This window comes from Cervus elaphus, chromosome 18, assembly GCF_910594005.1.
Source record: "Cervus elaphus chromosome 18, mCerEla1.1, whole genome shotgun sequence".
Taxonomy (NCBI): Eukaryota; Metazoa; Chordata; class Mammalia; order Artiodactyla; family Cervidae; genus Cervus; species Cervus elaphus.
The window spans coordinates 111,515,010-111,792,874 of NC_057832.1; the positions used below are offsets into that span (position 1 = coordinate 111,515,010).

At 46.2% G+C, this 277,865-nt stretch overlaps 3 protein-coding genes, 2 long non-coding RNA genes, 1 other non-coding gene, 1 pseudogene and 11 gene segments (V, D, J or C); 14 read left to right on the forward strand and 4 right to left on the reverse strand.

Annotated features, from left to right (window-relative positions):
* The first annotated feature begins 6,454 nt into the window (after positions 1-6,454).
* Positions 6,455-8,303, forward strand: LOC122673921. The segment is given in 3 exon segments: positions 6,455-6,528; positions 6,625-7,062; positions 8,233-8,303. Coding segments are annotated over 3 exon segments (558 nt in total).
* A 2,871-nt stretch (positions 8,304-11,174) lies between these two features.
* Positions 11,175-11,818, forward strand: LOC122673922. The segment is given in 2 exon segments: positions 11,175-11,295; positions 11,415-11,818. Coding segments are annotated over 2 exon segments (453 nt in total).
* A 22,869-nt stretch (positions 11,819-34,687) lies between these two features.
* LOC122674684 lies at positions 34,688-176,447 on the forward strand. The segment is given in 7 exon segments: positions 34,688-34,749; positions 35,244-35,556; positions 170,949-170,992; positions 174,605-174,991; positions 175,665-175,682; positions 175,837-175,943; positions 176,220-176,447. Coding segments are annotated over 7 exon segments (921 nt in total).
* LOC122674709 lies at positions 40,937-65,142 on the reverse strand. The gene is made up of 6 exons (XR_006335022.1): positions 65,088-65,142; positions 59,995-60,088; positions 57,278-57,617; positions 57,103-57,196; positions 43,092-43,233; positions 40,937-42,787 (listed from the first exon to the last, which is right to left on the reverse strand). It is a non-coding gene; the product is annotated as an uncharacterized LOC122674709 (long non-coding RNA).
* LOC122674688 lies at positions 50,263-51,070 on the forward strand (annotated as a pseudogene).
* Positions 56,715-57,209, forward strand: LOC122674702. The segment is given in 2 exon segments: positions 56,715-56,770; positions 56,875-57,209. Coding segments are annotated over 2 exon segments (375 nt in total).
* LOC122674704 lies at positions 59,601-60,190 on the forward strand. The segment is given in 2 exon segments: positions 59,601-59,654; positions 59,767-60,190. Coding segments are annotated over 2 exon segments (375 nt in total).
* Positions 64,520-65,375, forward strand: LOC122674699. The segment is given in 2 exon segments: positions 64,520-64,755; positions 64,860-65,375. Coding segments are annotated over 2 exon segments (432 nt in total).
* On the forward strand, positions 67,926-68,703 carry LOC122674701. The segment is given in 2 exon segments: positions 67,926-68,118; positions 68,231-68,703. Coding segments are annotated over 2 exon segments (375 nt in total).
* On the forward strand, positions 76,493-91,480 carry LOC122674711. Its single transcript, XR_006335024.1, has 3 exons — positions 76,493-76,593; positions 88,838-88,844; positions 91,415-91,480. It is a non-coding gene; the product is annotated as an uncharacterized LOC122674711 (long non-coding RNA).
* LOC122674705 lies at positions 80,029-80,520 on the forward strand. The segment is given in 2 exon segments: positions 80,029-80,112; positions 80,225-80,520. Coding segments are annotated over 2 exon segments (345 nt in total).
* On the forward strand, positions 95,116-167,465 carry LOC122674685. The segment is given in 8 exon segments: positions 95,116-95,248; positions 95,379-95,669; positions 109,122-109,129; positions 160,661-160,709; positions 165,806-166,177; positions 166,595-166,612; positions 166,775-166,881; positions 167,208-167,465. Coding segments are annotated over 8 exon segments (915 nt in total).
* On the forward strand, positions 128,311-143,728 carry PRSS2 (serine protease 2). Of its 2 annotated transcripts, none has more exons than XM_043873210.1 (6): positions 128,311-128,403; positions 139,531-139,618; positions 141,008-141,167; positions 142,519-142,772; positions 143,152-143,288; positions 143,523-143,728. In XM_043873210.1, the coding sequence occupies exons 2-6, from the start codon at positions 139,561-139,563 to the stop codon at positions 143,673-143,675; spliced, it is 762 nt and encodes a 253-aa protein (XP_043729145.1). In that variant the 5' UTR covers positions 128,311-128,403; positions 139,531-139,560; the 3' UTR covers positions 143,676-143,728. The 2 variants fall into 2 exon arrangements, with proteins under 2 accessions (XP_043729145.1, XP_043729144.1); XM_043873209.1 differs by lacking the exon at positions 128,311-128,403 and adding an exon at positions 133,411-133,430.
* Positions 152,815-156,910, forward strand: LOC122674690. The segment is given in 5 exon segments: positions 152,815-153,162; positions 154,988-155,374; positions 156,047-156,064; positions 156,220-156,326; positions 156,653-156,910. Coding segments are annotated over 5 exon segments (573 nt in total).
* Positions 176,448-189,090: 12,643 nt separating the features above from the next.
* LOC122674513 lies at positions 189,091-191,675 on the reverse strand. The segment is given in 2 exon segments: positions 189,091-191,257; positions 191,584-191,675. Coding segments are annotated over 2 exon segments (417 nt in total).
* Positions 191,676-231,655: 39,980 nt separating this feature from the next.
* On the forward strand, positions 231,656-247,828 carry EPHB6 (EPH receptor B6). Of its 3 annotated transcripts, XM_043873113.1 has the most exons (18): positions 231,656-231,928; positions 240,680-240,876; positions 241,148-241,212; positions 241,475-241,771; positions 241,925-242,228; positions 242,911-243,066; positions 243,339-243,680; positions 243,789-243,913; positions 244,106-244,268; positions 244,485-244,599; positions 244,837-244,889; positions 245,160-245,279; positions 245,401-245,648; positions 245,905-246,078; positions 246,580-246,729; positions 246,946-247,139; positions 247,262-247,417; positions 247,527-247,828. In XM_043873113.1, exons 2-18 carry the CDS (start codon positions 240,777-240,779, stop codon positions 247,633-247,635), a joined length of 2,871 nt encoding a protein of 956 aa, XP_043729048.1. In that variant the 5' UTR covers positions 231,656-231,928; positions 240,680-240,776; the 3' UTR covers positions 247,636-247,828. The 3 variants fall into 3 exon arrangements, with proteins under 3 accessions (XP_043729048.1, XP_043729046.1, XP_043729047.1); XM_043873111.1 differs by having other exon boundaries at positions 241,475-242,228; XM_043873112.1 differs by having other exon boundaries at positions 241,475-242,228; positions 245,908-246,078.
* Positions 247,829-247,906: 78 nt separating this feature from the next.
* Positions 247,907-264,373, reverse strand: TRPV6 (transient receptor potential cation channel subfamily V member 6). Of its 2 annotated transcripts, none has more exons than XM_043873114.1 (15): positions 263,827-264,373; positions 255,101-255,198; positions 254,816-254,938; positions 254,101-254,238; positions 253,728-253,826; positions 253,411-253,586; positions 252,766-252,912; positions 252,441-252,653; positions 252,034-252,120; positions 251,858-251,934; positions 251,453-251,618; positions 250,872-250,938; positions 250,256-250,524; positions 248,836-248,942; positions 247,907-248,543 (listed from the first exon to the last, which is right to left on the reverse strand). In XM_043873114.1, exons 1-15 carry the CDS (start codon positions 263,952-263,954, stop codon positions 248,273-248,275), a joined length of 2,166 nt encoding a protein of 721 aa, XP_043729049.1. In that variant the 5' UTR covers positions 263,955-264,373; the 3' UTR covers positions 247,907-248,272. The 2 variants fall into 2 exon arrangements, with proteins under 2 accessions (XP_043729049.1, XP_043729050.1); XM_043873115.1 differs by lacking the exon at positions 263,827-264,373 and adding an exon at positions 261,867-261,889.
* A 5,409-nt stretch (positions 264,374-269,782) lies between these two features.
* On the reverse strand, positions 269,783-269,854 carry TRNAC-ACA. Its single transcript has one exon. It is a non-coding gene; the product is annotated as a tRNA-Cys (tRNA).
* Between the last annotated feature and the right edge of the window lie 8,011 nt (positions 269,855-277,865).

Here is a 277,865-nt window from a genome sequence, read left to right on the forward strand (position 1 = left end):
ATCGCAGCACTGTTTATAATTGCCAGGACATGGAAGCAACCTAGATGCCCATCAGCAGACGAATGGATAAGGAAGCTATGGTACATATACACAATGGAATATTACTCAGCCATTAAAAAGAATTCATTTGAATCAGTTCTAATGAGATGGATGAAACTGGAGCCAATTATACAGAGTGAAGTAAGCCAGAAAGATAAAGACCAATATAGTATACTAATGCATATATATGGAATTTTAAAAGATGGTAACGATAACCCAATATGCAAAACAGAAAAAGAGACACAGATGTACAGAACAGACTTTGGGACTCTGTGGGAAAAGGCGAGGGTGGGATGTTCTGAGAGAATAGCATTGAAATAAGTATACTATCAAGGGTGAAACAGATCACCAGTCCAGGTTGGACACATGAGACAAGTGCTCAGGGCTGGTACACTGGGAAGACCCAGAGGGATGGGATGGGGAGGGAGGTGGGAGGGGGGATTGGGATGGGGAACACATGTAAATCCATGGCTGATTCATGTCAATGTATGGCAAAAACCACTACAATATTGTAAAGTAATTAGCCTCCAACTAATAAAGATAAATGAAAAAAAATTCAAGATCAAGCTTGATATTGAGTCTTCAGACAGTGAAAAGAAGCTCATGAAAATAGCCTTTTTAGGTGGATTGTCACAGAAAAAATCTATATTTCCAAGGTTCTTCTTGAAATTAGAGTGAATTGTCAGTAACTAATGATCTCTCAGACAGAAATAATTTAGAGAGCATGTGATAATAAGCATGACTGGCCAGGCCCTCTCTCCTGAAGGAAAAATGAATGGGCAAGACCCTTAAGGAGAAATGGAATAGATCATGTGCACAGAGAAATCCCAAATTATTCAACATAATTATTGCAAAAGCTTAGAGAACACTTAAAAGAGCACTTGTGCCTGAAACACTGTCATAGGGAATTTAAAATTGCTAAGAGAATGGATGAGACATTACAGTAGTTTGAAGTTATTCTTCCTTCTTACCATCAGGATAGGAAGAGAGGAACAATATCTATAGTAGAAAGTTCTTCTATGCTTCTTCCTATGTGACGGGCATTCCACTAGATGCTGAACACGTTCCATTAGTACTCCATATTACAGACAAGGAAACTAAAGAAGAAAACTTGTATGTAATTTTCCAAAAGTCACCCAGCTAAAAAATGGTGGGAAAGGATCCAAACACAAGAAATTTGAGGCCAGATTCTTTTTAATCATTTGCAAACCACTAATAAACAAAATCGAAATTATAGGTTCACTAAACTAGAGAAAGAAAGATACATCTTTAGGAAAAGTGCTAAAATCTTAGAAGGCTCAGTGTGCTTATGTGGAAGGAAAAGGCAGCCTCCAGTCAGGAGAGACAGATTTTAAAGGGAAGGGGGAATGCATTTGGGCTCAACTGCTCTCAAAGTTGTTAGAAAAGACAGAACTGTTTTCTTAGTTGTTACCTAAGTTGACAAGATAACTGGGCCCACCAAAGCCCTTTGGGAAGATTCTCTGGAGGAGGACATGGCAACCTACTCCAGTATTCTTGCCTAGAGAATCCCCGTGGACAGAGGACCCTGGTAGGTTGTGGTCCATGCAACAAAGAGTGGCACACGGCTGAGCTACTAAGCGCACACAAAGCAAAGTCCTTGAGAAATAAATGCACAGTCTCAGAGGTCACAGGGAAGATAGGAATGACTCTGAAAATCAACCTGACTGAAGGGCTAAGTACAATCTGGACAGTATTGGAAGGGATTGAATTGAAAATGTTCACATTATTGTACGAACATTATCTATAGGTTATTTTAAAGGGCCATGCCTAATACACTTACAAAATTATGATTCCTATGAAAGGTTTAGGAAAAAACAGGATATATTAAAGCAAAAGTATGCAAAACAAGAGAATGCCTTGTAGATGGGGTTGCTCAACAGAGGAAATTGAAGATATGCAATATTTGTTTTAATAGTGTTTGTTTTAGAAGACTCAGAGCTTAATTTCACATTTCTCACTAGGGAAGACAGCAGAGATTAAAAAAATCTAGAAGAACATATTAAAGAAATTAATGATTTGGGCCAGGATACAAACATAACATTAAAGAAGGTATTCAATTCCAGTGACTGCTGCTAACACCACTGTGTCTGAGGAGAGACAGAATGAATTTTAAAGGTATTTATAATTTTGAGAACTTCAATTAAATCTTTCTTAAAGGATTAGGTAATCACAAAGGGAAATAAGATGATTAAATTGGGATCTTTCTTGTAGAAATAAAATGCTGTAATGGAAATACTATTCAAAGCCTGGAGCATTCCAGATTTGAAAAAAGAGTGTGAATTGATGAAAAAAAATTAATGACTTAGATTGCTGTTTTCTAGAATTTCATAACGGAAGTAGTACTTATTTAAGTTTGGGGCGACTTTGAGTATTGGCATTTAATCATTGGTAGCTCATCATGATGTCATTTTTTTTAAAGGTTTTTTCTTTTGGATGTGGACCATTTTTAAAGTCTTTATTGAATTTGTTACAACATTGCTTCTGTGTTATCTCTTGGTTGTTTGGCCTTGAAGCATGTGCGACCTTACCTCCCTGGATAGGGATCAAACCCATACCCCTGCATTGGAAGCTGAAGTCTTAACCACTGAGCCACCTCGGAAGTCCCTATGATGTCATGTAAGTGTGTCCTGGAACCTCTGTTTGGTCATAATGGGAAATACAGCAGGAGAGACTGGAGAGGGAAAGGGAAACGGAGAGCTGATTCCCAGTGTTTCCGCCAGCCTGGCCTGTGAGTTCTTTAGTTACTATACTGCTGTGCACCATTTCATGTCCTGTGAGGCCCAGCTTAATTGCCCCCTGTGGCTCCAGGAGTAGATCCCAAAGAGCAGTAATTAATACTGGGGGGAGCCCCTTAAGAAGGTGGGAATAGACTTATCCTACCAGATGGCTCATCTCTTGTTGATCGTGGACACAATGGTCGAGTTCAAGGTGTTGAGAGAACATAAATCTTGAGAATCTCAGGGAAATATCTATTGCCCACTTTCGTCTCTGGGAGTTCCTGGAGCAATACCCTAGCCCCTCTGCCATCCCCTCCCTCTTCTCTTTGGTAAGAGAACTGAGTTACTGATTAGAGATTTTTTAAAGGAGGAACTCAGCAGGTCAGACCAAATCTTCCTACTTCTATCTTCTGTTTGTCTTCTGTCTGCAAGGAAGATGCTTTCTATTCTCCTGGCTCAGAATTACGGTAAAATTAGTGAGCAGACTGTATTCAGTGGGGAAGACTGGCTGCTGGGGAAACAGTAGTCAGGGGTGTACATTCATCTCAGGGGATACGAGCTACCACTCGGCGACACATCTTAGCCCCGCCTTTACTGGAGCCAATGCTGATGTTTGAATTTTGGTTTGACTTCAGTCTCTCTCTTTCTCAAGTGTTTTATCCGAGAAACAGGATTATTTTTGAACTTCTAAAACACAAACACAAATAACTCCCCATTGTCTATATACCAATGTAACAAGCGGAGTTCACCTTGGGTCTTGCCAAAAGTTCATTTCTAGTGACCCTGCCCAGATGGCCACCAGGAGATGCTGTGGTTCCACATTCCTTGGTGGCTTGCTGGAAGAACTGGGAGAACTGCCTGACAGTGGGGGTTAGAGAGAAGCTCTAAATCTCATGGTCTCTGAATCACGAACCTGATTTGCAGACACTGAGCAGGTGTTGGAGACAGAAAGGTAGGGACCAACGACGTCTATTCTTGTGCAAATGGGTGAAGACCCACAGTGAGCACAGACTCAGAGGCAAGCCTTGGATGGACTGTACAGTCCATGGGGTTGCAAAGAGTCGGACACGACTGAGTGACTTTCCTTTTCATTTCCATTTCATTTTCCTTCCATTTCATTTTCTGGGATGGTTGCCATGTAAAGGAGCCAGTGATACATGAATCGTTAACACCATGCAGTCCAAATTTATATGTGTGTGTGTGAGACAAGTGCACAAGAAACAGAACCTGTGTGATTCCCATCCCCCTTTATCCTCAACCCAAGTCTCATTAACCCACAGAGATGTGTGTTTAGGTGGGTCATAGGTAGATTGCAAAGAGTATGGGCAATATTCTAGTAGATGCCTCATGATACTGCAAGTATTCTGTGGAACGAGAGGGCTGAGTAGGGGACATCTTGGTGACTTTAAGAGATGTCCCCTTAATGGTTAAAGAAATGGCCTTAATGGAAAGGAAGATCTTGTTTTTCTGTAAGCTAATGCAGATCATCGAGCCAGCTCTCTGCTAAATTACTGAAAAAATTTAGAAAATAAGTCCCCAAGGTCATTTCTCTCTGCTCCAGGGGGGCACCTCTTGAGCCTGTCAAGATGTGGTAGGAAAAGGAGATGGTAAATTTTTGTGTCCTGATAGAAGGAAAGCAAAACAGTTCCTGTGTCAGGACATAAGAGAAGCTATTGGAATGGGCTTCCCTCTAAACCCAGCCTGGTCCCATCCTACCACTGTTGGGGGCCTTTATGGCAGGGCCCCAAGGAGGACAGCTTGACAATGTTCTGAGTTAGAGGGGCCCCGAGCCTTCAGAAGTCCAAAAGTGTGTCTGTATAAGCAGAAAATGTACCAGGGCCTGGGGTGACCCTAAGACTGATTTTTCTCTCCACTAGAGATTGGAGCACTTAAGAGGTAACTGGCTCACTCATATTCTGAACTTGTTGTAGTCTCACAGCTTCTCTGTTTCACAACATTTTGTATTCTACAGAAGATAAGTCCTGGATAGGAGTCAGAAAACTCACATGCTGAATGCTGTGTCCTGACTTGCAATGTTTTCTATTTGTCTCTGCTGTTATTGCCCCTCCTAAAGAATCTGCCTGTCAATGCAGGAGACATGGGTTCGATCCCTGAATTGGGAAGATCCCCTGGAGAAGGAAATGGCAACCCACTCAATATTCTTGTTGGAAAATCCCATGGACAGAGGATCCTGGCAGGCTGCAGTCCAAGGGATTGCAAGAGTCAGATATGACTTTGCAACTAAGCAACAGCAACAAAAAACCCTGTGTCCAGCTCTGCGTTCTTCAACCTCAGGTTGCAAGATGCTCTCCTGAAGCAAGTAAACACTGGACCAGGGAGTGGGCACTGCTGATTCTATAAAACCAAGAAAGTTTCACTATCATAATATTTCCAAGTAGGCAGTCATATGTTTCTGTCTCTTGACAGACTCCCAAGTTTGGGGAGTTGAGGAATGTGTCTCTGTGCCAACAGCCAAGACATGGAGCTAATGTTTTCCATGCCCTCTGTAGAATCTTACTACACTCCATACCCCCAAGAACTGGGTCGTTTTCCAGAGTCTCATCCTCACCACCAGAAAGAGTTCATTTATGAGTATTGGTTGCCTTAGTACAAGGAGAGTCAAGTGTTAACCATCAAAGAACCTTTTAGAGCTTTGCTAGGGGTTGAAGAGGGTTAGAATGGACTGAGAGAGCTTTATTACGGTTCCTCAAAGAAGGTCGAAGCCCTCATTTTTCACTGCACAACCCACACGAGGACCTGCAGGATTAAGGCAATTCTGAGGTTCACCACAGAGGTAAGATGGCTTCCCTGGTGTTTCAGACAGTAAAGAAACTGCCTGCAATGCAGGAGACCCAGGTTCAATCCCTGGATTGGGAAGAACCCCTGGAGAAGGAAATGGCAACCCACTCTAGTAGTCTTGCCTGGAGAATCCCATAGACAGAGGAGCTTAGCAGGCTATAGTCCACGGGGTCGCAAAGAGCCAGACACAACTGAGTGACTGACACATTCTCTTTCTTTTTATGAGGTAAGATGGAGCCCCTTCATGGAAAAGGTGCAGACATACAGAGGCCCTGTGCTGCGGGCTGGGGATTATGCAGCATAAGGGCATTGGTCTCTAGCTTTTGCTGGGAATAAAATCTTCACAAGCCAGTCTCTTTCCAGGGCTTCCATTTATGCCCCTTAGAGATGAGCACAGTGGCCAAGTACAAAGGCTTTGGGAGGAATCTGTGGCAAAGCTCTAACTCGGCAAGGATTTATTTTGATTTTCTATATCCAGGTGATAGGGAATGCCAGCAAGAGGCATGTTGAAGGTCTTAATATGTAAAGAGTAATTTACTGATGTCTGGAATTTGTGGTGCTGGTGGTACATTTAAGCAGAAACATTTAATGGACCATTGACATATGACACATCGGAGAAGGCCAGAGGGGTGGGAACACCAGGGCTGGGAGAGGCGGCAGCTGGAGAAGGTGCCTGGGGGGTCTGTGAATGAGCCAGTACACCCTAGAAGAGCTGGGACCTGTTCAGTCGGTCTCTTGCAGAGAATGAACGCTCACCTTTGGAAGGAGGTCCCCTGAGCAGGGTCAGAGTGTTGTGTCCCTGCCAGGTCCCTCTCCGCCTTGCGGAGGACTCAGAAGCCCCACCTTTCTGTTCACACCCACAAGAGCCCCATCTGGGTGAAGCATCCTCCTGCTGGCATCGCCATGGCCACCATGCTCCTCTGCTGTGTGGCCCTGTGTCTTCTGGGAGTAGGTACGTCCCCAGAAATAATCTGCATTCTTGGATATTTCCCGTTATGATTCCAATCATGCTTCTTATTCTGTCCCCAAACTCTGTCCCTCTCCACAGGGCCCACAGATGCTGGAGTCACCCAGACCCCTAGGCATGAGGTGACAGAAAAGGGACAGGCAGTCACTCTGAGTTGTGAGCCGATTAAAAGCCACGCTGCCCTTTATTGGTACAGACAGACCTCAGTGCGGGGACTGGAGTTACTGATTTATTTCAACAACCAAGAGCCTGTGGATGAGTCGGGGATGCCCAAGGACCGATTCTCAGCTAAGATGCCTAACGCGTCACTCTCCACTCTGAAGATCCAGCCCACTGATCCTGGGGACTCGGCCACGTACCTCTGTGCCAGCAGCAAAGACACAGCGCCGCAGAATCGCTCCTTCCTGAGCAGAAAACCTCTGCTTCCCCTTCCGGCTCAGGCCCTAGCGTCATCAGCTGTCTTCCTAGGCTTCACCCCTAGCAGCCCAGCACCTCAGTGTTCTAATGACCCTAGGGAAGGCAAGAGCAGAATGAAACAACCCATCACATTAGGAAACACGTGAGGGGAAGGCAGTAGAGGGCTTGGTTTCTGGCATTTCTCACACATTTCCCACAGAGGCTGACAGTCCATTTGTTGTTGTCATTGTTTGATCACTCAGTCATGTCCGACTCTCTGCAACCCCATGGACTGTAGCACGCCCCGCTTCCCTGTTCTTCACCACATCCCGGAGCTTGCACAAACTCATGTCCATTGATTCAGTGATGCCATCCAACCATTTTGTCCTCTGTAATCCCCTTCTCCTCCTCCTCACAGTCCAAGGCTAAGGGTAAATCTCACCCACTGGGCTTTCAAGTGATTATATAACCATCAGATAAACTCAGTTTGAAAGGGCTTCTACAAAATACTTGACTGGTGATCCTCAAAAGGGCTTCCCAGGTGGTGCTACTGGTAAAGAACCTCCTTGCCAATGCAGAAGACATAAGAGTCGTGGGTTTAATCCCTAAGTTGGGAAGATCCCCTGGAGAAGGGCATGGCAATCCACTCTAGCATTCTTGCTTGGAGAATTCCATGGACAGAGGAGCCTGGTGGGCTACAGTCCAGAGAGTCACACAGAGTTGGACATGACTAAGCAACTGAGCATGCACACACGATTCTCAAAAGTGTCAAAATCATTCACAACAAGAAAAGACTAAGAAACTCTCATGGCTTGAAGGAATCTAAGAAGACAGGTCATCTAAATGTTCTGTGGTGTCCTGGATTAGATCTTGGAACAGAACAGTAGAAAAAAGAGGGAAATCTGAGTTTAGCCTGTAGCTGACTTGTGTGTATGTTAAATCCTTGGTTCTAAGCAAAGAATCATGCTTATGCATGATGTTTACAACAGGGGAAATTGGATGAAAGGTGGAGAGGAACCATAATATCTGTACAACTCATGGGAAATAGGTTCTCCAGTGTTGAATCTCCAGAGTCCCTGCTATACCAACAAGGGATGTTGCTGTTAATTGTCCTGTTCCCCAGGCTCAGAGCACTCGGACAGATCCAAACTCAGCTGCTGCTGAGTGCTCCAATGCTTTCTGAACATCGGGCAGGGCAATGTAGGCCAAGCAGAAGCCTGCAATGTGGAAATCCACCACCAGGGCTGGCCCCCTGCTTCTCTGAGGCGCCCCTTCTGTCCCCTCCGCACACAGCCGCCACGCACACTGGGGTCACTGACTCTGCCATCGCCAGCTGCTGCGAGCTGACAAACACTGACGCCTAACAGTGAAGAGAATGTGTTGCAGATTTATATACAAAGGGCTCAAGTTGATTCATTTAGTATTATGGGGAAATGACACCCATAAAAATTCCCCAACTGATCAGCAGAACATTTTGTATTGTGTGGCAGGCTGAATAATGACCTCCGGCCCACCCCACCGTCCCAAAGACACCCATATATTCATCCCTGGAACCTATGGATGTTGTGGCAAAAATGGACTTTATAGATGTGATTCAGTTAAGACTTTGAGAAGGGGCATTTATCTGGGATTATCCAACTGGGCCTTAATAAGACCATGGGTATCTTTATCAGAGGGAGGCAGAGGAGATTTGATACAAATAGAAGAGGAAGTAGCAAGGTAACCACAGAGGCAAAGGTCGAACCCATAGGAGGTCAATACCTAGTTAAATGCATAAACAGGCCAGTTTTTTTGATGTCAGGTTTTCCTGATCATCCCTCAAAGGCAGCCTTCTTTGGGGAAAAATAAGCGTGCTCTTTCTTCTATGCTTCTGTTTCCCTAGAGGGAGCCACTGAGACCGTGGACGCCTGCTCACAGGGTGATGTCAGCGCCAGCCCACATAGGGACCCAGAGACATGGATCTGCTTTCATTTCTGCTCCTACACGCAAGTTCCCTCATCCGGAAAAGCTCTCATCTTCCTCTGGATCCTGCCATGCTCTCCAGCCTTCTCCGCTTAGCATCGCTGTGTCTCCTGGGAGCAAGTGAGTCCTCAGAAACACGAACGTCTCCACGGGGCCTTTTTCCTGTCTATCCCGGCCACGTATGTTCTTGTCTTCTCCCGTAGGGTACATATCACCTGAAGTCACCCAGTCCCCCAGCCACAGGGTCATAGAGAAGAAGCAGGCTGTGAATCTGCGTTGTGACCCTATTTCTGGACATGATTCTCTCTTTTGGTACTACCATGCTGTGGGGAAAGAAATGAAGCTTCTGATTTACTTCATAAGAGAGTCTGTGCAGGACAACCCGGGGATGCCCAAAGGCCGATTCACAGCAGAAAGGACGGAAGGGAGGTCTTCTACGATGAGGGTCCACTCTGAGGAGCTGGGTGACTTGGGAGTTTATTTCTGTGCCAGCAGCCGAGACACAGCGCTTCAGAGTTCCATCCTTGCTGTGCAAAACCACATCCTATCCACTCCTCTCAAGTCAGGCAGCCCTGGACTAGTCAGTCTTTCTCTGTGCCGCCTCCCCAAGGAAGAGAGAAGGGGAAGAACTGGAATTAACCACTGAAACTCAAGAGTATTTTTAAAAAATTTAACTGGGGATATCTGCGACTTGGGAGACTCCTGGGGCTCCTCATAGAGAAGTCAATCTATGCAAATTTATTTGCTTTAATTTATCTTATTGAAATATAGATGATTTGCAATGTTGTGTTAATTTCTATTGTACAGCAGTAACTCGAGTTACACACACACATATACATTACATTCTTTTCATATTCTTTCCATTATGCTTCATCACAGGATATTTAATAAAGTTTCCTGTGCTGTATAGTGGGTCTTTTTGTCTATCCATTCTATACATACTAGTTTGCATCTGCTAGTCCCAAACTCCCAATTCATATGCAAATCGATTTGTGTGTGTGTGTGTGTGTGTGTGTGTGTGTGTGATCCTGATGTAAAACACAGTGGGTTTCTTGCCTACCTTGGTGCTCTGATCTAAAAAGAATTGTGATGCTGATTGTAGCCACATCTTTATATCCCTTATTACATCATACACAAGTGTCCCTGATAGAAATAAAAATCGTGACTCAAAATGCATTTACTCTTTTAGTTTGCTCCCTGATAAAGGAGATGGTAAGTTTAAGTTACATTTGTCTAGCACACATCCATTATCAAATATTTTAAAAAGTTCATTTTTGAGTGGAATAACCAGATCCATTATCATCAGGATAATTTTCCTTTATCTGTAGGGTCTGATTTTTCTAACGTAAAAAGCACGGGTTAGTGCTAAATGTTAATGTGTGTCAGCCCCTCCCGACCATGTGTGAGGTCGGGTCCAGTGGCTGCACTAGGGCGCCAGCATCTTGGTGAGGCTAGTTCACTGGTGTGGTGGCCTGATCCTTCCAGATGCAGTCAGAGCAGAATGAGGGCCTGGATACAGCTCTAAGCCCTGACGTGACTCACCTTCACCCTTCGCCCAGATTTGCTCAGACCAGTGTAGGAAGGCTGCTTCTAGGCACATTTCTACTGGCCATAAGGAGACATTCTGTTGTCACTGATGGCTAAAAGGTGTACATATTTCTTTGGTGCTCTCTGAAAAGTGGTCATAAATAGAGAGATTCCAGGACCTGGTTTCTGCATGGTGAGGAGAAGAGAGTTTGCAAGCATCAGTCATCCATCTGCGATGAGGAGGACAAAACACAGACATTATCTCAACAAGACTTCAGCAAAAGCTATTCACATGTTGGGGGCTTCCCAGGTTGCTAGCGGTAAAGAACCTACCTGTCACTGCAGGAGATGCAAGAGATGCAGGATCGATCCCTGGGTTGGGAAGATCCTCTGGAGAAGGAAGTGGCTACCCACACCAGTACTCTTGCCTGGAGAACCCCATGGACAGAAGAGCCTGGTGAGCTAGGGTCCATGAGTCACAAAGAGTCAGACATGACTGCATGGCTTAGCACAGCACACACATTCACGTGCTGAGGGACCTCTGAACTATCCTATAGGAAAAAAGAAATGAGTGAGATGGAGAGGCCAGGATGGAATGGGGCAGATGTGGGAACAGGGGCAGATAAGGGAACATCACCTTTACTCTATACCTGATCCGGCCAAGCCCAGATGCCCCTGTCAAGCAGGAAGCTGTGTGCATTATCAGTGAGGGTGTCCTTGTGCTGCTGACATTGACGTCACAGGCAGACTGCCTGTCTGTCTCTCAACCCAGAGACCAGAGTCTGGAACAGAGGTCTCCTTCCTGTCCCAGCCCTGCCATGGAGCTCAGGCTTCTTCTCTGCATGGCCCTGTGTCTCCTGGGAGCAGGTAAGTCCTGGTCAGAAAGGACGTCTCTAAAGCTTGTCCCCAGTTCTGTGCATTTCGTTTAAGGCAACAACATGACCCTCTTCTGCACTCCGTCTCTAAACCTTCCTCCTCTTCCGCAGGTCACGTGGGAGCCATGGTCATTCAGAACCCAAGATACCTGGTTACCGGGATGGGAAAACCAGTGAACCTGAGCTGTTCTCAGAATATGAAGCATGATGTCATGTACTGGTACCAACAGAAGCCAAGCCAAGCACCAAAACTGCTGTTGTACTACTATGATAAACAAATCACCAGGGAAAAAACCACCTCTGAGAACTTCCAGTCCAGCCGGCCTAACACCTCTTTCTGTTCTCTTGACATCCGCTCGGCAGGCCTGGGGGACTCAGCTGTGTATCATTGTGCCAGCAGCAGAGACACAGAGCTGAAGCCTTCCCTCCCCTCTGTTCATAAACCTCTGCTTCCCAGAGCCGAGTCCCCTCTAGACCTGCCTTCCCCCCGGCAACCACAAGAGGAAGTGGTTTAAGGCTGTCATTATCTCCTCTGTAGATAGAAGTTGAATCTAAACCTACAAAAGCCATTAACAGTTATGCCAGGAGTGGAAAAGTGGTTAATCTCACCCAATATTCAGTTGGTGGTAATTTCCCTGGATCACCCCTTCTGTTCTCTTCAGTAGAGTAATAGAACCTTTTTTCTTGGTTGTTTCTTTTAAAGTCCGAGTGGTTGAGTCAGAAACATGTTTAAGGACAGACCCAGGCAAGAGGTAACACCATTCCCCTGCATTCTCGCCATTAGAGGAAACTGCCCTCCTAAGCGTGTGAATGCAGTCTCACTGTTTTCTTATCAAGTAGGGAAAATTGATGGTGATGGTCTAGTTGCTAAGTCGTGTCTGACTCTTGCAACCCCATGGACTGTAGCCCATCAGACTCCTCTGTCCATGGGATTTCCCTGGCAAGAATACTGGAGTGCATTTCTTTCTCCTCTTCCCAACCTAGGGATCAAACCCAGGTCTCCTGCACTAAGCTGGGTCTCCTGCATTGCAGGCGGATTCTTTACCAACTGACCCACCAGGGAAGCCCGGGGAAAATTAGAACTGCTAAAAATTTGTGCCAGATTTGAAGACACGTGAATTGCCTGGGACATGCATTATGCACAGTGCCTCTATCTATTTTTCCTGGTATAAATCCATCTATGAACCATTTAAGTGGCACAAATAGGTCTCATGTCAAAATGGAGAAGCAGCACTGTGGAAGATGTATTAAAATTACTAGAGTTTGCCCTGTCTTTTTAATATTAATAAAAATACCAAACACCACAGTTTGTTTGAAACAAAAGGGATTTCTGCACTCTACTATGAACAGCTTTCTGAAAGCCAGTATGTGTCTTATGTCCTTTACTAGGTTGAAATATTTATGGTGACTGATTAAATAAGTGGATGCATGAGTGAATAAAGTTCATCAGTGCAGAAAGGAATTGGCATCTGCTAGCTGTGAGATGCCTGATTCCAAAGATGAGAATGTTTTAATGCTGTGTCCCTGTTTTAATGCTGAAGGACACAGATATTCTTACTATGCAGTAATGTATTACATCACTGCATATAGGCACCAATATCACAGGTGTCCAAGTCTTTAATCAAGAGACCAAGAAGTACTGCCCTAGATCCAGTTCTGGTGATGTTAGGTAAAAGTCAGAGAAGCTGAAAACTGGCATCTGAGTCACCCACCATCTAACTTCCATGTTCTACTTTCCTCTTCCTTAACCCAGCATGCATTTGCACCGCTTTTCTTATGAGTGATTAAACCCTTTGTCTATTTATTCATCTACCCAGATATCAAATTTTTCCTCTATAAAATGAGACGTTGGGCCCCAATTAATCTAAGGCCGCTCACATTTTATGGCTCCATGGTACAGTCTAGAAAACTGACTCATCTTGAGTGCAATGGCCAAAGAATTCCACCAGGGGGGCGGCAGATGAGAGCCCCCTTTCCTTCCCCAAATATTCCACCTCCTCTTGAATAAAAGGAGGGGAGAAGTGAAAACCACAGGCTCATCTCATTTCAGGCCCAGGTGAAAGGTGGAAAGATGATACGAGCCAACAAAAGAAAATAAAGGAACGAAAGATAAGAAAAAGTGGAGAGGGGAGTGGTACGAACTGTTTCAGAAGCTAAGAGCCTGTAATAAAGGTTATTCCTCTCTCAACACTGTCCTCCATACGGACACATTCTTAACTAGGTTGTGTGTATAGTTAAGAAAAGATGCTCCACTCAACTGATGTACAAGATTAGTTCTAGAAACAATATTTTTTGAGAGAAAATGCCTGTTGAAGAGAAGTGGGAAGGAAGCCAAGGAGGTTGGGGAGGCCATCTGACTGGGAGGCAGATCTGACCTTGTAAGGAGAGAGGGAAGGAAGAAAGGAGGAAGGGGAGAAAAAGGAAGGAAGCGAGGAAGGAAGAAGCATAGGGCTTTGGCTGCCCTTCTTTAAGTCACAGTAGAGCTCTGAAGCTCTGTGTCGTCGTGGCCTGCCGCTCACCATGGTGGCAGGGACAGTGGCTCACTTCTCTTAGAATGACACCCTTCTGCTCTCTGAGTGGGTTCCCCGGGGGGGGTGTGTCTTCTTGACTTGCCCCCCCACTCCCAGAATGGGACCTCCACCCTATGGGCAAGTCAGAAAGAAGGAGACTGGGGCCTTGTGTTCTTGGCCTGTTATTTCTGGAACAGAGTCCGCCCTTTGAATAGGTGCTGGTGGAAGGAGGGAGCACAGACCTCTGGGCTGGACTGCCAGGAACAGAGTTTCTACACCGCAGGTCTGGAGGGGAGGAGCACAGTTGGCAGCTGGCCCCTCCCCAGGAGAAACTCGGGGACCCCTGTGTCCTGGACCGCAGCCCCATGAGCTAGAGCTTCTATCACAGAGCAACAGGGCAAGAGTCACGGCTCAGTGCTGCTGACTCACATGGCTTCTCCCAAGATTTAGGAGATTTTCTTGAGTAACTGTTCCTCCATTTGCTGTATGCTCTTGGGACAGTTTTCAAAGGCTGCAAATGCTTGTTTCTAAATGTTCAGACATCATGCCATTTTCTTTGGAAATCAGGTATTCAGAGCTTCCTCACGCTGTCATCCTGGAAGTGCTTCTCACCCCAGAACAACTGTTCACATAAACAGGTAGCCAGGCCCTGGATTATAATTTGCCAACCCCAGCTTGAGCCTCATTTTGTCCCACAACAAAAGCATGGCCATTCTGGGAGTACTGGTGAATCTCTTCTGTGCTTTCTTTCTGATGTTTGTTAGTTCCATTCTACAGAGACACAGACTACCCCTGAATCAAAACAAAGGTTTCTGGAGTTTTTTGCGTAGCTTCTTCCTCTCTGGTAGTCTTCCTCCTAAATTGTAGTTGCTTTGGTTCCCTCTGTCTTCTAACCTCTGTCTCATCACAACATTTACCTTCTCTGTTTTTCCTTTCACACTTGTTATGTGTCTGACTCTTTGTGACCCCATGGACTGCAGCACGCCAGGCCTCCCTGTCCATCACCCACTCCTGGAGTCTACTCAAACTCATGCCCATCGAGTCAGTGATGCCATCCAACCATCTCATCCTCTGTCATCCCCTTCTCCTCCCACCTTCAATCTTTCCCAGCGTCAGGGTTGGCTCTTCACATCATCCCTCCTCACTGTGTACAGATTTGCCCCCATTCTTTTCTGGTTTCAGAAGAATCAGTCTTGTACTGTCTGTTTTCCAAAGACTGAGTACAGTTGTTTCCTATATTCTATTTTTTCACTTGTACAGAGTAGGATTCTAAAGTTAATGGATAGATTTAGGTTCTGGTGACTGCATTTAATAAAATAACAGACAGGAAATGAGAAATCTAATGGGAGATGATGTGAATGAAGCTGAGGGAAAAGATTTCCAGGACCTAGTGTCTATAGTCTACAGTCAATGCTGTCAGATGCTTCAAAGAGATCAAGCAGCCAGAGAAAAAAATTAAGTTTGGGAGCTTCCCTGGTTGCTCAGTGGTAAACAACCCACCTGCCAATACAAGAGACATGGGTTCGATCCCACATGATGTGGAGCAACGATGCCCATACACCACAACTATTGAGTCTGTGCTCTAGAGCCCAGGAAATGCAACTACTGAGCACATATGCTGCAATTGTTGAAGCCTGAGCACCCTTGAGCCCATGCTCTGAAGCAAGAGACACCACCGCAATGAGAAGCCCACACATCACATCGAGAGTAGCCCCCATTCTCTGCAACTAGAGAAAAGCCCGCCCAGCAATGAAGACCCAGCACAGCCGAAATTAAATAAATAAAATAATTTCAAAAAATAAGTTTTTGTCCTAGTAAATATGCCATACTAATCTGTAGAGGAATAATTTTATAAGCATAGATAGAGTGGAAATATACCATGAAAAAGCTGAAGATGGCATCTAAAGGAGTGACTCCTTTGTGGCAAAAGCAAACGTCTTTATATACATTTCACTGGGTTCCAGGAAGTGACCACATCACAGAGGAGCCGCTCACAGGGGATGAAAGAGCCTCAGAGAAACCCACTTGCCTCTGCCCTTTTCCTGATGCTGCCATGTGCCCCACATTCACCTGCTTCACTGTCCTTTGTCTCCTGGGTGCAGGTGAGTCCCTGTCTTGATCTGGTCGGTGCCCTGCTCTCAGCCTTTCATCCAGGTCATCAGACTCCCTCCAGGGCTGAGTCTCCTACTTCTGTGTGCTTTCTTCACAGGTTTCCTTGAGGCAGAAGTCACCCAGACTCCAGGGCACCTGGTTCAAGGGAAAGGACTGGATGTGGAAATGTATTGTGTTCCCGAAAAGGGACATATTTATGTTTTCTGGTATCAACAGATCCTGGCAAAAGAATTCAAGTTCTTGATTTCCTTCCAAAATGATAAAGTCTTGGATGATAAAGAGATGCCTAAGAAGAGATTTTTAGCTGAGTGCCCCTCAGACTCACCTTGCAGTCTGAAGATCCAGGCTACAGAGCCGCAGGACTCAGCTATGTATTTCTGTGCCAGCAGTGACTGCACAGTGAGAAATATTGGCTAAGCTTAATACACAAACTCAACCCAGGCTCAGCTCAGGAAGCAGGTGGTATAATAGGTTGAAAGGAAATAACAGACAAGAACTAGAGCAATCTTAAGCCATATGAAAATTTCTTTCAAGACTAAATGTATTATTGTATCTTATAAAATCTTAAAACAAGAACACAGGCATTCTTCTGGAATGAAGTCCCAAAACTGTGATATGGTAGATTTGATGACTCCTTTCTTTTTCCAAGTTGTAGGCTTCATTTATTCTCCCTTGTTATAAACTGTCTCCTCTATTTCTTAGATTTCATAGTAAGCTGTTGTTCAGTCACTCAATCATGTCTGACTCTTTGCGGAGCGGACTACACTCCATGGGCTGCAGCATGCCAGGCTTCCCTGTCCTCACCATCTCCCGGAGCCTGCTCAAACTCATGTCCACTGAGTCAGTGATGCCATCCAACCATCTTGTCCTCTGTCATCCCCTTCTCTTGCCTTCAGTCTTTCCCACATCAGCGTTTTTTCATAGTAAGTAGAAGATTATAGATTCAGATGTCAGCCCTCCAGCCACATTAAGGACCAACTTTATCTCATGTTAGATTCCAAATCTAGAAAATAGGGGAAAAGATGATCCTATTTTACTTGAAAACATGCTTTTGGAAAATACATTAGCCAAAGGGGTTGGGCTATTTTGAACAACATGGCAGCTGAGGCTCTGTCACTTTGACTTTATAGATCAAAAATTGCAGAGAGGAATTCTTTAATTAGGAAGCCAGGACACCCAAGAGATGGTCATCACACATGAGTGTGAAGAAGAATTAATGCATTTGCTGGACACAGAAAACCTAGGAAAACAGAAAGAAACTAGAGAAGGGAGCAGATCTTTAGTTTCTAGAATGATGTCAGCCCAAGTGAAGACTCTGGTTAATATCTTTTTTAAGGCATTAAATCCAGGTAACACAAAAAACACGTTAATTTTAAGTGTGACCATGTCAGACCCCACAGTCACTAATTATTTTCTATGGAGTTGATGGAGGAGACAGATTGATATGTTCTCAGCAAAAAAATACCTGATGTGCAGACAACTGAAATCAAGATAATTGAAAAACCCTCAGGTATCTGACCCAAGTTGTAATGAGGGACAATACAATCTACATCAGTGTAAGTGAAGGGAGCTGGGGAGGTCATTGCTGTGACATGGAGCAGTTAGGGAATTCAAAATCCCTCTGTTAAAATCTAACAATCCTTTCTTTTTACAATTCTGATCATTTAGCACCATGTAACAAAAGCTTATTTCCTCTTTCTAGTCAATCACTTCTGTTCTTATTTTGATATAAGATGAACCTATTTTCTTACTCCCAGAAGTTCAAATATAATTCTTTTTTTTTCTCCTCAGGCAAAATTTCATTCTGACCCCCTGAAACAGAAACTCAAAGAGAAATGCTCCTTGGTGTCCATTTTTGCTCCTTTTCAAATCTGATCTTACTCTTGATCACCAGCACTTTGTTTTTGTCACAGAAGAGTCACTCCTTTGAGTGCTATCTTCAGCTTTTTAAAGGGGTATTTCCATTCTTATGAAACTGTTAAATATTAGAAACTCCTAAATATTAGAAGTATATATTTTGCTGAAATAAAGACTTATTTTTGTTTCTCTACAGCCTAATCTCTTTGAAGCATTTGACAACACTGACTATATTTTACCCTAGGCCCCGGAAATTTCTTTTCCTTCAGCTTCATTCACATCATTTTCAATTAGGTTTCTTGTTTCCTATCTATCTTTTAATACAATTTTCAGAACCTAAATCTGTCCATTAAATATTCCCTTTCCCAGGCTTCCCTGTAGCTCAGACAGTAAAGAATCTGCCTGTAATGTAGGAGACCCAGGTTTGATCCCCAGGTAGGGAAGATCCCCTGGAGAAGAGAATGGCAACCCACTCTAGTATTCTTGCCTGGAGAATTCCATGGACAGAGGGACATGGTGGACTACAGTCCATGGGGTCACAAAGAGTTGGACAGGACTGAGTGACTACTATACTACTTCCCAGGAAATTCTTGTTCTACTTAAATTTTAACATGTAATTTAATGCATTAGGTGTCTTTTTCAGTTAGTTTAGCCTATTAAGAATCTTTGCTTGAAAAAAAAATGTATTGTGATCTGAGACAACTTGCCTCACCTGAGGGACAGAATAAACAGGTAAATTCTAAGACAGCATCAGAATTTCAAGGCAAAACTTCTGGGGTGGGTTATAGGAATGCATATAATTCTACCAAGACCCTGGTGTTTTTTGTTCATATTAAAATTTGAGAATATATGTCAAGAGAACTTTATAAGATGGATAGAATTGCAACCCTTGTGTAGAACTCTACCATTCTCTTCTTGATCTTTTTTTTTTTTAATTTTCACTCTCTTCTTTTCCCTTTTCACTTTCTTCTCTCTTCTTTGTTGTTAGAATGATTTCTATATTCGATACATAACAGGATGCCAGCAAGATAGTTTCCCATGAAAGGAGAGACATAATTATAGCTAAATAATTTATAATCCTAGATCAGTATTAAAAACAGCCACTGATTTCTGATGAAAATTTTGAAGCACGTGCTTCAGTGTCAAATGAAAAAAATATATTCCACAATTGCTGGCAGCATCACTTCCTGATTCTCCTCCAGGTCTTCGGGGGTCCTGCTTGCCCCAGTCTTGTTCCAGCTTGATGTCAGAGGACTCAGTTGGCAAGTAATGTGATTCCATGACCCAGCTTCTCTGGAGCGATGGGGCCAGGGTTTGGAGGCAGTCTTTGGACTCAGAGATTGAATTAAATCCAACAGAGAAGTCTCATACCTGCTAGTGTTGGAGGGTCTCCTGTGGAGGCCTGGGTTGGCAGAGGCTCACCACAGGGATGGGGTACTGCCAGCAGCAGTCCTGGAAGGTCCCCTTTGGCATAAGCCCTCCTGAAGGTCTCCATCAACCCAACCATAGAGTCTGCAGACCCTAGAGCTGGGTGACCCCGGGTCAAACAACCAACAGGGAGGGAGTGCAACCTTATGGTTTTCTTAAACTTCCACTTTCCTAAGAGCCCTCAAGTGGGTTTGGAGCCTGTTCACATTGTCCATGTAACAAAATTAACAAGAGGTCAAACATTTGGACTGAGGGTTCCCCATCTCCTGCAGAAGGTGCCCCTCAGGCTGTGGGTGTTGTCAATGGTGCCCATGGTCTGCAATCCTCTTTGCTGTTGCGCATCAGAAACCATTGCTGGGAGAGCGATTCCTACTATGATCCTAGCCATGGACACGAGGCTCCTCTGCTGGGAGACTTGCCTCCTGGGGGAGGGGAGTTCAGAGGTGCATGAGAACCTTTGTAGAAGATGTATGTGTCCTAGAGCTACAAGAGAAGCACTCTCTGTGCTTCCCACAAGACACGCAGACCCTGGGGTCAGCCCAGTACCACCCACTGATCACAGAGATGGGATGGGGTGAGTCTTAGATCTTTCAAGATCTGAAATAGCTCAACTGGAATCCCATCACCTCCACTAGCTTTGTTCGTAGTGATGCTTTCTAAGGCCCACTTGACTTCACATCCCAGGATGTCTGGCTCTAGGTGAGTGATCATACCATTGTGATTATCTGGGTCATGAAGATCTTTTTTGTACAGTTCTGTGTATTTTTGCCACCTGTTCTTAATATCTTCTGTTTCTGTTAGGTCCATACCATTTCTGTCCTTTATCAAGCCCATTTTGCATGAAATGTTCCCTTGGTATCTCTAACTTTCTTGAAGAGATCTCTAGTCTTTCCCATTCTGTTGTTTTCCTCTATTTCTTTGCATTGATCACTGAGGATGGCTTTCTAATCTCTCCTTGCTTTTCTTTGGAACTCTGCATTCAAATGGATCTTTCCTTTTCTCCTTTGCTTTTCGCTTCTCTTCTTTTCACAGCTATTTGTAAGGCCTCCTCAGACAGCCATTTTGCTTTTTTGCATTTCTTTTCCATGGAGATGGTCTTGATCCCTGTCTCCTGTACAATGTCATGAACCTCTGTCCATAGTTCATCAGGCACTCTATCAGATCTAGTCCCTTAAATCTATTTCTCACTTCACTGTATAATCATAAGGGATTTGAATGGTCTGAATGGTTTTCCATACATTCTTCAACTTAAGTCTGAATTTGGCAATAAGAGTTCATGATCTGAACCACGGTCACCTCCTGGTTTTGTTTTTGCTGACTGTATAGAACAAAGGTCCGCCTAGTCAAAGCTATGGTCTTTCCAGTAGTCATGTAGGGATGTGAGAGTTGGATGGTGAAGAAAGCTGAGCACGGAAGAATTGATGCTTTTGAACTGTGGTGTTGGAGAAAACTCTTGAGAGTCCCTTGGACTGCAAGAAGATCCAACCAGTCCATCCTAAAGGAGACCAGTCCTGGGTGTTCATTGGAAGGACTGATGTTGAAGCTGAAACTCCAATACTTTGGCCACCTCATGCGAAGAGTTGACTCATTGGAAAATACCCTAATGCTGGGAAGGATTGGGGGCAGGAGGAGAAGGGGATGACAGAGGGTGAGATGGCTAGATGGCATCACTGACTAGATGGACTTGGGTTTGGGTAGACTGCGGGAGTTGGTGATGGACTGTGTGCTGTGATTCATGGGGTTGCAAAGAGTGGGACACGACTGAGCAACTGAACTGAACTGAACTGATAGAGCTTCTCCATCTTTGGCTGCAAAGAACATAATCAGTCTGATTTCGGTGTTGACCATCTGGTGATGTCCATGTGTAGAGTTTTCTCTTGTGCTGTTGGAAGAGGGTGTTTGCTGTGACCAGTGCGTTGTCTTGGCAAAACTCTATTAGCCTTTGCCCTGTTTCATTCTGTACTCCAAGGCCAAATTTGCCTGTTACTCCAGGTGTTTCTTGACTTCCTACTTTTGCATTCCAGTCCCCTATAATGAAAATGACATCTTTTTTTGGGGTGTTAGTTCTAAAAGGTCTTGTAGGTCTTCATAGAACCATTCAACTTCAGCTTCTTCAGCATTACTGGTTGGGGCATAGGCTTGGATTACCGTGATATTGAATGGTTTGCCTTGGAAACGAACAGAGATCATTCTGTCGTTTTTGAGACTGCCTCCAAGTACTGCATTTTGGACTCTTTTGTTGACCATGATGGCTACTCCATTTCTTCTAACGGATTCCTGCCCACAGTAGTAGTATCTCAAATCCTGAAAGATGATGCTGTGAAAGTGTTGCACTCATTATGCCTGCAAATTTGGAAAACTCAGCAGTGGCCACAGGACTGGAAAAAGTCAGTTTTCATTCCAATCCCAAAGAAAGGCAATGCCAAAGAATGCTCAAACTACCACACAATTGCACTCATCTCACACGCTAGTAAAGTAATGCTCAAAATTCTCCAAGCCAGGCTTCAGCAATACATGAACTGTGAACTTCCAGATGTTCAAGCTGGTTTTAGAAAAGGCAGAGGAACCAGAGACCAAATTGCCAACATCTGCTGGATCATCAAAAAAGCAAAAGAGTTCCAGAAAAGCATCTACTTCTGCTTTATTGACTATGCCAAAGCCTTTGACTCTGTGGATCACAATAAACTGTGGTAAATTCTGAATGAGAGGGGCATACCAGAGCACCTGACCTGCTTCTTGAGAAACCTATATGCAGGTCAGGAAGCAATTGGACATGGAACAACAGACTGGTTCCAAATAGGAAAAGGAGTACGTCAAGGCTGTTTATTGTCACCCTGCTTATTTAACTTATATGCAGAGTACATCATGAGAAACGCTGGGCTGGAGGGAGCATAAGCTGGATTCAAGATTGCCAGGAGAAATATCAATAACCTCAGATATGCAGATGACACCACCCTTATGGCAGAAAGTAAAGAGGAACTAAAAAGCCTCTTGATGAAAATGAAAGTGGAGAGTGAAAAAGTTGGCTTAAAGCTCAACATTCAGAAAACTAAGATCATGGCATCCAGTCCCATCACTTCATGGCAAATAGATGGGGAAATAGTAGAAACAGTGGCAGACTTTATTTTGGGGGACTCCAAAATCACTGCAGATGGTGATTGAAGCCATGACATTAAAAGATGCTTACTCCTTGGAAGGAAAGTTATGATCAACCTAGATAGCATATTAAAGAGCAGAGACAGTACTTTGCCAACAAAGGTCTGTCTAGTCAAGGCTATGGTTTTTCCAGTGGTCATGTATGGATGTGAGAGTTGGACCATAAAGAAAGCTGAGCGCTGAAGAATTGGTGCTTTTGAACTGTGGTTTTGGAGATGACTCTTGAGACTCCCTTGGACTGCAAGGAGATCCAACCAGTCCATCCTAAAGGAGACCAGTCCTGGGTGTTCATTGGAAGGACTGATGTTGAAGCTGAAACTCCAATACTTTGGCCACCTCATGTGAAGAGTTGACTCATTGGAAAAGACCCTCATGTTGGGAGGGGTTGGGGGCAGGAGGAGAAGGGGATGACAGAGAATGAGATGGCTGGATGGCATCACCGACTCGATGGACATGAGTTTGAGTAAACTCCGGGAGTTAGTGATGGACAAGGAGGCCTGGCATGCTATGATTCACGGGGTCGCAGAATCGGACATGACTGAGCGACTGAACTGAACTGACTGAACTGAGCCTTAGATAGGATCCAATTTCTGATTACATCAGTTCAGTTCAGTTCAGTTCATTTGCTCAGTCATGTCCGATTCTTTTCGCCCTGTGGACTGCAGCATGCCCCAGCTTCCCTGTCCATCACCAGCTCTTGGAGTTTGCTCAAACTCATGTCCATTGAGTTGGTGATGTCATCCAACCATCTCATCCTCTGTCGTCCCCTTCGCCTCCTGCCTTCCATCTTTCTCTTCATCAGGTCTTTTCCAGTGAGTCAGCTCTTCACATCAGGTGGCCCAAGTTTTGGAGCTTCAGCTTCAGCATTAGTCCTTCCAGTGAATATTCAGAATTGATTTCTTTTAGGATTGACTGGTTGGATCTCCTTGCAGTCCAAGGGACTCTCAAGAGTCTTCTCCAACACCACAGTTGAAAAGCATCAATTCTTTGGTCCTCAGCCTTCTTATGGTCCAACTCTCACATCCATACATGACTACTGGAAAAAACATAGCTTTGACTAGGTGGACCTTTGTTGGCAAAGTACTGTCTCTGCTTTTTAATATGTGTCTAGGTTGCTCATAGCTTTTCTTCCAAGGAGCAAGCGTCTTTTAATTTCATGGCTGCAGTCACCATCTGCAGTGATTTTGGAGCCCAAGAAAATAAAGTCTGGCTCAGTTTCCATTGTTTCCCCATCTATTTGCCAGGAAGTGATGGGACGGGATGCCATGATCCTTGTTTTTTGAATGTTGAGTTGTCTGGTCATGTATTTGTTGAGAATGTCTGGTCATATATTTCTTTACAAAATGTGAGGCTGGAAATGGAGTTTCTGTTTCCTTCCATTCCCAAAGCGCTACAGCAGAATCAGGAGGCCCACAGGTGGATTCTCAGCCAAAAGACGTAAGGGCACCCATTCCCCTCTGAAGCTCCGGCCCGAGGATCCTGGGACTCAACTGTGCATCCCTGAGCCAGGCAGTCCTGGTGCAGTGTGGCTGAGTCAGTCTCCTCTGGTGCAGGCTCCCCGGCCTCTCTTCTCCCGCTGAGCTCTAGGAAGATGTTTGAAAAGACCCTTCCTTATCTTTCTGCCTCAGAGGAAAGAAGCAGCTTGAAGGCTGTGACTCCAGCTGCTACCGGCAGGGAGCCAGACTGTAAATTCTCTCTTAAATTATTCTGATGGATATGCTTTGGGACTTGGGCTTCTGAAATTCCTAAAAATAATGCAGAATTAGGCAGCCTGTGATTAGAATTAGGTTTAGTAATAAAGAACCCCATCCCAACAATTTCAAGTACAGAAGCCAGATAGCTGAAGTCAGTATCTCAGAAATGCTAAGAAACTCCTTCTGAGTTTACCTCAAACACAACTCCCCTGCAAAGTCTCTCTCCATCAACATACCCTCCTGAGATGATGACCTCCACATCTGTGGAACCATGGACAGTTGACAACTAAGGGTTTATAATAACCTTTTATCACAAATCTGTCTCCTCCACAGACTGACAGACCCTTAAAGGAGGTGATTATATAGGAGTAACTGTGAAGGAACAGCAAATACAGTCTTCTTGAGAGGAAGGAAGTCAGATAAACACTAATTAGTGATCCCCACTCAGAGACACTTCCAGGAAACTCAAATCTCAATGCTTGTACAGCTCAGGAAAGCATGAAATGATACTCTGTGATTTCAAACCCTCAACTCCTCCTTTCTCTCTCTCACAGGCTCCCGGTCCACAGACACTGAAACTGGAGTTTTAGGAAACCTGCTTCCTAATTCTAATTCTGGGACTTCCCTGGTGGCTCAGTGGGAGAGGATCCATCCCCCGTGCAGGGGTTGCAGGAGACTCGGGTTTGATCCCTAGATTGGGAAGATGCCCTGGAGAAGGAAATGGCAACTCACTCCACTATTCTTGGAGAATAGTGGAAAACCCCTGAAAATCCCATGGACAGAGGAGCTTGGTGGGCCACAGTCCATAGGGTTGCAAAAGAGTTGGACACAACTTAGCAACTAAAACAACAACAATCCCAATTCTGGCTTTTATTTTAAAAAGCTGTAAGATGTTGGCAGATGCCCTCGACTTTCTCAGACTTGGTATTCTCTTTAAAATTAGAGACTTGCATCATTTACTTGTTCTCCAAGATCTGACATGACTATTATTTTTTGACTCAGGATGTATCTGCATTTTTCCCCCCACACCTGTGACCACAGGGATTGCTGGGGAAGACATGTCACAACCATCTAGAAGTAACTGAGCATAATTGTGCATGTGGATATGACTGGTCCAAGAACATCTGCTTGGAAGGGGCACTGTGGAACACCCCTGCTTGCCTCAACGTGGATTCTGACTTGAAATGTGTTCCTATCAAAGAAAAGAGTGTGTATTTCCTGCAATAGCCCCCGCTGCTGCCAGCTGGCACTAAAGGAATGTGTCAGAAAGTCCACCACCACAGAAATTGGTCAGACCCTCTGGTGTACATGGCAGCCCTGATTCAGACCCGTCATCCTGGCCTCATTATAAAGAGCATCTTTTTCACATACTAAAGGGTTCCGTTTGGAACAACAAATACATGGCCATTGTAGATCAGAAGACAGCTTGCCGCTTCCCTCTGCAAAAAGCAGACCGATTATTATCTTGGTGAATTGTGTCAAAGAAAATTTGACTCAGACACGTTTTACAAGGATAAGTCAGACTATTCAGTGAAACCACAGCAATGGGGTTTTGCGGTAGGGGAGAGAAATTGGGCACAACTCAAATAAACAAAGAAAAATTTACTTTATAGTCAAGGAGTAGGGAGGAAGAGGGGTTCAGTAGACAGAATTACTAAGAGGAAACTTCAGGAATAAGCGGAGATACTGGCTAAACTGAGCTACCTGGGTTGTTGCTGAAGGCAGGTCAGGATGGTCAGACTTCACCTTGGGGGGTTGGGGGTATAGGAATTAGGTTAGATACCAAGGTAGCAGATACTGAGGGTGGGTATTCTGGCTAACTGACTTATGAGGGTTTTTGTTAAAATTGGGCTCTTGAGGACTGCCCAAGAACAGGGCCTGGTTCAAGAAGAGGAGGGATTCTTAATGTAGAGAATGGACAGAATTTTAACACAGTTGTTGTAAGAAATGAAGGAGAATGATAAGGTGAAGAGGTGAAGAGACAAAGATGACTCTCAGATTTTAATAGTTACAGGATGTTCAACAAATCCAGGAATCACAGATAAAAGAGAACATTGAGTGAACAAATTCAGTTTGGATCACTTTCGAAATTGTGGTACATTTGAGGTGTCCACATGGATATCCTTACAACCGTCCCCTGCCAAGAACCCCTCTCTTTTTCCTTTTTCTATGGCCAGTGACCTCACCCACTGCTGCCCCACATTTCAAGGCTAACACACACACATGCACACACATACACATACGTACACATCTGCTAAGACATCCATTTAAGGCACACCTCAGCTCTTTCTCTCCCCACCTTCCCCAGCAGAGGGCAGTATCAGATTTAAAAAGCAGTCCTCTATTTTAATTTTGTTTTATTACTATCCTCTCTTATCTAAATCTTGTGCATAACAGGAATACTATTCTGGTGAAGTAAAAGCATATCCATATTTCCATTTTTACTATTAAGAGGTATAGAGTAACAAACCAGAGTTCCTCTGAGGCCTTATACATCAAAATAATAAAACATCTAGGAAAAAATTTAACTAATAAAATGAAAGCTATTGACTGAAAAGGACAAAACATCACTTGAAAGAAATTAAGGAAGGTCTCAATAAATCGAAACCTATACCAGGATCATGGATTGGAAGAGTTAATATTGTTGAGAAGGAAAAACTGAATTCCAAAATTCCAGCTACATTTCTTGGCCTGAAAATTGACAGTTCAGTTCAGTTCAGTTGCTCAGTCATGTCTGACTCTTTGCGACCCTGCAGACTGCATCACGCCAGGCCTCCCTGTCCATCACCAACTCCCGGAGTTTACTCAAACTCATGCCCATTGAGTCGGTGATGCCATCCAATCATCTCATCCTCTGTCATCCCGTTCTCCTCCTGCCTTCCATCTTTCCCAGCATCAGGGTCTTTTCAAATGAGTCAGTTCTTCACATCATGTGGCCAAAGTAATGGAGCTTCAGCTTCAGCATGAGTCCTTCCAATGAATATTCAGGACTGGTTTCCTTTCGGATAGACTGTTTGGATCTCCTTGCAGTCCAAGGGACTCTCAAGAGTCTTCTCCAAGACTACAGTTCAAAAGCATCAATTCTTCAGTGCTCAGCTTTCTTTATAGTCCAATTCTCACATCCATACATGACTACTGGAAAAACCAAAGCTTGGACTAGATGGACCTTTGTTGGCAAAGTAATGTCTCTGCTTTTTAATAAGCTGTCTAGAAATTGACAGGCTGGTGCTAAAATTTATATGGAAATTTAAGGTACTAAAATTAGTCAAAACAGTTTGAGAAAAGAAAATTTTCAGATGACTCACATGTCCCCATTTCAAAACTTGCTGCACAACTACAGAAATCAAGTCAGTGTTGTGCTGGAAACAGGATAACCACATAAATCAATATAATTTTTATTAATAATAAAATTACTAAAGTCAATATATTAATTAATAAAATTAATGGCATTAATATAATTCTATTAATATAATAGAATTGAGAGTCATCTCAAATGAATCAATATATTTATTTGGAATTGACTTTAAATAAGAGTGCAGAGGCCATTAAACTAGGAAACAATATTCTTCCTAATGAACGGTGCTAGGAAAACTAGATATCCATGTACAAAAGAATACAATTACATCCCTTCCTCATACCATATACAAAAATTCACTCAAATGTATCAAAGAGCTAAGTCTAAGATCTGAGATTGTTCTTAGAAGAAAAGAAAGGTGTAAATCTTCATGATGATGGAATAGGCAATGATTTACCTATCACACCAAAAGCACAGAGGCAGCTAAGAAAAACTAGGTAGGCTGGAATTCTTTGAACTAAAAAAAAAAAGTTTGTGCTTCAAAGAGCACTTTCAAGAGAGGTAAAGATAACCTCCAAAATGAGAAAACATTTATTAATCATATATATGATAGATATATTTTTTAAAAAAGCTTATATATATGTATTTTAAAGACGCTTACAACTCAACAATAAAAAAGACAAATAATCCAACTTTAAAGTGAGCAAAAGATCTAAATACACATCTCCAAAGAAGATATGTTAAGTGGCCAATAAATGTAGCAAATAGTCAGCATAATTAATCATTAAAGAAATGAAATTAAAATCACAGTAAGATGCCATTTCACATCCACTCTGCTATAATGAAAAAGACAGACAGCAACTAATTTGGGGACAGCTGGAGAGGAATTTGGGAGGCTCATGCATTGCTGGTGGGAATGGAAAATGGCACAGCCACTGTGCAAAATGTATGGGCAGTTCTTCGAAAGTTAAAGTGCAGTTACCATATAGCCTAGCAATTTCAATCGAAAGCATGTGTCCACACAAAAATCTTTCACGTGTGTGTTCAGGCAGCATTATCTGTAATAGCCAAAAAAGTGAAAAGATAACTCATTTCCCCACTGCCTTAGCAGCCTGAAGATTCCTGGATCTGACAGCATCCTGAATGAGTCCCTTCAAGCTAGACGTGTGTGTTCAGTGATGGGCAATTTTGTCAATAGCATTAGTGAACAATTTGGAGAAATGACTGAACAGATTCTAAGTGGTGATGGCAGCTAAGTTCTGACTGAAGTGTATAATTGGGTAAGCCTATGAATACCTCCCACAATAAGAGAGACCCTTTGAAGAAGGCCTTAGGATCCTGCTATTATAAAAGGAGACCTTGAGCCATGGTTATTTGGACACTAAAAGTTACTATGATCTTATTTATTATTTGAGGCCTAAAGCATCCTAGATGTACAAGTTACGTCTCCTCCAGGGAGCCTGTAAGTTCTAAAAGGGAGGGATTGCATCTCATTCCTCTTTGCCTCTTCTTTCATATAATTATCTACTGTCACAGGGTAGGAAAGAAGGACAAAGAATGGAAGGAAGGAAGCTCCCTCACACACAGGTATTCCATTTGTGATTAAAGAGAATAATGCAAATAAATAGAAATGAGACAGAAGTTTGAGACGGAGAGTTTATGGTTTTTCTAGTGGCTGTTCTTTTTATTACTTACATCAAAAAATCAAGTAGGGTAATAACAGAGGAGAAAATGGATTATGAACCATAAACTTGAGGCTCCCTCAAGATACTTGAAGCTTTGCTTAGCTGAGGTGGAGGAAAGAAAGAAACTGAGTCAAATCATTTTCTGTCTCTATTGTTTTTTGGCAGAAATTCTGGTCTCTACTTCCCTGCCTCTCAACAAGCATACCTAAATATCACATGTGGTCACTGCCTCTACTCGGTAATGGAAAATGGAAAGATGATACATGCCAATGAAAGAAAATAAAGGAATTAAAAAGTGTGCAGAAGTGGCACAAACTGTTTCAGAAGCTAAGGACCAATAATGAAGTTACTCATCTCTCAACACTGTGTCCATACTGAAATATTCTAAGCCAGGTTGTGTGCATAATTCAGGGGAAAAAAAGACTAATCTTGTACCTCAGTACAAGATTAATTCTGGAGACAATAGGATGCACTGGAAATGGTGACCTCACAGGAAGACCCGCCTCAAAGAAGCCAGCTTTGAGCTCTAGCTCCCCGAGATGATGCAGTAAATACCCTTCCTGGTCCTGCCTGCAGGCTCCCCTTCATGCCCAACCCTTCCATGGGCACCAGCCGACTCAGCTGAGGGGTCATATGGCTCCTGGTAGCAGCGAGTTCTGAGCTAATGGATCAGCATCACTGGACTTGATCTGTGGGTCAATAGCTACGTCTCAAATACGCCCTGGACCTCCATGTTGCCCAGAGATGTTCTAAAAGGTGTTGGCATTCATACCAAAGCAAATAATTGCATTTTGGAGTAAAAAGCAAAATTCCTGCAAACTTTTATTTTATTTTTTCCCTGTGAACTTTTAAATGAATACAGGAGACTGCAAACATTTTTGAGCTCCCCTTGCGTTGCTTCATTGGAAGGCACTCACGTCCTCTTTCATTTAAGCTGTCTCATACGGTCCCTTTAGCTCTGAGGTCCCATGAATCTTGGCACCACCAGGAACCCAAGACGCCTTGTCAGGGGCGAAGAACAGGAGGTAACACTGAGATGCAGCCCAGTGAAAGGACAGTTAAGTTTACTATCAGCAGCTCCTGGAGGAAGATCTGAAATTCATGACTTACCCTGAGGGAGCAAAAAATCATAGATGAGTCAGGAACGCCAATGGAGTGCTTTTCTGCTGAATTACCCAAAGAGGGACCTGGTGTCTTGAAGACACAGCTGCTGGAGCTGGAAGACTCTTTTGTGTTTCTGTGCCAGTTCCTAATCCACATCAACGCAGTCACGTCCTTTCACTGCACAAACATCCTCCAGGTCTCATCCCGGAAACAGCCGTGGGCTGGGGAAGCCGACATGTCTGATTAGTGAAATTGGCTACAAAGCCTTCCAAAGGATGAAGATGGAAATAGGAGAGGACTGGAACATGCCAACTGAGGCTCAGGGATAAAGATTCTGTTACCCCAAAACAGGAACATAATTTAGAACAACATCATTTGTCATGGAAATATTCATTGCCTGATGCTTCTCTTTACTTCATACTCTATTTTGAGTTCTCTACCACATGCTTTAAATATAGGATTTTATTTAATCACCAAGACTAGCAAAGGCACTATTTTCTTCAATTTCAACATAGGAAAACACAGTTTCAGGAGTTCACTTTTTCTTTCTCAGGCTCAAAAAAATGGGAGGTGGGCTGTGGAGAAACAGAGAGAGAAAACACAGGTCTGTTTGGCCGAAAGGGTTGTGCTTTTTATACCAACCTATGCTGCCTCTTATTCTTTCCGGAACGTTCCCTGCCTAGTGCCTGTGCAGGTAGGTATGGATGCCAGGATTAGAAATTCTTCAAATGTCTACGGGACATCCCAGAGATGGTGGGAATAGAGTTGGATAAATTGGTCTGGAATTTAAGAGATGGGTCTGATCCTGAAATATTATTCATTAGAAACACATCACCTCAGATTTTCTTCTCAGTGAACTTTTTTTTTAATTCTCATCACACAAGAAAATGTTGGACACCTACAGAACACCATTTTGTTATCATTTTCTTTGATGAAACAATTGCAGAAAATCAAAAAGCAGATGAACCAACAAAGACCTACTATACAACACAGGGAACTCTGCTCAGGGCTATGTGGCAGCCTGGATGGGAGGGGAGTTTGGGGGAGAATGGATACAAGTATATGTATGGCTGAGTCCTTTTGAAAACATCAAAACATGGTTAATCAGCTATATTCCATTGCAAAATAAAAAGTTAAAAAAAATAAACTCTGCATTCTTGTGTGACCAGAGCATCTACTGTGCTCCCATAGAGATCAAGCATTCGTTACTGCAAGGAGGAAGGTGAAAACCTGTGGGCCAATCACAGTGAGGCTCTGGCCTGGAAATGTGGGGTGCTGCCCACTAAGGCCAGACAAAATGCAGAGTTTGGGGGAGGGAGGCACAAGGGAGGTGCAAGTGATTCAGATCTCTGTCCTCAGTTGCCTCATCGGCCAGATTAGGGAGCCCCTCTTGAATATCTACAGGATCCTGTCCAACTCTCCTTTCTGGCCTTCTGAAAGATTCCGCACATTCAACCAGGGGGAGCCCCATAGCTAAGTTTCTTTCCTCATCTGTCTGTGCTGGGAGATACGAGGAGACCCCCTTCCCACTATGGGCAACCAAGTGATCTGCTGCGTGGCCCTTTGTCTCTTTGGAGTAGGTGAGTCCCGGGTTCAGAGAGCAGATTCCTGTTCTAAAGAGGCTGAGCTCCAGATCTAAGCCTTTCCCTCACAGCAGCAGCATTGGCTGCCCTCTCGGGCCATGTTTCCTGACCTCTCCCTTTACTCCATAGGCACTGTGGCTGGTGGAGTCACTCAGAGCCCTAAATACCTGCTCAGAAAGGAAGGCGGAGCTGTGAGCCTGGAATGTGAACAGGATTTTGATTACGACTCAATGTACTGGTACCGACAGGACCCAGGTCTAGGACTGAGGCTGATCTTCTTCTCACAATTTGTAGGCGTTGTTCAGAGAGAAGACATAGCTAAAGGCTACAATGCCTCTCGCGAAAAGAAGCCTTTCTTTCCTCTTACCGTGACGTCGGCACAGAAGACCCAGACGGCTCTGTATCTCTGTGCTGCTAGTAGAGACACAGTGAATCAAAGCCACCTCCTCTCTGCACACAAATGAGTCCCGCTTCCCCACCAGGTGACAGGGCTTTTCTGTGTTCAGTACCCTGGGCAGTCAGCTTCTTCCTCCTGAACCAGGCACCCAAAGCAGCTGCTGCAGCAACACACGTTGTGGAATGGCACAATCATATTTCAGCAATCCACCAGGGTGATTCTTAAAAAAATCACACCTATCTACATTAGGGGACTTCCCAGGTGGCGCAGCAATAAAGAATCTGCCTGCCAATGCAGGAAATGCAAAAGATGTGGGTTCGATCCCTGGGTCAGGAAGGTCCCCTAAAGAAGGAAATAGCAACCCACGCCAGTATTCTTGCCTGGACAATCCCATGGACAGAAGCGCCTGGCGGGCTACAGTCCATGGGGTCACAAAGAGCCAGATATGACTTAGTGACTAAAACAACTACTGAAAGAATACAGATTTCCTCCTTCCAGTGAAAGAATTTATGACAAAAAAAGCAGATGCGCTTCACTTGATTTTAAAACATTCACTGTAAAACTATCGAGCTCTTTATTATTTCAGGGTGGTCCTAGTACTAAAAAGAACTCTTTAACTGTGAAATTTCATAATGGCCCCCATTCCCATGGCCAAGTTGTAAGAAAGTGACTGTATGAAAGTCAAAAAAGTTAAAGTATCACTCAATGTTTTCTTAGTGTTAAGAAGCCATTGCATCAATCACCTTGGAAGAACAATTTCTAGAAAAATACAATCAAATAACTATAATGTTTCTGGGACACCATACACATAGTTTCTGAATTTAAAAATATACTAGAAGAAATAATGAGTAAATTAGACACATCAGAAAACCAGTTTAATTGTATAAAAATTTAAATAAAAGTCCAGAATTCCAAGGAAATAGAAAGGGAGGTGTGAGAAAAACCTATTGTCATGGCAGCTCTATTCATGGTGACCTCAAACTGGAAAACACCCAAATGACTGTCAACAATATGGTCAACAAACAGCTACGCTTAGTAATAGAATAAAATCTAGCAGAAAAGCAAATGTTATTTGTGAAATCATGGATGGATCTCATAAATATATGGATCTCTTCTTGAAAAAGAAGCCAGAGCACAGATTGTACAAAGTTAAGATAGCAGCTACATTCTGAGGGCATTTTTAATTTACTTGTAGAAAAGTATGAAGGAGGCTTCTGGGTCCTATATCTTGATCTGGGTCGTAGTTATATAGATGTACTCATTTGTGAAATTTCACTATGCTGTACACTCAAGATTTGTGTAGTCTATTATATATGGATTTTATATCTCATTTTAAAAGCTTAGAAAAACAACGGTAACAACAACCGCCTCAAAATGTAGTGACTTTAACATATATTATCTCTCATGGTTCTGTGGGCTGAGTGGGCCTGGCTGGGCAGTTCCCATCTGGGGACATCATGCGGTCATGGTCAGATAGCCCCTGAGGCGAGAGACGCCTGAGGCTCCGGTCACCTGCACATCCAAGATGGCGTCTTTCCGCACATGGCTGATCCCTGCCCCGGGGTGCCTGGGACAGCTGTGGACCAGCCTAGCATGTCTCTCTTTCTATCCTCAGCCCCTCAATGTGGCTAGGTGGGTTTCCTTGCAGAATGGTGGCCTCGGGGTAGTGAAAATGATTATCTCGTGGCTGGCTTCCCCTAGATTGAGCATTCAAGAGACCCTGGAGGGATCTACAAGGCTACCTATGACCCAGCTTCAAAAATCATAGCATCACTTATACCACATTCAGACTATAATAAAGAGATGTGTGTTTATATAATACATAGATATGTTTAGTATTCAGTCCATTATATGAGGGGACTGGCATAAGATGCTCATGAAATAAATACCTCATTGAGAAGATGAGGAAGTGTTCTTTTTCAGTGTGAAGAAGCATTGAGCTTCTAGCCTAGTAGTCCTTACGTTCATCTATGGTTCTAGTGATTAACAAGCATGAGTTGTCTTGATTACTTTGAGGGTACATTACAGAAGTAAAGAACTAGCAATAATGTCATTTACCACACAAACATAGCCATTTCCTTACATAAGGCTAAGAAATTAATATCATTACAATGATCTAGGTCTCAGTTTCTGGCCTATAAAATTGAGAGTTGGGTTAGAATATCTCTGAGGTTCCTTCCAGCAATGTTTGAATGGTTCTTTTATGGAAAGGGGCTTCTCTGGTGGCTCAGACAGTAAAGAATCTGCCTGCAGTCCAGGAGACCCAGGTTCACTCCCTGGGTCAGGAAGATCCCCTGGAGAAGGGCATGACTATCCACTCTAGTATTCTTGCCTGGAGAATCCTATGGACAGAGGAGCCTGACGGGCTACAGTTTGTGGGGTCACAAAGAACTGGACATGACTGAGCAACTTTCATTTTCACTTGATAGAAAGAGGGGTGGATCCTGCATCAGTGGCAATGATGACCACCAGAGGGCAGATTAGAGCATCCTTAGAATTATGCAGACAGTCAGCCCTCCTTCTAGGGGTGGAGAAAGAAAGGGCAAGGTCATATCTTTCTTCAGAGAGGTGTGGTGTGAGGCCAGTTCCTGAAGATGCTGGTGCTTCTGCTGCTTCTGGGACCCAGTACGAGCCTTATTAGCTAAGTAGCTTGGTCAAGTGTGTGTGTGTGTGTGTGTGTGTGTGTGTGTTGGCATGAGTGAAGTGATAGCCAGGGATTGTGGACTTCTATAATTTTTGAAGCTTTTTTGGCTGCTTGGTTTGTGGGCTCTTAGTTCCCCCACCAGCCATTGAACCTGGTTGCTGGCAGTGAGAACACTGAATCCTAACCACTGGGCCACCAGGGAATTCCTTAAGTTTGTGGATTTTTCTATGCTGAACAAAATGGGAGGGGACATCCACTCTCTTTGGAGGTGTAGAGGGCAAAGTGAGGAGCCACCAGTCAGGAGAGATGGGGGATGATAAGCCTGAGAATTAGGACAGGGTGATTTCACAAAACAAGCAGGATTCCCTTGGAGCCGGGAGAAAGGTGAGCGAGTGAGCAGGGCTGTGGTTCTCTGCCTGTGGTCGTGTCTTCCTGTCCTGCTGGGCTCTCATCTCCTTGACCTCTGTCTCCGCAGGCTCTGGCCTTGGCGCCCTCGTCTCTCAGCAGCCCCGCAGAGCTGTCAGGAAGAGTGGCGACTCTGTGACCATCCAGTGCCGTGCAGTGGACTTCCAAGCCACAAGTGTGTTCTGGTACCGTCAGCTCCCGAAACAAGGCCTTGTGCTGATGGCAACTTCTAATGTGGGCACTGATGCCACATACGAACAAGGTTATAACAAAGACAAGCTTCCCATCAGTCAGCCAAACCTAACATTTTCATCTCTGAAGGTGACAAGTGTGGATCCTGCTGACAGCAGCCTCTACTTCTGTGGTGCTAGAGACACAGCGCTGGGTGGAGATCAGAGACCCAGACAAGAATCTTGGTAGCAGCCCCCTTCCCCATCCCACTGAACCATGGGGCCCCGTGGAGGGAGGTGTGGAGAGAGAAAAGCCACAGCCTCACTGACTGAGTCATCTGTGGCTGTGTGTGTAGAGAGAGAAAGAGAAAATGTCTGAGTACAGAGTGGGGAGAAGGTATGGTGTTTGAGAACTAGCCATATGGAAATGGGGCTAGGCCTATAAATGGCCAACCAACCTGGAAAGTTCCCTGGGCTGAAAATTATAAAATCTAGATTTTTTTTTCCTGATTCTCCCATATGCTAATCATATGTTCGCAGATAAACTGACACATAATCTTATAGGTAGATCCCAAAATGCTTCTATAAACACTGAGTACTTTTATAATGGGTTTCCCTCGTGGCTCAGACAATAAGGAATCCATCTGCATTGCAGGAGATGGGAGTTCAATTGATCCCTGGGTTGAGAAGTTCCCCTGGAGAAGGGAATAGCAACCCACTTCAGTATTCTTGCCTGGAGAATTCCATGGACAGAGGAACCTGTCAGCCTATAGTCCTTGGGATCACAAAGTGTCAGATATGACTGAGTGACTAACACTTTTATAATAAGCGCTAGAGTTTTTTTCCTCCAAGAAAATTCAGCACTCTTGTCACCATCCTAGACTCTCAAGACAAATGGAATCATTAGCCAGCCAAGTAGAGATGTTCACTCATGAAAGAATTCAGGGATGTGCTATATTCAGTATTGAGGTTGATAAAAGAATAGAATAGGACTGGACGGGGCAGCCCTCTACACCCAAGTACAGAGCATGCCCAGAACCTTCACAAAGGGACCAGAGGGAAGAGAAGACAGAGAAGATAAATAAGAAAGACTTCAGACAACCAGGCTTGTCTGCAAAACTAGAAAGTTCTGTTGGAAGTCACAAGATAGTAAGTGAAGCACTGAGTGTAAACCCCTAGAAAAATCCTTTTCTAGCAAAAAAAAAAAATATCACACATTGACCATAAATCTTATATAGCCCAGTAAAAATAAGCAAAATATATTAACATACACTCTGGAGAAGAAACATCTGTAATCAATAAACATTGATTTCCTTGTGATCAAGAAACATGGAGCAAGACGCAATTATATGTAAGTTGATATCCATTTGGTTAGCAAAATATAAAATGCTTAGAAAAATATAGAGTGTTAGAGAGAGTCTTGCAAATTGTGGTGCTGGAGGAAACTCTTGAGAGTCTCTTGGATTGCAAGGAGATCCAACCAGTCAATCCTAAAGGAATTCAGTCCTGAATATTCACTGGAAGGACTGATGCTGAAGCTGAAGCTCCAATACTTTGACCACCGGGGCTGAAGAGCTGACTCTTTGGAAAGACGCTGATGCTGGGAAAGATTGAGAGCAAGAGGAGAAGGGAGCAACAGAAGATGAAATGGTTGGATGGCATCACCGACTCAGTGGATCCAAGTTTAAGCAAACTCAGCGAGATAGCGACAGGGAAGCCTGGTGTGCTGCGGTACATGGGGTCACAAAAGAGTCTCAGACACGACTTAGTGACTAAACAACAACACGCATGTGAGATCAAAAAGGAGAGACAATAAAACAAACAACCGAATGGATATTGAAGCTTGGATGATGATGGTGGCAGTGCTAGAAAACAGAGAAATGAGAGTTTTAAAACATAATTAGGAAATAAAATCAAAGACGTGGGTAACTGATTCATCACAAGAGGCAATGGCTGGAGAGGAAGATTTTGACTACAAGTCAGATGAATCAGGAGGACCAAGTGGGAAGAAGATCATGATTTTCTTGACATTGGGGATGCCTCTGAGACAGAAATCTGACCAGAAATATGCAGAAAGCAGTGGTATGTAGGAGTCAGGGGCTCAAAAAAATGGACCTGGATGAAGGTAAAAATTTGGGACAATTTCCATAATTGGAAGGATGAAAGTGCCTTCTTGATCCCTTGATGACAGAATATACAAAGAAAAGATCACAGAACTGAGGACAGAGATCTGAGGAGCCCACTCACCTTGAATGTGGCCCTAAGAGATTAAATTTAATTAACTGATCAATAACACCAAGCAATACTGGATTAGTGACTATATAACTAAGTACTAGTAACAAATCTCTACAGTACTCCAGCAGGTCACCACACAGATGGCTGCATGTTTCCTAGTCCTGATGATTCTTGGGATGTCTGGCTGCCCCTCTGCAGTGTGGAGAAAGCAACTGCCCACTCGCCACACAGGAGGTGAAGACCACGGAGACCAGAGGCCTGTGAGAAGTGTGCCCCTTTGACCATCTAGTCAGTCAGTCAGTCAGAGTTATCAGGGCTTCACTTTGGCAAAGAATCCTCCTGCAACGCAGGAGTTCAGTTCAGTTCAGTCGCTCAGTCGTGTCCGACTCTTTGCGACCCCATGAACCGCAGCAGGCCAGGCCTCCCTGACCATCAATGCAGGAGATTCCGGTTCAATTCCTGGGTTGGGAAGATCTGCTGGAAAAGGGATAGGCTACCCATTCCAGTATTCTTGGGCTTCCCTTATGGCTTAGCTGGTAAAGAGTCCACCTGCAATACGGGAGACCTGGGTTCGGTCCCTTGGTTGGGAAGATCCCCTGGAGAAAGGAAACGCTACCCACTCTGGTATTCTGGCTTGAAGAATCCCATGGGCTGTATGGTGGTTGGGGTCGCAGTCGGGCATGACTGAGCGACATTCACTTGACCACTAGGGGGTGATGTGGATCTTTCTGTAAAACACTTCGGAGCATAGAGAGCAGCACCAACCTTCCAGAAGTTGTCTGATATCATTCTGGAAACTCAGGTGAGATCCTTTAGGTAGTGGCTGTGGAAGCGTGAGTAAGAATTAATCAAATCCATTGCACCTGCCTTCACTAATCAAGGTCGTTTTAAGACTTGCTTGGCCTCCAAGTGGCATGTATCCTGAATAAGATGTTTGCCTGAGTTATTTTCCAGGAAACTGCCGTAGTGCAGCAGAGCCCAGAGTCCGCTGTGTCTAGTTTCAGCCGAACTGGTTGAGACTGGTTAGAACCAGTGACCCTCCTCCTGGGGAAGCACAAGTGTCTGCTTGGGTACCTTTTGACCTCAGAGGACCCAAGACTACATTCTCAGATTTGCTGAGCACTTCTATGGTGAACAGGCAGGGGCTATAGCTCAGTTACCCCAGCAGAGAAGGACAATGCATGCACGTTTTTTTCAGTCACCCTTCCCCAGGCTTCCCCAGCACCCCAGGCTCCCCATGTGCACGTGTTCAGTAGCTAAGTCGTGTCTGACACTTTGTGACCCTATGGATGTAGCCCACGAGGTTCCTCTGTTCGTGGGATTCTCCAGGCAAGAATACTGGAGTGGGTTGCCATTTCTTTTTCCAGGGGACCATCCCAACCCAGGAATTGAACCCCCATCCCTTGCATTGGCAGGGCGGATTTCTTTACCACTGAGCCACCAGGGAAACCCATATCTCAGACCATCAGGTCATGCTTCATTCATGACCCTGTAAATACCTTGTGCCCCTTGCCTTTGCGGAGGCGGATTTGAGGTCTTGTTTTCCCTGGTGGCTCAGTGGTAAAGAACCCACAGGCCAATGCAGGAGACCTGGGTTCGATTCCTGGGTCGGGAAGATCCCCTGGAGAAGGAAACAACAACCCACTCTAGTATTCTTGCCGGGAGAATCCCATGGACGGAGGAGTCTGGAAGGTTACAGTCCATGGGTCGCAGAGTCAGCCCAACGGGGTAGGGGGGCGGGTGATACTCTTGCTTGGCTGGCTTGAGAAGAAGACCTTACTTTGCTGCAAGCATCAGAGTCTCAGCAGTTTGGCTCCTTGTACTTAGGGCAAAATGAACCTGGAAACAGTTGGGAGAATGATTTGCAGCTATCCTGGGATGACAATAGGTCTTGAAAATAGCAGGATCTAATTTTACACTTCCTAATCCCCAGAGCATGTATCACAGTATACAGTACCAGTAGTTGTTCTGGTCATATGTAATTGATAAGTAAGTCAATGAATGTCATCACTATTTCTATTTCACATTGTGCTGAATTTCCAGCCTGGTAAAAGAAGAAAAAAGCGTGAGAATGAAAAAAGAAGGGGGAAAGAGTGATTATAGACAGATGACAAGTTAAGAAGGCACAAAGGAATCTAAAGAAGCATTGCATTATTTATAATACCATTTAATAAGTTAACAAAAATGAACATAAAGTCAGTTTATTCCCATATACTAGCAATAGATTTTTAAAGAGAGATCATTTAGTAACAGAAAATAGAAAAGATAATACACCTAAATCTATACAAAGATAAACAACTCAGAAATTTATTAAATTTCAGAGGGAGGCTTTTAAAATCTGAAACAAGTGAAGTTATATGCCATGATCATGAATAAGTTAAACCAGTACTAAAAGTATTCCAATTTCAGCACTATCATCTATGTATTCCCCACAGCACTAAACAAAGTCACAAAAGGAATTTCATGGAATTTGACAAAAGTAGTCAAAAGTTTAAGTGGAAAAAAGAGGAAAGAATACTTAAGATAATATTAAAGAATTACAAAGTGATGTGAATTTGCAATCTAATCACCAAATTATTTTCTAATTTTTTATAACTAAGTGGACAAATGGAAAATCATAAATTTAAAATAGCACTATGCATATATAGGCACTTAGTATATAGTAAAGCCACCACTGCAGGTGTGTAGGGGAGTAACGCAATATACAAGTTCTTCTGGGACAAGTAGTTCTCCACAGGAAGAAAAATTAATCTAAACTCTGTTGCAACAAAAGCAAAAAAAAAATTCTAAAAAGATTAAATGCTTAAATGCAACATTTAAATTATTAACTATTTGGTAAATATTATAGAAGTATATTTTTATGAACTTGAGCTATGGAAACATTGCTTATAAAGAATTAAAGAATTCACACCCTCCCCAAAAAAGAATGATAGATTTTACTAAATAAGGAATATCAATAAAAAATTTACAAAGAGTAAAAACACAAGTCACAAATTGAAAAGATATTAGCATTCATGTAAATGACAAAGTTTAGTATCTGAGATATATAAAGAACTGTTACAAATTGTGAGGCCAGCAGAAGTAACACAGCTTAGATTAGGAGTAGACCTTCCTACTTGGTACCACTGTTTTCCAATTAGGACCAATTAGCTTTCACTTAACACTGACCAATGTTTGCCAATTAGGAAATTAGGAACGGGGCGGAAACCTCCAGGAAAGTCCCGCGCGGGGAAAATATTGACCAATGAAATTGCTTTGCAAACGTGTAACAAATCCGCTTCTCACCCTATAAATTTGTGTAACAGCTTGGGCTCGGGGCTCTGTGACTCGCACCACTGCGTTGGTTGCGGGCGGAGAGTCCTGGCTCGAGTCAGTAATAAACTTCCCTTCCTGCGAGTTGCATTGTCTTGGAAGCCTTCTCTCTTCCCGCTTGGGGATTCGGACATCGGGCATAACACAAATAAATGATAGTTAATCTACCAAAAATATGAGGAAAGAGCAATGTACAGAAAAACCAGTGGCCTATAAGTGTATTAATTCAGAATATCAATCTCCTTAGCCGTCATAAAAACGCAAACTAAAGCTATAGTGAGATACCACTTTAACCTAATAAACTGACAAAATTAAAAGAACAGTGCGTGCCAACTGAGTGCTGAGGAGGAACATTTGAATATAGTTGATAAACTGTTGTGGGACTATTTACTTGCTTAATTAATTTGGAAACCATTTTGTCTTGCTATGTAAAATAGACATGGTGACCCTAAGGCTCAATTTTTACAATCCCAGGTATAGAGAAACTTTCACCTAAGTATGTAAAGAATTGTATAAGAATACAGTCCTATTTATAGTAGCATTAAAATCTGGGTTAAAAAAACAAAACAACTAGGGTGCATGAGGTTAAATGGATAATAGATTCTGACAAACTAATAAATGGAATCCTATGTATTAGTGAAACTGATTTATCTAAAACTACATGAGACAACATGATTTAATAACATAGGCATATGTTGAATGGAAAAAGAGCATGGCCAAGAAAAAGAACTCCCACAAATAAATTTAAAAGACATACAACATTGATTAATACAAAATTTGCAGATTCTTACATAAATGAGAAAAACTGTAATGAAAAGCAAGTGAATAAAAATATAAACTTCAGGTGTGTAGTTACATGGACATGGTAGAAAAACAACAATAAAGTCTATAAAAATAACACAGGGGCTTAAAAATTATTAGTATTAATCTAACTCCTAAGCTGATTGATTCAAACAAGAGGATTCATTTTATTGTTTCCCTAAATGCATTGCATATTCATCATAAATATTATTTTGCACAAGTTCAACATTTAATTTTTTAATTTAAGAGGCAGATTTATGATTTTTTAAGTGCAGTGGACACTATTATTGGTAACAGCAAGCTATGTACTGTCTGAGAGGGAAGGGAGGAGGCAAATCTACAAGTTAAAAAAGGAAATAAATTGTTAATATGGAAATAACATTTATTTTTAAAGAAATAGTGAAAGAGTAGAATCAGGAAAAAGAAAATTAAAGCAGTCTGAAATGCACACTAGTTGTTCCACCAGCTTCCCCTGCCCTCCCAGTCTATGAAAAGCTAGCCTCTCATGTACATGGGGACTGTGATGACCATAGGAAGCCACCACGTCACACGGAGGTGATGAAGGGGGATGAGGCGCCTGAGAGGAAAAGCCACTGCCCTGCTTCCTCCCCCAGCCAGCCAGGTGCCTCGGCCTCCTGTGCTGTGTGGCTCTTTTATTCTGGGGAGCAGGAGAGGTGAATTTCTTGGCGTCTAGATTCAGGACTTTCTCCTGCGGCTGCAAAATCAGCCTCCTTCAAGGGCTTTTTGTGAACTTTCTGTCCCTTTCCTCACAGGCTCCATGGACACTGAGGTCACCCAGAGTCCCAGTCATCTGGTTAAAGGAAAAGACCAGAAAGCAAAGATAGGCTGCGTCCCCAAAAAAGGACATACTTATGTTTACTGGTATCACAAAAAGCTGGAAGAAGCATTTGAGTTTTTGGTTAACTTACAGAATCAAGACATTGTGAAAGATACAGAAGTGTTCAAACAGCGATTTTCAGCTGAGTGCCTCCCAAACTCACCCTGCAGCCTGGAAATCAAGTCCACCGAGGCAGCGGACTCAGCTCTGTATTTCTGTGCCAGCCAGCCAGTCCACAGTGCAGCACGTCAGCTCTTCCTAGAACACAAACTCACCATGAACCCAGCTCAGGAAATCAGTGGTGTCGTAGGAGGGTAGGAACTAACGGAAACCCACCTTGAAAGCATTAGCCAGAAGGAAAAATCTGTAAATGGCCACACTGGAAGAGCAGAAAGAGAGGTAGAAAACAGCTGGTGGGAACACAAACCCAAGGATGGGGCAGGAAGCTGTAAGGGGTCTCAGATTCCCCAGGTTGCAGGGTATCTGGCGAAGGAGACACAGGATGTGACCCTGATGGATTAATAACAATCTTTATTAAAACATGTAGTTCTGTGTTTTTCACCTGATAAAGCTGTGCCTTCAGGAATAAGGATAATCAGCAGGTCATCTGTCTTCCCTGGGCACCCTGATCACCCAGCTCTGCACATTCATTAATCCAGACCCAGAGACTCCTCAAGGTTCATCACTGCTTCTCTCAGCTGTCCCTGCCAGAGAAACCGAGCAAGAAAGTCAGCAACTCCCTTCGTCCAGATTCCTATAATCATGGAACTTTTAAAAGCATCGTTGAGGCATAACATACCCGCAACAAAATGCACCCATTTTAGGCACATATTGATGTATTTTGACAAGATTTTACACCCATGTAACCAGCATGACAATCAAGACAGAACATTTCCCCCTTCCCAAAACATCCCCCATGGTATTTTACTGAGGTCCTTTTAACTTCTCTCACTATTGCTTTGTATATTTTTCTTGATCGATCATGTCCCACACATATTTTGTTGAAGTTTTCTTAATTTTTCATAAAATCATTGTAAGAGATATATTATGAATGCACTTTTTAATACCCATAAGGAATTTATTTATTAAAATATTTTCTGTGAAGACTTTACATTTTCCCACTTTGATTTAGTCTTTACATTTCTCAGTTGATGTCTAAACCTCAGTATAGAGGTTTATAGAAAAGACCTTCTCCAGAAGTTAGTGTTTACCGGCAGCCAAAACTGAGATCAGAAAAGTAGCCTCATTTTCTGTGTGCCCGATTGTTAGTATTGCTCTGCTTTAAAGTAAAAGAGACTAAATCAAGCATACTGTTAAAGTTAAGAAGAAATATATTTTGCTTATGAAAATAAGCCAGTGAGTTAAGAGTAATTAAGGGGAATATTTGACAAAACACATGATTTGCAAAGAAAATTTTGGTGCTGCCTCTCTGCTGGTCAAGTCTGTGAATACATTTCTTATTCTTCCCACCGGCCATTTCTATAATTAATATTGTTCAAAGGTCTGTACTACAGATTTACTGCAGTCTCTATCAAAATGCCTACGAACAGAACTAAAACAAATAGTTCTAAAATTGGTATGAAACCACATAAGACCTCAGATAGTGAAAGCAATCAAGAGAAAAAAGAACAAAGCTGGAGAGATTACAATCTCTGATGTCAGTGAATGCTCAAAGCTATAATAATCAAAGCAGAATGGTGCTGGCACACAAATGGACATAGAACTGAGAGCCCAGAAATAAACATGTATGGTCAATGAAACTATGGCAAAGAGTGCAAGAATATACAGTTTGGAAATGACTTCCTCTTCAATAAGTAGTACTATTAAAACTGGACAACTACATAAAAGAATGAAATTAGGACATTTTCTGACACCATACACAAATATAAAGTCAAAATGGATTAAAGACCAACATGTAAGGCCAGAAACCATAAAACTCCCAGAAGAAAACCCAGGCGGAACATTCTTTGACATCTATTGTAGCAATGTATCTTTTGATCTGTCTCTACAAAGGAAAGAAACAAAAGCAAAAATAAACAAATGTGACCTAATCAAGATTAAAATCTTCTCATAGAAAAAAAGAGAGAAAAAAAATCGTTGTCGAAACAAAAAGCTGAACTGATGAATGGAGGGAAATATTTGCAAATAATAAAACCAGTAAAGCGTTAATATCCAAAATATCTTAACAGTTCAGGCAATTCAATTTAAAAAACACAAGCAACCCAATTAAAAATTGGGCATAAGATCTCTCATCTCCTGCTTTGTTGCCTTGCAAACAAACCTCTTCTTGCTCCAATCATCGGCATCTAGTGTTTTGTCTTCCTGTGGGTCAGCCAAGATGAACCTGGCCCAGTAGCATTTGGGATAATGATTTGCAGATATCCTGGCATGCCAGTAACTCCTTTAATAGTAAGATCTAATGTTACACTTTGTAACCCCCATAGCATCTACCACATATCCAGTATCTGTAGTTGTCTACGTCAAACATAGCTGATGAATAAGTAAATGAATGTGACCACAATTTCTAGTCAAGATTGTGCTGAATTTCAAACCAGCAGAACAAGAGAAAAGAGTGTGAATAAGAAAAGGAGGGAAAAAAGTGATTAAAGGCAGATGGCAAATTTAGAAGAAGAACCAAAGGAACCTAGAAAAGTATTGCATTATTAACAACAACAAATTAATAAGTACTGAATTTAACATAAATATAAAAAGTCAGTTTATTTCTATATTCTAGCAACAAACAGTTAAAAATATTTTTAGGGAGAGACCATTTACAAATTCTTAAATTACATATAAAATACGTAAAACAGATTGATTAGGTAAATGAGACTTTAATACAGAAAAATATCAAATCTTAAAGGAAAACATTTTAAAAACCTGAAATAAGTGAAGATTTATACCGTGATCATGAAAAAATTAAACCAGTAGTGTTTCTGCACTATTATCTATGAATTCAATGCAGCACAAAACAAAATCACAATAGGTATTTTCACGAAATTTGATGAAAGTAAACTGAAATTTATGTGTAATAAAGAGACTAGGGAAGATAATATTGAACAAGTAGAAAGTGAGGTGGTTCCTCTTTGAATCACCAAACCATTTCCTAATTTAGAACAATGAAAAAGGCATAAGAATTTACAAATGGAAAATCATAGACTTGAAAGGGCAGCATGCTTATATAGGCATATTATATATGATAGAGCCATCACTGCATGTATGCAGAGGAATAAGGCACTACACAAAATGTTCTTCTGGGACAAGCTGTTATAAAAGATTTTAAAAATTAAAATTCCATACATTATAAAAGAATTAAGTGCTTTAGTGCAACATTCAAAATGTCAGCTGTTTGATAAATAACTTGTGAATTCATCTTTATGACCTCGGATTATGAAAGCATTGCTTATAAAGAATTAAATGTGTACACTCCATAAAAAGAATCTAGACCCAACTAAATTAGAAATATCAATAAAACACACTCCAGGCGCTTCCCTGGGGTCTGTTGGCTAAGACCGGATGTTCTCAATGCAGGGGGCCCAGGTTCCACCCCTGGCCAGGGAACTAGATCCCGCAGGCTGCAACCAAGACCCTGAGTAGCCAAAGAAATACATAAACATATTTAAAAAAATGACAAAGAGTGAAACGCAAGTCACAAAATCAAAAGGTACTAGTAACAAATGTAACTGACAAAATTTGGTAACCAGAATATGTAAGGAACTGTTACGAATAAGTAATAGCTACCAAACCAGAAAGAAATATGGGCATAGCAGTGTACAGAAAACAGTAATGGCCTGTAAACAGAAAAAAAAATATATTCAACCTCCTTAACAATCATAAAAATGCAAACTAACATTACAGTCAGATACCATTTTATCCTAATAGACTGGCAAAAGAATTGTGCCAATTGAGTCCTAGGTGTGTAACACTAGAAAACACACTAAAATGTTCTTGAGATCTTTTGACTTAATTAATTTGGAAAGTATTTGGTCTTAGTATGTAAAGTTAACGTGGTGACCCTAAGGCTCAATTTTTATATTCCCAGGTATAGAGAAATATTACAACTTGGTTTATAAAGGAAGGTATAAGAATGTAGTCCCGTTTGTACTAGTACCAAAATCTAGAGGAAAAAACTACTGTGAATAAATTCAAGAATGGATAATAAATTCTGACAAACTAATAAATGGAATTCTACTTACTAATGAAATTGAATTATCTAAAATTATGTGCAAAACATGAATTACTGGCACAGACACACTATTGAACAAAAAAGAACATTACTGGAACAAGATATAAACAGAATGAACCCCTTAGATAATTTCCAAAGACATAAAACATGATTAATAAATAATTTACAGATTCTTACATAAATCTAAAAGTGGTAATAGAAAGTGAGTAAAAATTTGAACTTTGGGATTATGGTTACCTAGACCTGGTAGAAAAGAATGATAGAATCTAGAAAAATAACAAGGACTTAAAAATTCTCTGGGAAAATCTACCTTCCAAACTGACTGCTTCAGGCAAGATCATTCATTTTATTATTTGTCTAGATCTATTGCAGGTTCATCACAAATATTTCTTTTGTATAGTTCAAAATCTGGTTTGTTAACATAAAATAGCTGCTATGCCATTTTGTAAGTGCAGTAGAAGTCATGATTGACAGACCGCAAGTGATATGGTTCATTGTCTGAGGGAAGGGAGGAGGAGAGAGGGCAAGCTGACAAATTTAAAAAGCAAACAAATTATTCATGAGAAATGATTTTTATGTTTAAAGAAGTGGGGGAAGAGCAGACTCAGGAAACAGAAAAGGAAAGCAGTTTGGAATGCATACTGGTTGTTTCACCAGCTTTCCTTGTCCTGTCAGCCTATGAAATGTTCGAGTCTCAGGTACCCGGGACGGTGACCACAGGAAGCGACCTCGTCACAAGGAGGTGCTGAAGGGGGATGAGGCGCCTGAGAGGAAAAGGCGCTGCCCTGCTTCCTCCTGGAGTCAGCCATGTGCCTCGGCCTCCTGTGCTGTGTGGCTCTTTTTCTCTGGGGAGCAGGTGAGGCAAATGTATTAGATTCAAGTTTTAGGACTTTCTCCTATGGCTGCCAAATCTAGGGCTTTTTGTGAACTTTTATCTCCTCACAGGCTCCATGGACACTGAGGTCACCCAGAGTCCCAGTCATCTGGTCAAAGGAAAAGACCAGAAAGCAAAGATGGACTGCATCCCCATAAAAGGACACTCTTATTTACTGGTATCACAAGAAGCTGGAAGAAGCATTTGAGCTTTTGGTTTGTTTATGGAATGGAAAAATTACAGAAGATACAGCTGTGCTCAAACAGCGATTTTCAGCTGAGTGCCCCCCAAACTCACCCTGCAGCCTGGAAATCAAGTCCACCGAGGCAGCGGACTCAGCTCTGCATTTCTGTGCCAGCAGCCAGGCCACAGTGCAGCACGTCAGCTCTTTTTAGAACACAAACTCACCGTGGACCCAGCTCAGGAAATCAGTGGTGTTGTAGGAGGGTAGGAATTAACAGAAACTGACCTTGAGAGAGCATTAGCCAGAAGGAAAAATCTGTAAATGAGCAACACTGCATGAACAGAAAGAGACGTGGAAAATAACTGGTGGGAACACACACCCAAGGAAGAGGAAGGAAGCTGTGCAGGGGTCTCAGATTCCCCAGTTTGCAGAAAGTGAAAGTGAAAGTGAAGCCGCTCAGTCGTGTCTGACTCTTAGCGACCCCGTGGACTGCAGCCTACCAGGCTCCTCCGTCCATGGGATTTCCCAGGCAAGAGTACTGGAGCGGGTTGCTCAGCTGGTAAAGAATCCAGTTTGCAGAGTATCTGGCAAAGGAGACATGGGATGTGACCTTGATGGGTTTCTAACCATCTTTATTAAAACGTGCAGTTCCGTGCTTTTCATCTGGCAAGGCTGTGCCTTCAGACGTCAGGATAATCGGCAGGTCACCTGTCTTCCGTGGGGACCCTGATCGCCTGGCTCAGCACATTCATTGATCCAGACCCAGAGACTCCTCAGGGTTCATGGTTGCTTCTCTCAGCTGTCCCTGCCAGAGCAACTGAGCAGAAAACTTAGCATCTCCCCAACCAGGTTCCTGCGATGGCGCAACTTTTAAAAGCAACTTTGAGGCATAACATACCAAAACGAAATGCACCAATGTAGGTCCATATTCAGTACATTGTGACAAGTTTTCAATCCGTGCCACCAGCATGAGAATCAAGACACAGACTATTTCCCCCTCCCCCAAAACACCTCCATGCGATTTTACTAAGGTCTTTTTAACTTCTTTTACCATTGCTTTGTATGTTTTTTATAGAATATGTCCAGCACATATTTTGTTGAACTTTTTTGTTTTCTCTAAATTTTTAAGACATGTATTATGAATGTACTTTTTAATTCTCATATGAAATTTATTTATTAAAATATTTCTTCCAAGACTTTGCATTATCCCACTTTGATTTAGTCTTTACACTTCTCAATGGATGTCTCAACCGCAATATATTATAGAAAAACACCTTTTCCAGAAATTAGTGTTCGCTGGCAACTATACCTGAGATCACAAGAGCAGCCTCAACTTCTGTGTGCCTGTTAGTATTGTTCTGCTTTAAAGTGAAAGAAACCAATTCAAACATACTGGAAGAGTTAAGACGAGATACTTTTTGCTTGTGAAAGTAAACCAGTAAGTTAACTATATTTAAGGAGAATATTTTACTGCAAAGCACATGACTTGCAAAGAAGAATTTGGGTGTTGCATCTCTGCTGGTCAAGTCTGTGAATTCATTTCTTGTTCCTCTCATGGGCCATTTCTAGAATTAATATTACTAAAAGGTCTGTACTACAGATTTAATGCAGTCCCTATTGAAATGCCTACAACAATTTTCACAGGATTAGAACAAATAATTCTAAAATTTATGTGAAAGGCACAGAAGACCCCAGATAGTAAAAAGACCCCAGAAAGTAAAAAGAGAATTAAAAAAAAAAAAAAAACCACAAAGCTAAAGGTGTCATACTGTCTGACTTCAGTTAATATTATTAATACAGAGCTATAATAATCAAAACAGAATGGTATTGCCACAAAAATGGACATACACTTGAGAGTCTAGGAATAAACCCACAAAAACATGGTCAGTGAAACTATGACAAAGAATTCAAGAATATACAACTTAGAAAAGATTGACTTCAATAAGTAGTACTGGTAAAACTGGACAGCTACATAAAAGTATGAAATTAGAACGTTTTCAGACCCCACACACACATATAAACTCAAAATAGATTCAAGACTGACATGCAGGCCAGGAACAATAAAACTCCTAGAAGAAAAAACAGTCAGAACACTCTTTGACATCTATTGTAGCAATGTATATTCAGATTTGTCTCACTGGGGGAAGAAAGCAAAAGCAAAAATAAACAAATGCGATTGAATTAACCTTAAAATCTTCTTACAGCAAAAACAAACTAAAGAGGACCACTGATGAAAGAAAAAGATAACGTGCTGAATGGAAGAAAATATATGCAAACAAAATAATCAGTAAACCATTAATATTCAAAATATATAAACAGTTCAGGGAACTCAATATGAAAAACAGAAACAACACAATTTTAAAAATGGGCAGAAGATGCTAGCTACCTTCTCGTCTCCTGTGCCTGACCTGTCCCAGGACCCGTGATGCTGAGGCAGCTACAAGGAGCGACAAACGGTCGGGGTTGAGCCCCAAGTAAGTTGAGGACTCACGCTCTTCTGGCCCTATCCCCCGGGCCCGCCCCACTTGAAGAAATGAGTGGTGGATTGGCCCCAAGTAAAAGCACAGTGTATGTATCCAATCTGCCCTTTTCCCTGACCGACAATGACTTATATCGGATATTTTCCAAGTATGGCAAAGTTGTAAAGGTTACTATAATGAAAGATAAAGATACCAGAAGGAGTAAAGGGGTTGCATTTATTTTATTTTTGGATAAAGACTCTGCACAAAACTGTACCAGGGCAATAAACAACAAACAGTTATTTGGTAGAGTGATAAAAGCAAGCATTGCTATTGACAATGGAAGAGCAGCTGAGTTCATCCGAAGATGAAACTACTTTGATAAATCTAAGTGTTATGAATGTGGGGAAAGTGGACACTTAAGTTATGCCTGTCCTAAAAATATGCTTGGAATACGTGAACCTCCAAAGAAGAAAGAGAAAAAGAAAAAAAGAGAAAATTCCTGAGCCAGAAGAATAAATTGAAGTAGAAGAAAGTGAAGATGAAGGGGAAGATCCTGCTCTTGACAACCTCAGTCAGGCTATAGCTTTCCAGCAAGCCAAAACTGAAGAAGAACAAAAAAAATGGAAACCCAGTTCAGGAGGTCCTTCAATATCAGATGATTCAAGACTCCCAAGGATAAAGAAAAGCACATACTTCAGTGATGAGGAGGAACTTAGTGATGAAAAATATATATATTATGTAAATATCATTAAAAATTTTTTTAAGTCTGGGAGTACCAAGTTCCCTTGGGACTAAAAATTACTTTTTTTTTTTTTTTAAATTACTTTTAGAATTTGAACATAAGAACACTTAGTACCAAATACTTTTTTTACCTTAGATAGTTGATAGGAAATGGTAATTTTATAATATCATGTTTATCTTGCATCAAGATTTGCTAATAATCATTAATCTTTAAAACAGTTCATTTGAATAAAAAAGAAAATGTAATACTATCATAACAATGCTATCCCAAGAAGAAAGTGAAAGTTGTTCAGTCATGTCCGACTCTTTGTGACCCCATGGACTACACAGTTCATGGAATTCTCCAGGCCAGAAATACCGGAGTGGGTGGCTTTTCCCTCCTCCAAGGGATCTTCCCAACCCAGGGATCGAACCCAGGTCTCCCACATTCTTTACCAGCTGAGCCAGAAAGGTAGATAGTAAAAAGATTTGAGAAGCTCATTATAAAAGTTTATTCATGATTGGCTTATATAAGAACTTTTGATATAAATTTCATCTTTAAAACAAACAAATAAACAATAAATAAATAAAAATGGGCAGAAGATCTTTCATCTCTTTGCTTGATTGCCTTGCAAATAAACCACTTCCCTGATGCAAACAGGCTTCCCTTGTGGCTCAGCTAGTAAAGAATCCGCCTGCAATGCAAGAGACCCCAGTTCAATTCCTGGGTTGGGAAGATCTGCTGGAGAAGGTATAGGCTACCCACTCAAGTATTCTTGGGCTTCCCTGGAGGCTCAGCTGGTAAAGAATTCACCCTCAATGTGGGAGACCTGGGTTCGATCGCTGGGTTGGGAAGATCCCCTAGAGAAGGGAACTGCTACCCACTCCACTATTCTGGCCTGGAGAATTCCAAGGACTGTATAGTCCATGGGGTCGCAAAGAGTCGGACATGACTGAGCGACTTTCACTTTCTGCTGCAAACCTGGGCATCTAGTGTTTTGGCTTCACGTGGGTCAGCCAAGATGAACCTGGGCCAATAACAGTTGAGAGAGTGATGTGCTTGCCAGGTGGCACTAGTGGTAAAGAACCTGCCTGCCAGTGCAGGAGATGTAAGAGACATTCGTTTATCTCTGGGTGGGGAAGATCCCCTGGAGGAGGGCAATGCAACCCACCCCAGTGTTCTTGCCTGGAGAATTCCATGGGCAGAGGAGCCTGGCAGACTACAGTCCATGGGTGGCAAAGAGTCAGACGTGACTATCACTGTCACTTTCACCTTGGCATGTGGCTAATTCCTTTAATAGCAGGAGGCAATCTCATACCTTATAACCCTCATAGCATCTACCACATGTTTAGCACCTGTAGTTCTCCAAGTCAAATATAACTGATAAATAAGTAAATGAATGGCACTAGTATTTCTAGTGAAGATTTTGCCAAATTCTGGCCTGTAGAACAATAAAAAAGGCTGAGAATGAGAAAAGGAGGGGAAGATAAGTTTTAAAAGACAGATGGCAAGTTTAGAAGAAGAACCAAAGGAATCTAAAGAAGCATTGCACTATTAATAATAACAGATTTAATAAGTTCATTGAATTTAATATAAATATAAAAAGTTTATTCCATATATTATCAACAGTTAAAATATTTTTTAAAGAGAGATCATTTAAAAATTCTAACATATAAAATACATACATATATAAATACATTATATACATACATACATATATACATAAAATACATACATACATATATAAAATACATTATACATAACATATAAAATACATAAAAACAAATCTATTAGGTAAATGAGACTAATTCAGAAAAGGATTAAATTTTAAAGGAAAACATTTTAAAAATCTGAAATAAGTGAAAATATATACCATGATCATGAATAAGTAAAACCAATGGTAAAGTGAAATGAAAGTGAACTTGCTCAGTCGTGTCCGACTCTTTGTGACACCATGGATTCTAGCCTACCAGGCTCCTCTGTCCATGGGATTTTCCAGGCAAGAGTACTGGAGTGGGTTACCATTTCCTTCTCCAGGGGATCTTCCCGACCCAGGGATCAAACCCAGGTCTCCTGCATTGCAGGCAGACATTTTACCCTCTGAGCCACCAGGGAAGCCCATAGAGTATTCCTAATTCTGCACTATCATCTGTTTGTTCAGGGCTGATCAAAATCCCAAAAGATATTTTCATAAAATTTGATGAAAGTCATCTGAAATTTAAGTGGACAACACAGAGAATAGAGAAAATAATGTTGAACAGGGACAAAGTACGGTGATTTCTCATTGAATTATCAAATCATTTCTTAATTTAGGATAATGAAAAAAGCATAAATAAACAAACTAAAATCATGGATTTAAAAGGGGAGCATGTTTAAGTAGGCATTTTATATATGATAGAGCCAGAGCTGGAGGTATGCAGGGGAATAATGCAATGTTCTTCTGGGACAAGCTGTTATCCACAGAAATAAGTATGGATTTAAATTCATTTTCACAGCCTAAGCAAAAATAATCTTTATTAAAGAATCAAATGCTTACACATAACTTTAAAATGTTAGCTGTCTGGTAAATAACTTGTAAATATATCTTTATGATCTTGGGGTACAAGAGCATAATTACAAAGAATTAAATGCATACCCTCCCCAAAGAGAATGTAGACTCAACTAAGTTAGGAATCAACTGAAAAAAAGGCATTACAAAGAGTGAAAGACAAGCACAGATTGAACAGATATTAGCAGCACATGTAACTGACAAAGTTTGCTACCAGGAATATGTAAGGAATAAGTAATAGCTGAACATTCAAAAAGAAATATGGGCAAAGAGCAGTGTACTAAAAACACTAGTGGCCTATAAACAGAAAAAATATATTAAATCAAAAAGCAAAAGAATTCCAGAGAAAGGTCTACTTCTGCTTCACTGACTACACTAAAGCCTTTGACTGTGTGGATCACAACAAACTGTGGAAAATTCTGAAAGAGATGGGAATACCAGACCACCTGATCTGCCTCCTGAGAAACCTGTATGCCTGTCAAGAAGCAACAGTTAGAACTGGACATGGAACAACAGATTGGTTGAAAATTGGGAAAGGAGCACATCAAGGCCGTAGACTGTCACCCTGCTTATTTAACTTATATGCAGAGTACATCATGTGAAACACTGGGCTGGATGAAGTCCAAGCTGGAATCAAAATTTCTGGGAGAAATATCTCAGATATGCAGATGACACCCCCTTATAACAGAAAGCAAAGAGGAGTTAAAGAGCCTCTTGATGAAAGTAAAAGAGGAGAGTGAAAAAGCTGGTTTAAAACTCAACATTCCAAAAACTGAGATCAATCATGGTATCCGGTTCCATCACTTCCTGGCAGATAGATGGGGAAACAATTGAAATAGTGACAGACCTTATTTTCTTAGGCTCCAAAATCAGAGCAGATGGTAACTGCAGCCATAAAATTAAAAGATTCTTGATCCTTGGAAGAAAAGCAATGACCAACCTAGACAGCATATTAAAAAGCAGAGACACTCACTTTGCCAACAAAGGTCTGTCTAGTCAAAGCTATGGTTTTTCCAATAGTCATGTATGAATGTGAGAGTTGGACCATAAAGAAAGCTGAGCACCAAAGAATGGATGCTTTTGAACTGTGGTGCTGGAGAAGACTCTTGAGAGTCCCTTGGACTGCAAGGAGATCAAACCAGTCAATCCTAAAGGAAATCAGTCCTGAATATTCATTAGAAGGACTGATGCTGGAGCTGAAATTCCAGTACTTTGACCACCTAATATGAAGTCCTGACTCATTGGAAAAGACCCTGATGCTAGGAAAGATGGAAGGCAGGAGGAGAAGGGGATGACAGAGGATGAGATGGTTGGATGGCATCACCAACTTGATGGACCTGAGTTTGAGCAAGCTCTGGAAGTTAGTGATAGACAGGGAAGCCTGGCATGCTGCAGTCCTTGGGGTCACAAAGAGTCAGACATGACTGAGCAACTGAACTGAACTAAACTGAAAAATCATAAAAATGCAAACTAAAACGAGTGATATACTATTTTATCCTAATAGACTGGCAAAGTTAAAAGAACATAAGTGCCAGGACTTCCATGGCAGACGAGTGGCTAAGACTCTGGGCTTCCCCTGCAGGAGGCGCTGGTTCTATCCCTGTTCAGGGTACTAGTAAACCACACGCCACCTGGCACAGTCAGAAATTTAAAAAATTAGAAAGAATAGTACCAATTGAATTTTAGATGTGCAACCCAAGAAAACACACAACAGCTGTTGGGATTATTTATCTGGCTTAATTTAGAGCTTTCCTGGGGCTTCCCTAGTGGCTCAGATGGTAAAGCATCTGCCCGCAATGCTGGAGACCCAGGTTCAATCCCTGGGTTGGGATGATCCGGTGGAGAAGGAAATGGCAACCCACTCCAGTATTCTTGCCTGAAAAATTCCACAGATGGAGAGGCCTGGTAGGCTACAGTCCATGGGGTCGCAAAGAGTTAGACACAACTAAGCAACTTCATTTTAATTTGGAAAGCATTTTGTCTTAGCATGTAGAGTTGACATGGTGACTCTAAGGCTCAATTTTATATTCCTGGGTATAGAGAAATATTATACCTTGGTATGTAAAGAAAGGTATAAGAATGCCATCCTGTTTGTACTAGCACCAAAATCTAGAGGAGAAAACTAGTGTACATTAACTCAAGAATGGATAATAAATTCTGACGAACTATTAATAATAAATGGAACCTTATATATTAATGATGGCTCAGTGGGTAAAGAATCCACCTGCTTTGCAGGAGACACAGGAGATGCAGGTTGGACCCGTGGGTTGGGAAGATCCCCTGGAGGAGGACATGGCAACCGATTCCAGGATTCTTGCCTGAAAAATCCCAGGGACAGAGGAACTTGGTGGGCTACAGTCCATGGGGTCACAAAGAGTCAGACACGACTGAGGGAATGAGCAGGCATGCACATATTAGCAAAAGTGAATTATATAAAATTTTCTGCAAAAACATAAATTATTATCACAGACATAATGCTGAATTAAAAAATGACAGAAAAAGTATAAATAGAATAAATCCCTTAGATAAATTTCAAAGACATAAAACACTGATTAATATATAATTTACAGATTCTTACATAAGTCTAAAACTGATAATGGAAGGAAAGTGAGTAAAAACTTGAACTTTAGGATTATGCTTTCCTAGACGTAGTAGAGAAAGAATGATAAAATCTAGAAAAATAACACAGGGACTTAAAAATTCTCAGAGAAAATTTGTCTCCTAAGCTAACAGTTTCAGGCTGGATGACTCGTTTTATTATTTCTCTAGATGCTTTATATATCCATCACAAATATTTCTTTTGTATAGTTCAAAATTTGGCTTGTTAGTAGAAGGTAGCTGCTGTATTCACTTGTAAGTGCAGTAGAAGCTAAGACTGACATAGAGCAAGTTGTGTAGTTCATTGTCTGAGAGGGAAGGGGGGAGGGGAGGAGGCAAACTGGCAAAATGAAAAGCAAGTAAGTTATTGATGTGTAACTGATTTTATTTTTAAAGAAAGGATGAAAGAGCAGAATCAGGAAAAAGACTATTGAAGCAGTCTGAAATCCACACTAGTTGTTCCACCAGCTTCCCCTGCCCTCCCAGTCTATGAAAAGCTAGCCTCTCATGTACATGGGGACTGTGATGACCACAGGAAGCCACCACGTCACAGGGAGGTGATGAAGGGGGATGAGGCGCCTGAGAGGAAAAGCCACGGCCCTGCTTCCTCCCCCAGCCAGCCATGTGCCTCGGCCTCCTGTGCTGTGTGGCTCTTTTATTCTGGGGAGCAGGTGAGGTGGATTTCTTGGCCTCTAGATTCAGGACTTTCTCCTGCGGCTGCAAAATCAGCCTCCTTCAAGGGCTTTTTGTGAACTTTCTGTCTCTTTCCTTACAGGCTCCATGGACACTGAGGTCACCCAGAGTCCCAGTCATCTGGTTAAAGGAAAAGACCAGAAAGCCAAGATGGATTGTGTCCCCAAAAAAGGACATATTCATGTTTACTGGTATCGCAAGAAGCTGGAAGAAGCATTCGAGTTTTTGGTTTACTTACAGAATGAAGAAATTATAGAAGATACAGCTGTGTTCAAACAGCAATTTTCAGCTAAGTGCCCCAAAAACTCACCCTGCAGCCTGGAAATCAACTCCACCGAGGCAGCGGACTCAGCTCTGTATTTCTGTGCCAGCAGCCAGTCCACAGTGCAGCACGTCAGCTCTTCCTAGAACACAAACTCACCGTGGACTCAGCCCAGGAAATCAGTGGTGTCGTAGGAGGGTAGGAACTACTAACGGAAACCCACCTTGAAAGAGCATAAACCAGAAAGAAAAACCTGTAAATGGCCACACAGGATGAGCAGAAGGGGAGGTGGAAAAGAGCTGGTGGGAACACAAATCCAAGGATGGGGAAGGAAGCTGTAAGGAGTCTCATATTCCCCAGTTTGCAGGGTATCTGGCAAAGAAGACACAGGATGTGACCTTGATGGATTCCTAAGAATCTTTATTAAAATATGCAGTTCTGAGCTTTTCATCTGGCAAAGCTGTGCCTGCAGAAATACAGATAACTGGCAGGTCATCATCTTCTGTGGGCACCCTGATGACCTGGCTCAGCACATTCATTGATCCAAACAAGGAACTGAGTGTCTAGAAATAAAACCACACAAATATGGTCAATTAAACTATGACAAGGAATGCAGGAATATACAGTTTGGAGATAGACATTCTCTTCAATAAGTGGTGCTGGTGAAATTAGACAACTACATAAAGAAAAGAAATTGGAGCATTTCCTCATACCATATACAAATTCAAACACAAAATGGATTAAAGACAGACATGTAATGCCAAAAATCATAAAACTCCTAGGAAAAAACACAGACAGAACACTCTCTGCTATAAGTTGTGCAATAAATGTTGAGATCTGTCTTCTCAGGAAAAGGAAACAAAAGCAAGAATAATCAAAGGGAAACTTATTAAGCATGAAACTTTCTCACAGCCAAAAGCAAACAAACAAACAAACAAAATGTTGACAAAGACAACCTGCTGAATGGGAGAAAATATTTGTGAATGATATAACCAGTAAAGAATTAATATCCAAAATTTTCACATTAAGTTCAGTCAACTCATTATGAAAAACAAAAACAGCACAAAAAAATCGGCAGAAGATCTCTCATCTCCTTGCTTGGCTGACTGCCTTGCAGACAAATCTCTTCTCTCCTACAAACCTGGGCATCTCTTGTTTTGGCTTTCCTGTGGGTCAGTCGAGAAGGACCTGGTGCAGTAATAGTTGGGAGAATGATTTGCAAATATCCTGGCATGCCAATAACTCCTCTAATAGCAGGGCCTAATCTTACACTTTTTAACCCTCCATAGCATCTACCACATATCTAGTACCTGTAGCTGTCTGGGTCAAACATAATTCATAAGTAAGTAAATGAAGTCTGCCACTGTTTCTGGTCATGATTATGCTGAATATCTAGCCAACAGAACTAGAAAAAAGGGTGAGAATGAGGAAAGGAGCAAAGAAATTATTAAAGACAGATGGAAAATTGAGAAGAAGAACCAAAGGAATCTAAAGAAGACTTGCATTATTAATAACAACAAATTTAATAAGTTTACTGGCATGCTGTGATTCATGGGGTCGCAAAGAGTCAGACACGACTGAGCGACTGAACTGAACTGAATTTAACATAAACTTAAAAAGTCAATTTATTTCCATATACTAGCAACAGTCAAAAAATTATTTTTTAAAGAGAGAGACCATTTACAAATTATAACAATATATAAAATACACTAAAAAATCTATTAGGTAAATGATTATTTAATTCAGGAAAGTATTACATTTTAGGGAAAGCATTTTAAAAACCTGAAATAAGTGAAGCTATATACCATGATCATGCATAAGTTAAACCAATAGAAAGAGCATTCCTATTTTTGTACTATCATCTATGTATTCGATGCAGCACTAATCAAAATCACAGAAGATACTTTCATGAAATTTGATGAAAGTCATTTAAACTTAGGAAAAGAGAGAGAATAGGGAAGATAATGTTACTATTACCAAGATAGGTAAAGAAAGAAAGACAAGAATCTAGAAAAATAACACGGAGACTTGAAAATTCTTGGTGAAAGTCTGTCTCCTAAACTGATTGTTCCAGGCAAGATCATTCATTTTATTATTTCTCTAGATGTATTGCATGTTTACCATGAATATCTGTAGAGCTCTAAGTTTGTTTTTTTACCATAAAGTAGCTGCTATACGATTTTGTAAATGCAATAGAAGCTATGATTGACCTATAGCAAAGTGTATCGTTCATTGCCTAAGAGGGAAGGGAGGAGGGGAAAAGGTAGATTGACAAGTTAAAAAAGCAAATAAATTACTGATGTGAAATGACTTCTATTTTTTAAAGACTGATGAGAGAGAAGGATCAGGAAAAAGAAACACAAAGCAGTTTCAAATTCAGACTAGTTGTTTCACCAGCTTTCTCTGCCCTCGCAGCCTATGAAATGTTAGAGACTGACGTACACAGGGACCGTAATGACCACGTGAACCGACCACGTCACAAGGAAGTGCTGAAGGGGGATGAGGCAGCTTGGAGAAAAAGTCACTGCCCTGCCTTCTCCCTGATCCAGACATGTGCTTCAGCCTCCTGTGCTGTGTGACCTTTTTTTTCTGGGGAGCAGGTAAGTCCCTGTTGTGAAGTTGTTGGACTCCAGTCTCAGGACTTTCTCCTGTGGCTGCAAAATCAGCCTTTCTCCTGGGCTTTCACTACACCATCTGTCTCTTTCCTTACAGGGTCCATGGACACCGAGGTCATCCAGAGTCCAAGTCATCTGGTCAAAGGAAAAGACCAGAAAGCAAAGATGGATTGTGTCCCCATAAAAGGACATATTAATGTTTACTGGTATCGCAAGAAGCTGGAAGAACCATTCGAGTTTTTGGTTTACTTACACAATCAAGACACTGTGGAAGATACAGAAGTGTTCAAACAGCGATTTTCAGCTGAGTGCCCACAAAACTCACCCTGCAGCCTGGAAATCAAGTCCACCGAGGCAGCAGACTCAGCTCTGTATTTCTGTGCCAGCAGCCAGTCCACAGTGCAGCACGTCAGCTCTTCCTAGAACACAAACTCACCGTGAACCCAGCTCAGGAAATCAGTGATGTCGTAGGAGGGTAGGAACTAACAGAAACTCACCTTGAAAGAGCATAAACCAGAAAGAAAAACCTGTAAATGGCCACACAGGATGAGCAGAAGGGGAGGTGGAAAATAACTGGTGGGAACACAAACCCACGGATGGGGCAGGAAGCTGTAAGGGGACTCAGATTCCCCAGTTTGCAGGGTGTCTGGCAGAGGAGAGACACAGGATGTGACCTTGATGGGTTCCTAAGAATCTTTATTAAAACATGCAATTCTGAGCTTTTCATCTGGCAATGCTGTGCCTTCAGAAATAATCAGCAGGGGCACCATAATCTCCTGGCTCAGCACATTAATTGATCCAGACTCAGGGACTCTTTAGGGGTTCATGGCTGCTTCTCTCTGCTGTCCCTGCCAGAGAAGCTGAGCAAGAAACTCAGCAACTCCCTAGGTCCTGACTACTACATTTACACAAGCTTTAAAAGCAACAACTCTGCAATAAAATGCACCCATTATGAGCATATGTGTCAATGTATTTTGATGAGATTTTGTGCCTATATAGATAGCTGGCATGATGATCAAGACACAGAATACTTCTCCCTCCCTTAGAAGTCCCTCCTTGATATTTTACTGAGGTCTTTTTAAGTTCTCTAAGCTTGGTGTCTAATTTTTTTAATTGTAAGATCATAGCACATGGTCCATCACTTCATGGCAAATAGATGAGGAGAAATTGGAAACTAAAAGATTTTATTTTCTTGAGCTCTGAAATCACTGCAGATGGTGACTGCAGGCATGAAATTAAAAGACTCTTGCTCCTTGGAAGAAAAGCTATGACAAACCTAGATAGCATATTAAAAAGCAGAGACATTACTTTGCTGACAAAGGTCTGTCTAGTCAAAGCTACGGTTTTTCCAGTAGTCATGTGTGGATGTGAGAGTTGGACCATAAATAAAGCTGAGCGCCAAAGAATTGATGCTTCTGAACTGTGGTGTTGGAGAAGACTCTTGTGGTGCTGGAGAGTCCCTTGGACTGCAAGGAGATGAAACCAGTCAACCCTAGAGGAAATCAGTTCTGAGTATTCATAGGAAGGACTGATGTGGAAGCTAAAGCTCCAATACTTTGGACACCTGATATGAAGCCTTGACTCATTGGAAAAGACCCTGATGCTGGGAAAAATTGAAGGCAGGAGAGGTGGGCAAGAGAGTATGAGATGGTTGGATGGCATCACCAACTCGATGGCAAGCTCTGAAAGTTGGTGATGGACAGGGATGCCTGGTGTGCTGCAGTCCATGGGGTCACAAAGAGTTGGACACGACTAATCAACTGAACTGAACTGGAAAATCATAAAAATGCAACTAAAACTACAGTGAGATACTGTTTTATCTTAATAGACTGGCAAAGTTAAAAGAACATAAGTGCCAGGACTTCCATGGTGGTCTAGTGGTTAAGACTCTGGGCTTCTTGCCAGGGTCCAGCCCCAGCAGGATCCAGGGGAACCCTCAGGATGAACGCCGTCGGCGAGAGAAGACACGTGAGACCAGCCTTGATAGGGCCAAGTCTGCGAGGGAGAGAGAGAAAGAGAGAGAGAGAGAGCAGACCAGGAGTGTGCAGCAGAGTCTGGCAGTTGCTTTATTTTTCACCGCAGCCTTCATACCCTAAGTTTCTACATTTCTAAGGGGCAGATAAGCACACAGACTTAGTTTAACATTATATCAGCTTGTCCTTCACGAAACCAGGTGTGCTCTGTATGTTTTTTGTTTATGAGAGTCTTTTCCCATAGATTTTTTGTACATTATCTTCTGGCCTCGAGGTTAGCAGAAAACAGAAAAGTGGCAGTCTCACGGTACAGCAAGTTGTAACATAATAGAAATATAATCTTGTTAACACAAAAGTCAGTCTTTTTGCAGAAATTCTCAGCTAAATTTATCTAAAAAGATTAACACACAAAGACCCTGTGGCTCTAATGAGGCAGCCCCTGTTTAGCACTCCTGGTTAAAATTAACAATTATCTTATTGTTTTTACACTAGGGCTAAACTCTTATTTTTCTAGTTCTCCAACTATATTAACAATAGTGTCCACTGCACAATCTCAGCACATTAACATCAATCCAACGTTGATCCAATAACCACTTTTAAAACAATATTTTTTGTATTCTCTAATAGGGCTTCCTCACCCCGCAAAGGGCTCTGTGCCTATTAGGGCCTTTTTAATGGTTAATCTCTATGTATAATATCTTTTGGCTTTCAGGCCTGTTGACAATTTATGGCTTGCACCTGGTGTAACTTTAAGCAACTTCAGTAGCCGACCCTGTCTTTTTTGTGGTAAATCTATTTTCTTTCTATTAGGTGTCATCTCCATGGGAACTAGATGGGATTACATTTTTACAGAACAGAAATGCGAAGGACTGCAAAAACAGCAGATATGGCACAAAACAGGCTCTTAGTCTAAAAGTTAATTACCTGCAAGAAGTCGCCAGCTAATCTCTATATAAACAATTTTCTATTAGGCACATTTGTGGCTATAATATTTGTGGAGCTTTTCTCACCCCGTGGAAGGACCTATGCTTAATAGTTTCTTTTGTTAGCGTACTGTGCTTAGGATGTTTAGAACAATCATGAGCATTTTGTGCAATGAGATCACACATTTATCAAACAAGCCAGAATGCCAGCAAAAGGGTTTGAATTGAAGCATTTCCTTCATCCCTGGCCCCTTCACAGGGTACCAGCATCTAGGAGATTTATTAATTAGGGTTTTAAGTTGGTCTTTATTTAGTGAAAGAGGAGCAGGAGAGCTCTCTGCAGGCAACACAAGAATCCGCAGCAGGGCAAACAAGAACAACAGCAGAAAAGGGGGGAGGATACAGGGTGGGGTAGAGGCCAAGGCCAACCTGGATGGTCCCTTATATCGTGGACGGCCTTGCCTGTCAGGTATTTTCCTCGTGACCTCGTCATGGATGGGGTCCCGGACGGCCTTGCCTGTCCGGTATTTTCTTCATGACCTCGTCATGGGCGGGACCTCCCATAATGGCTCCCAGCACTGAAATTTTATCTTAATAGACTGGCAAAGTTAAAAGAACATAAGTGCCAGGACTTCCATGGTGGTCTAGTGGTTAAGACTCTGGGCTTCTCCTGCAGGGGGCGCTGATTCTATCCTTGCTCAGGGTACTAATAAACCACATGCCAACTGGCACAGCCAACAATTTTAAAAATTAGAAAGAACAGTACCAGTTGAATTTTAGATGTGCAACCCTGGAAAACACACAACGGTTGTTGGGATTATTTATTTGGCATAATTTGGAAAGCTTTTTGTCTTAGTGTGTAAAGTTGACATGGTGACCCTAAGGCTCAATTTTTATATACATGGGTATAGGGAAATATTATACCTTGGTATGTAAAGAAAGGTCCTGTTTGTACAGGAATGCAGTCCTGTTTCTACCAGCACCAAAATCTAGAGGAGAAAACTAGTGTACATTAACTCAGAATGGATAATAAATTCTGACGAACTATTAATAATAAATGGAACCTTATAAATTAGTGATGGCTCATCGGGTAAAGAATCCACCTGCTTTTCAGGAGACACAGGAGACGCAGGTTGGACCCATGGGTCGGGAAGATCCCTGGAGGAGGAAATGGTAACCCAATCCAGTATTCTTGCCTGAAAAATCCCAGGGACAGAGGAACTTGATGGGCTACAGTCCATGGGGTCACAGAGAGTCAGACACGACTGAGGGAATGAACAGTCATGCACATATTAGCAAAAGTAAATTATATAAAATTATCTGCCAAAACAATAATAATAAAGTATTATCATTTAAATTATTATATGAAATAATAATAATTATCACAGACATAATGCTGAATAAAAAAATGACACAGAAAAAGTATAAACAGAATAAATCCCTTAGATAAATTTCAAAGACATAAAACACTGATTAGTATATAATTTACAGATTCTTTTATAAGTCTAAAACTGGAAATGGAAAGAAAGTGAGTAAAAACTTGAACTTTGGGATTATGTTTTCCAAGACCTGTAGAGAAAGAATGATAAAATCTAGAAAAATAACACAGGGACTTAAAAATTCTCAGAGAAAATCTGTCTCCTAAGCTAACAGTTTCAGGCTAGATGACTCGTTTTATTATTTCTCTAGATGCTTTATATATCCATCACAAATATTTCTTTTGTATAGTTCAAAATTTGGCTTGTTAGTAGAAGATAGCTGCTGTATCCACTTGTAAGTGCAGTAGAAGCTAAGACTGACATAGAGCAAGTTGTGTAGTTCATTGTCTGAGAGGGAAGCGGGGAGGGGAGGAGGCAAACCGGCAAAATAAAAAGCAAGTAAGTTATTGATGTGTAACTGATTTTTATTTTTAAAGAAATGATGAAAGAGCAGAATCAGGAAAAAGATTATTGAAGCAGTCTGAAATGCACACTAGTTGTTCCACCAGCTTCCCCTGCCCTCCCAGTCTATGAAAAGCTAGCCTCTCATGTACATGGGGACTGTGATGACCACAGAAAGAGATCACGTCACAGGGAGGTGCTGAAGGGGGATGAGGCGCCTGAGAGGAGAAGCCACGGCCCTGCTTCCTCCCCGAGCCAGCCATGTGCCTCGGCCTCCTGTGCTGTGTGGCTCTTTTATTCTGGGGAGCAGGTGAGGTGAATTTCTTGGCCTCTAGATTCAGGACTTTCTCCTGCGGCTGTAAAATCAGGCTCCTTCAAGGACTTTTTGTGAACTTTCTGTCTCTTTCCTCACAGGCTCCATGGACACTGAGGTCGCCCAGAGTCCCAGTCATCTGGTCAAAGGAAAAGACCAGAAAGCCAAGATGGATTGTGTCCCCAAAAAAGGACATACTTATGTTTACTGGTATCGCAAGAAGCTGGAAGAACCATTCGAGTTTTTGGTTTACTTACAGAATGAAAAAATTATAGAAGATACAGCTGTGTTCAAACAGCGATTTTCAGCTAAGTGCCCCAAAAACTCACCCTGCAGCCTGGAAATCAACTCCACCGAGGCAGCGGACTCAGCTCTGTATTTCTGTGCCAGCCAGCCAGTCCACAGTGCAGCACGTCAGCCCTTCCTAGAACACAAACTCACCGTGAACCCAGCTCAGGAAATCAGTGGTGTCATAGGAGGGTAGGAACTACTAACGGAAACCCACCTTGAAAGAGCATAAACCAGAAAGAAAAACCTGTAAATGGCCACACAGGATGAGCAGAAGGGGAGGTGGAAAACAGCTGGTGGGAATACAAATCCAAGGATGGGGAAGGAAGCTGTAAGGGGTCTCAGATTCCCCAGTGTGCAGGGTATCTGGCAAAGAAGACACAGGATGTGACCTTGATGGATTCCTAAGAATCTTTACTAAAATATGCAGTTCTGAGCTTTTCATCTGGCAAAGCTGTGCCTGCAGAAATACAGATAACTGGCAGGTCATCGTCTTCCATGGGCACCCTGATGACCTGGCTCAGCACATTCATTGATCCAAACATAGAACTGAGTGTCTAGAAATAAAACCACACAAATATGGTCAATTAAAATATGACAAGGAATGCAGGAATATACAGTTTGGAAATAGACATTCTCTTCAATAAGTGGTGCTGGTGAAACTAGACAACTACGTAAAAAAAAGAAATTGGAGCATTTCCTCATACCATACACAAATTCAAACACAAAATGGATTGAAGACAGACATGTAATGCCAAAAATCATAAAACTCCTAGGAAAAAACACAGACAGAACACTCTCTGCTATAAGTTGTACAATAAATGTTGAGATCTGTCTTCTCAGGAAAAGGAAACAAAAGCAAGAATAATCAAAGGGAAACTTATTAAGCATGAAACTTTCTCACAGCCAAAAACAAACAAACAAACAAACAAAATGTTGACAAAGACAACCTGCTGAATGGGAGAAAATATTTGTGAATGATATAACCAGTAAAGAATTAATATCCAAAATTTTCACATTAAGTTCAGTCAACTCATTATGAAAAACAAAAACAGCACCAAAAAATTGGCAGAAGATCTCTCAACTCCTTGCTTGGCTGACTGCCTTGCAGACAAATCTCTTCTCTCCTACAAACCTGGGCATCTCTTGTTTTGGCTTTCCTGTGGGTCAGTCGAGAAGGACCTGGTCCAGTAACAGTTGGGAGAATGATTTGCAAATACCCTGGCATGCCAATAACTCCTCTAATAGCAGGGCCTAATCTTACACTTTTTAACCCTCCATAGCATCTACCACATATCTAGTACCTGTAGCTGTCTGGGTCAAACATAATTCATAAGTAAGTAAATGAAGTCTGCCACTGTTTCTGGTCATGATTATGCTGAATATCTAGTCAATAGAACTAGAAAAAGGGGTGAGAATGAGGAAAGGAGCAAAGAAATTATTAAAGACAGATGGAAAATTGAGAAGAAGAACCAAAGGAATCTAAAGAAGAATTGCATTATTAATAACAACAAATTTAATAAGTTTCCTGAATTTAACATAAACTTAAAAAGTCAATTTATTTCCATATACTAGCAACAGTCAAAAAAATATTTTTTAGAGAGAGAGACCATTTACAAATTATAACAATATATAAAATACACTAAAAAATCTATTAGGTAAATGATTATTTAATTCAGGAAAGTATTACATTTTAGGGAAAACATTTTAAAAACCTGAAATAAGTGAAGCTATATACGATGATCATGAATAACTTAAATCAATAGAAAGAGCATTCCTATTTTTGTACTATCATCTATGTATTCGATGCAGCACTAATCAAAATCACAAAAGACACTTCCATGAAATTTTTTTTTAGGATGACTGAATTCATTTTATTTTTTTTTTTTTCATTTATTTCCATCAGTTGGAGGCCAACCACTCTACAATATTGTAGTTGTTTTTGTCATACATTGACATGAATCAGCCATGGAGTTACATGTATTCCCCATCCCGATCCCCCCTCCCACCTCCCTCTCTACCCAATTCATCTGGGTCTTCCCAGTGCACCAGGCCCGAGCACTTGTCTCATGCATCCAACCTGGGGTGGTGATCTGTTTCACTATAGATAATATACATGTTTCGATGCTGTTCTTTCGAAACATCCCACCCTCGCGTTCTCCCACAGAGTCCAAAAGTCTGTTCTGTACATCTGTGTCTCTTTTTCTGTTTTGCATATAGGGTTATCATTACCATCTTTCTAAACTCCATATATATGTGTTAGTATGCTGTAATGTTCTTTATCTTTCTGGCTTACTTCACTCCATATAATGGGCTCCAGTTTCATCCATCTCATTAGAACTGATTCAAATGAATTCTTTTTAACGGCTGAGTAATATTCATGAAATTTGATGAAAGTCATTGAAATTTAGGAAAAGAGAGAGAATAGGGAAGATAATGTTACGATTACCAAGATAGGTAGAGAAAGAAAGATAAGAATCTAGAAAAATAACACAGAGACTTGAAAATTCTCCATGAAAGTCTGTCTCCTAAACTGATTGTTCCAGGCAAGATCATTCATTTTGTTATTTCTCGAGATGTATTGCATGTTCATCACAAATATTTGTAGAGCTCAAAGTTTGTTTTTTTAACATAAAGTAGCTGCTATACAATTTTGTAAATGCAATAGAAGCTATGATTGACCTATAGCAAAGTGTATCGTTCATTGCCTAAGAGGGAAGGGAGGAGGGGAAAAGGCAAATTGACAAGTTAAAAAAGCAAATAAATTACTGATGTGAAATGACTTCTAATTTTTAAAGACTGATGAGAGAGAAGGATCAGGAAAAAGAAACATAAAACAGTTTCAAATTCAGACTAGTTGTTTCACCAGCTTTCTCTGCCCTCGCAGCCTATGAAATGTTAGAGACTGACATACACAGGGACTGCAATGACCCTGTGAACCGACCACGTCACAAGGAAGTGCTGAAGGGGGATGAGGCAGCTTGGAGAAAGAGTCACCGCCCTGCTTCGTCCCTGATCCAGACATGAGCTTCATTCTCCTGTGCTGTGTGACCTTTTTTTTCTGGGGAGCAGGTAAGTCCCTGTTGTGAAGTTGTTGGATTCCAGTCTCAGGACTTTCTCCTGTGGCTGCAAAATCAGCCTTTCTCCTGGGCTTTCACTACACTTACTGTCTCCTTCCTTACAGGGTCCATGGACACCGAGGTCATCCAGAGTCCAAGTCATCTGGTCAAAGGAAAAGACCAGAAAGCAAAGATGGATTGTGTCCCCATAAAAGGACATATTAATGTTTACTGGTATCGCAAGAAGCTGGAAGAACCATTCGAGTTCTTGGTTTACTTACAGAATCAAGACACTGTGGAAGATACAGAAGTGTTCAAACAGCGATTTTCGGCTGAGTGCCCACAAAACTCAGCCTGCAGCCTGGAAATCAACTCCACCGAGGCAGCGGACTCAGCTCTGTATTTCTGTGCCAGCAGCCAGTCCACAGTGCAGCATGTCAGCTCTTCCTAGAACACAAACTCACCATGAACCCAGCTCAGGAAATCAGTGGTGTCGTAGGAGGGTAGGAACTAACAAAAACCGGCTTTGAGAGAGCATAAACCAGATGGAAAAATCTGTAAATGGCCACACAGGATGAGCAGAAGGGGAGGTGGAAAACAGCTGGTGGAAACACAAACCCAAGGACGGGGCAGGAAGCTGTAAGGGGTCTCAGATTCCCCAGTTTGCAGCATATCTGGCGAAGGAGACACAGGATGTGACCTTGATGGGTTCCGAAGAATCTTTATTAAAACATGCAATTCTGAGCTTTTCATCTGGCAATGCTGTGCCTTCAGAAATAATCAGCAGGGGCACCATAATCTCCTGGCTCAGCACATTAATTGATCCAGACTCAGGGACTCTTTAGGGGTTCATGGCTGCTTCTCTCTGCTGTCCCTGCCAGAGGAGCTGAGCAAGAAACTCAGCAACTCCCTAGGTCCTGAATACTACATTTACACAAGCTTTAAAAGCAACAACTCTGCAATAAAATGCACCCATTATGAGCATATGTTTCAATACATTTTGACAAGATTTTGTACCTATATAGATAGCTGGCATGACAATCAAGACACAGAATACTTCTCCCTCCCTTGAAAGTCCCTCCTTGATATTTTACTGAGGTCTTTTTAAGTTCTCTAAGCTTGGTGTCTTATTTTTTTAATCATAAGATCATAGCACATGGTCCCATCACTTCATGGCAAATAGATGAGGAGAAATTGGAAACTAAAAGATTTTATTTTCTTGAGCTCCCAGATCACCACAGATGGTGACTGCAGGCATGAAATTAAAAGACTCTTGCTAACCTAGATAGCATACTAAAAAGCAGAAACATTACTTTGCTGACAAAGGTCTGTCTAGTCAAAGCTATGGTTTTTCCAGTAGTCATGTGTGGATGTGAGAATTGGACCATAAATAAAGCTGAGCGCCAAAGAATTGATGCTTCTGAACTGTGGTGTTGGAGAAGACTCTTTGGTGCTGAAGAGTCCCTTGGACTGCAAGGAGGTGAAACCAGTCAACCCTAGAGGAAATCAGTTCTGAATATTCATTGGAAGGACTGATGCAGAAGCTAAAGCTCCAATACTTTGGACACCTGATATGAAGCCTTGACTCATTGGAAAAGACCCTGATGCTGGGAAAGATTGAAGGCAGGAGAAGTGGGCAAGGGAGTATGAGATGGTTGGATGGCATCACCAACTCGATGGCAAGCTCTGGAAGTTGGTGATGGACAGGGATGCCTGGTGTGCTGCAGTCTATGGGGTCACAAAGAGTTGGACACGACTAATCAACTGAACTGAACTGGAAAATCATAAAAATGCAAACTAAAACTACAGTGAGATACTATTTTATCTTAATAGACTGGCAAAGTTAAAAGAACATAAGTGCCAGGACTTCCATGGTGGTCTAGTGGTTAAGACTCTGGGCTTCTCCTGCAGGGGGCGCTGATTCTATCCTTGCTCAGGGTACTAATAAACCACATGCCAACTGGCATAGCCAAAAATTTTAAAAATTAGAAAGAACAGTACCAATTGAATTTTAGATGTGCAACCCTAGAAAACACACAACTGTTGCTGGGATTATTTATTTGGCATAATTTGGAAAGCTTTTTGTCTTAGTGTGTAAAGTTGACATGGTGACCCTAAGGCTCAATTTTTATATACATGGGTATAGGGAAATATTATACCTTGGTATGTAAAGAAAGGTCCTGTTTGTACAGGAATGCAGTCCTGTTTCTACCAGCACCAAAATCTAGAGGAGAAAACTAGTGTACATTAACTCAGAATGGATAATAAATTCTGACGAACTATTAATAATAAATGGAACCTTATAAATTAGTGATGGCTCATCGGGTAAAGAATCCACCTGCTTTTCAGGAGACACAGGAGACGCAGGTTGGACCCGTGGGTCGGGAAGATCCCTGGAGGAGGAAATGGTAACCCAATCCAGTATTCTTGCCTGAAAAATCCCAGGGACAGAGGAACTTGGTGGGCTACAGTCCATGGGGTCACAGAGAGTCAGACACGACTGAGGGAATGAACAGTCATGCACATATTAGCAAAAGTAAATTATATAAAATTATCTGCCAAAACAATAATAATAAAGTATTATCATTAAATTATTATATAAAATAATAATAAATTATCACAGACATAATGCTGAATAAAAAAATGACACTGAAAAAGTATAAACAGAATAAACACCTTAGATAAATTTCAAAGACACAAAATACTGATTAGTATATAATTTACAGATTCTTTTATAAGTTTAAAACTGAAAATGGAAAGAAAGTGAGTAAAAACTTGAACTTTGGGATTATGTTTTCCAAGACCTGTGGAGAAAGAATGATAAAATCTAGAAAAATAACACAGGGACTTAAAAATTCTCAGAGAAAATCTGTCTCCTAAGCTAACAGTTTCAGGCTAGATGATTCATTTTATTATTTTTCTAGATGCTTTATATATCCATCGCAAATACTTCTTTTGTATTGTTCAAAATTTGGCTTGTTAATATAAGATAGCTGCTCTAATGATTAGCAAGTCCATGGAAGCTATGACTGATGTATAGCAAGTTGTGTATTCCATTGTCTGAGAGTGAAGGGGGGAGGGGAGGAGGCAAACAGACAAGATAAGAAGCAAGTAAGTTATTGATGTGTAACTGATGTTTATTTTTTAAAGAAGTGATGAAAGAGAAAAATCAGGAAAAAAGACAATTGAAAGTCTGAAATCCACACTAGTTGTTTCACCAGCTTTCCCTGTCCTCCCAGTTAGATTCTCAAGTACATGGGGACTGTGATGACCACAGAAAGAGATCACGTCACAGGGAGGTGCTGAAGGGGGATGAGGCGCCTGAGAGGAGAAGCCACGGCCCTGCTTCCTCCCCCAGCCAGCCATGTGCTTCGGCCTCCTGTGCTGTGTGGCTCTTTTATTCTGGGGAGCAGGTGAGGTGAATTTCTTGGATTCTAGATCCAGGACTTTCTCCTGCGGCTGCAAAATCAGGCTCCTTCAAGGGCTTTTTGTGAACTTTCTGTCTCTTTCTTCACAGGCTCCATGGACACTGAGGTCACTCAGAGTCCAAGTGGTCTGGTCAAAGGAAAAGACCAGAAAGCCAAGATGGATTGTGTCCCCAAAAAAGGACATATTAATGTTTACTGGTATCGCAAGAAGCTGGAAGAACCATTCGAGTTCTTGGTTTACTTACAGAAGCAAGACATTGTGAAAGATACAGAAGTGTTCAAACAGCGATTTTCAGCTGAGTGCCCACAAAACTCACCCTGCAGCCTGGAAATCAACTCCACCGAGGCAGCGGACTCAGCTCTGTATTTCTGTGCGAGCAGCCAGTCCACAGTGCAGCACGTCAGCTCCTCCTAGAACACAAAATCACATGAACCCAGCTCAGGAAATCAGTGGTGTCATAGGAGGGTAGGAACTAACAGAAACCCGCTTTGAGAGAGCATGAACCAGAAAGAAAAACCTGTAAATGGCCACACAGGATGAGCAGAAGGGGAGGTGGAAAACAGCTGGTGGGAACACAAACCCAAGGATGGGGCAGGAAGCTGTTAGGGGTCTCAGATTCCCCAGGTTGCAGGGTATCTGGCAAAGGAGACACAGGATGTGACCTTGATGGGTTCCTAATAATCTTTATAAGAAATGTAATTTTGAGCTCTTCACCTGGCAAAACTGTGCCTTCAGAAATTAGGATAATCAACAGAGGCCCCTTGGTCACCTTGCTCAGCACATTAATTGATCCAGACCAGGAACTCCTTAAGGGTTCATGACTGCTTCTCTTAGCTGTCCCTGCCAGAGGAGCCGAGCAAGAAACTCAGCAACTCCCTAGGTCCTGAATACTACAATTACACGAGCTTTAAAAGCAACAACTCTGCAATAAAATGCACCCAATTTGAGTATATGTTTCAGTATTTTTTGACGAGATTTTGCACCTGTATAGATAGCTGGCATGACAATCAAGACACAGAATACTTCTCCCTCCCCTAAAAGTCCCTCCTTGCAATTTTACTGAGGTCTTTTTAAGTTCTCTAAGCTTGGCTTCTTATTTTTTAATCATAAGATCATAGCATCCAATCCCATCACTTCATGGCAAATAGATGAGGAAAAATTGGAAACAGTGAAAGACTTTATTTTCTTGGGCTCCCAAACCACTGCAGATGGTGACAGTAGGCATGAAATTAAAAGATGCTTGCTCCTTGGAAGAAAAGCTATAACAAACCTAGACAGTGTATTAAAAAGCAGAGATATCACTTTGCTGACAAAGATCCATATTGTCCAACTATGGTTTTTTAGTAGTTATGTACAGATGTGAGTTGAACCACAAAGAAGTCTAAGAGCCAAAGAATTTATGCTTTTGAAATGTGGTGCTGGAGAAAACTCTTGAGACTCCTTTGGACAGCAAGGAGATCAAACCAATCAATCCTAAATGAAATCGACTCTGAATATTCATTGGAAGGACTAACACCGAAGCTGAAGCTCCAACAGTTCAGTCACTTGGTGTGAAAAGCTGACTCATTGGAAAAGACCCTAATACTGAGAAAGATTGAAGGCAGCAGGAGAAGGGGACGACAGAGGGTGAGATGTTGGATGGCATCACTGACTCAATGGCTACGAGTTTGAGTAGACTTCAAGAGTTGGTGATGGGCAGGGAGGCCTCGCATGCTGCAGTCCATGGGGTCGCAAAGAGTAGACACAACTGAGCGACTGAACAATAAAATCCCCTGCATATATTTTGTTAAAGTTTCCCAAAGATTTTCCTGATGTAAGAATCATTTTATGAAAGTACATTTAGATACTCATAAGAAATTTATTTATTAAAATATTTTCTGCCAAGATTTCTCATTAGTGCTATTCAGTGTAGTATTTACCTTTCTCAGCTGATGTCTCAATCTAAGTGTCAATCAACAGATGAAGGGATACATTATATATATAATATATATGTATGTACTTTATATATATACATATAATAGAATCCTACTTAGACCTTAAAAGAAATAAAATTTTGCCATTTACTGGTTGCTAATGTCTATGGAGAAGGAGGACATGGGGAGTTGTTAAATTGAAATTTCATGAGGACGAGATGGTTGGATGGCATCACCGACTCAATGGACATGAGTTTGGGTAAACTCCGGGAGTTGGTGATGGACAGGGAGGCCTGGCGTGCTGCAGTCTATGGGTTCGCAAGGAGTCGGACACGACTGAATGATTCAACTGAATTGAACTGATGCTAACTCATTAAACTGTGTACATTAAATATGTGCAGTTTTGGTACATAAATTATAGCTCATGAAGCTGTTAAAAATAATTAGAAAGTAAGTAAATCTAGGGCTTTCCTGATAGCTCAGTTGGTAAATAATCCCTCTCAATGCAGGAGACCCCGGTTTGATTCCTGGGTCAGGAAGATCCGCTGGAGAAGGGATAGACTACGCACTCCATTATTCTTGGGCTACCCTTGTAGCTCAGCTGGTGAAGAGTCTGCCTGCAATGTGGGAGACCTGGGTTGGAGACCTGGGTTCGAACTCTGGGTTGGGAGGAAGCTGCTAAAACAAATAAAAGGTAAGTAAATGTAATTCAAGCCAAAAGGGCTGCTTAGAACAGTGCGTGTATGCTTGCTCAGATGTGTCCAACTCTTTGCAACACCATGGACTGTAGTCCATCAGGCTCTTCTGTCCATGGGATTTTCCGGTCAAGAATACTGGAGTGCATTGCCATTTCCTTCTCTTGCTTAGAATAGCAATTTACATATTAAAAGGAATTGGTGGAAAGGATTGTTGGATGAACTCAGAGGGGATAAGAGAAGAGGTAATCAAGTGCAGTTTAGTAAGAACAGAAACCTTCCTCCCCTGTTGCTAAGCAACAGAAGCTCATAAGTCTTCTTTCTAAAAGACAGGCATAAAATGCCTCAGCAACCATTACTTTCTGTGTCTATGGCTCTGATAAAGTTTCATATTCATGGGAAAAATATTTATTGGGATCTGGTGTCCCTTCTATCAGTGGGACATGGGCAGGGTACTATTTGAACCCAGTTGCTACTTTTTATGACCCAGGAAGACTTAATAGAGTTACAGAGAAGTTTCCTTAAAGAAAATCATGTTTACAATGACATCCTAAAGATGGGTTGGAGTTTACAAAGTGGGACTGGGGACAGAGAACAGACAAGCATGGATAGAAGGTCTGGTGCAAAATTGTTCAGGTAGGAAAGAAACCGGTGTGCTTAATGAATGAAGATGCAGCGATGTGAGAGGAGCAGAGAGAGGAAGGAGGTGAGAACGAAGTGAGACAGGAGAGAGGCAGGCAGCCATCAGCCATCAGACCGTCCATGAACTTGCAAATCAAAGTATACGCTATGGAACTTAACATACAATTTAATATGAGTCACTGAGTTCTTTCATAGCCTCAATTTCCCAGAACAGGTTCAAGTTCACAGAAAAGTTGAGCAGAAGGTACAGAGTGTTCTCAGATGCTTCTTGCCCTGCCATTAAGATTTTAGGTATTTGACTTTTGTAGTACTCGTGCTAATATTTGTTGATGTGTGGGTGCATGCACATGTATTTTTTTTTTTTAATCATCCTGGCTATGGTATGAAACTACAAAGGACAAAAAGCATAGGCTGAGAATACAGTCGTAAATGCAGTGGCCTAGGCAGGTGACAGTATAGTTGTTCATGCAATGATGATGACGGTAGTGAAAGAAATACACGAAAATGAGAGACTTAAAACATAATTAGGAAATAAAATCAAAGGACTTCGTAATTGATTAGACACAGGAGGCAACAGAAGGGGAGAACTGAGAGGGTTACCACAGCCATATAGGATGGATGGCGGCTCAGACGGTAAAGAATCTGCCTGCAATGCAAGAGACCTGGGTTCGATCCCTGGGTCAGGAAGATCCCCTGGAGAAGGGAATGGCAACCCACTCCAGTATTCTTGCCTGGAAAATCCCACGGACAGAGGAGTCTGGTGGGCTACAGTCCATGGGGTCACAAAGAGTAGGACAGGAAGGAGCGGTTGTCACTCACTCACCATAGCCATGGGTTAGGACCAAGTGGGAAGACGATTTGCAAATCTTTGACCACTAGGGGGTGATGTTGGTCTTTCTGTAAAACTCCTGAGCACGAAGGGCAGGCACAGACTGACCTTCCATCTGAGAAGTTGTTGGGTGCTTCATGGAACTCAAGTGAGAACTCTTAATAGTGGCTGTACAACTGTGGGTAATGATTAGTCAAATCCCCTTCACCTGCCTTCAGTCCTTTTACGATTGCATAGTCTCCAAGGGGCAGGTAAGTCTCAACAATGAGATGTTTGTCCCACTTATTTTCCAGGACCTGGAATCAGCTGCCTGTATTTCAACTGTGTCTACTTCCAGTTGAGCTGGTTAGGAAAGGATAGAACCAGAGACCCTCCAACTGGAAATAAGCAATTGTCTGCCTGGTGACTTTTAAATTAGAGGACCAAAAACTTCACCCTCAGGTCATGCTGGGAGACTTCATTTATGAACCTGCGGAGGCTTGTAAGCTTAGTTACCCCTGTGCAGGATCAGGATTACCATACCTTTTCCCAACCACTTTTCCCCATGATCCCCAGGCTCCTCACACCTGAGACAGCACTGTTTCTTTATTCTTGATCACATATGTGCCTGAGTCCCTCGGCTGCAGAGAGAGGGATATGAGATCTGCTCTCCCATCTTGCTTCAGTTCAGTTCAGTCACTCAGTTGTGTCCGACTCTTTGTGACCTCATGGACGGCAGCATACAAGGCCTCCCTGTCCATCCCCAACTCCTAGAGCTTGCTCAAACTCATGTCCATCGAGTCGGGGATGCCATCCACCATCTCATCCTCTGTCGTCCCCTCCTCCTGCCTTCAGTCTTTCCCAGAATCAGGGTCTTTTCCAATGAGTCAGTTCTTTGCATCAGGTGGCCAAAGTATTGGAGCTTCAACCTCAGCATCAGTCCTTCCAATGAATATTCAGGACTGATTTCCTTTAGGATTGACTGGTTTGATCTCCTTGCAGTCCAAGGGACAATTAAGAGTCCTTTCCAACACTCTTGTCTTCTCCAACAGTTCAAAAGCATCAGTTCTTCAGCACTCAGATTTCTTTATGGTCCAACTCTCACATCCATACATGACTACTGGAGAAACCACAGCTTTGACTATACAGACCTTTGTCAGCAAAGTAATGTCTCTACTTTTTAATATGCTGTCTAGGTTTGTTATAGCTTTGCTTCCAAGGAGTACGGATCTTTTAATTTCATCTTCTTGCTTGGAGTCTTGCAAACAAACCCCTTCTCTGCTGCAAACCTGGGCATCTCGTGTTTTGACTTCCTGTGGGTCAGCCAACATGAGTTTAGTCCAGTAACAGTTGAGAGAATGACGTGCAAATATCCTGGCATGCCAATAAGTATTTTAATAGCAGAATCTGACCTTAAACTTTGTAACCCCCATAGCATCTACCACATACCCAGTATCTGCAGTTGTCTGGGTCAAACATAACTTAGCAATAAGTAAATGAATGCAACCACAATTTCCAGTCAAGATTGTATTGAATTTCCAGCCAGTGGAACAAGAAAAAGGGTGAGAATGAGAAAAGGAGGAGGAAAAGTGATTACAGATGGCAAATTTAGAGGAATCAAAGAAATCTAAAAAAGCATTGCATTATTAACAACACTTAACAAGTTTAACATAAATATAAAAAGTTAGTTATTTCCATGTAATAGCAACAAATGGCTAGAATATATTTTTTAAAGAGAGAGACCACTTACTATTACTAACATAACATAAAATACATAAAAAACAAATCTATCTGGTAAATAAAACTAACTCAGGTAACTTTTAAATTTTAGAGGAAAGCATTTTAAAATGCTCTGAAATAAGTGAAGCTACATACCATGATCATGAAAGTTAACCAATTGGAAGAGTATTCCCATATATGTGTTCAATGTAGCACTAAGCAAAGCCACAAAAGTTATTTTCATGAGACTTGACAAAAGTCATCTGAAATTTAAGTGAAAAGCAGAGAGAATAGGGAAGATAATATTGAGCAAGTACAAAGGGGACTTTCCCTTCAAATCATCACATTAGTTTTGTAATTTAGGATTATGAAAAAGGTAAAAATAGACAATTGGAAAGTAATAGATTAAAAATAGGCCCTTGAATATATAACCTAGTTTATATCTGATAGAACCATCATTACAGGGATGTAGAAGAATAATGCAACATACAGTAAGGTCTTGTAGGACAGGTTGCTTTCCAAAGAAAGAAAGATTAATTTAAACCAATTTTCACAGCGTAAGCAAACATGAATGTTGAAAGGATGAAATGTTTAAATGCAATATACAAAATGTTAACTATTTCATAAATAACATGGGAGTATATCTTTATGAACTTCGACTGTAGGAGCATTGCTTATAAAGAATTACAGCATGCATACCCCCCTGAAGAAAAGTATAGATTCTCCTAAAAAAGGAACATCAACCCAAAAAAAGCATCCTAAAGACTGAAACACAAGTCACAAATTGAAAGCATTGGGTTGGCCAAAAAGTTCATTTAGGTTTTTCTGTAACAGAGTGTGGAAAAACCTGAATGCAATTTTTGACCAACCCAATATTAGCAGCACAAATCAATGAAAAAGTTTATACCGGGGATATATAAGGAATTGTTACAAATAAATAATAGCTAATCAACCAAAAAGTAATATAAGCAAAAGGCAGTGTACAGAAAACACCAGTGGCCCATGAAAGCAAAAACTACGTTGAGCCTCCTTAGCAATCATAAAAATGTCAACTAAAACTACAGTGAGATATCATTTCAACCCATTTGTTATTTAGTTGCTAAGCTGTGTCTGACTCTCTGCAACCCCACGGATTCCAGCACACCAGCTTCCCTGTCCTTCACTATCATCCAGAGCTTGCTCAAACTCACGTCCATTGAGTCAATGACACCATCCAACCATCTTATCCTCTGTCACCCACACATTAGACTGGCAAAATTCAAGGAACATTACATGCCAATTGAGTCCTAGATGTGGAACATTTGAAAACACTTGACTATTTATTTGACTTAAATATATTAGAAAGCATTTTCTCTTGTTATTAATATGTTAAGCTGACATGGTGACCCTAGTGCTTGATTACTATATTACCTAGTGTAGAGAAAATCTTGCACCTAAGTATGTAAAGGAATACCTAAGAATGAGGTCCTATTTGCAGTAGCATCAAAATCTAGAGAAAATAAAACATTAATTTAAGAATGTGCATTAATTTAATAATGGATAATAAATTCTGACAAATAGAATGGAGTCCTACATACCAATGAATTATCTAAAATTGTATGTAATAACATGAATTACTATTATAGACATAATGTTGAATAAAAAGCATGTCACAGAAAAAAATTATGAAGAGACTGATCCCCCTTAGATAAATTTCAGACATACAACATTAAATAATATATAATTCACAGTCTCTTGGTGTGTTAGTCACTCAGGATTGTCCAACTCTTTGTGACCTGCCAGTCTCCTCTGTCCATGGGATTCTCCAGGCAAGGATACTGGAGTGGGTTGCTATTCCCTTTCCGGATATCTTCACACCCAGGGATTGAACCTGGGTCTCCTGCATTACAGGCAGATTCTTTACCTCAAGGGAAGTCCTAACATAAGTGCTAAAAATTATAATGAAGAGCAAGTGAATAAAAATATAAACTTCAGGGTTATTACCTGGATGGGGTGAAGAAAGAATCATAAAAATCTTACAGAAAAAGCACAGGGATTGAAAGAGTCTCAGCGATAATCTAACTCCTAAACTGATTGGTTCAGGCAAGATCATTCATTTTTTATGTTTACCTAGAGTCATTGCTTCCCTTGTGGCTCAGGTAGTGAAGAACCCGCCTTCAATGCGGGAGACCTGGGTTCGATCTCTGGGTTGGGAAGATCCCCTGGAGAAGGGAAATGCTACCCACTCCAGTATTCTGGCCTAGAGAATTCCTTGGACTCTATAGTCCATGGGGTCGCAAAGAGTCAGACAGGACTGAGCGACATTCACTTTCACTTTCAGATGCACTGCATATTCAACAGAAATATAATTTTTATGAGTTCAACATTTAATTTAAATAGCTGCTGCATGATTTTGTAAGTGTGGTAGAAGCTATGATTGACATACAGCAAGTTGTATATTTCATTGCCTGAGAGGGAAGTGAGGATGGGAGGAGGCAAACTGACAAATTCGAAAAGAAATAAATTAATGATGTGTGATTTTATTTAGAAGATAATGAAAGAGAAGATTCAGGAAAAAAAATAATAAAGCAGTTTAAAATTCGAGCTAGTTGTTTCACCAGCTTTCCCTCCCCTAAGCCCAAGAAATGCTAGAGTCTCAGGTACCCAGGGACTATGAAGACCACAGAAACCGTCCACGTCACAAGGAGGAGCTGAAGGGGGATGAGGCGCCTGAGAGGAAAAGCCACGGCTCTGCTTCCTCCCCCAGCCAGCCATGTGCCTCGGCCTCCTGTGCTGTGTGGCCCTTTTTTTCTGGGGAGCAGGTTAGTTCCTGTTGTCAAGTGGTTGGATTTCAATCTCAGGACTTTCTCCTGTGGCTGCAAAATCAGGCTTTCTCCTGGGCTTTCACTACACCATCTGTCTCTTTCCTCACAGGCTCCATGGACACCGAGGTCACCCAGAGTCCAAGTCATCTGATCAAAGGAAAAGACCAGAAAGCAAAGATGGATTGTGTTCCCAAAGAAGGACATGCTTACGTCTACTGGTATCGCAAGAAGCTGGAAGAAGCATTTGAGTTTTTGGTTTACTTTCAGAATGAAGGCCCTATGGAAGAAACAGCTGTGTTTAAACAGCGATTTTCAGCTGAGTGCCCCAAAAACTCACCCTGCAGCCTGGAAATCAAGTCCACCGAGGCAGCGGACTCAGCTCTGTATTTCTGTGCCAGCAGCTAGTCCACAGTGCAGCACGTCAGCTCTTCCTAGAACACAAACTCACCGTGGACCCAGCTCAGGAAATCAGCGGTGTCGTAGGAGGGTAGGAACTAACAGAAACCCACCTTGAAAGAGCATGAACCAGATGGAAAAAATCTGTAAATGAGCAACACTGCATGAGAAGAAGGGGAGGTGGAAAACAGCCGGTGAGAACACAAACCCAAGGATGGGGCAGGAAGCTGTAAGGGGTCTCGGACTCCCCTGATTGCAGGGTATCTGGCAAAGGAGACACAGGATGTGACTTGATGGGTTCCTAACAATCTTTATTAAAACATGTAGTTCTGTGCTTTTCATCTTACAAAACTGTGCCTGCAGGAATAAGGAAAACCAGCAGGGGTACCCTGATCTCCTGGCTCTGCACATTCATTGATCCAGAGACTCCTCAGGGTTCATCACTGCTTCTCTCAGCTGTCCTTGCCAGAGAAAATGAACAAGAAACTCAGCAACTCCCTACGTCCTGAAAACTACAATCACGCAAGTTTTAAAAGCAATTTGAGGTATAACATAGTCACAATAAAATATACCATTTCAAGTATATATTTTAATATGTTTGATAAATTTTTAGACCCATGTAACCTACTTGATAGGGCTTCCCTGGTAGCTCAAACAGTAAAGAATCTGCCTGCAATGTGGGAGACCTGGGTTCAATTCCTGGGTCGGGAACATCCCCTGAAGAAGGAAATGGCAACCCGATCCAGTATTCTTGCCTGGAGAATCCCATGGACAGAGGAGTCTAGCGGGCTATAGTCCATCGGGTTGCAAATAGCTGGACACGACTGAGCTATTCACACATACACACACACGCACACACACACAGAGGAGACCTTACCCGATGGGCTTCACTGGTGACTCAATGGTGAAGAATCCGCCTGCCAAAGCAGAAGACAAGGGTTTGATCCCTAGGTGGGGAAGACCCCCTAGAGGAGGAAGCGGCCACCCACTCTAGTATTCTTACCTGGGAAATCCCATGGACAGAGGAGCCTGGCATGCTACAGTCCATGGGGTCGCCAAAGAGTTGGATACTCTTAGTTGGACACGGCTTGGAGATTAAACAACAATAACGAGCATGATACTCAAGGTACAGAATATTTCCCCCTTCCTAAATGTCCCCACATGCTGCTTTATTGAGGTCTTTACATTCTCTCTGTATTGCTGCATTGTTCTGTATTTTTTTATCCAACACATCTTACATATATTTTGTTGATTTTTTTCCTGTTTTTCCTAAATTTATTTTTTAAAATGTATTATAAATGTACCTTTTAATACTCAGAAGGAGTTTATTGATTAAAATATTTCCTGCCAAGATGTCACGTTAGCCCCCTTCATTTCAGTCTTTACAATTCTCAACTGATGTCTCAGCCTTAGCATATGATATAAAAACACCTCCAGAAGTGAATGTTCGTGTTCACCAGCAGCCACATCTGAGATGAGGTATCATCTCATGTCTGTAAGAATCATATTTCCAGGACTAGAACACAATCTTAGTAAGTCCTGTTCTTGTCATAACTTAGGTCTGTCAATCAGTCTGAAAGTGTTTTATTTTTTTAATCAAACCCCTTTAACAAATCTGAACTTACACTGTATATAAAATATTTCTCAGGATACACGAGCTTCCTAATACTTCTTGTCCATATATTGTATCACAAAGAATATTCTCTTCTAAAGCATAAATATTCAACCTGGGACCCGTGGACCTCCAAGGGGTACAAGGATAGAATTCAGGAATCCATGAATCTGAGTGGGAAAATGAATCTTTATTTTTACTAATCTCTAACTAAAATACAGCTTTTAGTTCACGATAGATGTAGTGAATAAACCAAAGCAATGTTAGTAGAACCTGTGACAAAGTCAATAATGGAAATCACGGGGTATTTGCATACATTTTTTGTGTATTATAACACTTTATGTGTATTACAGTTGATATGAAATTTTCATATCCCATTACATAGAGTAAATATCATTACTCTCATCACTCCCTGCTTGGAAATCTTGCCAGTTTTCAGATATATTTCAGAATATATATATTTTTTCAATATTTACTTATTGATTTGGCTGCATTGTGTCTGCTTTCAGCGCGGGGGATTGTTTGTTGTGGCACACAGGCTTGGTTGCCCCATGGCAGGCAGGATCTTAGTTCCCAGACTAGGGATCAAACCCATGTTCCCTGCCTGGAAGGCAGATTCTTAACCACTGGACCACCAGGAAAGTCCCCCAGGATATGTTTTATTAAATGAATTTTAAAGATGTATATATATCATAAATTTCCTTGAAAATATCTTGATAATATTTGCATTTATTCTGCATTTCAGAATAATTGTTATCTTTTGTAATACTGTATATCCTACTTTATGAGTTTAAAACATTATTCTCAGAAGCAGTGCCTAGGATTTAACAAATCACCAAAAGTGTTCATGTGTGAAGAATGAGACCCTCAACTTTACAGACCCTCAACATTTCAACCTCAAACCTAGACCCAATGTTTGGAAGTGAGCTCTCAGCCAGCATTCTTTTTCAGAGTTCTACCCCAGGGCTGCACTGTCTCATCATTCTCATTCTGAATCATACATCATTTCCTTTCCCTTTGTATCTCTCTCTCTCTCTCACACACACACACACTCACACACACACATACACACACACTCACACATGTATCTTTCTTCCAGAAAGTGGCAGCGACAGTGTCTGAACCACCAGATTCCAACCAAGTTTCATCATAAAATTGTCTTTTATCACAGATGACCCCCAGATATAAAAATAAAACAAACATTTATCTACCAAAATAACAACATTTGATAAGAAATAATCTATGACCACATTATCATTTATCTAAGATTCTGGAATAAATGATTTTATGCAATGAATGTAAACTTATTGCATAAATTTCAGCCCAGTGCTGGGAAATGATATGTTTGTGAGCTTGCCCAATTCCATGTCAGTAAATATCTGAATTTCCTGGATGTAGTATTAACTTCCTAAGTCCTCTTAATGAAATAAAAAGTCCAGAAAATAATAATAGCAAACACAAATATGGTGCTTATTCTGTGTTAAGAACTGTTCTTTATATTTTATTTAGAACAACTTTTCAAGCAGATGTTTATTATATCCATTTTACAGGTGAGAAAATCTAGGGGAGGTTAAGAGACTTGCCCAGTGACATAGCTGCTAGTTGGCAGGGCCAGAATTCAAGCCCAGGTTGTCTCCCAAACCCTTGCTCTAATCCACCAACATGGGGGTGGGGTGGATTTAGGGCCCTTTGCTTTTTGCTAAAGTTACCCAACTCACCTCTATACTTCATCTCTACTCTATCAGTTTGTCGTTGTTGTTGAGTCACTCAATCGTGTTTGTCTCTTTGTGACCCCATGGACTGTAGCACACCAGGCTTCCCTGTCCATCGCCAACTCCTGGAGCTTGCTCAAAATCCATCGAGTCGGTGACACCATCCAACCATCTCATCCTCTGTTGTCCCCTTCTCCTCCTGCCTTCAGTCTTTCCCAGCATCAAAGTCTTTTCTAATGAGTCAGCCCTTCATATCAGTTGGCCAGAGTATCAGAGCTTCAGCTTTGGCTGAAGTAACTGTACCAATTACTTGTAATAAATACAGAGGACAGAGAGAACTGGCTTAATTTTATAGCAAAACCTCTGAACCTCTTCTTGTGTTTGGAGTTCCCCACTAACAGTGTTAGTGGGAAATCGAGCCGTTGATAGAGAGGCAATAATAGGCTCTGAACATGGTAGGCATTTCCCTGTCCTAGTTTTCATCACGGTGAATGCACAGGCACAGTCTGCTTGTGACTCTGACCAGGAAATGGGAGATTCAGTCTCCTTACCACTTGGCACTTGTCCGTTTAGAAGGGATAGAAACAGCTCCCTTAGGCGGAAGGGAAAATGCAAATGTCTTGATCTATCTCAGTGTCTCCATGTGCAAACTCAGCTGCGACAGTCCCTTGACAGCAGTGACAAATTCTGCATATTTTGAGCCAGGGGGAGCTCTAGGTTCCAGCCTTTGCCCTTGGCCTCCCTCATACTTTGTCTGGGGTTTTACAAAGACCCAGTCCTTGCCATGGGTAGCTGGGCCCTCTACCTGGCCCTTTGTCTCCTGGGAGCAGGTGAGCCCCACACCCAGTCAGTAAAGTCCGGTCCTGGACGTGCAGACCCCCACGCACTCAGGCACCCTCATCTCACAGCGGTGTCTGGCTCCCTTCTAGGTGTCATCACCAGCCTCTGTATCTTTACCCCACAGGACCCACAGATGCTGAAATCTACCAGATAAGATTCCTGCTCGCTGAGGCTGGCCAGGATGTGACCCTGGAGTGTAAACAGAAACTGGGCTACAACACCATGTACTGGTACCGGCAGGACCCAGGGCAGGGTCTGAAGTTGATTTATTACTCTACGGTTGAAAAGGACATTCAGAGAGGAGACTTATCTGAAGGCTACAGCGTCTCTCGAGAGAAGAAGGAGCTGTTTCCTCTCACTGTGGAGTCGGCTCACACCAACCAAACTGCTGTGTGCCTCTGCTCCGGGAGCACCACAGTGGAGCACGGCCACCTCCCACCTGAGCACAGACCCACTCCAGCCCAGAGCCCCCGATGCAGCCTCCATCTAAAAGCTTGTAAAGCATCCTTTCCCTTCACTCTCTGACTTCCTAATCAGGAACTCATCAGAACAGGCCCAGAGGATACACTTTATTTCTTTGTCTTTTCATCATTCCTTGTACGCTTATCAATAGTTTTTCTTGACATTTTCCTATGTCCCGCTATTTTTCCAAATACAAAGGGTACAAAACTGAGTAGAAGACAGATCTTTTCTCTAAGGAGCTGGCAGCCTAGTAAGGAAATAATTATGGTGGATTTGAATATAGTAATCTGTAAAATCATATAGCACATAATATTACAATAGCAATATATAATCAGAAGTCCCGTGGGAGCTCTGGGGAAGACACGCCAGTTCTGTCTGGTTGGATTAGAGAAAGCTAAGAGCATTTGAGCTTCATGAGATGGATTTGATTGTGAGTAGGACATTCATGATAATGAGTCATACTTTGAAACAATTATAGAAGAGAAAGAACTTAATCAACCGATAAAAATTTTATCCAGTAGAACAATTTTGAGAGAGTTAATGGGATGGAGTTTCTTAACAAGATGGGTTTCTGGTTTCATGGATGTGAATATAGAAGTGTATGATAGGTTGTTGCTCAAAAGAGGGAACTGAAATAAGGAAAATATTCAGTTGTTATTAGCAGACAGGCGGTCAATACAATTTTTCAGTGGTCTTTGTATGACTTTGGTTCCTTACAAAGCTGCAACATCAGATAAAATGGGACCATGTTATCAGTAGCAATCCCCATTTGAGATAGTAGAGTTTGAATTGTTTATTGTATAATGAGATAAAAATTGGAAGTAGGCAGTTGTATATACAGATGTCAATAGAGCTGGATTAGCGATACAGGTTTTGCAGAATTCAGCCTATAAAGGATTAAACTATGGCACCAGAAAAGTCCACCCAAAATACATATTTAGGCAGGGATAAAATACTTGGAAATATATATATTGTGGTATTCTAGTTCCCTTAGGAGATAAAAGAAGACAGGAATGAACTGTATGGGGATTGATCAAGGCATGAAATGTTTGAGAAAAGAAAAAAAGAGGGAATTAAGAAAGAATGTGAGGGGCTTCCCTGGTGGTCCAGTGGTTAATAATCTGCCTGCCAATGCAGGGCACACAGGTTTGATCCCTGGTCCAGGAAAATACCACATGCCACAGAGCACCAAATTCCATGCACCACAACTAGTATTATTTCTGTTAGTAAAAATAAATATAAAATAGCTTAAAAATAAACATTTTAACAAATGAAAACTTTAATTGAATGAAATATAAACTAGTTATATTTTCTGAACTAGGATAAAAGCTTTTCTTCTGATACCATGAAATGTTCTGCCCAGTAGCATGACGATTATGAGTCTACAAAGTGATCACATCACTAGAAGGTTGCTGATGGATATTTTAAAACCTCACCCTTGTGCTTCTTCGGTGCGACCATGGGCCACAGCTTCTCTGCTGTGTAGCTCTTTGTTTCCTGGGATCAGGTGAGTCCTGAGAACAGACAAAAAATCCTGCTCTGGGCTTGCCAACTCCCTCAACCTTGTCAGGGTCCCCCTTGGATTTTGTCTATAGTTTCTCTACAGGTCCTATTGATGTCAAAGTCATCCAGACTCCAGGACACTTGGTCAAAGCAAAGGACAGAAAGCAAGGATGGAGTGTATTCCTTACAAAGGACATACTTTCTTTTAATCAGTATCAACGGATCTAGAAAAAAGAGCTGGAGTTTTTTATTTCTTTTCAGAAAGAACAAGTCCTTGATTAAATTAAGTTGGTCCAAGAAGCAATTTTCAGCTACATGTCCCCCAAACTTACCTTGAAGCCTGGAAATCCAGTCCTCTGAGCCAGGAGACTCCACAGTGTATTTTTGTGCCAGCAGTCAATCCACGGCACTGAAGTGTTACTTCCTCTTAATGCACAAATTCACCATTGACCCAAGTCAGGAAACTGGTGATTTATTGCATTGGAAGAAAGTAGCAGAAGTTAACTGGAGCTAGCTTAAGCACAATGCAATTGAATACAAGGTTTACGGGTGCTTAGCAGAAACAAAGGAGTGATGGACAGACAGTGCTGAGATATACTATATTCTAGTCCTTTTTCTCCCTTAAACATTGAAATATCACCTCCCTGTACGGCTTCATCCCCCCCTCCCCCAGATTTCAAAGAACCACTGAGTGTGGGGAAGAGGTGGTCTCTCTTCTTGAGCAGGTTCCCTCTGTTACCTGACTCCCACCTGTTTTCTCCCATTCCCAGGTCCCCTGCACATCCAGACAGTGGTTTCCTCCATCTTGTCTTTGTGTAACATAGAAAAGCGCCCAGCCACTGCTGCATCCAAAACTGCCCATCGCGCATCAATAACTACCCATTCATTTGGAAAGTCAGAAAAAAATGCTTCAGTCCATTCATCTATGTTTTTTTGCTCCCTGGAGTAAACTTGATTCAGACTAATTTCTCTCCCTCCATTTTTCTAATTCCAACTGAATTCTACTCCAAGGGGCAGCAGAAATACACACATCTTTCTTATCTTATCTGTCTTCATATTATCTATTTTAGAGCCAAATCCCATTCAGTGAAATCTTCGATTTCATCAGACTCTTGATACACCAGCTGACCCATTTTAATTCTGCCAGTGCTTATGCAACAACCATCGTTCACTGAGGCTTAACACGACTGAGAAATTTGGTCGAATTCCATGGAGTGTCAGTCTCTGAAAAAAGAGAGGACTGAAAGAAGCCGTGAAAAATATATTTCAAAGAATATGAGTACTTATGGCACATTATGGATTTTTAAATGAAAAACATAAGAGTGTTATATGCTGTTTGAAGTGCACTTTTTCTTTGGATAACTTAAAGCAAATTTCTGAGAAATAAATTTAGGGAAACAAATTTTAAGTGATATTCAGAAATCATCAATGTTCACCATGAAGGTGAAGATAACGATTTAAGAAAAGAAAAAAACCAACAATTTAATAGGAAATGAGAAACTATACATAGAAAAAATTTCATATAAATCTGGAAAAAAGATTTGTGAAAAAATGTTTTGGAACACTTAATAACTGAATTATGTTATCCAGTGTGATCAAGAGCCTAGCCAGAGGGTAACTCGTGGCTCACACAGTGAAGAATCTGCCTATAGTGCAGGAAACCCAGGTTCAGTCCTGGGTCAGGAAGATCCCCTGGAGAAGGGCATGTCTATCCACTCCAGTATTCTTGCCTGGAGAATTCATGGACAGAGAAGCCTAGAGGGCTACAGTCCATGGGGTCAAAAAGAGTTAGACACGTCGGACCGACTAACACTTTCACTTTCACATAATAATGTCAGTTTGACAGCAAGAGTCAAGAACTTAAAAAAAAAGTGCAATAAGAAGTATAAAGATTCTACAATTATAATAAAGATAACTTGGGAATTTGATTTCAGGTCAAAATGGATAATTGTTAGTTAATTGCCCTACCTCTATAAACCACTATAAGACCTGATAAACTTACTTACTTTTCTTCAACATTATACTGGAGGTCTTAAACAGTGTCATAGGGCCAAACAAAAATGAAAAAGAAATCCTAAATACTGTAAAGGAAGATGTGAAATTGTCACTATTTTCAGATGATATGATTGTTTATAGAGGGTTATTTGTGGCTCAGATGGTAAAGATTCTGCCTGCAATGCAGGAGACCCAGGTTCAGGTCCAGGGTTGGGAAGATCCCCTGGAGATGTGAATGGCAACCCAGTCCAGTATTCTTGCCTGGAGAATTTCATGGACAAAGGAGCCTGGCGGGCTACAGTCAGTCTGCAGGGTTGCAAAGAGGTGGACGACTGAGCAACCAACACTCCTACTTTCACTTTCACTGACTGTTTATATAAGAATCAGTGAACCATAGCTAGAAAGAATTAGTGAATTTAGGAAGATCACAAGATACAAAATCAATATAAAAAAATCAAGTGTCTTTACACTAGTTGCAGACAACTGAAAAATAAACTTCAGGAAACAATTTCATATATGATACTATCTATAACAGAAATAAATTTAGCAAATGATGTTCCATCACAAAGGGAAACTAAAGAAAATTTAAAAATAGAAAGATAACCCTTGTTTACAGATTAAAAATTTCAGTGCATTAAGGTAGCAATTTTCTCAACCAATTATGTTGAGGTAAATGGATGAGTCGAAATGCCGGGTTGGGTGAAGCCCAAGTTGGAATCAAGATTGCTGGGAGAAATATCAATAACCTCAGATATGCAGATGACACCACCCTTATGGCAGAAAGTGAAGAGGAACTGAAGAACCTCTTCATGAAAGTGAAAGGAGAGTGAAAAAGCTGGCTTAAAACTCAACATTCAAAAAATGAAGATCATGGCATCTGGTCCCATCACTTCATGGCAAATAGATGGGGAAAGAATGGAAATAGTGACAAACTTTATTTTCTTGGGCTCCAAAATCAGAGCAGATGGTGAACAGCAGCCATGAAATTAAAAGATAATTACTTCTTGGAATAAAGCAATGACAAACCTAGGCAGCATATTAAAAAGCAGAGGCATTACTTTGCTGACAAAGGTCCATCTAGTCAAAGCTATGGTTTTTCCAGTAGTCATGTGTGGATGTGAGAGTTGGACTATAAAGAAAGCTGACCACAAAAGATTTGATGCTTTTGAACTGTGGTGTTGGAGAAGACTCCTGAGAGTCCCTTGGACTGCAAGGAGATCAAACCAGTCAATCCTAAAGGAAATCAGTCCCAAATATTCATTGCAAGGACTAATGCTGAAGCTGAAACTCCAATACTTTGGCCATCTTATGCAAAGAACTGACTCACTGGAAAAGACCCTGATGCTGGGAAAGATTGAAGGCAGGAGGAGAAGGGGACTATAGAGGATAAGATGGTTGGATGGCACCACTGACTTGATGGGCATGAGTGTGAGCAGGTTCCGGGAGTTGGCGATTTACAGGGAAGCCTGGCGTGCTGCAGTCCACGGGGTTGCAGAGAGTCAGACACGACTGAGTGACTGAACTGAACTGAACTGAAATGGATGAGCATATGGAAAGAAATGAACTTTACTGACATCTCATACCATAAACAAAAATAAATTTCAGATGGATCATAGGCCTAAGTGTGAAGGCTAAAACTACAAATCTTCTGGAAGAAAACTTAGGAAAACACCTTTGTGAGTTGAAGGTAGGCAAAATTTTCTTATGACAGAAAGCAGTAACCAGTAGCAAAAAACCCTTTCTCCTTTGGCATCCTTTCTGCCAGAAGATGTTTATTATACAGATGGGTAATTCACAAATGAAGTGTTTTCAGCATCCGTAAGATCACATTACAGACACACAGCATAGCTGGCAAAGAGCATGGTACATGGGTGAGACTGAGAGGTCCGTGCCCTGAGAGCCCTGAAGATAAGTCAAAGGAAAAGAGGGCTATAAATAAGATTTGAGAGTCATACGAACCACCCAGAGTAGGGGAAATATTGGTCCATGCCACCAAGGATTCTCTTGGTTGCCCAGAAATAAGAGTGTCTTTTTCAGTTCCTTTCCCATCCAATGTATGTCTCTTCCATTCATTCTTCTGATCATAGTAACTCAGTCCTCCTCAGGCATAGATTCTGCTTCACCTCTCTTTGTCACGTGTCTCCAAACTTCTCCTGTAGGACTCTATTGGACCTGAGTCCTCTGTTCTCTCAACTGATGTGACTCCCAATAATAGGTTATTTTTGCTTCTGTTGCTAAGTTGCCTCAGTCATGTCCGACTCTTTGCAACCCTAGGGACTGTAGCCTGCCAGGCTCATCTGGCTATGGGATTCTCTAGGCAAAAATACTGGTTGTCATGCTCTCCTCCAGGGGATCTTCCTCACCCAGGGATCGAACCCACATCTCTTGAGTCTCTTGAATTGGCAAGTTCTTTACCACTAGTGCCACCTAGGAAGTCTGATAGCAGGTTATCAGTCAGTTCAGTCGCTCAGTCATGTCTGACTCTTTGTGACCCCATGAATTGCAGCACACCAGGCCTCCCCGTCCATCACCAACTCCCGGAGTCTACCCAAACCCATGTCCTTTGAGTCGGTGATGCCATCTGACCATCTCATCCTCTGTTGTCTCCTTCTCCTCCTGCCTTCAATCTTTCCCAGCATCAGGGTCTTTTCAAATGAGTCAGTTCTTCACATCAGGTGGCCAAAATATTGGAGTTTCCGCTTCAACATCAGTCCTTCCAATGAACACCCAGGACTGATTTCCTTTAGGATGGACTGATTGGATCTCCTTGCAGTCCAAGGGACTCTCAAGAGTCTTCTCCAACACCACAGTTCAAAAGCATCAATTCTTCTGCACTCAGCTTTCTTTATAGTCCACCTCTCACATCCATACATGACTACTGGAAAAGATAGCAAGTTATATTCACCTCCTAAATCTCTATTCTGGTCAAATCACTGCATACAGCAGGGGGCAGCAAAACAATATGCTTAAGAATTGCAAATTAGGGCAATTATATTTTTCCCATTAAGGACAAACCAGAAGTGATCATCTGTATTATAATTACCCTGTTTGTGTTAATTGAACACCAGGATAAGCAATTTACTGGAATAAATCCACTTCTCTGTTGGCATGATTAATGGAGAACTGTCTACCAGAAAGAGAGAGAAGGAATATAACACTGGGATGTGCCACATGGAATGGTGCACCAGCTGGGAAGTGTAGTTGGGTGCTCCTAAATAAATCAGAAACTACGCAAAATAACCAAGGAGAGAGATAAGCAAATGGGGAATAAATGAGAGAGGCCACAAGCTGGTAATTATTATTGTTTTTATGCTAATTAAAAAATTCTTCCTCAGTCTTTGTATTTAGCTGCATCAAGTCTTAGGATCTTTATTGGCACAAGGACTCTCTAGCTGTGGTGTATGGGTTTAGTTGCTCCACAGCATATGGGATCTTAGTTCCCAGACCAGAGATTGAATCCTTGATCTATGCATTTGCAAGGCAGGTTCAACCACTGAACCACAGCAAAGTCCCTATGAATTGGTAATTATTGAAGCCAGGCAATGTGGGGATGAAATTAAAAGATGCTTGCTCCTTGGAAGAAAAGTTATGATAAACCTAGACAGTGTATTAAAAGTCAGAGACTTTACTTTGCCAACAAAGGTCTGTATAGTCAAAGCTATGGCTTTTCCAGTAGTCATGTATGGATGTGAGAGTTGGACTATAAAGAAAATTGAGCACTGAAGAGTTGATGCTTTTGAACTGTGGTGTTAGAGAAGACTCTTGAGAGTCCCTTGGACTTCAAGGAGATCAAACCGATCAATCTTAAAGGAATTCAGACCTGAATATGCATTAGAAGGACTGATGCTGAAGCTGAAGCTCCAATACTTGGGCCACCTGATATGAAGAGCTAACTCATTGGAAAAGACCCTGATGCTGGGAAAGATTGAAGGCAGGAGGAGAAGGGGACGGCAGAGGATGAGATGATTGGATGGCTTCACCGACTCAAAGGACATGAGTTTGAGCAAACTCCAGGAGATAGTGTAGGGCAAGGAAGCCTGGTGTGCTGCAGCCCATGGGGTCGTAAAGAATCAGGCATGACTAAACAACTGAAAAACAACAAATGTGGGGACATGGAAGTTCATTATATGATTACATCTACTTGGCAAAGGTTAGAAATTTTCATAATCAAAAGAAAAAACATTAAAAAGAAGGCTTTCCCAATGTGAGATGAAGCAGGATTGACTTACGGGATGCCATGATATATCCACGGATTGGGTGGAGCCAGGACAAGCTCAAACAGCAAACACCATTTGCTTATTATGTCACAAAGGGCTTCAGATCATTGTAGCTTAACTATGGTATTATTTGCAGTATGTTGCCTTGAAATACTGAACACTTGCCTCTTAAAATCAGGAACAATTTATGTTATGCTGAAATTCTCTCTTGAAGAAACCATTTACAGTTATTCTCTTTGACAAAGGAGGCAAGGATATACAATGGAAAAAAGACAACCTCTTTAACAAGTGGTGCTGGGAAAACTGGTCAACCACTTGTAAAAGAATGAAACTAGAACACTTTCTAACACCATACACAAAAATAAACTCAAAATGGATTAAAGATCTAAATGTAAGACCAGAAACTATAAAACTCCTAGAGGCGAACATAGGCAAAACACTCTCCGACATAAATCACAGCAAGATCCTCTATGACCCACCTCCCAGAATATTGGAAATAAAAGCAAAACTAAACAAATGGGACCTAATGAAACTTAAAAGCTTTTGCACTACAAAGGAAACTATTAGTAAGGTGAAAAGACAGCCCTCAGATTGGGGGAAATAATAGCAAATGAAGAAACAGACAAAGGATTAATCTCAAAAATATACAAGCAACTCCTGAAGCTCAATTCCAGAAAAATAAAAGACCCAATAAAAAAATGGGCCAAAGAACTAAACAGACACTTCTCCAAAGAAGACACACAGATGGCTAACAAACACATGAAAAGATGCTCAACATCACTCATTATCAGAGAAATGCAAATCAAAACCACAATGAGGTACCATTACACGCCAGTCAGGATGGCTGCTATCCAAAAGTCTACAAGCAATAAATGCTGGAGAGGCTGTGGAGAAAAGGGAACCCTCTTACACTGTTGGTGGGAATGCAAACTAGTACAGCCACTATGGAAAACAGTGTGGAGATTCCTTAAAAAACTGGAAATAGAACTGCCATATGACCCAGCACTCCCACTTCTGGGCATACACACTGAGGAAACCAGATCTGAAAGAGACACGTGCACCCCAATGTTCATTGCAGCACTGTTTATAATAGCCAGGACATGGAAGCAACCTAGATGCCCATCAGCAGATGAATGGATAAGGAAGCTGTGGTACATATACACCATGGAATATTACTCAGCCATTAAAAAGAATGCATTTGAATCAGTTCTAATGAGATGGATGAAACTGGAGCCCATTATACAGAGTGAAGTAAGCCAGAAAGATAAAGAACATTACAGCATACTAACACATATATATGGAATTTAGAAAGATGGTAGCGATAACCCTATATGCAAAACAGAAAAAGAGACACAGAAGTACAGAACAAACTTTTGAACTCTGTGGGAGAAGGTGAGGGTGGGATGTTTCGAAAGAACAGCATGTATATTATCTATGGTGAAACAGATCACCAGCCCAGGTGGGATGCATGAGACAAGTGCTCGGGCCTGGTGCACTGGGAAGACCCAGAGGAATCGGGTGGAGAGGGAGGTGGGAGGGGGGGATCAGGATGGGGAATACGTGTAACTCTATGGTTGATTCATATCAATGTATGACAAAACCCACTGAAATGTTGTGAAGTAATTAGCCTCCAACTAATAAAAAAAAAAAAAGTTATTCAAAATATGAGTGAAGATGTTAACATTTCTTTGAAATCTATGCCCATATTAAGTGAATATATTCCTGCCATGCGCCAATACTTTCAGTAAAGACATGCACCTTGAAAACATTGACCAGAAAAGCATCAGCCATTTAAAGAACTGGCAATTTGAAACAAAGTTATCATGTTGCCCTTCTTTTAAAACAATTCTCAAACTTCACAGTGCATATATTCAAGTTGCAAAACTCATCTAGACCTGAGTTAGAAAAAAGGAAATGCAGAAAAATAGAAAAGTTACACACACTTCCAATGAGACTAGACTCCTTTTGTTTGAGAGGATTCTGAATGTTCTCCATTGCCTAGCCAACTGGGAGGATGACACTTCCTTGAATGACTGAAATAGATAAGGTCTGAGAAGGAGAGACATTGCTCTCTGAGAGATGGCAGAGAAGAGGAAGGAGTAAAAATTTCAGCACCTGCTGATATGATATACAATAAGCCAAAGCACCACCTAAGGAGTAAGGGAGTGAAGAAGGTTAGGCCCTTGGGGGATGTGACGTGAAAGGGTGTGGCTGCATCTTTCTCTGAAACTTGCTAAGTTGGGAGGGACAATGACATCGCTGACAGAATCCTGACAATTTCCTATTTCCATGCCCTGTTCCCCCAACACTCAAAGCTGAGACCATCTTCCTCCTGCCTCTCCCCACCATGGGCTCCACGCTCCTCTGCTGTGTGGTCTTTTGTCTCCTGGGAACAGGTGAGTTTGGGAAACATGGGAAACCCTTGCCTTAAATTTCCCGGGTCATGGCTGAAGCTTCTCCCTTGAGATTGTGGCAAGGGGCCCCTTCCTAGGCTCTGTCTCTAGTTTCTCTCTTGTGTCCCCACAGGCTCCATGGATACCGGTGTTACCCAGACCCCAAGAAATAGGATCGCAAACACAGGAAAGAGCATTGTACTGGAATGTTCTCAGACTAAGGACCATGAGTCTATGTACTGGTATCGACAAGACCCAGGACAGGGGCTCCGGCTGATCTACTCCTCCTACGATATCAATGGTATTAACAAAGGAGATGTCTCTGATGGGTACAATGTGTCTCGTAAGGAGAAGGCAAAATTCTCCCTCTACCTAGAGCCTGCTACCCCCAGCCAGACGGCCATCTACTTCTGTGCTAGCAATATTTGCACAGTGCTTCCTGGCCACCTGCTCTCTACACAGAAAGACAGCTGTGTTTGCATGGAAGAGTGCACAGACTTCCTCAATGTGGGCTGTGGGTTCCTTAGAGGTTGTTTCGATGCTGTGTGAGCCTCAGTCTGAACTTAGGTCCGCCTTGGGTCAGGGTCCCCAGGCCATGGGGTGACTCCTAAACCACGGACTAGACTGATCCTACCTCCCCTGCCTACTGAACCTCTTTTTTTTTTTTTTCTAGTGATAGTGGCTAGCCCAATACTGTCCTCCTGGGAGAATGAGCCTGAGCATTTGGGAACACCATCATGATTTTTAATGAAAGCGTTTCTTATTAGCTTACCCACATTGTGACTTTTAATGGTCCTTTGGTGTCTGTCTCCACCCACCTTGCAATATCCTCATCCACTCTGTTAAAGCTGACAGCCCCTTTATCCCGCCAGCCCTTTCTCATCCCTTTCTTTCCAAGCCTACTCTTTAGGTCTGCAGTTGGTTGCCTTTATACCAAGAACAAACTGACTAACTTGTTTTCTAAAACTTAATTCTAAATAAATTTAATCACCATTAAGTCTGACTCAGAAGATGAAGTTAAAGTAACTGGAGAATGTGATCTATAAAAGTTATCTTTCACCTACTGCCTGATACATGGATCTCTGCTGAGATCAATCTCAACCTGCAGGAGCAAATAGACTCACTTCATTTTCTGAATTTACTGAATTCCAAAATACTTGCCTGCTGTCCAGCATGGAGCCAAAGCTAGGAGCTTGGAGACTGCCCTTTCTCTCAGGACACTGGGAAAAACTCTGACTGCCCTGCGGGGAGGATCCTACTTGGAGCCAGTGAACTCTAGACACAAAAGTGCTTAATCAAAGGCTGCTAAGTATGATGCAAAAGTCTGCCTGAGAATCAGGTCAAAGCCTTCCTCGAGGGCTTTGTCTTCTTAACTCATATACCTCGATTATTTCCACGGAAGAATCCACAGGACCTGATAACAGTTCAGACACAAAGAGCCCAGTTTCTTTTATTTTCTACCTGTTCTAATTGGGGGAAAAGTCATAGTTCTTTGTCTCATTCTCCTTTATGAGTTCTATCTCATCTGCTATCCCTTTAAAAAATACATCAGTTTTCTGTGGACTTTTGTTCTCAGCTTTTCTATGCATACTTCTTCAGCAGTCTCATCTGTAATAATAATTTATCTTTATTTCATAAACTGTTCAATTTGTCTACTGAACATTTTAGTAGTAGATTTTCCTAGACTTTTCTTCTGCCTTCTTTTTTCCTCAGTATAAATATTCATCCTTAACCTTCCTGTGGTGCAGGGGTAAAGAATCTGCCTGCAATGCAGAAGACCCAGGTTCAATCCCTGGGACAGGAAGATGCCTTGGAGAAAGGAATGGCTACCCACTCCAGTATTCTTGCCTTTAGAATTCCATGAACAGAGAGAAGAGCCTGGCAGACTACAGTCCTTGGGGTCTCAAAGGGTTGTACACGACTGGGTGACTAGTACTGAACCTTCCCATCCATGATCATGACAATTTCCTTCATAAGTTCCTAACTGGTAAATCCAACCTTCTACTGGTCACTTCCAACTGGATGCTCCACAATTCAAAATCAAGTAATTTATTGCTGAATTGGTTGCCTTTCCACCCCTACCTGTATCCATTCTGGCCCATGTATGGTATTTCTGTGTCAGTGATTGGAACAGTGCCTCTGAGTTCCTCTTTTCCATTAGTCCTCACATTCCTTTGCTTGATAAATCTATTACTTCTATATGGCACATTGTCATAGATTTGGTTTCCTGGAAAATGGACATTGCAGGGGGCATTAATGTTCAGGAAAGTTATTAGCAAGTGACTTATGAGCCACATGGATGGAAGGAAGAAGAGGAAGTGGGGCTGCCTTGCAGCTTCAACAAAAGCCTAAGCTACATCCCCAGGGGGCTGAGAAGTTGGGTGGCCCTAGAACCATCCAAAATTGAGGTGAGGGGCCCAGGTCTTATGCTCATTTCCACTGCAGCCATGTCACTGGAATGGTGGACCTGAGAAAAGGCATGCCCTTGGGGGAAGAGATGCCTCTGGAGCCAAGACAATCCACAAGGAGGGCGTTCAGCCAGCAGTGCTCCTACACATGGGGGAGAAAGTCCTTCGTGCCTGAAGGGGGAGACCATCAGTCTCTGATACACACGTTTACCAGATTCAGCTGCTCCTTTCCTCCCCCGTTGCTTCTATTTCATGCAGGCCCTCATCACCTATGACCGAGGAGAAATGCATTGCCCTTCTCACCCCACCGCACCACCACCCCACCCCGCCACCCCCAGCCTCTTCCTGTATCTGCTTTTCTTCCATCTTGGACATTCCCATCAGCCTGATAGAGTCTCTCATTCTTTATTTGGCACACAAAGCCCTATATATATGAGTCTCTATCTAAAAATATAGCCAAGTCTTCCAAATCCATGCCAGCACTTATAGTCTAGTTCTACTGAAGGTTTTGTGTTTCCCTGAACAGGCCAAGCTGAATTGCACAGCTAATGGCAACCCACTCTAGTACTCTTGCCTGGAAAATCCCAAGGAGCCTGGTAGGCTACAGTCCACAGGATTGCAAAGAGTCGGACATGACTGAGCGACTACACACACACACACACACACACACACACACACACACCTTTGCCAATACCCTCTCCTGTGTCTGAAATGGGTGATTACTTCTTGACCGCTGGGCTCACTCCTGAACATCCTTTCATTCCGAGCTCAGATACTAGCTTAGACATAGAGGCTCTCCTGACTCCTACAGCGAAGTCTCAGCTCCTATCTATTTCAAAACCACCATAGTCAGTGTATTCTTTCGTCATTCTTTCTATACTCACTCTTCCCAAGACACTATATTCTTTCATTTCAGAGCAATGTCCCTCCAGTTATGTATTCCTAGACTGTACAATGTTTGACTTAATGAAGAAACGATAAAAGAAAAGGAGGGAGGGAGGCAGGGAAGGAAAATAAATTCAAATATGTCTCAAGAAGTTCTTCATGATTTTCTTCCAGGTAACATGTCTTCTAAGTTCTGGAGCATGTGTATTTAAGTCCTCCGCATTCCCTGACCTACCAGTCCTTTTAAGCAGAATTATATAAGAAGACAAAGAAGAGTGGAAGAAGCTGAGAGAGGCTGGACCAAAAATGTATAGAGATGTATGTAGCGATTATGGCTGATGATTCCTGTATCCTCAAGCATTGACGTTTAGAAATTCTCGGCAGTTGCTCCAGAGACCTCCCTGGCTGTGTGCTCATTGTTCAGTGGTGTCCAACTCTGCGACCTCATGGGTTGTAGCCTGCCAGGTTCTCTGTCCCTGGAATTTTTCAGGCAGGAATACTGGAGTGGGTTTCCGTTTCCTACCCTAGGGGATCTTCCCGACCCAGGAATTAAACCCACATCTCTTGCATCTCTTGCGTTGGCGGGCAGATTCTTTACTGCTGAGCCACCTGGGAAGCCCCAGAAACTTCCTTAGCTATACCAGAAAGGCAAGTCATTCATGAGCTATTCTTGAACTGGGAAACAATGGGTAGATGTTTTATCTCTGCCTTCAAACATCCCTTCATTTGAGGACCTGAGCTTATCTACTCCCAACCCAACTTCTACCCCTGTCTTTCTTCCCTCTTTCTTTAATCACTTCTACTGTGAGATACATATTTTACATCCAGTCACTGCTGAGAACTTTTACCAACTCATCACTTATCCAAAAACCTTCTCACACTTGGAACAACCAAAAGTCTCTGTCCTTCCTGTTTCTTTAAAATTCATCAGAAAGAATCCTCCCAAATCACTAAGTATCTGTTCACCAGTTCCACCTTATTTTCGGCAGGTGGCAGTAAAATTTCATTTATTTTTCTCTTGCTGGCTACTCTCTAAGTAAGATCAACTTCAAAGTAAAAGCAAAGGCTAAATGTCACTAATGATTTGAATGATAACCCTTGTCTTAGAGGAGCCCCTAATGGAATAAGAGTATTTCAGGGTTTGGTCAGTCTTAATTATTATATTTCTTCAGGATATATGAGAGAGCCAGAGTGAGCAGGAGCCTATACATGTTCCATACAATAAGTGAAGACTGAAGAGATGATCCTCAAATTGTTGTTGTTGTTTAGTCTCTAAGTCGTGTCTGACTCTCTTGCGACCCACTGTAGTCTGCCAGGCGCCTCTATCCATGGGATTTCCCAGGCAAGAATGCTAGAGTGGGTTGCCATTCCCTTCTCCAGGGGATCATCTCAGCCCAGGGATCGAACCCATGTCTCTTGCATTGGTGGGAGGATTCTTTACCACTAAGCCACCTGGGGAGCCCTGATCCTCAAATAATGAATCCATAATAGTCAAAATCCAAAACCCCAGACCAGCAGCCTCTATGCAAGAATTTTATTGAATGTCAGCTGTGTATTCTAGTGAACTGGGGCAAAGGAAACAGGAAAAGAGGGGAAAGATCCTGGGATTAACTTCTGTCACTCACAATGAAAGCTAAAATTTTTTCCTGAGATGAAACGAAGAAAAGAGAGGAAAGAGGGGAGTGGTTTAGAAGCTGTTTACTGCAGCAGCACCCAGAAATTTTTAGCCAACTTTACCAAAGTCTGTACTGGAAAAACACTGTGGGTCTCAGTTTTCTGTTCTGGTGCAATTGACGATGTAGTTAAAAGAAAGATGAACCTAATATCATGAAACCTAAGTTGAGAAAGTGGATGAAATCTGAGCACCAAGTAGTAAGAAATGAGAAAGAGAACAACATGTGGTTATCACACAATAATAACAACATATTTTCTGAGAACTCAGTGATGGCCAGTTACTGTTTTAAATGCTTCATGCGTATTGCCTCAATTAATCCTCACAACATGCTCTCCTGCATCATGTTTGACTGAGCCACTCTGTTCCCTGAATGTTCTTCTCTCTGTTTTGTAGACTTCTGACCAATTCATCCTTCCAAACTCATCTCAAACATCACTTCCTTTTCTAACCTCCCTAATTAGACAAAATCCTCCTATTATAAGCTTTCAGAGCTTTGGTGTCATCTTCATAGTTGGTAAAACAGGTGTGATTTAATGTTTCATAAAAGAGTTAGAGACTTAAGATAAGCCAAGCAGCTAGCCTGTTGTGGACGAGAGAAGTGAACAAAAATATCAGTCTTCTGATGGGTAGGGAATATACATGACACCACGCTATCAACAGGATGTGGGGCCCAGAAATGCAGCCAACATTGTCATCACAGTCTTGATGACTTCACCAGTTGCCCATGCCACCTCCCCAGACCTGGGAGACACTCTCCTGGCCCTGACTGTGGCATGGCTGTCAGGCTCCTCTGCTGTGTGGCCCTCTACCTGTTGGGTGCAGGTAAGTCATAGACACAGAATTCTCTAAAGTCAAAAAGGAACATTTTTCTCTGTGCTAGGTTTGCTTCCGGCTTCAGCGTTAAGGCCCATCTTGGACTCTGTGACCAATGTTTTTGTCTTTTTCTCTTAGGCTTCCTGGATGCTGATGTTCATCAGACCCCAAGACACTGTGTCATAGGGACGGGAAAGAAGATTACTCTAGAATGTTCTCAAACAATGGGCCATGACAATATGTACTGGTATCAGCAAGACCCAGGAATGGAACTGCAGCTGATCCATTATTCATACGGGGTTAATACCACGGAGAAAGGAGAGCGCCCTTCTAGGTCGACGGTCTCCAGAATAAGCAAAGAGCATTTTCCCCTGACGCTAGAGACCGCCAGCTCCTCACAGACATCTAGCTACTTCTGCGCCAGCAGTGACTACACAGCATGACTCAGGCTCCCACAGACTGCACAAAAAGGTAGTCACAGGAGCAAAGAAGTCCCACCGGCTTAAACCTCACCTCAAACTACAGAAGCTACTGCAGATCTCCCAGACGCCTCAGCCCTGAGGGGCCTGTGTGGCCTGAGCAACAGTCTGGCCAGAAAGCGATCCCTGAGTCCGTGTCTCCCAAGCTGGGGAAGGACCCAGTCAGTCAGGACTGACCCCCGCCCTGCCTCTGACTACACTGCCCAGTGAAACTTGAATAAATTGTGTCCCTCAAGATAAGCGGGATATTAACTTGATAGTTGCCTAATAGACATCTGCAGGGGAGCCTTTGCTAGCTAAGAAACAGGAAGTGTTTTCCTTTGGCTTCTTCCACAGTCTCTCTCTGGAAACAGGAAGTGTTTTCTTTTGGCTTCTTCCACAGACAGTCTCTCTCTGGCTAACGGTTCCTTCCTCACATTAGACGTGTTTCTTCACACACAGCGACTCAAAGTCCTATCCCTCCCCCACCTCAGCCCCCTTTCTCACAACTTCAGGTCTCCTTCTATGATTTTGAGCTTGAAACAATAGAAGGATCTGAACTGATTATTTTCACTACTCTGTGTGCGCAGGCGCTCAGTCATATCCAGCGCTTTGCGGCCCCGTGGACTGTAGCCCGCCAAGCTCCTCTGTCCATGGGATTTCCCAGGCAAGGATACTGGAGTGGGTTGCCATTTCCTCCTCCAGTGGATCTTCCCAACCCAGGGATCGAACCCACGTCTCTGACATCTCTTGCACTGACAGGAGGATTCTTTACCACTGAGCCACCTGGAAAGCCTGCCTCTACCTCTAATTTAATGGAATTTTAACAAAATCGACATGAGGCATAAGGAACAGAAATGGTGCCTACAATGAAAACCCTCCAACGTCTTCAATTTATTCAGCCCTGGATTTCTTCGGAGATCACCTTGACCACTGGGAAGCCATTTCACAGGTCAATGCTTCTTCTTACTTGGATGCAACAAATCCAAGGGATGTTGATTTTTATCCGCATGGGACCAGACCTGGGCCCTTGAATAGATCTGTTGTTACTCAGGCAGTGGACAAAAATGCAGTTGTCAGTGACAGATAAATGAAATCATCACATTCTATCAAGTCTAAGAGGTTTTTCACTCCTTTTTGAAGCAGTAGGGGAGGAGGGTGTGGCCTCTGGCCAGGAAGCAGATGAAACAGTGTTGGTTTCAGAGACTGAATTCATCCCAGGGGTAAACAGCATTCTTCATCTGACGCTACCATGCGCAACAGGTTCCTCTGCGGTGTTGTCCTTTTGCTTCTCAGAGTAGGTGAGTCCTGATCACAGGTGAGGAACCATGGTCACTGGCTTCCCAGGCTCCAGCTACAAAATGTCTTCTCAGGACCGTAGCACTGGGCTCCCCTCCCCAGCCTGTCCTATCGTCATCCCTGCTTTATCCCCCACAGGCCTTAAGGATGCTGCTGTCACACAGTTCCCAAGGCGCAAGATCTTGGAGACCAAAAAGGAAGTCACTCTACAGTGTTCTCAGAAAATGGGTCACTATGCAATGTACTGGTATCGCCAAGATCCGGGATTTGGACTTCGGCTGATCTATTACTCAACTGGCCGTGACACCATTAAGAAAGGAGATGTCCCTGAGGGGTATGACGTCTCTCGAGATGAGTTGGAACATTTCCCCCTGACTCTGAAGTCCGCCAGCCCCAACCAAACATCTGTATACTTCTGCGCCAGCAGTGAATCCACAGTGTGGTACGGCTGCTTCCTCTTTGCACAAAAAGAGAGGCAGACCGAGGTCCTCAAGATTCCTGACCCCAACTAGAAGTTTTTCAAAGTGAAATCGTTCAGTCTTGTCTTTGCAACCCCATGGACTGTAGCCCACCAGGCTCTCTGTCCATGGGATTTTCCAAGCAAGAGTACCGGAGTGGGTAGCCTGCACCTAAGCCCTGCCTTTACCTTACTAAATTCTTTACTTCCTTCTTACCATTCTTGTCCCTCTAACTCCGTCCCTATTGTAATCAAAACCTTTGTTTCTGCTTGATATTCCACTTGACTACAGGCTCTTAACCCAATGTGAATTTTTTCTAAAATAGACTTCAATTTTCAGATTCAGATGTAAGAAAATTTTGATGAAATTGAATTCTGTTCAATTAATGAAAAAGAGCCCTCAGATCTGTAAAGATCTTTAAAGATACTTCAGTGAATCTCTCAATGAGTTATCATGTTATGTAGGAAAATAGGTAGGGGATTGAGATGACCTCATACATGGAAGGGCTTCCCAGGTGGCTCAATGGGTAAAGAAACTGGCTGCAATGCAGGAGACAAAGGCAGATTGAGTTCAATCCCTGGGTCAGGAAGATGCCCTGGAGGAGGGCATAGCAACCCTCTCCAGTATTCTTGCCTAGGAAATCCCATGGACAGAGGAGCCTGGTGGGCTACACCCCATGGGGTTGCAAAAAGTCAGACATGGCTGATGCGACTGAGCACACGTGCTTACCAAGACATGGAATGGCCTGAGTATAAGTAAGAGGATCCAGAGGGTAGTGAAAAGTTTTCAGACAATGTGTAGATTTAGGACCACCCAGAGAGAGGAAAAACTTACTTTGTGTGTGAGGGAAAGGAGTACGAAGTGAAAAAGAACATGAAATATATTTGTCTTCAGGGATTATTAAGGAGCAGAACTTTAAATTTACTGTGTAGTTCCCCAAAGAAGTGTGTTTTGTGATAAGCAACTGTCCATGTCCTAGTCCTTGAAACATGTGAATATGTTACCTTACATGAGAAAAGAGAATTAGATTTGTAGATGCGGCTAAATTTGCTAATCAGTTGACCTCAAGATAGCGAGTCGCCTGAATCATCCTGTAGACCCAATTAGACATATAGGCCCTTAAAAGCCCCTGGCGTCCATGTACTTTGAGGAGGGTTCCATCTACTCTTACTGGCTTTGAAGATGGAGGAAGGGGTCCAAGGGACGTGAGTGTCTCTAGGAATTGAAAAAGACAAACAAATTCTCCTCTAGAGCTCCGGGAAAGACACAAAGCCCTGCATACTTTGATTTCAACCTAATGAGACCCATGTCAAACTTCTAACCTGTGGTATGATAGTTAATTTGTGTTCTTTTAAGCCACTGAGTTCGGATAATTTTTTAACAGCGAAGAGCAAAACCTGACTCCACGTTGGGTCTCCTTCTTTGACTTAAACCTTTGCTTTTTGTTGCTCTTATTATAATCATACATAATGGCCTGACTCTGGGAACCCTGCCCTTCTGCCTGAATGTTAAACAAGTGGCTTCGTTCAGCTCACTGAACAAAGAGACAATCTGATTCTGCCCACAGGGCTTCCCAGTGGCGCTAGTGGTAAAGAACTCACCTGCCAATGCAGGAGACATAAAGAAACGCGGGTTCAATCCCTGGTTGGGAGGATCCCCTGGAATAGGAAATGGCTACCCACTTCAGTATTCTTGCCTAGAAAAGCTCATGGACAGAGGAGCATGGAGGGCTACAGACCACAGGGTGGCAAAGAGTCAACACTACTGAAGTGACTTAGCATGCAGCACCTGTGAGTGTGGCTACAGGAAAGCAGAAATTAAGACATCTCCCCCACCCATACTGGCCAAGCCAGGCAAAACTAATGGCCTTTTTACTTTACTTCCTCACCTTCTCCCCTTCTCTGTTCTGTAAAAGAAACTGGCATCCAAACCCTGATAATATGATTTTGGGGGGACCATAGTCTGCCATCTTCTTGGTCTGCTGGCTTTCCAAATAATGTCTCTATTCCTTACCTCAACACCTCATCTCCCGATTTATTGGCAGATCCTGTGGTGAGCAGAGTGAGCTTGGATTTGGTAAACATTTGTTACAGCAGGAATAAAAAGCTAATACAGAGCCCTACTGCTCAGCAGCTACAAGAAGAGGGCTGATGAAGAAAGCTGCTCTGTGAGCAGTCTAAGAGGCAAAGGGCTAAGGATGGGAGCTTGAATCAGATGATGCACTTTTAAAGGAAGATGCTGCCAATTTCAGCTGTTAACAAATTCCATTTCTGCTAATGCCTCATCTCCGCAGGTTCAGGATTAGAGTGTATGTATATATATGGCTGATTCACTTTGCTGCACAGCAGAAAGTAACATACATTTTAAAGCAACTATACTCCAATAAAAATTTATTTAAAAAAGAAAACTCCATAGAAATATTTCTCACTAGGTTTTTGAAGGTTAATCATATAGTATAGGAAAATATGCAAGATAGAGTGACTTCCTCAGAATCGAAAATAGCTTAAGCAGAAGTCAAATAGGATTTAAAGGGTGGTGAAAATTCTGTAGTCTGTTTCTATGTGCAAGATCATCCAGAGGTTAAAAAAAAAAATGCTGTGTATTTAAAGGGACAAATGTGTTCTACTTGCAGGGATTTTAAACAGCTATTTCCTCAGTTAGGTAGAGGCAAGCATGATTATTATTGTCAGGAGATTGTCAGCCAGGAGGAGGATGAGAGATGCAGCAGAGTTTACTAAGCAGAGCCTCAGAGAGGAGGCTGAGAGCAATTACTGAAGAGGCTCAGGGAAAGACAGAAAGAGATGGACAGTGCTGAGTAAAAGGTGTTACATTAAAGTGCAAAAGATGGAGGGGCCATTTCAGAGCTCCTGGACATCTCGAGGATTCTGTTTTCTTCTCACTCCCTTTGTTAGGGACACAGGAGCCTGGCCCATACTGGGGAACCCCAAAAGTCTTGAATGTGTTGGCCTTGGGAAGGAGCAAACAGAAGGAAGATCTGAGAAGGAAGGGTGAGGAGGTATAGGAACTGGTTCCTAGTACAAGGATATGGGGACTCAGGTCAACAGCATCACTTCAGTGTCCTGCTTGATGATGAGAAAGAAGAAATCAAAGCAGCTTCACAGTCAATAGGATAGGGATGGGGGAAGAAGCATGCATCTGAGAGTGAATTAGCTCATGACTCGGTAGGAATATAGAAGCAGCTGCCTCCTAAATATTGGGTTAATCTAACATAGGAAGTGCTTGGGATAAACTGTAAATCTTTGAGTTGTAATTATCCACCTCTATGGTGTTGAATGGAGAAGGAAATGGCAACCCACCCCAGAACTCTTGCCTGGAAAATCCCATGGATGGAGGAGCCTGGTAGGCTACAGTCCATGGGGTCGCAAAGAGTCGGACAAGACTGAGTAACTTCACTCACTCATGGTGTTGCAAGTACCATGGAATTTGGAAAATCCAATGGATAAAAGTATATATACATCGTGAGTTTATCTTTGTGAATGTAGACAAACTGAAAGATTTAGAAAGATGCAATTTGGGATGATAAGGTTTACTGAGTAATACAAAATTATTTACTTGAGGCAGGTTCATGAGAATTAAAAACTACTTTTTCTCCCCACTTCGAGAACACTTGTACGCATAGCTAAGATATGGAGGGCTTCCTAGGACTGAAGTAGAGCCAGTTTTGCTCCCCACCATCTTTTCCAAAAAGAAATGGCACAGGGCTGGTGGTCCAGGGGTTAAGAATTCACCTTGCTATGCAGGGGACACTGGTTTGGTCCCTTGTCTGGGAAGATCCCACGTGGCGCGGGGCGATTAAGCCCGTGGACCGCAACTACTGAAGCCCGTGTGCCCCTAGAGCCGGTGCTCCACAACGAGAGAAGCCACCGCAATGAGAAGCCTGAGCACTGCAACAAAGGCCCAGTGCAGCCAAAAATAATCTTTTTTTTTTTTAAGGAATGGCACAGAAATAGAAAAAGAAAGAAGACTCCTCCATAGAGCAGAGTTAATGTCATGACACCAGCTGCATCGCCCTTATTTGTATGGAATAGGGACTGTTGGCCCTGAATTCCCTCCACCGTGAAGGGGACTGGGAGCAAGAAAGCCATCTCTGAAGTTTGAGATGAGGACCCGTTTCTTGCCTGGAGATGACAGCGATTCAGCAAAGCTCTAGCTGTGGCTGAAGCAATTAGGAGGATGGGGCAGTGTCTTTCCTTCTCCTCCTCCTGCCCAAGAATGCCTTGGTTCCAGCAAAGCTCAAGAAAACCTCAAAGGTGTTCAATGCGGGGAAATATTCTCAGCAATCCCAGGAAAGTCACCTCAATGCAGGAAGGACATTGTGTCCTGGAAAAGGACACGATATGTGAGTGGCTGGAGGAGCAAAGAAGATGCTGTGACACCCCAGTTATAAGCAGAGCTTCCCATGACTGCGATCTGGAGCAGAAAACACAGCCTGGCTACAAGGCAATATCCAGCGACAGAACCCTCCCATGTGGAGCCCCATCTGGAGACCACCAGCCAGGAAAACCAGACCCCTCAAGCAGCAAAGAAACTGAACTGGCTGGTAAAAGGAAGAGGTTATCGAAGAAGGCTCAAAGGTTATCGAAGAAGGTTATCGAAGAGGTTATCTCTTATCTGCCTTTCACAGCTCCTGTAAGAGGAGAGAAAAGAGGAGAAGGAAGAAAGATCCATCTAATACCAGCCTTGAGAAAAGAAGTTACTTACATTGTTGCTGTTATTCAATCATTCAATCATGTCCAACTCTTTGTCACCACGTGGACTGCAGCACGCCAGGCTTCCCTGTCCTTCACGACCTCCCGCAATTTGCCCAAACTCATGTCCGTTGAGTCAATGATGCCAACTTACACTGGCTACTACTAAATTTAATCTGCTAACGAGAAAAGAGCCCTAAGTCTAGGATCCTGAATGGAATACAGATTGATAAAATAACCCATGAAGTGGATTTGGCTAAGTTTTTACACAGGAGACACTTTCAAAAGATTGTGGATAAAAAATATACCAGTGGATAGTCAAAGATAGGAATAATCTTGGATTTTTTTCTACAGAGTAGAAATGAGAACTTCTGAGGTAGAAAAACTGTTGCATTGATGATAGTGGAAATTTCATGTTCTCACATTTCTAAGTGATGATAAAATATGTTATACCAATTTTCATGATAAAGATATAAAAATACAGAAATAGTTTTCAACTTTGACAAGAGTATGCTAATAAAAAGATGTCAGATGGATAGAAACCAGCAGTCTCAGAGGAGGGCAAGGAAAATGCCAATGACTGCAAGCCTTGCCAGTCCACATTGGCCAGGACCGATCACCTGTGTTACCCTTCAGCCCTCTAAGGAAATGGGAGTGGCTACTCTCCTGAAAATGAGGGTCAAGTAGCTACAGAGAGACATTACAGAAACCAACTAGGGCCCCAGGGCAGGCAGAGCCTGAGTGACGCTGCCATGGGCCCCCGGCTCCTGGGCTGTGTCCTGTTTTGTCTCCTGGGAGCAGGTGAGTCCCAGAACGCGTGGGCAAGCCTTGGCTGTAGCGTGCCAGTTTTAGCTCGTCCTTCTCCGAAGATTGCAGCACCAGGTGCCTCCTCAGCTTTCTCTTGCTCTATCTCCTTCCTCCACAGGCTCCCTGGAAGCCGATGTGATCCAGAGCCCAAGATACCGCATCACAGAGACCAAAAAGAGGGTGACATTGACTTGTTCTCAGAATATGAACCACGAAGCGATGTACTGGTATCGACAAGACCCAGGGCTGGGTCCAAGGCTGATCTACTTTTCAAGGAACATTGGGAATGTTCAAAAGGGAGATATCCCTGATGGATACACTGTCTCTCGAGAAGAGACACCAAACTTCCCCCTGACCTTGGAGTTGGCCAGCACCAGCCAGGCCTCCTTGTACTTCTGTGCCAGCAGTAAATCCACAGCGTGACACAGCCAGCTGCTCTCTGCACAAAAAGGGCAGCCGCAAGAGAGAGCAGGCTCCTCCCTTGGGAGGCCCCACCCAGCCAGGAAGACAAACTTCCCCACCATCAGAGACCCCAGGAGTCCTCCCCTGCCTCCCGAGCTTTGGGGAATCTGAGCAAGGCAGCCCCTTGGCAACGTGTCCCCCTCTTACTTCTGGTACCCATGAGCTTTTCAAAGTACAGGCAGGACATGCTCCCTGTGTGAAGTCTAGCACCAAGGGTAAAGAATTTCTCTCCTAGAAAAGGAATTTTATGCATACTGCAATCCTTCCTCCTCGCTGAGCTTCACTGTAGCCCAAACTGAAGATTTCATTTTCAGCCCAATCACTCAACCAAATTTCAATCCCACCTTCTAGGACCTATTCCTGGAGGTTTTGACGCTTGGGGAGAACAGCACATCTAAGTTGTTAACTAAATCTAATATCTCTCTCATTTCCCTCATCTCTGCAAGTGGTCCGCCATCCAGGCAAACGCACAAGCCAGAGATGTAGGAGTCATTCTCACCATCTCAGACATACTCTCCCTCCATACTTAATCCACCACCATCACCTGCATGCTTCTCAGTATTAAATACCTTGCAAATTTTACTAATTTTTCTAATCTCATTGATAACACTGTGATCTGATATGTGGTCTCCCACCACCTTCCACTCCTTGCCCCCACCCACAAACCACTCTGGAGCCTAAAACCCATCAGTGTCTTTCATTTACTTAAAGTTGCAAGTTTATGGTGGTTCACAAGCTTCTCAACACCCTCCAAGATGCAGCCTTTGCACCTGTCTTCCTTCCTAATTGGGCTTCCAAGGTGGCACTCATGGTAAAGAACCCACCTGCCAATGCAGGAGACATAAGAGATGCAGGTTTGATCCTGGGGTTAGGAAGATTCCCTGGAGGAAGGCATGGCAACCCACTCCAGTATTTTTGCCCGGGGAATCCCATGGACAGAAGAGCCTGGTGGGCTACAGTCCATAGGGTCTCAAAGAGTTGGGCATAACTGAAGTGACTTAGCACGCATGCATGCACTTTCCTAACTGGAGAAGGAAATGGCAACCCACTCCAGTATTCTTGCCTGGGAAACCCCATGGACAGAGGAGCCTGGCAGGCTACCGTTCATGGGGTCACAAGAGTTAGACATGACTGAGGGACTAAACCACCACCCTCCTAAGAGGAATGTCCTCTTTCAGTTACCACAGCTGCTTTCCATTCAAGGAGACAGAGTCCATCTCCCTCAGGTCCCCAAATATGTCCTACGCTGATTCGCTCTTGGATCTTCACCAGTAATGTTCACTCTCCCAGAGCACTCTTCCTCTCCCTCTCTACCTCAACACCTAGCTGGCGATTTCTCTGCATACCAATCCAGAAGTCTTTTCCTCCAGGAAGATTTCCTCAAATCCCTGATGGGATTATTTCCTCTGCTATGTCATCTAGTAAAGTGAAGTCGCTCAGTCGTGTCTGACTCTTTGTGACTCCATGGACTGTAGCCTACTAGGCTCCTCTGTGCATGGAATTTTCCAGGCAAGGGTACTGGAGTGGGTTACCATTTCCTTCTCCAGAGGATCTTCCCAACCCAGGAATCGAACACAGGTCTCCTGAATTGCAGGCAGACACTTTACTGTCTGAGCTACCAGGGTAGCGCTCTAAGGACAGCCTAAACTGTTGTTCTCGGGGTAATTAACACACTTCATTGTTTGCTATTTAAAATTTACATGAATAAAGGCAAAGTCAATGAGAGCAGGAACTGTGCCTATACTGGTTACTCTTTTCCCTGTACTTACCAGAGTGCCTGAAAAGAGTCCTGTTATACACATAAAGGAATTGGCCTTCTTTTCTATCATCTTCCCAATACCTCTCTGACTTGTCCAGGATCTAAGTCCCCTGCAAAGTCCTCTCCCATACCTACCTTGGGGAAATGCCAAGGGTGTCCACCTGCGTATGTAAACAAGATAAATCATGTCCTCTAGTAGTTTTATTCTTCCTCCATTGTAGCCCCCATTTGCTCTGTGCTATATGTCACCTGACAAGGATGTTGCCTCTCTTGGGTACCACTGTATCCATTGGATTCTTTTCTGTTGAGCCCCAAAATACCTGTCAGCCAAGCAGATGCTTCAGCTTTGCAGCTCAATATAGCAGACCCTATTATTGCTCCCAGTGGGATACATCATCATGCCCAGGTAGAGTTTCCTGCCAAGAGGCACCACTATCAATGAAATACAAGAGAAAGCCTTTGGCTCAACCTTTTCTTTATTGGTGCTGAAGGGGCAAGACTACAGATCTGTGTCTTGATCTCCAACGTCTAACTGAGATTTTAGCACAAAGTTTCATTCAATTACATACATTCCAACCATTAAAATAATAATTTTAACTTGAAGCAAGGGAAGGCAGAGGACCTCATCCAAGACACAAATTCAGGCAATAAAACTCAGCTGAGCTTAGAATCTCTCATCTTTTCAAGAACTATGGCTGTAACACTGGGTAAGTTTATCCTGCCAGGCTCTATGCCTACCCTTGCTTCAAGGTGAGTTCTCTCCTGGGAATATTACACGCTGTCATACACAGAGACTTCCAGGGGACCATTCTCTCCTTTTTGCAAGACTTACCCAGGTATTTCTGAACTACAAAATTTGTTGCTCTTTAGGTCCAAGCTGAATTACACCTTTTATTATGGCTGTGCTGTGTTCAGTCATGTCTGTAGTACACCAGGCAAGAATACTGGAGTGGCTTGCCATGTCCTTCTCCAGGGGATCTTCCTCACCCAGGGATTGAACCCACACATCTCCTGCATTGGAGGGGTGTTCTTTACCACAGGCTAATTCTTTACCACAGGTGTCACTTGGGAAGCCCCACTTTTATTATATTCTCAATATAAATAGGATTATACCAATTAAATCAAAGATGTCAGTGGAGACTGACACCCAAAGACTGCTTCCTCTGAAATAGAGTCTATATCCAATAACTTATTCTTAGTTCCTGGAAGTCATCACAAGTTAACCCCATCTCATGAGAGACTCTGAGACAATGAGGTCAATAGACCCCTTTGCACTTATATAGAATCCACAAACCCAGTGCCCTCCATTGTATCAGAGCCTGGAGCTGGCATACCATTATTCTTGATGTAGACCTGCCCTAAGGCACCAGTTTTCTCTTTGTTCCTAGGACCAGGAGAGTTCTGATTTAAACTGTTCCTTAAAGGAATTCAATCTTGGTCTTTCTTATGGAATCTTTTTCTGTTGCCTAACTTCTACCTTGAATAATTGCTCACATGCTAAAGAAATATCTACAAAACTGGGTGGATTTTTAGAGCTAAAACATGCTATGGTCTAGAGGTTTATGTTTCCCCCTCTACCCTGAATTTATGTTGAATTCTAATTGCAAATGTGATGGTGTTGGGGGTGGGGCCTTTCGGAGATGACTACTGTGTGCTTAGTCACTCAGTCGTGTCCGACTCTTTGCAACCCCATGGACTGCAGCCCGCCAGGCTCCTCTGTCCATGGAGATTCTCCAGGCAAGAATACTGGAGTGGTTTGCCATGCCCTCCTCCAGCGGATCTTCCAAACCTAGGGATCGAGCCCAGGTCTCCTGCATTGCAGGTGGATTCTTTAATGACTGAGCCATCAGGGAAGCACAGGGAGATGATTAGGTCAAAAGAATGAAGCCCTCATGGATGGAATTACTGCCCTTATAAAAGAAACCCCAGTGAGCTCCCTAGCCCATCCCCTAACCAAGTTAAGTTACAAGAAGTCTACAACCAGAAAAGACCACCCACCAATAATGCAAGCACCCTGATCTCAGACTTCCAACCTCCAGAACTGTGGGTAATAATTTCTGTTGTTTATAAGCTACCCAGTCTGAAGTTTTGTTAAAGCAGCCAGACTAAGGCAGAATACTACTCATGATTTGTTTTCTTAATTTTTGGTTCACTCACTGTCAATGTCCTTGGTAGACTACTATTTCTGTATTCTTCCATTAAATTGATTTGTTCCAATATTCCATTCTTTTCCTCTCTTGTCATTACTTTATGAACTTTCTCGGAACAACATCATTCAAGTTCATCACTTTAATAAAATTCTCTATTCTAAAAACTATCAAATTCAGTATTCTAGCCAGTTACCTAATTTGAGCTTCAGCCCAACTTATGCAACTTTCTACCTGGTAATGTCACTTGAAATCTCCATTGGTACTTCAGACTCAATTCACCATGTTCTACAAACTTAATCTTTCTGCCAGTCTTGATGAAAACTAATTCATTCAGTCTTGAGTAATCAAGGAGTTTTGAAGGGCAGTCAGAGTGCACAATTTTGTAGCAATCCTTAAAAACTGGTTCCTGCATATAATTGAGTTTTGATGTGCTTCATTTTCTAGAAGAAAACAAAATGTAATTAAAAGTAAATATACTCTAATTGCAAGCAAAAATAAAAAAGAAGAGTATACACATACATAGAATGACCCACAATTATTAATACATGGACACACACACACAGACACACACACATACATGAAATGTTAAATTTTCCCTAGCCATCCAGAATCCAAGTCTCTCTACTTTCAGATGGAGAAGCCACAACTTTCCAGTTTCTTTCTTTGGGACTGACGACATGTTCCTCAAGTATAAGAGGTAGACATGAGATATGTTCTTAGAGACATATGTACAAAAAGTGAAAAGAAATGTATAAGAATAAAAGATGAAAGTATGAAGCAGAAAGCGTATTGCAGACCTGAGTTAAGCTAGACCTTGGTGGCTTGGTGGTAAAGAATCAGCCTGCTAATGCAGAAGATGCAGGTTTGATCCCTGGGCCAGGAAGATCACCTACAGAAGGATATGGCAACCCACTTCAGTATTCTTGCCTGGAAAATCCCTTGGACAGGGGAGCCTGGGCAGACAACAGCCCATGCAGTCACAAAGAGCTGGATATAACTTAGTGACTCAATGACAATGCTGAAGCTAGGAGAACAAAGGCATCTCAATGTTTAGACTAAATAAAGGACACTTACAAAGACCACACAATGATTATGCAGCAAAATAGATGGCAGAACAGTGATGTAGATCTGAAGAAAGAATTAAAGAGAAAAGAGATGTGGATTTTATAGTCATTTCCTTTCTTCTGCATCATACTCCTCAATAACAATTGACCTGATCAGGCTCAGGGCGAGGAGAACTTTGGCACACCCCTCACTAAGGGGAATCACTGAAGATGGGAACCTTTGTAAGTGGCGCTTCAGTGGGATGAATATAAACTTACAGATTTAGATAAATTGATAAAAATAATTTTGAGGAGAAGTTTAGAGAGACACTAAGAATGATGAAAAATCCTTCTAAGGATCCAGACTATGGTAATAGTGAGAAAATTCAATTATACACTAGTGAAAAATTGTGATGCTGAAATAATAATGTGTGTAGAGATTTAAGAAGTTTAAGAAGAGACAAAAGATAAGAATACACCACTATAAACCTGCGGAGACAGAGGCCACTAGCTGCTTTTCATTTTGAGTTGACCAGTTGTAGATAAAAATCAGGAGAAGGCAATGGCAACCCACTCAGAATGCTTGCCTGGAAAATCCCATGGACGGAGGAGCCTGGTAGGCTGCAGTTCATGGGGTCGTGAAGAGTCGGACACGACTGAGTGACTTCAGTTTCACTTTTCACTTTCATGCATTGGAGAAGGCAATGGCAACCCACTCCAGTGTTCTTGCCTGGAGAATCCCAGGGACAGGGGAGCCTGGTGGGCTGCCTTCTATGGGGTCGCACAGAGTCGGCCACAACTGAAGTGACTTAGCAACAGCAGCTGCAGATAAAAATCACATTTGGGAGAAGGAAATGGCAACCCACTCCAGTATTCTTGCCTAGAGAATCCTGTGGAGGGAGGAGCGTGGTGGGCTGCTGTCCATAGGGTCACACAGAGTCAGACATGACTGAAGCGACTTAGCACGCATGCATGCATTGGAGGAGGAAATGGGAACCCACTCCAGTGTTCTTGCCTGGGGAATCCCAGGGACAGAGGAGCGTGGTGGGCTGCCGTCTGTGGGGTCGCACAGAGTCGGACATGACTGAATCGACTTAGCAGCAGCAGCCCTTCTTAATTCACCTCCTACTCCCAAATCCTTAATGGCAAAGACTGTCTTGCTCACCTTGGCATTACTAAAAAGACCAGCAAAATGCTTCATACTCAATAAACACTTGTTGGATTGAATTGAGCCACTTTAATAAATTTAGCATGACTCTCCTTCCTTTATTTTCATATGTTCCCTCATTACTTCCTTTTTCCTCCCCACCATCTTACCTTCAAATCTATTTCTGGGATGACCTACCTACACCTTTTGATTTCTCAGGTTGATCATGTTTCTCCTTTGTTTTGGGTTAGGTTGAACTGAAAAACTAGTATGTGTGAACTAGAATAAGCTATGCATTAAATCATACAAGTGGTGTTGAGTGAAAAAAAAAAAAATCACATTTGAAGCTATGCAGAAAATGAGCATGGCTTTTGGTCTTTAGAGAGGGATTCTGAGCATGGGCAACTGGCAGACAACATATCATAGACTGCCTCCCTGGTAGCCAGAGCTAACACAGACATCTCGCCAATGAACTCACCTTCCATGAACACTGGGGCTTCTCTGCTGTGTAGCCATTTGCCTCCTTGGATTAGGTGGTTCGTGGGCACAGGTAGAATGCTCTTGAGCTTGATTTTCCAGACTCCTACATTAAGCCTGTCTCTGGTGATAGTACATTGACTCTCTACTGAGCTCTCTCTCCCAGTACCATCTTTCTTTATCTATCATGTCCATGGGTGCTAATGCCATTAAAGTCCAAGTTTATCAGGTTTCAGGGTCAGGAAAGAACATGACTCTGTGGTGTAACCAAAATATGCACTGTGACCCATATGTAATGATCCAGACAAGAGCCAGGAATAGGGCTGTGTGTGTGTGTAAGTTGCTCAGTCATGTCCAGCTCTTTGCAACACCGTGGACTGTAGCCCGCCAGGCTCTTCTGTTCATGGGGTTCTCCAGGCAAGAATACTGGAGTGGGTTGTCATTTCCTTTTCCAGGGGATCTTCCTGACCCAGGGATCGAACCCATGTCTCTTGTCTCTTAGGTCTGCTGTATTGGCAGGTGGGTTCTTTACCATTCACACCACCTGGGAATGGGGCTACAACTAATATATTGCTCAGCTGGTGCCAAGAGTACCAACAATGGGAGTCTCTAAGCGTTTTATGCCTTTTAAAATAAGGCTGCAAATGAAGAAACAGACAAAGGATTAACCTCAAAAATATACAAGCAACTCCTGCAGCTCAATTCCAGAAAAATAAATGACCCAATCAAAAACTGGGCCAAAGAACTAAACAGACATTCCTCCAAAGAAGACATACAGATGGCTAACAAACACATGAAAAGATGCTCAACATCACTCATTATCAGAGAAATACAATTCAAAACCACAATGAGGTACCATTACACTCCAGTCAGGATGGCTGCTATCCAAAAGTCTACAAGCAATAAATGCTGGAGAGGGTGTGGAGAAAAGGGAACCCTCTTACACTGTTGGTGGGAATGCAAACTAGTACAGCCGCTATGGAAAACAGTGTGGAGATTTCTTAAAAAGCTGGAAATAGAACTGCCATATGACCCAGCACTCCCACTTCTGGGGATACACACTGAGGAAACCAAATCTGAAAGAGACACATGCACCCCAGTGTTCATTGCAGCACTGTTTATAATAGCTAGGACATGGAAGCAACCTAGATGCCCGTCAGCGGATGAATGGATAAAGAAGCTGTGGAACATATACACAATGGAATATTACTCAGCCATTAAAAAGAATTCATTTGAATCAGTTCTAATGAGATGGATGAAACTGGAGCCCATTATACAGAGTGAAGTAAGCCAGAAAGATAAAGATCAATACAGTATACTAACGCATATATATGGAATTTAAAAAGATGGTAATGATAACCCCATATGAAAAACAGAAAAAGAGATACAGATGTATAAAACAGACTTTGGGAATCTGTGGGAGAAGGTGAGGGTGGGATGTTCAGAGAGAACAGCATTGAAACAAGTATACTATCAAGGGTGAAACAGATCACCAGCCCAGGTTGGATGCATGAGACAAGTGCTCAGGGCTGGTGCACTGGGAAGACCCAGAGGGATGGGATGGGGAGGGAGGCGGGAGGGGGGATCAGGATGGGGAACACATGTAAATCCATGGCTGATTCATGTCAATGTATGGCAAAAACCACTACAATATTGTAAAGTAATTAGCCTCCAACTAATAAAAATGAATGGAAAAAAAAAAAAGAATCCGCCTTGCAATGCCATAGATGCAGCTTCAGTCCCTAACCTCGACTACTGAGCCCATGTGCTATAGAGCAAATACTGAGCCTGCAAGCCGCAACGAAAGACCACACATGATCTGTGCCACAACTGAGACTTGACACAGCCAAATAAATATATTTAAAAAAATAATAAAAATAAAATAAAATAAGGCTGAGCATTTCTCAAACTACAGAAGGCATCTCAAACTGCAGATGCCCAGCCCCTCTCAGACGCCTCTACCAGTGGTGACCCCACCACCCTGCACAACCACTTCCTCTCTGCACAGAAAGGAGGTCGCAGGAGAGAGGTGACTCCGCCTTCCCGGGTCCTGCCCTTATGGGGGAAGCTACCAACCACAGAAGCCTCTCTCAACACTCTACCCGGGAGGTATTTGGTGTTCCAGGGCCCCAGTTAGTAGGAGTCCCCTCTACTCCATCACAAACAAACTGCCTTTCCAACTGCAGGTCCTGGTCCCTGGATTTCACTTCCTTGGGGCTCATCACTTTATTCAGTTATTTTATATTTGCTTTTCACCACCTGTCTACCAAGAGAACCTCAAATTGCCCCTGACCTTTCCTCTGCCAGGTCCACCTGGTCCACCTCTCCAGGTCCTGCTCTGCTCTGATCTCATGATGGCCTCCTCCAGTCTCTGACCTTTTACTGAACACAACACGCCTTTTACACATCTTAGTTTTGCAATAGTCCTGGTATGGTAAGTTTTTGTTTGATATAAATCTCCCCGTTTTATGTGATGTACAGATGATGAATTGAAAGGAAGCTCTGTGAGGCACGGGGCATGCCTGCGGTCCATGGCTGTGTTCCCAGCATCTGGCATAGAGCAAGGGTTCAATATATGTCAGTGCAAGGATGCTAAGACGCCTTCCAGAATTCTAGTCAGAATATATGTTTCTTTCCAGCTTTGTTGTTTAGTCAGTGAGTCACGTCCAACTCCTGCCACTCCATGGGCTGTAGCCCTCCAGGCTCCTCTGTCCATGGGGTCTCCTAGGCAAGAATCCTGGAGCGGGTTTCCATTTCCTTCACCAGGGCTCTTTCCAGTGAAGAGCTCCTTTTATAAGCAGCTTAGGCAACAAAACTGATGAGAAAGATTTCCAAGGGATGTTTTTCACTTGATGATGTTATTATTGAGCAGAGACACTGCCGGGTTCTGCTCTGCTGCTGCTAAGTCTCGTCAGTCGTGTCCGACTCTGTGCGACCCCATAGAAGGCAGCCCACCAGGCTCCCCCGTCCCTGGGATTCTCCAGGCAAGAACACTGGAGTGGGTTGCCATTTCCTTCTCCAATGCATGAAAGTGAAAAGTGAAAGTAAAGTCGCTCAGTCGTGTCCAACTCTTCACGACCCCATGGACTGTAGCCTACCAGGCTCCTCCGTCCATGGGATTTTCCAGGCAAGAGTACTGGAGTGGGTCGCCAGTGCCTTTTCCGGGTTTCTGCTCTAGATTCACCTATTTCTGTAAAACCCTCACCATCGCAGGTTCAGGCAGAGCATTTTCTGGTCATGGACTCCACGATCGTCTCCAGCCCCAGAGAAGAGCCGTGGTGATGGGGGTAGGAGGGGAGTTCACCTGGGGAGAGGACTCTCATGAGCCGCTGGGGTCACTGGGCTCAGAGCAGACATGTGCACCCCCTGCCCCGAAACTGCTGCTGTGGGGACAGGAAGGAGATTGGGACAGAGGGACTCTGTGGAAGGAATCTTTTCCTGAGTAGCTCTCGGTTTGGAATTTCTCTCCTTCACAACAAATAATAAAAAGGCCCAGAACCCTTTGCCTTCTGCCATAGCATGGCTAGTCTATTTGTCTGCCAGAGAAATAATATGTTAGCGGGCTCCTCCCTGCTCCCCTAGATAACAATGTTTTCTCTTTAACTGTCATGTAAAAATCACTAATAATCAACATATTCTTGATTTGGTCTTTAGATTTATTAATAAATCAGCAATTGCAAAATAAGACTATATTAATGCCTTTCATTAATATTAATACATATGAATATGTATTAATGACCGTACATGTATAATGAATGCATATCCATGTTTTCATTAATATTAATGCATATAATATTAAAGCATTTAAAATCTTACTCAGATTCAATAAAATATCTCAAGTATGAACCAAAAATTGTATTTGTCAAACAGAAATCTTATACTTCACAGTAAATACTGTTTCACTGTTTAAAATTGTAAACATAAATAATCTGAAATTGCTCACAGAGTATGACTGAAGTGACTCAAATTCTGTTTCTTCATCTTGACAAACATGAGGCATTTTTAAATCTGATGCTTAAGTTAGAACTGGAGGGGCTGGGGCAGAAACTGCCTGAAGGGAGCATGAATGATCCCAAACTTCAAGGAACTTAACTCTCGAAACTCTACTTGCAAGTAAGCCTGAGTGTGCCTGGGGAAGTTGTGTGACTGGCAATTCTCCAAACCAACTTCTGTGGAGAAACAGTGCTTACTAAGAGATAAATTATATGTGTGCACACATACACACACATGCATATATGCACACGCACAAACACATATATGTGTGTGTGTTTATAAAAAATGTATATAAACATGGAAATTGTTTATAACTTAGACCAATGAAAGATTTTTTTGGAAGGAGTTCTTTTCTTTTTTCTTTTTAATAAAGGAAAACATTTATTTACTCTATATGCCATGGCAGAATTTTAATCTTAGTCTGATACCTTTCATCTGGACATGTCAGATTAGGAGGAATCTGTGTGAGACATCCATATGCCCTCCCCATCCCAGGATGGTGCTCATTTTCACCCCAGCAAGGAAGATCCAACAGCTGCTGTGCGTGTTTCTGCCCAGAGATGCCTGGTAGAGACTCAGCATCTCAGATCTTTCAGGCAGCTGGAATCGTGGACTGAATTGTGTCCTCTCGAAATTCAAATGCTGGGGCCTCCCTGGTGGTCCAGTTGTTAGGAATCCGCCTGTCAATGCAGGAAACACGGGTTCGATCCCTGGTCTGGGAAGATACCACATGCCACGGAGAATCTAAGCCCATGCACCACAACAATTGAGCCTGGGCTCTAGAGCCCGTGATCGGCAACTTCTGAACTCACACACCACAACTACTGAAGTCCACGTGCCCTGGAGCCCATGCTCCACAACAAGAGAAGCCACCACAATGAGAAACCCACGCGCCACAACTAGAGAGTAGCCCCCGCTCGCTACAGCTAGAGAAAGTACACAAGCTGCAATGAAGACCCAGCACAGCCAAAAATAAATAAATTAATTAATTAAAAAAATTAATTTGATGAAGTCCTGACCCTCAGTACCTCAGAACGTGACTCTATTTGGAGAGGAGGTCTCTAAAACAATAATCCATGTTAAATGAGGTCACTGGGATGGACCCTTCACCAGTATGGCTAGTGTCCTTACAAGAGGAAAAACTGAGGACACGGAAACAAACAAAGAAGAAAGACAACATGAGGACAGGGGAGAAGACGGCCACCAACCCTCTAAGGAGAGAGGCCTCAGAAGAAACCAACCCACCAACACTTTGATCTTGAATTTCCAGCTTCCAGGACAGTGAGAAAATAAATTTCTGTTAAGTCGCCCCTTCTACAGAACTTTATTAAGGGAACCCTAGCAAACTGAGAGAGCTCAGCACACAGACCCTTGCTATCTAGCACATACTGAATTCCAGACTCAGAGAAATCCCACCGTGCTCAGCATAAGCTGCGTTGTTTGTGCAAGGTAAAATGAATCACAGTCACCAGTTATCAAATGGTGAGAACACTCCAGAAATTCAAGTTCCCAGGCCAACTGGGATCAAGCCGAATACCAACCTTGTAAGCAGCTCCTTCCACAGATCAGACGTTAACTTTTTTTCTACACACACACATATACACTCACAAGGGAAAGGGTTGGCTTTCACTTTAGCACCTCCTGACTCTCTAGGATCTTGAGTGGCTGAGGGACCATGAGCTTGGGCGGGACTGTGACTTCATAGCCCATCCACCTGTAGCCTGGGTCTGGGAGAGGACCCTCTTGCCTTGAACCTGCCATGGGAATCAGGCTCTTCTGTGCCTTTTGCTTCCTGGGAGTAGGTGAGTCCAGAAAGTTGGTGGCAAACCCCTGTCCCATTGCTTCTACACCCTGGATACAAAATTTTTCTCTCATCAAGCTTCCTGTGTGTGCCTGCATGCTTAGTCATGTCTGACTCTTTGTGACCCCAAAGACTGTAGCCTGCCAGATTCCTCTGTCCGTGGAATTTTCCAGGCAAGAATACTGGAGTGGGTTGCCATTTCCTTCTCCAGGGGATCTTCCCCGATCCAGGGATCGAACCCTGGTCTCCTGCACTGCAGGCAGACTCTTTACCACTGAGCCACCAGGGAAGCTTCCTGCTGGCCTCTTTTTTCACCTTCTCCATCCTCCTTCACAGGCCTCATGGATGCACAAGTAACCCAAACTCCAAGATATCTGGTCAAAAGGAGGGGAGAGAAGGTTGTGATAGAATGTATGCAGAACATGGACCATGAGAGAATGTTCTGGTACCGACAGGACCCAGCTCTGGGGCTGCGGCTGCTCCATTTTTCAATCAATGTTGGCATGGTTGAGGAAGGCGATGTGCCCCATGGGTACAGTGTCTCCAGAAAGAAGAAGGAGAGCTTCCCTCTGACCCTGGAGCCTGCCACCACCAACCAGACGTCTGTGTACCTCTGCGCCAGCAGTGAATCCACAGCACAGCGCGGCCACATCCTCTCTGCACAAAAAGGGCAGATGCAGGAAGTGGGGTCGGGGGGACCCTGACTTAGGGCTCGAGTTATGCTGCTCCTACGGCACGTGTGTGCCCATTAGAAGAAAGGCAGACAGCAGGGAGGGACCAAGCCTACAGCCACACTTCTTGGCCAGGGCAGCACAGGCTAATTTTTAAGCCCCCCTCACCTCCCTTTTCCAAGTCAGGGGTCATTCCGGAGCGGACCTGCCCAATCTTCTATGTTGTTCCCAGCCTAAAGTCATGAAACTCGACCCACACTGGGAGGACTCCTCTTTCAGATCCACACTAGGAAATTTCTCCCCTACCTTTTTTTTTTTATTATTATTAATGTATTAGTCTTCAAAATTCTATTTAAACTGTAAGAGTCTCAGGTTATAAAAAGTGATGATATAAATTTTTAAACATCTATTTAGAATTTTTACAAAGGCAAATTAAAGATTCGTTGTTGTGCTTGAGCTCATTCATATCTGACTCTTTGAGACCCCCGGGACTGTAGCCTGCCAGGCTTCTCCATCCGTGGAATTTACCAGGCAAGAATGCTGCACACAGAAATGAAGACCCAGCACAACCAAAAATAAATAAAAAACAAAATAAATAGAATGCTTAAAAATTATAGTTTAACATTTTTAAAAAATGTTATTGGAGTATAGCTGTTTATGCCCTAGCATTGGTTAAATCCTTTCTTCCCATTCCTTTCCTATCCTCTTCCTTTTACTATACATTTGCTACCCTGCTCAGTATCTTTGCACTTTTTAAAAATATTTTAAAATTTGTATTTGTTTATTTATTCTGGTTTTTTTTTTTTCCCCATTTATTTTTGGCTGTCCTGGGTCTTCCCTGCTGTGCAGGCTTTTCTAGTTGCAGCAAGCCAAGGCTACCCTCTGTTGCCATGTACAGGCTTCTCCTAGTGGTGGCTTCTCTTGTTTCAGACCTCGGGCTCTAAGCACATGGGCTTCAGTAGCATCACACACGGGGCCTAGAACACGGCTCAGTAGTTGCGGCACATGGACTTGGTTGCCCTGAGACATGAGGGATCTTCCCAGACTAGGGATCCAAACTGTGTCCCCTGCATTGGCAGGAGAACTCTTCATCAGTGGACCACCAGGGAAGTCCTGCGTATCTTTACTTTCCACTGAGGACAGTCACACATTGTCAACCCTTCCTCGAGATAAACTTGATCAACCATGTGCTGATTCCAGAGAATGTTTGGGGAATCCAAATTCTGTTCATTCAGCCTATAAAGGAAAACTGAGAAAAAGAAATCTTTCTCCACATTCTCTGAATGATCAGTAATGACTGAAAAGTTCTGAGAGAAGGAATAAGCTAGGATGCAGGAGGTAGGAAGAATTCGGTTGTATCTGAGGTCGCAGTAGGGCTCCCTCACTTTCTCCCTCACATCCAGGTAGAAGAGAGTCACTCCAGAAGCTGACCTAGAAGAATGAGAAAAGCTTTTCCCAAAGGCCCTGAAACCTCTCATAGCATCTCATCAACTTGAATTATGTCTCATGTTCCTTCCTGAACCAATTATAATCAGGTTATGATGGTTTTGATTTACTGAAATGCATCCAGGTCTATTCATGGAACAGGAAACAAGGTCAGAATTGCCTAACTTAATGGCAGCATGGGAGAGAGATAGATAACTAATCAAACTTAGCATTCTCGTAGTAAGGAGATGGAGGAGATTTGTATTGTGTGGCTGACTAACAATCACAAGGGCTTCTCTGGGGGCTCAGACAGTAAAGAATCTGCCTGCAGTGCAGGAGACCCAGGTTCAATCCCTGGGTCAGAAAGATCCCCTGGAGAAGGGGATGGCTACCCACTGCAGTGTTATTGCCTGGAAAACCCCATGATCAGAGGGGCCTGGCAGGCTACAGTCCATGGGATCGCAGAGTCGGATACAACTGAGCAACTAACACACACACTCGCACACAACACTCATGAGAGCTGGCGTCCCCGCTTCCTGACACATGATGGGATTGTACTTCCTGGCTTCTGGAGGTTGGGGGTGGGGCAGGGCATGAGACTAGATGCTGAGAATGAGCAATAAGTACAAGTGACATGTGACTGCCAGGCCAGAAAGTTTTAGCATCCAACGCAAGATTTCCAGACCTCTCTTTAGTTCTGCGTAAGAGATGAGTGAGTTCTGGAGATGGTGGCTTCGGAGGGGCCATGGCCTTGCAGTCTCTGAGGCAGCTGCAGTCAAGGACTCAGGCCCCTGGGCTGGCCATTGGGAATGACACATGCGCACTATTGATGCTCTGTACAAAAGAGATAACCAATGAGGACCTGTTGTGTACAGCACAGGGAACGATCCTTAATGCACTGTGGTCACCTGAGTGGGAAGGAAGCCCAAAGGGAGGGACATGGACACTTAGAGCCGATTCATTTTGCTGTACCGTAGAATCTAACACTACATTGTCAAGCAACTATATGCCAATAAAGAACAATTAAAATTTTTAATTGTTTTTCAGGACTTCCCTGGTGTTTCAATGACTAAGACTCCACACTCCCAAGGCAGGGAGCTGGAGTTTGATCCCTGGTCAGGGAAAATAGATCATGCTGCATATGAGAATTCGGACACTGCAACCAAGACTGAAAATCCCATGGATTTCAACTAAGACTTGGAGCAGCCAAATAAATAATAAATACATTTTTTAAAAATATATATTTGTCATAGTATTTGCATCCCTGGCCCTGGAACTGCATTCCTAGGTTCCTTTAGCTGAGGCCTTGGGCTTTGGGTGGATGGTTTTCTCAGTCCCTCTGCTGAGGCCTCCTCCTAGGAGAAGGAGGGGAAATCCAGGGACACTCTCTCCTCTAATTCAGCGCCAGGTGCTTCTAGATCCTAGCTCCCTCTCACAACCTCCTCCCCACCTCAGGGTCCAAAGAATGTTTTGTCTGGAGCTCTCTCAATGGTGGGAAGACCCCCACTCCTGTGCTGATCCACCTGACCCTTGAGCAGCGCCTCATTACATCTGTGAAATGGAACAGGGAGTCAGGGCTTTCTTCCATTTTAGACTCTTGCTTCTGCCTTCACAGTAAATCATTAGGCAATTGTCTGAAGAATTTAGGGTTGCTAAAACAGAAAAAGACTGGGTTATTTTGGAAGAAAGTTTGATTTATTTGACCAAGAGATTTTAATGTATTTAATGTTCCATGTCAAGAAAAAATTGGATTATTCTATACCTTTTACTTGTAGCTCAGCTGGTAAAGAATCCACCTGCAATGCAGGAGACTCCAGTTCAATTCCCAGAGAAGGGATCGGCTACCCACTCCAGTATTCTTGGGTTTCCCTGGTGGCTCAGACAGTAAAGAATCTGCCTGCAGTGTGAGAGACCTGGGTTCGATGCCTGGGTCGGGAAGATCCCCTGGAGAAGGAAAGGCTACCCACTCCTGTATTCTGGCCTGGAGAATCCCATGGAATCTATAGTCCATGGGGTCACAAAGAGTCAAACACGACCGAGCAACTTTCACTTCACGTACCTTTTACCAGGATGCTACTTAATGGGGTTTATTTGGAACTACTGTTTCTAACATCTGCCATAGATGTAGAGGCAACACACACACCACATAGGAAAGGGTTACCAGAATATTGTTATCCCTAACATACCACATTTCCTCCTTTTTAGTGTAAATTGTTTTTCACAGTTTTACTTTTCTAAACTATTGGCAAATCCCATAATCAATGTTTATTACTAATATAGTAGAATTAACCACCACCCCAAAACAACAAAAGTTATTTTAAAGTACATCTTACAATAGATGGCATCGCAGAATCAAAGAAATAAGCCAGTTTTGTAGGAATTTTTTTCTAGAGATCCCTCATTCCCTTTAGGGTATTAGGCCTATAGTTGTCAGCCATCCACCAGATTCTACTCTACTAAGGCATGAGTATCTATGAACATGAGGCAACCTTTCACAGTACCAATGTTAGCTTCTGAGCTTTAGTATCACGTACATCTGTGTCCTGCTTCTGCTGCTTGCTCACAAATTATGTGAACTTGATTAGGTTACATAAAAATCTTTGGGATGAGATGCTTAGATGGCATCACTGACTCAATGGACATGAGTTTGAGCAAGCTCTGGGAGATAGTGAAGGACAGGGAAGCCTGGAATGCTCCAGTCCATGGAGTTGCAAGGAGTCTTCGGTCACAACTAAGTGACTGAACTGAACTGAACTAAATCTATAAACTTTCCTAATCTGTAAAATATGGGATCATAGTTGCCTAAGTAGCCTAATTTATAGATAGTCTGAAATGACACGTGTAAAACAGAGTACGTGTTCAAAAAGACTGACTTAGCTTTTACACAAGTGTTAAGCTGTTTCAGGAAGTTGCATGATGGAGGAAACAATTAGATGATGAAAATGGACCATAGCACTGTGGCCAAATTTTACAGACAGATCTGTCTCATAGTCCATAACAAGCTGCATTATAATAGTGAAAGTTTAGTGAAAGAAAGTGAAAGTTAAAGTCACTCAGTCGTGGGCCTGGTGCACTGGGAAGACACAGAGGGATCAGGTAGAGAGGGAGGTGGGAGGGGGGATTGGGATGGGGAATACATGTAAATCCATGGCTGATTCATGTCAGTGTATGACAAAAACCACTACAATATTGTAAAGTAATTAGCCTCCAACTAATAATAATAAATGAAAAAAAAAAAAAAAGTCAGTCATGTCCGACTCTTTGTGACCCCATGGACTGTATCCATGGAATTCTCCAGGCCAGAATACTGGAGTGGGTAGCCTTTCCCTTCTCTAGGGGATCTTCCCAACCCAGGGATTGAACCCAGGTCTCCCACAAATAGCCATTAAGTAGAGAGGAACCAAACAGTTATGACTGAGATGACCAAAATGAGGAGGAGATGTGAGAGATGATAGAGGGACAGAGTATTTAAGTTGTGAATTAATAAATGAGGGGGGTGAGAAGAAAAGAGATAATGAAGATGAACTTCTGAGCCTAGACAACAAGACAAGTGGGGGGTACCATTTATTAAGAGGAATGAATTCAGGAATAGGAGTCAGTTTACCAGAGTAGGTATCAGGGAAAGAAAAATAAGTTCAGTTTGGAATAACCAAAATACTCAGCCAACGGGTGCAATTCTGAGTTATGTTACCCTAGTATTCTAAAATCTTACCTTTAGTTATCTGAGGTCAATACTGCATCCCATTCTTGCTTTATACCAAGAAGTAGAACATGAGTGGTGCTCAACAATGATGGATGGGGAATGGCGGAGGGTGGTGATGAGACCACAGTTGCAGGCTGGGAGCCTAGTGAATCAAGATCCAGCCCAAGTGAAGAGCCACACAGCTCCACTAGGGGGTAGACGAATTGTCTCCATTTTCTGCAGAAACAAGGCTTCCTGCGGCAGGCGGGGAACAGAATCAGTAGAGAAGAGCTACCTGGTGGTGAAGGAAGAACTTGAACTTGACGTGTTAGTGCCTTTTCTCTGCGGAGAGGCAAGGCTGTCACCTAAAGATGTTGACTCTTCTGCTACTCCTCCTGGGACTGGGTACGGCCTTATCCCGGGGGAAATTTGGGGTGAATATGCATGCTGAGGAGTAGAGGGCCTGAGGCCCCCAGTCAGTGGATGGGAGAGATGTTCGACTAGGGAATCCTAAAGCAGTAACAGCTGGAAGAATAAAACCAGGGTGGAGGCAGTGCTCCAGGGCTGTGTGGGAGCCAAGGTGATACTGAAGCGAACAGTAAGAGACCCTCCTGCCCGGGGACAAGCTTGTCAGCTCTCACGGGTGTTTCTGTCTCTCTGGATCTAGGTTCTGCGTTCGGTGCTCTCCTCTCTCAAAAGCCAAGCAGGGCCATCCGTCAACGCGGGACCTCCGTGAAGATCGAGTGTCAGGTTGATAGCCAGCTCACCTACATGTACTGGTACCGTCAGCTTCCAGGACAGAGCTTGGTACTGATGGCCACTGCCAATCAGGGCTCCAAGGCTACTTACGAGAGTGGATTTGCTGAGGACAAGTTTCCCATTAGTCGCCCGACCCTGGAGTTCTCAACTCTGACTGTGAACAAGGCGAGCTCCGAAGATAGCAGCTCGTATTTCTGCAGCGCTGGAGACACAGTGCTGGGCACAGATCAAGGGTCTCAGCAAGAACCCCTCTCCCTCCCACCCAGCTCCGGTCCAGGTGAGCCTGAGAACCCTGGGAGGCAGGCTGGAGGGGGGAAACCACAGAGGCAGCTGCCTGTGTGCAGTGGGCAGGGGTGGGTGTGAATGAGTCGGCTATGGATGAGGAGGGAACTGGGGCATCAGCTGGAGGACTTCATCCACAGACAGGAAGGGTGACTACTGGAGACCGAGGATAAAATTTCTCCCAGAGGAGTGTTTAGAAATAGTAAAGACAATCAGATACAGTTTGCCTTCAAGTGGCAGAGTCAGAAATACCCTTTAAGTATTTTTATCTCTGAGCTATATTTAGCCTGTTCTCTATTAATATAGTTCAGAATGCACTTAGTCATATTTATATCATACTGGTCCATTACACTGATGACATTATGCTGATTGTTCTTGGCGAATGGGAATTATAAAGCCCTCTAGATGCCTTGGTATGACATATGGATGGCAGACCAATGTAAATCTGCAAAAATTCAGGGATCTGCCCCCTTGGTGAGCTTCTGAGTAGTCCAGAGGTGTGAGATATGCTGGAATGTCCTCCAAAGTGAGAGGCAAGCTCTTTCCAGACATGGAGAAGGTGGCACAATGCTTTGTGGGACTGTCTGGATTTTGGAGTTAACATATACTACCCTTGGGTGTGCTATTCTGGTCCATTTACTATACAATCCCTAAAGCTGGGCCAGTGCAAGGCAGAGCTCGATAGCAGAACGAGGCTATGATGGAAGCTTCTCAGCCACCAGGGTCATAAACCAAGCAGGCTCAGTTGTCCCTGAAGTGCCTGTGGCAGAGAGCAATGCTCCGCACAGCTCCTGACATTCCCGTGAGCATCACGAGGCAGATACAAAGAGCTCTGTGGCATGCTATACTCCTTTCCACCTGCCAATGACTTTTCTCCTTTTGAAAAGCTGCTCTTGGCTCTTTACTAAATGCCTATCATGGCATTCAGAACTGGACGTCGGCAGACCTGCAAAACTGTGAAGTTGAAGACGTGCGGAGTATTCTGTTATGAAATGGAAAATGTATAATCAAGACCAAATTCTAGCACAGCTGGAAAGAGGCACAACTCAATTTCAAGAGCAAGTCCCACTTTCACGATACGTACTCCTACTGCACCCACACCTTACCCTCAGTCTACAGCTTTGCGGGAATTTCCCTGTTCCCTAGTTGAAAAGCTATGAGCCTGTTTTCTGGGTAGGCTTGCACTTTATTCTGGAATCATCACTACATTTTAACACCAGTGTGGCTCTGAAAGGTGGTGGGGAAGGAAAATCTTCGCAAGGTCCAAAACTTCAGTCCTGAAGGACAGACCTAGCCTGTGTTCAGCTTTCTTTCAGTGTCATCTAGACTCGAGCCACTCATTCACATCTCCCCCCATTTTGCTTCTCTCTGCTGTGTTAGGGGGTCATTCCTTTAGACTCTCTGTCCCATTTACTGATTCACACCTTAACTCCAACAACCCATTTCACCTTCCAATCGACTTTTGAAAACTCTATTTTCATTTCTAGGAAGGAAATCTACTTGGGTCCTTCACATATGTGAGCCGTCATTTTTTAAAATTACTTATTTTTGGCTGCACTGGGTCTTCATTGCTGCACGTGGGCTTTCTCTAGTTGCAGCGCAAGAGCCTCTCCTTGCGGCGGCTTCTCTTGTTATGAAGCCTGGGCTCTAAGGCACACAGGCTTCAGTAGTGGCAGCATGTGGGCTCAGCCATTTCGGCCCATGAGCCCTAGAGCACGTTGTGGAGCATGGGCTTATCTGCCCCACTGCACGTGGGATCTTCCCAGACCAAAGACTGAACCCATGGCCTCTGTATTGACAGCCAGATTCAATGGACCACAAGGGAAATCTGATGAGCAGTCATTTTCAAAGAACCTTGCTCCACATGTATTTTATTTCTCTAAGGATAGGTGGCACAGTGGTAAAGAATCCGCCTGCCAGTGCAGGAGACACAAGAGAGGCAGGTTCAATGCCTGGGTCAGGAAGATCCTCTGGAGTAGGAAATGGCAACCTACTTCAGTATTCTTGCCTGGGAACTCTCATGGACAGAGGAGTCTGGCTGGCTACAGTCCACGGGGTCACAAGGAGTTGGACACGACTGAGCACTGAAGAAAATTAAACTTCTGCTTGGAATTTTTATCTATTCATGCCAACCTCAATTTTCTGGTGGTTTCTGATGCCTCTCACTCAGAGTGGCTTATTTCTTATGTATTATGTAATTTGATACTATAAATTTATCATTCAGAATCCCCTAAATCTTGGAGTAAAGGTAGGCTTTCCAGAAAATATATATTTTTGGCTCTGTCAATCAACTGGGATGCAATAGACTTGATGTCTTCTTTTGTAATTGTCAGTGTCCATCTTCATGGCCATACATTGTCTGTGTGAAACCCCAGGGGTTGACTACTCAGTGCCCATGAATATTCAGAGGAAACTGTTTATAATCCTCCAGCCAAAGCCAAGACAAAGAAAAATAATAATCCCTGTCAATTGCCTGAGAGGTTAGCTTTGTGGTTTGCCCGTTCACTAAGTGTGCACTCTTCCCGCATCCTGGCTTGATGAAGGAGCAATTCCCATCATGCTCCTAGTGCTGTTCAAGGTCCAGTGGATCTCACCCAGTTTCTACACATGCTGATTCTCTTGGTCACCAGGATCCACATGTGCACCTGTTTGATTGAATGGATCAAAAATGCTGGCTTACCTTCCTGTTTCCTGCTCCCATTTTCCTAGGAAGCAGGCAAATTCACCCACAGATAAGCTTTGGACTATGAGCACCCTCCTGTAGGATGGGAAAATTTTCTCCTAAGCAGCAGTAAAAACATTGTAGTTAGGAACTTGATCTCTGTCCTCAGGCAGACCTGAATTTAAAACTTGGCTCCACTGCTTCATCACCAGGTGTAACCCTGAACAAGTTACACAATCTTATATTCATGCATATGATATCCTCATATATAAAATGAGGATAATAGTGATGCAAAAATACAAGGAATGGGATTTTCATAAGAGTTAGATGAAGTCATCCATGTAAACCACATAGCACTGTGCCTGGTAGAGACAAAACACACAGTTTAATTAATATCACTGGGATACATGACATTTTACCAATAACAATTCCATCCTCAAGATTAAGTATTGCCCTCTCTGGAAAATTTTTATTTATTATTATAACTGTTTCTCTTTAACTATTTTTTAACAAAATTAATACATATACTAAAATACACAGATTATTAAACTGAGGAAAATTAAAATCACTATTTAAATGAGATTAGATAATATGATATGTATTTTATAATTTATTCTCTTAACCCAACAATATTTCATAAATGCCATTTTATGTCAAAAGATACTTACATTAACCTATAAGAATATTTCAGTGTATCAATGACCCTCCTTTTAAATACAACTTTTATTCGTAGACGACCTGCTTCTGGGTCGGGGTTTCTTACGTAGCAGAGCAGCTCCCTCGCTGCGATCTATTGAAAGTCAGCCCTCGACACAAGGGTTTGTCGCTCCGGCCGGCCGGCCGCCCGCCCGCCGGCGGGCCGGGGCGTTGTGGTGGTCCGTGCCACCCTCGCTCTTTTCCCTCCGCGGGCTCTGCCTCTCCCCCGGGGCGGTCGAGGGGCCGCCGTCCTCCACGGAGCTTGGGGGATGGGGGGCAGCGGGTCGAGGAGAGGGAGAAGAGGGGGGCGCCCCTGACGGCGCCTCCCGGCCTCGGGGTGCCGCGCCCTCCTCCGCTTCCCCGCCGCGGGCCCTCCTGGCCCCGCGGGCTGGGACGGGGGACGGGGAGAGAGGCGTGGCGCGGACGAGAGTCTGGGGGCGCGCCGCAGGGCGGCTCCGTCGTCCCCTTTCCCAGGGGGGGCGAGCGGGGCCGGGGGGCTGGTGGCGCGCGCCTGTGGCGGCTGTCACCGTGCGCGCACGTGTCCCTTCCCTCTGGCCCTGGGGGGCAGGGAGAGGGAAGATGACGGCACGTGGGTACTCGCGGGGCCCTTGCGCTCTTTCCTTCCCACAAAAAAAGAATAAAAAAAAAAATACAACTTTTTACATTAAATTTAATACCAAGGTGAAGTATCCATATGCTAGATGATAGGGTAATTTAATTTAAAAAGCAGTCAATGTATGTGTCAATTTATTTATTCTCTTTCTTTTTTTTTTTTTTTTTACTGTGCCATGCAGCCTGTGGGATCTCAGTTCCCCGACCAGGAACCAAATCCTCGATCATGCTTTGGAAATATGGAGTCTTAGCCAGTGGATCACCAGGGAAGTCCCTGTGTCAATTTATTTCTGTTGTAGACTTGGCAGGGAACATGAAAGCACTCCTTTCCCCACCTTCACAGGGCTGACGTCTTGTTATCCAGGTCTCACCTCAAATACCATCTCCCCAAAGACAGCTTTCATAACTTTCTACGCTCACATAGTACCTGTGGACTCAGCCACCAGTTAGTTACTCACATTTATTATCACTTTATCCTATTTCAGTAACATCTAATTATTAGTTCAGTTCAGTTCAGTTGCTCAGTCGTGTCCGACTCTTTGCGACCCCATGCACTGCAGCCTGCCAGGCTTCCCTGTCCATCACCAAATCCCAGATCTTGCTCAAACTTAATGTCCATCAAGCCAGTGATGCCATCCAACCATCTCATCCTCTGTTGTCCCCTTCGCCTCCTGCCTTCAATCTTTCTCAGCATCAGGGGCTTTTCCAATGATCTAATCGCGCCGGCTGCGAAGGACCGCGCAGAAGCATGGCCGTGAGGAGCTACCCCTCGCCCAAGGTCAGGGGCGGCGGCCGAGAGCGCCAGGCTGCGACAGCACAGGAGCGGCGGCCGAGAAGAGCTTCCCCACGCCCGAGGTCAGGGGCGGCGGCCAAGAGGAACTACCCCACCCCGGAGGTCAGGGGCCCCCCACCCCGGAGGTCAGGGGCCCCGCCCGAGAGGAGCTACCCCACCGCCAAGGAGCGGCTGCTGCGCAGGCGCAGGAGGGCAGAGAGGAGCTACTCCACTTTCAAGGTCAGGAGGGGCGGCCGTGAGAAGATACCCCTAGTCCAAGGTAAGGAGCAACCGCAAAGAGATACCCCACGTCCAAGGTAAGAGAAACCCAAGTGCGATGGTAGGTGTTGCGAGAGGGCATCAGAGGGCAGACACACTAGAACCATAATCACAGAAAACTAGCCAGTCTGATCACACGGACCACAGCCTTGTCTAACTCAATGAAACTAAGCCATGCCGTGTGGGGCCACCCAAGACGGTCGGGTCCTGGTGGAGAGGTCTGACAGAATGTGGTCCACTGGAGAAGGGAATGGCAAACCACTTCAGAGTTCTTGCCTTGAGAACCCCATGAACAGTATGAGAAGGAAAATGATAGGATACTGAAAGAGGAACTCCCCAGGTCGGTAGGTGCCCAATATGCTACTGCAGATCAGTGAAGAAATAATTCCAGAAAGAATGAAGGGATGGAGCCAAAGCAAAAACAATACCCAGTTGTGGATGTGACTGGTGATAGAAGCAAGGTCCGATGCTATAAAGAGCAATATTGCATAGGAACCTGGAATGTTAGGTCCATGAATCAAGGCAAATTGGAAGTGGTCAAACAGGAGATGGCAAGAGTGAATGCCGACATCCTAGGAATCAGCAAACTAAAATGGACTGGAATGGGTGAATTTAACTCAGATGACCATTATATCTACTTCTGTGGGTAGGAATCCCTTAGAAGAAATGGAGTAGCCATCATGGTCAACAAAAGAGTCCAAGATGCAGTACTTGGATGCAGTCTCAAAAATGACAGAATGATCTCTCTTCATTTCCAAGGCAAACCATTCAAAATCACGGTAATCCAAGCCTATGCCCCAACCAGTAACGCTGAAGAAGATGAAGTTGAATGGGTCTATGAAGACCTACAAGACCTTTTAGAACTAACACCCAAAAAAGATGTCCTTTTCATTATAGGGGACTGGAATGCAAAAGTAGGAGGTCAAGAAACACCTGGAGTAACAGGCAAATTTGGCCTTGGAGTACGGAATGAAGCAGGGCAAAGGCTAATAGAGTTTTGCCAAGAGAACGCACTGGTCACAGCAAACACCCTCTTCCAACAACACAAGAGAAGACTCTACACATGGACATCACCATATGGTCAACACCAAAATCAGATTGATTATATTCTTCGCAGCCAAAGATGGAGAAGCTCTATACAGTCAGCAGAAACAAGACCGGGAGTTGACTGTGGCTCAGATCATGAACTCCTGATTGCCAGATTCAGACTTAAACTGAAGAAAGTAGGAATAACCACTAGACCATTCAGGTATGACCTAAATCAAATCCCTTATGACTATACAGTGGAAGTGAGAAATAGATTTAAGGGACTAGATCTAATAGACAGAGAGCATGATGAACTATGGACGGAGGTTCATGACACTGTACAGGAGACAGGGATCAAGACCATCTCCATGGAAAAGAAATGCAAAAAGGCAAAATGGTTGTCTGAGGAGGCCTTACAAATAGCTGTGAAATGAAGAGAAGCAAAAAGCAAAGGACAAAAGGAAAGATATTCCCATTTGAATGCAGAGTTCCAAAGAATAGCCAGGAGAGATAAAGAAAGCCTTCCTCAGCGATCAGTGCAAAGAAATAGAGGAAAACAACAGAATGGGAAAGACTAGAGATCTCTTTGAGAAAATTAGATATACCAAGGGAACATTTCATGCAAAAATGGTCTCAATAAAGGACAGAAATGGTATGGACCTAACAGAAGCAGAAGATATTAAGAAGAGGTGGCAAGAATACACAGAAGAACTGTACAAAAAAGATCTTCATGATCCAGATAATCACAATGGTGTGATCACTGACCTAGAGCCAGACATCCTGGAGTGTGAAGTCAAGTGGGCCTTAGAAAGCATCACTACGAACAAAGCTAGTGGATGTCATGGAATTCCAATTGAGCTATTTCAAATCCTGAAAGATGATGCTATGAAAGTGCTACACTCAATATGCCAGCAAATTTGGAAAATTCAACAGTGGCCACAGGACTGGGAAAGGTCAGTTTTCATTCCAATCCCTAAGAAAGGCAATCCTAAAGAATGCTCAAACTACTGCACAATTGCACTCATCACGCTAGTAAGGTAATGCTCAAAATTCTCCAAGCCAGGCTTCAGCAATACGTGAACCGAGAACTTCCAGATGTTCAAGCTGGTTTTAGAAAAGGCAGAGGAACCAGAGATCAAATTGCCAATATCTGCTAGATCATCAAAAAAGCAAGAGAGTTCCAGAAAAACATCTATTTCTGCTTTATTGACTATGCCAAAGCCTTTGACTATGTGGATCACAATAAACTGTGGAAAATTCTGAAGGAGATGACCACCTGACCACCTGACCTGCCTCTTGAGAAACCTGTATGCAGGTCAGGAAGCAACAGTTAGAACTGGACATGGAACAACAGACTGGTTCCCAATAGGAAAAGGAGTACGTCAAGGCTGTATATTGTCACCCTGCTTATTTAACTTATATGCAGAGTACATCATGAGAAATGCTGGGCCGGAAGAAGCACAAGCTGGAATCAAGATTGCCGGGAGAAATATCAATAACCTCAGATATGCAGATGACACCACCCTTATGGCAGAAAGTGAAGAGGAACTAAAAAAACCTCTTGATGAAAGTGAAAGAGGAGAGTGAAAAAGTTGGCTTAAAGCTCAACATTCAGAAAACTAAGATCATGGCATCTGGTCCCATCACCTCATGGGAAATAGATGGGGAGACAGTGGAAACAGTGTCAGGCTTTATTTTTGGGGGCTCCAAAATCACTGCAGATGGTGACTGCAGCCAAGAAATTAAAAGATGCTTACTCCTTGGAAGGAAAGTTATGACCAACCTAGATAGCATATTAAAAAGCAGAGATATTACTTTGCCAACAAAGGTCCATAACACTCAGGTTAGAAAAATTAGAGAAACATCACAGAAATGCGGTAAATATTTCCTGAGTGCTATGGACTGAACTCGGAGAAGGCAATGGCACCCCACTCTAGTACTCTTGACTGGAAAATCCCCTGGACGGAGGAGCCTGGTAGACTGCAGTCCATGGGGTCGCGAAGGGTCAGACATGACTGAGTGATTTCAGTTTCACTTTTCACTTTTATGCATTGGAGAAGGAAATGGCAACCCACTCGTGTTCTTGCCTGGAGAATCCCAGGGATGGGGTCTCACAGAGTCGGACATGACTGAAGTGACTTAGCAGTAACAGCAGTATGGACTGAACTGTGTTCCTCCAAAATTCATATGTTTTAGTCCTAACCCCCAGTCCCTCAGAATGTAATAAGATCTTTAAATAAATAATTTAATTGAGGCCATTGGCTTAAGGGTGGCCCTTAAGCCAATCTGACCTTGTCCTTATCAGAAGAGATTAGGATATATAAGGAGAGCCACTGGGGAGATACCCACAGAGGAAAGGCCATGTGAAGTCCGTGAAAAGATGACCGTCGGCAACCGGAGGAGAGAGACCCCTGGAGAAACCAACCCTGTTGACACCATTAACAAAAATAATAAACGATCTGAAATAGGAATAGAAACAAGTTTTATTTAAGCCAAACTGAAGACTAGAACCCAAAAGGCAGCCTCTAAGACAACTCTGAGGAGCTGCTCCAGAGCAGCAGAGTTTTCAGCCCAGTTTTACATCTTGGCAGAACAGAGAACATTAAGCAAGTCAGGAATACATTCCCTCCAGGTTTGAAAAAGCAGATCAGCAGGAACTCAGTGAGTCAGCGTGGCGCTGGCCCCTGGGAAGGGAGTCTTGTCCTCGAAGGAGCACCAGCACTCCTGTCCCAGGAAGGGACGCACTTTATCTTTTAACACAGACAGCTTTTACTTCCGGTCAGTGTGCCCTTTTCTTTACTAAGTAAAGCAGATCTACAATGTATGTTTGATAGGCCACAAATAGGCTGTTTTAGTTGGTATAAAATTCAAGTTAACTCATGTATAAGCCAGAATGACTTCTCCATGAATCAATATATGAAAGTTTCTTCTATCAACACCTTCCTTGATCATGGACTTCTCAGCTCCCAAAACTGTGAGAAGATGGATTTCTGCCATTATTTTGTTATGGCAGCCCTAGCAAACTAATCCACTGAGTCAATAAATAGGATTCAGAAGAAAGAAAAATCTGCCAAGCCGTGTGGACTGCCCTGGAGAAGAACTCTACAGAAAGTGTTGGAGTTCAGGCAACGTAAGGCTATTAGAAACGAGCCAAGTCATTCTAACAGGGAGGTGGGGCGGGGGGGGGGGGGGCGCGTGGCTCTTACCTTTCTATCTGAGCAGAATGGTGGCCCAAAACATGAGCCGGCCCCCTCTGCCCCCCACCTTCACCCTGCAGGCTGGGAAAGGAAACAGATGTAACGTTTCTCATCCTCTAAAGCCAGGCTTCCTATGAAGTCCCCACGACAAGGGGGCAAAATGAAATAGCATATTTTATGATATTTCTGCAAAAAAAAAAACAGCCTCTATGATGGAGGCTCCACAACCTGGGTGAGCACAACCTGCCTTTGACATGGCCCAGAGAGGCCCAAGGCCATAGCAAGGTGGGGCTGGGGTCGGCGGGCAGGTGCCAGATTAATTCAAGCTTCTTTCTCTGCCAAGGAAGCCAGCATCAGGAGGGATCCGGATGTAGTTTGTTCCCTGGCATGACCCCTGAGCTGCCATCTGCAGTGATTCCCACACTTCACAGCACTTTCCCTGTCCTCCGGCGGCCTTGAGGTCAGCTCTGCCAGTTTTAGGTCTATGCTCTCAGGTAGGATGGAACCTTTCTGACGCCTGGTCTCAACCTCTGTAACAGGAAATAATGTTGTTCTGCACACCTCATGATGAAAACATGCAAAGGGGAGCTTTAAATTCAACACAAAGGAAAATCAGCATGCCACCGCTGCTTGCGTGTGTGAAAGCTCTTTAAAAGCTGGTGGGCGCTATACACAAGGGTGTGCAGCTCTGGAGTGGGTGTCCTGTCGTGGAGAAGCTGGCTTCCAGCTATGCCAGGCACCAGACCAGAAGTCACCCTGTGGGTCCCTCTCCACCCGAGAGCCCGCCCCCCCACCGCATTTCTCCCAGTTCACTCTATTTCCATTTACTCTGTCCTTCCAGCCTACTTCCTGTCTTGCCACCAGACTTCTGAGCTTTTTGACTTTGTTCACCACCTTCAGAACATTCGCTCATTTCTACCTTTCTGAGAGTACCTATGTAGACTCTGCCCACTCCTGCCCATCAGGAAAACTGAGCTCAGAGGAGGTGAGCAGGAGAAGCCTCTTCATGCAAAGGCTTGTCGACCTGGCTCATAAGGTTAGGTTCCAGCACAGACACTAGTTACATCTCTATATCCCCTGGCCAAGTGGTGCCTCAGTAAATTACAAGAGTGTGTCTTGATGGGCATGGCAGGTTGCAAATTGAGATCATTCCCAGGAAGATTCACTCTTCACTGAGCCCAGGAAAAGAGTCTCACTGCATAAAAAAAAGAAAGAAAGAAAGAAAGAAAATTTCAGAAACCCCCCACCTTCAATGTTGTTTTTAATCACTCAATTTCATGGACAGAGGAGCCTGATGGGTTACAGTCTATGAGGCTGCAGAGTCGGATCGACTGAGTGCATGCGCACACATTCTCAACCTTTATCATGCCCCAATTTCTCTACCTACTGCTGATTCTCTGGTAAGGACTGAGATTTACCATTGTTCAAATCTTTTTTCTAAAATCTGATCCTGAACATATAATTCTGGCTCAGGCTGTCAGCTCCTAGCAGGTGGGGGCAATTTTCATCACTGTTAGTGCAGGCTCCCAGGGTGACCAGGAGGCTGCTTAAAGAGAACCCAAGACTGCTTGAGCGATGAGAAAGACAGGCGTCTTGATAGTGAGGAAGAGGAGGAATATGATACTGGTCTCTTGTTACCCCAGTGCATCAGGTAAACACCTACTTAATCCTTGACCTCTCCTCCCTCCAAATGCCTCCTCCCACCCCGTCCCTCAAGCCCTGGTAGGAAGGAGAGCCAGCTTGAAGGCCCAGACTCACAAGAAACTCTGCCTCTCCCATCTCATCACTTCTTGGTATTGGGGTCCTGGTTCCCTAAGGCTTGGGCTTTGACCTTCTGACACCGTAGTTTAGACTTGACCAGGGTCTTTCTGTTTACAGGTATGACATAGTCAAGACTTCTTTCCTCTCATGGGACTTCAGGATACCAAGCAGCCAAGTTTGCTACTAATATCAGCCCTTCCTTCAAGTAAGTTGAGTAAATCTCCATGAGGTCAGAGGATCCCCAGGGTCCCAGGTCATTCTGCCTTCCTTTCCTCCTCATCTCCATCATCTGCTCGGTTTAAGAAGGCTCAGCTGTGGGAAGAGGGGTCTTGGCTTTCCCTGTGTTCCTCACCCCAGAATATCCTCCTAAGAGTCAGCTAGTCTTCCTCTGCATCCTTGGAAAATAAGTTTCCTTATCACCCGGAAGTCATGAATCCACGGAGTGGCCAAACATAGCAGAACTGATGCAAGAGTCCAGGACAAGGGAAGCTGCAGGTGTGTTTGTACTGGGAGGGGTGGTCCCCCTCCACCCCCTCCCTCTCCTCGGGAGGTATAAAGGCTCGCCACCAGCCACTCCAGCACACTTCTCCACCATGCATCCCCTGCTGATCCTCGCCTTTGTGGGAGCTGCTGGTGAGTCCCATGCATCGCTTAAGGTCCACTAGCCCCTCTCCTGGCAGAGATACACGCTTCACCTCTCCTCCGGCCTCTCCTGTTCCACCTGTGTGTGTTCTCCCCTCCCTGGCCAGCACCCCTCCTTCCCACTCTGGGGCTCTTTAAGCTTCACTTCTCTCACCTTCTGCCGGGTTCCACTCCTATCCCTCTCGTCCATCCCTTTTGGGGCTTTGTTGGGAGAGGCGAGAAACGCAAACCAGGTGGAGATGGTCTGTGAAATGAGCCAGGCCTTAAGGCTTGGCCGTGACAACCGTAGGTAACTCCACTCTAGCTGTTCCTGGCCTCGGATGCTCCTGAGGAGACGGAAGGTGACTCACGGTGGAGTCCTGTTTATTGGCCTGGGGGTGTGACCCATGCACTGACTTTTTAAGCTTCCTGAGTAGTTTTAAGATTCCCGGATGTGTAGCCACAGCTGCGAATCACTGTTCTATTGGCCAATAACCGTAACCACCTTTATCCTGCGCACAGGGTGCCTGGGCTCCCTGCTCAGGTGTGAGCTATGGGAGGGGCTGGTACAGCAAAGCCAGGGCTTTGCAGCCACATCTCCCTGGTGAGGCCAACCCATCGTGGCAAACTGGGGCTGAAACTGCAGTGGGGAGTAGACTGGTGATGAATGAAAGCGAGAGAAGCAGCCAGTGGGTGAGAGGACCACATTCAGACCCTCCGATGCTGAGTGGGTTTACTGTCCTTGCCCTGGTGCTCCCGGTGGAGGTCTGGGCTCGAGCCCCTGCAGGCTCCCTAGCTCTGTGCCCTGCAGACACACAGCGACTCGGGAGAACTACCCCCTGGGAGGCCAGCCAGGGTGGCCTTCCCCCCTCCCTGTGCTCGGTCAGGAATCCTAATTAGCAGAGTCCAGCCACGGGGCTTGGGGCTCCACCCTCCTGCTGCATCAGCCTCTCCTCCCCTGTTTCCACTCAAGTGGCTTTCCCCTCGGACGACGATGACAAGATCGTCGGGGGCTACACCTGCGCGGAGAATTCCGTTCCTTACCAGGTGTCCCTGAACGCTGGCTACCACTTCTGCGGTGGCTCCCTCATCAGTGACCAGTGGGTGGTGTCCGCGGCTCACTGCTACCAGTAGTAAGTGCTGGGCCCCTGGCGACTAAGCCCACTGCCCAGGGCCCTCTGGAAGAGCTGGGGTCCGTCCAGAGCTCAGAACGATGATGGGGAAGAGAAGGAGTGGGCAACAGCAGCTGACTCGGCAGGAGCTGTGGGTGAAGAGGGGCACTTACCAGGCTCCTCTGTCCATGGGATTCTCCAAGCAAGAATACTGGAGTGGGTTGCCATGCCCCCCTCCAGGGGATCTTCCCGACCCAGGGATCGAACCCGGGTCTTATGCTTTGGCTTGCACCGGTTCTTTACCACTGGTGCCACCTGGAAAGTCCCATAAAAAGTAGGCACAAACTATTTTGAAGGTGGGAATAGCCAGTGGGAAAAGCTGGCGTAGACCTCACACAAATAACCCTTGCCAACTGGCTACATGTTAAAACCTTGTAAGATACGTTTAAAAAAAAAATATGATCCCTAGTTCCCATTTAGCTCAGAATTTTTAGGACGAGTCTGAATATTGGTGAGTTTTCAACGCTCTCTGCCTCTGGCAATTCTACACTCCTGGGCAGAGCTGAGAATCACTGCCAAAAGCAAGGGTTCTCCAACCTGAATGCACGTAATAATCACCTGGAGGGCCTGTTACAACACATGTTGCTGGGTCCCACCCCAAGGGTTTCAGATGCAGTAGGTCTGGGCAGAAGAGAGAATCTGAGTTGCTAATGCGTTCCCAGGTGACTGATGGTGCAGGTCCTGTGGCTGTTTTTTGAGAAGTGCTGTATTAGATCACAGATGGTGCTAGTGGTAAAGAACCCACCTGCCAGGGCAGGAGACGTAAGAGACACAGGTTTGATCCCTGGGTGGGGAAGATCTCCTGGAGGAAGGTATGGCAACCCATTCAAGTATTCTTCCCTGGAGGATCCCATGGATAGAGAAGCCTGGCAGGCTACAGTCCACGAAGTCACAGAGTCGGACACAAATGAAAGACTTAGGATGGACAGACAGACAAATCAGATCACACAGGATGGTGGCCCTGACCAGATCAAGAAGGGAGGCAGTAAAAGTGACTGCATGTAGTTTGCAAGGTTGCGGAGGTTGAAGGATGTCTGTATTTCCGTGTATTTGCGCCCAGGGCACTGGGCACTGAATGCATGAGGGGTGTGGAAAAGGCGGCTGGAAAAGCAGATGGTCCCTAGCCAGACCCCTTCAACGCATCACTTCTCCACCACCCTGAAGCACGGAGGTTGTTGGTCTCATACCTGCACTGACCTACCACCCCTCTACAGCCCTTGACATTCCTACACCCCCACCTGTGAGCAGGGAAAACCCCTGGGGGATGTGGGCCTGTGGACAAAAAGGTCTTTACTGTGCTTGCCCTCAACAGCCGCATCCAGGTGAGGCTGGGAGAATTCAACATCGACGTCGTGGAGGGCGGTGAGCAGTTCATCGACGCGTCCAAGATCATCCGCCACCCCAGGTACAGCAGCTGGACTCTGGACAATGACATCCTGCTGATCAAACTCTCCACGCCTGCGGTCATCAATGCCCGGGTGTCCACCTTGGCTCTGCCCAGCGCCTGTGCACCCGCGGGCACCGAGTGCCTCATCTCCGGCTGGGGCAACACCCTGAGCAGCGGCGGTGAGTGGGGCCCTCACGTCTTCACCCTCTGACCTACCCACACTGCCCAGAACCGAGCATCGCCTGAGCTCGGCTCCAGTCTTTGCTTCCAGCCTACAAATTCCCATCAAGTTCCTACTACACATACAGGACTCTGTGCTGGGTACCGGAGAGGGGCAAGTGTCCCAGACCTGAGCCCGAGAATCAAAAGACAGGACAGACGCGGCCCCAGCTCTTAGCACCTTTAGAGAGGGGTCCGCAGTGATCCTGCTGGGAATTGAAACTCAAGTTTCGTAAGGGCCCTCTCCTGGTTGCCTTCAGGGCTCAGCCCTGGGTTACCATCCCCCTTCCCATCCTAACCCACATTTTCCTTTTCTTGATCTCTTCCTGTTCCTCAAAGTCAACTACCCGGAACTGCTGCAATGCCTGGAGGCCCCGCTGCTGAGTCACGCCGACTGTGAAGCCTCGTACCCTGGACAGATCACCGACAACATGGTCTGCGCTGGCTTCCTGGAGGGAGGCAAGGATTCCTGCCAGGTAAGATGCCTACCCAGACGTGGCAGCCTCCCTGGGGACAGGATGTGAACGCCCAGGGCCGTGGGCTGATGGTCCCCTGGAGAAACAAGGGAGGCTCAGCTGTGGCCTCTTCACAGTGAGAAGGGCATGGGGCCCAGAGCCAATGGGAACAGGGTCTTGTGAGGTTCAGACTGTGTGGCTCCCATTCCATTGTCTCCTCTGTTTATAAAGCTTATCTTATCACTTCCTCCCCAGGGTGACTCTGGCGGCCCTGTGGCCTGCAACGGACAGCTCCAGGGCATTGTGTCCTGGGGCTACGGCTGTGCCCAGAAGGGCAAGCCTGGGGTCTACACCAAGGTCTGCAACTACGTGGACTGGATTCAGGAGACCATTGCCGCCAACAGCTAAAGCCCCGCCCCTCAGCCATCATTATGCTAATAAAGTGACTCTGCTCCACCTGCCCAGCTGTGCACCTATCCTCAACCCCCACCCCTACTCTGGGAAACATGCTCCCACCTGGGCTCAGACAGGGCGATACCCCTTACGGATGAGCGGAGCACCCCACTTCCCCAGTGTGTTCCAGGGCACACTGGTGTAACAGCAAAGTGAAAGTGGCTCAGTCGTGTCCAACTCTTTTGGGATCCCGTGGGCTGTAACCCACCAGGTTTCTCTGTCCATGGGATTTTCCAGCCGAGATTACTGGAGTGGGTAGCCATTTCCTTCTTCAGGGGATCTTCCCAGCCCAGGGATTGGAGCCAGGTCTCCCGCATTGCAGGCAGATTCTTTACCAGCTGAGACACCAGGGAAACTCACATGTAAAGAGAAGGAAGGCAGAAAATATCATCAGGGAGAGGGGTTCCTGGAGAAACTTCGTTCCAGAAGGCTGCATTGGCCTTGGTTTGTCTCTGGTCATGAGTGCGGGGCTGATGTGTGCACATGCATGCTCACATGTGCACATGTGTGGGGCATGGTCTGGAAGATCCCACACCTCCTCTCACTGGTCCCCACGCCTAGGGAAGCACCTGCCAATCACCTTCGCCTTTTCTGAGTCCCCTCCGTGTCCCCAGCGTATGTTCCCTCCTGGAAGCAGGAGGCCCTGCTGGCCCCTGTTTTCCCAGGACCAGCTCATGTGCCTGAGGGAGATGAGAGCTCCCTGGGTCTCTCTCCCTCCCACTCCTGAGAAATCTGCCTTCTGTTCTTCCCACGTGATGATACGAACACCCTCCTGAGTCCTTGATAGGCACTTTCACATTTAGTTCCCTCTACCTCTGCAGTGTTTATTATTCCGGAGATACAGACAAGGAAACAGAGGTTCAGACAAGGCTGTCAGTTCACCCACGTCCCTCGTCCAGCAAATGACAGATCTGGAGTTGGGCTCTATTTGCCCGGCCCCCAAGCCCCACCCCTGCTTCCTCTCTCCCACCTCATGGGCCCTCAGCTGCGGGCCGTCAGTCCTGCTCCTCAACATCTCTCCAGCTCATCCCCTGCCTTGCAGCATTTCGTGAGGGGCACTTATCTCCTTGCAGTCTTCTAAGCCTGTGCTCAGAGGGGTCCTATGTGTTGTTTGCTTTCTGGTTAATACCTTTCCTGATGCCCGACAGCTTTTGAAGTACAAGCCAAGCTCCTCATCCCAGAGATGCATGGTTCTTCCTGCTCTGGCTCTGCCTGTGTTTCCAGCCTGGGTTACCTCACCCCTCCCTTCCCCTGCAGTGCCCCAGGGCTCAGAAATACTGGGGGTACTTCCAACAAGCCATGTACCTCTGACCTCCAGTTCTGGACACTACTGGTCCATTTGGCACGATGCCCTGTCCACCCACCTGTTCACCCTCTTCAAAAAAGTCCTTGACTCTTCCTGCTCCTCATTCTCTTCCCCACACCCCTGCACTGGCTCCCTGACCCTCTGGTCTGAGTAAGGGGTCCTCATTCTCTTCCACGCTAACTTCTATCACAGTTCTGCTCATGCTGCTTAGTATATATAGATGTGCCTACTGTGGCCTTCAACCATGAGCTTCTTATAGAAGATGGCTTGTCTTACTCATCCTGGTATGTCTACGGATTAAACAACAGCTGAGATATAATGGGCAGCCAGGGGTTGAATGAATGAAGTATGAGCTAGAAGAAAAGGTCTTCTAGAAGAACAGTTCTCAAAGTATGGTCCCTGGACCAGCAGGACCAGAATCGCCTGGGAATTTAGGAGAAACACAAATTCTTAGACTCCACCCCAGACCTACTGAGTAGAAATTCTTAGATGGAGCCCAGCAGCTTGCTTTTAATAAGACTTCCAAGACATCCTGATGGATGTCAGAGCTTGAGAACCAATGTGGTAGAGAGAGCCCTAGACCAATACTGTCTGTGAAAACAGTAGTCACCAACACCTTTACTAACTATATGCAGGCATATGACAAACCTATTTGCATGTGTGCATGCTAACTCACTTCGTCGTGTCCAACTCTTTGCGATCCCATGGATTATAGCCTGCCAGGCTCCTCTGTCCATGGGATTCTCCAGGCAAGACTACTGAAGTGGGTTGCCATGCCCTTCTCCAGGGGATCTTCCCAACCCAGGGACCAAACCCATGTCTCTTAACGTTTCCTGCATTGGCAGGCAGGTTCTTTACCATTGTCATCACCTGGGAAATCCAATAAACCTTTAGGTGTATTATTTATGTCTCACAAGAGCTCCATAAGGTAGGTCTTATTTTATCATCATCATTTCCATTTTAAGTTAAGGAGTGTTGCTCAGTCGTGTCTGACTCTTTGTGACCTCATAGATGGTAGCCCGCCAGGCTCGTCTGTCCCTGGAAATCTCCAGGCAGGAATACTGGAGTGGGTAGCCATTCTCTTCTCAAAGGGATCTTCCCAACCCAGGGAACCCGAGTCTCCTTCATTGCAGGCAGTTAAGGAGACTGGAGTTTTTTAACAATCCAGTAACTTGCCCAAGGTTCTAAACAGAGGGTGTGGGAGGGAGCCCTCAGTCTGGCTCCTGGAGGTGAGACTGCCCCAGGAGTAGGGCGTCAGAGCTCCGGAGCAGCACCTGTGAGAGTCCTGGATCGTAAATGAGGAGGCCGGAGTGCTGGTTCCAGCCCTTTCTCCTTGTCTCCTGCCACTTTTGGGGACCCTTTAGCCTCTTCAGACGTCAGTTACATCTGGGAAATTAGGAGAGGAAGTTTGGGTTAAAAAGAATCAATGCACATGCTTAAAAGGTTTAAAAAGCTACACATAGATATTGCCTGCGGGCCTCCTCCCTACCTCCCAACACCCACCTTGAGAAAGGCACACAGGTAACCAGCAAGCTTTCCCTTGGGTCCTCTGAGCACTATGACATTCTTCTTGCCCCCTCAAGTGGCTACGCTGAGTGCAGCTGGTTAAGTCGAACAAAAAAATGAGGAAAGGCTGCCCCCTGCTGTCGAAGATGAAGAAAGGCTTCACGTGGCACCTGCCTTACCTGTCTAAACTGCTTTCACCAAACAAAAAGCTTCGTGGGCACTTGAGCTACTAACAGTGTGACAAAGTTAAGACAGTCCCCATGAGAACAAAAGGTGGTTGTGGAATCAAGACAGGGTGGTATTCTTTGTAAGCTCAAGTTGGCGTGAGAGTCCCCAGGTCAAAAGGAAACTCTAACTTAGGGAGTAAATTACTAAAGGGTAAATACCCAGGGCAATTTTGTGCCTAGTTGTTTACTTAAATACAAATTAATAAACCTAGAGACTTGGAACGCTGAACATCCTGGGGATTACTCAGAAATATGTGTTTTTCACCAGGCTCCTAGGTGACTGGAGACTCATTCAGCAAATTCAGTACCATGAAACATCTTCTTATATAAACTGTTCTTCTTTGAAAAAAATGACTTTGTAAATGAAAAAAGTATTTTTTTTTACAGCGATAGATTTCAAAGTATCACTTAAAGTAGTATTTTGTTGTTTTTCTTGTAAAATTTTATCATTTTACTTTAACATAAAATAGATAATATCTCTATTATCCATTTAAAATAAAATCGCTATCTATGGCTCAAAAATCGACACTATAAAGTTGACATTGAGAAATGTCAATTTTACTTACACTCTGTTTCTGTCTCCTCCATTTATTCTTAACAGGTAATCTCTTTTGTAAACTTCCAGTATTTCTTCATGTAGCATCAAACACACAGAAGTATAATTCTTATTTTCCTCTTTGTTAGACAAAGGTTGCATATAGAAACTTTATTCTATCGCTTATTTTTAATCCAGTTAACAGTATATATTAGAAAGCTCTCCGTAGCAGTATAAAGCATTTTCATTCATTTTTAGTATTGAATAATATTCTGTTTTCTGAATGTGTCACAATTTATTTACCCAATCCTTTACTGATGGGTAATTGAGTTTTCCCCAATCATTTGCTATTCCAAATAATGCAAATATTTTACATACGTGTTTTTATTTGTATGCAAAAGTAATTACAGGATAAACTCCCAAAGGTGGAATTTCTGGGTGACAAAGTAAGAACATTTGTATTTTATGGTGGTGGTGGTATTAGTCACTAAGTCGTGTCATAATATTTATAGATAGTTACAAGTTGCTCCCATTAAGAGTTGTATTATTTAGCATGCCAGAGAGTGCTAAGTTGCTTCAGTCCTGTCCAACTCCTTGTGACGCTATAGACTACAGGCCCACCAGGCTCCTGTGCCCTCGGGATTCTCCAGGCAAGAATACTGGAGTGGGTTGGCATGCCCTCCTCCAGGGGATCTGACCCAGGGATCCAAGGATCCAACCTGCGTCTCTTTCGTTTCCTTCATTGGCAGGAGGGTTCTTTTACCACTAGCGCCACCTGGGAAGCCTGCTGATAGAATGGTCTTCCACTATTCACATCATCAAATTGGTGAAAACTGACATTTCAATGCCTTTTTAGTTTGTATTTATCATTTCAAGACTTTTTTTTCCCCCTACGGTTAAGCACCATTTGGATCTTTCCTTCTGAACCTTCTCATTTTTAATGCACTGCTGGATTCTTTTCTTATTGATTTCTAGAAGTTCATCATCATGAGATCAGCCCTCATGATAAGAATTGCTAATGCTTTCCCCATATTGTCTTTTATCTTTGATTCTGTGTATGTTCCCCCTGCGAGTGTGTTATCATTATGTGGTCAAGTTTGTCTTTTTTTCTTCTAGACATTGAGTCATAGTCTGAAAGGCCACAAAAGGAAGCGCCATCTAGTGAAATGAGATCATGACTACTCAACTGGAGTTTCAATTTCAAGGTCATCTTGTGCAGGGAAAATCAAATATCTGGCAAAAGTTTAAAATGTTTCTGCCCTTTAGGGAAAAGAGGAAGAAGACCTTGACTATGATCGTGTGGCCAGGCGATTGTATTTAAACGTTTCCGAGGCTGTATTCACCTAGTTCTCCGCCTCTGTTTATCTGAAAGCCCTTTACTGAACCCTGATGTCTGAAGTCCGCAATGAGAAGGAGGCAGCTGACGACACACGTGGCTCCCCCCTCACCTCACACTGGTTAGAAATACAGCTCTCCCACCACTCCCGTCGCCCCCTCAAGGTCATCGCAGAGCCTCGAGCTGAGCTACTGCTGATTCACGTTGCTATTCAGCAGAAACTAACATGACAGTGTCAAGCAATTATCCTCCAGTTAAAAAAAATGTTTTTAAAGAGAATGCAAAAAAAGAAAAGAAATACAGCTCTCAGCTATGACTTTATCCCTGGAAAAGCTCTACCTCTGTGTACCCGGTGGTGGCCTGTTCTCTGGGCCACCCTGGAGGTTCAGAGTTAGGCCGAAGGGGCAGAGTCTGGGTCCTGCGGGACCCCATTCTCTGATAAAAGGTGTGAGCTCTGGGTGCCTGGCGTCAGGGGCAAGCCAGGGATGAAAGGGGCTGCTCCTATGACGACAGCTTGCAGAGGGGCGGATACCGGGGAAACCAGCCCTGACACAAAGGCACACAGCTCGGAGGATCCGAGAAGGTCCTGAAGAAAGGGCACGAGGTGAGGAGGGAGCCCCCTGGCCTTGTCCGTACCCGCCCCCTACCCCGCACCACGCACCGGGACTGCTGATGTCACCTCCTCGCCCTCCAATGCCCTCAGAGGGCCAGCGCTCTGGTGGTTCCTCCCAGACTCCCTCTCCGAGGGGTGGGCCCATGGGAGGGGCCGTTTTTGTATAAAGCTGTAACGTTGTGGGGACAGGGGGGCCACGGTGATTCAACCCTATGGGAATCCTTTACAAAAACCTTTCTGCCTGTCCCAGTGCCCATCAACTTTCACTCTCCTCCTGGATCACTGGCCCAAGGGTGGCTTGGGTCAGAAGGCCTCCACCTCCCCCCACCATTTACCTGTCAAGCCAAAACCACGGAGCAGGACAGGTCTGGATCAGAGCTGAAGCTTCCAGGCAGAAAGACCAGATGTAAGATCTGTGGCCTCATGGATGAAGGACTCAGGGAGACCCTTTATCCCACCCCTCACTACCTGCCCTTGCTCTCAGGGCAAGGTCAATGGGAAGGTTCATGGGAGGTGACCCGCTCTATGAAACAAGAAGTCAGCACTATGCCAGCACCCACCCATGGATGCTCATGGGTGTCTGGGACCCTACCCGCCTCCCCAGGCCACATCCCTGTGACGGACCCTCAGGAAGAATCAAAACAGGGGCTCAGGGCCTTGTGGATGGACTCTGCCCATGTTCCGTGGCCCCAAGAGTTAAGACTCAAAAATATTCTCTCGTGCAATATCCATAAAGCACAGGAGAGACCTCCTAGTCCCAAGGTCCACCAGACACCAACCAGACCCTGTCCACTCTGCCCGCCTCAAATTGCTTTCCTCCTTGCTCCGCTTCACTGTGTGAACACTGAGGTTTTCTTTGGAAAAGGCACCAGGCTCGCGGTTGTAGGTAAGACACAGTCCAGGTCTTTGCTGGCCCCTCGGCCGGGAGGGCGGGTCCCAGGTGTGCGTTGTAGGGTGGCTGCGTTCTAATGTGCTATGACTATCACTTCGGCCCAGGGACCAAGCTGACGGTTGTAGGTAAGGCCGGGGTCTCCAGGTGGGTACCGTGAGGGAGCACCTCCTCCCAGGAAACGTGGGAAGAAAGGGATGACCCAGCTCCCGGGGTCCTGGGGCCCTGGAAAGCTCTGGAAGGCTATGAGGGGTGTTTGAAGGGGGCTGGTGTCTTTGGGAGAGAAGAGATCTTTGAACGCCCCAGCCTCTTCCCGAATCCCCGCTGAGCTCAGCAGAGGAGGGGAGGTTTTAAAGTGAATCCTGGAGGCTTGACTTTGGAGACTTCTACTTTTCGGGGGTGGAGGGAAGAAGGCTTGCTGTTGTAAGTAAACCAGCCAGGACTGGAGGGCTGGGAACCTGCAGGGAGGGGCAGAGTCCAGATGGAGCCTCTGTCTTGGGTGCCTAGGTTAAAGCATGTGTTTATCAGAATGATCTGAATTTCTGTCTTGGTGAGTTCTTGTCTTGATGAGGCGGGCAGCCTCCATCTCCAGTAATGTCATGGGCGGGCTCGGCTAAGGCTGGTTTCCCTATCGGGAGGCAAGTAATCTCAATTAGAAAGGGGTCACCTTGTCCTTTTCCTGTCTCCTTGGGGGATGCCCATCGAAGCCATGGTAGATGGGAGAACCTCTGGCCTTGGAGTTGTCAGTCCTGCCATTTTTCTCCTTCACGCAGAAAGGAGATGGACACAGGAGAGGCAGGTGGGGAGTCACACACTGTACAGATGTCAACCCCCTCCACCTCCGGGAGTTACAGTTCTGCTGAGGAAAGGAACAGGAAAGCTGCAGGTGGACCGGGGGAGGAAGGGTTGGGAGGTGCAGGCGAGTTTCCCTACCAGGCTTCAGGGTTGTGTGACTAATGAAAAACTCTATTTCGGCAACGGGACGAAGCTTTCTGTCTTGGGTGAGTACAGGTCTTCCCTGGGGATGGTGTGCTGTGAGGCTGGAGTTCTAGAAGTTCCCCTTAGAGAAGGCCGGGACTGAGAACACGGCGGAGAACAGGCTGAGGGTAGGGGTGAGCGGAGAAGGTGCTGGAACCCCCAGAAGTGCTGGGGGGAAGGTCGTCTCTGGAAGGAAGGGCCCTATGTTACCAGCCACTCTGGGGTTTGCCACACCCGCGTTGTGCTGTGGAGCAACCGGGCGCAGCACTTTGGACATGGGACCCGGCTCACCGTCCTGGGTAAGATGCAGGACCCGGGATGTAGGGTCGCTGTCTCTGGGACCGGAGTGTCTGTCTCTCCTCTCTGCCCTGATGGAAGGGGTCGACTAAACTCTGATCCCCGTGGGGCTTCCGAGGAGCTGGGGCTGCCATCTCTGTATTTATTTTTTAATATTAATCTTATTTACTCGTGGCTGTGCTGGGTCTTTGTTGCTATGCGGGCTTTTCCCTAGTTGCGGACAGCAGGGGCTACCCTCTCGCTGTGGTGCGCGGGCTTCTCATTGCGGTGGCGTCTCTCCTCGTGGAGCCCCCGCTCTAGGCATTTGGGCTCAGCGGCTGTGGTGCACAGGTTTAGTTGCCCCGCAGCATAGGGGATCTTCCCCGACCAGGGATCAAACTTATGTCAGGCGGACTCTTAGCCCCTGGGTCACCAGGGAAGCCCCCTGTCCTTGCTTTAGAGGCAGCTTGGTTGATGCCTCTGTTTCTCCTCTGAGTCTTCCAACCACAAGCTGCCTCCTCACTCTTCTAAGCTCCCCCCTCCTTCTTACTTGCGTGGATCGGCTGCTCCTAAGTTTCTTTCTCTTTCCCCCGTTGAGTGTGCCTAGGCCTTTCTTCTAGTGGCATCCCTTTGGTCCAGCGCCATGAACCCAGGCAGGAGAAAAATGGCCATTCCCGCTCTCGAGGAGCTAAGACTTTTGCCCTGCCTGAGGTTTCCGGGGGTTTTGCCACAGTCACCTGCAGCTGTGGGCCTATAATTCGCCCCTCCACTTTGGGATCGGCACCAGGCTCACCGTGACAGGTATCGGGCGGGGAGTGGGGTGCAGGGGCGTGGGGGGTCAGACCCACCTTTCCCTCCCGAGGGAGCACCTCCAGCTTGCGGCACTGCGTCTGATGCGGCTCCCCGGCCCAGGGCTCCAAGGAGCTGTGCCTGTCTCCAGGCTTGTCTCACTTTTCTTCTCGTCCTCCGGGACGCCTCTCGTGGCTCCTGTTTTGGCAGGTGTGCTGTTTTGCTTTCCCTTTCTTATCTGATCATCTCCATTCCCACCCCCATTCTAACTCTGATCCTGCACTGTTGACCCCCTTTTGGCAAAGAGCTCTGTCTTCTATGTTAAAACCTACCCCCAGCACCTGCCTCCAGCTCAGAACCCTGTCCTTGCTTTCCCCGTCCTTGGTCTATCCTTGTCTGTCCTTCATCCTTTCTCTGTCCCCACCAGTCTCCAAGAGCCACGTGTGTCGGCCTGAGCTGGTTTAAGAGACCAGGAGGCGGTGGGGGAACAGCTTGGGGAGACTGAGTTGGTCTGAGGGGGGCTCCTGAACCCGAGGGCAGAGGTCCAGGTCACAGCATCACTTGAGCTTGCAGGAGTGTCCCTGGGGAGCACTGCGTTTGGTGGGGGGTCAGAGAAGGTAAGTCTGAACAAGCTGTTACAACTGGAAACTTACACCCTTTTCGCAAGAGGCAAGGTAGAAGGAGGAGAAATAGGTTGGAGGCCCCATTGTGTCAAACCTCAGGATCTGCGCTGAGATAATAGAGTCAGTGGCTCCTGAGTAAATACTAACACACCATTACCAGCCTCAGGAAGAAGCCGGCAGGAGGCAGGAGCAGGGCAAAAGGTGAGGTGGGTTCTGGGCTGGAGTTGTAGACACGGCTGGAGGAATGGGCCACTGAACTCCCACCAGACCGGTCAGCTGGGGCAGGCTTTGCCCTGCAGATGGAAGCACGTGCCAGGGAGCGTGATGGAAATTGGAGAGTACAGATCATCGGGATTCAAAATGCGTGAGTTCTGGGGGAAGAGGGGCTCTCGGGCAATGTGCAAAGTGACCTAAACTGCCTTGGGCCCTCTGAGATGTAAATATAAAACAGAGATGACAACGGTGGTCTCTTGGAGTTCTGAAATTGTAAGGGAGTAAATCCTTATGGCAGGAGGAGAAGGGGATGACAGAGGATGAGATGGTTGGATGGCATCACTGACTGACTCAATGGACATCAGTCTGAGCAAACTCTGGGAGAGAGCGAAGGACAGGGAAGCCTGGCATGCTGCAGTCTGTGGGGTCACAAAGAGTCAGACATGACTGAACAACAAATCATGTGCAAATCCTTTGTAGAGGACTCAGAGGATGCAGCCATCCCTTTCATTCCTGTTTATCCTCACTGTGTCACAGACTGTCTTTTTCCAAACCGGGGCTCAATTTTCTCAATAGAATCATTCCCTGAACTTGGATAAAGTGGAGACATCTGGGTTTGCCACATTACTGCTCCACAAACTCACTCCCAGAACAGAGCTAAACAGAGGTCTCAGTGCATTTTGGCAACACAGAGGGTGCTTGAAAGGTGGATGTGTTTTTTGATTTTACTTTAACCCTCCACGTCCTCACACGAGGGCCTGCCTTCCAACAATTTCAGAAATTCTCTCCCATCTGTCAGGCATGTGAAAGGGCCTGGAACCCTCTGATGAACTGGCCTTCGGGCCTTGGGGTTTGTTCATTTCATCGCTTTTGCTGCTTTGAATATAATGCGTGACTGGAACTAGGATTCCAAAGTCGGTGGGGAGGTTTGGAAATAAGGAATAAGATAGGGTTCAACCTCAGAACAGTTTCTTTTGTGGGGTTCCAGCCATCCTGGGCAAGCTCCCACACACTCCAGCGCCTGTGTAGGAGTCAGTTTGAAACATCAGATAGGATAATAGCCCAAGGCACATAGGCTTCACAAAGCAGGTTACATGTAAAATCAAAACAAAAGGTGGGGTCAGTATAATATAGAGAAAAGCATGTCAGCTGCAAAGAGAAAAGTGTCTTTTCTAGGGAAGAAAATGTATGCATGCTAAGTCACTTCAGTCGTGTCCAACTCTATGTAACCCTATGGACTGTAGCCTGCCAGGCTCCTCTGTCCATGAGACTCTCCAGGCAAGAATACTGGAGTGGGTCGCCATTTCCTTCTGCAGGGGATCTTCCTCACTCAGGGATCAATTCACGTCTCTTATGTCTCCTGCGTTGGCAGGCAGGTTCTTTACCACTGAGCCACCTAGGAAATCCCAGGGAAGAATGGCTAACTCTAATTAATATGTGTTATTGCTCAAACATGTAAACACATATACCCTGCAAAAACAGAAAAATAATTATTAGACGCAGTCAGTCTGGTCTCCAGGTCATGTTGTTTGGAGGAATCTTCTGCCTCAAAATCCAGGCTTATTCAGCTCTCCTATAATTACTTCCAGGTCTGAAAATTAGAAAGTCAGGCACCAAAGAGGGATTCAAACTAGGAAGAAAACAGATATACTCACTTCATGGATCATCCTACATGACTGCAAGAATAAGACATTTCAAACAAAGCTAAGAAACTCAGGATATGATGCCACCTCAGGGAGAGGCAGAAGGCAGTCAGTAGTGTGTATCATGGGGTAACCAAGAAAGAAGGGGCAAAGCTGAGGGTGACTAATGGCAGAAGATTGGGATGGTGACCCCTAAACAAACAGGACCTCCTGCTACATAATTTTATGATGATGCTGTGGCCACGTTCCTTGCTCCCTTCAATTCACACACACACAGCCCCTACGTCCAGCCAGCTCTCAGGCCGGTCCTGGCCCCCACCCCTGTCCTTCCAGATGATCTCAGCCGGGTGCACCCGCCCAAGGTGGCTGTGTTCGAACCCTCGGAAGCAGAGATCGACCGGACCCAGAAGGCCACGCTCGTGTGCCTGGCCACGGGCTTCTACCCCGACCACGTGGAGCTGACCTGGTGGGTGAACAGGAAGCAGGTCACCACTGGGGTCAGCACGGACCCTGAGCCCTACAAGGAGGACCCCACGCGGGAGGACTCCAGATACTGTCTGAGCAGCCGGCTGAGAGTGACCGCCACCTTCTGGCACAACCCCCGCAACCACTTCCGCTGCCAAGTCCAGTTCCACGGGCTCACGGAGAAGGACGAGTGGGAGCAGGACAGGGCCAAGCCCGTCACCCAGAACATCAGCGCCGAGGCCTGGGGCAGAGCAGGTGAGCCGGCCGGGGGGGAGTCAGAGCCGACAGAGGAGAGATCCAGGGAGAGGAGCGGGCATGCTGGACACAGAGTGAGGGGTCGGGGGAGCCCACCAAAGGGTGGACAGGGCACCTCCTCGGGCTGAGTCCTCCCCCAGGTCCAGATCCTCCTCCAACTCAGCGGTGCTGGTGGGTCCCCTCCCTGCCCGCCTGCACAGCTCAGGGTCTCAGGGGTGGGTCCCCATCCCCTTCAGTGCTGCCTCCTCCCATGACTCTGAGGATGCTGTGGCCACATTGGTACAGGCAGTGCTGGGACTCTGATCAGAGGCTGCTCTGAGCCTGGGGGCCGGTGCTGACTAAAAGCTAACTTAGTAAGTCTTCTTCATCTATTTGTTTTGTTTTAAGCATCTCAAAATACCACATATTTATTATTGCCTGGTTTTAATGCATCAGGAATCTGGGCATAGCTTAGCTGGCTCGTTTATTTCAAGATGCTACAATCAGATGTCAGCCAAAGCTGGAGTCTTCTCGGAAGGCTCAGCTGGGGCAGGATCCACTCCCAAGGTCACGTGGTTGTTTCCAAGATGTAGCATCTTGCCAGCTATTGGACTGAGGAAGGCTGGCTTAGCTTTGAATGTGCTTTAGAAGATGCAGTCTCTCATCCATTTCCCTCCCCCTTTTTTCTTGCAGACTGTGGTGTCACCTCTGGTAAGTGGCCTTCTCCTCCTATGTCTCCATCTCCTATTATCTTTGCTCTGGAATCAGAGAATGCTGAACCCATGGACCCTGGTGGGGGCTATGAGGGAAGGAGGCCAGAGATACCTGCTCACAGGTACCCACCTGCTCTCGCTTCCTGCCAACAGCGTCTTATCAGCAAGGCGTCCTGTCTGCCACCCTCCTCTATGAGATCCTGCTGGGGAAGGCCACCCTGTACGCGGTGCTGGTCAGCGCCCTGGTGCTGATGGCCATGGTGAGGAGGGGGCCAGGATGGGGCAGGCAGGTGGGAGGTGACACTTGAAATGCAGCAACACAGACCTAGGAACATAGAGGCCCCCCAGGACCAGAGGTGGGCAGAGAGGAGGAAGGGGTTCCCCCACAGGCCTCAGAAGACACCTTGCACCTGTGTGATCACAATGGGAGAGCCGTGCCAGGGAGGAGAGACTGGGGTCACCAGAAAACCCAGTGGATGGGTGTTGGGAGGAGACCTGCTGTTTGTCTTGTCAGTGGGACACCCTACCTCCTCTCGGTCCCCAGCACTCCTGGCTCCTTGTAACCCTCACACCTTCTCTTCCTCAGGTCAAGAGAAAAGATTCCTGAAGCCAGCTTAGAAGTGGAGCCAGGAGCTTCCAGCCTGTTGCTGCCCTGATGTGAGTTCTGCTTTTCCCATTCCTACCCAGCGCTTCTGAAGAGCTGCCCTCATCTCTGGACTCAGCCCAGCGTCCACTCCCATGTGTGGGTGCCCCAAACTCTCAGGACCAGGATCTCCCTAACCCAGGGGAGACCCTAGGGGGACTGAACTTGCTGAACCAATAAAAATGGCCTGTTGTGTTTTCACTCTGCCTTATGAGTGTCTCCTCACCTCTTCCGTCCATCTCTGAAGTCCCATGTGACTCCAGTCAGGGTATAAACAAGAGATATTCAAGTTAAGTACAGTTCTTTCAGGTAGGAGGTGTGAGGGGCCCAGCCTGTGATTGGCACTGCTCCTTCTTGTCAGGAAGGGGGTGTGAAGGAAGGAACATGTGGAAGGGGGAGAATGGTGAACGGAGAGGCTTACTCTGGAACCGTCTAGAAGAATGCTGATGTTAACTGTGGGAATTTTCTGTCCTACTTAATCAAAGGTGCCCTGAGGTAGAGCTGACCTGCACAGGTGTGTCTACCTGCCAAGTGGTCATGACCCCATGACCAACACAGCCCAAAGTCACTTGTGTCACATATCAGTTTCCCTGAGGGCACTCACAACTCAGCTGCCTTCACCACCAAGGAGTGTTTCCAGGAGAGAAGAAAAGCCACTGACTTGGGACTCTGTTTTCAGTAGCAAATGTGTCTTCTAGGTTAAGTTATAAAGCCAGTTATCAATTTCACTCAAGCGAATTAAGTAGATGTGAAAATGTCCCCTGATGAGTCCTCGGAGGATGGAAAATAAAGTTCCCTAAAACCAAGGATCAGCCCTCTTGCTATTTCTAGAAATCCTTCCAAAGGTCTTTATTGTCACATGGTCACCATGGTGGCCTAACCCAAAGCTCTCAAAACGGCATAAAAGAACCACCGTTGTCCTTCGTCTCCTTGTCTACACTCACCCTCACTCCTGTCACCCTGAACCCCATGAGCCACTGGCTTGCAGATCATCTTGCACTCCTCTACCTGGAATGACAAATATGTAAGCTCCTACTGATCCCTGAAGATTTACCAGTGATATCTTCTCCTATAAGGAGCTTCTATGCCTCTTACACCACCCCCATGATGTTGGATGAAATGCACCACGCATTTTGCTACCACAATGCCCTGTGCCCACCTCCTTCCTACCACTGACACTTGATGGAAGCTACCCCTTTTCTTGTCTGACACCCCCACTTGAAGGTCACTCCATGATGGCAAAGTTGTGTTTTATTTCAGTAGCCTTGAGATGTGGCATAGTACCTTGGTTCAGCGTGTGTGTGTTAGTTGCTCAGTCTTTGCTACTCCATGGACTGCAGACTGCCAGGCTCCTCTGTCCATGGGATTTTGCAGGCAAGAATACTGGAGTGGATGGCCATTCCCATTCCCAGGGGATCTTCCTGACCCAGGGACGGAACCCAGGTCTCCTGCATTGCAGGCAGATTCTTGACCATCTGAGCCACGAGGGAACCCCGTGTTCAGTGTACGCTTCCATTAAATTATCTTGGAATCAATGAATGAATCAGTGAGTTCACCCACAGTGACCCAATTCAGGAGCAGATATCACCCTAAGGCCTGCCTGAAACAGACAGCAACCCTCTCCCTCCCAGCCCCGCAGCACACAGCCTTCTCTATTGCAATACACGTGTGCATTCTAACATGGGTGCCTCATATACAACCACATGCATATACACACATCTGTGAATACATATGAATGCGAATAGCCAACCACTTGCTAAGCATATGTCATTGCAATGTTTGCTATTAACCTCCAAGAAAATAAAGACATCCAAGTCACAGTCCTCAAGAATCTTCCCAAGCCTATTATACAGAGTGAAGTAAGCCAGAAAGAAAAACACCAATATACTATACTAACGCATATATATGGAATTTAGAAAGATGGTAACGATAACCCTGTATGTGAGACAGCAAAAGAGACACAGATGTACAGAACAGTCTTTTGGACTCTGTGGGAGAGGGCGAGAGTGGGATGATATGGGAGAATGGCATTGAAGCATGTAAATTATCACATGTGAAACTAATCGCCAGTCCAGGTTCGATGCATGAGACAGGGTGCTCAGGGCTGGTGCACTGGGATGACCCGGAGGGATGGGATGGAGCGGGAGGTGAGAGGGGGGTTCAGGATGGGGAACACATGTACACCCATGGCTGATTCATGTCAATGTATGGCAAAGCCACTACAATATTGTAAAGTAATTAGCCTCCAATTAAAATAAATAAATTTATATTTTAAAAAAAGAATCTTCCCTCTTCATTAGGGGATAATTCATGGATAGAAACAGTCAATATACAAGCAATGTGAGTTACTATAATGGAGGCGGAGGCTAGCACTCAGTTTCTGACTGGGACCATCAGGGAGTCTGGGAAGGTGGCAGACTCTCCACAGGAAGAGTTGGTCTCAGTTATTCAAGTGGGAGAGAGGTCATGAGAGTCAGATGTATAAATGGGATAGGAAACTACAGGGTCAGGGACCTTGCACTCAGCACTCAGGTCCTTGCACTCAGCTGGCTGTGAGGTTCAGAGATGGCAGTCACAAGTCTGTAAAGGCAGGTTGGGGCTTCCCGATCTGAGGGTGGACTCTATCCTTGCAGCATGAGGCAGGCATGCAGTAGACGTGCAGTAAACATCTGTGCCCTAGTGAAGGGAGATGAGTCCATCCAGGAAGCAAGTGCAGAGCTGTGAGTCCTCCCGCCCTGAGCTGACATCACCTGCTCTGTGGATGGTCCTCCCACCCACCTCTCTATAAATGCCCGTCTGCACAGGTGGGCACAGAGAGTCCCAGAGGGGAGCCCTGATGACACAACAGAGCTCCTCAGGGTGGCATCTGTTCCAGGAGGGGCCTGCCTGCCCCCCTCCCCCACCACTAGCACCCCCCCTTTCCCCAAGCCCCTCCCGCCCCCCCCCTCCCCCCCGTGTACCCTGAGTCTGTCTGCTCTCACCCCATCAGTCAGACCAGGCTCTGCCACCTGCACTTCCGGCCTCTGCCCAGTAGCTGGAGGAGGGGCACCAGGGGAGAGGACTTTTTTGTATCACAGTGTAACATCGTGGGACTGGGGGGGTGGGCACGATGATTCAGATAGAGGAAGTGCTTTTACAAAAAGCCCTGCCTCAGAAAATAGACCCACGCAGCTCACCCGGAAGCTAGCCCCCAGCTCAAGATGGGGAGAGTGGCTGGGAGAAGTCCCTGGAGCGGGTCCCTCTGTGGTCTCACAGGGACCTGGACTCTGATCACCTCTGCCTCTCCCTGCTCCACACTCAGCTTCCCAGGAATGTGAAAAATCAAGCCGTCAGAATGGGATCTTCACAAAACTTGACCTTGGACAAAGTACTTGAAGCTGTGTTATTTGTTAAGCACTCACAACAACCCCCTGGGGAAGATATTACCCCATTTTTCAGATGGAGAAACTAAGGCCAGGGAGGTTTCAGGCCACAGAAGTAATAAGAGGCAGGGTCTAGCCTGAAACACTTCCCAGTCCAGCAAAACCTCCACCCCTAGTGCCCCTTCCAATTTCACCACCATGTCAGCCCCCAAGTCAAGCTCATTCTCTGCAAAATTGGGGATGACCTCATGTCCAGACCACTTGTCCACTAGTTCTGGAGGTAGGTCGAGGGGGAGAGAATCCAGGGAGGAGAAGGAGGGTGGCCCCAGACTGTTCCAGGGGAGGAGGGGGAGAGGGAGGAATTCTTGGCAGCCCCTTCCCACTGTGCTCCTATGGGGAGCAGCACTTCGGGCCAGGGACCAGGCTCACTGTGCTAGGTAAGAATGCTTCTCCAGAGGGAAGGAGGGTGGAATGCCCAGGTTAGATGATCCCCCCGCCTCAAAGCCAGGGTTTGGGGGAGTGGGCGCTGGAGCCTCCCGGGCTGTTCTCCGAGAAGCAAAGTTTGCTCCTGGGTCCCCAGGGATGTGTGAACGCCGCGCAACTGTACTTTGGAGCTGGTTCCAAGCTGACTGTGCTGGGTAAGGAGGGCATCTGGGGTCCCTGAGTGTTCCCTAGGGAGGGATGCGGAGAGGCAGTCGGCTGCCCATCTCCCTTCTGGGCTGCGCTCAGGGTCGGCGGGGACCTGGGCTGAGTCGGGGCATCAGAGAAGGGCAGCGCTGGTTTTTGTCCTGAGTCCCGGGGCTGTGAGCCAAAGCACTCAGTACTTCGGCGCGGGCACCCGGCTGTTGGTGTTAGGTGAGCTGGGACGACCCCGGAGACCCGAGGGATGGGCGGCGGGTTTTTGCGCGGGGCTGGGGGGCCGTGACTCAGAGACGCAGTACTTCGGGCCGGGCACGCGGCTCCTGGTGCTAGGTGAGTGCGGGCGGCGCGCCTCGGTTTCTTTGTGGGGCGCCCCGGTGCAGCCCTGACCTCCGGGGCCGGCGGAGCGCCGACCGCGGTGGGTGAGTGTCGGCGCGCTGGCCGCGGGCGGCAGAGTCAGGGTGGGTCGGCTCCGGGCACTTGGTCCCCTCCCTGCGCTGGAGCGGGGCTCTGGGTCCCCGGAGGGCGAGCTGCTACGCTCTGAGGGGTTTGCTTGCGGGACTGCGACTCTGTGAGCCAGAGAGCGGTATTTTGGCGCCGGCACCAGGCTCACGGTCACGGGTGAGATCTGAACGCCTCCCTGCCTTCTCTTCGCGGCCTCTCTTGTCCCCGGAGATCGGGGGGGGGGGGGGGGGTGGGCTGGAGTGTGTGGCCACGTTGTCCACCTGTAGAGTCAGCTCTGCAAGGGATGAGGGGCCAGGACTGGGGTTCTCATAGTCCTGGAACAGAGAGGTAGGGCAAGGGGGGTGGAGGGGCTTTGGTCTTTTTTGTTTTTTCCCTGAGATACTAGGGACCTGGTGAGCCATGGCGAAAAACAGAATTTATTAGGACTCTGAGAGCTGCTTGATTGGAGAAAAAGACTGAGGAGGGCGATCTGGGCTGAGGGAAGTGTAGACGTGGGTGTAACAGCCACAAAGGGAAAAATGAGCTGGGGGGGGTGGGGTGGGGGGAGGGGAAAGAGCTTGCAGGAACAAGCAGGAATGAGTCCAGGAGGGTGGGCCCCCTGCAGAGCTGGCTCCAGGCAGGAGGAGATGCAGGCTTCCACTCCTGACCCAGGAGGAAAAGGATGATGGAGGAAAGTAGAACAGAGACTCGAAAGGACCAGGCAGTGAGGGAAAGAATCCAAACAGGTGGGGTTTGTCGATTTACTGTTTGGAAGTTTGGATTTAAATTTAGGTTTCCAACCTCTTCCTTTCTGCCTAAGTCCAGACCCCTGCCAGCCAGGCTGTGTGTACAGCACACACGGGCTGGGTGGGAACCTGGGCCACTGGGTGCATTTACTCATCATGTGGAACCCCCTCACCACCACCATCCCCCGCCCCGAGCCTGAAATCTCCCTCCTCACACCAGTCTTTGAGGTTAAACAGCCAGATGGTGCAGGGCATATATTCAAATAGACATATTTTTTCTTCTGAGGCCGGGAACATTCCCAAGGGGATCTTAGCGCTGGAAAGGGATCTTCAGTGTCACCTGGTGATGGAAGCACTGAGCTTCCAGAGGGGAACGACCCCTCGATACTGTTGCATTTACTGGATGATATGATAACAGCAAGCGTGTCTGTAGTTAGACTGGTTAGGGTGGAACCAGTGGGGCTCAGTTTGAAGTGTTTGTTCCCAGTGACAGCTGATTTCCTGTGATCAGCCAGGGTGGAGGAGAGCAGGAGACCTCAGAACAGGTACACCTGGGTCCCAAGCCCTGGGCAAGTGAATCTGTGGGAACCTTCCCTCGGATTGAAAATCATCAACAAGACCTGCTGCTCACACTGCTCTGAGAAGTGCAGGAGTAGCTGCGTGGGGAGTATCCTAGAGTATTTAGCAGACCTGTTGTAATTCAGTGGTCTCCCCCCTGCCCCTCCTCTAGGCGGTCACTGGGACATCGGGGGAACCCAGTGCCAATGGAGGGGCAGGATAAGCATGAGGAGGAGGGCTGGCTGTCTGTAAGAAGTGAGCTGGGAACAGCACAGGTAAACTTCAGAGTTCTGTCTGAGGCTCTCCAGCCCACATCCAAGCACGCACCAGCAAAGCTCACCAGGACACACACAGGTGCCCCCACATGGGCGAGCCCACCCACGGGGACTCACAAACAGGGAGGGGATACTGACTCACCCTCATCGTGGAGCCATGTAGCCAGTGCTTCAGCGTGTAAGGAAGGTCCTGCTTCCTTCTGCCCAACACATCAACATCACATGGCTCAAAAATGCGTCTGTAATTTTTCCAGTAAGTGCTGAGTGTTTGCTGGGTGAGGGGGTCAGAGGAGTCGATTCTGTAATGCCCCTGGAGGGCTGGTAGAACCCCAGAGGCAGGGACTTTGCAGGAGAGTGAAGAACCAGGCCAAGAGCAGAAAGCCTGATGGAACCAGTGCAACAGAGAGAAGTCAGGAGATTTCCATTTCATTTCCGGTCTGCCAGTAAAGCCCTTGGGACAGAGGGACAGTCACAAGGTTCGAAGTGCAGCACAGGGCCCCGGGCCTGATGGAAGGCAGAAAGTGAAGTGAAGTGTTAGTCACTTAGTCGTGTCTGACTCGGCAACCCCATGGACTGTAGCCCACCAGGCTCCTCTGTCCATGGAATTCTCCAGGCAAGAAGACGGGAGTGGGTTGCTGTTTCCTTCTCCAGGGGGTCTCCCTGATCAAGGGATCGAACCCAGATCTCCTGCATTGCAGGCAGATTCTTTACCGAATGAGCCACCAGAGAAGCCCAGGGCTACCGCAAAATGAGCACCTAAGGCTTTTGTTTAAAAAATTATTTAGAATTTCACAGTGGTGACACCAGCACATTATATCAAGCAGGGAGGCCTTCTAAGTGGGGACTACATGGTTCACACCCCCATGAAGCCAGCCCTGAAGTTAAGTCACATCCATGGAAATAGCAAGTGTCAGAACTTTTTTTTTTTAATCTTCTAGGCTAAACTACATCTGTTTAGAATGAGATGTCTTCCTTTTAACAGAATTGTTCAGAAACAAACAAAAAAATCCGTATAATGCAAAGAGCAAGATGAAATGTGTGTCAAGAGGGTCCAGAAGCAATAAGCCAGTCAGATGAGAAGGCCGCAGGGGCTTTAACTTGAATGCCTTCACCTGGGGCCCTCCGGGATGCCACACACCAGAGGCTTAGCTGGATCAAGACAACTGGGAGTGGAAGTTGCTCTGATGACCTCAGATGCATATTTATGAAGCTAGCCAGTAGGGATAAGTAGAACATCTGGAATCAAAGGGGCAAAGAAAGTTGAAGATGCCTGAATTTAAAACAAGGAGAGACAGCGATCTCTCTGAGCCGAGGCAGCTCAGGGGTACCGGCAGGCAGAGGAATGGCTAGGTTGACCTGAAGCACTGGAAAGAAAGAAAACCTCCCATTCCAACTGGTTGGAGAAGGAAATGGCAATCCACTCCAGTGTTCTTGCCTAGAGAATCCTATGGACAGAGGAGCCTGATGGGCTGCCATCCATGGGGTCACACAGAGTCGGACACGACTGAAGCGACTTAGCAGCAGCAGCAGCATTCTGATGAGTACGCCCTAAGACAAATGCTGTCTTCACATGAGTATGCAAAAATATATCATTAGTACATTGTCATCTGAAAAAATAAAAAACAGCCGTCAAATAACTTCCTTATCCCCAAATCATCTTACTGGCCAACCGCTCAGACTCACTCCCAGCAGAGGACAGGGCTTTTGGCATCCATAGATGAGGTGATGCCCACCCCCACTGCGGACAGTCACTGTTGGCTTCTCCCTTCACAAGCAGGAAAAATGATGCAGAGACATCCAGAGACTATCTAAAGCCACTTCTAAGCTTTGAATTCTATTATTCATGTTCCATCCGGTGCTCTATTTAAATAACTACTATATATTACGGTGAGAAGTAGAGAAGTAAGCTTCTCATGTTGAATAACAAAACCATAATGTAAGAGAAGAGAATTTGCTCAGAGTTTGGGTGGTGCCATTTGTAAGGCCACCGTTGGGGCTGGAGACACAGGAGACAGGCCTGTGGCTGGGTGAGTACGGGCACAGGCAGGCAGAGACTGAGCGCAGAGGCATGGGGTGGTGACCCCCCAAACACGCAGGCCATACTGCTTGCGTGCACGCTCAGTCCCTCAGTCGTGTCCGACTCTTTGGTGACCCCATGGACTGTAGCCCACCAGGTTCCTCTATCCATGGGATTTCCCAGGCAAGAACACTGGAGTGGGTTGCCATTTCCTTCTCCAGGGGATCTTCCCAATTCAGGGATCGAACCCACGTCTTCTGCAATGGCAGGCGGATTCCCTCTGAGCCACCGGGGTATCCATACTGCTACATGATTTTATTTTAGGATGACCCTGTGGCCCCCTTCCCTTCCTTCTCACACTCACATCAGTTCAGTTCAGTTCAGTTGCTCAGTCATGTCCGACTCTTTGTGATCCCATGAATTGCAGCACACCAGGCCTCCCTGTCCATCACCAACTCCTGGAGTTTACTCAAACTCATGTCCATTGAGTCAGTGATGCCATCCCGCCATCTCATCCTCTGTCTTCCCCTTCTCCACCTGCCCCCAATCCCTCCCAGCATCAGGGTCTTTTCAAATGAGTCAAATCTTCGCATGAGGTGGCCAAAGTATTGGAGTTTCAGCTCAACATCAGTCCTTCCAATGAACACCCAGGACTGATCTCCTTTAGGATGGACTGGTTGGATCTCCTTGCAGCCCAAGGGACTCTCAAGAGTCTTCTCCAACACCACAGTTCAAAAGCATCAATTTTTTGGTGCTCAGCTCTCTTCACAGTCCAACTCTCACATCCATACATGCCCACTGGAAAAACCATAGCCTTGACTAGATGGACCTTTGTTGGCAAAGTAATGTCTCTGCTTTTTAATGTGGTATCTAGGTTGGTCATAACTTTCCTTCCAAGGTGTAAGCGTCTTTTAATTTCATGGCTGCAATCACACTCATATACTCATACACAAAAACACAGAAACACTCACAAACACACACACACACACACACACACAGCCCCTATGCCCAGCCAGCTCTCAGGCCGGTCCTGGCCCCCACCCCTGTCCTTCCAGACGATCTGAGCCGGGTGCACCCACCCAAGGTGGCTGTGTTCGAACCCTCGGAAGCAGAGATCGACCGGACCCAGAAGGCCACGCTCGTGTGCCTGGCCACGGGCTTCTACCCCGACCACGTGGAGCTGACCTGGTGGGTGAACAGGAAGCAGGTCACCACTGGGGTCAGCACGGACCCTGAGCCCTACAAGGAGGACCCCACGCGGGAGGACTCCAGATACTGTCTGAGCAGCCGGCTGAGAGTGACCGCCGCCTTCTGGCACAACCCCCGCAACCACTTCCGCTGCCAAGTCCAGTTCCACGGGCTCACGGACGAGGACAGGGCCAAGCCCATCACCCAGAACATCAGCGCCGAGGCCTGGGGCAGAGCAGGTGAGCCGGCCGGGGGGGAGTCAGAGCCGACAGAGGAGAGATCCAGGGAGAGGAGCGGGCATGCTGGACACAGAGTGAGGGGTCGGGGGAGCCCACCAAAGGGTGGACAGGGCACCTCCTCGGGCTGAGTCCTCCCCCAGGTCCAGATCCTCCTCCAACTCAGCGGTGCTGGTGGGTCCCCTCCCTGCCCGCCTGCACAGCTCAGGGTCTCAGGGGTGGGTCCCCACCCCCTTCAGTGCTGCCTCCTCCCATGACTCTGAGGATGCTGTGGCCACATTGGTACAGGCAGTGCTGGGACTCTGATCAGAGGCTGCTCTGAGCCTGGGGGTCAGTGCTGACTAAAAGATTGACTTAGTTTTGAATCGGGTTTAGAAGATGCAGTCTCTCATCCGTTTTCCTCCCCCTTTTTTCTTGCAGACTGTGGTGTCACCTCCGGTGAGTAGCCCTCTGCTTCTTTGTCTCCATCTCCATGGTCATTGCTCTGGAACCAGAGACAGAGAAGCCATGGACACTGGTTGGGGTGGGCGTTGGTAAAGGGGGTGGAGGCCAGAGATACCTGCTCACAGGTACCCACCTGCTCTCGCTTCCTGCCAACAGCGTCTTATCAGCAAGGCGTCCTCTCTGCCACCCTCCTCTATGAGATCCTGCTGGGGAAGGCCACCCTGTACGCTGTGCTGGTCAGCGCCTTGGTGCTGATGGCCATGGTGAGGAGGGGGCCAGGATGGGGCAGGCAGGTGGGAGGTGACACTTGAAATGCAGCAACACAGACCTAGGAACATAGAGGCCCCCCAGGACCAGAGGTGGGCAGAGAGGAGGAAGGGGTTCCCCCACATGCCTCAGAAGACACCTTGCACCTGTGTGATCACAATGGGAGAGCCGTGCCGGGGAGGAGAGACTGGGGTCACCAGAAAACCCAGTGGATGGGTGTTGGGAGGAGACCTGCTGTTTGTCTTGTCAGTGGGACACCCTACCTCCTCTCGGTCCCCAGCACTCCTGGCTCCTTGTAACCCTCACACCTTCTCTTCCTCAGGTCAAGAGAAAAGATTCCTGAAGCCAGCTTAGAAGTGGAGCCAGGAGCTTCCAGCCTGTTGCTGCCCTGATGTGAGTTCTGCTTTTCCCATTCCTACCCAGCGCTTCTGAAGAGCTGCCCTCATCTCTGGACTCAGCCCAGCGTCCACTCCCATATGTGGGTGCCCCAAACTCTCAGGACCAGGATCTCCCTAACCCAGGGGAGACCCTAGGGGGACTGAACTTGCTGAACCAATAAAAATGGCCTGTTGTGTTTTCACTCTGCCTTATGAGTGTCTCCTCACCTCTTCCGTCCATCTCTGAAGTCCCATGTGACTCCAGTCAGGGTATAAACAAGAGATATTCAAGTTAAGTACAGTTCTTTCAGGTAGGAGGTGTGAGGGGCCCAGCCTGTGATTGGCACTGCTCCTTCTTGTCAGGAAGGGGGTGTGAAGGAAGGAACATGTGGAAGGGGGTGACTGGTGAAGGGAGAGGCTTACTCTAGAGAAGTCTAGAAATATAGCAGTGTTGCCTCTAGGAACTTGCTTTCCCTCCTGAACAAAGGTGCTCCGAGGAAGAGCTAAATCACACAGGTGTGCCTGCTGCCGAGTGGTCATGACCCCAGGGTGCTCATTTCAACTCTCTCACCAGGAGCATTACTAGGCTTCGTTCACCACCAAAGAGCATTTCCAGCTGGAAAGAAGAAACATCACTGACTTGGAAATCTCTGCTCAATAGCAGATGTGTCTCCAGGTTAAGTTACAAAGCTAGTTATAAACTTCACTCAGGTGAATTAAGTAGATGTGAAAAAGTCCCCTGATCACTCTGTGCTCAGTCAGTTGTGTCTGACTCCTTGTGACCCCATGGACTGTAGCCCGCCAGGCTCCTTTGTCCATCGTAATTCCCAGGCAAGAATACTGGAGTAGGATGCTAATTCCTACTCCAGAGGATATTCCCAACCCAGGGATCAAACCCACGTCTCTCATGTCTCCTGCATTGGGAGGCAGATTCTTTACCACTGTGCCACCTGGGAGCCCTGCAAGACACCTGGGAGGAAGCCACCTGGAAGGATAGAAAATAAAGTTCCTAAAACAAAGGATCAGCCCTATTGCTGTTTCTAGAAATCCTTCCAAAGCTCTTTATCATCACACTGTCACTATGGTGATGTAACCCAAAGTCCTCAGGATGGCATAAAAGACCCACCATTGCTCTCCACCTCTGTGTCCACACTCACCCCCACTACTGTACCCCTGAGCCTTCTGAGCCACTGGCTCTCAGGCCATCCTGCACTCCTCTGCCTGGAATGACACCTACACAAACTCCCACTCATCCTTGCAGACTCAGCGATGACATCTTCCCCAGCTAGTAGCCTTCTCTGGAGCATCTTTGCCCCTTACTCCATGAGACTGCATGAAATGCCCTCTGTGTTTTGCTATCACTGTGCCCTGTGCCCACTTCCTTCCTGCTATTAACCTCACTTGATGGAAACTACCCCTTTCCTTGTCTGACACCCCCACTTGAAGGTCACCTCCTTGAGGACCAAGTAGTGTTTTATTACAGTATCTTTGGGATGTAGCGTATATCTTGGTTCAGTGTACTCACCTAATAAATTATCTTTAAAGAAATGAATAAATCAGAGAGCTCACCCAAAGTGACCCAATTCAAAGCAGATATCACCTTCAGGCCTTCCTGCACAGACAGTGACACCGCCCACCCCGCCCCCCCAGGCCTGCAGCACACAGCCTCCTCAATCTAATGCATGCATGCATTCTAGCACGAGTATTTGTGTATATACCAACAAACATGCATACACACATGTCAGCACATGTGTATCAGCAGAGTAGACTACGTATTAAGTACATGTCATTGCAATGTTTTTCAGTAACCTTCAAGAAAACAAAGATATCCAAGCCACAGCCCCCAAGAAGTTTCCCTGTTCTTTAGGGGGATAATTCCTGGGTAGAAATGTTTACCATACAGCACTTAACGCCTGAATAGCAGCAACATGAACTGTGTACTGAAAAGCGGGCAGAAGCTAGCACTCAGCTTCTGACTGGGACCATCAGGGAGAGTCTGGGAAGGTGGCAGACTCTTCACAGGAAGAGTTGGTCTCAGTTATCCAAGTGGGAGAGAGGTCATGAGAGTCAGACGTGTGAACGGGATGGGAAACTACAAGGTCATGGACTTCTGGTCCTTGCACTCAGCTGGCTGTGAGGTTCAGAGATGGCAGTCACAAGTCTGTAAAGGCAGGTTGGGGCTTCCTGTTTTGAAGGTGGACTATCCTTGCAGCATGAGGCAGGCATGCAGTAGACGTGCAGTAAACATCTGCGCCCTAGTGAAGGGAGAGGAATCCATCCAGGAAGCAAGTGCAGAGCTGTGAGTCCTCCTGCCCTGAGCTGACATCACCTGCTCTGTGGATGGTCCTCCCACCCACCTCTCTATAAATGCCCGTCTGCACAGGTGGGCACAGAGAGTCCCAGAGGGGAGCCCTGATGACACAACAGAGCTCCTCAGGGTGGCATCTGTTCCAGGAGGGGCCTGCCTGCTCCTCTCCCCCACCACTAGCACCCCCCCTTTCCCCAAGCACCCCCCCCCCCGCCGTGTACCCTGAGTCTGTCTGCACTCACCCCATCAGTCAGACCAAGCTCTGCCACCTGCAATTCCGGCCTCTGCCCAGTAGCTGGAGGAGGGGCACCAGAGGAGAGGATTTTTTTGTATCACAGTGTAACATTGTGGGACTTTGGGGGGGGGAGGCACAATGATTCAGATAGAGGAAGTGCTTTTACAAAAAACCCTGCCTCAGAAAATAGATCCACGCAGCCCACCTGGAACCTAGCTCCCAGCTCAAGATGGGGAGAGTGGCTGGGAGAAGTCCCTGGAGCGGGTCCCTCTGTGGTCTCACAGGGACCTGGACTCTGATCACCTCTGCCTCTCCCTGCTCCACACTCAGCTTCCCAGGAACACGAAGAATCAAGCCGTCAGAGTGGGATCAAGAACCAGTGCTTTCCATAAAACTTGCCTTTTGACAAAGTACTTGTCGTTCAGTTGCTAAGTCGTGTCCGACTCTTTGCGACCCCATGGACTGCAGCATGCTAAGCTTCCTGAGTTTGCTCAAACTTATGTCCACTGACTCAGTGATGCCTTCCAAGCGTCTCATTCTCTGTTACCCCTTTCTCCTCCTGCCCTCAATCTTTCCCAGAATCAGGGTCTTTTCCCATGAGTCAGCTCTTTGCATCAGGTGTCCCAGGTATTGGAGCCTCAGCTTCAGTATCAGTCCTTTCAATGACTATTCAGGACTGATTTCCTTTAGGATTGACTGGTTTGATCTCCTTGCTGTCCAAGGGACTCTCAATAGCCTTCTTCAGTAGCACAGTTTGAAAGCATTGCAGGTGTAAAATTCATTAAGCACAACAATCCTGTGGGAAAGATATTATCCCATTTTTCAGATGGAGAAACTGAGGCCAGGGAGGTTTCAGGTCACAGAAGTAATAAGAGGCAGAGTCTAGCCTGAAACACTTCCCAGTCCAACAAAACCTCCACCCCTAGTGCCCCTTCCAATTTCACCACCATGTCAGCCCCCAAGTCAAGCTCATTCTCTGCAAAATTGGGGGTGACCTCATGTCCGGACCATTTGTCCACTAGTTCTGGAGGTAGGTCGAGGGGGAGAGAATCCAGGGAGGAGGAGGAGGGTGGCCCCAGACTGTTCCAGGGGAGGAGGGGAAGAGGGAGGAATTCTTGGCAGCCCCTTCCCACTGTGCTCCTATGAGGAGCAGCACTTTGGGCAAGGGACCAGGCTCACTGTGCTAGGTAAGAATGCTTCTCCAGGGGGAAGGAGGGTGGAATGCCCAGGTTAGATGATCCCCCCAAACCATGGCCTTGGGGGAGTGGAGCCTCCCGGGCTGCCCTCAGGGAAGACAAAGTTTGCTCCTGGGTCCCCATGGCTGTGTGAACACCGCGCAGCTGTACTTTGGAGCTGGTTCCAAGCTGACTGTGCTGGGTAAGGAGGGCATCTGGGGTCCCTGGGTGTTCCCTAGGGAGAGATGCGGAGAGGCAGTCGGCTGCCCATCTCCCTTCTGGGCTGCGCTCAGGGTCGGTGGGGACCTGGGCTGAGCCCGAGCTATCCGGAGAGGGTAGCGCTAGTTTTTGACCTGAGCCTCCGGGCTGTGAGCAATAACCCTCTGTATTTTGGAGGGGGCACTCGACTGGTGGTACTAGGTAAGTGGGGTGCTCTGGGGCGCTAGGAGGGAAGTGGGGCGATCAGATGCCAGTAGGGTCGCTGGACCGATATTTTTGTGCTGAGCCCTGAGGCTGTGAGCACAGACACGCAGTACTTCGGCGCGGGCACCCGGCTGTTGGTGCTAGGTGAGCCGGGAAGCCGCTGGGGATCCCGGGGTATCCGCGGCGGGTTTTTGCGCGGGGCTGGGGGGCCGTGACTCAGACCCAGTACTTCGGGCCGGGCACGCGGCTGCTGGTGCTAGGTGAGTGCTGGCGGCGCGCCTCGATTTTTGTGGGGCGCCCCGGGGCTGTGCTTTACAGGCGCCGCCCTGACCTTCGGGGCAGGCAGCCGGCTGACGGTGGTGGGTGAGTGTCCGCGCACTGGCCGCGGGCGGCGGGCGGGACGTGAGGCGGCGGGGTCAGGGTGGGTCGGCTCCGGGCACTTGGTCCCCTGCCTGCCCTGGAGCTGAGCGCTGGGACCGGGGAAGCGAGCGGGAGCCGCTGGGAGCTGCGGGGGTGGGGGGTTTCAGTGCGGGGCTCTTCCTCCGTGCTCATATGAGCAGTATTTCGGCCCAGGCACCAAGCTGGCGGTCGTAGGTAAGATCTGGACTTCTCCCCTCCTTTCGGCGCAGCCCCTTACTTCCCGGAGATGGGTGGGGTGCGCTGGGGCTGGGGCGCCTGGCCAGTTGTGCCTCTGGGGGGTCCGCTCTGCAAGGAGGCGGGGAGTATTGGATAGGGGAACGCGGACAGAGGGCGATGGGGGAGCTTCAGTGTCTTTTTTTCTGGGGTATTTGGGGACCGGGTGAGCAATGGAGAGAGATTAGGACTCTGAGACTGGCTTGATTGGAGAAAAAGACTGAGGGCGATGTGGGCTGGAGGAAGGGTGGGAGCCGGTGTAGCTGCTGCAAAGGGGAAAATGAGATGGGGAGGGGGAAGGCAGGATGAGCTCAGGATGGTGGGCCCACTGCAGTGCCCAGCTCCTGGGAGGTGGAGATGCAGGCTTCTGCTGAATGGAGAACCAAGATGACCAGCCGGAGTGGAGAAGAGACATGAAAGAGACAGACCCACCGGAGATAGTGAGGGGGGGTTGTCGATTTACTGTTTGAAAGTTTGGATTTAAATTTAGGTTTCCAACCTCTTCCTTTCTACCTAAGTCCAGACCCCTGCCAGCCAGGTACACACGGGCTGGGTAGGAACCTGGGCCACTGGGTGCATTTACTCATCATATGGAGCCCCCTCACCCCCCAGCCTGAAATCTCCCTCCTCACACCAGTCTTTGAGGTTAAACAGCCAGATGGTGCAGGACATACATTCAAATAGACATATTTTTCCTTCTGAGGCCGGGAACATTCCCAAGGGGATCTTAGCGCTAGAAAGGGATCTTCAGTGTCACCTGGTGATGGAAGCACTGAGCTTCCAGAGGGGAACGACCCCTCGATACTGTTGCATTTACTGGATGATATGATAACAGCAAGCGTGTCTGTAGTTAGACTGGTTAGGGTGGAACCAGTGGGGCTCAGTTCGAAGTGTTTGTTCCCAGTGACCGCTGGGTTCCTGTGATCAGCCAGGGTGGAGAAGAGCAGGAGACCTCAGAACAGGTACACCTGGGTCCCAAGCCCTGGTCCTTTAACGAGCCAGTGACCTTGTGGGAGTGAATATGTGCGCATAGGTCACACACCCAGGAAGCCAGCCCTGAAATCAAGTTGTTATGTCATCATTGTTCAGTCGCTAAGTTGTATCAGACCCTTTTTCGATCACCTCCACCCCTCATCCAGGCTCCTCTGTCCATGAGATTTCCCAGGCAAGAATATTGGAATGGGTTGCCGTTTCCTTCCCCGGGGAATTTTCCTGACCCAGGGATTGAACCAGTATCTCCTATAGCTCCTGCATTGCAGGCAGATTCTTTGGGGAAACCCATCCATGGAAATGTGGTGTCACAGGAACTTTTGTTTGTTTGTTTGTTTCCTTTCTTCCAGCCTAAATTAGGCTGGAAGAAATTGATTCAGACACATCTAAAGAGGTTTAGATTGAGACATCTTCCCTTTAACAGAGTTGCTCAGAAACAAACAAAAAAATCCGTATAATGCAAAGAGCAAGATGAAATGTATGTCAAGAGGGTCCAGAAGCAATAAGCCAGTCAGATGAGAAGGCCGCAGGGGCTTTAACTGGAATGCCTTCACTGGGGCCCTCCAGGATGCCACACACCAGAGGCTTAGATGGATCAAGACAACTGGGAGCAGGAGTTGCTTGATGATCTCAGATGCATATTTAGGAAGCTTGCTGGTAGGGAAAAACAGAAGATGTGGAATCAAAGGGACAAAGGAGGTTGAAGATGCTTGAATTTAAAATATGAGGAGATGGTGATTTGTCTGAGCTGAGGCAACTCAGGGGTACCTGGAGGCAGAGGAATGGCTAGGATGACCTATGAGACACCAGAAAGAAAAAAGCCTCCTATTCTCATGAGCACATCCTGAGACAAAATGCTGTCTTCACGTGAGTGCACAAAAATATGCTATCTGTATGTATTTGAAGAAAAACCCCCAACCCCATAATGAGCCCCTTATATTCAAATCCCCTCTACTCCTCAGCCCCCAGGCTCACATACAACTAACCCAGCTGATGGCAGAGGCTTCTTGCATCCTTATGTCAGGCCATCTCCACCCCTACTCTGGACAGTCAGTGCTGGGATTCTCCCTTCACAAGCAGGAAAAATCATGCAGAGACATTCAGGGGTTGTCTAAAGTCATGTTGGTGGGCAAAGTCACTGTCAAGCTTTGAATTCTGTTATTCTGGTTCCAATCCAGCTATCTATTTAAATAACTACCATAAATTGTGATGAGAAAAAAGACAGGTAAGTTTTTCTCGTTGAATAAGAAATCAAATAACATGAAAGAAGAAAACTTGCTCAGATGTCAGGCAGTGCCATTTGTAAGGCCACCTTAGGGGGCTAGAGACAGACAAGACGGGCTTGTCCTAGGGTGAGTATAAGGGACAGGCAGTCAGAGGGAGAACAGGAGCAGAGGAGTGGGTGGTGACTCCCAAACAAACAGGACATACTGCTACGTGGTTTTATTGTAGGGTAACCCTGAGCCTCCCTTGCCTGCCTTCTCATACTCATATGCTCACAAACACAAACAAACACACACAGCCCCTACGCCCAGCCAGCTCTCAGGCCGGTCCTGGCCCCCACCCCTGTCCTTCCAGACGATCTGAGCCGGGTGCACCCGCCCAAGGTGGCTGTGTTCGAACCCTCGGAAGCAGAGATCGACCGGACCCAGAAGGCCACGCTCGTGTGCCTGGCCACGGGCTTCTACCCCGACCACGTGGAGCTGACCTGGTGGGTGAACAGGAAGCAGGTCACCACTGGGGTCAGCACGGACCCTGAGCCCTACAAGGAGGACCCCACGCGGGAGGACTCCAGATACTGTCTGAGCAGCCGGCTGAGAGTGACCGCCGCCTTCTGGCACAACCCCCGCAACCACTTCCGCTGCCAAGTCCAGTTCCACGGGCTCACGGAGGAGGACAAGTGGGAGCAGGACAGGGCCAAGCCCGTCACCCAGAACATCAGCGCCGAGGCCTGGGGCAGAGCAGGTGAGCCGGCCGGGGGGGAGTCAGAGCCGACAGAGGAGAGATCCAGGGAGAGGAGCGGGAAGGCTGGACACAGAGTGAGGGGTCAGGGGAGCCCACCAAGAGGGTGGACAGGGCACCTCCTCAGGCTGAGTCCACCCCCAGGTCCAGATCCTCCTCCAACTCAGCGGTGCTGGTGGGTCCCCTCCCTGCCCGCCTGCACAGCTCAGGGTCTCAGGGGTGGGTCCCCATCCCCTTCAGTGCTGCCTCCTCCCATGACTCTGAGGATGCTGTGGCCACATTGGTACAGGCAGTGCTGGGACTCTGATCAGAGGCTGCTCTGAGCCTGGGGGCCGGTGCTGACTAAAAGCTAACTTAGTAAGTCTTCTTCATCTATTTGTTTTGTTTTAAGCATCTCAAAATACCACATATTTATTATTGCCTGGTTTTAATGTATCAGGAATCTGGGCATAGCTTAGCTGGCTCGTTTATTTCAAGATGCTACAATCAGATGTCAGCCAAAGCTGGAGTCTTCTCGGAAGGCTCAGCTGGGGCAGGATCCACTCCCAAGGTCACGTGGTTGTTTCCAAGATGTAGCATCTTGCCAGCTATTGGACTGAGGAAGGCTGGCTTAGCTTTGAATCTGCTTTAGAAGATGCAGTCTCTCATCCATTTCCCTCCCCCTTTTTTCTTGCAGACTGTGGTGTCACTTCCGGTGAGTAGCCCTCTGCTTCTTTGTCTTCATCTCCATGGTCATTGCTCTGGAACCAGAGACAGAGAAGCCATGGACACTGGTTGAGGGGTAGAGGGGGAGGAGGCCAGAGATACCTGCTCACAGGTACCCACCTGCTCTCCCTTCCTGCCAACAGCGTCTTATCAGCAAGGCGTCCTCTCTGCCACCCTCCTCTATGAGATCCTGCTGGGGAAGGCCACCCTGTACGCTGTGCTGGTCAGCGCCCTGGTGCTGATGGCCATGGTGAGGAGGGGGGCAGGATGAGAGGGTGATGAAGGGAAAGTGTGGAGCATCATGCAGGGGAGCTGAGGGATCTCAGAGTTGTGTCCTGACGTCTCCGTGGAGTCACAGTGAGGCTGCCAGACTGGGGAGAAAGTACAGAGATCATTGCAGACAGAACATGGCTTTGAAGGATGGGGAGAGCCCTCCCCGAAAATAAGACCCCAGAATCAGCATCCTCTGACCAAGTCCTACTGTTCCACGGCCCCTGGCATCCTGATGACATCCTCTCTTCCTCAGGTTAAGAAAAAGGATTCCTGAGACCAGCTCCAAAAGTGCACCCCGAGTCATTCTTTATCGTGGCCTTGGATTCTCCTTAACATCTTTCCAGCCTATGTTCCTCAAGAGTTTCTCTCTCTCTCATCTCCTTCCTTTACGGATGTCTGCCCCTTCCCTCAGCTTCCCTGCAGGTGGAATGCCGCATCCCAAACCTAAAATTGACTGAATCAATAAAAGTGTCATGATGGGCTTGATTGTGTCCAGGAGTGTCTGTGGTATCCTGCCCTTCATTCATCTACCTCTGATTTCGGGAAATCACCACCCCTCAGGCTCGGTAAAGAATTTGCCTGCAGTGCAGGAGACCCAGGTTCAATCCCTGGGTCAGGAAGATCCCCTGGAGAAGGGAATGGCAAGCCACTCCAGTATTCTTGCCTGGAGAATCCCAAGGACAGAGAAGCCTGGTGGGCTACAGTCCATAGGGTCACAAAGAGTTGGACACGACTGAGTGATTAACACACACACACATACACACACACAGAGGCATATGGAGTGATAGATCCTCTTCTCTGACCATTGCCACTTCCTCTTGTTCATCCTCATGGGATGCTGTGGTCCACATCCAGGCACTCTGGGCCCCCATGTGTAGGGTTAATCTGAAGGACAAGAAGTTGGGCTCTGGAAAACCTGCATTTTGAGGGCAGATGTTGGCTCAGATGGTAAAGAATCTGCCTGCAATGCAGCAGACCTGAGTTTGGGTCTGCTGGGTCAAGAAGATTCCCTGGAGAAGGGAATGGCTACCCACTCCAGTATTCTTGCCTGGAAAATTCCTTGGACAGAGGAGCCTCGGAGGCTACAGTCCATGGGGTCACCAAGAGTCGGACAGGAATGAGCGACTAACACTTTCACTTTTTTCAAGAATGAATGAAAGGAAAAAAAGAATGAATGGAAGGGAACCATAATCCCCACCTCAGTGCTGGACAGAGAACGGGGCCACCTGTGGGTTGGAATGTCTGGTCATTTCTCAATTCCAAATTCAAGTTTCATTTCTTGTGCATTTAGGGTTTATCTTTGTTTCTTAACACTTCCATCTTATCTGGTTTCAGAATTTGGGCTTGAGATTTAGTTCTACTCTTCCTGTCTAGGTTAGAATCCTAAAGACAGCATAGAGCTGAAAAAGCTGAAGCATGAAACCTGGAGATTTCACAGAGGCAGCACACATAGGGGCAGACATGCCCCCATGGTGGGGAGGAACAAAGATGGGGAGAGGGTCCAGTGTGGGTTGGGGTGCTATACCCCTGAAGCCCTTCTAACAGAAGCTCCTTCTCTCATTGGGATGGAGGCCAGGCCACCCTAAATGGAGCATGTTGAGTGCAGACAACTCTTTGGGAAGACTGTTCTCTTACTGGGGCAAGTGCTAATTGCAGGTTACAATCACTGGGGCAGGGAGGGGGAGGGAGGAGAGGAATGCCATCAGGGAACAGAGGCAGACCAGGGAGAGAGACCCTGGGTAAGTGAGTTGAGGCAGAATGTCGGGAATGAGAAAAGAAGTTCCGAAATGTGGAAGATGGTGGGAAAGATGGAGTCCTCATCGCCTGCTTTGTTCCAGGCTGGGCCCTGGCACACGCATTGTCCCAACCAATCCCCACAACCATACCACGAGCAGGTAATTTTTTTCTCCTGATTTCATAGGTGAAGAAACTATGAATCAAATGACTGGTAAGCTATGAAACTGTAGCACATTTTTCTGAAGAGGGTAGTTCAGGAAGCTTTGCCCAAGTGGTGATCAAGAGCATGTGGTCACATATGAAATCTCTGGGTGACCCTGAAGGCGAGGGCAGAACCCACAGCAATGGACTAGAGACACTTTGAATCCTCAGTATGTTTATTTCTTAGCGCTGCTAAGAACCACACACTTGATGCTTTAAAGAACCACACACTTGATGCTTTAAAGCAATCGAAATGCGTTCTCTCACAGTTCCAGAGGCCAAAGGAAAAATCAAGGTGTTGGCAGAGCTGCACTCCCCTCCAGAACTCTAAGAGAGGATCCTTCCCTGCTTCTCCCCAGTTCTGACAGCTCCTAGCCTCCTGGACTCAAGGCAGCATCGCCCCTGCCTTCTATCTCGGTCTGCATATGTCCTTCCCCGTCTCTGTATGTAAGTTCCCTCCTTTCACTTACCAGGACGCAAGTCTTTGGATTTGGGACACACCCTCCGTTCAGAAGGATTTCATCCTGAGATTCTTAACAAATTACATCTGTAAAGATCTTATTTCCCAGTTAGTCACAGTCTGAAGTTCGGTGGGCGTGAATTTGGGGTGACATTACCCACCCCCCTACGCCGCGTATTAGGAATGGGAGATGAGGGGTTCTCTGGACCTGACTCACACAGGCCAGGAAAGGACATGGCCCGAGTGAGGGATGGCCTGGGAGGCTCATCACATGCTTGTAACTTACCATCAGTCAGGAGTATCTGACTCCTGAGTTGAGTATTTCTCAAACCGCATTTTTTTTTTAAATTTGCCGTTGCTGTTGTTGTTTGCTTGTTTTGGTGGTGACTTAAAGGAGACTGAGTTTAGTCTCTAGACCAGCACCTACAAAAGTACCTTCCACTCTAGACACGTGTGGTGGTTCCTCACAAGGGTCGAATGGGGAGATGAGCAGCTAAAGGAGAAACAAACGCCTCTCAGAGAACAGGGCGTTTTGTGGATCAGGAGCAGCGGACTGAGCAGGCAGTGTGGGAGGCAAGGGTTTGTGCAAGAGGCCTGTGAGGAGAAACCTGACCTGCTGTAGGGACGAGATCGGGGTGGAAGCGGGGCAGAGGAGGCTCTACGGGTTCGGTGGCTGTCATCTTTGGGGTGCTAAAAGCAGTGGTATTAGCAGGTGGGAGGATGTTGGGGGGGGTTGATGGTGGGCACCTGGGGGGTGTCAAGGTGAGGAATGAATGTCTTCTGGAGGATGCATGACTTGGGGCTTGTCACCTTCTCACTCCTGGAAACATCACAAAGATGGAGAAACTCCACTTGATCCCCACCCTCCCTTGATCCAGAGAGGCCCCTCTCCCTAAACCTTTACAGTCCTTTCCTCATCTCTCTCAGACAACCCTGCCCGAGCATTCAATGCACAGGCACTAGGAAGTTAATCTCTTCCACCTCTGCCTCTTTCCCTAGAATCTAAATAGATCCTTCTGGACCAATTCTAGTCAACCCCTCCTTTTCTTTCTCAGGTGAAACTGAGCAAAGATGGGTTAGATACAGGGCAATCACACTGTTATTGTGCAAATGGGGGTGCTACTGAGGGTGAAAGATGAGATACTGAGACAGGAGGGGTAAGGAAGGATGGTCCTGGCAAACCAGGACCCACAGCCACTCCAATTAAAGGGGCTCAGGGGAAGTTTCTGAGACCAGAGTCATTTCTGGAATGGAAAGCACTAAAACAATTCCTCATTGACCTGCCTGTCAACTTTTCCAATCTCCAAGCTAATCCAAGCCTCATTCCATTAAGGAAATTTGTGGGGAGAGTGTAGACCGGGGCAAACTCCGTAAGTCACACACAGCCCGGGGCAAAGCATGCTTACTAATTGAAGAGACTTACAAGCCAACCATCTCTAGAAGAATGCCTGTGATTCCCCAGGTTTTTGCCATTCGAAGGACACAGCTGGACTTCCCATGGGTAGCTCTCAAGGAGAGGAACCTCAACCCTGTGACCTTTAGAGATTTACTCAGAAGTTAGGAGAGGAAGGAAAGTATCCAGCTGGTCCTAGTGGGTGACGTCCTGGTGGGGGACACGACTCCTGTGGGAAGGGCTGCTTGAGTCACTGTCACTTGCCCAGAAGAAGAATGTTCCTACTAGCACAGTTCAGTTCAGTCAGCTCAGTCGCTCAGTTGTGTCCAACTCTTTGCGACCCCATGGACCACAGCACGCCAGGCCTCCCTGTCCATCGCCACCTCCCGGAGTTTACTCAAACTCATGTCCATTGAGTCAGTGATGCCATCCAACCATCTCATCCTCTGTCGTCCCCTTCTCCTCCTGCCTTCAATCTTTCCCAGCATCAGGGTCTTTTCCAAGGAGTTAGTTTTCCCATCAGGTGGCCAAAGTATTGGAGTTTCAGCTTCAGCATCAGTCCTTCCAATGAATATTCAGGACTGATTTCCTTTAGGATGGACTGGTTGGATCTCTTTGCAGTCCAAGGGACTTTCAACAGTCTTCTCCAACGTCACACCTCAAAAATCAATTCTTCGGTGCTGAGGTTTCTTTATAGTCCAACTCTCACACCCATACATGACTACTGAAAAAACCATAGCCTTGACTAGATGGACCTTTGTTGGCAAAGTAATGTCTCTGCTTTTTAATACGCTGTCTAGGGTGGTCATAGTTTTTCTTCCAAGGAGCAAGCATCTCTTAATTTCATGACTGCAGTCCATCTGCAGTGATTTTGGAGCCCCAAAAAATAAAATCTGTCTTGGTGGGTGATGTTTCCATTGTTTCCCCATCTATTTGCCAGGAATTGATGGGACCAGATGCCATGATCTTAGTTTTCTGAAACTTGAGCTTTAAGCCAACTTCACTCTCCTCTTTTGCCGGGCCTGCCGGCTAGATGAACAGGTCGAGGACGCAATCACCAGAGCACCTGAGAAATAAAAGACTAGGAAAGATGGGGTTGAGAGGGACGGAGTCAGCTTGTGACTGATTCCGACGACTTTATTGAGGGGTAACATACATATATATACTAACAGGATTCACCAAATTTTAGATCAAAGACTTGCATACATGCAGAACTGCAGACACTAGTTTTAGCTCAGGAGTTTTATCTTAACTCCAGCAGAGCACGGCACCAGCGTCTTACAATCAGGTAAAGACTACCTAGACATAAGCCATTCACAGGAGCCCGATTATCTTATCAGAGTCAGGAAAATGGGCAAATGGTGGCTGCAGCGATTTCCTTGAGGGAGGTGAGAAAGGCCAATTTGCACTTTAACAAATCAGGGGTGGCGGGACAGAGAGGGACCTTTTGATCTCTCTCAGGGCCGAGAAGGGGCCTGAGCAGTCAGGCCGGCTCCCCGCACTCTTTCACTTTCATCAAGAGGCTCTTTAGTTCTTTGCTTTCTGCCATAAGGGTGGTGTCATCTGCATATCTGAGGTTATTGCTATTTTTCCTGGCAATCTTGATTCCAGCTTGTGCTTCATCCAGCCTGGCATTTCACATGATGTACTCTGCATATAAGTTAAATAAGCAGGGTGACAATATACAGACTTGATGTACGCTTTTCCCAATTTGGAACCAGACTCTTGTTCCATGTCCAGTTCTAACTGTTGTTTCTTGACCCTCATATTGATTTCTCAGGAGGCAGGTCAGGTGGTCTGGTATTCCCAACTCTTTCAGAATTTTCCAGTTTGTTGTGATCCACACAGTCAAAGGCTTTGGTGTAGTCAGTAAAGCAGAAGTAGATGTTTTCCTGGAACTCTCTTACTTTTTCATTGATCCAACAGATGTTGGCAATTTGATCTCTGGTTCCTCTGCCTTTGATAGCTCAGTTAGTAAAGAATCCACCTGCAATGCAGGAGACCCCTGTTCAATACCTGGGTTGGGAAGATCCTCTGGAGAAGGGATAGGTTACCCACTCAAATATTCTTGGGCTTCCCTTGTGCCACAGCCAGTAAGGAATCTGCCTGCAATGAGGGAGACCTGGGTTTGGTCTCTGGGTTGGGAAGATCCCCTGAAGGGAAAGGCTACCCCCTCCAGTATTCTGACCTGGAGAATTTCATGGACTGTATAGTCCATGGGGTCACAAAGAGTCAGACATGACTGAGCAACCACCAGGTAGGAACTCTTATTATCTTTATTTTACAGATGAGGAACATGAGACATACAAAGAGGTTAAATAAGCCGTCTAAGGTCACTCAAGCTAACAAGTAGTAGATTCATACTTAATTCAGAACATCTTTACCCAAAGGCATACTTTAGTGCTCAGCTGACAAAGAATCTGCCTGCAATGCGGGAGACCTGGGTTCGATCCCTGGGTTGGGCAGATCCCCTGGAGAAGGGAAAGGATACCCACTCTGGTATTCTGGCCTGGAGAATTCCATGGACTCTATAGTCTCCATGAGGTTGCAGAGAGGTGGACACAACTGAGTGACTTTCACTTTGTCACTAGCAAAGGTAGTAAATGTATCTTTATTCCTATCTTAATGAATTTACAATAAAGGTGAGCCCAAACCACTTCATATTACTACTATAAGGATACAGGGAAAAAGATAATTACAGATATTCAAAGGCTACCTATATCCATATACAGACTGTAATTAGTACAAGTTTTTGTTTGCTATAATCCCCAAGTTCACTTGGTATCTTGCTATCTCATGCATAAGACACCCATATATAAGCCAGTGATATTAGATTACCTAGATCCTGAATAAAATTTACTCTGATGATTACCATCTTCAGTTTGTCTTTTGTCATTTTGTAGTTCTTCTCTCTTACTTCCTTGAAACTTTCTTGCTTCCTGGAAAGACATCTTTATATAAGCTCCATAAGGATAAGAATCTTTGAACAATGCATAGTACATAGTAAGTGCTCAATAAATATTTGGTGAAAAAATTTGAAAAAAAAATCTGTTTTCTCTTTATAAATCCTTATCAAATAAGACGATGAGATCTGGTACTATAAATCCCACTGACTGCTTCTCAGACTTTCATCACCAAGTTCCCTTTTTCCATGTCCATGGAAATTGCCCTGTAGCCATATAGGAAGACTCACAATGCAGAAGGCCACCGAGCCTGGTAACAACAGTAACTGCAATTCATTCTTGTTACTCGTGGCAGATTCCCACAGTTTCCAGAAAGGTGATCTCTCGGCCTTGAGACTCCGTAACGTGACATATCACCCTTCCCATCCTGGCCCCCCAGATAAAGCATTTCCTGCCTCAGTCTAGCACTGGATATCCTCCCCCCCTCCCTTCCTGAGGACTTTCTTCTCTTTGTGGATCTGAAGTCCCTGGGTGCTTAGCCACCGCGCTCTCTGCCTCTCCTGGGGACCGATCGTGACAGTGCTTGGTTGAGTCCTGAACCGCCACCCTGCAACAGATGACCTGTTCTTTGCCCACCATACTCCTCCCTCAAGGTCCCAGCTGTGTGTCTTTCTCCTCCCTCTCCACCCGTTGTTGTACCTGGACTCCTAGGAGGGCTTCTTGGGGAAATGGGGTCCCGGAGGTATGGATGGGTCTCAGTTCAGTTCAGTCGGTCCGTCGTGTCTGACTCTTTGCGACCCCATGAACTGCAGCATGCCAGGCCTCCCTGTCCATCATCAACTCCCGGAGTCCACCCAAACCCATATCCATTGAGTTGGTGGTGCCATCCAACCATCTCATCCCCTGTTGTCCCCTTCTCCTCCTGCCCTCAATCTTTCCCAGCATCAGGGTCTTTTCAAATGAGTCAGCTCTTCACATCAGGTGGCCAAAGTATTGGAGTTTCAGCTTCAACATCAGTCCTTCCAATGAACACCCAGGATGGGTCTATATGTCAGTAAATAGAACTGAAAAAGAGTCAACAACTGTGACTATTTCCACAAAAGTTTCCTCTACTTATCTCAGCTGACCCCTATTAGTGTGAGGGGTGATCTTGACAGGAAGACTGCCCTACAGGACTTCCCACTGACCCATCCCCCACCACAACATGACCAGACTTGCTGACAATAGGAAGTGGATTTTTAAATGGTGACTTGATAGTGATCCTGGCTGTGACACTCCTGCCCAAGCTGTAGGCCACTCCAGTAGCTGCTGCTCAGCCTGCGGCACCCTCACTCCCATCATGGGTCTTGACCTTGACTGGATCTTGGAATCATAGATACTCTGGTGGTAAAGAAGCATAAATTGCAGAGTCTTGAATTCCCCCTAGTCATGCTTGATCTGTCCCGGGACAGAGAACTCTCGACCTGTCTGGGTAGGTCACTTGATCACTGGACAGCACTATGAAGAATTTTGTCCCCTTTAGGTTTCCATAAATCTCATTGTCATGCCAAGTATTGGTCATAATTATACTCTCAAGAAAGTTCTTAAGACAACTAGCATGCTCATCTCTAGTAGAGTCAGCAAATCTGTGACAGACAGAACAAGCAGAACCTTTAAAAGTTTGACTTTGCAGGATGGAAAAAGCATGCAGTAGATGCTGAAGCTGAAACTCCAATACTTTGGCCACCTCATGTGAAGAGTTGACTCATTGGAAAAGACCCTGATGCTGGGAGGGATTAGGGGCAGGAGGAGAAGGAGACGACAGAGGTTGGATGGCATCACTGACTCGATGGACATGAGTTTAAGTAATCTCCAGGAGTTGGTGATGGACAGGGAGGCCTGGCGTGCTGACATTCATGGGGTCGCAAAGAGTTGGACATGACTGAGGGACTGAACTGAGATAGATGAGAACATTGTGACAACAAAGAACAGGGACATTAAAGCCAAAGAGACACAGTTCCAAGCCTTAGATCTGCCTTTATAAACCATGTGATCTTGGGCAAATGACCAGCTCTGAGACTCAGCTTTCCTGCCTATAAAATGGGCACAATCACAACCCCAACTTCGTAAGGTGGTTTCATCTTATTTAATTCACACAACAGGAATAGCTGTTATCCACAGTGTCAATGAATATTAGCTGCTGTCATGATAATTATTAGCCTAAAACTTTGTTTTTCAAGCTAAACATTTCCAGCCCTCTCAATTTTTTGCCTCATATGGCACAGTTTTGAGTACTCCTACTCTCTCCACAGCCCAACCAACTCTCTTCTGAAATGTTTCCATTTGTTTCTATCTTCCTACTTTCCTAAGTGTGCTGTTCAGAGCTCCAGAGGGGAAGAGGGAGCTGCACTTCCTGTTCGCCATACCTTCTACTTTGGTGCCATTAGGGCGACTTGTCAATGCCTAGACCCACTCACCCCATTGTCTCAAAGAGCTCACTTTTGACTCAAACCCTGATTCTTCACCACATGCACTGCTTGTGAACACATAGTCCCTTTCCTGTGTTCAGGTATTGGGATTCCTCTCTTTTTTGTAGGGGTGGGGGGGGGGCAGGCAAGGTATCAGGGAGTGCTTAACTTTATCATGTTTCTTCAGCTCATCTCTGCAACTCTCTAGTTTCTGCAGGATTCTAACTCTGCAGGTCCTCATCGTTACCTCCCCATCCTCAGGCCACCTCAGATCTGATCATTGTAACTTGTTTATTCTTACACAAGTGGTTCATAAAATTCATAACAAGATCACTGTTTAACATTCAGCTCACATTCCCCTAAGCTTTGCCTGAGGTCCAGGAGCTGCTAAAACACCAGGCTTTGGCTTCTGGCCCTCCATAGCTGCATAGCACGGACAACTCATTTTTCTTCTCTGGGCTGCAGTCACCCCCTCTGTGAAGTGAGGAGACTGGATAAAGTGATCTCTAAGGAATCTGGAGCTCTGCTCTTCAGATCCAGTGGTTCAAAGTCTATAGGCCCCAGATCACCATGATAAAGGTAACTTGGGCCATCTAAGCTCTTCCCAGACACAAACCATTCACATGCAGGACAGTCTCAGAGGCTGTCTGTGGTGTCAGGGAGTTGGTGCTGACCCAGGAATCCCAGGGTTAACTAAAGGCACCTGGAGCCCTGGCACCTGAAAAGAGGTCCAGCTCCTTGAAAGAGGAGGGAAAAAAAAAACAGTGTTTAAAGGAGAATGGGCTTGAATCAAAGGCCAAGAAGTAAAAGCAGCAGGCTGGGGTCTTTTAGAAGACAGCGAGGGAAGAGATGGGGTGTCTGAGCCCAGCGCCGGCTGTCAAGCTGTTTATCTCTGAGTAACATCAGTATAAGCAGCAACAGCCACACACCTGCCCCTGCACCGTCTCGGGGACTCACAACAGGATGTGGTCTGACATTTACCAGGTCCTGCATCTGGGGCGCCTGTGAAAGTCCCTCCCCCAGCCCCCCACCGCCACCTTCTGAGCTTCTCCAACACCACGCTCACCACATCCTGCCTCACCCTCCTCCCATGTGGCCCTTTCTGCCTGGGCCTCTGGTGAGCACCCAGGCAGTGGAAATAGACCTACAGGGGGAGAGGGGAGGGCCTCTGGTGGGAGATCCAGGCACCTCAGCTGCACGTGCAGACCCCCACACCCCCTCCCCACACACAACTCCCACACCTGCTGGAGGTTACGCCCTACATCAGAGGCTGCAGGGAGCATCTTGAAGACACTGAAGGAGGCAGAGCAGCTGCCATAACTGCTGGGACCCCACTGGGGTGCCTTCTGGCCCCACATCCCTCTGGCAACTCCCTCCCCCCACCCCCCACACAGAGCCTCCCACTTCCTTCCACTCATCTCAGGAGTGGGTGCTAATGACTCAGAGGAAAGGGAGCCCTAGGTCATCAACAGACTAAGAAAGGGACGGTCCCTGGCTCTCTGCGCTGGTGTCTGCCTGCCCTAGCGACCGGGTTTCCCTCAGCATCGTCCCTACCGCCGAGGCCTTGTGCGTCTGTGTGATGGGCAAGGTCCATCCCATCTGGGCAAGAGGAGGAGGGAGAACACAGCCCAGAGAGAACAGAAAAACACACAGTCAGAAACAGCACCTCCAAGGAGAGAACGGGAAACAACCGGAAAAGTAACAGGGCAGATGTGCTTTGCAGCAACTCAAAGGGCCATAGCATCCTCAGCTCAAGGCGTGTAATCCTGGGCGCAACCAGGAAGTCACCCAATTTTATCTCACTAGCTTCCCAAACCAGGGCCTTCCCCAGATTCCCCAAGCCACTTAGAGCCCCCAGGATCTCTCCCTATGAATCCCATGAGTGGCTAAGATCCAGATGTGAAGGGAGTTCTGGCCACCAGCCTGTGACCCTGGGTCTTCCACGTGCCAGAGGCCAGGGAATGACATGTATGGGAAGAGTTATCCGGGCACACCTACAAAGTCAGAGTCAGGGGTGTGGAAGGTCTGCTCAAAAGAGACAGTCCCATCTCTCCAAAGAGGTGAGTGAGATTGATGAATTCCAGGCAGGAGAGTGCATTTCTGAGTAGTAGCCTCTGTCCTCACTGGTTTCATTTGTCTCCTGACATTACAATGGTTGTAGATTTCTGATGCCCAGAGACTGTGGAAGAAGTTATGGGAATAGGACTCTTCTTTATGAATGGGGCAGATATCATGGTGGATAGTAACTTGTTCTGATGAATTTGGATGGCTTGCAGGCCTCTCCTTAACTAGCCTCCCTTTACCAATGAATGCAGTCCTATCTCTCTATTGCCCTGTGCAGTGACCCGGACTGCTTCCCCACTTTCAATATTGATGGAGATCTCCGCATTTCTATTCAAACTGACTCTCCTGCTGGGAATGTCATTTTGCTTATCTAAATACTAGCCTCTCCCCAAACTCAACCTGGAGATAAAGTTCTCTCCTTTTGAAGCTTTCCAGAACTTTTCTGAATTTCTTACAGAAATAATCTGTTTTAAACCTTCTACCAACTCTCCTTGAATAGTACAACTCCCCTTGAATAGCAGTGAGTCCCTGGAACACCTCACTGTTAAGAAGCATTCTGGGTCTACGTAAAGGCCCAACAGAAAAGATAAATATCTAAACAAGCACAGCGTAGGGTACAAGTTTCATATTTTTACTATCAAAGTATATTTAGCACTTAAAAATACTAGTAATTACTACAGAGTTTAAATTTAAAAGAGCTTTTTTAAATAAACAAGCCTTTCCGGATTTCCCTGGTGGTCCAGTGGTTAAGACTGCCTTCTCACACAGGGGGTGTGGGTTTCATCCCTGGTTGTGGAGCTAAGATCCAACATGCCTCATGACCAAAAACCAAAACATAAAATAGAAGCAACATTATAACAAACTCAGTCAAAGACCTTAAAACTCAGAGAATTAAAAAAAAAAAAGCAAGTCTTTCTTTTGGGTAAAGTGAAAGTCACTCAGTCATGTCTGACTCTTTGCAACACCATGGTCTGTACAGTCCATGGAATTCTCCACACCAGAATACTGGAGTGGGTAGCCTTTCCCTTCTCCAGGGGATCTTCCCAACCCAGGGATCAAACTGAGGCCTCCAACATTGCAGGCAGATTCTTTACCAGCTGAGCCACAAGGGCAGCCCAAGAATACTGAAGTAGGTAGCCTATCCCTTCTCCAGGGGATCTTCCCAACCCAGGAATCAAACCAAGGTCTCCTGCATTGCTGGTGGATTCTTTACCAACTGAGCTATCAGGGAAGCCCTCTTTTGCGTAAGCTATAATCCAAATATCTTGTAAACTCAGAGACAAATATAATGTCTGTTGAAATGTAGACCCTATAATAGAGCTTCATAACATAAATGCCATCTAATTCAACACACTTAATGATCCAATAAGGAAATTTTCACAGGAGAGGAAGATGAATTTCAGAGAGATTAGAAAATGAACACAAGGTCATAAGAGCTAGTAAATTTAAACTCAAAGCCCAAAGGCCTTAAAAACATAGCGACAGTGAAAGATCGGTGGTTACCAGGGTTTGCAGGGAAAGAAGAGACAAATTAGTAGACAAGCCCAGGGCATTTGTCAGGCAGTGAAACTATTCTGCATGACGGCTGATGACAGTGGTAACGGTTAATAAAAGATACAACACACTTGTCAAATACCACAGAAATGTACAACACAAAGAGTAAGTTCTAATGTAAGCCATGGACTTTAGTCAGTAATAATATATCCATATATCAACAATAAGCATACCACACTCATATAAATAAGATATTAACAACAGGGAAGGCTGGGGAGGAAATGGACATATATGAGAACTTTATTATCTGCTCAATTTATATTAATCTAAAACTGCCCTAAATATTAAAATCTGTTAACTAAACCTGTTTCAGGGAGAGATCTGTTTCTGCTTATATTCAACGATCAACTAACATCCAACTAACATTGGCTTAAGATGCTGTTTATTGCTAAATGTGAACCAAACTTGAGTTGTAAATACATCTTTATTTTTATGGCTGTAAGCATTGCTGATTGACTTAGTAAATTTAAATTTTCATACATGGGGGAAAAAAAAACAAACCAAGTGCCTTGATTTTTTTCCTGCAACTTCTATTTTTTATTCTTTTTCTTGAAGTATGGTTGATTTACAATGTTGTGTTAACTTCTGGTTACAGCAAGGAGACTCAGTTATACATGTATATATATTTATCCTTTTTCATATTCTTTTCCATTATGGTTTATTATAGAATATTGAATATAGTTCTCTGTACTGTACAGTAGGACCTTGGCATTTGTCTGTTTTATATGTAGTAGTATGTATCTGCTAATCTCAAATTCCGAGGGTCTTAACTACACCATGCTGTGACCATATCCAGCACCATCTTGAGTGTATTTCATTCCTCTTTTTAATTCCTGTGTTGGCTCTGAGTGTCCAGCACGTATATCTGCTTAAAACATGGTAGACCTTAAGGAGCAACAGGACCCGTGGGCATTATTCAATACTGGCTTGATTGCTTTGTGTCTCTGTCTGATTTTATTCTGCAGATTAAATGGTACTGAAAACAAACAAATGTCTGAATTGTCCTAAATGAAATGATGCCAGGAACAGAGTATTTTAAGACTTCTTGTGCCCCCTCGTGGAACAGAAGGGACATTAGAAAAGAAAATCTTTTTAGGAATGAGGAGGAGGAGGGAGGGATGAGGGGCTGTGGGATGAGGAAGGAGGCTCAGTTGCCAAGGTAACTATGGTATCTCTTTCCAGCCATCCCCATAAGTCTTTCTTCTCCTTTATTTCCATCCAAGTAATTTCTCTCTTTCAGGGCTTTGCCTTTACACACACATGCTCTTTTTATCTGGTCTCTTGCATCTCTTTGATCACCATCTGCTTCTCTGCCCCCTCCATTGCTATAAGGAGAGGAAGGAGACACAATAGAACGGGAATTTAAAAAAAAATCTAAAACCCCAAACAATAATCAACGTTCCTAAGTACACATTTCTGATACTAACAAAATCACTCTTGTAGCTGCTACAATAACATCTTGCTCCTTCCCTGGCCCAAAGCCGCATCCCAGCCTCCACAAGGTGTCTATTCTCCGCAGAAACAGCAAGGACTTTTCCAGGTGATGAAAAGTTACTAATTAGGTAACCCGAATTGGCATCCGCAGAGTTGCTCACTGGTCTCCCATCACATCACATCCCAGTGCGGTGCATGCTATTCCTCTCATCTTTCGTCAGCGTAAGCACAACCTCAGCCGCCAGTGTAGACCCATAGGAATGTGGGAGAAGAGGGTGATGGGCAAGGAATAGCACACTTTCAAGGCTGAAGCATGATAGCCTAGACTAGACATCTGCACATTAGGAACTTAACTGTGCGCCTGCATGCCGCAGGTTCTCCACACATAAATCTTTCCCCTTCTCCCTACGAACGTGGTGGGGCTTCTCTGGTGGCTCAGAGGTAAAGAATCCACCTGCCAATGCAGGAGACGCAGGTTCAATCCCTGGCTTGGGAAGATCCCCCAGAGAAGGGAATGGCAACCCACTCCAGTATTCTTGCCTGGGAAATCCCATGGACAGAGGAGCCTGGCGGGCTGCAGTCCATGGGGTCGCAAAAGAGTCAGACACGACTGGGTGATTAAACAGGAAACAAGAACACAGTGAAGTTCTTTTGGAGACTCTGGCTTGAGTCTGTCGCCCCCACGTTGGCTGACATCAGAAACCCAGTGACAAACACCCTCTGCCTAGTCCCTGAGTGAGGGCTTCTGGAGGGGGTGCTGAGGGTGGGGTTTTTGCACAGATGTCTGCCCCACCCAGCTCAGTGTGAGACTCCAGGCGCAGAGGTAGAAGCCAGAGTTATTGAGCTGCAGCTTCTTAGAACTCAGGATAAACTGGCCGTCCTGGGGCCTGGAAGCTTCGAAGTTCTGGAACTCCTTAGGATCTATCTGGTCAGCACCAAAAGAGGAGAAGAGCAGCTGGAGGCTACCCCCTGCCTCCTGCCGGTACCAGTACAGGGAGGGGTTTGACGTCCCCTTCACAGTGCACTCCAGAGAGAGCGGGCTGCCTGCCGGCTGCACCCTGGTGGGTGGCCATTGATGGATGGTCTGAGCTCTGACACCTGCAGGAAGCATAAAAGGCCACTTAGATGGAAGAAACCCATCCCAGCTCACCTTCCCATCCTGAGAGAGGGATGGTTCAAAGCCCTTCCATGGCTCGGGCATACAGAAGTAATCATGGGGAGTAGACTGGGAGGTTCCATGGGCAAGAAGAGACCAAGAAAGCAAACTCCTTCCTGGAGACGGAGAAAACCAAGACGCAGCACACCAGCCACTAAGACTAAAGTTCCACATTCATTCCAGACCATTGAAGGCATGTACCAAACGGAGTCAAACCAAAAGCTAAGGCTCTGGATTCAGAGAGTGAGCTCTTGAGAGGAGAACCCACCCAAGAAAGTGCCCAGAAGAAGGGCCAGCAGACAGCAGGGCATAACTACAGGCAACCTTCAGTTCACAAGTGTGGTTGACACTCCTCCTCTGGGCCCAGGGGTGGCCAAGTCCCTCCCACTTGGAGATCACAGAGCATGTATCCCCTCAAGCTGGGGAGGAAATGAGGCTTGTCTTTTCTTAAATGTGTGATGAATCATCCATCCTCCCTGGGAAGCAGCTTTACCCTGCACTAGTTATCTTTATTGAAATCTTGCTGAAGTCCTGGTATGTAAATATATTTCATGACTCATTATTTACCTATAAACAAGAGACGACTCCCTGGGTCCCCCAGGAGACCAGTGGTCTCTGTAACCATCAGAGAAACGATGCCAACAGGATGATTAAAGGGGATTTTAGAGTCTGTCTGAAGCCAGAAGCCAGCTAGAGTACATCTCACCTGGATAGCTGAAAAGTAGATAAAAGCAGATGGAGGCTCTAGAGATTTAGGTCTTCAGGGTATTCAAAGCAAAAAAGCTCAGCTCTGAGGGGAGGAAGCTGCTCTGACAGCCAATCAAGGGATCTGCATCCTCTTCATCCCTAGCAGACAAGACTGGAGACCTGGATGGGCAGAACCAACTACTGAACGGATTAAAGCTGGCTTCTGTGCTTCACGTGCCTCTTACAGCCTCGCTAGATTGAACTATCCTCTAAGAACCGACTCATTGGAACAGACTCTGATGCTGGGAAAGATTGAAGGCAGGAGGAGAAGGGAACGACAGAAGATAAGATGGTTGAATGGCCTCACCAACTCGATGGACATGAGGTTGAGCAAACTCAGGGAGACAGTGAAGGATAGGGAAGCTTGGTGTGCTGTGCAAACTCACGTCCTTTGAGCTGGTGATGCAGCCCATGGGGTTGCAAAGAGGCGGACACGACTTAGCGACTGAACAACAGCAAGTGCAACATGGGGTAGAGGAAAATAGAGGCCTTGGAATCAAATAGATCTGGGTTCTTAGGGGCCCTCAGGAAACACTCCTCCTCAGTGCTATCATCTGTAAAATGAAAAGAAGGATTGTAATACAGAAAGTCCCCTACGTCCAAACCTTCAAGTTCTGAGCTTTCAAACATGTGAACATGTGTTCCATCAGCATTAGGCATGAGTGAAACTGCAGCTTGCCCTCTGTCTCCTATTGCCGATGACCCTTCAGCTCTACCATCTCCCACCTCCCCTTCCTCCTCCAACCAGTTCACTTCCTCCTTCCTGCCTGTTCACTCAGTGCCAGCCCAGGTATGCCAGCAGTCTTACTGCCCTACTGCACCTTTCAAGGTACTATACTGTAAGATTAAAAATGTTTGCTTAAACTACATCACCTTTCTTGCGGCTTGCTTTTTTCTTTCTATTGTTTTCATTCTTATTCTTCTGCAACGACCTTTTTGATTTCAACTTTTGAATGTGGATGATTTGTTTTTTAAAGAATAAAGTCTCAAATTTAAGACAGTTTATTTGTTGTGTTTGTTTGTTTTTATGTATTATATGTGTGAAAAGTATTGCACACCTATTACAGTGCAGTATCATACAGCTGATTGTGTTACCTGGGTACCTAGGGTAACTTTGTTGGACTTACAAACAGATTGGACTTAACAAACATGCTCTTGGAACAGAACTCGTTTGTATGTCAGGGACTTACTATACCTACAAATGGTTGAAGATGCGTCTTGCTTGGAGCACTCTTACAAGTGTTGGCTGTTTGGGGAACCTCAGTGCCTTTGCTAAAGAGTGGGAGATGCACCATGGGATGGGATGGAGGGTGGGTCTGGGAGAATGACAGAGACATGAGAAGCATTGCCAAGCCACCAGTTCGCAGCAGCTAAGGATGAGAATCTGCTCGGCAGCTGGTATAACCTCATTCTATTGAGGTCCTGAGACACAGGATCCCAAGATCCCTGGAGTACAGCCAACGGGTCCCTTGGAACCTCCACTTCTCTCTGCCTTTGCCAGGCCTGTCCTCCCAGGATTCATTTTCAAAATGATTACTTAGTTTGGGCTGGATGTGGTGGAATGGTTTAAGGTGAGTCCCTGGGAAAAGGAGCTGTGGAAGTGGCCTAACAGGGAGAATAAACCTGAAGCCAATCAGGCATGAGTGACACTTCCCCATTTCATCAGGGTCTAGTGATACACGGGGTTCCCTGGTGGCTCAGCTGATAAAGAATCTGCTTGCAAAGAGGGAGACCTGGTTCAATCCCTGGGTTGGGAAGATGCCCTGGAGGAGGGCACGGCAACCCACTCCAGTATTCTTGCCTGGAGAATCCCAATGGACAGAGGAGCCTGGCAGGCTATAGTCCATGGGGTCGCAAAGAGTCAGACATGACTGAATGGCTAATCACAGTCCAGCACAATGGTGTAGGGGATTTGCTATTGTCACTGAAGCTGCAGGAACACAATTTAAAATCAATGTTGGGGTTCTTGCTTCTAACAGAGTTACGGCCAGAGCACATGTTTTTGGTTGGCATTTGAATGCACCATATTTGTGGGAAAGTGTTTTGGCTTTTGATCTTTTCCAGATTTAATGAGTCCTTTAATGGCAACCCACTCCAGTACTCTTGCCTGGAAAATCCCATGAACTGAGAAGCCTGGTAGGCTACAGTCCACGGGGTCGCAAAGACTCGGTCACAACTGAGCGACTCCACTTTCACTTTCTTTCACTTAATGCTATTGACGTACACAACAATCAATCAAGTGGTAAGCATAGTGTGGATTCCATGAATACTTGGAACATATGATGAAAAATAGCTATAGCCAACTATAGTTGTTCAATCTCAGCTTTTATCAGCCTTTTAATGGGACTCAGTATGCCTCTGGGCTTGTCAGGTTGGCATGGTTAAACCCAAGAGGGGGTAAGTGCCCACACGCCCAGACACAGCTTCTTCTCTCCTTTTCTGTCCCCTTCTGCCCTTCATCTTTGCTCCTGGGATTCTTGTTGAGTTATTCCTGAGTGGGGTGGTGGACAGAGGGAGGGTAGACAGAGGGTGGCAGCAGATACAGGGAGCGGAGACTTGTTCTTGCTTCGGATGAGACCACGTCATGCCCTCATTCGGCTGGCAGCCTCTCACTCCAGCAAAAGCTGTGTGGGTCCTGCAGAGCCCACGAGAGCTGATGTAACTCATGGGCTGCCTTGGCTCAGCGCCACCGCCAAGCATAGGAGGCGCTGCGATCTTCCTCCCTCGCGATGGCACGGCAGATTGAAGAGACTTATCAGTCAGATGAGAGTAGCCAGCTGGCTCCTGACTCCCTAATCGTTGTCACAACTCAGTAGCTTGGAGCCCCTTCCATATGGCTGATGCCATAGAAAAATATCTCGTCATTCCCCACTCCCATCTGCAATACTGCTTATTCATTCAACTTATCCAAGTCATTCATATATTGAAATGTGGATGAGGATGTGGTCCCTCTCCTCTGACAGGAGATCTCCTAGAGGGGGGAGCCACATCTCTGGCCCCTGAAGATGGTCAGCCTGAGAAGCAGGGCTGAAGGTCACGTTGAGCTCTGGCAGAGTTCTCCTTGCCCTTCCCAGGACGCTTTCTTGGATGGGCGCTCTTCTCTCTGGCAAGCCTCCCTCAAAGCCTTTGGTTACCATGTTGGGTTTCTCTCCCCAACACTGAATTCTTAATGATTCGCTACTGACAGGATGAAGCGCTATAGATGAAGAGAATGGCAATAAATTGAACTCTTCCCTTTTTAATTTAAAAACTGAAATCTGTTTCTAAACAACAGAGCTGGAAGATAGCGGAAGATACTTTGAGGGTCTGTTTGTTCCTCTGCAGAAGAGGTAAAATTTATATGGGCTGAGGGGAAGAGAGGAGAGTCACCCAAGGAGATGTTCACAAGTCTCCCAACCTCTGTCCTCTCCGCATGCTGCCCCTGCCTGGCTGTATCTTGTTTTTGTGTGTGGATAATTTTTTTTAATGATGAAAGAATGATAACACATTGACAGGAGATGTGGACAATACAGAGCAAGGTTACATATAGTTGTATTATACACTACAATTAATTTTTTAAGTAGATAAATGGAGTTTTTTCATTGGAGATTTAATATCAAACCCTCAACAATTAATAGAATGAATATACAGATAAGTAGGAAGATATTCTCTGCTGTACTTAGTCACTCAGTCATGTCCGACTCTTTGTGACCCCATGGAACCTGCCAGGCTCCTCTATTCATGGGGATTCTCCAGGCTGAAGAAGGAATTCATAGGGCCTGGACTCCATCTCAGGCCTGTCTGTGCTGATCATGCTCGGCCACCTCTCCAGTGGACTCTGAACTCTCTGCTTAGTGCCTGTGGGAACAACAATGGAAGGATAAGACCCCCTCCAGACAGGGGAACCTTGAAGATCATATCCAGGTTACTCATCACCTAAGAGAAAACAGACACTAATCACCCCTGCCTCTGGACACTATCTATCAGAATGTAAGCACAGGCTTATCAGTTATTAACTATTTGGAATGTAACTGCGGGCTTATTGATTATTGACTGTTTGGACACGTACACATGGGGTATAAAAGATTTTCACAAATGCTGGACGGGGTCCTTGGCTAAGAGGAGACTCTGCCTTGGGCCCGCCGATGTAATAAACTGCAGTCCACTATCTGTATTGTCCTTCTGAGTGAGTCTGTTTCCCGGAAAGCGTGGCTATAACATGGCAAGTAGACTGGAATGGGTAGCCATGCCCTCCTCCAGGTGATCTTCCCAACCCAGGGATAGAATCCAGGTCTCCCACATTGCAGGCAGATTCTTTACTGACTGAGCCAACGGGGAAGCCCAAGAACATTGGAGTGGGCGGCCTATCCCATCTCCAGGGGATCTTTCCAACCCAGGAATCGAACCGGGGTCTCCTGCAGTACGGGCGGATTCTTTACCAGCTGAGCCACCAGGGGAATCCATAGCAGGATACAGTAGACCTGAAAAGCACTGTGAACCAATTCAGTGTAATTAAGATCTATACAATTTTCACACAACAGTAGGATACAAATTCTATTCAAGTTCCCATAGACTGTAGACTACGACATACTGGAACATATCCAGGGTTTTATGCACAGGGACATAAAACAAAGTGCAAAACTTTCCTGGTCTAAAGATGTTGAAATCATATGGAGACTGTTCTCTTACCACTGTGCAATTATGTTCTGGCTACATCTTTTTTAATACTGATTTTTATTTATTTGTCTGCACCGGGTCTTAGTTGTGGCACATGGATCTTTGATCTTCATTGCAGTGTGTGGAATCTTTTAATTGCAGCATGTGGCATCTTTAGTTGCAGCATGCCGGATCTAATTCCCGGATCAGGGATCGAACCCAGCCCACCTGCAGCGGGAGTGCAGAGTCTTAGCCAATGGACCACCCGGGGAGGCCCTGGCTACATCTTGCTCCGGGAAAGAGATGGAGGAAAGGTGAAGAGGGCAGAATTGGAAGCTCAGAAGTTCAGAGGGCGGATAATTATGCTAATCCAGGGTGGGGAGAATAAGACTCGGTCCCTGTTTGCTGCACCAGAGATCAAAGCAGAATAATGCCTCCCAAAGATGCCAACCTCCTACTTCCCAGAACCTGTAAATATGTTGAGTTACATTGTGAAGTGGAATTCAGGTTGAAGGTAGAATTAAGACTTCTAATCAATTAAGTTTAAAACAAGGGAATTATCTTGGATTATCCAGGTGTGCTTTCTGTAATTGCTGATGTCATTAAGCCCGAAAACTTTGAGCAAGAAAGAGATTACTCCTAATTATGATGATCTTACTTTCACGTAAGAGACAGACTGAGTTGGCATAGAATTTAAGATTGAGAAAAACAAGAGAGCAAAAAACAGGGAAGGAGGAAAGGGTGGACCAAAGGCTACACAGGCTAAAAGTATAGGACATAGGTGAAGAACAGGAAAAGATTAGTTTAGAGGGAGTGGAAAATAATGCAAGAAGATAGGCTACAGTAAAATAGTTTTGCGAAATTGGACAACAGGTGGCACAAGACAAGGATCCCTAAGAGAAATGAAATAAATGAGGTGACCCTATGACAGCCCCAGCTTACTGTCTTGAGAAATATTTCAGGTATCAGTGTTGAAAACTGGAAACTGACTGTCTCTCTGAGTTAAGAAGACTCGAGTTTGGAGTTTAAAGAGTGGCCAGAATCTAAAGTGGCTAAAATCCCAGGGCAGAGAGAGGCAAGCTGAAAGAAAAAGAGCTCCAGAATCCGAAGAGGGCTCTTAATTATACCTCAGCTGTTGTGATAAGTACATGCATCTAAGGAAACTACTTTCAGGTAGGGAAAGGCCACTGGAAATGATCAGGCAGAACTGTCCCAGAGCTCGCAGAGAACTTGAAATAGAGGATGTTTCCACCAGCAAGAGTGGAGAGCATTGAGTAGAATTCTCAGAAGAGTATGGCTCAGTAGTGGATGCAAATTAGGTTTCAACTAAAGTCTTTTCTAAAGCTATGACAAACCTAGACAGTGTATTAAAAAGCAGCGACATCACTTTGCTGACAAAGGTCCATATAACCAAAGCTATAGTTTTTCCAGTAGTCATATACTGATATGAGAGTTGGACCATAAAGAAGGCTGAGCACTGAAGAACTGACGCTTTCGAATTGTGGTGAGGAGACTCTTGAGAGTCCCTTGGGCTGCAAGGAGATCAAGCCAGTCAATTCTCAAGGAAATCAACCCTGAATATTCACTAGAAGTACTGATGCTGATGTTCCAATACTTTGGCCACCTGATATGAAGAACTGACTCATTGGAAAAGACTCTGATACTAGAAAGATTGAGGGCAGGAGGAGAAAGGGGCAACAGAGGATGAGATGGTTGGATGGCATCACTGACTCAATGGACACGAGTCTGAGCAAACTCTGTGAGATAGTGAAGGACAGGGAAGCCTGGCGTGCTGGGTTGCAAAGAGTCAGACACGAATCAAAGACTGAATGACAAACAAGGCTTTTCTAGACACAACTTACAAAGCTTCAAAGCTAGGCTCGGAAATATCAAACCGTTTACATAGAATTTAATTGTGTCACAAAGCAAAGTTCACAATTTCTAAAAGAAATGCAAATATACCAGCATCTAGCAACATAAAATTCAAATATCTGACATCCAATATTAAAAAAAAAAAATCAAACCCTCTTCAGAAGATCCATATTTAGTATTTAGCAAAGTACTCTCAGAGCATAAATGTAAGGAAACTATCTGAAATTGGGAAAATAACTCCTCCCAAAGATTAAGGAAACCAGGATCTGAATTTAACTTAGGGCTAGGAATATTGCATATACTAACCAAAGTGTTAGTTGCTCAGTCATGTTTGAATTTTTGCAAACCCATGGACTGTAACCTGCCAGGCTCCTCTGTCCATGGGATTTCCCAGGCAACAATAGTGGAGTGGGTTGCCATTCCTTTCTTCAGGGGATCTTCCCGACCCAGGGATCGAACCTGTATCTCCTACAGTGCAAGTGGATTCTTTACTGCCTGAGCCACCAGGGAAGTCTGACTGTACTAATCAGCCAGACTAAAAAAAATTAAGATTCATGGGGCATGGGGTAGAGAACTCAGAAGTGTTTTGACTTAGAAATGGAAAATATCCTAGACTATATGCTGCTCTGGTCCCACCTAACAAATATTTAAAGCCAGACAATTTTTTAAAAATCAGATTGTTTCCAACTGACTTCACTGTGTTCTAAAACAGAGCCCCAAAATATGTATAGGAATATAAAAATTCCAACACAAAGGTAAAATTCAATGTGTGGCATGCAATAAAAAAATTACCAGGCATGCAAAGCAGAAAAATAGAATTCATAATGAGAAAAATGAATTAATCAAAACTAACCCAGAAGTGACACAGATACCAGAATTAGAAGACAAAGATGTAAAAATGGCTGTTATAACTGTGTCCCATATGTTCAAAATGCAAGAGGAAAGACTGAACATGCTAAGTAGAGACATAGAAGATATTTTTTTAAAGCATCAAGTTTTCTAGAGAGGAAAACTACAATGACTGAGATGGAAAAAAAGTGCACTATATGAGATTAATGGCCGATTAGACAATGCAGAAAAAAATATAAAACTTTAAGGTAAAGAATTAAAAACAAGCTAAAATGACATAGAGTTTTGGAAAAGTAAATAGACCATCCAGAGTGGTAGGACAACTTCAAGTAGCCTAATATACTTTATATTGGAGTCCTAGAAAAAGAGGAAAGAGATGAGAAGAAGGAAAAAAATTAGAAGACATCATGACTAAAAAATTTCCAAACTGGATGAAACTATAAATCGAATAAGTCTGACAAAACCAAGGACAAGAAACACACATATGCACCAAAGAATACCACAATCAAATTGCTTAAAACTATTGTTAGAGAGAAGATCTTAAAGGCAGCCAGAGAATAAAGACATGTTTTATACAGTGGAACAAAGTAAGGAAGACAAAAGATGTCTTGTACTATATCTTAAAATAGTACAAGTGAGAAGACAGCAGAGTTACATCTTTAGGGTGCTGAAGGAAAAATATGGTCAATCTATCATTCTGTATCAAGTGAAAAACTTCATAAAATCCTTCTTAAACATGTCTGTTCTTTTGCCAAATTTCCATTCTGGATACCAGCTGTCTGTTCCTTCCTCTTTCTTTCCATAGCTTATCCCACCCTGAATTGTTTCATCCTGAATTTCCCCAAAGAGCTCTTGAAGAGAATAGCCAGCAAAACAAAAGTGTGATGGATCAGTCTCACTTAGAAATTAATTTCATGACCAACTTTTTTTTAATATAAGCTTGATCTTTTCTGATGTTACCTTTTCATCTAGCCTCCTTCAGGGAATGTGAGTCATCAAAGTGTTTAGTAGGCAAAATAAATCTCTATGAAGGGAGAATTCTGTTACTTAGATAATAATATTTTCTTCTTGTTGTTCCCTACAGTAATTCATAAAATCACAAGAAGAGAGGGAGAGGGGAAAATAATAAGTGTAATTTAGTGCTCTGAACTTGAAGTTACAGAGGTCTGATTCGAGGGGGAAAGCACAATGAAAGAGTGGATTTTTTTTTTTTTTTTAAGAGCGGATTTTTAATGACACATCCCTGGGTTGGGAAGATCCCCTGGAGAGGCGATAGGCTACCCACTCCAGTATTCTGGCCTGGAGAGTTCCATGGACCATATAGTCCATGGGGTCACAAAGAGTCAGACATGACTGAGTCACACTTTCAGGACTGGGAATAGTGATTTGAGAGTCATTTACATGGAGAGAACAGGTAAAACTTTGGAAATGGGTGAGATTTCCAAAGTAACAGGTGAAGGTAAAGCACAAAGTTACAAAAACAGAAATGGCTAAAAATCCATGCTTTTTTGGCCAAGAAAAGAAAAAAGTGCTTGAGAAAGAAAGAAGGTAATCCTAGAGGTAAGAAAGAATGGGAAGGTGTCATGGGAGCTAAGAGAAGATGCTAACTAAAAAGAGACGGCATTGGTACTTGCTGCTGCTGCTGCTGCCAAATCACTTCAATCGTGTCCGACTCTGTGCGACCCCATAGACGGCAGCCCACCAGGCTCCCCCGTCCATGGGATTTTCCAGGCAAGAGTACTGGAGTAGGGTGCCATCGCCTTCTCCGGGCATTGGTACTTAAAAGGGCATAAAACCATCAACTAAATCAGGACTGAGTGAACTCACTGGTATCATTGATTAGAGGAACAGGTGTGGAGGTTCATCTGTCAAGCAAAGGGGTGGAGAGAACAAGACAGGAGTTAAAGGGAATGGTACAGTCTTTTATCCCAAGATAATTGCATCTGATTAGGTTTGAAAACCAAGAGGATTAAATCTGTGAAGACAGGAAAATTGAAGATGCTAAAGAAAGAAGTTAATTGAGAAACAAGGGAAACCAGAGGAAATTAATTCTTGGGTCCCGAGAGAGGGGGGATTTCTTTCTCTGAACTGGGAGAAAAAGAATAAAAAATGTATAAAGGAAAGATTTACAGTGGAAAAGGCCAGTAAAATACTGAAAGATGCTTAATCTAACTAAAGGTCAGTGAAATGTGAATTTTAAAAAACCACCATTTCACCCATCAGACTGGCAAAATTAAAAGAATCAATAATATCCGACACTGGTGAGCATGTGGGCAAATACAGACTCTCCCTCACAGCTGGAATATAAACTCAAACATCTTTGTGGAGGGCCATTTGGCAACATTTATTAAAAACACACAGAACATTTTACTCAATAATTCCCTTCAAAGAAACAATTCTGAAAGAATACATGTATATGTAGGCAGAAAATTTTGCCAGGATTTATGGGATAGCATTGGTTATAAATGGCAAAATGTAGGAAATATGTAAATACCCATCAGTATAGTAATGGACAAATAAATACCCATAACATACTATGCTATACATCAGTATTGTTGAATAAAATAGAGCAATATGTGGTACCATGGAAATATTCCCAAGATATGATGTTAGGTAAAAAAAAGCAAGCTGCCAAACAATATGTATAAAGCAATATTATTTGTATCAAAACACATTCACAATCCCATATGCAAACAAATTTACTCGTATACACACACACACATACATCTACATATTGATTCATCCAACCAGTAGTAATTGGGTGCCTCTAGACATTTGCATGTGGTTTATTGTGATAAGGGATTCAAACGTATGGTAGGGAAAAGGGTTGGAAAAATGCACGCTGGATTGATAATAATGATTATTTGTGAGAAGTAGAGCAGGAGAGGGAAGTGTCAAGAGAGTTTTTGCTTGATTGGGAGTGTTGTATTTTTGAGGCAGATATATTTGTGTGATATGTATTGAGTACCAACAGCTGAGCCCAACTCAATTTAAGTGAATTACAGTCATTAGGTTCAATCTCAATCTTTTTTTTTTTTTTACTTCAGTTCTTAGTAATAACCTATTGAGTACAACATCAAAAAAAAAGGTGCCTGAGTCATTCAGATTGACAGAAAGTCAGGAGGCCCAGAGAGGGATAAACATATGAAAGACAGAGAAAGATCAGCATGAGTGAATGATCCAGGAGAGGGAGAGGTTGACTAAAAAAATACACACAACCTAAGAGTCAGAGGTTTTATTGTGGAAATGTTAGGACTCCAGCCCGGGAGACTGTATCTCAGGTGACCCCGAGAGGGCTGATCTGAGGAGGTGGGGGAGGAGTAAGGCTATACACAAGTTTGCAGCAAGGGGCAGGTAATCTGAATATTAAAAGATTACTCTTAATTAAGAAAAGTCAACTCTCTCACGTGAAGATATTTAGCGATCTTCTATGTACAGGAAGGGGGCTTCCCAGGTGACCCTAGTGTTAAAAAAAAAACAAAAAACCTGCCTGCCAATGCAGGAGACATAAAAGATCCAGGTTTGATCCGTGGGTTGGGAAGATACTCTGAGGAGGGCATGGCAACCCACTCCAGCATTCCTGCCTGGAGAATTCCCATGGGCAGAAGAGCCTGATGGGCTACAGTCCATAGGGTCGCATAGAGTTTTACACAACTGAAGCAAATTAGCACGCACTTCACATGTTTGGGAAAATGCAAGCATCTGGGCTTGCTGAAATCATTTGTTTCATCTAGCTATCTGGGGCCAATCCTACTGTCTTTATTATTCACTTCTTAATTCATTGGGCTTCCCCTTCATTCATATGGCTCAGCGGTAAAGAATCTTCCTGTAATGCAAAAGCCACAGGAGACACAGGTTCAATCCCTGAGTCAGGAAGATCCCTTGGAGAAGGGAATGGCAACTCACTCCAGTACTGTTGCCTGGAGAATTCCATGGACAGAGGAGCCTGGTGGGCTGCAGTCCGTGGAGTCGCCAAGAGTCGGATATGGACTGAGAGACTTTCACTCACTCAATTTGTTGTTTACTGTAAAAGATGACTAATGTGGCCGATCCCCACGCCCCAACCCCAGCTCCTCAGCCCTTGCTGGGCAGGAAGTAGCTAATGGCTTCCAAATAGCTGGCTTTGTTTCACCTGGGCTCAGAAATTTGCATTTGGAAAAGGCTTATTTCCTGGTAGAGCGTAGAGCCAAAAATATTTCATTTCACTGGGAGAAATACATGGAATATTGGAAATGCTGATAGAAAAGATGTTGAGAGAGAACTCTCTGGTAAGATGAAGGCATTCAGTGTTTGGCCCAAGTGGTGTAAGATCTAAGATCTTGAGAGATGATTCAGCAGGCAGATCGAACTCATTAATGAATGCCAGAGGGGAAAGTAGAGAAAAGAACACAGATCAGTTTACTCAGTCATCTCTGGTTGTGAAAATGCTTCAACCGAGGATGCTAAGCTATAGACTTCAGGAGCACTGTAGACATAAAAGGCAAAAACTTCCAATATTGAGGAGCAGAGGAACGGTGCTAGAAATGGCCCAGAGTATGGTCAGTCCCACCACCCCCCACCTCTTACGATGCTGGCCTGGGGGAGGTCTGAATGCGAGAGAAAAGTTGGAGGAACAGTATCAAAAGTGGAGGACTCCATAGGACAAGGACGTGAATCTAGAAATAAGCTGAGGGAAAAAAACAATATGAGCAACAGAGCAGACACCAACTGTGTAACGTGAACACCACGGGGATGAGACTGGGTGCTACCAGGAGGTTGGCTAATAAGAAGCAAGTCAAAGCAGCCAAGGAGAAAGGGCGGTGTCCTGAGCTCTGGGTGTGGTTAACTGGGATGGTGGAGACTCTTGAGCAGGCGGCAAGAAGGAGACCATTCAAGGGAAAATCAGAATGAGAACTGGGGTGTCTACTTGCTGTCACTCCCAAAGCAAGGTGCTTCAACGCAGGAAAGTCAAGTTCAAGAGGGGAGAGCCCAATGGTTACACTTACACGCACACACTTTTGTACACACACCCTAAGATTCCAAATGCAAGACCTGCAATGAGTCATATCAATAGCAACAATTATTTGACCTGTCAGGTATGTTTATTCTTGCCGTTACTAAGAGCAGTGAGGATGTGGGAAAGCTTCATTCATATCTCCCTTTAAAATCTTGCTGTGCTCTATGGAAGGGTATATACTAGATTAGAATTGTGTTATCTTTTACTGAGGGAAGTTGAGACAGCAGTTTGGAAAAGTTTCAGGAAAGTAAGGAGTTATTTTAAGAAAGTGTCATAAAGGGGACTTCCGTGGTGGCCCAGTGGTTAAGACTTCGCCTGCCATGCAGGAGGTGACAGTTCAATCCCTGGTCAGGGAACTAAGACCCCACATACCTCCTGACCAAAACATAAAACAGAAGCAATATTGTAACAAATTCAATAAAGACTTTTTAAAAAGAGTCATTAAAAAAAAGCTTCATGTGCCAATTGAAAACAAATGATAAATTCCCAAAACAAGTTTAAAAAATTAGTGGACTAAAGAGATAAGGCGGCTTCCCTTGTGTCTCAGCTGGTAAAGAATCTGCCTACAATGTGGGAGACCTGGGTTCAATCCCTAGGTTGGGACTAGGAGAAGGGAAAGGCTATCCACTCCAGTGTTCTGGCCTAAAGAATTCCATGGACTATACTATGTTACTATGGAATAGTAATTACTATGGAATATATACTATATTCCATGGGGCTGAAGGATTAAACATGACTAAGCAACTTTCACTTTGACTTTCAAAGAAATACAAGAACTTCCCTGTCGCTCAGGTGGTAAAGAATCTGCCTGCGATGCAGGAGACCTAGGTTCGGACCCTGGGTTGGGAAGATCCTATGGAGAAGGGAATGGCTACCCACTCCAGTATTTTTGACTCAAGAATCCCATGGACAGAGGAGCCTGGCGGGCTACAGTCCATGGGGTAGAGGAGAGTTGGACACGACTGAGCAACCAACACTAACTAACCAAAAAGATAAAGGAAATGGGCAATTTCTTTTTTCTGACAGATAATATGTTTTGAATATTTGCTGTGTCCAGGTGCCATTGAGTTGTTTTCACATCTTGTCCTCCTTAAGGTAAAGTTCCACCGCCCTGGCTGGTGGCTGGCATTTGTCCCATTTAACAGATGAGGACATGAAGGCTTAGAGCCTAACTCATGTGCCCCAGGTCACACCACACCTTCAATACCTGGGCTCCACCTAGTGCTGACCGACTGCAAAGCTCCTGTGTTGCATCGTCTACACCATTCCTCATCCATCTCAGGGCAGAGACTCACAGTGCTGCTCTACAGAAAGGTACTCATCTCCCCCTAAGAGCTACTGGTGCTTACTCTTCCTCCAGCACTGTTCTCAGTGTTGAAATGTTTAACAACTGGATCCTGACAAAGGCCCTATGCTGCAGGTGATTTCATTATCCATCAGCCCCCTCTCTGGGGCTTCCCAGGTGGAACTAGTGGTAAAGAACCTGCCTGCCTATGCAGAAGACTTAAGAGACCCAGGTTTGATTCCTGGGAGGAGGGCATGGCAACCCAGTCCAGTGTTCTTGCCTGGGAAATCTCATGTACAGTCAATCCTAAAGGAAATCAACCCTGAATATTCATTGGAAGGAGTGATGCTGAAGTTCCAATACTTTGGTCACCTGATGCAAAGAGCTGACTCAATAGAAAAGACCCTGATGCTGGGAAAGATTAAAGGTAGGAGGAGAAGGGGGTGACTAAAGATGAGATGGTTGGATGGCATCAGTGACTCAATGGATATGAGTTTGAGCAAGCTCCGAGAGACAGTGAAGGACAGGGAAGCCTGGCGTGATGTAGTCCATGGGGTTGCAAAGAGACAGTCAGACACGATTTAGTGACTGAACAACAACAGCTCCCTCTCCACAGATAAGAAAGCCCGGGCACAGATGAGTTAGATAATTCTGCCCATGGTTACGAGATTAACAAATAGTTGAGCCATGAGACCAGGGCTTCCCAGGTGGCGCTAATGGTAAGAATCCGCCTGCCAGTGTAGCAGACACAAGAGACCCGGTGTGATCCCTGAGTTGAGGAGATTCCCTGGAGAAGGAAATGGCAACTCACTCCAGTATTCTTGCCTGAAAAAAATCCCAAGGACATATGAGCCTAGTGGGCTACAGTCCATGGGGTTGCAAAGAGTCGGACACAACTGAGCACTTATCAGTAGCAGCAGAGCCAAGAGACCAAGCCAGGCAGCCTGGCTCCAGAACTCATCATATGGTGGGGTGCACAGCAGGCTGAGTGGTTGGTTTTGCTTCCCCTATGGAGACAGAAACAAGAAAAAGCTCAGATCGGCAGAAAGAGATGAAACATTTTTTTAATTTTCCTCTTCACAAGACTGTTTAGGAGACAAAGGACAACAGAACTGGGTTTTCTGTTAGCATGTATATTGGCAGTCTTAAGAAGTTCAGATATATGAAAGACAACGGAGATTGCATAGAAATTGAGAATTTCAGGATTCCCAGATGACTCTGTGAACCAAGGGCCTCTAAATGAAGCCAAATACATCAGGAAAAGTTGTGATGGGATCAAGGAATATGAGAAAGAGAAGAAAAATCTAACAAGTTGAATCAAAGTACAAAATAAAACTAAAAATCATAATAAACATTTCCTGAGTATATCATTATATGCCGGACATTGTTATAGATAACATTATGCCCCTGGGCTGAATGGTCAGTAAATACCCTCAGACCCTCCTTCAGAACAAGGAATCAACAGCCAGTAGATGAAAGATTAGATTAAATGACCTTCTATCTCTGCAAAGGCAGTTCATTTAAAAATGTTATTAAGTAAATGCAGGCCTACTCTTTGAATGATTCTAATCATATGATTCTAAGAATAAAACAAGATTCTAAGAACACAGCAAGGGAAACAAATTGCTTTTAGAGCTGCTTATAATAAAGCAGCACAAGCAAACACACGCACATACACACAAACCTATACAGAAGATACTCATTATGTGTTTACGCAGAATTTAGGAAAAAACATACGGTCAGGGTTACACAAAGGAGAGAAAACAAAATTTCTGGGAAATTTTTCTGAGGAATACCAGCTGATCTAATGAGGCATAAGGTGCAGCCAGAAGTCAGTATCAGATCTACTCAGGGCTCAAAAAGGGCCGAGGGATATACACTGTGATAAAGAACCTTCCTCCACTTTTTTTTTTTCCCCATAAGCTAGAGGTCTCCTAAAAATGTCATTACTTTATTTGATCACAGTGGTAAGACAATGGGCGTTGTATCTGAGTATGTCTGTGAAGCCTTACTCATTAAAGTTATCTACTGGAAGTATATTTAATTGTAATATCTCTCTACCCATAAAGACATAAATATTATATTTAATATGACCCATTGCTTGATGGAAGCAAAAGGACTGATTGGAGTCATCTAGGAGTTCCTACATTGTTAGGATCCTTGGAGGAGTAAAGCGCCATCTTTCCCTCGGGATTTTTGAAAGGTAAGCAGTCAAGGTGAGGCGTGGTCCCGCTAATGGATTAATAAAGCGATCAATAAGATGTTAGTGATAAGGTCTTCCTCCTCCAGTTTGCCTCCAAACCATCCCTCAGGTCCTTGGTGAAATAGCTGAGGCAGGCTTGGCAGGCTTGGGAGGCTGTGTCACCATATGGGAAACACCACACACACCCTAGAGAGAGTGTTGGCTTCTGTTTGTTTCATAAAATCCCTAGGTGTGGCCACTACACCTCGTATAATGAAATTATAATTATATATAAAGGAGAAAAAAAAACATTAAGAAGAAGCCCCAGTTGTGGTATTTTCACTAACAGCAGAAGCTTCTCCAGGTCAGGTGAACTCCAGTATTTCTTCCTAACAGTGTCTCAAATCTAAGAAAAGTAAAGGTAAGAAGAGAAAGATTAAAGAAAGAAGCTGGCACTGTACAACAAGTCTAGACTTCAAATTTTTCAATATAATGAAAAACCAAAAAAGAAGGAATTAAAAAATATAATGTGCCTATGGCATGCTATTTACGTTTGGCATATATTTAACATTTATATGTGTTACAGATCTACCATTATGAGAATGTTAGAATCTGTTATAGAGACAAGAAAGCAAATAAAGAGGATAAAGAAACTTAGAGGCAAGTAGCTGGAGACGCTGGCAGCATTCATAAGACGCGCTGAATATAGATAAATAAGTCAGTAACCTCTGAGACGCATACAACTAGATAAAATGCAGCCTGAATGTGCCAGACAAAGATAGAAAGGGATGAGGGGTTAGGGAAAGGGAAGAAATGGCACAATGGGGAGGGAGGGATAGAGAGGGGAGGGAGGGAAAGGCGGAAGAAGAGAAGGAGGAAAGGAGGAAAGAAGGATGGAGCTGGTGTGAGTGACATCAACCACAGAGAGCCAGGCCTTGGGAGCAGTTTCCAACTAAGGCAGCATAGCGAACACAAGCATATAGTTGAAAGAGGCCTTGGGAGGATGAGTGATTATGAGACTCTCATTAAAGGAGTGGCCCTGGTCAGCAGGGCTTAGAAGAGGGAGGGCTCTTGGCTCTTGACACAGGAAATTATTACAAAGCATTACCTATTGTCCCTAGACTAAATAAATAAAATGATTACTATCATTTTCAAACTCTTGAATTATATTTACGTTGAAATGAAATCATCTTTTTGGTTGATTACCTTGGGAACTGTCAGTCTTGGTGAATCTTTCCAGTCCATTCATGAGTCCAGAGCTTAATTAATTCCCGTTAATTCCCACCACAGGAGGTCCTCATAGCTCATTAAAGTCAACTCATTATGTTTATGGATGGAAATAATGAGTTCTAAAGTTGATAAATAGTTTTCCTCACTGAACACTCATAGCTGGGTAGAGACAGGATTTGAACCCGTGTGCTCATGGAATGAAAAAGCAGGACTCGAGAACCTAATATGAGGGATAGTTGAAACAGCAGCAAATGAGTGCAAGGAAAGAACAACATTCCTATTCGGAAAGAAGCTTTGGATACAAAGAAGCACAAGGAGAATCACAGAAAGTCCCAAGAAGCCCAGGCAAAGGGATCAAGGGCAGAAGACAACTTCATGAAGCCCATATTCGCCAGTTTTTGAGACTAAGGTCTAACTCCCTTTAAAACACATGAAGGAGTTGAGGGGAAGGCAAATAAGGAGATTGGGACACCTTCAGCCATCTGCTGTGCTGACCACCGAAGGCTTTCTCTTGGTGCCACGCACCTTAGAGAAGCGATCACAGCCCATGCTGCATTTGTGGCTTCCCAGGCTCATCCACTGGGACCCACATAGAAAAGGCAGATCAGCCTCTTTTGATCTATTTTGAGCTCAAGGAAAAGGTTGCTCTATAAGTTAGAGTGCCAATTTATGAATTTAAAATTTGATGAAGAAAATTGTAATTGTCACAGGCTCTGGGGAGATATTCTTAAGCCTGCATATCCTTTTACTTGGGAGAAGAGATAAGAAGGGAGAAGGGTGATTTGAATGGTTTATTGTATCACTGGTGGGTTATTCTGATGCATCTCCTGGAGCAATAGAAATCCTCCTGCATCAAGGACCATAAACTCTTAGTTGCAGCCTGTGGGATTGAGTTCCCTGATCAGGGATTGAACCTGGGTCCCCTGCATGGGGAGAGTTCGCATGTTGCAACTGAGGATTCTGCATGACCCAGTGAAGATCAAGGATCCCAGCGTATGGCAGCTAAGACCCTGCACAGCCAAACAAATAAATAAATACATATTTGGGGAAAGGATTACAATACATTTCTGTGCACATTCATCTATTCCTCCAGTGTATACCTTTGATATTATCATTCCACATGTGACATCCTGTTAGCTACCTTCTAAATCCATAGAAGCTTCCCTGACAGCCCAAGAGCTCTCCTTGCAGCATATTAAACATGGGATACCCCGCACTGGGAAGAGAAAGTCAATTAGCATGTGGTGGTAGAGTCTTTTTCATCAATATATTTTTATTCAAGTATAGTTGATTTGTGCTTAGTCACTTCAGTCATGTCCGACTCTCTGTGACCCTATGGACTATAGCCCGCCAGGATCCTCTGTCTATGGGATTCTCCAAGCAAGAATACTGGAGTAGGTTGCCATTTCTTCCTTCAGGGCACCTTCCCGACCCACAAATCGAACCCGTGTCTCCTGTATCTCCTGTTTTGCAGACAGATTCTTTACCCAGTGAGCCACCTGGGAAGACAGTAGTTGATTTACAATGTGTTAATTTCTCTGGTACAGCAAAGTGATCCTCTTATACATATATAGATACATTTATACATTTTTAATATTCTTTTCCATTATGGTTTATCATAGGATACCGAATATAGTTCTCTATGCTATACAGTAGGGCCTTGTTTATCCATTCTATATATACAAGTTTACATCTGCTAACCCCATCTTCCCACTCCATCCCTCCCTCAGCCCCCTCCCCCCAACAGTGTGGTAGAGTTTTAATAGATGAGCACTTAGGTCACTTACTCCCTCTCCTAATTAAGCCCACTACTCCCACATAATTATATCACTATTTATATAAAGTCTATTAATTACTTTTGTACCTCTAAGCTATATTCACACGTCACACAGCCTTTCATCTTTACTGCTTTATCCTTTAAAAATGCATTGCTCACTTTATAATATGATGACATTGATATCCTAAACCTTTGTTTCCTTTTCTTCCTCCCATGCACTTAATTTATCATCTATAGTTTTACTTCGACATTGTCAAGGTTGATATCACCTACATTCCATCCGGTAGCATAATCAGGTAGGTTGTGCCATGTCTGTGAGTTGACTCTGAGAGATGAAAATTAAAATGGCGTTTATATTATTATGACTTCATAAGTAATTGTCTACTGCAAAGTCATACAGCTATAATTACAATTACTCCCTTGTTTAATTTTTATTGATTTCCCTGGATTAAGATTCTGTTTTCCTTAAGTGGTTGGCTTTATCATCTCCTTTATTTATTTATCCATGTTCTCTACCAAGTAAAATATTCTATTGTGGCAGAAACTGCTAATTGTCTTCCAATATCTGCTCTCTCTCCTTCTTCTCCTCTCATAAACCACAATTCAGTTTAGTTGGGTCCATGGAAACTGGAAATAAACATTCTTTTTTCCAGATTTGCTTATAACGAGGCATAATCAAGTGATGGAGCCCTGGTGCTGAGTATAAGGGCCAGCTGTGTGCAGCTTTCACTAAAAGTCCTCAAAGGAAGTCAGTGTGGCTGTTTGTTCCCTTTTCTCTGTTCTGCTCCTTGGTACATCAGTGGGATGTCCTTCACTCAATCATAGGCTATTAGTACTCTAGGTCCCCAGCCTCAGAGATCTAATGCCTGATGATCTGAGCTAGAACTGATATAATAATAATAAAAATAAAGTACTCAATACATGTAACACACTGGAATCATCCCCAAACCATCCCCCCAACTCCATCCATGAAAAATTATCTTCCATGAAACTGGTCCCTGGTGCTGAAAAGGTTGAGGACTGCCGATGTAGGAAGCGCAAAGCAGAAAGTCATTCTGGGTCACAGATTATCATGCAACTTCTACAACTGCCCTGAACTACTTACATTCACGCTTTCATGTGAAAGAGAAATTTCTATCTTGCCAAAAACCCCACCCCACAGCCTTTTTACCAGCTCTAGGATGCCTCCCTCTGGACTTCTTTTATGCAAATTTTTTTAAAACTGGGTTTTTTAAGCCATGATGATTTAACATCTCTTACCAGCAGAAGAATGTGTAACCTGACTGATATAAACTCAGAAAGGACGTCTTTGCTTTTGACACTTGCCTTGCTCATTGACTGTATAAGACCACACGTGGATCGTGCTCACGGTTAATTTCAGGGCACAGATGTAGGAAACAAGAGGGACACAAGGACTGCTGGAGTGGGCCTAGTGACAATTATTCATAGTCAGATGTATTATAGAGCTGAATGTCGATGTAAAACAACGGCTGCTTTTAACAGACGAGGGTGCACTCCAGGACAGGAAGAACAGGGGGAAAAGAAAAGAAGAAGAGAATAAACCTGCTAATGTAAAATGTACTGTGTAGCCAATGTTTGTTTCCCCCCAAAGATCCTAAACTTACAGAAAAAGTCAAGGCAGAGGCACACCTGGACAATTATTTTACTTGTTCAACCCATGTTCTCTTTGTCCTATGATTTTCTGGACCTAGATTTCTAATAATTGTACTATTCACCTTTTCATATCCACAGCTATCCCTTTAAATACCCTCCACGTTTATTAAGCTAGTTCTTTACTCTTTATTCTTTTCAAAGCTCTGTCCCTTCCTTCCTGCCAACTCATTATCAAAACCCTCAGAGCTTTTGAGTAAACCAGAACCAGAAACATGTCCTCTCAGCATCCAGAAGGTATTCATATAAAGATTGGGGGGCGGGGGCGGTGGGAGAACAGAAAATCACTTAGCCACAGGGATGGTGTACACAGGGAGGAGAAGGTGGCAGTCTTGTGGATAAATTGCTCACACACAGATGCTCAGATAAATCTGTAATTAAAAGGAAATGCGAAAGCTCAGGCCAGGGGAAATAAATTCCCTGAGGCCAATCCTTTGTTGGTCTCTTTGATCTTCTACAGTAATGGGTCAATCAGACCTCCTGCCTGAAGCTCAGATTCTGTCCATGTGATGTGCTTCCTTCCCCACTGTCCTCACTAGGGCCTGGGGGTTCAGATCACTCTTGCATTCAAGAGGCCTGCATTAGAAAGAGAGAGAGCAATAATACTTAACACTTAAATACTACATATATACCACATAGAGGAGGAAATCTTTTCCCTTCTTTTATTCTAGGTTCTTTGGCTGGTCTAGCAATTAAATTGGCATCAGACAGATCAACAGAAGAAAAAAAAATAAATTTCATACATATGAGAACCCCAAAGATAGGAGGCCCTAAGACAGGAAACTGAAGTTTACATGCCATTCTGAGCAAAGAAGGGGGTAAGTGTTTGGGGACTTCGAAGGGGAGGAAGACAATTTAGGAAGATGGGGAGAGCAGAAGTTTGCTAAGCTCTACAGCTAAGTCTTTCTTATCTAAAAAGTTAGCCCTGCGGCTTCCCTGGTGGCTCAGTAATAAAGAATCCACCTGCCAATGCAGGGGACGCAGGTTTGATCCCTGGTCCTGGAAGATCCCACAAGCTGTGGAGCAATTAAGCCCTTGGGCCACAACTATTAAGCCTGTGCTCTAGAGCCTATGAGTGATGACTGTAGCTCACCAGGCTCCTCTGTCCATGGGATTCTCCAGGCAGAATACTGGAGTGGGTTGCCATGCCCTCCTCTGGAGACTCTTCCCAACTCAGGGATCAAACCTGTGTCTCTCATATCTCCTGCATTGGCAGGTGGATTCTTTACCACGAGTGTCACCAGGGAAGCCCAGACATGTACAAAGTATATGTTTAATCTTCATAAGACTGATACCTAAACCATTTTACAGTTGAGGAAATTAGTGCTTTTAGCTCAAGATAATGGTTTGAAGAAAATATTTATTGCCCTTCATGCCAAAAAGAAAAGCAACAAGCTATTGAAATATAAGTTTTGGTAAAGAGCATAAAAGAGAAGAAATTAATATGCTTGCTGAATACTGGAAGGAAAATACTTGCAAATCAAGATTTTATGAGTTTGTGAAAAATCAAAGATATGCATGAATGCTGAGTTGTTTCAGTCATGTCCGACACTATGTGACTCCCTGGACTGTAGCTCTCCAGGTTCCTTTGTCCAGGGAATTCTCCCTGCAAGAATACTGGAGTCGGTTGCCATGCCCTCCTCCAAGATATCTTCCCAACCCAGGGATCGAACCCACGTCTCTTACATCCCCTGCATTGGCAGGCAGGTTCTTTACCACAAGCACCACCTGGGAAGCCTGAGAGCAAAGATGGCTACAGCCAAACTGAGATATAAGTGAGACTAAAGAGAGACCCAGCTCAGCACAGGTACAGGAGAAAGTCACAGCTGAGGCAGGCCCACAGCAGCTGTGGACAGAGTCCTTAAGTCTACCGGGATGGAGGTAGTCAGAGCTTGAGTAAGAACTTAATACAACTGGTGTCAAAGCTGTATGCTCGATGACTGCTGAGTCAGAGCCTCCTTTCAGACCTCTGCACATACGAATGTGTTTAAGGAAAATGTAACATAAAGCTGGAAAAATACCTCTCAGAGGAATTAAACTGTTAACCTAAGGTGGGGGGCAATGCCTTCAAGAGAAGAGTTTGCCAGCTTGCTTATCTTAGAGTAAAGCCTGGTAGTCCACATACCACACCCACAAAGAGCACATGTAGTTAATCTTCTCGTGCAGGGGAAAGACCACACTATCAGAAGAAATGTTGTCAGTTACAGGTCACTTATGTTTATTTCATGAACGTGATTGGACGATGGAGTATCAGCGTGTGTGTCTGTGTGCTCGGTATCAGTAGATATTTGGTTTTCCAAGAAAAACAGCTGTGGCAATGACAACGCTATAGATTTATCATACCATTTTATTAACCTCTTGGGAGTGTAGGAAAATAATGTCTCCCAGATCCCTTGCCTCCAGATCCAGCCAGACAACTAGTTCTGAATATGGAGTGTGAGCAGAAATGTACCATTTCCAGGCTTGGCCCCAAACACCAAATCTCCCACATGTAACCCTCCTCTCTCACTGTTGTGACATCAGTGGAAAGGTTTGTGTGGCCGTGTCCTGGATCTCAGAATCACCTTTCATTAGAAGAGCTGTCCAGGTGAGCTTCCTGACCAGGAAGATGTGCATTGGACATTACATGAAGAGGAAAGTAAGCAAACAAACACAAACCTCTACAGGGTTAAAGCACTAAGAATCGGGGGATTGTGTCATAGGAGTTATCAATTACTCTTATGTAGTAACATCAAGGCAAGGGAAAGTGTTAGTGATGTCCGACTTTTTGTGACCCCATGGACTGTAGAACATAAAGGAAAAGACCAAGTCAAAACAGAATATTAACTCCAGAGGAGACAGAGATAATTCAGGCTGTTTGCACAAACAATCAATAAACAATCTATAATAAGAATAGAAGAGAGTTTTATTCAAGCTAAACTGAGGACTACGGTTTGGGAAACAGCCTCTTAGCAGCTCTGAAGGGGCTGCTCCAAAGAGGTAGGGAAAGAGAGAGTATATACATGAATTATTTTGGCTGTAAATACCCATCTCTGGGACTTCCCAGGTGGTTCAGAGGTGAAGAATCCACCTGCCAGTGCAGAAGACATGGGTTTGATCCCTGGGTCAGGAAGGTCCCGTGAAGAAGGAAATGGAAACCCATTCCAGTATTCTTGCCTGGAAAATACTAAGGACAGAGAAGCCTAGTGGGCTATAGTCCATAGCATCACAAAAGCGTCAGACATGACTTAGTGACTAAACCACAACAACCCATAGTCTAACATACATTCTGGAGAAAGATTACTCCTGATCACAGAGAATGGACATCTCAAGTGAATGATTTTAGTGTTTTTCTAAGTATGGAAAGAAGCAGGAATCTGAAATCACTGAAATTCTTCCTTAGATATGCATCTTAACTATGTAGGAGCCAGAGTCTATAAATTCAAAGCATAGAATGCTTCATCCTGTTTTTCCCAGCCTGAATTCCCCTCAAGGCACACTGTTGGTGAGTGACTGCAGTGGATCCCAGCATAACTCTTTGTAATACTGGATGAGTGACAATCTGTCCTTTAACATTAAAGTAGATGCATAAGGTATATTTGTCATGCTGCTTTAGTTAGCATAAAGTACAAACCAAATTATGTATAAGCCACAATGACTTCTCCATATCTCAAAATTTCTTATATCAAGAGCAAAGACTAGGACCTTAACTGAAATCCAAGTCTCTTTTTTTTTCCTTTCAGAAATATTTGAGCATATATTATGTCCACTGGTTAACAAAAGGATAAAAGAGAAAAAAATCAACAAAAGAGAGTCATTAGAAGTGAAAAACTATTACTTAAATGAAAATTCCAGGAGAAAAATTGAAAAATGTTGGCCCTCCAAAAAGCAAACAAGCATATAAAAAAAGATGAAAGGTATGAGGGGAAAAGCTAAGCCGTAATGGGTACAAAATTCTGACATATATTTATAACGTGGTCCCTGTGTTAGCTTGAGTGAATGGTCCCCATGACCAAAGGGAAGTCTGGGGGTTGTTACAGAATGATGTTGACTAGGATTGTGCCTAGAACCCAGAGTAACACTGGGGTGCCTCTAGTGTTTCTCTGTCCAATACTCATAGACAGTGAAAACTGCAGCCTCCCATTTAAGCCAGGATCCTAGGGCTCAGATCCCCTGGGAATAAAGGTGTGATTCATCCAACCAAAAAAGAACTCTGTCTTGTAAAGTGCTGGTGGAGGGTAAAGTGAAAGTGGAATTGAGTGGGGAGTGTGTAAGAAGAGTGCAATGACTATTCATTTAGACCTCCTGACCAGCGATAGAAGCAAGGACTGAAGCAGCCATGTTTTGGGTTATTCAATGCTTTCTTTTCCTTCCTTCCCTGCAACATACTCATAATAGGAAGAACTCTGGAATAGGGGCTGACATGTTGGTTTGCAAGCACGTCCCACTCAAACCACTCTCCATATGCTAACAATAAGATAACTGTCTTCTCTGATCCTTGGACTCTGGCATACATATGAACAAGTGCTAATTTCTCCATAGACCAGCACAGTTAGGATAACATTCCTGGCTGTAACAAGCCAAGTCTAAACTTCATAATGGCACATCCATGGTAGAAGTTTCTTTCTTACTCAGGGAAAGTCCTAAATGGGCTTCCCAGGTGGCTCAGTGGTAAAGAATCCACCTGCAATGCAGGAGATGTGGGTTCAGTTCCTGGGTCGGGAAGATCCCCTGGTAAAGGAAATGGCAACCCATTCCAGTGGGAAATCCCACGGACAGAGGAATCCAGTAGGCTACAGTCCATGGTGTTGCAAAAGAGTTGGATATGACTTAGTGACTAAACAACAAAAGTCTTAAATGGGTATTCCTGGTTGATGGCTATCACCTCTCAAAGGAATAATTCAGAGACTGGGGTGTTGTTATTTTTCTCATCTTCCTTTTTTAAAAAATGTGATTCCCAAGATCCTTTTATTCATTTATATCAGGTCAGTAAAATAGCATCACCAACTCAATGGACATGAATTTGAACAAACTCCAGGAGATAGTGAAGGACAGAGAAGCCTGGCTTGTTGCAGTCCATGGGGTCACAAAGAGTCAGACATGACTTAGTGACTGAACAAAAAAAGAGGCCACAGATAAAGAATTGTTATTGTTGCAGGCATGCTCAATTGTGTCCAACTCTGTGCAACCCTTTGGACTATAGCCCACCAGGCTTCTCTGTCCATGGGATTTTCCAGGCAAGAATATTGGAGTGGGTTGTCATTTCTTCCCCCAGGGTATCTTCCTGACCCAGGGATTGAACTCAGGTCTTCTGAATCTCCTGCATTGGCAGGCAGATTCTTTACCACTGTGCCACCTACCTGCCTATTAAGCTTCTTGACAGGAGGTGACAGGGGTTATATCTAGTTGCAAACATTATGATGAGTTGCAAACTCAGCACATGGCCCCTCCCCTCTGAATTCTCTCCCTTCAGCTTTATCATCTCATTTTATTTCCCCAGATCCTCCTCCTTTTATCTCACAGTGCACATTAAAGTCTTCACGTGGTCCTCCAGGCAAAGTTATATGGTGATTTTTACATTTTAGGGAAAAGGAACACGGGTACTAACAGATATGACCATTATCTAAAGACAGGTAGCTCGGGGGTCTTTGCATCCTTTTTTTAAAGATATATGCCTGCCTGTACTAAGTGCAATAAGCCTTATCTGCCAATGCTTTCTTAAGGAACCTGGTTTGCTTACACTTTTGCTTCATTAGTAAATTAGAAATAAAATTATTCTTTAATATCTTAAATAAGACAAAAATAATCGTTAGGACATCCCTGGACCGTCCAGTGGTTAAGACTCTGTGCTTCCGATGGAGAGGGTACTGGTTCAATCCCTGGTCCAGGAACTAAGAGTCCACATGCCTCAGGGCATTAAAATTTTAAAAAAAAAATTTGTTAAGGGATTTTCCCACAAGACTCCTGGGAAACAAATGTAGGGTCCTGCCCCAGGGAGAGTAGCCTTTATTACCATGATACACCCTCTTTTTGGTAGAACAGGCATCTGAGGAGATAGAGCTGAGAGGCCACCACCAACACGCCTGCGGTCATTATCCACCCACTGACGCCCCCCACCCCTCCCCTGCCCCTCCCCTGCCCGCCTCAAACCCATGAAGCCAGAAACAGGAAGTGGTGCTGCTGGCAGCCGCATCCTTGACCAGTACATTTTACTGAGAAGAAAGTGTGGTATCATGAAATTCCCACCTAACTGCTATTTTAGAAGTAATCAAATACAACCCCCTAAAGACTCACCCCTTTATTATGTAAGGCAATTTAGCCCTGCTCCTGCTGCTAAACCCGAATTTACATAAGCATGTAATCGTTGCTGTTGTTCAGTTGCTCAGTCATGTCCGACTCTGCAACCTCAGGGACTGCAGCACGCCAGGCTTCCCTGCCCTTCACTATCTCCAGGAGTTTGCTCAAACTCATGTCCACTGAGTCGATGACGCCATCCTATCATCTCATCCTCTGTTGCCCACTTCTCCTGCCTTCAGTCTTTCCCAGCATCAGGGTCTTTTCCAATGAGTTGGCTCTTCGCATCAAGTGGCCAAAGTATTGGAGCTTCAACTTCAGCATCAGTCCTTCCAAGGAATATTCAGGGTTGATTTCCTTCAGAATTAACTGGTTTGGTCTCCTTGCTGTCCAAGGGACTCTCAAGAGTCTTCTCCAGCACCACAGTTTGAAAGCATCAATTCTTTGATGCTCGGCCTTCAGCCAAAAAATTCAAAGTGACAGCTGCCCTGATGTAAGAATTGGATTCAGAGCGCAACTTGGGAGCAACTTGCTGTATCTGAGTATACATGATGCAATTGCTCTTCCCCCAAATAGCTCACCAACACATTTCCTCCAAACACAACAAAACAAAAACTTTCCCCAAAGAGAATTTTCAAACCAGCTGCCAAGAGGAAAAAAACCCCAGACATTCTCTATCATATTATACTAACTTCTATTGCTTGAATGTTGTTTCTCTGCCAACCAGTTTCTCAGCAGCCTTTTTGTGAAACTATTCAATGGCATTTAGCAGATGGGAAAACCCTAGATCATGGAGAAAGACACACATCATAAGCATACACAAACTTATTAGAGCTCCAACAGAAACAGTCTTAATCATTTATTTACAAAAACATGAAATTGTTTCTATTTGGAAAAACAGCCTAAGCGGCACAACCAGAGAATGCACTTCTTAATAACAAAGCAGATTAAGAAGGAATAGGCGCACAGGAAAATAACTTCAATATAGTTAATGTGAACTAGAGAAATTTCCTATTTTAAGCAGCACTGAATCTACCAGCCTCACCAGCATTATCATTACTACTAAAAAAAAAGAGAGAGAAAGCATTTGACTAGAAGGAGATTTGGCTTTTCAATATGCTTACAGAATAATATTTGTCAATATTCTGCCAGGTATTCGGAATCTAAAGCATCCAGCAAAGAAACTATTCTTAAATCTTAAACTCTAGTCAAAAGAGAAAAGAAAAAAAAAAGGAATAAGCCTCTCTTTTCTTTGTTGTTTATCCCTTGAACTGCTAAAAACTGCTTGAAAAGTTTTTTGCGAGTTATTAGGTGTATATATATATATCCATAATACTTCCCACTCTGTTAATTTAAACCTAGACAGTGTATTAAAAAGCAGAGACATCACTTTGCCAACAAAGGTCTGTATAGTCAAAGCTATGGTTTTTCCAGTAGTCATGCATGGATGTGAGAGTTGGACCACAAAGAAGGCTGAGCACCAAAGAATTGATGCTTTCAAACTGTGGTGCTGGAGAAGACTTGAGAGTCTCCCGCACAGCAAGGTGATCAAACCAGTCAATCCTAAAGGAAATCAGTCCTGAATATTCATTGGAAGGACTGGTGCTGAAACTGAAGTTTCAATACTTTGACCACCTGATGCAGAGCTGACTCATTGGAGAAGACCCTGATGCTGGGAAAGACTGAGAACAAGAGAAGAGGGTGAAATAGGATGAGATGGTTGGATGCCATCACAGACTCAATGGACATGAGTTTAAGCAAACTTAGGGAGATAGTGAAGGACAGGGAAGCCTGGCGTGCTGCAGTTCATGGAGTCGCAAAGAGTTAGACACGACTTAGAGACTGAACAACAATAAAATATGTACATTTTCAGAGTAAACTTTGTTTATTTACCATGATTCTCAGTCTTCAAATGAATCACCTAAAATCAGAATGTGTGGCCATACCCCTTCCTAAATCACTCAATCCCTATCAAGTTCAGATTAAAGAAAATGATGTCTCAGAGAGCATTAGGAATAATCGTCCTTTCTACAACCTATAATTTGATCATGAATAATTATGGGATGTAACAATAGAATAATTGGACTTGTTTCTCGGTGTTTCTGTGTGGCCTAGTCATGCCACAGTTGCTAAATTATATTTTTAAACGACCTATTAAAATTAGTCAGCTTTATAAATGTCATGGCTAGAAAAGATTTAGATAATTGCAAAGCATGTGGTACTCAAGATTGTATTTTAGTTTTCTTCCATAATACTGGAAAAAATAATTCAATAAAACCTTTTACACCAAATTATTTCAATGAGCTAGACACCACTGGAGATAAGCAAATCTGACATGGAAATCATTATGGATCATACAATCCCATGGAAGAGAAAGACATTCCTTAAACCCCCCACAAATAAGTACATATTTACAAACCAGGATAATGTGATGAAAGAAAAAGCGTAGTCATCAGTGAATGAATATAATAGGATTTCAGAAGTTTTCCCTAAACCAGCCATCTGTGAGCTAAGATTGTTATATTGTTATAAAATATATGTAACTTCACATCTATCATTTTAATCACAATTCAGTAGCATTAAATACATTCACCATGCTGTGTAACTATCACCACTATCTATATCTAAAGTTTGTTCATTTTCCCCAACAAAACTCCCTACCCATTAAGCAATAATTCTCCCTCCCTCTCTCTGAGCCCCTGGCAGCCTCTATTCTATTTTCTGTCTCTCTGAATTTGCTTTTTCTAGCTACCTCAAAAAAAAAAAAAAACTGGAGGAGAAGGGGACGACAGGATGAGATGGTTGGATGGCATCACCGACTCAGTGGCATGAGTTTGAGCAAGCTCCAGGAGATGGTGAAAGATAGGGAAGGAAGCCTGGTGTGCAGCAGTCCATGGTGTTGCAAAGAGTCAGACAGGACTGAGCAACTGAACAACAAAAAACTGTACAATATTTGTCCTTCTAATCTGGCTTATTTCACCTAGCTTAATATTTTCAAGGTCCATCCATGTAGCATACATCACAGTGTCATTCTCTTTACTGGTTGAACAATATTTCATTATATGTATATACCACGTTTTGTTTATCTGTTCGTTAGTTGATGGACACTGGAATTGTTCCAACCTTTTAGCTATTGTAAATAATGCTGCTATGAACATTGGTGTACAAATATCTATTCTAGTTCCTGCTTTCAATTTTTTGAGATATATTCTTAGAAGTGAAATTGCTGGGGCATGTGGTAGTTCTACATGTCACTTTTTATAAAACCACAAAATTGTTTGCCACAGCTGCTATATCATTTTACATTCCCTACCAGCAATATACAAGCGGTCCAATTTCTCCTCAAGCAACACTTTCTATTTTCCATTTTTAAAATTATAGCCATCTTAGGAAATATGAAGTGGTATCTCATTGTTGTTTTTATTTGCATATCCCTAATAACGAATGATAATGAATAATTTTTTTTCATGTGCTTATTGGACATTTGTATATCTTCTTTGAATAAATGTCTATACAAGTCCTTTGCCCATTTTTGAATTGGACTGTTGGGTTTTTGTCATTGAGTTTGAGGAGTCCTTTATATAATATGGGTAATAAACACATCAGATATTTAATTTGCAAATACTTTCTTCCACTCTTTACATTTACATTAAGCTCAAAGCTGAGACTTTTAACAATAAATAGGAGTTATCTAGATGACAAAAGACAGAGAGAAAAAAATCCCTTTAAGTAGAAAGATTAGTCTGAGCAACTGTAAATATTGCCTTTTTCCCCCCAAAGAATGTAGCATTGATATCTCATTTCTCTATTCCTCTTACATAGACTGCATTAAATTAATCTGATATCTAACATTTCTTTGGGGAGATATGCTGAGTTATTTACTTTACTCTGGGGTCGTCAACAGAATAATAGAGGGTAGCACTAAATCCACCCTCCACTTCATCTTGCAAACAAAGTGAGTCATAAATGTGCCACTTTGATTTTTCTTCTGGTATCCAATAGGTAGTGGTGATTCAGAAAAGCACAACTCACAAGACCAAACATTAATTCTCATAAAAACTATAGAACAAAATGATAAGGAGAAAGAACCTAATTATCTAACAATTAGTAAAGCCCACCTTGCCCATAATAGAATTAGTAATTACATCATTATGAAGAGCAGTGTTAGAAAAGGCCCTTTTAGGCAATAAAAACATTTATGGGAGGGGAGAAAGAGGAAGTTGGTGGAAGGGGACGCTAATGAGTGTTAACATGGTAAATTTCTGTAATTTACACTAGTTTTATTAAACATTTTACATGATCTGTCAAATGTCTCTACTTCATTAATCTATTTTGAATGGAATGAATGAATATAATCCAGTTAGGAAATGTACTCTATTTTCCAGTATGGAAACAATCTCATGTTTTCATTGAAAGTGATTAAAGTCTTAAGCCTCTATTTTTGTTGAATTTGAATATGACTATTCCATGATTTTTTAAAACCATCTCCCCCTTCCACTCTGCATTCTGTTGAGTTTATAATAAATAAAAAGTGAGCTCATTTCTAAGCTTTATCCTTTTTCATGATTATTGCTTTAGCTACATAAAGCCTCAGATGAAGCTTTGAAATTATTGCTTGTAAGAGCCTAATAAATTCTGCAGACAAGTCAACATCATTTGCTATTTCTCCTTGGGTTGTGAAGGTGCAGGGAGAGAAGGGTAGAGGAAGAAGAGAGGTGGACAACGAGAAGGACAGCAATGTTCCCCTTCTCTGTGCGGGCTGGGGTGGGAAAGAATCTGTGTATATTTAAATTCCGTGTTTTAAATATTTCAAAATTATTTAATTTTAACAATATTATTTTGTACTATTATGGATGGTTCCATTTCTATTTGAGAAATTAAAGGGCTGTGCATGCCTGCTAAGTCACTGCCGTCTTGTCCAACTCTTTGCGACCCTATGGACTGTAGCCCAGGCTCCTCTGTCCATGGGACTCTGCAGGCAAAAATACTGGAGTGGGTTGCCCTGCCTTACGCGAGGGGATCTTCCTGACCCAGGGATCAAACCTGGGTCTCCCACATTGCAGGCAGATTCTTTACCACTAGCGCCACCTGGGGCCAATGGCCCCCCAAATACATCTATTTATATATATAAACATTTGCAGAAATGGAAAAGACAGCAATTAATTGAAGTATATTACAAAACGTGAAAGAGACTTTTTGTTACTTACTACATGAAGAAATTTCAACAATGTACTTATTCCACTGATTTACCTTAGAGACTGTTCTAGAATATTACGCTTATTAGGATATTGTATTTGGTTTGACATCTGTCACTTTATGTTTTCTCTATTTTAATGCTTCCTTGTTATCTTTTGTATATTTTACCTTTGGAAAGATGTATTGATTTACTTGGTATCGATTTACTTTTATCTTTTATCTATGGTTTGTAAGATTAACATTCTATTTTAAACGTAATCTTACATGATTATCTTAAAATATTAAAATTCTTTTTACCTAATTATATCGACAATAATTGACCTCCTTTGATGATGTTAAGGAAGTGAAGACTGATGACATGCCCATTTTTGCTATTTCCCTTTCATACTTTGGATTATGCTAATCTGGACTTTAAAAATGTCATTTCAGAAAATTTCCTTTTTATATTTACATTGACTATTTTACTTTTGTTCCCATAATTACTCTCGATTGCCTAATGTTCCTCTTCTTATTGCTTAGTGATTTGCAAGTTTGTACTTTGTTTTGTATCTTATTTATCCTACAATTTTAGTTTCAATGATTATAACCACTTTTTCCTCAATCACAGTTTCCCTAATGAAGAATGCAATTGCTTATTCATCTCTTAATTGTTCAGAGTACATTTGCTGTATGTCTTGCAGACTTGAGTAGTAAATGTTCCAAGAATTTCCAGATTCGAGAACTGACCTCATTTGCCTCTTGAAAACAATAGCTCCTTAGCTGGTGATATAATACTTGAGTCTATATTCAATAAAGTATGAAGTTGCAGGTAACAAAAGTCACAATTATAGGTGTTTATTTTATTTTGTGTAATAAGTAGTGTCTGTGGTTGGTGACTTTGGCTCAGCTGCCAATGTGGATGCTGTAGCTACAGCCATCACATCTGTGGTACCAGAATAAAAGTCCCCAATGCTATCCACATCCTAACCCTTGGCAACAGGGAATCAAGGTTGCTAATTCCTGACTGGAGATAGAATTATCTGGGTGGATCCAATATAATCAGTGATTATAAGTGGAAGAGGGAGACAGTAGAGAGTCAATGAGAACACAGCCCAACACAGCCCACAGCTGTAAAGATAGAGAAGGATATGAGTTAAGGAATGCAGGCGTATCTAGAAATGGCACTAGAAAAGGCAAGGAAACAGCACCTCCAAAAGGAGCACAAACCTGCCTACATCTTGATTTTTTTTTTTTACTTTTTTAAACCTAACTAGACCTATTTCAGACTTCTGACCTCCAGAACTATAAAATAATACCTTTGTGTTGCTTTCAGTCACTAAGTTTTTTTCTTTTTGCGTTGGGGAGTTTGTGTGTGTGTGTGTGTGTGTGTGTATGGCATTTGGTAGGAAACCAGGCCAGTGTCCAAGGGGTGATTTCAAAGCAAGACAGAGGGGAAAGGGCCACATCAACCAGATCTGTGTCTTTTTATCAGAAATCCAAAGGCTTCCTCAAAAGTTCCCGCAGTTCCTTTTCATGAAGCAGAATCGGTTTGGGAATCTGCTCCTAACTGTAAGAAAGACTAGGAGGGCAATTACTGAAGATTTTCAGCCTCTACATTTCAGGTAGCTAAGGAGAAGAGTTGGGAATGGCTTTTTAGAAGATGATCAATTGTGTTTTATCCTTTTCTTCTGCACGCTCTGAAGGTATTATTCTACAACTATCGACCTTCTCATTAATCAATGCCCCAGAAAAGAAATATGAACGTATCTTGACTTTGACTCTTGTTAAAAATGAATTCTGTGTGTATAAATTTTTAAGGTACTCACTGGAAAACTTTTACCAGAATATATTTTGGTATTGACTTCTACCCATCAGTTTTGCTTAAAAGATGGCAAAATCTCTTTCAGTCTCATGACTCTCTGAAGTTAATTCAACTCTGTCATAAATACTCGTTAAGAACTTAGCATGTGCCAGATACTAAAATAAATTTTGTTAAATTTGTCTTTTTCTTTCTCTTGTGTTTTTGATCTGTCTTCTCATTCTGGTATTATTGTTACTTTAAGGGTAGAATTCCCTTTTGTATTTTTCAGACATTTTACCTCCTCTGTTATTTAAAAGAGAACTATGTCTCACATGGAATGTCTTCCTAGGTTCATGTTATATTTCACTAGTTTGTTTTCTGGAGTTTTAAGTCACTTTTTTTTTTCTTTCTACATGACTGAGATGTTATTTCAGCTATTGTGCCTTTCTTTTTTTTTTTTTCACACTCCCTTTTCATCCCAACCTTTAAAAATAGGTTCTGTATCTGCTTTTAACTCACTAAGAATATAAAGTGAAAACTTTTTCTTTAAACTCTTACATCATTACTCCTTTTTCACTTTGCCTCAGATTTTTAAAATATCTCAAGTTTTGTTGTTTACTTGTTCTTAACACTGACTTGCTCCCGTTGTTACTGGTGCTTAAAGGTCTGGTGGGATGACTCCAGAATTCTGTGCGTATGGAGAGAGAAAGAAAGTGAAAGTAGCTCAGTTGTGTCCGACTCTTTGAGACCCTGTGGACCGCATAGACCCTGGAATTTTCCAGGCCAGAATACTGGAGATGGTAGCCTATCCTTTCTCCAGCAGATCTTCCTGATTCAGGAATCGAACCAGGGTATCCTGCATTGCAGGTGGATTCTTTACCAACTGAGCGACCAGGGAAGCCCATGTACAGAGAGAGAGCTATGGTCTAAGACAAGGGAACATCCTGAGAACCAGGAAATGCCCTGAGAACATCCAGAGCTACAGGCAGGACCTGCAGAAACACAGGTCACCCTTCCTATCTGGGGGGATGAGGATGTTTTCAGAAAACACAATCTAGGACCAGAGTTAGAGGACAAGACTGCATGTGGTTGGAAGAGCAGACAGTGGGACCATCTGCTCCACATTGCTGACCACTGCATCTTATCTGGATCCAAAGGGAGAAGAACGCAGCCCAAGCAAGGGAATGGAGGGAGTGGTGTGGTGCACTTGTGAACCCTGTCCTGCACATGGGGACTGCCTAATTCTTATTAAAATCAGAGATGCTTTCAACTGCAACTCTTATCTTTTTTGGTCACATCACTCGGTATATGTGATGTGGGATCTTAGTTTCCTAAGCAGGGATCGAACCCATGCCTCCTGCAGTGGAAGCACAGAGATCTAACCATTGGATATCCAGAGAAATCCTTTATCTTGTTGTGTACATGAGTAACTGCAGAGGATATTTCTTTTGAGATGGTGTCATATTTATTTGAGCAAGAAGAGGAGCCTAGCAAATCATCTTTGAACATTAAAAGTATGCATCAAAGATGATGCTTTAGAAGGATGGGGCTTCAAGAATCTCTTATGGAAAGCTGTCCTCTTTGTAGATTACAGGAAAAGTAGGTAATTGTGATCATATCAGCTCACTTGTGATGGAGACTGCTGGCTGCTGGTCTAACATGCTTCCCCTCCTCCTCTCTCACTAACAGATCTTTAATTTTATTTGGTACATGTGCATTCCCTGGCCAATAATACGCAAGGAGAAGTCACTGGGTGGAATGCCCAGAAAGGATCTTTAAAGGGTCTTAACTCAGCTGAAACTATGCCCTTTATTCTGTGCCCATCTTCTGTTTCTTGACTGAAACTGACAGACATAACTGGAACTGAGGCTAAGGGGCCAATAACCTGAGAACAAGTGCGTGTGTGTCGTCCAGTTGCTCAGTCAAGTCCGACTCCTTGTGACCCCATAGTCTGTAGCCTGCCAGGCTCCTCTATTCATGGGATTTTCCAGGCAAGAATACTGGAATGGGTTGCCATTTCCTCCTTCAGAGGATCTTCCCGACCTAGGGATTGAACTTGCATCTCCTGCCTGTGTCTCCTGCATTGGTAGGCAGATTCTTTAACCACTTGAGCCACCTGGAAGTCCCCTAAAGATGGAGGAGCAGAAAGCTAAGTCTCGTTGACCTGGGGCTGCCATAGTACCCCTGGATTCCTCGCTTTGTCTAAAGCACAGCTATACAACTTCCCCTGACATGCAGCTGACAACAATCTCTAACCGATCACCCATCCTATCAGGAAAGAAGAGCCTTTCTCTTTTTTCTGTGCACTAACACCTCCGAATGTCTTTTTATTATTTTTCAGTTAAAGTGATGTCAAAGTGTAAGACTCTGATGGGTAAACTTTGAAGATCACTCACATCCAATGAGCATTCAGGTTACCAATCACCATTGGTGTACAAATCAGTTCAAACTAGATTTGTCTTTCAAACAAACCAGTCCTGCAGGTTTACTCTAGAAGTTTCTAAACATAAAAAAGAAAAAACAAGGTATAAATTGAATTTTTGACATTTTTATTGGACAAAATGCTTGGAGACCAGACTCCAGCTTTTGGGAAGACCGCCCCTAGAGGCCCCGAGAAGGCGATGGCACCCCACTCCAGTACTCTTGCCTGGAAAATCCCATGGACGGAGGAGCCTGCAAAGAGTCGGACACGACTGAGCGACATCACTTTCACTTTTCACTTTCATGCAATGGAGAAGGAAATGGCAACCCACTCCAGTGTTCTTGCCTGGAGAGTCCCAGAGACAGAGGAACCTAGTAAGCTGCCATCTATGGGGTCGCACAGAGTCAGACATGACTGACGCGACTTAGCAGCAGCAGCCCCTAGAGGCCACAGGGCCTGAAGTCCAGGATGAGCCAGAGACCCTATGAGCTTGTGCGTCTGGAGCAATGTAACACCTGTCTTGGATAAGAGGTCCAGGGGCTCAGCAAATTCCTTTATTGCTTTTCACGAGAATTATTATCACTGAAATTACTTATAAAGCTCTTTGTTTATAATAACATCAGCTTACATTAGCCATTCTGAAGGGAAATATAAAAGGAGAAAATTGCACATCCCCGGGGAGTGGTAGGTGTTGGAGAAAAACCCAAGGAGGCAAAAACAGGAAAACACACACACACACACAACAAACAAGCAGAACCGACCAAAAAGCCATCTCAAACCACCTGGAGGCTTCTACTCAGGACCTTCTTTTGGCTCCAAATTTACATTGTAGAGGGGCTTCCCAGATAGAAAGTGAAGTCACTCAGTCGTGTCGGACTCTTTGTGACCCCATGGACTGTAGCCCACCAGGCTTCTCCATCCATGGAATTTTCTAGGCAGGAGTACTGGAGTGGGTTGCCATTTTCTTTTCCAGTTGGTAAAGAAGCCACCTGCAGTGCAGGAGACCCCGGTTCGATTCCTGGGTTGGGAAGATCCCCTGGAGAAGGGAAAGGCTCCCCACTCCAGTATTCTGGCTTGGAGAATTCCATGGACTATATAGTCCATGGGGTCGCAGAGTCGGACATGACTGAGCGACTTTCACCTCACTTACATTGTAGGTGATTGTGTCCCAAGATAATGAATTCTGTGAGCCACAGACTTTACTAGGTCATGCCCTTCTGGATGGAGCAAATTTAAATACTATTATTTTTTATTCACTTATTCTAAAACACTTCTAAGCACCTAATGTGTGCCAGGCAAGGCACTGAATATATTTTAGAAAAGATTTATGTCCAACTTTAAGAATTTATTACTTTTCTTTTTAATAGCTGCAGGTGGCAGCACCACTTAACCATACATTGTATGCCATCCACCTGCTTTTAAAATTCAGTTTGATAACACATAGGAGATTATGATACAGGGCCAATTGTCATCACAGAATTAAACCTCTTTGCCTCCAGGGTACAATGAAGCTTTCTTTGAAGTCTGAATGCCTCTCAAGCTTTATTAACAAAAGAAAAATAACTAATTACATAAGCCTCAAATAACAAAAACTTAATTTCACATTACAGGCAACTAACAGGCAGTATAAACAATGAGCTATGTCAGACAATAAAAAGGAATAGAATAGAGAGATTTTTGCTATAATTTTAATACATGATGGATTGCAAATCACTACTGAAATTTCTGGGCTTTTAAAAGTTACTTCTATGTTTTGGTTTGATTGATACTTTTATTTTTAACATAATTTAATCACTGCCTTTTTTTTTTTAAGTTTCCAAGATACCCATAACCGTCTGACAATCAAATTATTACTGTATCTAGGATCATGAGTTATGTAATATTGCACATCATGTGAAAGTAAGTTTCTTCACAAAAGTCTCTCAAGGCCTTGGAGAGAACTGATTTGGAAACGAAGGCCACAGAGTTTCAGAGCAAAGAGAAGAAACAGATAAACTGACCAGTGTAAGGGGACTTACTGTTTGGATGTTCAAACGCAGAATCCCTCAACGGCATTAGGCTTGTTCATTGGCTATGCCATTGATACTGCCAATGAACAAGCCCCTTGCCCAGGAAACACTTGTTCAGCCGCCCTTATCTTTCTCTCTCTCTCAGCCATTCACCCAATTCATTAAAGCCTGTTTCTCCCAGGTGCGTGCTGAAGAGTTTCATTGTTCTGCCTATGGTACTTGTTGGCTCACAGACCTCTTTCACAATTTTCCTGCGTTTCTGAAGGCTCCTTGAGTACCAGTTCTGACCAGCCCATTTGCAGCTAGTGCTTTAATAAAGGGGTCTTGAATAAACGGGGGAGACAGGGTAATGCGAAGAGTTGGGGCGGGGGAGGCCAGACTCCCCCCGATGCTTGCGTTCTTTGAAAGAGCCAGCAGGGGGTAGCAACACCTCGGCTCTGCCGTGTGAGGACCGGAACAATGGGCGCCCCCCACCCAACCCCATCCCGGGTTTGAGAGGCGGCGACGGGTGGGCACGAACATTGTTTCCTCACGGTGCCCCCCTCGGTTCCTCAACGTTTCCAGGCACCCGCAGCGAGGACCTCCCGCCGCCTCTCACTGCGTGGGGAGGCTCTCTCCAGGGAGCGGACCAGGGAGGAGGCGCCCAGAGGTGCAGCGACTTGCCCCGGCCGTGTAAGCGCCTGGCAGTGACCTCAGGACCTCCCCTTCCAGACCCAGGCTTCCCTGCCCTGGGGGGAGGATGGAGGGAGGGGGAGTGGGGTCAGAAGCCCCAACGCCGAGCAAGATCCGGGGTCACCGGCGCCCAGAAGAAGGCTCAATCAGAGGCACTGTCAACCCTGCCTGCCGATCCAGCGCTCCCCACCCCGCGCCCGCCCCCGCACCCTCCAGATTCAGTTTGTCTTTCCCTCCACCCACTTTCTTCTCTTTTTCTCAGCTCACGCCCACCTTAATTCAAATCTGAGTGGGAACTAAAACAGTGGGTTCAGTTCCTAGAGTTGAAGCAGAAAAGCAGGGGAGGCGAGGGGGCGCGGGGGCCCCTGCCCTGGGTTCCAACCGCGTTGCTCTCCGGCTGCCGGAGCCCGCACGCCAGCCCCGGGGTCTTAGCACCCAGCTCCCGGCCGCCTGCCCCAGGCCCGGCCGGTTTTCATCCTCCGCGCCCACGTCCACCGGCCGGGCGCACAGGCGGGCCCCGGGCGAGCCCCGCGCCGCCACCCCGCTCTCCCCCGCGCGCCCGGGACGTGCACTCGCTGCCGAGGCCCGGGAGGGCGGGCTGGGCGCCCCGGAAGAGGGGAGAGGGAAGGCGGCCGGAGGGGCCGCAGAGGGGCGGGCCGGGCTGGGAGGGACGCGGAGGGGGCGGGCCGGGCTGCGCTCGCTCCAGCCGCCGCTCGGGCGCAGAGCAGCGGGCGGCGAGCCCCGCGACCCAGCGCGGCGACGACGAGCGCGACGCGGGCCCCGCACCATCCCCGGCGCCCCGCCTCCGGAGCAGCCCCTGCCGCCGGCCGCCGCCCCCCTGGCCGCCTCGCAGCCCTGAGACCCTCGGCGCCGTGTGGACCCTGGCCGCCGAGAGGGGTGGGGGTCCCCGCGCCCGAGCGGAGACCCGGAAGGCGCCGGGCGAGCGCCCAGAGCCGCGGCTCCAGTGCGGGGCCTCGGGGAGGGCGCAGATCTGCGGAGCCTGCGGCCGGCGCGAAGGTGAGCCTGGGGGTCGCAGGCGGCGTTGGGGGGCGGGGGCCGGCGTGCCGGGGGACAGGGATGCAGAAGTCGAGGGCCCCTCCTGACAGGGCCTCTGCAGATCCCGGGGTCCTCCTGGGGGAGCGCTGAGTATCCCCCACCCCACGCGAGAGCGAGGTTTGTGATGGGTGCGTAACTGGCCCACCTGGCTCCCACCCCCACCCCCCAGCCGTAGTGACACCCCCATAACCCTGCTGCTGCTGTCCCCCACTGTGTTTCCGGAGACAGTTGGATGGTTCTGACATCGGGGGTCCTGAGCTAGGGGTCCCGGAGGAGGCGGCTCCCAGCCTTCTGAAGAGGCTTGCCCACCCCTCTGACTCCGATGGCATCTCTCCAATCCCAGTGGAGCTGGGAGGAGCGAGGAGGTTGAATGCGCACCTGCCCCCAGCTCCCCGCAGCCTATCCTGCCCCCACCCCCACCCCCCTCACCACCCAGGAGCCCTGGAGTGGAGGGAAGGCTGGGTTCCTGCTCCCCAGTTCTGAACCCCAACTTGCAACCAAAGTCACTGCTCACTGCTCCGTGGACTCCACCCCCTCGCTTTACCTCTGGGTGCGTGGCCCTGCCTGCCCAGCACCCGCACCCACCAATCTTGGCTGTCTGGCACCCTCTCTCCTCCCATCCCTGGGGGAGCTGGCAGGGGCCCAGCCTAGCTAATGTTGTAATGTCCCTGGCAGTGCCCAGGGAGAGAAGCGGCTGGGCCTGTTGCCAATCAGTTAACCCCGGGCCCTGCGCCCGCCTGGGCAACTTGACTCAGGCGCTAGAAAGGGGAGATGCTGGTTCGGTGGGAAAGGAGCCGTGGGGACGTGGGCAGTGCAGGGAAACTGCCCAAGTCATGGGAGCTGGGGTGCTCAGATTTGCCAGGTGCTGTTCAGAAGGGCGGCTGGGCTTATTCAGGGCAGTGCACATTTTTGGTGCAGGAAGATCAGATGAGGGCTCCTATGTACCCACCCAGTGGCCTGGGGAAGAGGACTCCTTCAGAGTCTATTAGTTCACACGGGCACAAGAAGATGGCCAGCACCGGCCGCTCTCATCAGAGCGCAGGGGAGCAACAGGCAGTGATGGGCTGAGTGTGGGAAGGGCAGGACCACCCCTCCTTCGAGCAGCATCAGCTGCCCTCCCAGCTGATCACTGTCTCCAGATCTTGGCCCTGGGCCGTGGGCCCTGGCACACTCCTGGCCCTGGGCCAAGAGCACACTCCCCACTAGGTGGAAATGGGATGCTGAGGTCTGGGGGGGCTTTGAGCCTGAGGTTTCTCTTTCTCCGCACTCCCCTTTTACCTTCCTCTCCTAGTCCAGGTGTTTCCACAGAAGCAGCTTCTGGGACAGGACACAGTTGAGACCCTGACTAGGGGCGGAGCAGGGACAGACCCGGGGTGAGAGGGTAGGGCTCACGGGTGTCTACCACCGGCAGGAGGACCACTTGGGATCCGCAGGGATGTGCCTGCTGTCACACAGACACACACACAGACAGACACACACACACATACACACCCAGCACGTACTCTCCTGCTCCACACTTGGGATCTGCAGGGATGTGCCTGCTGACACACACACTCACACCCAGCACATACTCCTGCTCCACACCCATCTCACCTCATATACACTCCATTACACACTCTCACACTTGCGCTCACAGGCACTGGTCCTGGCACTCATGGGCTTTCTTCCACCATCTTCCACTTACTCATCTCTCCTGCCTATGTACCAATGGCCCCAACACCCTCCTTCATGTCCTTTTCCCGGGGCCATACGTGTCCCCCACCCCACCCCACATGGTACAAGCCCAAGCCGCTCATTCTAAGTGGCTGTCTGGCTAGACCCAGACACTGCCTGCATCTTAAAACCTCCCCCAGCTCCACAGCCAGCCAGGGAGTGGGAGGCACATTTCTTTGCATCTACGTGCTCTGGGGGACATTCTCTGGGGCTGCAGGCCTCCGGGGACCCAGCACTGTCCTCTGCTAGGTAATCCATGCATCGGCTTCTCCGGCCCCGGGCAGCAGGGCCTAGAGGCACCGGAGGAAAGCCACCTCCTCACTGTGGGCTCTAGATGTCTCCTTAAAGGCCACCGGGATCCTTTTCAAGGCGGGTGGCCGGAGCTCGGAGAGACAGCTACAGAGCCCATATCCAAGGTAGAGATTTAAGGGCAGAGGCTGCAGCAGTAAGCTGAGCAAGGATTATACTGGAATTTCCTGGGCGTTTAACAGCTGCAGAACAGGACAGAGGACAGGGCCCGTGGTGCTGACCCCTCCCACGCCGGCCCTGCAGCTAACAGGTGTGCGGACCAGCTCAGCAACCGCAGCAGACACACCAGCCACTTAAAACCATTGGCCTCTTTGCCCTCCTGACCTCGTCTCACCCTGCTGGCAGGCAGGCTGCTCTGCCTTCCTGGGTTCACTGTTCCATGATGCCCCCTGTGTGTTCTGAGCCTCTCTTTCTCTTTGAAGTTGCAGGCCTTGACATCACTGAGACATCGATGATGTCATCAGTGCTTGACATCATTGACAAACATGGCATTATCATGGGACAATTTCAATTTCTTGGGAGAGAAGCTTAAAGGGATAAAAGTTATTTTGCTTTTATTGTTGACATTCTTTCACTCATTTGTTCCCAGATCCTACTGCCTCTCTAGATCTGCTTTTACCAAATATCTGAAAATTTCTAGATATTTTGCAACCTGAATGGCAAAGTGGGGAGATAAATTGTAAAGATGTTATACTAATCGAGGTTTTATAAATATTTTCCTTTTTTGTTTAGATTTTAACTGTGAGATTTTGCTTTAATTATAGAAATAAGATATGCTCATTGTAACAAGAAAAACAATTCAAGTATGTATAAGAGACAGTTCATAAGAGCCCCCCAGCCTCCATCCTCTTTTTCTACCTCCTACAGTAACCAGTTTTAATGGCCCGATATATCTTTTGCCATACCTTCCTCCAAGCTCACTGGGCTTATATACTTAATTTTTACAAATTTGCTTTATGAATCCAGGTGCATAAATTATATTTAAGTCAGCTTGGATCATTCATAAATTTTTACATTTAGCATTTTAATGTGAGCACAGTTAACTTTTTAAATTCTTACAGGTTTACTCATGTATTTTTAAATCTTTCATTTTTATAGAAAACAACTTGTAAGCTATGATTTATAAGCTAAGACTCTACACATCTTTAATCTTTGCCAGTTTGTGAAAACAAAATACAATCCCGATGTTATGAAACTGCCATCTTTTTTGTAAACTAAAAAAATGTAGCAAGCTTGTGGCTGTAGTGTTCCTACTGTATCCAAAAGATATAAAATGGTATAACCAGAAAAGGAGCTGAGACCAAAAAAAAAAAAAAGATTTGATCATGGGATGCAATTTTTATCATAAGAAACTTTGTCTAATCAGTCTCATTTTCTGAGCTATCATTTTACATCCACATTTCTGCTGCTCCTGGTGTTTTTATTTTTAAAGCCAGTACACATCTGAAATGTGAATGTTTTCCTTATGGAGATAAGTCTTCTGCTTTTTCAGAGGTTAGAGGATTTCTAAACCCTGACTGATTCCTCTCCTGAGCTGGAGAAGACAGAGAAATCTCAAACAGGTTGAAGGGAAGAGAATGAGGGGCCTGACCTTACGGGGGCCTGTCTCCCTCTGTGTGGCAGCCCGGATGTGATCGGCTGCTCCCAAGGCACCCTCCTGGACCAAATGCTGAAAGATGTCCTAGTCCTCAGCCATTGAAGTCACCTTTGAACATCAAGTTCTAAGTCCTGCCCGTTTTGTATTCCAGGCATGTGATGGAGCTGCATGTTCTTGTCACTTACATTTCTGCCTTTGAATCTTGTTTCAAAAGAATCTGCAGTGGCAGGAATTAGTTGACAGCAGTTTCTCCATATCTTGATAATGTTACCTCTATCCTTATTTTTATCCTTTCCATAGAGATACACTTAGTTTTTTTATACATTAAAAAATAAAAGACTTGGATTTATCTGGTTGGTTGGATACATTAGAGTCAACCTAACTTCCGAGTCTCACTCAGCAACAGTTTTTTTCTGAAGAAACTTATTTATAACCATCTGTCTTCTGGATCCGAATCTAAAAGAGGTCCTCATCAAACAGCAAAAGTACACTTCTGGGTACTTGAAAGTACTCAACCATTTCTTTTTAATGAATACCTTTGTTCTTTGTAACATTTCAAAAAATTACTTGCGGCAATCTACATGTGATGTCCCCACTTCATTGTTTTTTTTCCTGATTCCTCTTGACATTAGAAACTGAGTGGCTTTAGCTTGTTTTATAATTGCTTCTGTTCTTTTCTGGATCTTCTGGAGAGAGGCCAGCTTCATGTTGTCATCTAGATGCATACTAAAGCTATGCAGACACCCTCGTGTAGCCACAAGCAGTGTTATTGTGTTGTGGGTCATCAAAGCAAATGCTTGGCCATTCATCTTCTGGGATGTTCCATACTTCACAGCTGATGTGATTGGCAGTGTGCATCTTTTTCTCTCCTGTTTCACTGTCTCTCCAAAAATTCCCTGGGACATATCCAAAGTGTTCATTATTCCTTCTCCATGATGATTTGTCTAGTTATAAGTTTAAGAAGACACAGTCTTACAGTTTCTTCTTTGTACAGATTCCAGATTCCATCCATGTTCTGACTGAAAGAGGCTATTTTAAAGAATATCTGCTGGCCGAATGGCATAATAGCCTTCACTGTTTAAAGACGTCTTGCTGGCATTTTCAGTTCTTGATAACAGCCTTCCTAAAGATTCTGTGACAGAGAGTGAGACAGAATCTGGTCTGCTCTAGTGTATGAAGCATGTCTTCAAATTAAGCCATTAAGATTGGGGGTGGGGGTGTGTACCCGCAACATGAACTACTTTAGGACATTTCTTAAGCAGCCATTGTATTTTTTCAATTCTTTTTTTTGTGTGCAAAATTGCCATTTATTAGTTTTATATTTGGATTTATGTAAGAGGACTGAAATGCAGAAAGTATCAACATTTAAACAGTCATTGTTGATGGGACTATGCTTTTTACTTTACCATCTCCTGGTTCTTCTTTGAAACGTTAATATAATCTGTGAATGATTTTTGTAGCATTTGGGACAGTATTTGCAAAGAACTTCTGCTTCTTAGTAATAATCTGCTATATGAAAATGCTTCTTCCCACCCTCCCCCCCAGCTTTAAGAAAGTGAAGTCACTCAGTCGTGTCTGACTCTTTGCGACCCCATGGACTGTAGCCCACCAGGCTCCTTCATCCATGGAATCTTCTAGGCAAGAGTACTGGAGTGGGTTGCCATTTCCTTCTCCAGGGGATCTTTCCGACCCAGGGATCGAACCCAGGTCTCCTGCACTGCAGGCAGACGCTTTACCATCTGAGCCATACTGAGATACAATTGACATATAATATTGTGTAAGTTCAAGGTATACAAGGTGGAAATTTCCAGATGCTCCTTACTTGTCTCCATATGCCATAAACTGAACTCTTTATTTCTCATATGGTATTCTAGAGGCCTGAAAGGTAAATTTTAGTGGCCACTTGGCAGACATCCACTCATGTCAGGCCATGCAGATGCACAAATGGTGTCTTTTCATGAAAACCACCTGGAGATAATGCTGAAGGCTTCAGCCTACAGCATAGCCAGCATTAACTGAAAAAAAGGACTGGTAGGAATCAAATCATGATTTTCACATTTGTCAAAGTAAAATGTCATTTAATAGTTTGGTCTTAGCTTCATTGTGAAATGTGTAATTTTTTAGTTCCAACTTCCAATTGGCTTTTATTTTTACTTTCAATCTTTTGAGTCTTTTGAGCAATGTGCCTCTTGTTTTCTTCTCAATAGAAATCAATGGCCTCTAGTTCTCTTGTCCATGCAACTCACAGGCTTTTGAGACTCAGTCGCAAGGAGAGAGATAGCTCGCCTTAGACCAACTGACCTTAGACCAACGAGCAAAGAAAGGTCTGAGCCTGTTTTCCTTCACCGTGACCCTGGAGGCAGCCACGGCTCTTGGTCCTGTGTTTTGAGCTGCAGTGTTGTGCTTCTAAAGGCTGGAGACTGTTTTATATAAAAACATAGCTTATCACATAGTCCTGAGAAACCATTTTGAGGGCATGAACACTAGTTTAATTCATTTTACTAAATAGTTATTATTTTTAGATAGTCATAGGGCTTCCCCGGTGGCTCAGATGGTAAAGAATCTCTGTGCAATGCAGGAGACCCGGGTTCGATCTCTGGGTCAGGGAAGATGCCGTGGAGAAGGGAATGGCAACCTACTCCAGCATTCTTGCCTGGAGAATTCCATGGGCAGAGGAGCCTGGCGGACTATAGTCCACAGGGTCGCAAAGAGTCAGACTCTACTGAGAAACTAACACTTCTACTTTTCACTAAACAATTATTATTTACAGATTTAAAATTTTGATGATTTCACTGAAAAATAATATACATGCAAGATTTTAATCATTAATAGTTTTATCTTAATCAATTTATTTATGGCCATTTCCTTTGGCATGTGTGATCTTAGTTCCCCCACCAGGGATCAAACCCACACCCCCTGCATTGGGAACAAGGAATCTTAACCACTGGACTGCCAGGGAAGTCCTAAGATTTTCAACTGAAAAAAACTAAAGGTTTATATAGCAACTTCCCATTAGCTATCTGTTTTACATATGGTAATATATATGCTTCAGTGCTCCTCTCTCAATTCCCCCCACCCTCTCCTCACCCCGCTATGTCCAAAGTCTGTTCTCTATGTTTGCATCTCTATTCCTGCCCAGCAAATAGGTTCATCAGTACCATCTTTGGACATGGTACTCTGTGACAAGCTAGAGGGGTGGGATGGGGCGGTTTCTAGAGGGAGAGTACATGTGTATACTTATGGCTGATTCATTCAGGCAGAAATCAACACAATATTGTAAAGGAATTATCCTCCAATTAAAAATAAATTTCTAAAAACTTAAGAAGGACAAGAAAAAAAGAAATAAAGAGGATATGAGAGTAAATGTTTCTTGCATTATTCCTCATGCTTTCCCTCTCCCTTTCTTCCCAGATTTTGTCTACCTTTCTTTAAGATCCTTACATACATGTATGTATGCTAAGTCACTTCAGTCTTGTCCAACTCTTTGTGACCCCAAGGACCATAGCCCACTCAGCTCCTCTGTCCATTTGATTCTGTAGGCAAGAATACTGGAGTGGGTTGCCGTGCCCTCCTCCAGGGGATCTTCCCAACCCAGGGACTGAATCTGCATCTCTTTTGTCTCCTGTATTAGCAGACAGGTTCTTTACCACTAGTGCCACCTGGGAAACCCCTTTACAAACCTATGTATTATATATTTAAGTTACCAGTCAGGAGGATACTGTATATGACTCTGCAATGGACTGTGTACTTTCACTTGGACATTATTTCCATATTAATACATAAACACTAGCCCTTATTCCTTTTGAAGGCTGTGCCATAATTTTTTAGTCATCTTTCTATTGATGAACAGTTACTTTGGCGTATTTTCCCTTACCAATGATGATGCAATAAATATTCTCATTCAAACATCTGTGCAAAGGGATCCAGCTATAGATACCTGAAGGACAAATTCTTAGACATGAAGCTGCTAGGTAGACATCACCAATGGTCCTTCTAAGAGGATACACCAACTCGAACCCATAAGAGCATACACCAACTCGAACCCACAGTGAATACAAGAGAGCCTATTTCTCATACCTTCTCCAACTCAGGCATTGTTAATTTCACAAACCAGATGACATGCCTCCCTTTCATTGTGAGTAAGCTAGGGAGCATCTTTATATATATATAAGGGCATACATTTATTTTTCTGTAAGCCAGAGAAAAAATGTACCGCTTGTAGAGAGAGGACCTACATAGCTCCGTCCCTTCTCTATCCTGGCTGCTTTAACAGGCAGAATCTTTCTGCCTTTGTTCATTTTCGTGTCTGCTCTCGCACCCTCCCTCCCTTCATACCCCACAGCTCTCCTTCTGCAGTCCCTCTCGCTTCGCTGCCTCTCTGAAATGTCCTAGAATGTCCAAGTCTGATGGGGGCTGGGAGGTGTTGGGGAGAGGGGACCGCATGTCCCCCCAGGGAAGGAGTAGCTTGTAACTCCCCTGCTTTTAATGAGAAGCATCTTCTGACTTTCTATACAGGGTGGCCTTAGGAGGAAGGGAGGAGAATAAATGAAGAGAAAGAACTTGAATAGCTCCTTCCAGAAGAAAAGGGATACAACTGGCTCAGAGCTACCCTGTGCTCTGAGTTGTTTTGTTGACTAGCTCAGTCATGTCCAACTCTTTCACGACCCCGTGGACTGTAGCCCGCCAGGCTCCTCTGTCCATGGAGATTTCCCAAGCAAGAATACTGGCCTGGGTTGCCATTTCCTTCTCCGGGGGATCTTGCTGACCCAGGAATCAAACCCGCATCTCCTGCCTTGCAGGCAGATTCTTTATCACGGTGCCACCTGGATCAGGGAGGGCCATGAGCAACAGATGCTCAGAGATGGGTCACCTGCACAGTGTAGGAGGTAGGCCGACTGGGCACGTGGTCCCCCAAGATGGTGGACTCAGCACAGGTTGGGAGAGATTCGGCTTCCTGCCGGCCCCACCCGTGGTTGGTGCTGGGGCACTTTGAGAGCTTCAGGGGGAGACCCAGGGCCAGGTTTTGGAGGCTGTACCAACTGTGAAGCAATGCAGTTACTTCTCACTGGTCTCTTCTGTTCCTTTGTATCTAGAAGCAGGCTTGGCTGCAGACTCCAGCCTTGCAAAGCAGCAGCCCCACCTGGGAGCAGGGTGGAGGCAGGGCCATGGTGGGAGCCCTGAAGATGCCTCATGGCTGCTGAGGGGGCTGCCCCGTCAGGGAGCAGAGTGGCGGGCATGGTCGGCAGCCTGTGGGTTCTAGCGCTGGTGTCCTCGGTCCTGGCTCTGGAAGGTAAGCGGAGAGGGGAGATGGAAGAAGCCCCACCTGCCAGTAGAGACCCAGCACATGTGGGAAGTGGGAAAGATGCAGAAAAGAGGGAGACATCAAGAGAGGAAAAGGAACGGGGAAGGTTCCAGAGAAGGGCTCCGAAGAGACAGTGGAGCTCCTATTGGTCAGTTACATGAATCTGGGAGGAAAATTCTCTTTCCGGTGGGTCTGGGGTGGTATTAGCCCTGCCGGCTGCAGGCCTGGCCACTGCGTGTCCCTTCTTGTCTCTGGGCAGAGGTGTTGCTGGACACCAGTGGAGAGACATCTGAGATTGGCTGGCTCACCTACCCACCAGGTGGGGTGAGTATCACTCTTGCATTCTGAGCCTGCCGCCCCACCCCTGCCCCTGCCCCAATCAGGAGCTCGGTGATTGCAAGGAGGAAACCCTCAGTGGAGATGGCTGGGCTAAGAGGTCTGCCCGTCAGAGGAACAGGACTTGCGGGCATCCTCAGCGGCTTTGCATGTGGTTAATTCTAAGATGGGCTGGAAGGGATATGCCCCGCCTCCCTGCCCCATACGGACCCAGAAGCCGCTAACTGAGCTTCTGTGGTCCTCCCTGCAGTGGGACGAAGTGAGCGTTCTGGACGACCAGCGACGCCTGACTCGGACCTTCGAGGCATGCCACGTGGCCGGGGCTGCTCCAGGCCCGGGGCAGGACAACTGGCTGCAGACACACTTTGTGGAGCGGCGAGGCGCCCAGCGGGCGCACATCCGACTGCACTTCTCCGTGCGGGCCTGCTCCAGCCTGGGCGTGGCCGGGGGCACCTGCCGGGAGACCTTCACGCTTTACTACCGCCAGGCTGAGGAGCCCGACGGCCCCGACAGCATCTCCTCCTGGCACCTCAAACGCTGGACCAAGGTGGACACGATTGCGGCGGATGAGAGTTTTCCCGCCTCCTCGGCCTGGGCGGTGGGCCCCCAGCGGACAGGGCAGCGGGCGGGGCTGCAGCTGAATGTCAAGGAGCGGAGCTTCGGGCCCTTGACCCAGCGCGGCTTCTACGTGGCCTTCCAGGACACCGGGGCCTGCCTGGCTCTCGTGGCGGTCAAGCTCTTCTCCTACGCCTGCCCCTCAGTGCTTCGCGCCTTCGCTTCCTTTCCCGAGACGCAGGCCAGCGGGGCCGGGGGAGCCTCCCTGGTGGCGGCCGTGGGCACCTGTGTGGCGCACGCAGAGCCGGAGGAGGATGGAGCGGGGGGCCAGGCAGCGGGCAGCGCCCCCAGGCTGCACTGCAACGGGGAGGGCAAGTGGATGGTTGCCGTCGGGGGCTGCCGCTGCCAGCCGGGGCACCAGCCTGCGCGGGGAGACAAGGCCTGCCAAGGTGAGACCCCGGCTCCCCGCCCCCCTCGCTTCCTTGCACTTGAGATTACTCCTGAACGGGTCCACACTTCATTTTGTCCCCCGCCTCCAAAGGTCAGCAATAAGCTGTTTTAGGAAAAGAGCCTTGTTTTCTCCGGATTTATTTCCTAAAGCAACCAGGCTTGCTTTCATCCACTCATCTGAAACTTCTGGAACCTTCTGGAGAATTCCACAGCCCTTTGCTGGGGCTCCCAGGGCTACAGGCCTGTGAAGGGATGGAGATAAAAGGCTGTCGTGGGATGGGGCCCCTTGTCTGCATTTGCTGTCTAGCTGGGGATGGATCATCCCACAGCCAGGATCATCCTGGGAGGCGTTGGGTACAACTGAACAGGGTATTTCTGCTGTGAGTGCAGGCTGCAGGCAGCCTCTGCAGAGGGAGGTTGTGCCTCGAGCGCCTGGCCTGCCGCAGCCCCCCACCACACAGGACTTTCTCCATCAGTGGAGATGTAATTCCGCCCCCAACAAAATGGCAGAAGTAGTGTCAGGGTCTGCCCGAAGGAGGCGGAGAGGGAAGAGACGGGTGAGGAGGAGAGGCAGATCTTGGGAGGAACGCAGGCCTGGGGGAATGGCTGTGCTGGTGTTGGGGTGGGGGGAGCTCAGGATGGCAGAGTGGACCTGAGGCTGCTCCCCCCTCTGCCCCTCAGCCTGCCCTCGGGGGTCCTACAAAGCCTTGGCTGGGAATGCCCCCTGCTCACCATGCCCTGCCCGCAGCCACGCCCCAGATCCTGCGGCCCCTGTGTGCCCCTGCCTGGAAGGCTTCTTCCGGGCCAGTTCAGACCCCCCAGAAGCCCCCTGCACTGGTGAGTCCCCCACCCACCGCAGGGATGGAGTCGGGAGGCAGTGGGGCCAGGAGAGGGTGAGGCTGAGGGCACACGGGGTGGCTGGGTGGCATCTGCAGTGACTGTTTCCTCCTCTGTCCTTGCTTTCCTTGCCTGCCACGTTCCCCTGACTGCTCTGCTCCCGGCCCACCTGCTTCCTCCCTCCACTGTCTCCTTCTTCCTTCACCCATCACCCCACCCCACAACTCCCTACTCCCTGGCCCTTGTCCCCCCCATGTGCGTGGTCTCCCCAGGCCCCCCGTCAGCCCCCCAGGAGCTGTGGTTCGAGGTGCAGGGCTCCACCCTCATGCTGCACTGGCGCCTGCCTCGGGAACTGGGGGGCCGCGGAGACCTACTTTTCAACGTCGTGTGCAAGGAGTGCGGAGGGCCCGGGGGCCAGGGCCCTTGTCGCCGCTGTAGGGATGAGGTGCATTTCGACCCCCGCCAGAGGGGCCTGACTGAGAGCCGTGTGCTCGTCGGGGGGCTGCGGCCACACGTACCCTACATCCTGGAGGTGCAGGCTGTCAATGGGGTGTCAGAGCTCAGCCCCGACCCTCCCCAGGCTGCAGCCATCAATGTAAGCACCAGCCACGCAGGTGAGCCTCGGCCGCCCCTAAGCTTCCAGTCTCCTCCTTAGAACCCCCCCGTGCCCCACTCCTGCTCTCCAGCCCCTGGAAACCCCACTAACATCACCCCCACGCCAGTTCCCTCCGCAGTCCCTGCCATGCACCAGGTGAGTCGCGCCTCCAACAGCATCACCGTGTCCTGGCCGCAGCCTGACCAGACCAACGGGAACATCCTGGACTATCAGCTCCGCTACTATGACCAGGTAGGGAGCAGAGGGCGGCCCTGGTGGGGCTGGTGGGAGGTTCCAGGGGCCCCACAGTGGGGCGAGAGGTGGGGGGACCAGAGGGGTGCCTCAGGGCCCTGTAGCCGGGGAGTGAGGAATGTGGGAGGGGAGGCAGGGGGGATCGGGACCCCACAGCCGGCAGGGAGTGAGTGGCTGTCACCCACCCCCCAGGCAGAAGATGAATCCCACTCCTTCACCCTGACCAGCGAGACCAACACAGCCACCGTGACCAAGTTAAGCCCCGGCCACATCTATGGCTTCCAGGTGCGGGCGCGGACAGCCGCGGGCCATGGCCCCTACGGGGGCAAGGTCTACTTCCAGACGCTGCCTCAAGGTGAGGGGAGGCCTGGGTGGGGTGGGGGCGGCCTGAAGGGATGGTGAGGAGGGGCCCGGGGACCATCCAGACCTTGCACCTTCACCCCGACCTTCCAGACCAAGAGAGTGTCTCCCCTTGATCTTCGGTTCCATGTGGGGAGGGGGTGTGTGAGGGAAGGATGCTCCGGCCTGCGAGATCTTACTCACCTGTGCCCCTGCACGGCTGGTTCTCCAGGTGAGCTGTCCGCTCAGCTTCCTGAGAGGCTCTCCTTGGTGGTTGGGTCCATCCTGGGGGCGCTGGCCTTCCTTCTGCTGGCGGCCATCACCGTGCTGGCTCTAGTCTTCCAGAGGTGAGCCCCTCCCCGCCACGGCCGGGTACCACCCCCCTCCACACAGCCCCAAGTCCTGACAGACCCAGAGTCCCCCAGGGAAGCCCCCACCAGCGCCCTCTACCCCCAGCAGCCCGCAGCCCCTGGGTCTGGCTGGCTGCCGCCCGGGAGCCCCGGCAGGACCTTGGCTTCCGCGGGGTGGACTGGGGAGGGGACAGGCGGGAATGTGCCTGCAGGACTGTGGTTCTGGTCCCCCAGGAAGCGGCGTGGAACCGGCTACATGGAGCAACTGCAGCAATACAGCAGCCCAGGTCGGGGGGTGGGGCTGGGAAGTGGGGGGCGGGGGGACTGGAATCAGAACAGCCTGAGAAGGAAGGATGAAGACCCCAGAGGTGGGGCAGGAGGGGGTGGAGGAATGGGGCAGTGAGTCTGGGGCAGCTGAGTACTGTCCAGGGGTACCCCTAGGCGGGGCCCGGCCCCCAGGGTTGCGGGCAGCTCCTTGGCACCGTCTTTGGGAGTGAGAGAGCAAGCCTGGGGTGTGTGGGCATGTGCCCTCGTCATGGACACCCCCATGCCTGCAGGGCTCGGGGTAAAGTACTACATCGACCCCTCCACCTACGAGGACCCCTGCCAGGCCATCCGAGAATTCGCCCGGGAGGTTGACCCCACGTACATCAAGATTGAGGAGGTCATTGGGGCAGGTACTGTGCGGGGGCAGAGGAGGGCATGGAAGGGGTTTCCAGGAGGGTCCCTTCTGAACAGGGTAGGACACCTCGAGTCCCTCCTGTGGACCCCGCCCCCAGCCTACACCTGTTCCCCCAGGCTCCTTCGGGGAGGTGCGCCGGGGCCGCTTGCAGCCCCGGGGCCGGCGGGAGCAGGCCGTGGCCATCCGGGCCCTGTGGACCGGAGGCGCCGAGAGTTTGCAGATGGCCTTTCTCGGGCAGGCCGCCATGCTGGGCCAGTTTCAGCACCCTAACATCCTGCGGCTGGAGGGCGTGGTCACCAGGAGCCGGCCCTTCATGGTGCTGACGGAACTCATGGAGCTGGGCCCCCTGGACAGCTTCCTGAGGGTCAGTCAGGCTGGTGGTGAGGCGGTGCTGGTGGGGGGAGGCATGGGCTGGGAAAGTGGGCAGTTCTCAGCTGTTCGAGACTCACAGCCCCATCCCTCTGCTCCCTCCTGCTGCTGCCTCTGGGGTCTTCAGCCTTCATTTTCAGGCCGTTCTGATTCCATATAGCCCTTGCCCTTGGGTGCCAGTGTGTCTGTGTGCTGAGTCCAGATTCCTGCCCCCGCTTTTGCTGACCTGTCCCCCCTCCACCGGCCCCCAGCAGCGGGAGGGCCAGTTCAGCAGCCTGCAGCTGGTGGCCATGCAGCGGGGCGTGGCCGCTGCCATGCAGTACCTGTCCAGCTTCGCCTTCGTGCACCGCGCGCTCTCCGCCCACAGCGTGCTGGTTAACAGCCACCTGGTTTGCAAAGTGGCTCGTCTCGGCCACAGCCCTCAGGTGAGAGCGAAGCCTTGGGGGCCCGGCCTCCCTCGGGGGGGCGGGGTTGCTGGAGGCCAAGCTGGGACCAGGGGCGGTGGATGCCTCAGGTGGCATACCTTAGAGTCTGAAGAGGCGGAGCTCACCCGTGTGATGGAGCAAACCCCAGGCGAGGGGGCACAGCGGGACATCAGGGATGGACTAAGGACACTGAGGAAGGAAGGGGAGTCCTCCTAGAGCCACCCCTTGCCCTTCCCTAATGCTGACCAGTGTCAGAGCCCCTGGGTGCAAATCCACACACCACCCTCAAGCTCTGTGACTTTGCACAAGTTTGTACTTCTCTACGTCTCAGCCTCTGTACCTGCAAAATGGAGATAATGCCGTCGCTAATACAGGGTCATTATGGAATTAAACGAGATGCTTGCTGTGAAACACTTGATACACATCTGAGCACGTAGTAGTTGATCAGTAACTAGGACCATGGCTCTGATTATTGCTATTACTTTCAACCCCACCCCTCAGGGCCCAAGTTGTATGCTTCGCTGGGCGGCCCCAGAGGTCATCGCACACGGGAAACATACAACATCTAGTGATGTCTGGAGCTTTGGGATAGTGATGTGGGAAGTGATGAGTTATGGAGAGCGGCCCTACTGGGACATGAGTGACCAGGAGGTGAGCTCATGACCTGGAACCCCTGTCCGTCCAACCCACCAGCCTCACAGACTCAAACATTCTAAGCCGTCCATCCCGGAATACATTCACATTCTAAGATCTCACGGGTCTCATTTTCCATGTTTAAGTTCCTTTCCAACCTCATGCTTACCTAACGATACCTTCCTTTCCACTAGCAATAGCCTCTAAGCACCATCTTCTTCCTCTCGTCCCCAGGTGCTCAATGCAATAGAGCAGGAATTCCGGCTGCCCCCACCTCCAGGCTGTCCTCCTGGACTGCACCTGCTTATGCTGGACACTTGGCAGAAGGATCGTACCCAGCGACCTCACTTTGACCAGCTGGTGGCCGCATTTGACAAGATGATCCGCAAGCCAGACACTCTGCAGGCTGGCGGGAGCCCCGGGGACAGGTCTGGAGCTTTGGCATTAGAGCCCGGGAGAGCCGGGGAGGGTTGATGCAGACCCATAAAGGAAACTGAGGGGAGGGGACAAGGACGAAGAGGAGACTGACCTGCCTGCCCCTCCCTCCCAGACCCTCCCAGGCCCTGCTGAATCCCGTGGCCCTGGACTTTCCGTCTCTGGACTCCCCGCAGGCCTGGCTCTCGGCCATCGGCCTGGAGTGCTACCGGGACAACTTTTCCCAGTCTGGCCTCTGCACCTTCGGTGACGTGGCCCAGCTCAGCCTGGAGTAAGCCGGAGGGGTCGGGGAGGGGAGCCTCGGCCCAGGGCCAGGGGTGGGGCCCGGGGTCTCAAAGACACGGGCCCCGAATTTTTTTCCCTTCCGTCCCCCTCCCTAGAGACCTGCCCGCCCTGGGGGTCACCCTGGCTGGCCACCAGAAGAAGCTGTTACACCACATTCAGCTCCTGCAGCAGCACTTGAGGCCGCCGGGCCCCGTGGAGGTCTGAGGTCTGGGCGGGAAGCTACGACGTGAGGATGCCTGTAACCAAGTCCTGGATGAGGGTCCCAGGGGGGCCAAGGGAGATATGAACCCGGCTCCACGCCTGCCAGCCACACACTAAACCCAACCCTTGGGACACCTCCCTCCCTGGTCCTCCCCTGCCTTCCCCACATTAAAGGGAAAGAAGGGATTTTGCACGTCGGAGTAGTGGTGAGGCCCTGTGGTCTGCATGGAAGGGGCGGGAGACCCCACCACAGAGAAGGCTGTAGGAGGAGAGGAGGAGTGAACGGAAAGTGGCTTTATTGGAAGGTGGGAGGCGGTGTCACACCCCATCCCCTCCCAGCGGTACCCATCTGCTCGGCACACCTCCCCAAACCTCTGTGGCTGTCTGCGGCTGTGACCCTAGATGGAGGCTGGTGCCCGAGGTGGCACCCCAGCCTTTTGTAAAGTGCTTTGTTCAGACAGGGCAGTAAGGCCGGGGAGGGCGAAGCTGGGTGCCTATTCGCGCTGGGCCCTGTGCTTGGGGCGAGGCGTGAGCCTGCTTCTCGGTTTCCCTGTATCCTGTTCTACGCCCCAGCCCTGACCTGGCAGGCGAGAGACCTGGACTTTGGTGGGAGGCTGGAGGAGGGAGGCGGGAGGTGAGCTCAGATCTGGTACTCCCAGCCCTCCCCGTCCTCCAGAGCCTTGTTGACCACCCCCCACAGCTCTGACTTCAGGGTCCCTTGCCGTAGCCTCTCCCAGTTGATGCTGCTGCGGGAGGTACTTCGAGACACCGAGGGGGTAGGAAGCGACAGGCAGGGGCCCAAGGGGCCGCCCAGCCACAGTCTTTCCATGTCGTCCTCCAAGCCTGGGTGGCTGAAGGCCTGGGCGTAGCGCCGGACACGCTGCTGGTTGATATCCTGTTTCTCTTCCACCCTGTTGGGGGAGGGGGGGTACGGAGGAGGTGATGGAATGGCTGACCTTGGACCAGCCCTCATCTCTGGGCCCCATCCAGCCCTCCTGCAGGTGGTCTTTCTCCTTGTCTGCAGCCTGAGTGGGCACAGTGGATGCCAGGCTTTGGGAAGCAACAGAGAGCCGGGTCCAGGGACAACGTGGATGCTTTCAGGGCCCCTCCGGCTCCTGGCACGTTCCCTTTCCCCAGTGAGACTAGAAGCCCAGGGAGTGCACAGGCCTGCCAGCCCGCCTGCCAACCCATGCTGTCACTCACCGTAGGAACCAGCGGTCCCCCAGCCCGAACTTGCGCCCACAGATCCCTGAGCGAGGCCACAGGCAACGCGGCAGCTTCTTCTCTAGCATCACAGTGGTGGCTACAACCTATGGGGGCGGGGGGGGGGTGGGTGGCAGAAGAGGATGAAACCAGAGATGGGGTGCAGACCACCGGGAGAGTGGAGAGGACTCTGGGCAGAGGGACCACAGTGTAGCAACAGCTGGGAAACATGGTTTCCCAGAGGGGAGCACACCCCAGAGCAGAGGTTGGTGGCATCAGCTTCGTCACCCATTTTCTGCAGGACAGAGTGATGGGCCTTGAGCCCCACGATGCTTCACCCAGTGACCTGACATCCAGGCCAGGCCAGTCCTGCGGGAGGTGGGGAGACCTCGCTCTAAGGATCAGGAAGGTGGGCAGAGCAAAGAGCAAGGGTCCTTGGGGCTATGGAATATTTCAACCCTGCAGATGTAAAGGCTACTTAGAAACACAAACATCCTACGGAGAAATTTCCTACCAATACATTTGCATTGGAAAAATATTTTCATGAGCAAACCCTATGTCGCCAGCTTAGGGTTTTTTTTAACTCCACTTTCTACACAACACAGTTAAATGCCATCCAGTTGGAGGGATTTCCCATTTACATTGCTGAAATTATTTTTGTTGAGATAAATTCTTTTGTAAGTACATTTTTAAATGATGATTTGATCCAGTTAATTCGTGCTTTTGGCCCCATCACAATTATCTGACTGAAGATAGTTTCTGTGACTATAGGGAGTTTGTGTGGCATTATTTTTAACACGTCCAGTTTTTCTGGGTCAAATTTTGCAGATTTAAATATTGCCCAAAAGTTGATACTTCAGTTTTTATTTAGTAACAACATTTCATGAATGCAGTTGTAGCTACTGTGTGTGTGTGTGTGTGTGCTAAGTCGGTTTGGTCATGTCTTACTCTTTGCGACCCCGTGGACTATATAGCCCTTCAGGCTCTTTTGTCCATGGGATGCTCCAGGAAAGAATACTGGAGTGGGTTGCATTCCCTCCTCCAGGGGATCTTCCTGACCCAGAGACCCAACCCGCATCTCTTAAGTCTCCTGCATTGGCAGTCAGGTTCTTTACCACTAGCACCACCTGGGAAGCCCACTGTAGCTACTCCTGAGCTTCATTTCTTACTGATGATTCTAGAAAAGACAGATTTTACTTTTTTGAGAAAACAGGAATTCTTTTCACCTCTTCCAGGATTTCTTGATTGTATCGCTGATCCAGTTCTGTACACTTTGCGTCAATTTTGCCTGTGCAATAACCCTCCAGATATACTGGGGCAGGGAGGGGCGGTGGGCGGTGAAATATCCTGAGTTTGGCCTGGCCCTTGGCAGGAAGAGAATGACTTGCACTAACTCTGCCAGCCACCAGGGGGCGCTCACCTGGGCCCTCCAGAGCTCATCCCGCTCGTGGGCTACACGCCAGTGAGTGTCGCCCATCATAGCGATGAGGAGGTTGAGCATCAGCAGAGCGGCGATGATGGCGAAGGCAGCGTAGGTGATGCTGTACATGAAGGGCAGATCCACGTCGTAGTTGGCGGGGCCGTCGATGATGGTGAGGAACAGCTCAAAGGTGCTGAAGAGCGCCATGGGGTAATTGTAGAAATGGCCCAGCTCATTGGGGTCCTCTGTCTGGAAGATGATAAAGAAGGCTGCTCTCACCCAAGAGGGTGAGAGTTCCATGTGATTAAACCGTAGCCCGCTCTCTGCTGCCCACCTCAGTCCTGTCTGCTTCCTCTCCAGTGTCACCATCCCAGCCCTCCAGCACTCCGTCCTGTGGGTTCTTCCTGTGGGTTCTTACGTTCCCCTCTTTTCCATATGACTCACCCTCCTGATCCCAAGAGCCATCTCTCCGCCTTAACACATCCCATCCTCAGACACTGTGGCCTTCTCCTGCCTCTGCCTTCCCTCCTGCCCCTTTCTCCCCCCAGGTTTATCCAGAGGCATCCTGTGCTTTCTGGTTTCCTCCAGCCCAGGGCCCCTAGCTCAGATGATTTACCCGAGGCAAAGCCCAGGATGACCACGGCCATCAGCCAGCAGAATCTCATCAGATCGCCAAAAATCATCTAGAGGGAAGGAAGAGAAGGGAGGCCAGCTCCACACCAGGCCTATGAGCGATCTCCCCTTACAGCCTCTAAGAGGTCTAGCCCTGAGAAGTCCAAGAGCTCCGCCTTCTAGCATAGGGGCTGGCCAGCTATGGCCTGCTGGCCAAATCTACTGGATCGATTTCGGTGTGGCCCTTGAGTGAGAATTTTATACTTTTTAGATGATTGAAAAAAAAATTTAAAGGGGGAAGAGAAGAAAATCAAAGAGATTATATACATGTTGGCTCTGCAAGCCTGGTGGGGAAGATTCTCTGGAGAGGGAAATGGCAACCCACTCCAATGTTCTTGCCTGGGAAATCCCATGGACAGAGGAGCCTGGCAGGCTACAGTCCATGGGGTTGTAAAGAGTCGGACATGACTTACAGACTAAACCACCACTGCAAGCCTGAGATCTCTCTGATCTGATGCTTTTCAGAAATGTTTGCAGACCCTGCTCTAGGACCTTTCTCTAGAAAGTCTGGGAGGAGGCACCGACCTTCTGGATCATGATGGTGAAGGGGCCCAGCATCTGGAATCCTCGTGCAAAGTACATGACGTTGCACCAGCCCAGCACCAGGGCGAAGGACATGGGTACCACCTCCCCGTTGGTGTTGGTGAGCCGCATCACCATGGTCACCAGAACAATGCAGGCATAGGTGATGCTGGGGGGAGAGTGGGGAGGGGGCTGTGAGAGGGAGACTGGGCTGGTCCTGAGGATCCAAGAGTGAGGGGGTGATGGAAGTGCTACCCACACACTCAGCTTCAAGCTCCATACACAGGGTCACACACACATCACAGTGAGGCCTTTGGAGCTGGGGTTCTCCAGAGGCCAGGGGTCCAGGGAGTTAAACTGGAGCCTTAGTGAGGAAAGGGGTGGAGGGTGAGAGGAAAAGAGACTCACAAGAGGATGTGGAATGGTCCTCCAAGGATGGTCTGTCCGAAGAAGCGACTGAGTCCTACTCGGAAGATGTCTGTAATCTGGGGAGAGGCCGGGAAGACACGAAGCACTTGTAGACTGAAGCTCGAACTGGATCCCTGGGGCACACAGCCTCACCCCTGAATCCCCACTGCACCTACCTCTATGAACAGGATGATGACAGCCCCAAAGACGCTCACCAGCTCTCCCACCAGTCGGAGGTGGTCCTGGTGGGTCACATAGGCCTCCTGAAAGGAGAGGCGTGGTCAGAGGACTCAGGGCTTCCCCCCATCTGCCCTGCTCACTCTTGGGTGCAAGTCCACATCCTTGTCTAGGGACACCAGTCGCTCAGATTCTTTTCAACCTGTGAGGTTTGGCTCTCTCAAACTCTGCTCTTAGAGCATCGGTATGTTTCTGTGTGCATGTATTTGAGTTTGTGCCTATGTAGTTGAGATCTGGGCAAGGAGAGAAACGTGGGTGGTGAGCTAGGAACGTGACACACGTCTGAGAAATGGCAGAGAGCTGGCCACCCGCCACCCCCAAAGCTCTGCTGCTCCTCGGGGGTCACCTGAAGTGGCTTCTGCTGACAGAGGGTGCTGTCCCGGGGGTCGGTTTCATTGTCAGTCCTGGGCTTGAGGGGGCGGTACACACAGCACACGGTGAAGCAGACGATGTACAGCAGGTACGTGGCTGCCAGCACACAGAAGTACGGCCGCCCGTATCTCTTCCACTTGAGGGTCACCAGCTCCTTTACTGGCGTCTGGTCTAGGATCTGGCGAGCCTGCAGCAGAAAGAGAAGGCAGCAAGCAGCTCAGAGCCCCTGACTCCCCTCCCTAGCAGCTCCCTAGCCTGAGGACCAGCCCCCACCACCCACCACCCACCACCCACCGTACCTCTCGCTTCTTGGAGCTGACAATAAGTTCCAGCAGTGATAGCTCCTCCCCTGAGGAGTCGATCTCCGTGAGGTCATAGAGAGTGGAGGTCAGCGGTCCACACGTCCACTGGATGTACTTCCGCTTCTGCACCAGGTTCTGGAACATCTAAAGTTAGGGATGGAGGGGGTGGGCAAGCGAGTGAGGAGGAGCAAGCCAAGGGGACTGTCCTGGGGTGTGGATGGGACGCTTGCCCAGAAGGACTGCTGCACCCCTGAAAGGGGGCTCGCTCTTCACTCAAAGACCGCAGCCTTGTGGACAAAAGAACCCTTCTCCATGTCAGCCTCCTAGTTCATCCTCTTCCCCCATAACTCCCCCCAGAGCTTGGAAAGAGGAGGTGCGAGGAGGCAGCGCAGGGGGACATGGGTTTTACAGACCACCCCTGGACGGGATCTAGACCCTCACAGCCCCTAACGACTCAGGGCAGAGAAAGTGGGAGAGAAAGAAGATGTGAGACAGGGGTGGAGAAGGAAATTCCAGTCGAAGCTGAAAATAGGGCCTCGGCATCAGGGAGGACCATTCACATTTACTTCCTCAAAGGGCCAGGAAGTGTAAGATGAAGGGTCAGGAGAAGGACCCCTGTGGGGTTGGGGGAGGGCCCCTCACCACTGTGTTGCCCTCCACTCCGGCCAGCTTGAAGGGGGTGAGGCCCTGGTGATTGAGCATGAGGTCCAGGGACTGCAGGTGGTCCCCTCGCCTGTCGTAGGACAGCAGCAGGTTGTACATCTGGCAGGCAAAGGTTTTGTTGGGCTGGAGGACGAGGATGTGCAACACTGTGTTTCCTAGGAGAGGACACGGGTGTCACGTGACCCCTGGGACCAGAGTCCCTGCTGTTCCCCAGGACCACCCACCCCAGGGGGGGCCTGAGGGGGTCCCAGCCCCTCCCCTGCCACTCCCAGCATCCCCTCCAGCCCAGCTCTTACCCAGGGAGTCCTGGGCCCGGATGTCAGCGCCATGCTCAATGAGCAGCCTCACGATCTCCTCACTGCCCATGCAGGCGGCAAAGGACAGAGGGTGCTCCCCTGGGGAGGCAGAGGCCCGGGCGGGCGTGAGATGCAGGCGGGGATGGGCAGTGTCTCTGAGTGACCGCCTCTGCCTCCCCCATCTCTGGGGACCCTCGTCAGCAGGACCAGAGGCAGGGTTGCTGGAGGGGGCCCTGGGGTGGTGGCTTGGCTCTGGCCTTCGGCCCTGAGGGCGGACCCCTCCCAGCTTCCCCAGGCACGGAGGCTTCTCAGCCCACCCTCCCTTGACTGGTGCCCCCCTCCTCGTCCTCCCAGCCCCGGTCCTGGCTCTCACCAAAGTAGATGAGATTGTGAGGACTGAGGCGGAAGGCAGAGCCTACAGCCCTCGCAGAGACACTGGCCCCGTGGGCGAGCAGGGCTTTCACCAGGTTCACGTTCCGGTTCATGACCGCTATGTGCAGCGCCGTCTGACCTGGACAAGAGAGCTCTTGGCTTGGGCTCTGTCCCCAGGATCTAGCTAGGGGTCCCTCCTATCTTCACATGGTTCCCCATCTTCACAGAACCCTGCAGGGGGACCCTCCTGTCTCCACCAGGTCAGCCTTTCTGGGGGAGGATGAGACAGGGGTGGGGGCCTGGTGGGGCTCACAGGGGACCCTGGTGCTGCCTGCCTCTTCCTATTCTAGTGGTTTAGTCGCCAAGTCGTGTCTGACTCTTGCAACCCCGTAGACCGTAGCCCGCCAGGCTCCTCTGTTCATGGGATTCTCCAGGCAAGAATACTGGAGTGGGTTACTGTTTCCTTCTCCAGGCGATCTTTCTGATCCAGGAATCAAACATGGGTCTCCTGCATTGCAGGCAGATTCTTAACCTACTGAACGACAAGGGAAGCCTTCCTACCCTAGGTCTCTCTGTTTCAGAGGTTAGCGCTCCAGCGAGGGGAAGGGACAGAAGAGGGGGACAAAGAGAAGGGGCCCCAGTTTCCCTCTTGGTTTCCCCAGATTATCCACCACCAAGGTCACGCTTCCCTCCATCCTAGACCCTCGGCCCCTCACCTTCATACAGCTCAGATGTCATGGGCTCCTTGACCAGCTCCGGGGCAGCCTCCATCAGCACCGTGGCGGCCTCCAGGTTGTCATAGAGGGCGGCCACATGCAGTGCCGTCTCCCCCACGGCTCCTGGCATTGACAGAAAGCAGAGTCACGTGGCCTCTCTGGAGCAGGGGAAGGGGGCCCATAGAGAACTGGGGGCCCACAGCAGAAGGTCCTGGGCTATACGAGCAGGAGGAGGGGGAGGAGGGCCGTGGGCACAGGGCTGACCCAGCTGGAGACGCTCCTTACCTTTCTGGTGGACATCACAGGCCCCATACTTGAGCAGCTTGCTCAGAGCCTGGATATCGTTCTCTTTGGCAGCTAACAAGAGCGGAGACTCCCAGATCCTATAAGAGAGGGGAGCGGACCCAGTTGGGAAGCAAGGTGGGCGGCTTTGCTCCGTCTCACACCTCGGTGGCAGTGAACCCCGAACCCAGAGGTCCCTCATCCAGAGAGGTGGGGCCGCTATCAGGGAGGAGCTGCCCGAGCTCTCTTTTCCTGACCCATTGGTTAATCCAGGCCAACTTTTCCATAGTTTGCATGAGTTAAATCCAAGCCAACTTTTCCATAGTTTGCATGAGTTAAATTCAAGTCAACTTTTCCATGGTTTTGTGTGAGTTAAATCCAAGCCAACTTTTTCATAGTTTGCATGAGTTAACTCAAGCCAACTTTTCCGTAGTTTGCGTGAGTCAAATCCAAGCCAACTTTTCCATAGTTTGTGTGTGGGTGAACATCAGGACCACTTTCCTTTCCTCAATGTGTGTGTGTGTGTGTGAGAGAGAGAGAGAGAGATCTGTGCACATCAGGTGGAGAGGAAGGAGTTTCAGCTAAATCCTTGTTTACCTCCTGACCTATTTGGCCTCTGGAGTAACCCCTTTCAGCGTCCCTTGAAGTCCTGAGATTACCCTCCAAGATAAGCCTTGTTTCCATGGACTGAGGGTATGAGGAAATGCATTCCCATCTTTATGGAGGAGGCTGACATGCAGAGGCTGGCGGGTGTTTCTGCTGTTGTGTGATGCTTCCCTTCCTCAGGAAAACCTTTGATTCTGGCACTTTCTCCCCTATGACAGCATCTTTGGAGCTCAGTCCCAAAGCAGCCGTGGGCCCTTTCTTCTGGCCCCTGTATCAGGCTACAGCCTCTACCTGCTTCCTGTCTGTGTCTCACTTGTTTTAGGCAAAGAACCATCTCTGATTTTCCAGTTTTATGCCTACAATGAACTGCACACTTCTTGTAAGATCAAAACTTACTCCAACTGAGACACACGGGGTCCCTTTATTTACTTTTCCCTGCTGGCCCAGAGCTACTTGGTCTTTCTACAGGAGTGAATGAAATAACACTGTTTGTCCACAGAGGGTCAGTTATGTGAACAGGAGCTCACACACCAAGAAGGCCATAGTAGCTGGAAGCTGACTCCAAGAACTGGGGGTGGAAGGGGTGATCGGGAGAGGAGGAGAGAGCGTGACCTGTCCATCTCCCCAAATGCTGGCCCCAGGTCCCCGCATCAGGCCACAGGGGCAGCCACCTGTCAATTCAATGTCTCTCCCGACTCAGTCCCTGCCTCCTCGTTCCCACTGATCCTTATTAATCCACATCCTCATTCTCTGGGCCAGGATTAGCAAAATCTTCTTCTGACTAGTTCCCCTACACCCTGTTTACCCCCAATCCATCCTTCTGGATGCTCCCAAGACATTCTCTCTAAACAGCAAATGCAAGCATAGTTTGTAAAAGTCTTGTGGGTCCTAAATTCCCAAGGAGAAGAAACTCAGAAGTCCTCTCTGGACTTCCTGCAACACTTTTTCCGTGCTTTCTTCCTCCTGCTGGCCCCGGACACCCAGCAGCTCGGCCTCGGCACCGCAGGGCACACCGTTCTCCCCATGGCTGTGCTGTCTGTCTCCTTTCACCTGGAATCCAGCCCCCACCCACCCTAGTTACTGTCTATACTGCGTTCCCAGTGCCTGGGAATATGCCCAGCGTGATGGCAGATGCTCATCACCTCTCTCTGTAGAGGGAACAAACTGCAGCAATGCCAGAAGGTGGTTTGGCTTTACTGCCCCCCGCCCTCCCCCAATTAGCTCCATCAGCCACCCCCTAAGCCAGCCTTAGGCAAACATGTAATCTAAGTAAAAACGAGTATGCTTCGTGTGCTCACGCAGCTGCAAGACAAGTTTGCAGCGCCTCCCACCACTCTCATCGTCACCCCTATCATCACCCCAGCCACCATCACCCCACACCCTCCACCCTCACCCCATCACCCCCACCACCACCGTGACCCCGCCACCATGACCCCCACCACCTCCATGACCCCCATCCCCATCACCATTCCCTCCACCACATGACCCCCGCCACCATCACCACCCCACCACCACTGTGACCCCCGCCAGCACCCTGACCCCCGCCACCGCCACCATGACCCCCACCACCTCCATCACCCCCATCACCATCACCACCCCCGCCAGCACCATGACCCCCATCACCATCACCACCCCCGCCACCATCACCACCCCCGCCACCATCACCACCCTTGCCACCATCACCACCCCCATCACCACCCCCACCACCACCATCACCACCCCACCCAGCACGATGACCCCCGCCATCACCATCATCCCCACCACCATCATCCCCACCACGATCACCCCCACCACCATCATCCCCACCACCATCACCACCCCCACCACCATCAGCCCATCACCCCCACCACCATCACCACCCCCACCATGACCCTCACCACCATTACCACCCCTCCCACCACCATTACCTTTTCCAACAATTTGTCCAAATCCCTCGTTTACAGATATTCGAGAGTAAGCACTATTCCCCCCCCCCCCCCACGCAGGAAGTTTCCCGCACTCTCCTCTGGCCTTACTTCTACCTCGGCATTCTCACTGGGTGCTGTGATTAGTATCTGTCTCTTCCTCTTCGAAGCACACTTGGAGGTCAGAGGCCAGCCACTTTCTCATCTTTTATCCTTTCTCTGCCCTCCTCCAATTAGCTTCTAGTTTTTGTTGTTGTTTTGTTTGGCTCCTAGTTCTGTGCCCTGTTTGGCCAAGGGTTAATGGCGAAGCTAGAAATGGGTCCAAAAGGGCTTCTAACCTGAGTGCAGAGTCCACTCCCTGCTTCCTAGGACATAAGTGGGGAGGCTAGTCAGTGGCAGCCCCAAAGACACCACTCTTGGTTCTCTGACATATCTCTGATGACCATAAACGTCCTTCTCAAACCTCCAATCCCCACATGTCCTGTTTCTGGCCTCCGCTGCCGGCCCGAGTGGCCTGGCAAGGGCAGGAAGCTACCGCTTGAACTGGGATGGCTAGATTTACAAAATAAAAGCATGGGGATGCTCAGAGTTGAATTTTAGATACACAACAAATAAGTTCTTGTTTTTCACTTGGCTGCGCCATGTGGCTTAGTATATCTTAGTTCCCCAACCAGGGATCAAACCTGGGCCCTCGACAGTGAAAGCACAGAGGCCTAACCCCTGGACTGCCAGGGAATTCCCCCCAAATGAGTTTTTAATATAAGTATGTCCGTGCAATATTTAGGGCAAACTGAAACTGACAATCTGTTTGTTGTTTATCTGAAATTCACATTTAACTCTGTGTCTTGTATTTTATCTGGGAACCTCAGTCAGATCACATTCTGGATGAAGAAAAGGCTTATGACCCAAACCAGCGACGTTTGTAGAGACCTGGCCTCCTCTGCGTGGCAAACTCCAGTATCCTGCAAAAAGGGAGGGCAGAGTCTACATGGTTCCCAGGGAGGCAGGCAGAGGTATGACTTGCAACAGCATCACATGGCCACAAGGGGGCAGCCAAGAAAGCCCTTGCTAATAGTCTGGGCAGTGAGGCAGAAAAGACAGGGCTGAGTCGTGTCCGACTCTTGCGATCCCAGGAACTGTAGCCCGCCAGGCTCCTCTGTCCATGGGATTCTCCAGGCAAGAATACTGGAGTGGGTTGCCATTTCCATAAGGCAGAACTCTCCCCAAACACCTGCCTACACTTACACGCCATAAAAAAGATGGACCCCATAAAAAAGAGCAGACCCATCCAAAGATTCTTGTGCCTGGTAAATAAATAGTTTGTTCCAAAGAAACCCAACACAGAACTTTAGATCTGGAGTAAAATCTATACATCTTCACCAGACATATCCCTAGGGCAGGAAGAAGAGGAGATACTGCCAAAATGTCTTCTGATTTTAATGGTTAAATTATACTCACTCTGTTCCAGGGGACAGTTTCATTTTATTTAGAAGCATACGTAACTTTACTACCAGAATCTCTTATTTACAAACAGTGATTTAGAGCAGTGATCTTTCCCAGGTGGCTTTGTGGTAAAGAGTCCTCCTGTCAATGCAGGAGATGCAAGAGATGCGGGTTAGGTCCTTGGGTGGGGAAGATCTCCTGGAGGAAGAGGTGGCAACCCATTCCAGTATTCTTGCCTGGAGAATCCCATGGACAGAGGAGCCTGGTGGGCTACAGTCCATAGGGTCTCAAAGAGTTGGACATGACTGAGCACACACACCTTAACCAGGGATAACTCCCTGCCTCCTTCCAAGGGATTTGGCAGAGTCTGGAGACATCTTTGGTTGTCATGACTGAGAGAGGGGGTGAAACTGGCATCTAGTTGGCAGAGGGCAGGGGTGCTGCTAAGCTTCTTAAACAAGGCAGCCTCTTGTAACAGAGAGTTATCTGCCCAACATGTGAAAAGTGTCAAGGCAAAGAAGCCCTGACCTCAATGTGTAAGTATTCATAATCTATTTTTTAAGAAAGGATTTTTCACATTAAATAGAATGAGAAATTCCATCCATGTTTTCTTACAAATCATTAAATGCTCAACTAAGAAACAAAAAAATGTAGGCTTTTAAGCACCTGCAGATTAATTATTTAATAAAAGACAATGAAAGAAATTAGAAGATCTGAAATGATAAAGACATGAAAGTTGTTTCCAGAATTTAGAATGTCTTATTTTGCTTGACTATTATAAAATTGAACAGTCTGGTTCAATACTAGACTAGTAGAAACACTGCTATAGGGTTTCTGGCATAAACCCTAGCACACTTTTTACAGAGCAAACAAGTCGTTGATCACCTCAGGGCTTCCTCTGGCCCCAAGGATCTGTCGCTTGTCTTCTCTCCCTGTTTCCTCCACCCCATCCTCTCTGCTTCACGTTGTTGTGGATGTGTACATGTCTATGCATGTACACTCGCGTGTGTGGACCTGCATGTGTGAAGTTTTGCATTTGGTTGCTGGGAAATGGGCAGGATCAAGCGTGTCTAGGGAAGAATTCAAATCTGAATTTTAGAGCTAAAAAGCCCTGGAAACCCAGTCTAATCTGTCCAGATGGAGAAAGAGGCCTGGAGCCCTGGGGTGGTCTGTTCAAACAAGTCGGAGGCAGCGCTGAGACCCCTCTGGTCATTTCCCTGTTCCTATTCTCCATGTTCATCAGGATCTGAAGAGGGGTCAGAGGAGGCATGGGAGGTGGAGCCACGCATGTGGGTCCCACTGATTTCTCCACCAGCCCCTCTCAGAGAAGCATGTCAACTGGACGGAGGTCACACACACCCCCTGGGGCTTAGAGTCTGGTTCTTGGATAGCTCCAGCTCTGATGGGAGGGAGCTCACAGTCCCTCTAACTCCTGCTGTCAATGGAAGCTGCCTTTTGACTGTTCTTGTGTTCTTTTTATTCACAGTGGTCCCAGGTGTTAAATGTGCTTTTCAGCTTCCAAAGCAGCATCTCACATACGATCATGTTTGCTCTTTACAACCCTGTGACACGGGCTGAATAATTCTCATATTTTTCCGCAAAGGAAGCCAAGCTAGATCCAGAGGATCAGACAGAGTTCAAGACAGAATGCCTGGCCAAGAACCTAGCCCCAAGGCTCTCACCACTCAATTATGTGGTTCTTCTAGTTCTCTGGCTCTTCCCAATTTTGCTCGTCTTGGGGTGAGGTTGGGGGAGCAGCTGGAGCGATGACCACAACGGGAGGAGGTGTGCACTGGCTACTTGGGGCCACCTCCCTCCAACTCAGGTTCTGGGCGATGGCATGAAGAAGCCACAGCTCAGGAAAGTGGCTAATTCCAGACCTAGCCGCCCTTCTAAGTACCCAAACTGCATCTTTCAAGTATAAGATGCATGCACCTGCATACGTGTTTACTGAAGCAGGAAGTCTCAGGGTGATCCAAGGTCCCAGCCCTCACTTCTGACAGGTATGCCATGTCAGCCCACAGATACTACTATAGGAATCTATCTAAGCAGAAAAAAGCCCCTGGTGCTCACTGCCTCCTGCCAGCTACCGGGAGGATGACCCTGCCCGTGAGGGGCTCAGGGTGAGGATCATGTTAGACGGACCCTGGAAGCTGCCCAGCACAGTCCACACCAATCAGAATCAGGGCCTGCACTGTCCTCCTCAAGGCTCCCACAGTACTTGTTCACAGCCTTCTTAGGACAGTCGCCAAGCTCACTTTTAACCCAAGTCGATGCCTACTGGTGTGTTTGGCCCCTAAGAACATGAGCTTCTGGAGAGCGGACAATGCGTCACGTTCATTTTCGCAAACCTAGCTGAGCATTTTACAGTCAACACCTAGTACATCGCATCTCAGGAATTAAGACGGGTCAGGAAGATCCCCTGCAGGAGGGCATGGCAACCTACTACGGTATTCTTGCCCAGAGAATCCCATGGACAGAGGAGCCTGGCAGACTACAGTCCACGGGGTCGCAAAGAGTCGGACATGGCTGAGTGGCTTAGCACACACACACATACGCAAAGCCCCGAAATGATGCAGAGGAAGTGAGAGAAAGATGGTGGTTCAACTTGGATCCCACCGACACAGACTTAAGCCGAGGTGAAGGCAACTAAGACCCAAGAAAAGCCAACCGGAGAGAGAAGAATGCTGGGTTCCCCCATGTTCCTGGAGAGACCTGAGCCCCTCCCTTCTCTTGGAGTCCCCTCCACCCTACCCGGAGCCCCTCTCTGGGTCTGCCTCATTCCCGGGGGTGGGGGTGGTAACAGCCCTGCTCACCTGGCCATGTTGTCCTCACTCACGTGGTTAGCGCCTGTGTGTCCAGCCACCCACAGATCTCCCCTTAAAGCTGAGTGATGACATTGCCTTGGACACTCCCCTCCCAGACCTTCAGGTCCTTCCGGGGAGTAACCACCCAATAGGGGAATCAGGTTCCAGGCCCCTGGTGTCCCGGAAAAAGAGAATCCAGAAAACTGTGGAATCCGACAGGGGACATCAGGAAGAGGGGAGAGAAGCCCTCTGAGTGGTGGATCAGACTTTCCCAGCCCAAGACTGTGAGAGAAGGCCCATCAGATGTCGCTAAGACACAGGGACAGAGAAGATACCGGGGAGCAGCCCCGGCTCCAGCCCAGGTCCTCCCCTCTGCCTCCGCCACCACTTCCAAGCCCCGGGGCCTCCCTGCACTCCTGCCCGGCTCCCCCAGCCCCAAGGTCCTGAGACTGGCCGGGGATGAGTGGAACCACTGACGGTCCCCGTCTCCAACAACAATACCGTTCTGTTGCCTCAAGATGTCATCAGCCAAACATGTGCTCAGCCCCCACTCTCCCAGGCCTGGGAGGAGAGAGGTGGGCGGCAGCTGGGAGAGTCGGGGAGCCAGATCTCAAAAAGAGAGAAAAAAAAAAGGGAGGGCACCCCCAGCCCTTAATCCTTGAGCAAGAGGAAGGGAAACAACAGGAACTCCAGCAAACTCCCAGCCTCCCGGTCAGGCTCAGGCAGGCCCCCGCGCTTCGAGATGGAGAGAGACCCTCAGACACACACGCTTTGGACTTTCCCCTGTGAATAGACGTATTATCTGCCTCTTAGGAACCCAGGAAAGTCCCAGGGGGAGGACTTCCTGCTAGTCTGCCGGCCCCTGTGTGGGGAGACCCACGGAGGCTCTGGAGGAGAAACCACACACAGGGATGGCCTCAAGCTTCCTCCTACCTCCTCTCCAACTCCCAGCTCTGAGCACCGATGGAGGTGGTGGGGGGACCATCACATGAGTCTGGGGCAGTTTTCAGGGGCTGGAAGCCTTACGTGAGATGTACTTCAGGCTCAAACTCTAGAGCCTCTCAAATTCCTCAGCCTGCCTTCAGCACTGAACTCTAAGCACCTGGTATTTTGGCGCATTGCCCGTGGCCCTCTCCTGCAGTGGAGGGTAATACATTCCAGGGCTGGGCCCCAGCTTTGTTGTCGATACACAGCACCCTTCCCCGACTCCCCCAAGAGTCAGACTCCGTCAATGGCTGATGCGATAAATGCATAAGAATCATTCTCACATGTTGCCTTTCTTGTGTGGTTACTGGTTTCTGCAGTTCTCTCTCTGCCCCATTCATTGATTCATTCCCACATGGGCACATATATGTACTGTGTGCTTCTGCCCAAGAGACTGTTCTAGGAGCAGGGAGTAGAGATGTAAAGAATTGTCGTAACCCAGCAGCACCTCTGGGCCTCCCCGGTGGCTCAGCTGTAAACAATCCACCTGCAATGCAGGAGGCACAGGAAACTTGGGTTCGATTCCAGGGTCCGGAAGATCCCCTGGAGGAGGGCAGGGCGACTCACTCCAGTATTCTTGCCAGGAGAATCTCGTGGACAGAGGAGCCTGGCCGGCTATAGTCCAGGGGGGTCTCAAAGAGTCAGATACAACTGAACACACACACAGCGGCAGCACCTCTGGGGTGCGGGTCTGTGATGCCCTAAATCCTTCCTCAGCCCGACAAGTTGTATGGGCTCCAGGAAAGCACTTATGAGAAAGGCTGCCTAAATGATGGGCTCTTAAACATAGGGAGCACCTGTGTTACCCGTGCCAGCCCCTCCTCCCCTTTCACCTGGCGCTAACCCCACAGGCCCAGACTATTGAGACAAAGTGCTCCAGAGGGGCCAGGCCTGGAAGAAAGGTCTTCCCAGCAGTGGTGCCCTCAAGGGGAGAGGGAGCCCCAGGGGAAAGGGAAGGGTGAGGGGCAGCAGCTCTGAGGCTTACCTCTTCTGCTGCAGCAGGTTCTGCTCGTCCCGCCTCTGGGCCCATGACTCCTGCCTCTGGAACCATCTACAGAGCTTTCTCCACAGGCAGAGGATGTACCCCTTCTCCTTGGGCAGCGGCAACCCCATGGAGCAGAGGGCCGGCTCCTTGGGGGACTGGGGCCGAGGCCAGACCCCACCTGGACTCAGCCTGGGGGCCACATGGGCAGCCCCAAGGGCTGGCCTGCCCTCTTCCCGGAGAGGTGCCGTCTCGGGGGGGCCTCCCGGGCCCCGCGGAGTCTCCCCGAGGTGCAAGCCTCCAAACACAAGAGGCCTCCCTCGGAGGAGTTCGGAGGAGTTCGTTACACTTGGCAGAGCTGGGACTCTGCCACTAAGCTCCCTGGGCAGGAGCTCTCTCCTCCTGGGAGAAGCAGGAGCCCTGAAGACACTCCCTTACTCCTCCCAAATTACCTGCGATTTAAAGAGACAGGCCAGCAGGTGTGGGGGCCTGGGAAAGCTCCCTCTCTCAGCTTCCCCCCAGCCAGTCCAGGGAGGGGAGGCCTTCTGAGAGGAGGGACAGGACTCCCTGGACTTTGGGACACCTGGCGACCTTTTATAGAAAGGCCTGGTTGGGTCAGTTGGGTCTCAGGGACTCCAGTCAGTGCGGGAGGAGGGGGCGGAGCTGGGCAGGGCGCTGAGTCTGAAGGGCTGGGATGCCCACCTTCCTCGCAGGGTGTCTCTGGACCTCTCTGCCCTGCAGGCGTGATTTTGCTTCGTGTCTGCCCTGGCCCATGACAGGTGCATAAATACTGAAAACTCTCAGCCCCCTCAGCTACTGTGGGTCAGCAACTTCTCCTATAAAAGGCCAGATGGTAAATGCAAATATTCTGGCCTTTGCAAGCTACACACGGGCATACAGCGGCTGATACACATTCTTCCTTGCTTGCTTTTATAGCCCTTAAGAGGTGCAAAATCCATTCTGAACTCACAAACTAGAGCATAAAATGGCACCCCTGGACCGTGTGTGGCCCCCCTGAACACGGTTCTCAGACTGCTACTCCGGAATTCTAGAGACTGTCCTCACCACCACCCCAGTGGCTCAGCGGTAAAGAATCTGCCTGCAATGCAGGCAACTTGGGTTCGATCCCTGGGTCAGGAAGATCCCCTGGAGAAGGGAATGGCTACCCACTCCAGTATTCTTGCCTAGAGAATCCCATGGATTCTGGTGGGCTGGTGGGCTACAGTCCATGGGGTCGCAAAGAGCTGGACACGACTGAAACGACAGCAAACTCGCAAGGAGTGGGTTGCCAAGTAAAAGACAGGATGCTCGATTCAATTTGAGTTTCAGATAAACAGCAAATATTTTTTTAGGATAATTATGTCGCAAATATTTTCCCGGGCAGCCTCAGTGGAGGCAGCATTTATTTACCCACTACTGCCTGGCAGGGGCCCTTCACCAAGTCTTCCCATGTCAGTTCACATCAGACCTGCGAGGCAAACATTAGTATCCGCATTTTACTAATGGAAGGAAAAAAAACGAAGCTCAAAGTGGTAAAGTAAGTCCCCCGAGGTCATAGAGCCAACTTTATAGCCAAGGCCAGATTCAAGCCCACTCCCCTGATGCCGGAGCCCCTGTCTTTCTTCCTGACCACAGCTGGCAAAGAATGTTCCAGAAGGAAGGGGCCTGCACAGTCACACTGGAGAGTGGTGACAGGAAGCCCAGCCCCTCTTGGTCCTGCCAGAGCTCTGACCAGAGCAAGCTGAGCGCCCTGGGAAGATCCTCTTCCCACAGAAGAGGAACGGAGGCCCTGGCCTCGGCCCAGCCCACAGAGAGCCAGGACCCAGTGGCCTGGGGCATGGGCGGCAGGCTCAGAGCCGGAGAGGTATGTGTGGGTCACTCCCAGGCTTGGGAGTCTGTCTTTCCCTACCTGTCTCTGATTCAGAGAGCTGGAGGGCGCAGCGAAGAGTGTGTGTGTGTGTGTGTGTGGTCTGTGCACTGCGTGTGCACACACATGTATATGCAGGGGAGAAGGCAAGCTCGGGTGCAGGGGTGGGGTGTCTCCACGGACAGGAGTGGAGGAGGGTCACCCTCAAATCTCAAGAGACAGCAGCTGCGCCAGGCCGCGGCGGCGCCTGAGCAAACAGTATAGCTGATTAGCTGAGCTCCCCACCCACCCCGGGGTCAGCGGGTTCGGAACGGGTGGCGGGGGAAGACGCTGGAACCCAAACCTTGAACCCCGGACCTTTGCGCCCATTAAGCCAGTGTTTGCCTGCCTGCCAACGCACCCACCTTCTCTGTCCCACCAGGCTCCAGGAAGAGACCCTCATTCGGGATAAGGCATTGAGGTATTTGTCTCATGGGATGGGGCAGGAGGGTGGGGGGGTTGCAGGAAGGCGTTGCTGCAGTTACCAACTTTCCTTTCCTTTCTCACTTCCTGCCATCCAGTGCCAACTCCGTAGGGTCACCAGGGCCAATGGGACTCCAGCACAGACTCCAAAAGGGTGTGGAAGGTGGTGGCCCAGCCCTGACCTGACCGGGAGCATGGGCAACATGGGTATGGGGTTCTCTCTTGGGGACATGGGGCCTCAGACTGGCACGACGGATATTTTGGAACAACTAATCCTTTCGTGTGGGTGCTGTCCCACCTGTCATAGGGTTCACGCATGGGCCGACAGCAGAACCTGCTCTGCTGAGCTGTGACCCTCAAGGCATCTCAAGGCATTGCCCGAGGCCCCCTTGCCGGAAGCAAAGTCATTTTCCCTTACAACTGATTTAGGGCCCCAAAGTGTCTGCATATCATTTTATTTTCTGTGTTTCTGTCTGGTTTTCCCTCTCTCGCTGCTCCTGTTCTTTCTACAAGTGGGTCTGCTCCCTCCATCTCTGTGCTGGTGAGTGTGGGGTTTGTGTGCTTGTGTGTGTGTGTGGGCGGGGGGGGGTTGTGGTGGATGCTATGGGGGGGGTGTGTGTGTGGCCGTGACCTTGAGTGATCTCTCTGTGGGACCCTGGGTTTCTTTCTCTTCTTTCTCTCGACCTCTGCCCCGTGTTTGTGTCCCCATCCGGCTTGCTGCGTCAGCGCATCCTTGCCCCCTGAGTCCTTTCAGGGGGCGCCTCCTTAGCTGAGTTGTCAAGCGGGAGGCCGGCAGGGCAGACCGAGAGGCTGCGAGGATGCAGCCGGGCTGGGGCGTGGAGATCAAAGCCACCGCTCTCTCAGCGTGGAGTTTGTTCCAGTCACTGGGTTCACAAGCCCCGCTGTGTGCCAGCTCATAAAGCTGGCAGTGGATGACATGTCAGCAGGTGAACACACACACACACACCCCCACACACACGTCACAAACTCCACCCAGGCCAGGATGGCGTTCGGATCTGGTGTCTTAACTGAGAACCAGGTGAGCTGGACTCTAGTGCCGAGTCTCTCTGGCTGCCTGGATGGCAGTTTGTGCTAAAAACTCTCCAAGGTCCTTTTCAACTCAAACATCCTGTGATTCTGAAGAAAAGTGAATCAAGCGGGCTTTGGCATGTACACACAGCCACCTCCACCTCCACGGGTTAAGGGGTCTGAATTGTGTCAGAGCCCTCATGCACTTTTCCCCACCTAGTGATTTCATTCCCTGGTGCTCTTTTTTCATTCCAGTTGCTGCTTGCGGCTTCATCGCGTTGTTGCCTGTCTTTCTCACAACCCCTCCCTCCACAGAGCCGCCTGCGCCCTCACAGCATTGGGGTCATCATGTAGGACCTGCTGACCGTCTGCTCTCCTGTAGGGACCTGGGCAAGAACTTGCAGCTGGTCCCACCTTCCCGGATAAGCATGTGCACATTATTTGACACGTTTCTGCAGGACATGTTTTACATTGCGTGGGTGCGTGCGTGTGTACTAAGTCTCTTCAGTCGTGTCCGACTCTTTGCAACCCTATAGACTGTACCCCACCAGGCTTCTCATCCATAGGGATTCTCCAGGCAAGAATACTGGAGTGGGTTGCCTGCCCTCCTCCAGGGGATTTTCCCAACCCAGGGATCAAACCCAGGTCTCCTGCATTGGCAGGCAGATTCTTTACCACTAGCACCACATGGGAGGCCCATGTTATACATTAACTAAATCAATATATCATAGCAATGTTTCACAACAGTCATTTATGTGTGTATATGTGCATATGTGCCTGATGCTGAAGCTGAAACTCCAATACTTTGGCCACCTGCTGCGAAGAACTGACTCATTGGAAAAGACCCTGATGCTGGGAAAGATTGAAGGCAGGAGGAGAAAGGGATGACAGAGGATGAGGTGGTTGGATGGCATCACCGACTGGATGGATATGAGTTTGTGCAAGCTCTAGGAGTTGGTGATGGACAGGGAGGCCTGGTGTGCTGCAGTCCATGGGGTCACAAATAGTTGGACACAACTGAGCGACTGGACTGAACTGAACTGATATGTTTGTTTCCTGGCTTCCTTGAAATTGTCTGTAGATTTAAAAATCCACAGTAATTGGTCCTCCTGGACACTCACCCCTTTGCAGAAGGTGCCCAAAAGGCACAGGTAGAGACATGGACATAAGCCTGTTCTCCTCTCCTTGTCTATCTCCCTCCAGCATGGGTCAGCTCTCCCCCTTCCTGCCCCACCTCTGCAGGAAGATTGTTCAACCTTGAAAGTTCTCACCTGGATTGCAACCTCCTCCTGCCCCTCAGTGATTCTGAACATCTTGTTTCCTAAACCACCCATCCAGGAAGTGGGTGCTAGTTTGGGGAGAAGTGGGTTCTGACTCTCATGGTTTGTAAGAGGTCTGGAGCTTCAGAGGGAGCCCTGAGGAGCTCTGACCCAAACCCAGCTCTCTCTGGAGGTCTCTGCAGGCTGGAGTCAGGACTCGTGGTCCCAGTGTGGCCCCTCTGGAAACTGAGAAGGATGCAGAAGGGTGACCAGAGCCTTCCTGGGGCAATGCCTCTGGTCCCGCTGGCCTGGTTTCCTGGAGCCTCTTTTTCCTCCTCTCTTCTTATCCAGACCCCAAGGTCTTTCCCCTCCACAGTCAGACTCCTCTGCTCTGTCATCTCCCTCTATCTGTTCTCACCCACCTTACCTGATCAGAGGTACTCTGCCTGCAGACCCGGAAGTCACCCAGGAACAAAGCCACTGAAGTGTGTGCAGGTCGCAAAGGACCTTCCAAATATGCCCGAGAATGCCTGGCTTCTGGAAGAATACCGATGTGTAATCAGAACAGCTGCGCTCCAGCTCCTGTTCGGCCAGAAATCACGGTGGGACCTCGGCCAAGTCATTTAACCTTTTTAGTGTCCTGATCTGCAAAACTAAGCACTCGAGTTTTTAAGATCTCCTGTTCCTTTCAATCCTCTCTCCTCCCCCAGGAAGCCCCTCTCAACTTCCCCATGTGGAGAGAATAGAAGTCAGAAGGGACCTGTTTTCAGAAAAGGCTCTTGTGTCTCACGTGAGATCTGACTCTGAATCCCTTGGCCAGATGCTCCACTGAGCAGAGAGCATAGAGGAAAGGAAGGCAGAACAAGGGGACATACAGCTTCTGATCACCCTTAGCCTGATCTGTGGTAGGATCCTGTGATCTTGAGCGGGGAGAAGGTGAAACTCTCCCAATCCCAGGATTCCCAGGGCTGTGGACAGCCAGAGGTGGGCCTGGGGGCCAGGTGTGTGGTTCTTCTGACCTCTCTGCTCTGGGCAGAGTCCTTGGATGGTGGGCTCGGGGTGTATGGGAAAGGAGCCATGAAACCACTAAGTTTTAGGGAAATAGCACTTGCTTGGGGCCCAAGAGATGGTATCTAGCCAATGTCTCCGATCAGATCATTGCTATTAAAAACCCAAGCCCATGAGTGATCGAGGTTTACACACACATTGAGTGAGTGAGTGAAGTCGCTCAGTCGTGTCCGACTCTTTGCGACCCCACGGACTGTAGCCCACCAGGCTCCTCCATCCATGGGATTCTCCAGGCAAGAGTACTGGAGTGGGTTGCCATTTCCTTCTCCAGATCTTCCCAACCCAGGGATTGAACCTGGGTCTCCCGCATTGTAGGCAGACGCTTTACCGTCTGAGCCACCAGGGAATTCGCTACTACGTATAAAATAGATAATGAATAAGAACCTACTGTGTAGCACAGGGAACTCTACTCAATACTCTGTAATGACCTGCATGGATAAAGAATCCAAAAAAGAGTGGGTATACATCTATATATGGGCTTCCCAGGTGGTTCAGTGGGTAAAGAATCTGCCTTCAATGCAGGAGCCACAAGAGTCGCAAGTTGGATCCCTGGGTCGGCAAGATCCCCTGGGGGAGGGCGTGGCAACCCACTCCAGTATTCCTGCCTGGAGAATCCCATGGATGGAGGAGCTTGGCGGGGTACAGTCCACGGGGTCGCCAGGTTGTACACATGTACAACTGATTCACTTTACTGTACAATAGAAACTAACACAACACTGTAACTCAACTATATCCCAATAAAAAATTTTTAAAAAAAGACAGTAAAAAACCCCAAGCCTAAAGCAAAACTCTTTCCTTTACCGGAAACGGTAGCCTTTTCCCGCAGTCCTTCAGGGGCACATTTTATTGGCAATCTTCCCCCAACTTGTCCCCACCTGCACTTTTTGGTCTCTTTCTCTCCCCACCCAAAAACAAACTCAGGGAAAGGGCAAACATGGTGATGATAAGGACTCTCAGATTCTACTTGTTTAGCATGATCACTCACCCAGGCACCCTCCCGCCTGTGTCCTTTCCACTTTCGTGAAAGTGAAGTCACTCCATCGTGTCCGACTCTTTGTGACCCCAGGGACTGTGGCCCACCAGGTTCCTCCATCCATGGAATTTTCTAGGCAAGAGGACGGGTGGGTTGCCATTTCCTTCTCCATCTGTCATAAAAACCAAGCGAAATCCCAGACTGGTTGTAAAAGTAGGGACTGCAATTGAAGCCGGGGGAGGAACAGTGGGAGCAGGCGGGCACTCTGTTGCCTGAGTCGGGACAGGTATGGCGGGAGGGCCCTGGGGACCAGCACCTGAAGACCCCACCCAAAAGGCAGGTCTGACCTGGGGGGAGGGAGCTCTGGGCCTCCTCTTCACCCCGTGATGGAGAGGCAGCCAGGAGAGGGGGTGGGGCTCCCCTTAGGGACTGCAGGGCAGCAGCTGGCAGGCGCACTAGGCACTGGGCAGATTCTAAGGCAGATACTTGAGTGAGGGCACAGTGGGAGGCTAAGAGAAAGAGGGAGAGGCCAGACCAGAGGCCGGAGGTAGCCAGCGGCTACTATGGATGAATGGAAGCCAAACAGTGCCTAGTCCAGACAGGTGGCTCTTGAGCAATTCTGACCCTCCGTAGGCAGGTCCCCTGGTCAGGCCACAGCAGTAAGAAGAACTAGGAAACAGAGAAAATGACTTTCACCACCTCGCCTTCCTCCATCCCCCTGCCCAAATGCTTAGGCTTCAAGGACCCAGTGCCCTATAGGCTGTAGAGCCCCACCGACCCCGCCTGTCGAGGGTGGCCACGGGCTCTGCGTCAGCACGTGTGAGCGGGGATCCAGACTGGTGGGCTACAGCCCACGGGGTAGCAAAGAGTCAAAGACGCCAAGCGGCGAGGCACGCACACACGTGTACGTATAACTGATCCACTTTACTGTTCAGCAGAAACTAACACATTGTAAATCAACTGTATTCCAATAACAATTAAAAAAAAAAAGAGCAGTGGAAAACCCAAGCCTGAAGCCAAACCCTTTCCTTTACCGAGAGCGGTAGCCTCCCCCGCAGTCCTTCAGGGGCACGTCGTATTGGCAATCTCCTCCCAGTTTGGTCTCCACTAGAGGCCCTGGCGGAGAATCCAGTGACCTGAAACAGTCAGTTCACAGGCCAGGGGGCATCAGTCTAGCATCAGCAGGCTGCCCTGGGGGCAGTTCTCAGGCCACTGGTTCCTTCCCTGGCCCCTCCCCACTTCTCCAGGACAGGCTGATTTCCAACTCCAAGAGCTAACTCTGATGTGTCCCCAAGCTACCGGAAAAGTCCAGAAGTCAGCAGGCGGTCCCGGCTTTCCTGGCAATCTTTGCACAGGAGCCGGAGTGCAGGAAACCACAGAGCCCCGGGCTGCTGTTGGCGGGCATGCAGGAGTGCACATTGGAGGGGCTGGTGTGTGGTCTGTGGCCAAGGTTGTGCCCACCACGGCAGGTGGCGGGTGGATGAACCAAAATGCTTACTGTCAGGGATGCCCCTCTGGGCTTTAGTGACCTTCTCTAGAGGAACGGCAGCAGCTAACGGGTTACTAGACTCAGCGGGGCAGCCGTGGGGGGTGCCTGGCCAGAGGCAAATGTGCAGTTACAGCCTCTATTTTTATCCTCTCACTCCTGTAATCTGCTGTTGTCTCTGTGTCCTGGAGCCCTTTCGGTGACCAGCTTGCCCTTCCGCGGCCACATTCCCTCCTGGGATCAGAGCCCAGCCAACCTCTGCCTGTTTCCCCGACACAGTGAGGTTTCTGTATCACTCATCCGATGGACCTCATCCCTTCTGCCTCCCAAGAGACTGTGTACATCAGGCCCTCCCTGGCAGTCCAGTGGTTAAGACACCATTCAATCCTTGGTTGGGGAAATAAGATTCCATGTGCCTCCCAGTACAGTCAAAATAAATAAATAGAATACTTTTAAAGAGAGACTGATTACATCAAACTCTCTTGTTCATTGATGAAGTAAGTAGGGAGGAATTAGGGTCTGTGGCATTCCCCCACCATCATCTCCTTAACCATGTCAATCCTGCCCCAGTTCAGGAAGATGCCGTACGTTAGGAATTCAGTCAGTTCAGTCACTCAGTTGTGTCTGACTCTTTGCAATTCCATGGACTGCAGCACATCAGGCTTTCCTGTCCATCACCAACTCCCAGAGCTTGCTCAAACTCATGTCCATTGAGTCGGTGATGCCATCCAACCATCTCATCCTCTGTTGTCCCCTTCTCCTCCTGCCTTCAATCTTTCCCAGCATCAGGGTCTTTTCCAATGAGTCAGCTCTTCGCATCAAGTGGCCAAAGTATTGGAGCTTCAGCTTCAGCATCAGTCCTTCCAATGAATATTCAGGGCTGATTTCCTCTGGATGGACTGGTTGGATTTCCTTGCAGTCCAAGGGACTCTCAAGAGTCTTCAACACCACAGTTCAAAAGCATCCATTCTTTGATGCTCAGCTTTCTTTATAGTTCAGCTCTCATATCACATTAGGAGTTATCTGATCTTAAACTCTGTCACATCATGTATTATCTGATTCTTAAACTCTAGCTCACAGCTTGAAGCTCAACTCCAATGTCATGTTCTCCCTTTTCTTCTCTCTGTATCCATCCTCATGCTGCCAGACAAGTCCCAGCCCATCTCCTCTTATTCATGCCCTTCTTGCAAAGAAGTGCACTGAATTAAAACCATCTCTTGACCTGCCCATGCCTTGCTTATTGCTTGCAGAGCCTCAGAGGAAGACGTTAAATTACACCATGCTCTTCTCTCACCCCACTCGAATATATTTTGTACTGTATTTTTTGGACAGTGACTGGTACCAAGAAAATTGCAAACTGTTTCATTTCTCAGGTCCCAAAGGCTAATGTTGGGCTCAGTGTGCAAGAGACAGGGCCAGAGGTGACAGGGGAACAAGGGAAGGTGGCAGGGGGTGGAGTGTGTGGGTAAGGTACATCAGACCCCAGTCAAACACAGAGAAACCAGCCTCTGTTCCCCCAAAGGGGCTTCCTTGGGGGCTCAGACAGTACAGAATCTGCCAGCAACGTGGGAGACCTGAGTTTGATCCCTGGGTCAGGAAGATTCCCCTGGAGAAGGAAATGGCAACCCACTCCAGGATTTTTGCCTGGAGAATCCCATGGACAGAGGAGCCTGGAGGGCTACGGTCCATGGGGTCGCAAAGAGTTGGACACGACTGAGCCCCCTGAGAGGGTGAGGGACCTACAGAAGGTGGGCAGTGGGCAGCAGCTGGGAGGAAAGGAGGGTGTGGCCTGCGTGCAGCCTGCCCTTCCTGAGCCTGGAACCGGGGGTGCTGACAACTGACCAAAGTCACGGGGCCTGGAAGCCACCCCCGCCTTGCCTACCAGGTTCACCCTCGATGGTAGAGAGAAGATGAAGGGCAGAGACTTCTGGGAAAAGGAGGACCACTTGGCAACTATATCCTCCAGACCTGTGAGACCAGGGTGGTGGCGGCCTGAGAGTCCCTGGGAGGAGAAACTAGACATCCACCGTGGTCACGCGCTCGGACCCAGGGGCACAAAACAGTCTGCAAGGCCTGGGTCGGAAGTCAGCTTCATGCCACTCTCTGAAGCATCTGTCTGGCTCCCTTACCTTCTTATTTCTGAATCTGGGGGCCTTGACCAGAGAGAGATGAAGAGCGAAGGCCTGAGAGAGGAGAACTAGGGGGAGGCAAAGATAGTGCGATCAGGACTGCCTCCACTGTCGAAATGTTCATGCCTCCACACATGTGCTACAGTGCCATGGTCCCCATCATGGCAGGCAGACACGTCAGAAGTCATCAGCGGAACTTCCCTGGTGGTCCAGTGGTTAAGAATCCTCCTGCCAATGCAGGGGACATGGGGTTCGATCCCTGGTCTGGGAAGATTCTACATGCCATGGGCCAATAAAGCCCATGCACCGCAACCATAGAGCCTGTGCTCTAGAGCCCCAGGGGCCGAAACAAGGGAAGCATTGCAGTGAGAAGCCGACCCAGCACGTGCAACAGTGAAGACGGATCGCAGCCCAAAACTAAGTCAATAAAGAAGCCATCAGCTAATCCCATGGTGGAGTGGGCCCCTGAGACTGGGTTTTGACCTGCACCCATCACCCTGAAGGGGCCATGGCTCTCCAGAGGGGATGAGGAAGTCGGCGGAGGGCAGCGGAGTGGCCCTAGGCTAGCTCAGAACCCAAGGCAGGCCGGCCCTGGTCAATGGAGGTGGAGGTGGTGGGGGGGGCCGGGGCGGTGCCAGAGGTGGTGTTTCTTGGAGGAAACTTGTTGCCGGTCCCACTCAGTCGACTCGAGGGCTTGATCAGGAAGGGGTCAGGCAAGCAACAAGCAGGAGGAAGAAAAGCAAACACTGGCACCTATGTGCACATGACAGACCCCTCCTCAGACGCCTGCCACTGCGCAGGGGAGGGGGGGCCCCACCCTGGGCCCCACCCTGGCCGGCAGCCTGGCCTTGCACAGCCCCGCTCCGGCCCCGCGGCCAGCTTCTCAATGCCATGGACGACAGAGACGCGGTGCAGGCCGTGGGACACCGGGGTGTCCAGGCCCGCCCAGGTGGCTCCCTCCTGGCTGCCCTCCCGGGGGCAGAGAGAGGGGCCCCTCGACCCAAACTCCCTGTCGATGTGACATGGCTCCGTGTGTCAAAGTAGTTCTTTCCTGGCACATTGTCATATTTTTTATTAGCCTTAAGAAACTGCAGATGGTGACTACAGCCATGAAATTAAAAGACGCTTACTCCTTGGAAGGAAAGTTATGACCACCCTAGGCAGCATATTAAAAAGCAGAGACATTACTTTGCCAACAAAGGTCCGTCTAGTCAAGGCTATGGTTTTTCCAGTGGTCATGCATGGATGTGAGAGTTGGACTATAAAGAAAGCTGAGCGCCGAAGAATTGATGCTTTTGAACTATGGTGTTGGAGAAGACTCTTGAGAGTCCCTTGGACTGCAAGGAAATCCAACCAGTCCACCCTAAAGGAAATCAGTCCTGAATATTCATTGGATATGTTGAAGCTGAAGCTCCAATACTTTGGCCACCTGATACAAAGCGCTGACTCATGTGAAAAGACCCTGATGCTGGGAAAGATTGAGGGCAGGATGAGAAGGGGATGACAGAGGATGAGATGGTTGGATGGCATCACCAACTCAGTGGACATGAGCTTGAGTAAACTCCGGGAGTTGGTGATGGACAGGGCGGCCTGGTGTGCTGCAGCCCATGGGGTCGCAAAGAGTCAGACACGACTGAGTGACTGAACTGAACTGAACAGAAAGGGGTGGGCCCAGCCCAGAGAACTCAGTGAGGCTAGCTCCCACGCCAAACTCTAGGCATTTTCTCCAATTTCATGGAGTGATCTCGAGGCGGGCGGGGCTTTGTGTGCCGCCCCCCGTGCCTCCGATCTGTGCTCACGGGGCCCACAGAGACAGTCCAGCTTGGGGGTGGGAAGCCCAGCCCCTGCCCACTCTTCTCCGGCTGCAGGCAGAGCCCTTCCCCAGAGTTGTGCCACCATGTCACCAGAACTCAGAACCCTGTAGATCAAATACTTAGCAAACAGCTAAGAGGTGATACATTTTTTAAATCCAGAGCTACCTGTCCTCCCACTACCTGCCCACCTCTGGCAGGTCAGGTGCATGGAAGCCAGGCTGTTCTGCTTCTCTATTCATGGCAAGGGGAGAGAAGGAGGGACATGGTAAGTGTTTGTGGGGGGACCTGAAGACTTCCTGAGGCAGGGACCCTGGTATTTCCTCTCCTCTGTGCCCCCAGCCCATCCAGTCTCTGCAGTCTCTGCAGCCCATGAGCCTGGTAGCTTCACCCCATCGTGTTGGGTCTAAAACATCTGCCAGCTCCATTAACCCTCCAGCACCCAGGGGATTTTCTTACTGCATCTGTCTTGCTGCACAGTGATGCCTGGGTGTCTTTCTTTTCATGTCATCCTCGGGCTCCCACAGACAGATGTAGAAGCTCATAGAATAGAATCCCATAGATGTAGAATCTCAAGAATCTCATGCCTTGAGTACTTCTTACAGTGGGTACCACATGCCTCAGGTTTCCCAAGCTTTGCCTCAGAGCATTGCTTCTGGAATCCTTCCCTCTTTTTCTCCTTCTTCATAACATTCCATATCCTCTCCTTTCCCCCACTCTCTTTCTCTGTCTTTCTCTGTCTGTCTCTTGCACACACAAAAGTACATATAAGCAAAGAAAATTTCCCAATGATGACTGACGTTAGCATTGTTTTTCTTTTATCCTTTGCAATGTGCTTCCACCCTTATTATGTCTTTAACTATTACAATCCTACACAAAGGCCAGTATTTTTCTCTCTACTACGACAAGTGAAAGAAATATCTGGAATATGTCCAGTAGAGAACTTAGAATAAAAACAGGTCACTCATTCACAGATTTGATTAATGAATATTTATTACACACTGCATTGTACCAGAAATTATGCCAAGCACTGGGAACACAATACTGAATAATATGGGCATCACATTCTCCTTTGTGGAGCTTACAGTCTATTAAGGAAAACAGGTGTTTAAATAAGTGAGCACCCAAAGCTCAGGATGTATAATAAAAAGATAATATAGGTGGCTTGGAAATTGAATAGGCAAACTCCAATCTAGCCTATGGGTCAGTCCCCCACCTTCACCCCCTGCCCACCAACACACACATACACAAACACAATATACAATTGGTAAGTTAAGACTAACAGGAGGAAGAGAAGTTACAAAGATGGAAGGGAGGGTGGGTGCAGAGAGGGAGAAAGATCCAGAAACTGTGAATGCTGAAAAGAAGGAAAAAAGAAGAGGAACAAATAATGGTTATCATGATGAAAGGGAGGGCCAGAGAAGACAAGGGTGAAGAGGCTGGGGAGGTTGCCAGGTGTCAGCTCAGGGAAGGGCTTCCAGGCCACAGGTTGAGGCAGGACTTGCATCTGACAAAGATCAATGTGGCTCCAGTGTGGATGGTGGAGTGGAAAAAACCAAGACTGCAGTGGAAAAAAACAAGACTCCAGGAACCCACTCCTGGAAGGCAGTGGGGAGACCATGGGGGCCCATTTCGGAAGATTAGCCAAAGGGTAGAGACAAGTGCAACAGTCTTCAAAGCATTAGAAGTGAAAAAAGCAAGAACAGTTCTTTTTACTACATTGTACTATATTGCATGTGTTTTAAAAGAATGTAAACATAAGAATACTAGAGTGGGTGGCCATTCCCTTCTCTAGGGCATCTTCCCAACCCAAGGATCAAACCCAAGCTGCCTTCATTGCAGGCAGATTCTTTACCTTCTGAGCCAGCAGGGAAGACCGTATGTAGGTAGGCTTGGCCATGCATAAAGTATTTTTGGAAGGATAAAGAACAAACTCACTACTGAATACCCCTGAGGAG

Coding starts and splice junctions, on each gene's coding strand:
- TRPV6 (XM_043873114.1), bottom strand. CDS start 263,954: ATGGGGTTGCCGCTGCCCAAGGAGAAGGGGTACATCCTCTGCCTGTGG. Junction 253,587..253,727: donor CCGGGCCCAGGACTCCCTGG/GTAAGAGCTGGG, acceptor GTCCTCTCCTAG/GAAACACAGTGTTGCACATC. Junction 251,935..252,033: donor TCATCATCCTGTTCATAGAG/GTAGGTGCAGTG, acceptor GCCTCTCCCCAG/ATTACAGACATCTTCCGAGT.
- PRSS2 (XM_043873210.1), top strand. CDS start 139,561: ATGGGACTTCAGGATACCAAGCAGCCAAGTTTGCTACTAATATCAGCC. Junction 141,168..142,518: donor GCGGCTCACTGCTACCAGTA/GTAAGTGCTGGG, acceptor TGCCCTCAACAG/CCGCATCCAGGTGAGGCTGG. Junction 142,773..143,151: donor CAACACCCTGAGCAGCGGCG/GTGAGTGGGGCC, acceptor TGTTCCTCAAAG/TCAACTACCCGGAACTGCTG.
- EPHB6 (XM_043873111.1), top strand. CDS start 240,777: ATGGCTGCTGAGGGGGCTGCCCCGTCAGGGAGCAGAGTGGCGGGCATG. Junction 243,681..243,788: donor TGTAAGCACCAGCCACGCAG/GTGAGCCTCGGC, acceptor CCCCCACGCCAG/TTCCCTCCGCAGTCCCTGCC. Junction 244,890..245,159: donor GCAGCAATACAGCAGCCCAG/GTCGGGGGGTGG, acceptor CCATGCCTGCAG/GGCTCGGGGTAAAGTACTAC.